The 288,358-nt window shown below is 36.5% G+C and overlaps 6 protein-coding genes and 1 non-coding gene across 8 annotated transcripts in view; 5 read left to right on the top strand and 2 right to left on the bottom strand.

The window, feature by feature from the left end:
* The window catches only part of LOC134743595 (ommochrome-binding protein-like), a 5,698-nt gene extending 3,735 nt beyond the window's left edge, over window positions 1-1,963 (top strand). The window contains exon 1 of the mRNA XM_063677153.1: window positions 1-1,963. This exon is cut by the window's left edge and continues 3,735 nt beyond it. The gene's annotated coding sequence lies outside the window, so the exon portion shown is untranslated.
* Window positions 1,964-38,852: 36,889 nt separating this feature from the next.
* Window positions 38,853-43,544, top strand: LOC134743594 (cytochrome b5-related protein-like). Its single transcript, XM_063677152.1, has 5 exons — window positions 38,853-39,152; window positions 39,910-40,313; window positions 41,619-41,810; window positions 42,477-42,707; window positions 43,195-43,544. The coding sequence occupies exons 1-5, from the start codon at window positions 38,898-38,900 to the stop codon at window positions 43,487-43,489; spliced, it is 1,377 nt and encodes a 458-aa protein (XP_063533222.1). The 5' UTR covers window positions 38,853-38,897; the 3' UTR covers window positions 43,490-43,544.
* A 19,134-nt stretch (window positions 43,545-62,678) lies between these two features.
* LOC134743390 (uncharacterized) lies at window positions 62,679-63,491 on the bottom strand. The gene has a single exon (XM_063676781.1). It carries the CDS (start codon window positions 63,489-63,491, stop codon window positions 62,679-62,681), a length of 813 nt encoding a protein of 270 aa, XP_063532851.1.
* A 55,089-nt stretch (window positions 63,492-118,580) lies between these two features.
* LOC134743592 (cytochrome b5-related protein-like) lies at window positions 118,581-132,771 on the top strand. Its single transcript, XM_063677151.1, has 6 exons — window positions 118,581-118,765; window positions 123,170-123,415; window positions 124,710-125,119; window positions 125,927-126,115; window positions 126,652-126,876; window positions 131,518-132,771. Exons 2-6 carry the CDS (start codon window positions 123,185-123,187, stop codon window positions 131,807-131,809), a joined length of 1,347 nt encoding a protein of 448 aa, XP_063533221.1. The 5' UTR covers window positions 118,581-118,765; window positions 123,170-123,184; the 3' UTR covers window positions 131,810-132,771.
* A 36,409-nt stretch (window positions 132,772-169,180) lies between these two features.
* LOC134743601 (uncharacterized) lies at window positions 169,181-276,082 on the top strand. Of its 2 annotated transcripts, XM_063677160.1 has the most exons (36): window positions 169,181-169,327; window positions 226,083-226,161; window positions 234,525-234,549; window positions 251,529-251,610; window positions 251,911-252,224; window positions 252,470-253,591; window positions 253,679-253,858; window positions 253,955-254,137; window positions 254,221-254,505; window positions 254,597-254,874; window positions 255,389-255,819; window positions 256,002-256,318; window positions 256,408-256,589; window positions 256,676-257,561; window positions 257,680-258,173; window positions 258,259-258,472; window positions 258,586-259,056; window positions 259,137-259,978; window positions 260,061-260,944; window positions 261,042-261,421; window positions 261,508-261,673; window positions 261,774-262,025; window positions 262,117-262,658; window positions 262,742-262,954; window positions 263,047-263,202; window positions 263,441-263,582; window positions 264,036-264,107; window positions 265,101-265,291; window positions 265,791-265,964; window positions 266,431-266,607; window positions 267,472-267,633; window positions 268,829-268,953; window positions 269,959-270,109; window positions 271,342-271,540; window positions 273,112-273,437; window positions 274,791-276,082. In XM_063677160.1, exons 2-36 carry the CDS (start codon window positions 226,090-226,092, stop codon window positions 274,820-274,822), a joined length of 10,722 nt encoding a protein of 3,573 aa, XP_063533230.1. In that variant the 5' UTR covers window positions 169,181-169,327; window positions 226,083-226,089; the 3' UTR covers window positions 274,823-276,082. The 2 variants fall into 2 exon arrangements, with proteins under 2 accessions (XP_063533230.1, XP_063533231.1); XM_063677161.1 differs by lacking the exon at window positions 264,036-264,107.
* On the top strand, window positions 183,153-183,225 carry Trnar-acg (transfer RNA arginine (anticodon ACG)). The gene has a single exon. It is a non-coding gene; the product is annotated as a tRNA-Arg (tRNA).
* Window positions 276,083-277,000: 918 nt separating the features above from the next.
* LOC134743614 (probable phosphoserine aminotransferase) lies at window positions 277,001-286,865 on the bottom strand. The gene is made up of 9 exons (XM_063677179.1): window positions 286,707-286,865; window positions 286,408-286,538; window positions 285,597-285,712; window positions 284,696-284,857; window positions 283,754-283,848; window positions 282,738-282,907; window positions 280,861-281,127; window positions 277,438-277,564; window positions 277,001-277,099 (listed from the first exon to the last, which is right to left on the bottom strand). Exons 1-8 carry the CDS (start codon window positions 286,755-286,757, stop codon window positions 277,459-277,461), a joined length of 1,098 nt encoding a protein of 365 aa, XP_063533249.1. The 5' UTR covers window positions 286,758-286,865; the 3' UTR covers window positions 277,001-277,099; window positions 277,438-277,458.
* Window positions 286,866-288,358: the final 1,493 nt, after the last annotated feature.

Here is a 288,358-nt window from a genome sequence, read left to right as displayed (position 1 = left end):
CTGAAATTTTCAGAGATGATGTATTTCTGTTGCCGCTATTTATGTATACTAAAAACAGAATAAAATAAATATTTAAGTGGAGCCTCCATACAACAAACGTGATTTTTTTGCCGTTTTGAGCGTAATGGTACGGAACCAATCGTGCGCGAGTCTGACTCGTACTTGGCCGGTTTTTTTTATAGTTTTAGCCTGGTCAAGCAAATCAGTCAGTATATAATGACAATATACACCAAAAAAAGGTTTTTTGTCATGAAAACGATAGCCAATGATGACCTTTTATACCCGAGAGAACGAGAGCTTGGTATTTCTTAAGTTATTTACTTATTTTCCTCTAAATGAAACAATTTTTCGGTTTATTCATATATTTCGATAGACATCATTCATAATAGTATGGTAAGCATATTTTTTTTATATTTACACAGTATATACGAGTATAGGGTGTTTTCCAACCCTCATCCATATTTTGCTGTTTGAATTTATTGGTCATACTGAGCAACTTTGCAGAGCAGGGTTGAAAAAAAAACAGCCTGTGTAATAAACTGAACAAACATTATATACCGTATTCAAAATGGTAATATTTCATCATCATCACTCACTCCACTCACTCATTATTGCCATTCTACAAACATTTATTTTGGGTCGGTGATAATCTAATAATTTTATCTCCGGTCCCGTAAATGAATATATTTTTTCCATCGACAACCAATCCGACAACGTCATAATGAAGATCTACTAGTTTATTAACCTTTATCTATTATTGTAAAAACCAGATGGCGTCGAGTCTGCATAATCTCAAATGACTTTTACGTCTAAGACGGTAATCTGTTAAACAAAAGCCATTGTCACTTTTGTGTGAGCTGTCGGCCTTTGTGTGCCATTGTGTGTTGGCGCGTGCCACGGAGCGTGCGGCGCTCACACAATGGCACACAATGGCCAACCGCTCGCACAAAAGAGAGGTCTTCCAGCATAAAAACACGGATACCCTGTTCTCGAAATTTAATAGTTTATTGTTTCGACTGAGCTAATTACCCTATAGTACCTATTTAAATTAACCCCACCGTTTAAGCCTTAATGCCAAATTGTAGGGTTTTTTTGCGTTTACCAAGATGGTGAAATCAACATACCTATAAGGGTACCCCAGTTAAAGTTGTTACACTTCTTCCTGCTGACGGCAGTGTATAGCGCGGTTTTGCTCGTTAAAAATTAAATTAGATTTGACATTCGTTCAATCTCTCTGTTTAGCAAACAATGTAATGCCATTTCACATAATAAATAGGTAAGTACATAATTTTTCAGAATTGTTACTAAGAGATAAAAACAAGATTATTACAGTTCAGCGAGAGCTATTACGCCGTCTCGGTCATCAAGCAGCTGGATGTAATTATCATCAAGCGAGTTGATGTTTCTCCCTTAATTACTTCATTATATGAAAACTAAGGCGCTTGCAAATAATCAGTTTTACGATTCTTATATTTTTAAATTTATAAAAGCATTTTAATGGGTCATCACGTTTGACATGGTCTTTTATGACTCATTTAATTAATTGTATAAAGTGTATATGAGTAGCAAGTTAATTAACAGATAAGTTTGTTTTCTTCTGTATATTGTCCTGTAGGTTTTCCTGTATCTGTTTTACTTCATAATCTTCCTCGCGTTATCCCGGCATTTTTTCTACGGCTCCTGGGTGCCTGGGGTCCGCTTGGCAACTAATCCCGAGAATTGGCGTAGGCACTAGTTTTTACGAAAGCGACTGCCATCTGACCTTCCAACCCAGAGGGTAAACTAGACCTTATTGGGATTAGTTCGGTTTGCTCACGATGTTTCCTTCACCGAAAAGCGACTGGTAAATATCAAATGATATTTCGTACATAAGTTCCGAAAAACTCATTGGTACCTATGAGCCTGGGTTTGAACCCGCAACCTCCGAATTGAAAGTCGCACTCTCTTACCGCTAGGCGACCAGGGCTTCCGTTTCCTGTATCCGTTTTACCTAATTAAAATGATTTATTTTGAAAACAGTCCGATCCCCTATCTTGATGAATAGCAAACGATTGTATAAAGACTCCATAAAAAATCGGCCAAGTGCGAGTCGTACTCGCGCACTGAGGGTTCCGTACTTTTTAGCTATCACGTACCGTACCTTCTAGCTATCACGGTTCATGAGATACAGCCTGGTGACAGACAGACAGACAGACGGAACCCTTAAAACCATGTTATTCTATTTAATATGCATAAACTTAACTAGAAGTAAAAAAGTATGTACATGTAGTTTTACCTACTTAACTTTACGACTGATAACTATTTCATAATTATATCCCCCTTAAACGGTTTTAGGGATAGAAGAAGTCCCTTTTAGCTTCCGCATTAATGTGCCAATCAAGTGACAAAATAGACGGCCCTATTCAAACAATGCTTTTAGAATTCACACCGATACGATACTGATCTGTCAGTGTCAAAAGTCACGTTTTATGGGTGAAGAAATCAATTTACTTCACTTCTTAAAGCATTGTTAGAATCGGGCCGACAAACTTTACAAACTTAATACCATAGAGTAACTTATACTAGAGCGGTACTGTCATAGTAAATTTTGTAACCCCAGTAAATTCACTGCCATCTGTCGACACACTTTAAAACTATATTTTTTTATTTGCATTAATTATTTTTATATGATTTTGACCCATGTTCTTTCACTGGTATGCGTTAAAATTATAAATAACAAACGAAACAGTCAACGCCCTCTATACGAGTGTAGGCCAAAACTAGTGACGCCATCTGATCGAGAATCAAATTTTCGTGATTTTCGAGGCACGTTTTTTCCTTAGACTGTATCCATCTATTACGGAGTTATATCTATCTTTGTTAATACCTACATTCAGACATAATTGCCATTTGAGACGCTATTATATAGGCGCAAGGCGTGTTGAACACAGACGTTTGCCCCAACGCATCAAGAAACTGAAGTGGATTTGAAAACTAATAGGAATCGTCAAGAGAGTATAGGCAGGAGGCTGGGCACGTTTGCCGTAAACATTATCGAATCGGTCCCACAAGATTTCTACCGGACTAGAGATATATCTAAAAAGGGACGGTGCGTGGCTTAAACTGATTTTAAATACGGCCAATATTCCTCTCGAATTCCATAATATTGCTTATATTTCTAACTAAATACGTGTTCTGTGAGTAAGGTAAGCACTCATATTCATAACTTTTCAAAAAATATTAATTTATACAGGAATTAGTTTATTGCCTGTTCCCTTTAGGATTTCTAGATACCTATTGTTTTTCTTGTACTCTTTCCGCAAGACGCAGTTTTACGGGGTAATTTACAATTAATTTTGTGAATTAAATTATTACACACTTTTATTACACATTTTATTTTATTTTTTTAGCTTCACTGCGTATATACCTACCTTTGTATACGAGTATATAGTGCTTCAAATCTTGTAATTAAAATTTAAACCTCTTCCCGATATCTGATTCAGTTGAAATTTGGAGTACTGTCGTAATTCCGGTGACAATGCAATAAAATGCTAACATGGAGGTGTTCTGATGATGCAGCCGGTAGGTAGCCAAAGGAACTCCTCGATGAAAAACACAAACACATCAAGTTTAGGCTCATTATAAAGGTCTCAAGAAGTACTCGATTGACATGCAAACGAGAAGAAGTACAGTCAGCAATAAATGTGTGTCACAAAAAAAAAATGACAGTTACTTGTTTGTAGATCTCCTTGAACCTAACTGACGCTTATAGCGCTAAGTTCAACTGCCAAATGACTTCTTATTTTTTTGTCTATGGCACTTTCAACTTGAAGGTAGAAAGCGCTACACCTGCTAGAGAGCAAAAAAGCCTGATTTTTTATACACCTGTTATTACAACTCATATACCTTAGCTTATATACCTATAGCTTATTTTGCGGGCATTATGGAGGTAGACGATGTTAGCACAGATTAGGTTAGGTTTCAAAAAGGTCAATTTTTCCGATATCCAATCGTTCCAAAAGTCTATCACACTGTTTGTATAAGATTTTCTGTTACAATTTTTCCCGATACACTCCGCCTCGTGATCGTCATAAGGGTCCCATCGGGGTTCGCAGCGAGAAATATGGCCCCATAAATTACTGTATTATCGGACAGTCGATTCGCTCGCCGACTACTTCATTACGACGGCAAGGCGCCACAATGGACCTTGTAATTGGAACTTCGAATGTACATGGTGACAGTTTTATACACTAGCGGTATAGGATGTTTAAAACGTAGTGGGTCTGTCTGTTTTATAAAACGACACCGAGTGAAACTCGTCACGTACACATTAGGATTTTTTGAAGGTCTATGAATGAATGTGAGTGATCTAAATCACTACATAGTATAGAACAAAGTCGCTTCCTGCTGTCTGTCTATCCCTATATATGCTTAGATCTTTAAAACTATGCAACGGATTTTGATGCGGTTTTTTTTAAATAGATAGTAATTCAAGAGGAAGGTGTATATGCATCAGCATTGCACCCGTGCGAAGCCGGGGCGGGTCGCTAGTAAGTAAATAAAATAAATATTTGGGGACAATCTTACACAGATCAACCTAGACCTATATACAAATGCCCTTACCGGGATTCAAACCCAGGACCTCCTGTTTCATAGGCAGGATCACTATCAACTAGCTTTTAGGCGGCCGTTAAATTTAAGAACAGCATAGGTACATGAAATATGAATGTGTATAACAAGTATAGCTCCCTCTTAACCATTTTTTCGTTGTTTACCGAATAATAGGACTGGAATAATTATTTGCTTTGGAAAGGCTTTTTCTATTGAAAGTCACGTTCTTACGTTGAATTACTCAAATAATACTGATAATGGTCAGAACTTTTATTCTCGAAATGACACGTACGTTCTGAATAGATAGAAACTGTCGGGTTATAATAGTACCTACATACTTGCCAAATATTGTGATTAACGTACCTATATGATTTGATTGATTTATGGTGACAAGTGATACATAAGTATTACTTAGACTATAATAGTTTTCAAATATGAAGAATAGGGTGACAGGTGTCATCTTAATACAATTTTGGGGAATACAGTACAATACATTAGGCGACGGTAACCTACCTATTTGAAAAATACATACAAAATTTAGTTGGTTGCTTTACCTTAGGTTCTCACATCTTAGTGTGTGCAAATTAAAGACGGGGAATTTCTTTATGAAATTATCGTTTTACTTTTCATATGTATATCTGATATATGCACGAAAAATTAAAATCGTTGATTGAACCAAAAGTGTATTCATACTTATTTATTCATAATATTCTTGAAATATTACAAGTCAACACATACTAGTTCTGTCACAATTCACCCCACTGTAAATAAACGGTGTAACGAGTGGTAACGAGTGGATGCTGAACACACGCAGAGACAAGGAATGAAAATAAGAAAGTACTAAGCGGTTGCGGGGAGAAGGATAGACTAGGCTGTTTGATTAGATTCCGGACGTCGGCCTGAAAAAATGGTAAACTGTATTATTTTGTGGCAGATGTTGAGTGTTGCTTCACGTGATGGCCCAATTTTTACACTGGGCCGAGTGCCGGTGGTAAAGTTGTCATTGTACTTAAAAACATAAATAGTGAGCTATCTACTTATGCTACCAAATCCTCCCTGGCGAGAGCATCTTTTGTGACTTCATCCTGTACGGTCAGTTAAGCAGAGGCTGAGGCACGGCACCTGTCCCACCCATTTCCTATGGCTCCCCAAGGGGCGCCTAGCTACTTGAAGTGAATTTTTTTCGACTGTCAGAAAAAATGCCCTGCGTTAAACATACATCTTCACGTCAAAATGCGTCATTTTACTTTACGCATCTGGACTTTCGTATAGGGGCCATTTCGTTGCGGCCTTGATTTTTCATCATTATTATTTTATCAGCCGACAGAGACGTCCAGCAGTGCTGCGCTGGTGGCCTAGCGGTAAGAGCGTGCGACTTTCAATCCGGAGGTCGCGGGTTCAAACCCCGGCTCGTACCAATGAGTTTTTCGGAACTTATGTACGAAATATCATTTGATATTTACCAGTCGCTTTTCGGTGAAGGAAAACATCGTGAGGAAACCGGACTGATCCTAACAAGGCCTAGTTCACCCTCTGGGTTGGAAGGTCAGATGGCAGTCGCTTTCGTAAAAACTAGTGCCTACGTCAATTCTTAGGATTAGTTGTCAAGCGGACCCCAGGCTCCCAGGAGCCGTGGCAAAATGCCGGGATAACGCGAGGAAGAAGAGAGACGTCCAGCAGTCCACAATGACTGGGTTGCATTCATTCAACCGTTCCTTGTATCAAGGTCAACGATCCATTTTGTTGGGGTCCTTCTTCTGTTGTTTCATGATGTAAATAGCATTCGAATATTTGAAGTAAAATAAATGTCTTTGAAGTTAAATATTATTCTACTACGTAATCAAAATTATTTTATTTGTTTTTTTAATTGTACGTCATGCTACATGATAATACCCACCATGTTCGTCAACATTATTTTCTTAGAAAATGTTGGTAATATAAACACGTTCACCATAAATACATTTACTTGGCAGTTAACCGGTATGCATGTATGTATTGTATTTGTACAATAAACAAACGCCAATGTTTAATAATTATCAGTTTATGCAACTTATAACAACATTGTTTGTGTTGTGTTATTCTTAGTTATAGTATGTATATACCTAGTTATAGTAGTAGTATAGTTATAGTAGTAATTTATTATTTTTAAGGTTAATAGACACTATCGCATTGGGTAACTGTAAGGATAGCTGTAAGATTTATTATAAAAAAAATAAAAAAAATAACCTATGATAACCTTCGCACATTTTGCAAACTGATTTACTTCTTCTTTTGTAAACTGATTTACTCCTCCTAGGATTTACTGATTCACTCGTTTTCTACCTTTGTGCTCTAATTGACACGATAAAGTGACAAGACGCGTCACGATTCATAACCGTCTGCAAACACATCTTACCTATGTGACAAGTAGTTCTTGATATTTTTTGATAAATTGCTTATTGTTTAACTTCACACTTCAAGGAGGACTTCTCTTAACCTTACCTTATGTCCAATTAAAAACAATTTTATCTTTTTCGGTACTTTTACGGCTTGTGAACATTTGACCGACTTCTTATTTGAAATATGGCCAATATAATGGCCAAGATGTGGAATATTCCCAGTTGTAAAGGATCCCACTCTGCCTCTATTAACGGCCAAAAACCGTTACTGCGCTATTCGTCCTCAAAATTCCCGGTTGGTACATGTAATGAACTCTGTACTTCCCGTCCCCGGACACGCGGCCGCAGTTGCAAGCCATGAGATATTGCCTCGTATATTAGCTCTCGTCACATGCACTACATACGGGGTTATATCACAAAATGTCGCCATATAAAAGAGTTTCTGCGCTGTTTTATGTGGAAGGGGATTTAAAGTTTCCACCGCTAAGTTTTCATCACTTTCTTGTTATATTTTTTAATAGAATTGTATTGCAGTTTCTTTTGTTCAAGTTGCTTTAGAAATATTTAATGATAGATATGGTCTATGGAAACCTAAGCAGGTTTCCTATAAATTAATTGATCATATTCACGAAAGTATATTGTATTTGAATAATTAATAGGTACATATGGATTTAGTAAATAACTGGTCTTGAGAACATATTAAATCACATTTACAATCGGGTCTATCGCGAGTTTATTTATTTATTTTTATTTTTCTGGGACGTCGGTTAGCCGCGATCACGACCAGTGAAACCTCTGTCGAAACGTCGGTAAATAAAGGTGACAAAATAAATTCGCGATAGACCCGATTCTAAATGTGATTTAATATGTGTTCAAAACGCGAAAGTTTAAATGGTCTTGAGAATATTCAACGTTTTATGCTTAAACTAGAAACGGTATACAGTAAAATAGTCGTGTATATGCATCATCGTCCTTTCTTTATCAAGCACTTAATCCATACTTCATGAGAATTTTTTGCGTGTGAGATTCGTGTCAATAATTAATGGGACGCGAGAAAATCATAGATAATCTTAACAGACGATTTTCTTTTAAAACTTTTATTGATACCAAATTTGAAAACTGTACTTAAATGACTAAATGTGCATACTCAATGACTATAAGTAGTAGTACCTACTTGTAAGTCTGCGTATTGCGGCAATTGTAAATATCGTTTCGGTGAATTTTCCTAGTTAGAATCAAATTATACTTTCCACAATAGGTAATAAACAAAGACTACTAAAAATTTGAAAATTTTACTGTCGTTATAAAACAATGAATGGAAACTAATGTAACCATGATCACATAATAGTAGTGATGCTGAGAAGAAGTAAATCATATACTATTTAGATATTTTAATTAGGCCCGATGTAGGATTATTTTAAATAACGTTTTATTTAATTAAAATATTATTCTGAATTGGATTAACTTTTGTAGTACAATTGGTTATAGTTTGTAAAATGAATTTCACCCATCTTTACAATGGTGGGATAGATTTGAATTTTTTTAGCGTAAAAAGATTTTATTTTAATATGTAGATAGGTACATTTGTTTTGGTGCCTTTGAAACGTCGATGATAATATGATGATGTAGCTACATAGAAAGTAAACAGCGAAATTCTGTGATGGTTCAATGTATTATCCTTTGCGTATTATTTATTTTGTATATTACTCCTATCAACCTTAAGCCTTAAGGTCTTACATATGCTATTTCTGTCACACCTACGGACAGTGAAAGAGATAGTAAATGACAGGTAAAAAAAGAAACTGTGGCGCTTATCGCTAGATGTGCAGAAAAAAAGGCTAACAAAGGCTAAGGCTAACAAAGAGAGTGTATAAGGGAGAGGTAGAAACGGGAGTTGGAAGGGGCAGACCTCGGCGGACTTTCTCTGATCAGATCGGGGAAATCCTGAAGAAAGCCCAGGTCAAGAGCACCCTAAACCGGCGAGCGTGTATGAGGAATGTTATGAAAGTGAAGGAAGCGAAAGAGATATGTCAGGATCGTAGCAAGTGGAAATCCGTGGTCTCTGCCTACCCCTCCGGGAAATAGGCGTGATAAAATGTATGTATGTATGTATGTGCAGAAAGTCGCAGAATGAATTGTATAATATTATTTGGCGTGTTTGCACTTAACACCGCCATTGCTCATTGGCAATAACAATAGGTTTAAGTCATAATATTATTTGGCGTGTTTGCACTTAAGACCGCCATTGCTCATTGGCAATAACAATAGGTTTAAGTCGTATGTCAGATGTAAGTATGCTATCTCTTTTACACCCACGGAAAGCGAATGAGATAGTAAATTAGAGCAGGCAAGAAAAGAGTCCTACGCTTATTGCTAGATTTGCCGAAAGTCGCAGCATGAGTTGTATTGTATTATTTGATGTGTTAATTTCCATGTGTGACCGTCATTTATTACTCATTGGCAATAACAATAGGATTAAGTCGTGGCTGGTGAATTCTTTGTTAGCACTGCGGCAGCCGGTGTGTCAAACGATTTTAATACTGTTCCTATGTTATCTTTCCTTCTGATAATATATTCAAATTTTAAATATCAAAAGAACTTTTAAAAACACCATAAGTCTCGTTAGTAATTCGGACAGTAAAACTACTAATCATAATTCGAAAACAATAAAATCAAGAGTGTATTCCCCATTTCTTCCTACCCCACGTGTCCGCCGCGATACATGAGGCGGGGACATATGGGAATGATTTATATGAAGCGCCTATTCACATATGCGCCCGGCGGGGAGAAATAGGAATACACCAAATCGAGCCATTACTCATCATACCTTTAAAAACATGTATTTTTATTTGTTACTTCAGTTTAGGTACAGTCAGCCATATGATGAGATTCGATACCAACCATCCAATCAGATCAGCTGAATTGTACTTGATGATTTAGTTATCACATTAAAAGCAATACGGGTACCAAGACTATGTGGCAGTCAATTTGTAAGATTATATTCCATAAAAATATGTATAAATTAGACAAGAAAGAAACTACAATTATGTACCTCTATCTATACGTAACGCCAAAACGGTACCCAGACTACATTTTTATTCCAGGAATATTATTTAGAATAAAAAATCATGATTACATTTATTTGAATAAGAATAAGTTATTCCCATTCAATTTTATCACATTAGTCCCGGCGTAGTTAAGGTAAATACTTTGGATGATGTCTATGTATGTTTTAGGTAGTTCATATTCATCCCTCCATATTGCATCATGTGAAATAGTATCAAAAGCTTTCTTGAAGTCTATGAATGCTATGTATACTGCTTCATTAAACTTAATAGTATAAATTATTTATACTGCGTTCATTGAAAATTTTTACCTTTAAAATTACACGTTCCAATTTTTATTCTGAAACTCCCACATTAAATTTGGGGCTTAGTGCATCGCATGAGCTCGGAGTTGACTAAGACGTATGACTTGTATTGACCTCAATCGATTTCACTGAGCTCTAGTACACGTAAAGATTGATGTATAATATTTCACTCTAGCTTAACACTACTGGGAGATTGCAAATTCCAATGTGGTTTAAAATATAGAAACTCCGTCTTATGAGGTTTTAAGTGTAAAAGTCGTTTTTTTGCAATATTTAATAGCATGGCCGGCATTTAGTATTATAAGTAATAAATGTGTTTTAATTTAGTTTATAAAAGTAGTTCAATTGCAGACAAATCGGCAAACTCGTATTATTTTAGCAAAGTTGCTGGTATTGTCCGTAGTTACGACAAAAACTAAAAGAAACAAACTAATTTACTAAACTTGTTACTTATTGAGGCAAATTCTAACTTACATCTTGATGTCAAAATGTAATTTTGGTATTATTTGTAAATTTTTATGTTATTTTTACTCAGAATAACGAGCCATTTCTGTTCTAAAACCAAGAAGATATAAAGTGTTCCAAGCAGTGTTGCCGTTTGGTTCCGTTTATTCCGTTTTACGGAACTTTTGACGCCCCCGCGGAACTTGGAACGTTTTGGCATATAACGGAACTTTAAAGGCCCTGGCACACAGGCGCACAGGGCGGTTCCAGATCACTTCGGGAGCTGAAATACCGCGAGGCAACCAAACGGCGCGAAGCCGCGAACGCGAGTGTGGAGTCAATTTCGCTGATTAGCGAACTAGACTCCACACTCGCGTTCGCGGCTTCGCGCCGTGATTCGCGCATGAGTGTGGCCCTTTAGAGTTTAGTAAATAAAGTTCGATATTCAAAATTTAGGTTTTAATCAATTTAATTATGTAAAGCACAGGCTGGTTTATCCAATGCATTTGCCTATCTTATGGTTAGAATTATCTTAATGATTCGGGTTTATGCCGACAGATTTTTCCCTTTTCAACTTGACTTCTTAGGCAACTTAGATTTTGAAGTTTTTGATTTGTAATTTTTTATCAGTTTTTTCAATAATAAGTAGGTGGGTTCTGCATTTTGAAAATTTAGATTTTTTCTTTTTTATTAAATCCATAATAAAAATAACTTTTAGCTTTACTAATCCATTACATTTTTATTTAATGTTTGCAGTATGTATCTCCAAATGTGCATGTTTGTTTGGTGGATTATTTTGTGTGGTTAAACATGGATAAATACTTGATAAAAGGTGGTGGATGCTCAAAAACCGGGCCTAACACTAAAACTTGTACAGCTACTACCACAACATCTACTATTACAACATCTGTGGCTTCAACAAGCAAATGTGTTGCTACTGCCAGCTAGTACATCCCATAGTACATCCCAAACTATGAGTGTTTTGCCCTGAGGTTTTGCCTCCTGACATAGCCAAGCCTGATCCTAGTTGTTTTTATTTTTTTTCAGATTTAACAAATTTGTGAAATTTGTATACCAATAAAACCCGCTCCAGACTACGCGGCGTAAAGCCGCGAACGCCGTGATTCGCGCATGAGTGTGGAGGGCCCTTAAGACAAAATGAGACAGATTTTTTTTTTACATAAAAATCTTTATAAACGGTATGTATCTTTGTTTCAAGGGCCTGACACTCTTTGATAGAGAACGATAGTCTTGTTGCTATTCCTATAAGAGGAAAGAGAAAATAGTGCCATGCTTTGTCCTTATCACCGACCGGGTTTTGTTTCATGGTCGGGTTATGGCAGCATAGGTAGGAGGCGATGGCGAAATACCGAAATATATAGGTGAAAGAGAAAAAGGATTATGTTGCCAACCTGTCAATACATGAATTTATGTCTTTCTCTTACCCCTGGTAGCTCGGTTTCATGTCTATAAGTACTATACTATGTCTATGCTTTGTTTAAATTACATTGTTTATAAGTATTTCATGATTTTCTTAAAAAAAGCAACTTTCACAATGCACACTGGGAAGTGGTTCCAAGTGTTTTATTTCCTTTCCGTTATCATTTTTCATAGATTATGACTGTAATTCGTTACATTCATTCATACGTCTATATATTTTTTGTTCCTTCTATTTCGATAGAAGGAACAAAAAATATATAGACGTATGAATGAATGTATATTTCAATCAATATATATCGCAAGTTCGATATTATTACTAACTTAGCTTAAAGATACCTATTGAATAATTTCGGTAAATTAACTATTATAGAAATAAAAATAAAGAATATTCTTTTCATTGTTTTAAAGCTGATACAACACCATGCGAATGTAATGTTATTTACACTGTGCTTTGTCATGGACAGCTAAATTAATAGGCATTATACTATTATTACTAAGGTTATACTATTATTATTAGGGTTTTTGACTACTGGTCTGGCCTAGTGGGTAGTAGTGACCCTACCTGTGAAGCCGATGGTCCTGGGTTTGAATCCAGGTAAGGCAGGCATTTATTTGTGTGATGAGCACAGATATTTGTTCCTGAGTCTTGGGTGTTTTCTTTGTATTTATGTATTTGTATATTATATATCGTTGTCTGAGTACACGCAACACAAGCCTTCTTGAGCTTACTGTGGGACTTAGTCAATTTGTGTAAGAATGTCCTATAATATTGTTATTTATTTATGTATTTATTTACTTTTTTATTTATTTATTATTAAAAAAACTGTTGATGATAGAGATTGGTGTCAAAACATCTTCTCACTGGCATTTTTAGCCTCCATACCCCCTTAACCCAAGGTACTCCTATATGTAAGCCGTACTCACACATGCTTTAAATAAGCAATGAGTTTTTTTACAAACATCGTCACTACATCGGTTCTCATTGACTTACAAAGCAAGTGCTGAGTAGGCGTGATCCGGGTTTCTTCTCACGTATCTAGTTTATTTTTTCTATCTTCTTTGTCGGATTCGATTACGGTGTAACGTTTGTGTCAAGATAGATTACCAATTTGGTAGTATAGTTTTACTGGTGCGAGGCAGAATGTATTAATTTGTACTTTTAAACTTTTACTCGCTATCTCTCTGTAAATAAATTAACTTGATTGATTGAAGGTTACTGGTGATTTGTGGTAATTCATTCCGGCCGGGCTCTTTTAACAATGCATAACGAATAGATGCTTAAAACTGAATTAAATTATAATAATAAAAATTAAACTATGCAAAAATAAAGTGGTTACATTTTTAGGGTTCCGTACCCAAAGGGTAAAAACGGGACCCTATTTCTAAGCCTCCGCTGTCGGTCTGTCCGTCTGTCCGCCTGTCTGTCACTAGGCTATATCTCATGAACCGTGATAGCTAGACAGTTGAAATTTTCACAGGTGATGTATTTCTGTTGCCGCTATAACAACAAATACTAAAAAGTATGGAACCCTCGGTGCGCGAGTCCGACTCGCACTTGGCCGGTTTTTTTTTTGTTATACGTAGTTAGGGTGTGAAATTGCTATCTTTTTAAAAAATCAATACTTTTCACTTGCAAACCATCAAGACCATGTCAAGACCCGCGATGTATTTAAAAGTTATTCTGAAGGGTAATATAATAGCGAGATCTGACTTATGGGGTATTCAAAAGACATGTTACCGCGAAATAGGCTGCTCTACATTGCAGTGACACGCTGACATAAAATCAAATTGCTATCATATCGTTTCTAAGTACTCCTTTCAGCCATAACCAGAGCGCGTATCGTGTTCTAACGCCAGTTCCGGTGCAGTGCACAAGATTTTTTTTTTAATTCTGTAGGTACTTTTTTGTTCGTAAAAATATAAATAAATAATAATAAATAAATACATATGAAACAAATTTACACAGATTGACCTAGTCCCATAGTAAGCTCAATTAAGCTTGGGTTGTTCTATTTTACCATTTTTACCTGTAAATAAATAAATAAATATACGTTACTCGTACGTAAGTTGAAAAGGTGATTTTTTTCTTACGTTGCACTTGTTTAATTCAGCAAATGCAACGAACCCTCCTACAGCCATGATTATGGAGAAACGCAAAATGAAAGAGAGATGCCAATTTGATTAACATCAAATTCATAAGTTCTGTTTTCATCAATATTTATGTCCTTTCTGTATTTGTTAATAAGTTTCTCTTCGAAAACACGAAGGAATTTAATACCAACATTTCAGTAACTAAAAGAACACGAGTAGATTACCTACTCGTGTACTTTTAACCGTAACCGTAAAACCTTTCCGTAAATAAACCTTTATAACCGTAAAATTAATATTATGCCTGCCAAGTTATTGATAACAATCTAAAAGACTTAAGTTTTGAAGTTTAATAACTCGATTATGAAGTGTTTTCGCTTGAAAATGTTAAATAGAGCATTATTGGAAAGTTCATAAGTTCGCTTGGGCAACTTTTAACTTTGATGTGACATCAGTGATATGAAGTTGCTAAATTTAAGTAGGTACCTTTGTACCTATCGATGAACTATGAACAAGTATTTACATGCATATCCCTAAAATTCCTAAAACTTATGCCAAACTGGTTGACTGGTATAGAATGCCTTAAGACATTAAGTCCTCCATATGTACCTGCTATTATGTATTGTGCATTAAGATTAAACAAACAAACAAAATGACGAAGCCTAAAGCGGCTCATATGTACCCAAGCTCCTATACACTAGATAAATAATTTTCTAAACAAAATAAAAATTATTAACATTGAAGATAGTTAACAACACAGAATTAAACCAATTTTCACATACGTTTCCATTTACAAGTTTTCTAAATATTTTTGAACTGGACGACGCAGTATGACTCCTTATTTACACTTAGGTAATACTAGGTATTAATAGGTAAGGCGCTCAATCAAAAAAATCTAAAGTTTTCGAGGAAGACGAAATAGCACGACACATAATAAAGACACTACGCACACACAATGCAAAACTTTATCATAAAACTATGAACTCATATTAAACAATACACTTCCACACGCACTATTATTGCAAATAAACTATTATAAATGGATGTGCGTACACAATTCGTACACAAATCGATGTAGGTGTAATCGTATCCAAATAGCGATAAGTTTCAAAATTTTCAATTTGCTTGCAGCGAGCTACACATTTGTTGTTGTACACACGTTTATAAAAAAACAATATCTTGTCGTTGTCGCACATGCTACTTTCTTGCTGCGCGAAGCAAAGACGCGTCTTTGCTACATGTTTTTCTACACACCAGCATTACGTGCTCTACGCCTTACGGCGTAGCGTGGGCGTAGCATATACATATATGTGAAGGCCGATTGTTTTTTGTGGCAGTAAGTTTCACTTAACTGTTTGTACCTACTACCTACCAATCAAATTATTGGCATTTGGCCATTTCAATCCCTGTCCTGCAATATTTTTAAAACATAAAAATACCTTGTTACCTATTATTGCCCCAAAGTTTTGTTTTTCACCTTCGTCTATATTAATCGATGTTCTCATTAAAAGTAAGTAATCTATTGAATAAATAATATTGTTATCTGAGAAAGATGAAAAATATTTGAGCGGAAGAAGTTAAATCAGATTTAATGTAACACATTGAAACACGTCCATAAATAAAATGTGCTTCAATAAGCACTTTCAATAAATAGTGTAAGAGATCATGATTAAATAACGCACCTTAACACGAAATATGTCTCCCAGCGGGATTGATTATTGTATTTGTCATGCACTATATTATCATTTTCACTTATATTTGTTGTTATAGCGGCAACAGAAATACATCATCTGTGAAAATTTCAACTGTCTAGCTATCACGGTTCATGAGATACAGCCTGGTGACAGACAGACGGACAGACGGACGGACAGACGGACAGCGGAGTCTTAGTAATAGGGTCCCGTTTTTACCCTTTGGGTACGCAGGGTACGGAACCCTAAAAAGGAAATGTATACAAATCTCTACATTGTGCTCCTTTTATACATACGCCTACCTGTTTCCTTTATTGTTTTTTATTTTATTTTTTTATTGTTATTTGTTTCTGTTGCGAATGCAACTCATTACTGTATAAAATATTCCCTATGCAGTAGCTAAATGCAGCCGTCGGGCTCGGCTAGTATTCGGAGGCTTTTCTATAAGCACTAATAGGAGCACTGCACATATTCCTCCACAATTAGAGGCACCTAAATTAAAACCACCTTTTTTACTTTTTAATTTTGCTAAATTACTCTTTTATCAGCCTTCATCCTATAACCACCACTTTTGCATTTAACCGTTTTGGCAAAACCCCTTGTAAACCAGTACCTTTTGGAAGAATATAATCAGTTCACTAAGAATTGAAGTTTTATTTGTCGTCGAGGCCTGCACGGCGGCTACAGTTTCTTTATTGCTATACTTGCCCAGCATTTTGATAATTTCCTATATGTTTTCCGCAGGATGTTCGTTTCAGAAGTGAAGAGTAATGACATTATTACTTTTAGTGAGAAATATTCGTCCTCTACTACCCATTATTCTCTATTTCGTATTTCCTGCAACCCACACGTGCAATACCAATGTACTAATCAAAATAACCGTAGTGGCAGTTGTATTTGACAGAGAAAGCGTGGTTTAGGTTAAACTAAGAATTCTGGTTACGAATGCTTTATTACGCAGCATTGCAAGACGCAGCATCTATGTAGTAGCAGGAAACAATCGATTCCTTTGTCAATAGGTCAATACCCTCGACACTCAGTGACGAATTTCAACTTTCCAGTCCCGACAGCAATGCGGCAACGGTGGTAACTCAATGTATCAAGGAAATTGACAGTCATATTGCGCGTTTCCTGCAGCATGCTGCGCAGCAAGGCTTTCACTATCTGAATGTAACCTTTATTCCATACCTACGTACTTAATAGCCCACATTACGGTTAATTATTAAATCCTGTTGAAGGTTTATTTTTTATTTTTTTAAAGATTTCACCTAAGAATTCCATAATTTCTGAAACAACGAGCATTCTGTATTAATTTCAAATAATATATCCACTTTCATACTACTGGACCTATATTTTCAAAATCCAGTTCTGATAATGGGACTTGGAATCAATTTTCTACCAATTTATTGCATTTTAATCAATAAACATTTGCATTTAAAAAGTACCAATTTTAATGGACTGTATCTGCTCATTCTAAAGACCAGGCCTAAAAGAAATAGTACTGGAGCCACAAAATTTCCTACCGATTTGCTTCCATATAACACGTCTAGTAGATCATACCTAAAAACATACAAGTTTTTAAAGTCCTACCAACCTAAACCATATACCAAAATACATACTACATTAATCGGTGATACATAATCTGTAATCTTAAAGCGACAAACGCGAAAACTCCATGCAACATAAATATCTATAAGTTTTATAAAACAGTCCCCCGCCGCGTCTGTCTGTATGAAACTCAAAAACTACTGAACGGATTTTCATGCGGTTTTCACCTATCAATAGATTGATTCTTGAGGAAGGTTAAGGGAAATAATTTGTTAAGGGTAACCCGTGCGAAGCCGGGGCGGGTCGCTAGTAGACAATAAATGTCAGACTGTAGCGATGGGGAATTTAAATCAGTTAGCTTTTGTGAAACAGTTGAGGTCTTGACAAACATTAAATCACGCGTCTTAAAGGTCCCAACCCGTTAAAATACAAAGGCGAATATGGAGGAGAGGAATTACACAATTACAGAAGAAAAGTAACATTTGCTGTTCCTTCAATTTGATCTCTGGCGAATTTTAATTTTACAGATGATGTGGCAACAGCAACTTACTACACTACCAGACTACTGGTTAGCTGATATGTTGGTATTATAATCAGAGCTCCCAAAAATACACTATGCTGGCGGTAAAATATCCGCAAAATGCGGATCCGCCAATTCAGATTCTTAATCTGCCAGTTTTGATACCTATTTTAAGTATATTTTACGAAACAAAACATGAAGTTTAATTTAAATAACCTGACATGTCATATCCGACGACAAGGGTTGGTATTAAAACTTTCGGCCGTAACAAAAATTTGAAACTATTTTGTAGATACAAAAAAACTTTCATTTCATAAATAGGGACAAATTTCGTTTAACTTTGGTGGGTATTTTCAAGATTGCGTAAGGACAATTTACATGTCGAGATGGTTAAGTATTCTGGATGTAAAATAGGGTATAAAATAAAAACGTTATAAATAATTAGAGCATTGGAAAAGTTGAAAAACGGAAGATAGGGCTGGATAAAATAAATGTATGGAAAATAATGTCTTCGATTTTCAAAATTTCAAGCGATTTAATTGTGATGTATCAATACAGTGCTTTGCTCCTTAAGCTCAATAGATAGATAGCGGATAAATAAAAAAGAGCATGTTATTTTTTTTATTTTTCTTCATACTTAAATGTATATGAAAAATATTTTCTTTCAATTGTGGCTTTTCTAGTACCCTAACCTAGGTTGGTCTTGAAGAAGCTTTTGATCCTAAATTAAAGTTTTTTATTTGCGATAATTCTATTGCGTCAATCCTTGTATTGACATTATTTAACAAATCGGCAAATTTATTTATTAACAATTGGCATTCGTTTAAATCGAAACCGGTTTTCCATACAAACGTATTCCCGTTTGTATGAAGAATCGATCGTCCCCTATCCTCTTAATCCACCCCACCGGTGAGTATCTAGAGTACCTAGAGTACCTTAAATTGTATTTTTTGTTTACTAAGTTTACCTAGGGGTATTATTAGCCTGAATGCACAGGGTTGACTCTACTGAACAACGATCCTGCGATTTTATTATCATAATAAAGCTATAATAGTGAGCCGATTTTATTGGTAAGTGCTGGATGCTGTGTCTCCACGGAGACGTCGAGTGTTCTTATCTCGTGCGAGCTATCTGGCACATGCGAGTATTGATTTAAGATCAAACGCATCTCGGGTGGATGCCAAGCACTCAATGCCTAAGAAGATCTAGCTAGTAGGTATACCTACTAGAGGGAGGAGTCGACCTAAATTTTCCAACAACTAACTAAACATACCTAAACGTACACAAATAACGAAAGAATGGAGTTAAAACGATTTATTTATGCATTGATTAAGACTTGGAAAAGTATTGACAGTAAATTTTAACCCATAAAGATCAAATCCCCTAGTAATTAATATTAATTATTCCCTAAAAGTGCTTTAGGCGTTTTATGGCTCCTCTACACGATGGCCCAGCGTAGGCCAGTCCAAGGGACGCAGCTATGCGGTGGAATGAGATAGCAATATCACTTGCGCATAAATTGTGCATAGCCATCCAGCGGGGTAATGCCGTGAGCATTATGGGCACTTTTGCACCGGAAGTGATAACGAATGGGTTTGACTGATTATCTCATGTAATTATATAATTATTTGTAAGAAATACTTACATACTTGTTCCGTTTGCTCAGCGACCCAAAATGAGACTTGGCCTCCGACACAAGACAGCGCCACTTTTCTCGATCCTGTGCGACTTCTCGCCAATGCAATTTTAATTTTTATTTGTAAAAAATGCAATTTTTTTAAATAATTAAACTCATAATGTCATAAACACAAGTAATGTTATAAACACAAGTAATAACTTGTATTTATAACATTATGACCATCAATATCGGTTCCATATAATCTTTACTATAGGCTACTAAGTAATAAGAGTAGGTTGGAGTAGGTAATAAGTGAGATAACTTATCACAAATAACTTGCATATCTTACCATTCCAATACCTATTGAAATACTCGGTGTATAGCAATAATAATTACTGAAATATTATGCAATATCATGGCACTTCATACGAGGGATAACCATCACACCTACGCAAGCTTTTTTCCTGTGAACAGTTTGACATCAATGGTGTATTGTATTCGTAACAATAAACCAAAGGCTTTTGTTCTATCCTCCGGGCTTCACTTGCACTCGCTGTATTTTATTCTATGAATATGAACATTATATGAAAATGCAAAACGGATATGAGCTGTATATGTCGGCGGCAGATCGTAAAATCGGGCATATCAAGATATTCCTAGGCATATTATGAAACGCCGCCATTTCATGATTTGACTAAGATTAACCTAGGCATATCACGATCTGCCTTATAAAAGCCGTAAAAAACTATCGCACCGCACCGCGACCTTGTTGCGGTGCGGCGCACGTATCGATAGTGTGTAAGGTGGTCGCTGGTATAAGTTAGAGCGAGACAGAGATATTTTGACTGCACAAAGGTCGCGGTCCGGTGCGGTAGTCTGTTACAGCTTTAAAAGAGGCGGCAGATCGATAGGAGCAATGTATTCATCGAAAATCCTAGCTTCATACCGGGCGCATCGTAAAATAATTGCATTTTTGCCACTGGTGGCGCTGCATTCTATGTGGCGCTGCGTCAGCCAGTATTGCCAGATCGTACCTTTACGTACAAGGTTACGTTCCGTTTGAGCAGCATGCGTACTAAAATCCTACGCTGCACAAAAACGTACTATAGTCTGTCAAGCCATTTCAATGGTTTACATTTGCAAAATTTTAGGACACCCTACTTATTGAGGTTTGCACGAAATGGCTGGTGGTCGCTAGTCAGATCATGAAATGCCGGCGTTTCATGATCTGCCTAGGAAATAGGAATATCACACCTTGAGGTTTGCACGATATAGCTGGTGGTCGCTAGGCAGATCATGAAATGGCGGCGTTTTATGATCTGCCTAGGAATATCACCCCTTGAGTTTTGCACGATATGGCTGGTGTTCGCTAGGCAGATCATGAAATGGCGGCGTTTCATGATCTGCCTAGGAATATCACACCCCACTTATTTGATATGCCTAAACGTCACTTCACTTATTTGATAGTAGCTAGTCAGATCATGAAATGGCGGCGTTTCATCTCGATATGCCCGATTTTACGATCTGCCGCCGACATATACAACCTGAACAATATCTAAATTCATTATTATTTACAACGACGGGACTTAATCGCGCGTTTTTTTTTTTACGCGAATAAGTCCCGTCGTTGTAAATAATAATGAGTAAAAATCGTGAAAGTTTAAATCAATATCTAAATTCATTATTAAAACTACCCTGATAGTTTCGCCATGCCTTTTAAAAAATCTGTTCGCTCCTGTCTGGCAAAAAAAAAGGTAGTGATATCCACTCAACGTATTAGTTAATGTCTGCATTGTTATTGTAAACAGTACGTATACGTCACTGTTATAGTGAATGCCTGCATTATTATTGTAAACGGTAGCTACGTAGATGCAATTGTCTCACTTTTGTTGTTTTTTCATTTAGATTCTATTCTAGTCACATTCTAGACCAGTATTTTTTATAAAAAAAAATTACGTTTCACGATCTTTTTGTGAAATTCTTAGTATTAAATTTGAACTGTATAATAATTAAATATTATTATGCAATAATATTAACATCAATAAATTGTTCTGATAATTAGCTTAAGATAATATATATGTACCTACATATTATTCACCATTCATAAGTGCTTGTTGCTAGGCCTACATGAATAAAGTATATTTTGAGTGAGTTTGAGTTTACTTTATTCAATGTAAGTGGTTTATATTTAAGTTATTGTTACACTTAGCGATAAAAGTCAAAACGTTCGCAGTTATATTTAACAGTGTAATTGTTGGTGAACCAATAAATATAAAATTAAATAAAAATAAAACATTCACATGTCTGTCCGTCGCTTAGCTTAGTGATTGTTAGTACCTACTAGACAACTGAAGATGGCATGGTCAAATGCATCTAACAAGCCGACAAAACAGTAAAATAAAATATAGAATTAAAAACGTTTGAGTAGTTCCAGTACATTACTAAGCAGCCATGATTTTTTTTCTCTTCAATCCTAACTATATTATACAATGTTTAGTTGCATTGATTTAAAAAAAAAACCTTTTGAACCACTCCAAAACATGAGGAAAAACTAAGGGAAGGAATAAATCTTCTTCTTCTTCTTGGTCCTCGCCTTATCCCGTTACACGGGGTCGGCTTTCTTGATTTTGAGGCGCCATCTATTCCGCTGTTTAGCATCGTCGACTGACAGGCCACTTTCCTTCATGTCCTTCTGGACGTTGGTCATCCACGTAGTCTGTGGCCTGCCCCTCCTTCCTCTTTTGTGTAGTCATGGAAAGGCACTTTCTAACAATATGGTCATCGTGTCTACGCAGCACAAGCCCAAACCATCTCTGTCTAGTCTCAGTTATTTTCTCTGTAATAGGTGCAACTTTGAAACTCCTTAAGTGTAACTTCACCCGCCCAGCGCAGCATACGCATTTCAGTGGTATGAAGTTTTTGTTGTTCTTTTTTTTTCATAGCCCAGGTTTCAATACCGTAGAGCAAAATTGGTCTTACAGCGGTTTTATAAACCTTACCTTTAGTTCTTATTGGCATCTTAGAGTCGCATAAGACTCCTGTTAAGGTGCGCCATTTATTCAACCCGCATGTAGTTTGTTAGGTTGGTAATAACATCACTAGTTTAGTTTGACATTTAGTGTTATCTATGGCAACTCTCTCTTCTACCCAAGATGGCGTCGCTGTACAAGTGTTGAGACTGAGCTCCACAAATATATTATAAGAATAAATTATATAAGAAAGTTTGTTCGTCTTTCCTTCATCACCATTATAACATGGTGTCAGAAGTGTCGTGATGAGTGACTCAGAAGATCAGACAGAAGTCAAACGGAAACAAGAAAAAGTCACACGCGCCGAACTTGCACCTCCAACAACGGAAATGGCGGAGGGAAGTGAAGATGTCGGAATCAAGTCGCATGGACTTGGTACATCTTTACCGAAGCTCATGATCTCGTCGGACACCACAAATAATAATGCGGAAGAATGGAAGAGGTGGTGGCAGCGGTTTGACATATATTTATTGGCATCGGGACTTGACAAGGCGGACGACAAAAGAAAAATTGCAATCATGCTGCACTCCATGGGCGTTAAAGGTTTGGAAATCTTTAATTCTTTCAACGTAGACTTCGACAAATGCCAATTAAAGGAAATCAAAAAGAAATTTGACACTCATTTTGAACCTCAAAAAAATCTTACCATGACACGTTATATGTTTTTCACACGGAAGCAGAGTAAATCTGAAAACATCGATGATTTCCTAACTGATTTAGAGAACAAGAGCAAAGATTGTGAATTTAAAGAGCTGAGAGAGTCTCTTATCAGGGATATTTTTATTGCAAACATGAGTTCTGAGCTGTCACATGTTCGACAAAGGTTGTTACAAGAGCCCAATTTGTCATATGCTAGGATGCGTGAGCTTGCAAAAGCTGTCATTGCGGCTCAACAAGATTCGGACAGAATAGTACAGGAGAGCACCGGCACACAGAATGTGTTGCAACTGAGGGGCAGAAGCAACAACCGCAGTAACAGTCATCACAGATCAAAGTCAAGATACTCAACGTCAAGTCAGTCACCGTCAAGAAGTCAGTCAGCATCAAGAAATCAGTCAACGTCAAGAAATCAGTCAACATCAGAATATCAGTCATCGGGTCGACCACACTACACCCAGTCAGCTCCGTCGAGGCCATGGCAGAGAGGTCAGCAGTCTACATGCACGCGCTGTGGGCAGGTGCATCGCTTCAAGTGTCCAGCAGTCAACGTACAATGCAGGTCATGTAACTCTTATGGTCACTTTGCAAAATTTTGTTTTAAAAATAAAAATGTAAGACAATTAGAGCTAGAAAACCTCGATGATGATAATGCTTACTGCGCTGAGAGGTTATTTGTGGGGCAAGTACAGAACAAAAACAGAAATAAAAAGTCTTGGTACTTAAATGTCAATGTCAATGGTCGAGATATAAATTGCCTTTTAGACACTGGGGCCGAGCTTGATTTGATGTCGTTACAAACTTACAAAACTTTAGGGCTCAACAATATAGTTGAAACCACTCTTACTGCTAAGGCATATAGGTGTGAACTTCCAATAATAGGGGAAACAGAATTGGAATGTCATTTCAATAACAGAGTAGAGAAAATAACCTTTGCAGTGACAACTGTAAATGGTGAAACCATTTTAGGTCTAGATACATGTGATCGAATTGGTATAGTCAAACGTGTTTATCAGCTAACTGAGGAAGTAATAGAAAAAAATAATTGTCAAATTCTTACACAATATAATGATGTTTTTCAGGGTCTGGGGTGTCTACCTCCTGTCTGCCATCTGAAACTGAAGTCTGATGCTGTGCCATGCATTGATCCTCCGAGGAAGGTACCATTTGCGCTACTGAAGGACCTACGGGATGAGCTGGATCGCATGGAGAGCATGAAAGTCATTGAAAAAGTCACCAAGCCAACGGCATGGGTCAACTCTGTAGTAGTCACCGTCAAGTCAACAGGTCAGCTTAGAATATGTCTAGATCCTAGAAATTTGAATAAAAATATTATGAGAGAACATTATCCATTAAAAAATATTGATGAGATTAGGTCGCAATTGAAAGGTGCTACTTGTTTTTCACATCTGGATGCGTTCTCAGGTTTTTGGTCTTTGAAACTTGATGAGGAGAGTTCTGAACTTTGCACATTCCAAACTCCCTTTGGTAGATATAAATATCTTAGATTACCTTTTGGCATAAATGCATCAACAGAGATTTTTTATAGAGTCATTAATGAGTTATTTGGTGACATAGAGGGCGTTCTCATTTTTGTAGATGATTTTTTAGTTTATGGTGAGACCCCAGAGATTCATAATCAACGACTTAAAAAAGTGCTAGATAGGGGTAGACAAGTCAATTTAAAATTAAATAAGTCGAAATGCAAATTTGGAGTGTCGGAGGTAGAATTTTTAGGATATATTTTTAACCGAGATGGTGTCAAAGTCAGTCAAGAAAGAGTCAAGGCGATCAAAGAGATGCAAAGTCCCAGTAATCTTAAAGAATTACAAAGATTTCTCGGGATGGTAAATTTTGTAGGATGTTTCATTGATAATTTGTCAGCAAAGACCACTCTCATGAGAACTTTGTTAAAAAAAGACGTGCCCTGGCAGTGGGACAGTAACTATGAAAAAGAATATTGTGAATTAAAGGAAATAATATGTAACACGCCAGTTTTAGCACACTATGATGTAAATTTGCCACTGATTCTATCAGTAGACTCGTCAAAGTCAGCGATAGGTGCTGTAATTTTACAGAATAATAAGCCAATTGCATACAGTTCAAAAACACTAACTAAGTCACAAGAAAATTTTGCACAAATTGAAAAAGAGCTATTTGCAATTCAGTTCGGATGTTGTAAATTCAATCAATATGTCTATGGACGTAAAGTCATTGTGCACACGGATCATAAACCATTGGTTTATCTGTTTAAAAAGCCTTTGCATGAGGTACCAGCAAGACTGCAGCGTATGATGCTAACTTTACAGAAGTATGATTTAGAAGTTATTCACATACCTGGCAAAGAAATGTATATATCTGATACTTTGTCTAGAGCAGCTATGAAAGACCATTTTATTCCAGAAAATGAATCTGATATGTCTTACCATGTCAATTTAGTCGAGTCAAATTTAGCGATCAGTCAAGAGTACAAAAATAAATTAAAACAGGCAACCATTGATGACGAAACCCTTCAATTGTTAAAAAAATATTATTTTGAAGGTTGGCCAAGTAGTAAAGATAAAATCAATTTATTAGTGAAGCCATATTGGAACATGCAGGGTGAAATTCATGTCATAGGAGATTTATTGTTCAAAGGGTCAAATTTAATTGTTCCAAAGTCCATGCAAAAAGAAATATTAAATAAATTGCATGAAGGTCATCAAGGGATAAATAAGTGTCTAAGATTAGCTAGAGATTCATTATATTGGTCTAACATGTCTGCTGATATAAAAAATGTAGTGGAACAATGTGACACCTGTGCCAAGTTCAAGCCATGTAATCAAAAGGAACCCTTAAAAAACTATGAAATTAGCAAATATCCTTGGCAAAGAGTTGGCATTGATCTAATGCACTTTGATAACTTAACCTACATTGTAGTAACTGATTATTACTCAAAGTACATAGAGACAGCATTGTTAAAAAATAATAGTACGGCTCAAAATGTCATAATAAATTTAAAGTCAATATTTGCCAGACATGGGATACCTATGACATTAGTGTCAGATGGTGGTCCTCCCTTTCAGTCATCAGAATTTAAATCATTTCTATATGAATGGGACATAGAACATATAGTAACAGCTCCTTATCATTCAAACTCTAATGGCCAAATTGAGTGCTGTGAAAATTTTAAAAAATATGTTCAAAAAATGTAAGGAAGATGGATCAGATCCTTACTTAGCATTATTACAGTATAGAAATACAGCTAAAAATCATATGTTATCACCGGCTGAGTTATTAATGTCTAGAAAATTAAGAAGTAAGATACCAGTAAACTTTAACAAACTCAGACCTAAAGCTGTGACATTTAAGGAATACAAACAATCAGCTGTTAAAAATAATGAAGATATGTCTAGATATTATAATAGGAATGCTAAATCAATGTCCATTTTGTATCCAGGAGACCAGGTTTATTATAAGAAAAATCCACACAGTACTTGGGAAAAGGCTGTAATTGTTAAACGGTTAAGTAATAATAGGTCATATGTGATAAAAACTAGTAATGATGTAACTTATGTAAGAAATAGGATTCATCTTATTCATAACTATAGTATCTTGAATAGTGACTTGACACAATCGTCTCCCATGCGATCTTGCTCACCACGAAGGGAAAGAAGTATGGAAGTGGCAGAGGCAAGACAGGAGACGGGTACTCCAGCACCAGTAATAACTGATCACAGAGTGACGAGATCAGGACGTATTGTTAAACCTCCAAAGCGTTATATAACGGAAATTTAGATATAATATAATTTAATTAAGTCAACTGAATGTAAATGTAGTTTTGCAATTAAGCTATTTCATAAAATGTAAACTAAATTGTGTAACTGTAAAGACCAGTTAATGAAAAGACTGTATCATAATTTGTAGAATATTTTATTGTTAACTATAAACATAAACACATTGATTTTAGTAATGACCATAGAGACCAGTTAAAGGAACAGACTGTCATGTTTAAATGTGAAGATTATTTAATTGTTAATACTTAGGTAACTGAAAGACTTTAACATAACATGTTGTAAAGATGAGTTAAATAAGAGACTGGTCATCAATGTAATTATAATATAAACTTAAGGAAAGGGATGTTAGGTTGGTAATAACATCACTAGTTTAGTTTGACATTTAGTGTTATCTATGGCAACTCTCTCTTCTACCCAAGATGGCGTCGCTGTACAAGTGTTGAGACTGAGCTCCACAAATATATTATAAGAATAAATTATATAAGAAAGTTTGTTCGTCTTTCCTTCATCACCATTATAACATAGTTCTGTGTGTAATGTCGGCGGTTATCGATCCGTCTTCTGCGAGAACAGAGCCTAAATATTTATAATTATTTACTCCAGGCAAGGCTTTACCGTCTAGTGTGACGTCCACGCTCGACGGGCTTGAATCATTGCGACTGAAGTCGCAGACCATGTATTCGGTCTTTGTTCCGCTTAAGAGCAACCCATTTGATTCGAGAGATTCCCTCCACTGATTCAGGTTTTCTTGTATACCGTATACACTGTCGGAGATCAGAGCCACATCATCTGCATATAGGAGATTCCACGGCGTAGGTTTCTGAATTTTCTCAGTAAGGTAGTTCATGGTGATATTAAATAGCAATGGACTCAGCGCACTACCTTGATGAACTGCTACTTTGATGTCAAAGCTCGCTGACATACCGGCCGGACTTCATACACTGGTCTGCACGTTTCGATACATGTCAATTAATAGTCTGACAAAGTATTCGGGCACGTTCTGAGCTCTGAGAGCTTGCCATATCAGACCTCTCGGCACACGATCAAACGCCTTTTCAAGATCGATGAAGACCATCCATAAAGTTAGCTTGTTTTCGCGAGCCTTCTCCATTACCAATCTAATTGCGTGGATCGCGTCTGTGGTTCCTTTTTCCGCAGTAAAGCCAAACTGATTTTCTGTTAAATTTGTTATATGTAGAAGGCGTTCACTAAGGACACGTTCCCAGATCTTGAGGGTGTGTGATGTGAGTTTTATGCTTCGGAAGTTTGCGCATTCACGAACATCGCCTTTGTTTTTGTAAAATGGTAGCAGTACACTCTTTTTCCAACAATCTGGCATGGTTTCACTTCCCAGGATATCGTTGAACAGCTTAGTGAGCCATATCACTCCATCGTCGTTTAGGGCTTTTCAGAGGTTGCAGTTGCAGGTTTCCTTGCGGTGTTTTCCTTCACCGATGAGCGACTATCCAGCCTAAGACTTTGCGGTAAGACTGTGACTTTCAATCAGGAGGTCGCGTGTTAGAAAAGTTTTTTGGAACGTATGAATGAAATGACAAATCATCATACATACAAACATTTACCACAAATTATTCTGTATTTTAATATTTCTTTATCTTAGCTTGATCATTAAAATATATCAATTAAAAATAGTTATGGCTTATGATTTAAAATATCATTACGCACTAAGTAGTTACCTTAAGTCCGATTTTTTATGTACTAAAATATGCACATGGTAGCTTTTAACTTAACACTCTGTAATCGCCGTAAAGTCCTGAAGCTGGTCCTAGTCCTGGTGCTACGTCACTCGTTGTCCTTTACCGCTGTATAGGCAACACCTCGAGCAAGGCCGCAGTGATGGCAGTGAGTCTCACGGATATCACGATTAAAAGACCGACGAAGATTGTATCGGATGATCATATCCCTTGACCATCTGTCATGGCATTTTTTGTATATTTTGTAGCAGGCGTAGAGTATTCCGATGGCTAACTACGAGCAAATCACGATCATAACTATGCTGATCGATGACAAGTGATTCCTCATCTCATGAAATGTAGCATCATTGCTTGATTTTCCTGCTGCGTTTTGGCTGGTGATTACATTTTCCTTCTCTACCCTTGAGTTGCACATCTTGAGAAATTATTTATAACAAAATAAACACGATATATAGGAGAGTGTCGGCAAACGTCCTTTAATGCACTCCGCACTCGCGGCGGCGCCCGAACCCGACACCTCACGTGGCAGGGTCGCCATGTGATACGGGAAGTTGGTAGAACAAGTAAACAACGTGAATGCTGAATATATCCTAACTATTTATTGAATAAACAGGTTATTTTATAGTATTACAAAATACTAAGGTTGCAATGTTACTTAGGTATATACTTAAGAACTAACTCCTAACACTAGCGTTGTCCCGGATTTTTGCCACGGCTCATGAGAGCCTGAGGTCCACTTTGGCAACTTTAGTCATTATAATGATTTCAATTAATAAATAAAACCTGTCGCGGTTGTAGTCGTATGCACACAGCTAGTAATTTATACACACCTTCTGACAAATACACATCGAAAAGCATAATATTAATACCAGTAATTAACTAATGGTATTTAATCTAGTGTTTTGATCGCATTATTATAACGACCGGCTTATTATAAAATAAGATGTAATAAATCTGAAAGTTAATTTAAATATGTAAACGCCACTATTAACATAATGGTTTGAGAGGAAGAAAATTAAATTTTTGTTATGAGTTTAATACCGCGTTACGGCTTAAGATGTTTATCTAGAAGGCCGCAGCACCTCAATAACTCACGCTTATGTGAGGATGAATGGCCAATTTGTGGAGAATGAATTGCCAAGATCTGAAGATAACTTCAGTCTGCAAACGTTCAAAATAAGGGAACTACTGTATTAGGTAATGGGGTGCTTAATAAAAATGTACAAAGTGTACAAACTGTAGTTTACTGAGGGTGTTAGGTTATTTGTGAAAAACATGTCTGCACTCACCAAAGAGGCGTTATCAATGGACTTCTGTCCATCGCGTCTCTTATAACTGAGCAAAACTTAGAGGGAGTTGAGTCCTACAACTTATAGGTCCATCTGGTCGGAGACCGGCCTCTATGCTTGCGTGTATGTGTTGAAGGTACGTAATTATAGTGAGTTTCCTCGTATCTAAGGAGGGTTATATAACACAACACAGTAGCATTTTATAGAACCCGGTTATTTGACAATTGGATCATTGGATATAAATTATTAGACAGCTTGAATGAGTATGTCCAATAAAATGAAGTGCGCTGTTTAGACTTTAGACAATATACTTCCGCACAGTCACTTCGCTGTGCTCAAGAATAGGGTTTAATCGAGTACTTATTGGTTTTAGTGTAATCTTTATCTTTAGGAAAGATATTAAATAAAAATAAAAAAAATAAAATAAAAAATTGAACTAAAGTGTTACTTTTTGGGAGATCATTATAATAATAACTAAGAAGATAAAGTGATCTGCAATTCATAATAATTTGCGAAACCAGCGTTGTTATCTAAAAACTGTGTTTGTATACTTGTTATATTTTGGTGTGCATATTGTATGTTACTAGGTGTATGACTGTGTATTATATTATTTGACTAGGTGTATGATTTCGCATCAACCTTCAAAATAGTTGACGTTACTGTATATTGTTCAATAATTATGAAAAGGCGATTTAGTCTGCCAGCACATGTGGTGTTAGCTTATCTTCCGCTTGCAAATTTATTGCCTACATAATTGGGATGGTATCGACTGTGGGTTGAATTAAAATCTGCATCGGAACACACACTATATTCGCAACTTTGAAACCACGATATTTTAGAAGTTTCAAATCTTTTCATTTACAGTTAAAGGATGACTCACGTTAGACCGGGCCGTGTCCGGACCGGAGCTTCCGGCGCTTACTTTTCTATGACATGACAGGTGATCACGTGATGCCTTCTATAGAAAACGAAGCGCCGGAAGCTCCGGCCCGGACACGTCCCGGTCTAACGTGAGTCATCCTTAATGGTTTCATGCTTTAGTAAGCCCGAATGGAATCTTTTGAAATTTGTTTGGGCTCGGAGCCGCGCTATTCAAATTATTTCCGTACTAATAGGTACGTATACGCCCTGCTCTTTTGGTCTATAATATTAAGGTAAATTTTCCATTTAAAATTTGAAATCAAGCAAGTACTTACGTTACTTTTATTGAAATATGATAATGGGACTTACCACTGAGTAATCTGCTACATTATTACAACAAAGAAATTTAAACATAACGAGTTGAAATTTCATGAATAGAGGTTGACTGGCTACCTATCGATATATTTATTTTGTTATGGGAACTTATGGAAGTGTATGTACCTACTATATATTTATATATATTTTGTCTGACACCAATTGTTCTCAAGCGGGGCGTGTTCAAGAGTCCCTACCCCTACAAAGGGCGTAGGCGTAGTGTATGAGACAAGCGAAAACATTATTGTCTATTACGCTTGCCATCGACATCGACAAGCACACTTGTATTTTCTTCAAGCATGTCCAACATTTTACCTTTTCAGATGTGTAATAGCATGCAAATACATGAAGGCATCTTTATAGTAGTTTTTGCAACTGATACACAATTATCTTATACCTAATATTATATACATATTAAATCACATTTAGAAACGGGTCTATCGCGAATTTATTTTGTTACCTTTATTTACCGACGTTTCGACGTTTTGTGAGTGTTGTGTGTCGGACTATTGACAATAATTAACTTTTATGTGTAGTGGGTGGTTTGAAAATGTGATGTCTACCTCGAACTTTAAATGCACTTTTCGTGGGGTAGTCACACAAATTTCTGTTTTGACATTTTGCTGGGACGTCAGTTAGCCGCGACCACGACCAGTGAAACCTGTGTCGAAACGTCGGTAAATAAAGGTAACAAAATAAATTCGCGATAGACCCGTTTCTAAATGTGATTTAATATGTGTTTAAACCGCGAAAGTTTTAAATATTATATACATATTGATGTGTTTTGCTATGTAACTTAGATATAAATAGTTGTAAACATGAAATACTGTATTTGACATGTAAAACTATGTTTTATAAAGGAATAAATGAATGGATACATAATGAGAGGCCTTAAAACATGAATGCAGACATAATAGAATCACACGAGTGTTTTAAGGCCTAATTATGTACAGTTGCATACACTGTTTTGAATTGTTTTTTTATACAATTGACTTGGAAGTTTTGTTGAATTTGAAGGGACCGCCAACTTAAAAAAAACTTACAAATCAATACTTGCGTTCGTCTTTTAGTCTAGAAAGTCTAGAGAGGCAAGTAAAGTAAGAAGCGTTTCTATACGGGATCCATTTCGCCTTTGGAGCTAGCCTAAACATACTAAACACAGCTCTACGGGCGCCGCAGGCGACGATAACTAATTAAGCTTAGTTGCATAATATTGTCTTCGGTTATCGCGATAGTTGATAGTTACTCATGAATTAAACTATGAAATCGGATTATATCGCGTATATTTAATTTATAATACATCCCGACGTTTCGAACCCTTGACAGCGTTCGTGGTTAACGGGTGACTGAGGAAAAACTACAAGTTTTATTTCTTAGTTACATAGATAAATACCTACATAACATAGTAAAACACCATAACTTTACCTTACTGAAATTCACGGGTAGGGTTGGGTCACCGACTAATCTGTAAAGACCTTTAGTCAAAATATATAGTTTTTTTAATACAGTTGCTCAAAAAGTGCTACTTTACGTAACTGTTTAGCGTGCGGAAAGTTGGTTTTCGCGAACTAGTGCGTTTTACTTTTCCAAATTTTTTAAATTTATTCTTGTTCCAATTCATGACTACTTATTGATGAGTGTTAATATTAGTTTCCTTTAAACGTCGTAATCAACATAAAAACCTACTATTAATGTAAGAATACGAAAAATATACATATTTTATATTTGATTACTTACCTCTTCATCATTATAACACGTCTATTTTTTTTATATTGAATATTGAAAAACCGTTCTTAATAAGTTGTCTAATGGAACGGAACGCCTGTCAAAGAAGAGGCGTTTTTTCTTTCTGCTTTAAGTTTCCAAAGGCAACATTCGATATTGTTTTTATAAATGTAGGATACACAAATAATCGTAATTAACGATATTTGGGTAATAATAGTACAAAGTTTTATATTTACAATTGTTTCAGTCTTATAGAACATGCATTTAAAAAAAACTTTCATTGAAGTGGGTTCAATAGTAATAACATCCAGCTAAAAAAAACACCTCTTCATAATGTCAATGTCAATGATGTCACAGAATTAATAATATAAAAGTTTCGAATTCCTTACTTGTTGTTTTTCTTATTTTTTCGCAACTGTATTAAAAAACGTCGTTCGATACACGTGCGGATATGTCACTCTCCACTCGTCCCGAGTCTTGCCACGAGCCGTAGGCGAGTGGCAAGATATCTCGGTACTCGTGAAGTAATGACATACTTTCCGCACTAGCATCGAAATGTACTATTTTTCTATACTGTTTTAAAGAATGATTAACTTTTATAAACCTTTACGGGGAAAACGTTTCCCATTTACCGAGCAAATTATTTCTAAGTCATGTTGTTATTAAATCGAGTCCTTTTAAGTGCCACCCGCTCAAACGAGAAAGCTTGGCGTTGTAACATGTAACATTAAATTTGTGGACGTTCTATCGTTACTCGTACAAAGCTAACAAATTTCGCTCGTCAGTGGACAGAAGATAACAGAAAATGTGGGCAGCAATTGTTTAATTCTTAAAATAAGGAAAGGCTTTGCCCAAATATACCCCCTCTCTCTCTCTCTTTACCTTCAACACAAATAAGGACGGCTGCTATATATTGCTGGAAGTGTTATATAATAATATCACTTTTAACGACCTCCTAGCCTAGTCGGTAGCTAGCCTTTCGTATGAAGCTGGAAATCTTCTGTGTATTGAGCCACAAGCCTTATTGAGCTTAATGTTACTGTAGGGCTAGGTCGATTTGTGTAAATTTGTTCACTATTTTTTTTAAACCCACAGCTAAATTTAGCTCATGAAATGAGAAAGGAGCGTTATATATAAGCCAATAAAACGAATTTGCTTCCATAATTTGAATATGTATTATTATATGTTTAAAGAATTCTTTTTTTCTTAAAGGAAATTGTTCATTTCACTTTATGAGAATACATAGTAAAACAAAAGTAAATCAGTGAGCATCGCAAGTAATACAAAACAAACAAAAACCAAAAACAATTAAGACTTTTTGTCACGATTATAAGTAGTAGCACAAGGCAGATACATAGCATTATTAGAAAAGTCCAGAAACATACACGTAAAATGCAAAAAAAGTTCATTTTTAATAATAGTTAATACAATATCAATATATGTTAAAAACATCTACTCTTTAATTTCAAATTGGTAAACATGTTGCCATGCAATACGATGGTTTTGAATTTTGAAGATTACTCTCTTGTACACTCCTGTTAACTATTGTCTACATAAGAATATTAAGAATAGGTACACTGGTACAGGAGAGTAATCTTTATCAAGGAAATTGACAGGTAAAGCGGCGGTAACAACGACGCCGCAACAGTGGCAACTGCAGTTGGCATCAGAACGTCACCTTTATGTTAATTAACGTCACCTTTATGTTAATTAACATAAAGGTGACGTTCGGACGCCAACTGCAGTTGCCACTGTTGTGGCGTCGTTGTTACCGCCGCTTGACGACCGGTCTGGCCTAGTGGGTAGTGACCCTGCCTGCGAAGCCGATGGTCCTCGGTTCGAATCCCGGTAAGGGCATTTATTTGTGTGATGAGCACAGATATTTGTTCCTGAGTCATGGGTGTTCTCTATGTATTTAAATTTTTATATATTATATATATATCGTTGTCTGCGTACCCATAACACAAGCCTCCTTGGGCTTACCGTGGTCAATCTGTGTAAGAATGTCCTATAATATTTATTTATTATTATTTATTATTTACCTTTAAATTTCCTTGATAAAATGAGTGATGTTCTCCGTCACTTTACTGTCGCGATTATGATGTTCATTCCGTCATTCATTTCATCAAGGAAATTGTCAGAAACAGTTCATATTCGAACGTCGCCTTCAGAACCCTTAAAATCATACGACTGCGATATTAGTAATATCAAAGATTAAAAGCATAGTTCATATAGAATTGGTAGATTGGTACGCAATAGAAAATTTATATTTTTTTAAGCAAACGATATAACAAAGTTATGAATGGTGAATTTTAAATAGTAAGTAATGTATTTAGCTTTTAAATATATATAAAAAAATATCTGTTATGTAAATAATTACGAACTTTTTTCGTAATGGACCCCATCATATTCTGCACAACACTTTTGTCGACATTCTTGGCGTGTTGATCCCATGTAGATCGCAACGAACTGATATCCTGGACAATTTGACTAGTCATGTTTAATTTTTTTTATGGTTGCCCAGTAGTTTTCGGTAGATCGAAATTGGGAACAATTCGGAGGATTCATCTCGCGGGGTATGTAATCAGCCTGATGATAAGTATACCATGCCAAAACTTTTTTTGAGTAGTGGCAGCTGGCTAAATCAGGCCCAAATTTCACGGGACTGTTATCGATTTCTAATAAATGGCAAAACTCATTTCTCTAAGCACTCTTTAGTCCGACTTCATTGTTGACGATGTAATAAAACTTTTCGTCTTAAGGCCGCAACTTCAAATTCCTTGTCATATCATATATTTTTTGCGAACTTGTATTTTTCGGGAACATTTCCTCTACTATCGGCCATATAAAACTTCGAACAGTAATTAATTAAAATCGAGTTTTACATACGTCTCGTCGTCCAACAACAAGCAACCTTCGAATTTTGTCAAAACTCGATCGCACAGTAGTCGAGCTCGTGTTTTAGCTTGTTGGTTCTATTTAACGGTCCAATTTTGCTCGATAACTCTTAATAGCCACCTCTGAGGCGAATCATCTTTACAGTACTACGACATTCTATGAATTTTCGTGATAAATCGTAATCAGGCAGTCCTGGATTTTGCTTGACTGACCTTAGGACTTTTTTCCAAAATCTTATTACTTGTACCAGACCTCCGATTAGTTTGTATCTTCCTGTTGTTGGCGGATAGAGTCTCCTTGCAACATTTTATGACCCTACAAAGACTATTTAGTTTTTAGCATTTTAAGCGACTTCGCTGTCTTCGTCCCGGACCGATAAAAATTTGTGAGGTATTTGTGCACGATCAATCTCTTTTTCTCAATTTCCATGGTCGAAAACTTTAAAATGCATAAAGCCAGCAAAATAATATTTTCACCATGAATACTTTGAAGGTTGGTGATTGAACTGTAATTGTCAATTTTTTCCCGCCATGAAAATAATTAAATAAATCTACAACTAATTATGTGCCAATTCTATATGAACTAGGCTACTCACCTTTTGAAGTAATAAAGGGAGAGGAAGAGGCCAATTCTGCAAAAAATCCGATTCTCGTAAAGGGGCTTATCCTTCCCTGGGTTGCACAATGAGATTTGGGAAAGATCTTGAGCCGTCAGTGTTTGTGTAAGATGGCATGCGATATTAGATGTGACAATATACGAGGTTCAATCGTATTAATATTGTTCACTTAATGTAAACTTACAGTTAAATAATTAGTAACTAACTATGACTTAAATACCTATTGGAGTTTGATTGTAGTATTTTATTGGTGCATATGTGTACTCTGAATTTGTTTCTGGAAAAATATTTACATAACTATATATGAACTCGTACTTATCAACGTTCGGTGCTAGTATATAATAAAAGGCTTATTGATAACATGCTGCTGCTGATAATTGATTGAAATTTAAGTACGAATTACATCGAGTGTGTAAAATAAAATGTACTGCAATAATTGTGCCTCAAGACTCAAGAGCCGCATATTGCTTGCAAACCGGTGTATGTACCTCTTGTAAAATATTAATGTTTTCCAGATTAGTTAATAGTTGCTATGTTCTTAGAAATATTTTTGTTTAACCTTTGGTTGGCTGAAAGAGAATTTCTCAAGGCATTAAGTCCGGCTTTATTGTTTCATTCCGGAAAATAGTTTTTATTAAATAAATAAAGTAACTGTCACGAAAACGAGATAAATGATTCAATGATTATTAACTGTAGTTAGTAGTTACTTGTTTTATCCTATACAAGGCACATTAAGAGACATTAGACAACCACTATTGACAATTGACAATTGGATTAGATATTTAAGTCAATGTGGATACCTACATATAAGGAACATTTAACCACTGCACCAGACTGACGCTATCACCTAAATATTGACATACTGTTTACGATAAGTACTTATTATTATTATGCTATAATCGTACATCTACTGTTTATTCGAGTTTTTGAATACATTTCTGGTTACTATGGAAATGAGGTACTTGAAAAAAAATGCTTTGCTAATTCTCGAAATAATAACGTATCTACTAGTCAATCCGTGCTAACCCGTTATACTTAGTTGCGTAATTTTACATGGAATTATTTTGCAACATATTTATTTCCAATTAAGTAATATTTTTGTTTCAATTAATATGGATTACCGCAAAGTAATGCCTGATTCTGTTTCTTTTCGTAGAACAATAGTAGATTGTATAAAAAGGGCATAAAGCGATCCATTTGGCTTTTATGCCTGAGTTATACACTGCTTTTCCCTTAGATTGTGAGTAAAATATACCTACACACAAAAATATCCATAATTTTAGGTTATTTTACCGTATTTATTCAAGACTAAAGAAAATTGTACTCGGGCCGGTCGGGGCCGCGGGGGCCGCGGGGCACGCCGATCGGGAGCGTGCCGGTCGGGGGCGCGCCGTCAGGGAACCAGGGATGGCAGTTTGTATGGCAGATCTTGGACTTTATTGCTCAGTTAATACGGGTCGTAATAGATGATTTTATTTTATGCTCTAGAACTTATGTTCTACATAACATGTACATTATTGTGAATTATTGTAGTCATCACTTTATGTAGTCCACGTAACACTTAAAGTCGAACTGTACGAGTATGAGAAGTGAAATAGTAGATTGTACAAAAAGGGCATAAAGCGATCCAGGATATTCATCCGAGGCAATAAAGTCGAGGATAAAAATGGACATTTATGCCTGAGTTATACACTCTACTTTTCACTTCGATTGTAAAATATACAAAAATATCTAATATTTTAGGTTATTTTTCCGTATTTATTCAAGACTAAAGAAAATTGTACTCGGTTGTGTCGGGGGCGCGGGGCACTCCTATGGAGCGCGCCGGTCGGGAGCGCGCCGGCAGGGCTGGCAGTTTGTATGGCAGATTTTTTACTTTATTGCTACGTCAATAAGGGTCGTTATAGATGATTTTACTCTATGCATAATAAGCATATTAAATTATTTTAAAACGAGTCACTCACGTATTATGAAGTCGAAAAGCTCGACATGTTTCGATCCAACATAATAAGCAACTTTATGCCGTCTACGCACGACTTAAAGTCGAACTTTACGAGCGTGAGAAGTGAAAAAACATTTACTGCTTTAAATGTATACCAATGATCATCCTAAGGAACCCTATAGAAAATTTATATTGGCGATAACCCAATGAAATGACAACATTACAAGGTGAAGGTCTATATGATACCAGTGTGTAATTTAGATAAAATGGTGTACAGTTGTGTAATCACAATAAGTTGCTATTTGAAGTTCACAGAGTGCAGACGCAGTCATGGCGCCGAAAGGAGCGGAGAATAGCGAAATAGCCTACCGACGGGCTATGGAGAAAAAGACCCATGTAACGTTCCCTCAACTAAAGTACCCGTCGTTAAGGGATACCGGTTTAAAAGACTCGGTACAATGGCTGGAGGGAAAGGCGATGGATGACGGGGCGGAGGGGTTATGGCGTGTGCATAGTGGTCTATACGATTTAGATTCGTTTATCAACAAACATCCTGGTGGCGCGGATTGGTTGGAGCTTACTAAGGTAATCCTGACTTACGGCATGTTAACAGATAATTTAATCAATATGTTTTTAAGCTTTAGTTCTAATTCGTAATTATGGCATGTATCTACGTTGTTGCGTGCCTATTCTGTAATGCATTTTTTATATTTCATTCATGTAGTATTTAAAAACTTGATCAGAATATTAAATTAGGTAATCTTTAAATGCACATTACTTACAATACAAGTTTATCGTGGCAGCACAGCCCCTCCGACCGTTTGGCAACCAAGTTTCGCAACTACCTATAGTTGTTAAAAAAGAAACATCCTGTTACGCAACTAGTTGCTCAAAAATAAATTATATTCCTGAACCCAAACTAGCGTAGACGACAGTGGAGTTTCGGAAGCGCTGGTAGCCTAGCGGTAAGAGCGTGCGACTTTCAATCCGGAGGTCGCGGGTTCAAACCCCGGCTCGTACCAGTGAGTTTTTCGGAACTTATGTACGAAATATCACTTGATATTTACCAGTCGCTTTTCGGTGAAGGAAAACATCATCCTAACAAGGCCTAGTTCCCCCTCTGGGTTGGAAGGTCAGATGGCAGTCGCTTTCGTAAAAATTAGTGCCTACGCCAATTCTCAAGATTAGTTGCCAAGCGGACCCCAGGCTCCCATGAGCCGTGGCAAAAAGTCGGGATAACGCGAGAAAAATGATGATACAAAAAAATTGAGAGTAACTTAAAATACTTAACTCTGAACTGTATTTTTTATTTTTAAATGCTTGGCAATATTATTATTTTCAGGGTACTGATATCACAGAAGCATACGAGTGCCATCATTTTAGTAAATCTGTCGACACAATTTTAACAAAATACTACGTAAGAGACGCAAAAACGCCAAGAAACTCCCCGTTCACTTTCGATGACAATGGATTTTTTCGGTCACTGAAGAGAGCTGTTGCTAAGGAATTACCCAAGATTCCAAAAAATGTTACTAAACAGTCGGACAGGATTATAGATGGCTTATTCGCAGCCTATTTACTTTTAGCAGCTTTCTCATGCTATACAAAAGTATCCATACTAGCGAATTTGTCATGGATGCTCGCTTCATTAATGCTCGCGTGGACAGTAGTTGCATCTCATAATTACATACACAGGAGGTCAAATTGGAGGATGCACCTTTTTTCAATGAGCATGTGGTCTTACCGGTTAGTAATATCATTTATGTACTTACAGGTTTTAATGTGAAATAATCAAAACCCAAATAATAGATGTAGCTCGGAAAGCGGACAAGTTAAAGTGGGACTGGGCTGGTCATGTCTGCTGCATGCCGAATGACATGTGGGCCAAAATAACCACAGAGTGGGTGCCCCATGAGTCAAACCGGGGATCCGGCAGACCTCGTCGGCGATGGCGGGATAACTTGGACTCCTTTTTGAGCGACTGGCCAGATGTAGCTCAAAACCGGGAGGAGTGGAAGAAGAGGGGGGAGGCCTTGACCCAGCAGTGGGACACAGTAGGCTCGTAATAATAATAATCACAGGATAGGGAACGATTGATTCTCCATACAAACGTAGTCCTCATTCTCCTCCCTGGATATTGAAATTATGGAAAATATTTTTACACAGTTTGATATACTTTAATCATAGCTATAGGTACCCGACCGTTTGATATTTTTAGATTTTTGCTTTATTATAAGTTTTTAAAAATTTGTATGAAACCAGGAGCGGTATTCGACATGCGTTAAGTGACGTTTCGTGTTGAACTTCAGTTGAATGGAAGAAATCGTGTGTTGTCAAATAGGTAAATTTGACATTAGCAATCCACAGTTAGGTGACAACGAAACCAAACCGAACCACGCAGAGTTCAGAGCCATTTTAAACCGTATAGTAGTAAGAAAACAAAGTTGATTTTTGTTGCATAATTTTTTCAATGAATGAGTTTTGGTGTACAACCAAATGATACTTTCCACAGTTGATGAACAAATGATTCATTCCACTGTTGAACTGATGTTGAAGCCGAAACTGACAGTTGTGCATCTCGAATAGGGCCCCTGTTTTTCGCTCCTAATTCTTATCCAAACGGTTGGGTATAGCTATGATTAAAATACATGAAATTGTGTAAAAATATTTTCAATCATGTTAAAATCTAGAGAAGAAAACCGGTTTCGAGGCGGTCGTCCCCTTTCGTCTTAAAAAAAAAACACAAATAAGCACAAAAAATAGAAAAATGTCTAATATCTAGGCCACAGTGAATATAGTGAATATTTTAAATGTAATAACATTGTATTTACTTCTGGAACTCTTTCACACACATTCCACACACTTTGGTACGCCCATTATACAGATACCCATTATTTCTAACGCAATGCATTATTGTTAAAGAAATAAATAAATGATTATAGAGTAGTTGTGGAGTGGTGGTGGAGGTTTCCACCTTAGCATCTCTTATAAAAATTACCAAAGGCTTGAGAATGTTTAGGCCCGCGGATTAATTTAAATTTATTTTTACAGGGACTTTAGAGTATCGCATGTGCTATCTCATCATCTGTATCCTAATACTCTAATGGATTTGGAAATCAGTGCCTTTGAGCCTTTGGTATATTGGACTCCAAGAAAAGAGAAGCCTTTCTTTTCCAAATACTTCGCATTTCTAATTGAACTTTTATACTTCCCCTTTAAATATTTAATCGACTTCTTTATAAGGTTAGTATTTGCTCTTGCAATAATTATATTAATATAGTGTAAGAACATCATGTCCCCTAGTGTGACACTAGGCCAGCGTGAACGCACAATACTTCTCATGAAAAGCTGTGGGAAGTATTTACTCATATAATCTGATGATCATCATTATCATAATGAATTGTTTTTTTTATTCGTTATTTTGTTTAGAAGTTTCTTCAATAAGAAGCTCAGTGCGAAGTGAACAAGTAAGTAAACATACTAAATAAGAGTCGTTATCGGCTAAAATTAGGCTAGAATCACATATAGACGCTGCATATTTTGGTTTACTTACGTTTTGTTTTTTAAATAAAATCGTAGTCGGGTACAAAAAAGTCGTTTCTTTATATTCTTGCTTGCCTATTCCTACCTTACTTGGCGCATATAGGTGTTCTATGGGTTTATATGATACATACGTCCCTTATGAGTTCAAATCTGGCGAATTAATATAAGATCATCATCTTTAATTTCTCTGATTCCGCTACCCAAAGGTTGTCTGGAAGAGATCGCTCTTTAGCGATATAAGACCGCCTGTTGTCTGCCTCTACATTTAATCAATTGTTCTTTTCATTTGTATGTTTTTACTGAGGTGTGCCAATAAAGAGTATTCTATCAATCTATCTATCTTTAATTGCACTTTTGTGTAAACAGGAACTTATCGGCCATATTCCGAAAAGACTATTTCAAGAAGCACTGGCGCATCACGGACTTGGTCGGTTTTCTGGTGCCATTATGGATGTGGGTGGTCAGCGGAGCTACTTTCTATCACGTGTTTACCACTTGGTTGTGTATCATTGCCGGGGCAAGCTTGACCTTCTACAAAATTGGTTCCAATGCAGCCCACCACCACCCTGATATTTGGAAAGATGGCGACCAGCCCAGGTAATTAACCTTTGAAATCTGTATATGACATGATAACAATACACAAATAGTATTAACTCTGTCTCTACGGAACAGACATTGCGAAATCGCTTAATTAAATATATGACCTATGTACCTATAAAAAAAACATTTATAAATATTTAATATAAGATAAGACTCAAAAAATCTGTTTAATTTAAGATTAGTAATTAAGTTTAATATTATATTATGCGCTTTTTTTATAGAAATAAACAGTTTTTTTTAAGTGTGAAGATCTTTATAAAAAAAATTATATAGGTACACACAGTTAAGTGCAAAAATAAACAATTTTAGTTATTTATTTATATCTAGAGTACAGAAGTGCTTGTGCTTATAAAGACTCCACAAACACAAGTAATTCCTGAAAAGCAAAAAGCTAACTTGCTGTGTCTTGTGTTATTATACATTTTAGTGAAATCTTTGCCATCTGTAGACTATTTCATCTGTAAATTTTCGATTAAAATTTCAGCTACGGCACGGAAACTCCGGACTGGGGCGTCCACGAGCTGGAAGCTGTCATGGACCGCGAAGACATCAACCGCGGCCACTTCACAATCATGACGTTTTTCGGCAACCACGCGCTGCACCATCTCTTCCCAACTTTGGACCACGCGACACTAACATACCTGTACCCCATATTCATTGAATACGCTCAGAAATTTAGAGCCAACTTCAGATTGACGAACCAATTTGATCTGTTCATTGGACAGTACAAATGCGCTTATAAAACAGAGTTTAAAATTATTGACAAGAAAGAAAACTAGACTATTGATGAAGCTGTCCATAAGAATTGTACTAAGTAGTTTTTTATTCGTATAAATAAATAATTAATTAACTTTCTTTTAAATCTTAATCATAATCTCTAATAATGCGTTTAAAAACCGCAAATTACGACCAGCATAAAGATAAACTGTTTTATGAGAACAAAATTTTTATCTGTGATAATAGTGGCCTGGTCTTTTCTCGAAGTCTTCTATTCTAAACATATCATGTGGGGAACCAAATGAAAGGGCTTTATGAGTAGATCACAAATATATAACACACTGTAACATTTTTACTACAGTCTAACAAATTATTAGAAAACGTTTAAAAATTTCACAATCCAGTTGACTGCATAATTATAACATCAATATAGATTTTATTATTACATTCAAATTTCAAAATACTCTAAATAAGTTTTTGTCAAATATTTTATTTGTGGTACAAGCTTTTATCGCTGACTGTACTTTCCTTTCCACAGGCAACTAATACTCATCGGGACAATTCTAAAAACCCCAAACACAATTAATAAGGTTGCGTTGTTATATGACAGAGTTCCTATGGCCACCTCCTGTCTCCATCATCAGATCAGCTCGATGGTACCATAATATTGCATTGTCACCTGACTTACATACGAGTATGTATGCAAATTTTCAGCTTTATTGGAAGTCGGGAAGTAGGTCAAATTTAACTTGCAAGATTTGACCCGTACATACATAGGTACATTGCAAGTTAAATAATATTTTTTGTAATAATGAAAAAAAAAAACAAAGCAATTTTGTTTTTGAACTTTAGAGTCGAGATACCGTTTTATTCGAAATAAAGTGTCAATTGCAAACAATTTTGACAAATCTCTGTTACTTGATACCGAATGATATGGCATTTAGGTGATTTGGGCCCACATAAATTTTAGGTCTGTGTTTGGGCCCGACTCTAGTTTGTCAGAATTTTTTTAATTTACGCATGTCTCGCAATAGTTTTTTTAAGCTACGGTTGTGAGATATGCGTGAATTTCATTTTCACTTACCGCCATTTGACGTTCTGTGCGCAAAATTTTTGCAGTTTTTGCCAAGATCTCTGTAAACATGTCTCAAAAAGATAAATCTCTAATGATATCGATACGGCAAAAAAAATACTGTAGTAGTAGTAGAACTGCACTGTTGCTACTGTAGTAGTGGTAGTAAACACTTTATTGCACAAAACTAGTACATAACACAGAGAGAATACAGTAAATGTGTACAAAGACGAACTGTTTAGGAACTGTGAACTGTTAGAAAAAACAATTACATATTTTACTAACTTAGAACTTATCTTATACTTTTAAGATTATATGGACTAAGGCAAGGATGCAACCCCTGTTCAAATTATTGAGTTACACATAAATATTTTTATAAGACAGAGTACTTACATTTATATCTATAAGTGTTTTTTTAACAATAGCTTTAATATAACTGGGTTTATAGTTGTTTAGAGCTTTTGGTAAGTAAGAGGACCAGATCCTATTACGATATTCATTATTATTTTGAGTAGTTATGAAATTAGGTTCATTGGGTAGACCGAAGGTTATTTGGTCTACGATATCTTTTGAGATCTCCCAAACAATGCTTGTATTCCAGGATTACAGCCAATTTAGCCTTATCACGCGAAGGGTACACAGAAATAACATGTCTAGTCAGTTTTTTTCGGAAAATGAGATTTTCATTTAAAAATGTAGAGAATGATGTGAATGTGTTGTGATGACGAACTATTATTTATATCTTTTGCTATATTATACCATTATTTATAACTTTTGTTTTAATTAAAAAAGACCTGGTCACGGAATAACCATACATTTTGACATTGTTCCAAATTTTAAAACCGCGATTACTCAAAATGTTACTAAAGTGACTAGACATGTTCTTTCCGTGTACCCTTCATATACACAATCTACAATAATTGAACAATACTTTCATAATTATTTTTAAATTGTTGTTTTATTTTTAGTGTAACTATAGTTTTCAATATTCTAATTAGAATTTTATGGATTTTCGATGTACAGTCGCCATCAGATATATCGGAGCGGCTAAGGCGCTCACAAATATCTGAACACGCCTCTATTGTCAGGGCGTTAGAGTGCGTGTTCAGATATTGTGAACACCTAGGCCGCTCCCATTTATCTGATGGCGACTGTACCATGAGTCCATTATGAAAATTTTCTGAAAACTGAATCGATCGAAGAATCTCATTTAATCATAGAATCTACTCACCAAATTTCACGAGAATCGGTTGAGAATTTTGAAAGAACATCCGAACATACGAAAGCATTTTGCCCGATTTCAAACGGACACCTTCGCTAACGCTTCGGTCAGAAATACAATACATCCCGTACACGTTGAACTTTTTAAGTCATTTACTGTGATAATCGAATTCAGACTGCGTCAGCATTGCTGCCGCAAAAGGGTTGTCTTGGTTTCTGACCACTCTGTCACGCTTGTATTTTTATCTTTAATCAAATAAATAAAAAAAGTTGAGTGCTATTGCATGTCTTTCTAGATGATTATAATTCTCTTGAGAATAATATAAAACAAAATTTCACCCATACAAAAAGCTCCACTCCGTCACATTTTTTTGGGGATAAAAACAAGACAACAAAAATAATTTTGACCCAATAGTCAAAAATGTGGGCATCGACATTCATTTTGACATCTGTGGCAGCAATGCAGTCGGCATTATTGTTACGCTGCAATGCTGTGCTTTATTCTGTTTTTAGTATTTGTTGTTATAGCGGAAACAGAAATATATCATCTGTGAAAATTTCAACTGTCTATCTATCACGGTTCATGAGATACAGCCTGGTAACAGACGGACAGACAGACAGCGGAGTTTTAGGGTCCCGTTTTTACGGCGGCCAAGTTAAAAAAATAAAAGTAACGGCCACCTAGCCTAGTCGGTAGTGACAAGTGACCCTGCTCCCAGGAGGTCCCGGGATCAAATCCTGTTAAGGGCATTTATTTTTGTGTTTCTCACAAATATTTTTTCCTGAGTTATGGATGTATACAAGTATTTATATATAACTATATATTATAATATATCGTCTAGCTAGTGCCCACAACACAAGCTTTATTCTGTGTAAAATTGTCCTATAATATTTATTTATTTATTCCGGGATAAAAATTGACTAAATTGACTAAATATTTGTCTAAATTTACACGAGTCTTTTTACTTTTAAAATTATCAGTTAAGAAAGCTAAATCTCATGAAACAAAACTATGAAAACGGATTATATCGCGTATATTGAATTTATAGTTATAGTATAGTTTCGAACCCTTTACAGCGTTCGTGGTCAACGGGTGACGCTGTCTGTAAAGGGTTCGAAACGTCGGGATGTATTATAAATTCAAAATACGCGATATAATCCGTTTTCATAGTTTTATATCATAAGTAACTATTGCGGTGACCAAAGACAATATTAAAGCTAAATCTTTTAATATTATTATAACACGAAATATGCTTAAAGAGGCACGTGATCTTAAAATATGAACATTTTTACTTTTGAAGCTTCTCAAAACCAACTTTATTAATAGGGAATATTACGCGAAACTCTGCGTAGGGGGCGCCACTATCACAATCTGAGGGTCTATCGCGAAACAAGAAAATCGAAATTTCGTTATCTAACATCTCTTTCACTCTTGCATATTCGAGCGATAAAGTGGCAGAGAGCGAAATTTCGGATTCGCGTTTCCCGGTAGGTCCTCTGTAAACAAACCGCCTTGACGCATCAATGTCATATTTTATTATCTCTGAAAACTTGTCAAAAACCTGTTAAAGGTACAGTATGTATAAGTTACTCTATGGTTTACTAAAAAGGCTAGTGCTGCACTCTGGTGGCAGAACATTGCAGTAATATCCCCTATTGTAATTTTTGATAGTTAAGGAATTGACTAATGGAGGGTTTCGTATTTCTATTAAGTAGATAGTAATACGATACCCCATTAGAAAATTCTTTTAAGCTATTCAATACGCCGTTATATTGGAGATGTCCGATATAAAGTTAATTTTAAGTAGACTGTGCGCTTTTAAAAAACATGTTATTTGTTATGATCACTAAAAGATAGGTAAAATGTGATATTATGCTTGAGTTTCGCAATAATATGTAATATTGTAAACAATAATATTTATTACTTAAAAGATAATCTTTGAACTTATACCAGATAACGTTATGACCTGCTGATTAACACATGGATCATTAATGTGAAAACAAATATTTTAAATAAATTATTTTTGTACCAAGCAGAAACGTCTGCGGACTATGCTATTAAGCTTAGAATAAATTTAAAATCTAGGATGAGACTTGCAGGCGTATTCTGATTTTAAAAATAGGTTAAGAATTAAATCTGGATTAAATATGGATCTGATCTGTCAGTGTCAAAGTGACGTTATTGGTTGAAGAAATGTCACTTTTGACACTGACAGATCAGATCCATATCTAATCGAGATCTAATTCTTAACCTGTTATTACCAGTCTATACTTAACCTATAAACGAAATAAATGTCATATACAAAGGAAAAAATGACCTTGACCAAGGCCTCCAGTGCCCGGGGCTGGAATCGAACCAGCGTCCTCCGTTTACGCGACAGATGCCTGAACCGCTCGGCCACCCGGGCTCAATGGTATGGGTCAAAATTTCCAAGTATATGACAATTTCCGAAGGCTTGTGGCGCCCCCTGGCCTGATATTTATTTCATTTATAGATTAAATAGTAGTGTGACTACTTGCAAAAAACACAAATTAAAACATTTTCTTAAGAAAGTAATTTAATTTATCATTATAGCATTCTTAACCTGTTACCCAGAATACGCCTATTGAACTCACGACACTGCTCTCCGCTCTGAGCTACCAAGACCTCAACCCATGGACACATATATTTCCACCATATGGGCCTTTAGGGACATCTACCGTAACAGGGTTACACTTCAAACGGCTACCGGAGTTCCAAATCATACTGGAAATTCACCAGTAACGATGCACCACCCCATCACTACACCTTATAAAACAAGGTCCCCCGCCGCGTTTGTCTGCTTGTGAAATAGTAGCAGGAACCAGTATTCTGAATGGATTTTCGTGAAATCTTTTGCATTGTAGGTATTGTCAAAACGTCAATTAAATAATTTATAAGAATAAAACCGACTTCAATGGGGGATGCCGTTGAAAGGTTACTTATTGTTGATGGTGCACTCCAGACAATGAAATGAAAAAGACAGCATCTTTTGCCTAACTAAAGGGAGATAAAACCACCCACTTTTCTAGTAGCATTTCGTTTCTGTAAGGGTCACAGTTCTAACCTAACCTAACCCACTGTTCTGATAGCCTTTCGTTTCTGTAAGGGTCACAGTTCTAACCTAACCTAACCCACTTTTCTGATAGCAGTTCGGTTCTGTGAGGATCGCAGTTCAAATAAAAAGTCCAGGTCCAAGTTTGGGTCTGGGTCCATAACGAAGAGAATAAATCGCTAAACGTGAACTATATGTCGTTGAAGAGTTCCACTCTGATCATCATCAGAAGTTCCGCTTCAAATGTCACTTTTTTATGTTAATGCTGGATTTGTTGATGAAAATACTAAAATCACCATATGTATGCCTTTCACATTTGAGGAGTTCCCTCGATTCCTCATGGATCCCATAATCAGAACTGTGTTTTGACAAAAACGGGACCAATCTGTATATATATACTTACAATCAAAAAAATATTTTTTAAAATCGGTCCAGAAATGACCGTTAGTAGTTAGTAACAAACATTTAAAAAAAAATTAAAAAAAAAACATACAACCGAATTGAGAACCTCCTCCTTTTGAAATCTTGAAGTCGGTTAAAAAACCGGACAAGTGCGAGTTGGACTCGCCCACCAAGGGTTCCGTACTTTTTAGTATTTGTTGTTATAGCGGCAACAGAAATACATCATCTGTGAGAATTTCAACTGCCTAGCTATCAAGGTTGATGAGATACAGCCTGGTGACAGACAGACGGACAGACGGACAGAGGAGTCTTAATAATAGTCTTAGTGACAGTGGTCTATTTTCCTGTTTCCTGCGCTAGGCAACACCGCAACGTCCCTTCTGGTATTCAAAATACAGTAATCTCCATAAGTTAATCAGATAAATGGATGAATTATTAAGGGATGGCGAATGATTTGTATTTTGTCCGCCATGTCTAGGAAGTGCTCCCGGTACTTGTTGTCTATACAAATACAGTACCAGTTGCAGTAGTATCCCATTCCCGGTTCTCGCCATACAAACTCAGTACCGGGAGCATTGCCTAGTCGTGTCTACGTCTACATGAGCGGCTGAAGCTCTGCAAGTAAATATTGACTACAAAAGTTCATTTCTGTACATATTGATTGCTTACTCTCTGAGAGATTTTCCATAAAACTGGACTTAATGCGTATTTGGTTATAAATAAAATTATGGAGAAAAGCAATAAACTTAGTGAGTGGGAGAGGTAATCTATAGTTACGTTCCTGAGTTAAGTCTGAGTGAACGGGGAATATTACCACCTGTGCGTGGAACATTAATACCGCCTTTAATACAAAGATGTGCATACTCTTAGTAAGGTACGCTCATGATATAATGATAATATTATAGCATCGGAAACTTGTGAACCGGCGAACGAAATGTTTTATGACGCGAGGTTATTATTTTATTAACTCCCGTTTTACACACAATGTTTCCCATCGCACCTGCGTATATTATTTGAATGCAAGTAGGTACGTTATTATGGTCCCCCATTCCGTAATTTTTGAGGCAAAGCATAATAGGCAGAGAGACCCCATTATTCGTCATACAGCCACAATTGGAAACTGCGTAACAAATGTTATTACAAAGACGTACCTTCGTACCTACCTATTATACGTACTCGTATTGCCCAAATTAAAATATTTAGAAAGACAAATAAATATTTATTTATATTTATACTCGTAGCTTGAAAAGCGTGTGCTTATGTTGCACCAAACCTGAGTTCCACTAGGTACAGCTAGGGTTCAGCATTAGTTCTATCTTGGTTACTGCTCTCCCAAGTGCTCATCAAGGCGTGTCAGAAGACCAAAAAAGCGTGTGCCTATGTTGCACCAAACCTGAGTTCCACTAGGTACAGCCTGGGTTCAGCATCAGTTCTATCTTGGTTACTGCTCTCCCAAGTGCTCATCAAGGCGTGTCAGAAGACCAAAACAACGTGTGCCTATGTTGCACCAAACCTGAGTTCCACTAGGTACAGTACAGCTAGAATTCAGCATCAGCTCAGCTCTATGTATACATTGTATACTTAAACCTTCTCCAGAATGTAATAAACACTTTTGTAAAAAAACTGAGAACCTCCTTTTTTTAAGGCGGTTAAATCGCTGCCAAGTTAACATAACATTTAGTATTATTATTTTGATCAACACGAACACATATTATATATCACGAATGTCTGATATTCATGGAACCTTATATTAAAGCAGTGTAGCTATTTAGAGTTGGCGGTTCTGTACAGGAAATGGCAGCAGGAATCGTAGGAATTTCCGACAATCTTTTCCGATGCCGACTCGCAACTTCCGGTTTGTCAATGCCAGATTTGCACCCACGCTCCGTTAATATTGCGTAATATGAAAGTAGATGTAAAGGTCTCTAGTTTTATATAAGTATCAAAAAGGGATGTGTTGGGTAATCTAATGCCTAACTAGTAGCCAAAAGGAGCCCAATTCAGATTTAACAATTTCTTATGGTTTTGAACTGGTATTGATGAATGCGAAATGAAGTGATAGTCGTGCGTGAGATGCGCGCTAATCATCAAGAGGATCGTCAAGGTCGTATCAAAACCATAAAAGGCAATCTGGTGTTGCTCTTTCCATTTCATTTTGGGTCGGCCCTCTGAATATGTTTCCGCCATTTGGCTCTGTCAAAGTAGGTTTCTGGGTTTTTTTTGTTTGTCTAGGTTTCACCAGTGTTACGGGTGACTATGGGCGACGGTAATCGCTTACCATCACGCGATTCGTCTGTTGGTTTGCTTCCTACCTATATCATAAAAAAATAACTTGTTAAATCTGAATTGAGCGCCAAGTAGAAGTACCTACTAAAGTAATCAAGTAAGTCGACGAAGCGGTATGATGTTTGACTCGTAAACGCTCAAAACAACGAAACTGATCATACGGTAAAAAGTCATTCATTTCCGTGAACACAATAAAAATCTAACATTAAGCTATTTAAATCTCCTACCTACTTTACAGGGCGGTAAAGTCAAGAATGTCTCAGTAGTCATGCGATCCGAAAGGTGTATAAATTTTATAATGGCAGTATTATTTATGTATGTATAGTATGTATTTATTCAGTATTTTATTAGTGTATAGAAAATATTACGTGATTTTCTTGATCAGAAAATGTATTTTCTGCCAACACAGTGAGGGGTAATTTGTTATTAACGATCTTCTGCACACATTATCAATACCTAAGTTATTAAACCTAGGTAAACGGCAACATGTAATCTGCCTAGCTTATAAATAATTAGAATAAAATACTAGCCGCTATGAATTCGTGTTTATTGACTATTATTTTTTCTAAATTTCAAACTTTTATTTGTTAGTTGCTCTTCATTTGATTTTGACACGAATACTTGCAACATGTTACTAGTGAAAAATAATTTGCTCGAAATTGAGCAACGTTCAGTGATTATTTGATTAAATTTCTCACTAAAGAAGGAAATACGCCTTCGCAGATAAAACAACGTATGTTGCCCGTGTTTGGTGATTCGTGTCCTTCCGATTTCACCATTAAGTTATGGTCTAGGTCTAGGCAATTTAAATCGGGCCGCGAAAGCCTAGAAGACGATCCTCGTAGTGGACGACAAATTTCTGCCATCACTGAAGAAAATGTGACGAAGGTGGAAAATATAATTCTTGAAGACCGACAACAATTTTTTGGGATGCTGAAGGGATTTTACTAATAGATTATTTACCTAAGAAAACGACAATTAATGCTGATTATTACGCAAATTTACTTTGCCAGCTTGAGAGACGCCATAAAAGAAAAACCGGCCAAGTGCGAGTCGGACTCGCGTTCCAAGGGTTCCGTACATAACACAATTTAAACAATGTATTTTTTATGTGAAACGTGATTGACATGTCTTTAAAAACTCCGTAGGGGTCAGATCAAAAGCTAAGTAATTAAGTCCGACTCACGCTTGACTGCACATTTTGCGTATTTTTTTCAAAATTTTAGACCCAGTAGTTTTTGAGATAAAGGGGGGGGGGGAATGGTCATTTTTTGCTTATTTTATTGAATAACTTCTAAACTGTTTATCCTAAAATTATAAAAAAATATATTTGAGATTCTCACAATAAGAATCCTATCCAGTGATCCTATAAGGGTTCCGTTTTTTCATTTGATATGTAACACGATATAGTTTGAAAAACTTTATATTTGAATTTTCTCATTTACCCCCCAAAAGTGGCCCCCGTGTTTAAAATTCATTTGTTTACGTTACATGTCCGTCTTTGGGTCATAAACTTACATATGTATACCAAATTTCAACTAAATTGGTCCTGTAGTTTCGGAGAAAATAGGTTGTGACAGACGGACAGACAGACAGACGCACGAGTGATCCTATAAGGGTTTCGTTTTTTTCCTTTTGAGATACGGAACACTAAAAACAATGGTTAACCTTTTTTAGGGTTCCGTACCCAAAGGGTAAAAACGGAACCCTATTACTAAGACTCCTCTATCCGTCTGTCTGTCACCAGGCTGTATCTTATCAACCGTGATAGCTAGACAGTTGAAATTTTCACAGATGATGTATTTCTGTTGCTGCTATAACAACAAATACTAAAACCGGCCAAGTGCGAGTCGGACTCGCGTTCCAAGGGTTCTGTACATTACACAATTTAAACAATGTATATTTATGTGAAATGTCTAAAAAACCCGTAGGGGTCAGATTAAAAACTAAGTAATTAAGTCCGACTCACGCTTTACTGCACATTTCTAATAGGTTTTACGGTGATCTATAGGTAAAGATCTATTTTGTGTATTTTTTTTTTCAAAATTTTTGACCCAGTAATTTCGGAGATAAAGGGGGGGGATGGTCATTTTTTGCCTATTTTCTTGAATAACTTCTAAATTATTTATCTTAAAATTGTAAAAAAAAAATATTTGAGATTCTCACAATGAGCTCTTTCATGTGATATGTAACAAGATATAGTTTAACAAACTTTATTTTTTAATTTTCTTATTTACCCCCCAAAAGTGGCCCCCGTGGGTAAAATTAATTTGTTTACGTTACATGTCCATCTTTGGGTTACAAACTTACATATGTGTACCAAATTTCAACTTAATTGGTCAAGTAGTATCGGAGAAAATAGGCTGTGACAGACGGACAGACAGACAGACGCACGAGTGATCCTATAAGGGTTCCGTTTTTTCCTTTTAAGGTACGGAACCCTAAAAAGGAGGGGCAAACTTAACAGAGGAGTTCTGATTTTACACGATAACGCACGTGTGCATACGGCTCGCACTACACAGTTAGCCATAGCCAGAAATGGCTTCAACGCCATCGACCACCCCCTTTACAGCCCAGATTTAGCCCCCTGTGACTATTTCCTGAAGAGATGATATCCGCGGTGAACGAATATTTTGACGACAAACCGAAAGAATTTGGTGTTTGACGATCCTTTTGTGAATTCTTATTATTAAGTTTGACATATCTATAATAATTCAATGTTTTTAAGAATAATAATAACTGCATCAATAAATTGCTCTGGTATTTAGATTAAGGTAATATTTAAAACTTGACAATTTAAAAGTGCTTGTTGCTAGGCCTATTTGAATAAAGAATATATTGAATTGAATTGAATTGTTTTTTTTTTAAAGTTTAATGTCATTATTTGACAAAAATGTGATAAATACATTTCGGTAGACGGTTATATAGAAAAATAAAAATAAACTACCCAGTACACCAGCCACCCTCGTACTTCTCACCAGCGGTGAGATAGACTCCTTACTTCCTCAAATTAATTTAGTTTGCCGGTAGTGGATACACTAACTGAAGTAGGTATTGCTTTGACCACATCCACTCAATATGTTGAGCCGATTTTCCAGGGTTTCCAAGTAAGTGGACGTTGTATATTCGTCGTTTTCATTAAATTTATATTCGTACCTTTGACCAAACTGGAATTGGAAGCGGCATTTCTAACTTTATAAATTGATCTCAATTTGTAAAATTTGTAACTTTGTATGTCCCTACTGATTATCGGTAGTAATCTGAATCTAGTGATGGATCGGATCCGTTCTAGATCAGAAGTTTTATTCCAGCTAAGCAACAGTTAGAATAGTAAGATGCTTACCTTGAGTGCAAATCAACTGATCGCTATATATAGGTACAATACAGTACCTATGCAGGTGCGGAACTGTCGCTATTCAGAATCATGCACTCAAGTGCAGCAGAAGTCACTTTGCAGCATACAACTCGTGACTGTCTTCTTTAAATCCTTCTACTACTACATAGCTTAATTTCTTGGTCTAATTTCTAACAATATGGATTTCATGCGTGTTTAAAATAAATAAGTGTCCAAACAATGCAACTCATACGTTTAAAAAAACTACGTGATTTACTCGTAGTATTAAAAAAATACATAATAGGTATTATAGCAGAACAAGGGAGGCTGGTCGCCGTGTCATATCAATTTTGCTTTAAGGATGACTCACGTTAGACCGGGCCGTGACCGGGCCGGAGCTTCCGGCGGTTACTTTTCTATGACATGACAGGTGATCACGTGATGCTTTCCATAGAAAACGAAGCGCCGGAAGCTCTGGTCCGGTCACGGCCCGGTCTAACGTGAGTCATCCTTTACTTGGAACATGCTGAGACACAGAACATTCTGTATAGCTTCACTAAACTTCTTTTTTCTTCTTCGGTGCACTGTTTACAAAGTGGTTGTAAAGCACGTACATTTTAGAGTGACTCGCTACAATCGCTACACGACAAGCCCTTTGGTGTAATATTTAAAAGTTTCGCGTTTTGAACACATTTTAAATGTCTTCTGTCGGACTATTGACCATAAATAACATTACGTGTAGTGGATAGTTTGAAAATGTGATATCTACCCCAAACTTTTTCATACATTTTTCGTCGGATAGTTACATTACATAAATCTCTGTTTATGACATTTTGCTGGGACATCAGTTAGCCGCGACCACGACCAATGAAACCGGTGTAGAAAGGTAATAAAAAAAAATTGAAGCCCCAAAATAGCCCAGCAGGAAGTAGGCACTTATTAATTGTAAGAACTTAAGAGTCCCCGGCAAGCTTGGCCGAATTTCACCTTCCCATACAAACGGAGTTTCGTTCTCATTTTCATTTATTTATTTGCGTCAAACACATAAAAATGCATGCAAATACAATTTAAAAAAATACAGGGATCACAACAATACATATTAGAAATAATAATACACACACATATAACTTAAAATTAGACAGGTAAGTTTAACAATAATTCAATTCAATTCAATTATTTATTTCAGGCAAATGCCCATATAATTTGTTAGTAATACAATTAAATTAATCTTAATATGCTAATGTTAGTAAATACACATTAAATTACAAATAAAAATATACATAATACATTAATATAAGAATCACAAATATTTATAACAAACATTTATAAAAAAAAAACTACGTGTTTGATTGTAACGAAACTTAGCATATAAATAGAGCAAAAACAAGTTTTGTATGAAAATGAAGCTAAGAAGGTGTATATAAACTAATTAAAGACCTAGATATACCTTATCTTATTGTAAGTACAAAGCTACAGAGCAATCTAGCGAGTCGTTTTTAAAATGAGAGCGTAACTAAGTTTGTATGGAGAACCGAGCTTGCCGGGTACTCTTAACCTACACAATCTCGGAAATATCTACTCAAGCAGGATTTAAGAGATGAACGTTACTGGATTTAATAATTGCGACGCCGGAATAACAACCAATTTCATATTTAAATCAGGGTAATATCACTAAAGCCACGCTGGACTTAAAATTTCACTCAGACGTTTAACCAGAGCTACTACGGCTTATTTCATTTCAAAGCGGTGATTTCTCAGACACTGGTGATGTGCACAAGAGAATTTGTTACAGCAGGTTTATTTATATTTATAGGTATATTGGGAGATTAATAATACCTACCTATATGGTGCTTTTCTAACGAGTTATAAGACCTCAGCATGATTTGCTACCTACTAAGTTTTTGCCAATGAGATGATGGCAAACGAAAACTATTTTGATTGGAGCAACATTATTAGGATTGCAATACCAAAAGTTTACAAGTGGCTTCTTATCAATGAAGTTACGGCTGAGGAACTTGAACAGTAATACGTCAGCGTTTATCGCCGTGAAAAACGGACGTAGAGTTAGACCAAGCTAAGTTGGCAGCGACTTTGATAGCCCAGACGGTGCAAGTGGTATTTTAAACGTCAAACTTCTATGAGATTATGATGTTTAATAACACTTGCACAGTCTGTCTGAGCTATCAAAGTCGCTGCCAACTTATATTGATCTAACTCTAAAGTGCGTAATTCTTGCTCTGGGTTAAACTTGTAAGGATGTGATGGATAATTTATTCATAGTATATAGCAACATTACTGAATGGTAACTATTTAATAACAGTATAATTCTATTTATAGGAATAACGTGAAATGTTAAAATGGAAAAGGATGTATGGATGTTAAATAATAAACCTTAATTAGACGCGAGTTGGCACAGTGGCTGTTAACAGCAACTGGGTAGAAAGCGGCGCACACCTCTCGACACCCCTGAGCCGCTCACACTGGTGTTGCTCCTGGTCGTCTTCAGCACTCGGCAGTTTCTCCCTTACTAGGAAGGTTTAATTACCTAAAATTAACAAAAAACGCTTTTATTCTTTATCGTGGTTATCAGGTCACGCTTTTATAGTAACAGCAGGGAACGAAGGGAAAGTTCCGATTTTTAATTACAATACATACATACCTACTAAAATATGTGTTCCGCAATAATTGAATTATTTTATTATGTTATAATATATTCATTATCCATTAGTATTTCAATTATGTTCATTTTTAGCGAAATTATCGAAGCGCGCTTATTGATATATAACATAAATAAAATCGACTTTTCACATCCCTATAAACGCACACATACACAGCCTTGTAACCACCATAACGGCGACGATTCGAAGTTCATCTTGTCAACAGTATGATGGTCCTTTTTTGACAAATAGCATTTTTACAAGAGCGAGGAGAGAGAAGTGATACTTGTTTGTTGCTGCGCCGTCAAAGAGAAGTAAGAGAACAGACAACGTTGGGGCCTTGGGACGTCTTACATGATCCCTCTTTTATGACCGGACGTTCTACAATAGTCCCAATGGCTGCTGAGATCGGTTCATGAGTGTCTATTGTTGCGTCTGTGAACGGGTTCCAGCAGGCGTTCTACATAACATTAAAGCTCTCCAAAGACTCCGTGTTGGATCTATATCTCCACACAAACCTATCAAAAGACCGGGATTTATAGGCCCGTGGAATCCAAAATGGAGATACAAATGATCTTAATTAGATACTAGTGCCACTTTTATAACGACGAGATGATAAAACGCAAATGAATAAATGAATTATGTTTGTTTAATATAATGGGCCCAGCGTATGATATAACGCGTCTGTGAGTTGAGTAAATTACCGATGCCAAATTAGGCCTTTGATTAGTTTTAGCATTAAGCTTTCATTGATTTCCGTTACTATAATATAACGCATAAAGGATGACTCACGTTAGACCGGGCCGTGACCGGGCCGGAGCTTCTGGCGCTTACTTTCTATGAAATGACAGGTGATCACGTGATGCTTTCCATAGAAAACGAAGCGCCGGAAGCTCCGGCCCGGACACGGCCCGGTCTAACGTGAGTCGTCCTTAAGGAAGTACTTATATACGCCACGGTTCCATCGTACCCCGCAATTCAAAGTGATTGATTGTGCCTTAGTTACTCGAGCGAGGATATTAAATGGTTGCTTATAAGATAAATATACCTGCCTCGTGTAACTCAAGATAGAGGCAAACATGAAAATATTAACAGATAGTTTACTTAAGTTTCACGAGATGGTGGCAACAACAAGCCTGTGGTCCAAGTTTAAGTCTAATGGCAGGCAGAGAACGTTGCCGTCTAAGATTTATAAAACTGTTAATATTGATTATTTAATCATCCGGCTACTTCCTCATTAATATCTTCATTAAATAAATTACTTTATTAGAGTTTTAGGCAATCACTTTTAGCTTTTAAACAAAGTTATCCTTGATTTCAAATGAAGGTGCCATTTATAATCCTCAATTCATATAAAATGTTTCATTTTACAGTTTTAAATTCGTAGACAATTTATTGATGTTCTCTGAAATGAAACCTTTACAATACTTTCGTATAGAATAGTTATTTTCGATACAAGTGCGGAAAAGAGGAAATTCGAAACGAGTGGCGATAAATTAAAACACGACCGCAGGGAGTGTTTTAAATCGACACTAGTTGCAAATTACCTATTCGCACGTGTATGGAACAACGTTTTACAGTACATATGGCCCTTTAAACTTTCGACATATGCACAAAAAGTGCACTTTACGCACTAGTGCGAGAAAGTATCACCATATGTACTGTAAAAAGTAAAACAGGTCTTCTTGTTCATCATTCGTGTTAATTTGCTCATATTAAATATGTCGGATTTTTACATATAGCCCAAATAAGTTTTAAAGAACAGTATTGTTTATAATGCCATAATTTGCGGTCCCTTTTTTAGAAGGGTACCTGAAACCTAAGCCCGTTTATTGTTTTCCAAAGTACGGCTATAGCTACCTGTAGAATCAACCAGAAAGTAAGTAAGCCAACTGATTTGAAGGAATCAAAATTCTACCTAATATAGTAAATTCTTAAACGAAACAAAGAGTTTCCACAAAAGCCCTAATTCGACCCAAAAAGAGAATGTTGTTCTCGTTCTTGGCGCTCAATAGTCGTAATGGTTCTGGTTTAAAAAAATGCAAAAGGAGAGTCCAAGATTCTCCAATATTTTGTACGTTGCCGAATTAAGCGTTAACCCTTTACCTACGGGTGTCAACCACAGTTGCCAGTAAGGCAACACCGCTGCAGTACGGGTGTCAACTAGTTGATCGAAGATAATATGTTCATGTTCAATATTTTTTTTAATCAAAACGAGACCTTGTGTCTTGGTAATAGCGGTCACATTATGCATTGGGATCAATATAGGTGCAAAGAAAAAAATATCATAAGGTTTCGGTAGATGTCTCTGACATAAACATATTTTTAAAATTACCGCTTTTTTGCTGTCAACTGGGGTATCACCGTACTGCAGAAGCGCAAATAATTGAACTCAATATGGCCGTCCTAGTGTTGTTTTATATTTTATCGACTTGTTGTAGGAGTGATACATGTGGGTGTTTTGAATGTTATTTTTAGTTTTTTGAATTTTCTTTGTCCAAAAAGTTACAAAATTGGAAAATAATATTTTTTTTACTAAAACATAACTTACTGAGCTTCTATCCCGTACTTACAGAAATATCGTCAGTTGTATCGATATGCGCACATCACTATTTTTCGTCAGTAGCAGAGATTTGTTTCTGTGCAACATTTCAAGTAATTAATTTTTTGCAATATTTCAATAATTATCATCATTTAAGTATTTAGTTGTGTTACATATATAATAAACTAATAATTTAAATCTTAATCTTGAGAAATTCGCTATTAGTAACTTAAAATTCTTTAATTTGTGATTAATATTAAGCGTGAAATAAGAAATATTAGTGAATATAAATACACCAAGTGATTAGTTATTAATTAAACACATTATACTTAATGTGTGTGTGAAATTTTAAGCACGTAGCTGTAGTACTTCAAAAGTTACAAGTAAGTGAAATTATGTCCAACCGCTGACTCTCGCCAATACATGCCCGTATTGAGCGGAGACTGGGTGTTCAAAGTCCCCTTAGGTAAAGGGTTAACAATGTGCCGAAGCCGAAAGCCAAGTTTTCGCCACCGTCATAACTATTTGCCGAGTTTTCTCCCGTAGTCCCATTATGCAATAACCACTCCCTACTTAATGACCCTCTGCAGTAACAACCCGGTAGTCTAGCAGCTGTAATTCAACCGGATTGTCCGGATTTATCATTTTAATCATAAACTTTTGATGAAATATTTCTGCTTTCGTGTTGATGACTTTTGTGTAATGTTCGTAAATTAGATAACACATAGTATTGTACAAATACAGGATGTAGCTTACAAAAGTCAAATTCAATATACATATTTATAAGGTTATGTAAACATTGTAAACTAGTAAGTTTACTTAGTACTCGAGTGGTATTTTATTTTTAACTTTATATCAGCTTTTCCAGTTGCAAACATTCATCTTGAAATTAAATAATAAAGAAAAATTAAAAATAAATAACGGACCAGAATAGTCATTGAATCAAACCATCTAATGAATACACGTTATACACGGACGGGTATCTTACCTAGACTTTGACTTCTTTGACTAAGTTTTTGCGTTTAAAACATGTACATTGTTGACCCAGTTCTACGTACCGAAATTAAGACATAATTGCTATTTCCAAATCCAATAAATTGAAATGTACAGTGAAAACCGGACGTTTACTTTATTTTCCTCACGTGTCGAAAGTCTTTGGTAGCATGCCAACTCCAGTATAGTGTAAGCCCTTCGCATAAAAAAACCGCAAATCGATGTACAGGCCGTTTGGCACACGCATACTAGAGGTCAAAACAATTTTTTTGACCCGCAGTTCCTAAAAAAATTCCCTATTGTTCCCTAGTATTGAAGTAGAACTGTGTCACTTTGTAAAATTAAAAAAAAAAACTTAATGTTATTATTTTCAAAATTTCTTTCCTGGGGTTAGACATTAGGATATCACGTATCATTTTTGGTATATTGTACAAAAAAAAATCAGCTATATCGTATCTGGAGGAGCCGGGCAACTTGGTATGTTTCGAAAATTCTTTTTGTACTAATTTAAAAAAAAATGGGCGAAATGTAATGATGTGATATATTTTTAGAATCGCCTCAAAAAGCCCTCTCGTATTTTTCCATACAAAAAAAAAAGTTTCCACCCCCCACAGGGAATTTTTTTAGGAACTGCGGGTAAAAAAAATTGTTTGACCTCTAGTATGCGTGTGCCAAATGGCTAACCTATACATCGATTTGCGGTTTTTCTTTGTAATTGGGGTCGAGCGGCTTCCACTAGTTTATTACTTCTTTTCAACCCAGCCAAGTGCAGTGTCTGTACCTTCAGCCGTTCGCGCGCTCCAGTACTTGCGCAGTACTTTTTGGGATCAGAGCCTATAAATCGTGTGTTTTCTGTTAAGGATCTAGGCGTGGTCTTCGATACTCGTCTCACATTCCACGAGCACATAGTGTCACTTGCGACCGACTGCTATCGAAGACTGGGCTTTGTAATCCGTAACTTGCGTAACTTTAACGATCCACTGGCTATTAAGCTAGTTTATAACGCCTTGGTGAGAAGCAAGTTAGAGGCTTCGTCGATCGCATGGTTACCGTATGAATCAACTTACGCGTTACTGCTGGAGAAAGTGCAAAAAGCTTTCCTAAGGTTTTTGTACAAGAAGATTTATGGGTACTACCCGTTCCTGTATCCAACCAAGTATCTCTTGGGAACCCTTGGATACAATTCATTAGAAGTCAGACGGACCTTTAGTTTGCTATCTACTGCGTGTCGAACACTGCGCGGAGAGTCAGATTGTCCGGAACTTGTGAGCCGCCTCGTGCGACTGTTTGTTCTAGATGTCTCCAGAATAAATCTCAGGCCGCGGAGACGCGTTCTTTTAGCTGTGCCGGCTGCGCGAACTGTGTCGCGAAGAAACTCGCCACTGCCGCGCGCTCTCTCTCTACTTAATGCGCTCTTGGCGTCAGCACCGGAATGCGATTTGATTGCATGGCGATGGGTGGCTGTGAGAAACGAATGCTTGAGGTTCTGTGAGGTGATGGACGCTAGGCCCTCGAGTGTAACGTAATGTTTGTTATCCGTGTGTGAAATGTAATGTAATCAATCAATCAATCAATAATAATTTATTTCGAACAAATAAGTCCATAATGTGTTAGTAACATAAATACTAATACTTAAATCACTTAAATCTAGGGTTAGTACAAACATAATATTAAAATAGAATTTCATATAATGGGGCATGTAGCTGCACCCAGTGCTTCAGCCACGGTGAGTCCCACCGGTCAGCCAACGTGCAGAGGATGGTATTCGAGCTGGCGCGCCATCGCCTCAACAGCGAGCTACACCGCTTCCTGATGATCGCGTGGAAACCATCGATCCGTCCCTCCGTGAACATACCCGATGCGCTACAGTGTCGCGGCAGCCCGAATACCACCCTGTACGCGTTGTTGTACTGTACCCGCAGAGCGCTGTATGCCCGCCGCGTATAACTGGTCCACAGGCTGCACGTGTAGAAGGACTGGCAATATGCTTTAAAAAGCGTAGCCTTCACCTCTTCAGTACATCGTGCAAACCTACGAGCCAGCATATTGCAGCGCACCGCCAGCGCTCTGCGTTCCCTCTCGATATCCATATTGTCACACATGTCTTCAGTGACCCAGTGGCCCAAATACTTAAAATGCTTAACTTGTGCCAAAGGAGTTCCGCAAAGAGTCACAGGGGGCACGCTGTAGGTCTTATTACCCGCTTTAAACAGCATAAACTCGCTTTTGTTTGCATTGTATTTGAGCCCATGGGCCTCTGCATACGACTCACATTTGCGCAATAAACTAATTAAACCACTCACTGAGGGGCTCAGCAGCACCATGTCATCCGCGTAGCTGATGTTATTAACGCGCACTCCGTCTATGGAACATCCCACACTGGTACTGCTGAGCTCCTCCAGCAGTCGATTCATATACAGGTTGAAGAGGCGGGGTGAACTTAACCCCCCTTGCCTCACCCCGCACTCCAACCTATATGTCATCGAATACGCTCCAGCCCACTTCACACAATTTTCTTGGTTACCGTACCAGTATTTAAGCAACGAGGTAACTTCATACGGCAAATCCGTATCAGATTGTAACTTATGCCACAGCACGTCGTAAGATACGAGGTCGAATGCTTTTGACAGGTCCAAATAACAGGCATATACAGGCGTTTTTCTTGCCGTATAGTACTAAGCCGTATAGTAATACTTAGTGTAATGATTCTATGTTGTTATGTGTTAGTTTCATGACGTAATGGTTTACTGTAAAGTTGTGTAAACGTATTTATAAAATAAAAAAAATAAAAAAAATTACTAATTAGCGACTTCCTAATTAGGGAACTAAATTTTAAAATCAATAAAAAACACAATGGTTAATGGGTTTACTCAATTACTTTTTATTTCATCCTCGTCGTTTATTTTCTCTTCCCGCGTATCTTCTCTCGTACCCCTCATCACTCCAATGAATGTATTCGGGGACAGCCAACTGCTTTGCCAGCCGTCTGCGCAGTTTTATCACACCGATTAATCGCAACGATTACGATTATTGCAACAGTTTGCATAAGCCGCTAACACACCGACTTAACCGTGCAGTTCGATACGTTTACACACGCCATTGCATAGTCCCAACCGAAGCGACAAATTGACAATGTTTTTGTACTGTTTAGAGTGTTTAGGTAAAAAAGCATGCGCGGTCGCCTTGCATCAAATCAAGTAGCGTAAAATCTTACGGTAGAGAAACTTGATTAAAAAACAAGCCTTGTCAAGCTCTTGAAATGTGGTGCTAAACGGCGCATGGAAAAAATAAACTGGAATGAGAAAATAGTAAACGAGGTCTTAAAAACGTATAGTTGGAGAAAAGAAGTTCTTTTGCCATCATAATCAAAGATACCTATTACGTCCTCTCGGATGCTAGGTGATGTCATGTAGTTCGAGGCATGTCTGGTCGATGACCAGCTGGTTGCCCGAAATATCGCTGGAGAAACAAGGCTTATATATGCGCATTGCATACGTATAAAACAAGCACGCTGGCGTCAACTTGTATTGGAGGCTAAGATCCACTTCGGATCGCTAAACTAACAGACTGCGAGTAAGTAAGAGCTAATAAGCACAAACTAATTAAGCTGGCACTTTTCTTACATTCTAATACTCGAATCGCTGCTGACAGAGAAATTATACATTTCTTTAATTTACTGCTACACGTATGTGTACGCTTTGATAAAAATCTCTTAAGCCAGTCTCGTCTAACAACAAAGTGCAAACTTAGTGGACAGTATTATGTGAAGAAAAATAAAAGCACGTTATTGTACTGGCTCTCGTCTACTCAAAGCTAAAAATTCAAACTGCATTGCAGTACAAAGCGCGTCATTGTTTTCACACTTGACTCGAAAGACAAATAGTTCTACAGGAGACTTCCACTCACGAAGACTCGACGTCTAAACCAAACAGCGCTTCGCTTCACTTTAATCCGATTTTAAAGGAAGGTTTAAAGTTCAGCGAAATTGACCGATATCCTTTTCATTAAGATCGGACAACGGAACAAATGGGTATTTCCATTAGGTCCCGGAGTAAGCTGGCCGTAATGCGATTTGCAGGCTTTTGCGGAGATCGTCCGACGACACTGTCTTGTAAAGCAATTTGCTACCTACGTTTTATCCGACACTCGTGGACAGGACGTTGAAAAGGTAGACAGATGGTATTCAGCGATTTTATATAAGACTTACGTCCACATCGTTTTCCCTAGTTAGATTTTAATTTCATTAAATTTACCTATATATAATTTTGCGCAACTTTTATTTTGTAGACAACGCTTTTCAGTGTAAATTTAATTTTTTAGGGTTCCGTACCCAAAGGGTAAAAACGGGACCCTATTACTAAAACTCCGCTGTCCGTCTGTCCGTCTGTCCGTCCGTCTGTCCGTCTGTCTGTCTATCACCAGGCTGTATCTCATGAACCGTGATAGCTAGACAGTTGAAATTTTCACAGATGATGTATTTCTGTTGCCGCTATAACAACAAATACTAAAAAGCACGGAACCCTCGGTGCGCGAGTCCGACTCGCAGTTGGCCGGTTTTTTAAAGATTATTTGACTAAATTATACGTGAGTACCTAAAATTAGCCCGGTTTTTCGCAAATACGTACCGGTGCTAGTAATTAATTAAATATTATCGACTCAAGTTAACACGATTTCTATAGGTAACCCTATACATATCGATAGCAAGCAGGTTCTCAATCATAATAAAAGATGTGGCTTATCCTTTAAGTAAATTATATTAATTAAGAGCCTTCGTTTTTTCATTATCTATTTGCAAACCTCTTATAGGGATACCTACTCTTATTGTATCTAACTTTAAATATCCGACATCTGACTTTCTGATAATATTTAAAAATAAATCGAGAAAAAAAATCAGTTCATTTTATTGTAAATATTATCATAATATAAAAATATACATAACGGTGCTGTCTTACGTCATTATTTCATCGACATGTACCTAAGTTTCCCTTGTCCTCGCACTTTTTAAACGTCAAAACAAATTGCACCCGTCAAACCGGGGTATGGTAATTAGCATAATTCCTATAAACATTCCATAGAGAGGTTTCATTCCGCTAAATTCAATTCACCGAAAAGTTTTTCTCTATAAAGGAAATGGATTAAATAAGTTAGTTATAGGTATGTGTTAAAAAGATACATAGGTACTTTAAAATGTTATTTATAAAACTTCGGTGAGACTCGAACGTTTTAAAATTGTTTTAAACGGTTTGCTCACTAACTTATTTAATCCATTTCCTTTATAGAAAAATTCTCGGTGAATTGAATTTAGCGGAATGAAACCGCTCTATGGAATGTTTGTAGGAATTATGCTAATTAATTACAAAGGCTTTTAAATTTTTACGTGAATTATGTTTTTTTTAATTACCGTTAAAAAATTTGACGTCAAAATCTTAGTACTGAAGTGTTATTATGAATCCTCATAATTACATCATAAGTAAACAAGCGTGACGAGACCGTGATAGCAACTATAGCAAGTGACTTGCGTTTACTACATGTTATGTGATATTTAACTAATGGTGTGTACTGTACCGCACTCAGGCCAACAGCTCGGGTACACTACATAATTCCGAAAATTTTTATGACGAATTGTAGAATGTCGAATTTTACCATTAAGATTTTTAAATGCTCGACCCATCAAAATTCCGACTGATGATTATCCGACTGATGAATTAAGAATGATGAAAATCACGAAAATTTATATTTCCGTACAGCCGAAAAGCCGAATTTTGTAAATTCCGAACCACATAATTCGGATTATAACAATTCCGATGGTGACAAACACCGAATTTAACAATTACGATTTTTGAAGTGAATTCCGAATTGCCATTATTCAAAAATTTTAAAATCCGAACCACATAATTCCGATTATAACAATTCCGACAGTGACAAACGCCGAATTTAACATTTACTATTTTTGAAATCACGAATTCCGAATTGCCATTATTCCGATGTTTTTTATTTCGGTGTAACGCGATTCCTATTTTAAATATTCCATTTTTTTAATCTTCGAATATAACGATATTCCGAATTTATTGTTAAATACATGAAGGTACCTACGTCGTTAAAGTAAGCAGAAATGCCTTTACTGGCAACAGTTCGTTTTCTTGGGGGTCGCAGTTCTAACCTAACCTAACCCACTTCTGGCAACAGTTCGTTTTCTTGGGGGTCGCAATTCTAACCTAACCCACTTCTGGCAAGAGTTTGTTTACTTCAGGATCGCAGTTATCGGGCTTCGGGAACCCACTTTTCTGGCAACAGTTCTTCTTCTTCTCTCTTGGGGGTTGCAGATCTGTCGAATTTATTTATGCCGAATTTTTATGCCAAAAATTTTTTATGCCGAATTTAACATGATGCGGCACGACAGACACCTTATAATACTTACTAAAAGGTGAGTCTTCATTTGAATATCACGAATTTCTGAATTCCGAATTATTTTATTTCCGATCGGACAATGGTTTTTCGGAACTTTAAGCTTTCGGTCAAATGACAATCGGATTTAAAATTTTCGGAAATAGCACATTCGTGATTTTCTTCCATCGTGTTTTTAAAAATCGTAATTTTGATATTTCGGACTTATAAAAAATCGGGATTATGAAAATCGTGCTTATAAAATTCGGAAAATCATATTTCGGAATATTTGGGTGTTCCCGGCGCTACCATCGTGCACCCAGCCATACGCCATATGGTTAGTGGTAATCATTTAAATTGTTGCCAGAGTTATCGCAAGATGTATTAACGAGGCGGTACAGCGACATCTCGTTCAGCTTTGAGGCACGCATTTAATTATTAACCTATCACTTATTAATTTTGTTGCTAACCGGTTATTAACCAAAATTTCATACAAATAAAAACCGGTTTGCATTCCTTCCTCACTTGCAAAGTAATCATTTAAACAGTCTTACCATGAATAAATGAATGAATGAGAGCACACAAGTTCCTTTATATTTGAGAGTATTTTCCTTCTAATTATTATTATTTCACAACACCATATTTCTCAAGTGAGACTTTTGATTCTAATTTAGAACTGGAACATAAACTCTACATAATGTAATGTTACAGACCCACAAATCTCCTATTAGTATCGGCAAACCACCGCTTAGTTTCGCTCGATGTAGCAGCAAACAAAGGCACTTTGAATTTTGTATAAGTAGAGAGATTTACGGGTGGAAGACACTAATCGCGAGCGGGTTTCGCTTTTGCATAGGTTTTGTGGGGCGGAACTGCGACATGTGCGCTGCCATGTGCCCATTGTGTGCCCGTGTCCAACATTTTGCACTTGCGGACACTGGCAGATTTAAATTTATGTATAATTGTTTTGAATATTACATACCAACAATTCGTAAGAACCGTCCTTGTGTGTAATTATTTACTTTACAATGCATGTGCTCGAAAAGTGCGTTTCCTACGGAGCCATATCATGCGGAAAGTACTACTTTCCGCACTAGTGCTTTTTGTTTTCAATTTTTTTTTTACAGTACATATGGTGCTACTTTCTCGCTAGTGCGTAAAGAGCACTTTTCGTGCATATGTCGAAAATTTAAAGGGCCATATGTACTGTAAAACGTTGTACGATACACGTGTGAATAGGTAATTCGCAACTCGTGTCGATTTAAAACACTCCTTTTAATAATTAAACTTATTTGCCATGATATGTTTTTTATTCACTCGCACAATGCATAGTAAAACATTGTATGATACACGCGCGTAAAGATGATTTCCGACTCGTATTCCTTTATATACTCGCACGCTTTGCTCGCTCGTGAATAAAATTCCACTCGTCGGAAATCATACACTTTCCGCACTTGTTGCATAAATAGCTATTCTAATGGCGTACAGTCAAATCGGAGCGATTCTGAGTTCCTTTTCCGTTAAGCCGTAGGACATGGTACTGATCTGATTTAGCGAAATTTCATTGAGTTAAACATCTATGAAACAGGTTAAGCTGCATGGCGAACAAACACATCTGAATAAAAACTAACCACACAAAATGTGGTTGTTTGTAAGTACAAGTAGTACTTAGTACTCACAGTACGGCCTCAAGTGGTTTTCAAGGACGAGCGCCCGTTACCATGGGCGGTGCAGTTCTCGTGCGTAAATAATGAATGTGACCCTCTATTGTTTTAATTGTTTAACATTTGCCTTGTCGTTTTGCTTTCCTCGTATTCGATATGAAAAGTAGATTGTTTAACTCGGGTGAAAGGCACCAAACATCATTTCATCCCTTTGTTAACAATATTCTATACTAACTCCAGTTTAGCCTATTGTGACGGAAGGGTAACTACGGAACCCTACACTGAGCATGACCCGACATGCTTTTGGCCGGATTATTAATATATAAAAAACAATTGGCTTGGATACTTGACTCGTAGCTTAATATCTCACTTGAATTATATAATGAACAATCTTGTAGGCAAAATAATAATGTTGTTCATAAATATCTACAATGTTTTATCTCTCATTCCATATCATGAAGATCTTAATACCGATGAAAAACATTAAACTATCTCCTTCATCACGGTAACATTATATGAAAGATTGTCGTACACATCATTAAACCAGAAAAGAAAATAAAATATTTGTTACTGTTCAACTTACCAAGACAAAGATCCTTTTGCATGAACCGATCCGATGTTCTTTGTAACATGTTTGGTCATGACCAATGATAGAAGAGCTTTCGTTTATCTCCGTGTTGCTCTTTCGATTCCCGCTCCTGTTTGCGATAAGAGAGGGCTAAAGGTCCTTGAAATTGGTTTCCGTACTATAAAACGACAAGGCTTGTTATCACTAGACGATATTACGGCCTTCAATGCTGTGAATTTATGTGCCGTAAAACGCCATTCGTTAGCAAATGAAATAAAGTGAGTTCGCGACATGAACTCCGCTTGAACGTGGAAATTTGACGTATGGATTTATTAAGGGCTGTAAACGCAGGTGTTAAGGATATTGTGGTTAACAGGAGGCGTTTTATTAGAGGCTCAAACTGGGAATATAGTTCATGTGACGTGAAAATAATTTTGCTTTTTTAAATATTTTATAAAGGAAGTACGGAAAAATATTTTTCTCCAATATGCTCGGAAATGTTCGCCTTATTGTATCAAAACTAGTACGGGAAGGTGTTCATTATGTCAAAATCAGTTTTAGTGGACGGGAAGTTATTACTGTATTGTAAGACATGTTTAGACTAAGAAATCAATGTATACAGCCAATATAACGGTAAAAAGACGCGAGGCGTTTTTCGAAGTGTCTTAAATAACTTTGTTTTTTTTTTACTGCAGGTATTTTTTAGGGTTCCGAACGTCAAAAGGAAAAAACGGAACCCTTATAGGATCACTCGTGCGTCTGTCTGTCTGTCTGTCCGTCTGTCACAGCCTATTTTCTCCGAAACTACTGGACCACTTAAGTTGAAATTTGGTTCACATATGTAAGGTTATGACCCAAAGACGGACATGTAACATAAACAAATTAATTTTATACATAGGGGCCACTTTTGGGGGTAAATGAGCAAATAAAAAAAATAGTTATCGTGTTACATATCAAATGAAAGAGCTCATTGTGAGGATCTCACGCATATGTTTTAGATAATTTTAGGATAAACAGCTTAGAAGTTATTCAAGAAAATAGGCAAAAAATGACCATCCCCCCCCACCCTCCGAAACTACTGGATCTAAAATTTTAAAAAATAATGCACTAATTAGATCTTTACCTATAGATTACAGGAAAACCTATTACAAATGTGCAGTCAAGCGTGAGTCGGACTTAATTACTTAGTTTTTTTGATCCGACCCGTACGGGTTTTTAAAGATTTTTTAAGAAGAGGGGTTTTAAGATTGAGATTAGACTCACGTTTCACATAAAAAATACATTGTTTAAAATGTGTAATGTACCCTTGGAACGCGAGTCCGACTCGCACTTGTTTTAAAGCAGCGCAGCATCTAAGCACTAAAGTACCTACCTCTATTGTCGAATTATCCAATAATCAATATTAAATGCTAAAAACAATCTTATTTGCTTAAAATAATTGAGAAATTGTTTGTACGTATTTTCATGAAAGTTTTACAAATGAATACGATATTTTAATAAAATCGGCATTTTGAACAAGATTGTAAACTTAAAAAAAAAGTTATGTTTAGAATGTGATTGTTTAAACCGTGATGTGAAGGTTCGATTTGAGTGATGCTTGATGCTTAAATAATGATAATTTTACCTTATTTCTTTGCATGTTTGGAGACAAGCAGTGATATATGCCTCGGCAGGAATAGCAATTCGTGGATTCGTCGAAATCGAAACTCGTCCACGAAATGCCCTTTCCCGGCCTCGGCAATAATGTACTATTATTACCTACTCGTATTGCAACTACTTTCATGAATTTTCTTTCTTACTTACGTATCATGGAACAATTTTTGTTAACTTAATGCACTTATTGGGTAGGTACCTACATACTTAAAGCCTGGCCAGGAATATAATTATGATCACGCGCCATGTTGCGGAATTTCCCTGGTACTCATTTTTTTCATAGTATACTGAACTGTCACCCTATACATGAGAATAACAGCACCCTCTTGACAATGATCATATATTTCTGGTCAGGATTTAGTAGTACCAAAGATAGATATAACTCCGTAATAGATGGATACAGTCTAAGGAAAAAACGTGCCTCGAAAATCAAGAAAATTTGATTCTCGATCAGAGGGCGCTACTAGCTTTGGCCTACTGTCGTATAGATGGCGTTGACGGTTTCGTTTGTTATTTAACAATTTTAACGCATATCAGTGAAAGAACATGGGTCAAAATCATAAAAATAATTAATGCAAAAAAAAAATTAATTTATCCATATTTAAATACATTTTATCGTATTTTTATAAATCTTCATTTTTAGTTTTAAAATGTGTCGATAGATGGCAGTGAATTTACTGTGGTTACAAAATTTAATATGACAGTACCGCTCTAGTATAAGTTACTCTATGGTAGTACAGTAATATAGCTTTAGTAGTACGTACTTATGTACGTAACTAGGTACCTACGTCTCCACGCCAACTGCCTTATTTCTCGCCAAACACTGAAACTTAAAACTTAACTTGTAAAATTACGCATTCTTACAAACGTAATATGTCCCTACCGTGAAGCGGGGTAGGTACCATAAAATACAATTTCCGACGTAGTAGAGTAAAGTGGCAGAAATATAAAAGTTTTATTCATAAAGCCTCGTGAAGTAGGCGTAGGAGATAGTGCGCTTGCCGCTGAAATAGTTCTAACTCATGGATCACTTACCCAGTAGACGGAGCACAACACATAAGACTATAAGTATGGGCACTCACCAATCACAATGCATATTTAATCCCTTAGGGCCACTCCACACTAGCATCTCCCGAGCGTCGGCGTCTAGACAACTCTATGACCGCTGCCGCTGCTCGACGCAGAATTGACGCAACTGCGTAGCGACGCCATTTTCCATAGCACTGACTAGACTACGACGCTCAAAAGAAACTAGTGTGGGGTGGTGTGGGGTTCTTACTAATAAAATATGAGAGAGCGCCGATCGCTCGTTTTGCATCATTGCGTTCACTTTTAAGACTATGAGGCCAATTCGAACTTACATACCGATATCAAAATAATGTCATTTTTGCGCGTGCATTTTACTCGTAAATGTTCGTACATGTATTGGCGCGTAGTGATGGGAAATTGCCGAGAATATTTCCGATTGAGAGAATATTCTCGGAAATGTTACGGAAACATTTCCAAAACTGGCAATTTATCTAAAAGCGCCTGTTTTTTGTATAGAAACTAGATTTTTTCTAATGAAATATTTTAGAAATACAAGGTTCCTTATCCTTACGTTGAAACCAGGATCATTTCACTTGAATTTCATGAATTTTTCGTAAATTTCCATAAATTGCCGTAAAATTCTCATAAATTGCAGGGAAATATCCTTGGTAATTGACCGAAGCGTAGCGAAGGTCTACGGTTTGACTCGCGCATTTTGCTTTTGTATGTCCGGATGTTCTCCTCTACAGGTCGCAATTCTCAACCGATTCTCGTGAAATTTTGTGACCAAATTCTATGACTAAATAGAATTTTTTTGTCGATCCGGTTTTTGGAAATTTTTCAAAATGGCGGAGTCGTGATAGCTCCCGCCTAAACAAACAGTCGTATCGATATCATAACAGTATCTTCTTTTTGAGATATGCTTACAGATTAAATGTCGAATAATGCAGAAAGTTTGTATGGCTGGTTTTGGCGGTATTTAGATATTTAGTTTCTACTCGAGAATAAGTAGCTGAATTTCGTCAACTTAGGTAAGCACTATCATGGCGTGTTTTGCAAACATTCGCTTTTTTCGTTTGCACCGGGTGGTCCCTGGTTCGATCCCCAGTAAATTGTATGCTGCTATATAGTTTTTTGTATTTTGTTTTTTACACTTAAATTTCGTATCGTTTTTTTTTAATTTGTTTTTTATTTTTCTATTTTGAAACTGATTGATCAAGCGCGGGTTAAGCGTATTCGTTTCATTTTTACAAGCTTTTATTTAACTATTTTAACTAGCCCTAAAAAATATGTTTTATTTTTGTTATTTTAATTTTCTAGAGTGTTCTGAACGGCAGAGTCATACATACTGTTTTTCTTTCAAAATACGTAGATTTCTTGCACCATAAACTTTGAGGTTTACGTTGTATAGATTCGTTTGTCTGAGCGGGTTTATGGAGCCAATTATTCAATAATATTATTCAAAAATTCAATAAAAAATTGAGAAAATTTGACTCAACGCCTGTCTGTGTGAGTGACCTTTACACTATCCATGTCAAACAAGATGGTGAAGTTATTTAATAATAACTAACAAAGATGTCACTTTAACACAGGTGACCTAACTAAGTAGTACCTAATTTGCTCGATAGGTGGTGACATCGTGAGGTCGAAACGGGCCGATTTTTAGGGTTCCGTATCCAAAGGGTAAAGACTCCTCTGTCCGTCTGTCTGTCACCTGGCTGTATCTAATGAACCGTGATAGCTAGACAGTTGAAATTTTCACAAATGATGTATTTCTGTTGCCGCTATAACAACAAATACTAAAACGTACAGAACCCTCGGTGGGCGAGTCCGACCCGCACTTCGACCGACACGACCTTCAACATATCTCCATCTATATATATATATATCTAAGCATTTCAATACTTTTAGAAATTCAAAAATCAGACAGGTATACAGGTTAGTTTGGGTCAGTGAGGGCAGCTACCAGATCCCGTGCTGCTACGCGAAAATGGTCTTAGAAAACCTTCCCTCAATTTCAAATTAACGAAGATTGGGGTTTAGGTACAGATTTTAGAAAAAACATAGGTACCTACAAGATGCGAGAAAAAGGTCATTTTTGACAAACTTTTCTTTGACGTGAAACGTACGAGTAAGGTGCACGTCTTTAAAAACCCGTAGAGGGGCTCGGAACGAAAACCGATTTTAACGAAAAAGTGTTATGGCGCGATGGCGGTATATTATATATGGTTTCAATATCAGTGTATCAACGAAAGTAGCTATTACCCGGAACTGCATGTGCTGCTGACATAGATGGCGCTGATTCTGCGCTAGAAACGACGCATTCGGAGCTAAAATGACCCCTATTTGCAGTGTTAATAGTTACTCATCAGTCCATTAACCGATTTCGATACAATTGAGTTCATTTGATAGAACTTTATGAAATATTATAAAAATAAAATACGCGGTATTATAAAAAGCTGGAGACGAGTTAAAATGTTGCAATTTTACAGGAATTTCACGACTGTGTTTGTTTGAGGCCACCGTGAGCGAAAATTAAGGCATAAAAAGCTCAAATGCGCATACAGGGCGCCTGCTTTACGCTATGAGGTCCCTAAGCAGCGGCCCTATGCGGTCTTCGCAATAACTTCCACGCCACGTTTCACATCAACCACTGCGGCTGTATCCCTGATACAGCCTATCCCCATGGTTTTTTGATGCCAATCGATCCCATTCCTATCCGCGATCAAAAGCTTGTATGGGACCAAAAAAACTTACGCCTAAATAATCCACAAGTCGAGGATTTTTTTTCCATACAGTTTGTATGAAAATGAAAACTTTTATTTTTCACATGCCAATCGATTCCATTCCTATCCAGTATCCATAGTTTCATAGGGTTCAACTAATGGTAATGTACCTACTAAAATTATTATTTTTTATATTTGCGAAACTTACATCAAAATCAAAGTGATTTGTTAAGATTTAGTTAGTGGAAACTATTTTCTCCCGAAATGGAAATTGTATGAAAAAAGTACCTATTGTCTGTATAGCTATTCTACCCTTTTAAACGTAACAGGACTGATTGGCGAGATAGAAAAATATGAATAAAATTTCACGTTTTCTCCATAGTAAATGTAAACTTTTGTTACCTACTCAAAAATGTGACTCACACGCCAACAGTACTAAGCTATCAATAGAAGCGTTTTTGTAGTTGTCGGTAGAAGAATTCGTGACACTCAATTGATAATAAGAATAACATACGCTTAACGCGAAAAAGGACGAAAAAAAAATTGGCACCGTCGGGGTTTGAACCATGTAATCTGTTTTTTTTTTTTTTTTTTTCAAACAGAGGTTACGAATGCCACGAGCACACGACAATTAATATCTGAAAATATCAGTGCCTTGTCAAAGTCTCAAACAAGAATTTAAATTTAATTTCTAATTTTTTTTAACAATAAACATTCCATCCGCTGCGCCCTCTAGGTTACTTTACTGTTACTTTACATTACGAATCTACTGACATTTGACACAGTACGTAGGTGGACTGTTTAGATTAGCTACCCAAAATTTTTGTTCCCCAATAGGTTATGTTCCATTCGCGTTTTTCCCCATTCTGCTTTTTAACCAACGTTAATTTTTTCAGTAGTTAATTTATTCACACGCGTATGTCCCAGTCGCTTTTTTCCTCAAAGAGTAATGTTTTCACGACAGTCACACTAAGTCACATAGATAGGTAGGTTAGGTTCGTTAGGTAGCTTCAGATGCCCGAAGGGCAAACCGCCCAGAAATAGGAGCCCCGCGTAGCGGGGCTCCGTCGGCTCAGGGGCCTCAGGGTAGGAAGGCATGTTCTCGGAAATATTACTCTTTGGGGAAAAAAGCGACTGGGACATACGCGTGTGATTAAATTAAGTACTAAAAAAATAAACGCCTGGTTGAAAAGCAGAATGGGGAAAAACGCGAATCGAACTAAAGCTATTAGGGAACAAAAATTTTGGGTAATTAATCTATACAGTCCGTGCGTGAATGCAAGATATTGCTATATTTTGCAGTCTTTCTTTACACATTTTTGATGAAGTGTGACAGTCTGCTGTTGAGTGCAAATATATTTCTATTTAGACGTCATATTTTTGCTGCATGCGTAAATATCAACACGTCTTAGAAAATGCTTAGAAAATGGTAGAAACGTTTTGGAAACGATGGTGATAATTCGCAAATTGTGCACAATCACGCCATCTTTTGGTGGTTAGTCGGCAGGACAGCCCTAGACACATACACATCCATCTTATCTTAAGCTATGCTCGCGAGGTCTACAGCTCACAGAGCCACTAGTTTATGTTTTATTTTGGAAATATGGTGTATAAATAACATTTCTATATGTTGTTTCTCGAAAAAAATGCTTAAAAAAATGCATTTTAGTGATTGACATATATTTAAGTGCTAGTTTTGTTAAGGGGCTACCTGAGGTTTTCGTCGATTTTTGACAAGTTTTAAATCATATCTCCTACTTTTGCACTACATATAGAATTATAAGACAAGCGGCTATCGGTTCTTCAATCTTTTATCTCCATTTTTGTCTACCGGATTGTGAAAAAAATGAATACTTATTTATTTAATATTGTTTTAAACATTGTCTAAAAAAACACTTTTTTCGTATCTCGATTGCTGTGAAAGATCTTACTTATACGAAATCTACATATTTGGGTTCGTCTTAAACGTCTCTAAAAATTTGTCTAAGGTTTTAATTTTAAACTAATTAGCACAAAAGTTATGGCCAGAAAACCAGTTTTTTGGCCTAAAATTGTTCAACTTTGATGCCAAATATTTCGAAAACAATGAACTTTGAAGTAAATATGGGATACTACTATATTGCTAAAATCAGTTGCTGTTAATATGATAAGCTACAAAAAACATTAGAAAACTAAGGGATTCAAATCGAAGGTCATCGGGGCATGGGATCCCCTTAAATCAAATTATAACTGCATGTGAACGCATCAATTAGTCCCCTCGATGAGACTGGTTTCTTCGAAAGTTCATTGTTGAGGTCACATAATATCCCTAGTTACCTACTAACTTTTTTTTTGGTACAATAGTGGTACCGTCAAAAGGGCATAACTGCCGTAAGTTTCTTTAGAACATACGCTCTTTTTGTACACACGTTTCCTTAGATTTTTTAAGATTCTTAAATTTTATACAAATATAAGAAAGCAAAATAAATAAAGTTTAGCTAGAAAAATAATGTAAAACTGTAGGAAACTGTTGATTCAGGTTCATAATCTCTTAAGTCTTTCGGTTCGATTATCTCCCAAAGTATTTATTTAAGCAAAAAATGATCCTAAATACCTTGAAATCATTTTTAAAACTCTATTGAATGATGGGGCACAAATTTAAGTACGTTAATTTTTCTATTAAATTTAAATTTTCAAAATATTCCTATCCCTAACTTAGAAACCCTTTTAAGTATGTATTATATTTTCCATTTGTAATATTACTAAGTAACTCTTTTGACAGCTCTACTCACTAAGAAAAGTGCAATATAATCATCAAAAAAATGTAAATTTCCTTATTTTTCACGTAAATTGCGGAAATATTCTCAGTAAATTACGTTACCGAAAGTTTCCCATAAAGGTAACTTTCCGCTCGCCCATCACTAGGCGCGAGCGAGACTAGCGGGCGAATGATAACAAAATGACATCGTTTTGATATCGGAATGTAAGCTTGAATTGGGCTCGAGTAGGCGCCTAAATGAGATTGCCGTTATTTAGACAGTGCACAAAATTTCAATATTGTGAAAAAATAAACGCCTGGTTTAGAAACAGAGTGCGTAAAATTGCGACTTTATAAAAAACAGGTCTCCATACTCTCACTTTTGTATTAACAAAATTATAGAGTTTTGAATTCAATATGAGGTGGTAAAGAATAAACATGCTTATTGTGTTTTTCATGTGGAATCTTTGGGGTGTAATCTTTGTGCAAACTACTAGGTTATTTACTGCGAATGCGAAGGCTGCGTTACCTCAATTTACCGAACTTGATTGCGGGTCGAGTAGATTCATCGCTCTATCAATTGTTTATGGGTGCTCGCGGCAGTCACAAATTTATCTCTAGAAGTCACTATTTCGTTTTGACTCAAGAAAATGACAAATGGTAACTTGGTGACTACGTTACACCGCACTCGAGGAGGCATTTTGCGGCCACGTCAGTAAGTGACGTTTGCAAATAAATCAATAAATTTTGGAGTTGTCAGAATAAGGTATTTGTACTTAGTATTTGTAACTTGGTATTTAATCATAATGACGCATGATATTAATTTGTCGAATGATGATTCCTATGACAGTTCCTACAAATTTTTTTTGGTTAGGTTTAATAAAATAAAATAAATACGAAATATATTTTTACCGTATTATTATTTCATAAAAGTTACATGCCAAGTAAATGAATGTGCTAAACTTAAAAAAAAATACATACGTTTACGTGACAGCTACTCCATGTAAAAAAATACTGTCATAGGGACCATCATTCGACGCCAGAGATAGCTAGGATGCTGATAAGCAATAATGTGTTAACCCACATAAGCACCATTTTGAGAAAATGGCGTCTAAAGTTTTTTCGTGGTTTTTGAGTGTTTGTTCTAAAAATTAAAGATTTTGTTCAAACTGTTGTATTTGTCAGTTTAAATACGAATAATACTAGTGATTTATAATTATAATATTCGGAATAAATTTAAATTTATCGTATTAATCCCATTTTTGTTTATAGCGAATTGCATGATGACGATGACGTGAAACTTTCTCAAGAACGTGTCATTATACTTTATAGTTTTGCTAATTGTGTAAATCTGCCTTTGAACTTATAATCGACATGTTATAGCACATAACTTGTTGTTGTTAAATACTAACTTAATATAAATTTTATTTTGCAATAATCAATCAAGCCTCATAATGCATTGGTATGATATGTTTTTCGATTTGCAAGAATGATTCGAGTCTAGCAAGCTAATGATACTTGGTATACTGATTCTAAATACCCTAATGCATATGTACATTTCGGCTTTGTCCAATGGCTAAGGACGCCCTGTATAATTGGTTAAAAATATTGTGTTTTCTTTATTATTACTATAATATATTATCAGAAAAATATTAACCAACTGTAGTCGGGATCTACCTAGCATAATTAGCTACCGTTTGATACATTTTTAAGCTTCGTAACAGTAAACTATGCTGAAAAGAGAACATGTGTACCGTGGCTGGTAACTAATGCACCTTGAACTTGGAATAAAATAGTCTGAGAACGTCACTTCGACCCCCTAACACACAGACACAGATACACTTAATTTAAAAAAAAAATCATGGGCGTAAAGGACATTCATAGTGTTTTTGACAAATTTTAAAGGACTTAAACTTCTTTAGTATTTAATTTATAGATATGATTGCTAGTTCAGGTTAAAGAGACTAACATTTTGAGTACTTTTCTAATACACATAAAAATATAGCTTGATAAACAGCAAAAACATATCAACATTTAAAATAAACGCTGTTTTTCGCGTCTCCTGAAAACTAGCATTTGTCTTTTACGCCAATTGAATCCAAAGGTATCGATATGTGTGTATGTATAATTATTCTTTATTGTTGTACCTATGATACCAAATATACCCATGTCCGAGACGTCATGAGCGAAAAGTAACCTAAAGCCTGTTCGGCCACCTTACTATAAAATTTATACCTGACTAAATATATATTTAATAACATTTGGATAGACGTGATACATAAAAAAATATTATCAACCCAAACTCGATAAATTCTGTTTATATTTATTGTAGAGTCAGAATCCTATTCTTCGCCAAGGCCGCTCTCCATGCATTATTTATCACCTTAATAACAAATGTATGCAAAACATCGTGTTAATGAAACACCGGAAAATTAATGCATCAAAATTTACTTATAATATTTGATTAGCAACAGACAACGGGACAAGTGGAACTGGATAAAAAAACAAACTCAATGTTTTTTTCTCATTCAAATTCGCCAACGGAAGGTCCGGGAGATTGCGATGAGATTTAATAATGACAGACATTTTACACTCACAGAACCCGAATAAGAACACCCTAATGCGGTAAATACACGAAATCATGGCTGCGGACTTTTAAAAACGTTTTATTTATCCGAACGTGTGTGATTTTAACAGGCCGGCGCATTTGTACGTGGCATAAATTACAGACACACCGGCGTTTGCTGTGTAATTCATTTTACGGTTCGTTAACCATTTTCTGTGTATGTGAATATCTCGTGCGCTAATCATGATTCTTTGATTCGGAAAATTTGTTTCACCTTTTCGCTGTGAGATTTTCGGATGGTCCCGGGTTTGTGCATTGATTTTTCACGAAAGAGTGCAGGAAGGTACAACGCTCCTTGACTTTTGTGCCCTGTGTCAGTGAAGCTAGCGCGGTAACTTACATTTTAAAATATTGGTGTATTAAAAATCCAAGAAACAGATAGTCTATATCACTACAGATAAGAGAATAAAGCCGCATTTCCGCATTATTTTAAAACCAGCTCTCAGTTTAAATTTAAACTTTTGCTAATTTGAAGTGCTTGAAAATCATAAAAATAGCAATGAATATAGCAAAAACGTGAACGTGTCCCCCACAAGTATTCAAAGTTACACTAATTCTTAGTAATAAATTACATTAATAATCACCAGTTTGATGCCCTACTACGCAAAACAGCCGCCGCAACTGCCACTGCAAAACCACTTTGAATTTGGAATTTATTGCGCGAAAATAACGGGAACCGATGAATGAGTTTTCCTATAGGAATTATGGCTGTTACCTGTGTGTTAAGTTGTGGGGCAGTTTTGAGAAAAACGCGTTCCAGCCTCTCGGTAGCCAATGATAATAAATACAAATATACAAAGCCTGGTGTCATTTCAATTGCCTCCTAAGTTCGGGCGAAATAGGTAGGTAATCATAACCACTCAGACAAACCAGTATGAAAGGACTCTTGGATCGCAATCAATTTGTAATAGCCTTTTTCCGTTTAACTCCGTCCACTTGATGCAGAAAAGCCGTGGATTCATATGCCGTGGAAGCGAGGGTAGAGGGAAGGGGCCTATTTCGCTTTCCTCTAACAGTACAGCAGCAGCCAAAATAAGTTGTCTTCCCATAAAATTCGATGGTGTAGGTATGAAGCGTATGACGTCAACCAACATAGAAAAAGATCTGTTGTTAGTTGTTATGGATCTCAAGATCACAGCACAGTGGATCGCCTGGGCCAATAGCCCTAGTGATCAAACAATAAGAATACGACGACTTAGTAGAAGTGTATTCAAACTATACATATTTAGTAAAGGTATTTACTTAGTAGCGCATATCGTTCATGCTTTTGACCAAGATCCTGATTTTGATTTTAATTTCTTTTTCTGAAATGTGGATATGATCTGTCAGCTGTCAACAGTGACATTTTTGCATTTCTGGAAAATCGTCCCTTAAGGGGGAGAAAATATGAAGAAAAAAAATCTACACAGACGAAGTCGCGGGTTAAAGCTATTATGAAATAAATACCAAGGCTCGGAACCGGTTTTTTCTTCATACAAAAAATACCGGTATTATTACGTTCCATTTCGTTCTTTGTTTTATAATTACGAAGTTGTTACCTAACTACATGATTCAGTCCTACGTAAAAAGCATAAAATAATTAAAAATATTGAGCTATTTCGGGGTTTTGAAAAACCGAGCCTAGAAAACACACTAATAAAGGGTATCCTTTCTCTTAGAAATAACTCGGTCAAATTGAAATATTGTATAAAATTGTAATTGTATTCTGGCTTTGAAAATAATTTCTCTTTATTAACCTTTTGCCTCATCACCGTCAAAGTGCCTTTGAAATTATTTTAGAGTACCTAAGGGCATCCAAAGCCCCACGGCAAGAACAATGTGACCAATCGCATTGCAATTTATATTCACATACTACTTAAAGACTTTAATTAGCCTAGCCACTCGAGTATGAATCTTTAGATTTGCTCAATTTCATATGAAAAGTTAGAAATGAGCCTATATTCGTGTAGGCCGAGGCGAATCAATATGCAAAAATATTGAAATATATAAATTACATCCAGAATACACCTCCTTGTCATCTCTATAGTTATATGTACTTGCTTTTAGAGCACAATCCTTCTAGGTATCAGTCATCGAAAAACTATAAAAGGTTGGGTGAGAGAGATCGGAATTATGTTACGTGTACATCCATTAGAACAGAATCATCTATAACTCAATATTCTATTCTCTTTCAAACGAAGCCGTGCCGTCCTTAACCGAGTTATTTCACTATTCGATCAGCTTTATGACTGAGATATCTAAGAACTATTCCATCCCATCATAGTTGAGTCCAGCTACGATTTCTCTTGAGATTTAATTCATACGCAGATTCAGGTTCTTATTACTTATTATAACCTAACTTAGTTAACCGGACAATAATAATCGTTTTATCTTCAAATATTTTTTTTCCCGGATGTAATAACAATTGGTCAAACAAATATGGTCGAATTCATTTTGCAGTACCGATAAGTACTTATGAGTAGGTATTAGCGCTTTAAGTAAATATGTAATTGGGCGATCCTTTCGCCAGTGGGCTGTGGCTAGAAACCTACTTTTCTGGTAGCATTTCGTTTTTGTAAGGGTCGCAGTTCTAACCTAACCTAACCTACTTTTCTGGTAGCATTTCGTTTCTGTAAGGGTCACAGCTCTAACCTAACCTTACCTACTTTTCTGATAGCAGTTCTGTTCTGTGAGAATCGCAGTTCAAAAGCTACCCACCCACCTAACCCACTTTTCTAGTAGCATTTACGGGTCCGGGTCTGGGTCCGGGTCCGTGTCCGGCTGTCCGGGTCCAGGTTTGGGTCAGAGTTCGGTCCGGGTCCGGGTCCGAGTCCGGGTCCAAGTTTGGGTTTGGGTCCATAAGGAAGAGAACAAATCGCCAAACGTGAACTATGTGTCATTGAAGAGTTCCATTCTGATCATCATCAGCAGTTCCACTTCATCAAATGTCACTTTTTTAAATGTAAATGCTGGATTTGTTGATAAAAATACAAAAATCACTATATGTATGCCTTTCACATTTAAGGAGTACCCTCGGTTCCTCGTGGGTCTCATCATCAGAACTCGAGCTTGACAAAAATATGTCTTAAAAACTTAAGTTGCTTAACAAACATAAAGAAGTGAACAGATCGCCAAACGTAAACTATGCGTCATTAAAGAGTTCCATTCTGATCATCATCAGCAGTTCCACTTCATCAAATGTCACTTTTTAAAATGGAAATGCTGGATTTGTTGATAAAAATACAAAAATCGCTATATGTATGCCTTTCAAATTTGAGGAGTTCCCTCGTTTCCTCATGGATCCCATCATCAGAACTCGAGCTTGACAAAAATGTTTCTTGAAAACCTAACTTGCTTAACAAACATAACGAAGAGGACAAATCGCCAAACGTGAACTATGCGTCATTGAAGAGTTCCGTTCTGATCATCATCAGCAGTTCCACTTCATCAAATGTCACTTTTTAAAATGGAAGTGCTGGATTTGTTTATAAAAATACAAAAATCACTATATGTATGCCTTTCACATTTGAGGAGTTCCCTCGATTCCTCATGGATCCCATCATCAGAACTCGAGCTTGACAAAAATGTTTCTTGAAAACCTAACTTGCTTAACAAACATAACGAAGAGGACAAATCGCGAAACGTGAACTATGCGTCATTGAAGAGTTCCGTTCTGATCATCATCAGCAGTTCCACTTCATCAAATGTCACTTTTTTAAATATAAGTGCTTGATTTGTTGATGAAAATACTAAAATCACTATATGTATGCCTTTAACATTTGAGGAGTTTTCTCGATTTCTCATGGATCCCATCATCAGAACTGCTTTTTGACTAAAACGGGACCAATCTGTATGTATATACTTACAATCAAAAAAAGAATTTTCAAAATCGGTCCAGAAATTTTGAAGTCGGTTAAAAAATACACAGTCAAACGTAAACTTAAAGGTTATTTTCATATATACTTCGCTTTTAACGATTGTTACTTTGGCTGTGCCGCGTGATTAGACGAAGCATCTGCTTGATATCACCGGCATGAAATTATCAGATAAGAATTTCCAATACATATCGGCTACCCCGCTCAAAGGGCTTAAGGGATAAAACGCGATTTTTTAGGGCCAAAAAACACTAGTTTTGAGAAAAAAAATCATAACTTTTTTGTTTCTTTGAATAGACTTTGTTATTAGCTTTCTGAGCTATTTTAAACGGATTGGTTAAACTTATAATAATATGCTTATTTATGAAAATAGGATGTCCGTTAACGCCAAAAACGCCTGAAGTGTAGGCATAGAATATTAGGTATTTATAGGATTCGAATAACATGTAATTAGATCATAAGGATCATATAGCTTAGCGGTACCATATACGGAGAGTCATGTAAGATGAATCTCCCCCATATTAGGTTAGGAATGTAATCCATATACGAAAAGTCATGTAAGATGACTCTCCTCTATATAAGGAATGGAACTTAGGTAAACAACCATTTGACATCTTTCACGTGTAGACCTCCCAAGTAGTGTGATTCATAGTTAACCTAGATAATTTAGTATATAAAGAATTGTATCTTTTAAATTGAGGCATTATATCTACAGTTTATACTCGACAGTCTTGTGTTTTACTTCTGTCTTGGGTCCCATCCAAATAGTCCAAATAATATTTCGGAAATAAATGTAAAGAGATACATAAGAAAAGAATGCACATTGAGACTATAGTTAATAAATAAAATGAGAATGCCATTCGTTAGCTTCAGCCCGACGAGAGCTGGTGTACGAATAAGAGCATTTTAGCAAGGTACACAGGATACAAGGCAGGCATGGGAATCCTTGAACCCCTCACGATACGCTCCAGGTGGCATTCGGGAAGGTTCTTGGACACATGGAATGGATATTGAGTATAGAAAGTAATGAAGTGTCAAAAGAACTGCCTGAAAATACCCACTAATAGGGATAATAATGATAAACAAAAAATATAAATAATGTGTGCGCGCACTTATACTAATTCCTTGTATCCTTAATTGAATGAATCAAATATACGAAGAAATATGATAAGATCGGCCGACCATGAAAATATTGTGCAGTGTACCTTTGCAGACGTCATCATATGAATGAAAATAATGCACAATCAATGGGAAAAATAAAATAAAAAAACAACACAAGACCATATTCCCCAGGGCAAATGACGCGAGCCGCCTTTGTCAAAGGAATTGGTAACTTATGAAATAATGACGTCATAAATAGTGATAAATGTGCATTAACGTAGAAAGAATAGAGGGATAGAAAAGCTGAATAAATCCGAAATGAATAAGAAACCAAGAAGGTATAAAAAAAACTACGAGAAAACAAAATAAGTAAACCAAATAGGAAAGGCAATGATAATAATAATGAGAAGTTCCATATAAAAAAAATTAAAATAATAAATAAGTATTAAATTTTTGCTTCACATTCTTATTTCATCACTATTCACTGCTTGTCTTACGTCCGTCCGTTACGTCAACGTATTTTTTAATTTTATTTTGTTGTAACAAATAAGTAATAAAACAATTAAAAAATAATAGCAATAACAAATAAATTTATAATAAGCGGAGAGTAAGAAATAACTTTCATCGAACTGTTGTGTAATTTATGTGATGTGGGACGTAAAGGAGAACTAATAGAAGAGGAGATTGGAATAATTAAGACAATAAATTAGAAATTAATTTGTTATTAAATATTATATTATTAATATTTTATTAAGTTAAGAGATTTATGTATACTTAATGTTTTATTTTACATTAATATGTTAAATTTTATTTTAGCATAATTATGAACCATACTTATTATAATGGAAGACATATGAATATTATTTTTGTGTTATGGATAAATAATTATGAAAAAAAAAGTTAAAAAAAAAGAAAGGAGAATGTAAGAAAAAAAATATATAAAAACAATAATATAAAAAATGTAAAAAAAGAAAAAGTATATTCAATAATATATTTTTCCTTTTCCAAAAGGAAGGAGATGAAGTGTAGGCATAGAATATTAGGTATTTATAGGATTCGAATAACATGTAATTAGATCATAAGGATCATAGCCTAGCGGTACCATATACGGAGAGTCATGTAAGATGACTCTCCCCCATATTAGGTTAGGAATGTAATCCATATACGGAAAGTCATGTAAGATGACTCTCCTCTATATAAGGAATGGAACTTAGGTAAACAACCATTTGACACCTTTCACGTGTAGACCTCCCAAGTAGTGTGATTCATAGTTAACCTAGATAATTTAGTATATAAAGGATTGTATCTTTTAAATTGAGGCATTATATCTACAGTTTATACTCGACAGTCTTGTGTTTTACTTCTGTCTTGGGTCCCATCCTTACACGCCTTTTATTACTTGAACCTGCGTACATATGCTTATATTTTTTTATGTTACATAATTACAAACTGGTTTGTAGTTACGAGGTTAATTAAATAAAAATAATATATTTTTTATGAGTCGGTAATGCATTTTATGTTAGTACTTGCATATTTTATCACCGACTCATAGAAATCGGTAATAGCAACCATAAGAAGCTATTACCGATCGTAGATAATATATAGATAATTTCATTTCATACTTACTTTTGTGACATGACAGGTACCTATTATTGTAAATCACACACTCAAACTGACCCAGATCAAACGCTCCAAACTAAGCAAAGCGTGAAAGTTCCTAGAAAATTCTGGAAAATTTTCGTTCATATTGGAAATAGAAAATTTCAATCTCCCTATAAAAATGGTAGATATTTTCAAATTAATCCACTATGGAAACTGTCACCACACTCAGCTCAGCTTGGGTATATACGTCTGACTGCTGGGCACATACCTTCTTTTATCACGATCGGTAATAGCTGCTTAAAAATCGTTAATAACTTCACAGCCCTTATTATGGGTCGGCAATAGCAACAATCGACTCAGTAACTTTAAAAATGTGTTTTTTAAGAGGGGCGTCACTTGCGCCATATTTGCACTGTATACATGAGCAGGATCTCCTGCCACAGGTATTGTATACCTACTAGGAGATCTTTTTCTTTTTTCATACCTTATTAGCAAAAGGTCGTAATGTACAAAAAATAAAACCTTTTCTTTTCAGTGCACAAACGTACATGTCCACAAACGTATTTTTTCCCACATAGGCCAAGCAATAAGAAGGTATAGAGGGAAATGCTTTAACACAATTTTTGACTTCGTAGCTTTGTTTGGACTAGTTAGATGAACATATCAAAAGTCCCCGACCGTAACCCTGGTGCTGTGGTGACGGGGGTGCTGAATTCATTTATGGTATCAACATTGACACCTTTCCGACGTCCGAGAACGGCGAGACGAGACAAGGAAGACCGACACATGACGAGAGCAGTCTGTACACACACTTGCTCTCAGCCTGTTTCGGGGTGTCTCGACGAGTATGATCCTACAGCCGACATTATACCTATATTGTCGGCGTTGTCGCTGCCATACTTTGTCGCTGCTAATTTAGTGCAAGGTTAACTTAAACGGACTCTAATATTTGATTTGTAAAAATACATAATTACACAGCGTACTTTTCGACAGTTGGAGATCCTTGTCGCCTTCTCATAAGATAAGATTTCAAAACTGCTGAATGAAAATTACCAAGGTTAACTACAGTCTACGGCTCCATTAAAGTAGAATTTTATGAAAAAAAAACTACGTATATTGTGTAGAAAATGGGCTCAAAATATTATGTATACATATATGCACCATAAAAATATTTAACAGCTGAACCTAAAATACATACTTGACAAATAAATTCACTACAACACGAACCTACCGCAACACGGGTGCCGTAAAAGTTTTCGCCCAATAAATGTAATTCCGCGTTGTGCGAGAAACACCAAAACGTTAATTTATCGCCTGCTTATCATTGCATGCAATAATCCACGGGGCATAAATTATTTGCGGATGGCGACACATGTGTCGTCCCGTCCACAATGGCCCCGTGTTGCTAGCTGCGAAATTGCCGCGAATCGACCGCATTTTCAGGCTTGCTTGAAACACGCGTTCGGGAACTTTAGTGCTAAGGGAAGTTGTAAAATGGTGGCTAACTCAAACTTTCTTAACCATAAACTTTTCGTCTAGCTGTAATGTCTCTATCCAATATTGAAAATAAATATACTGAGGTATGTTTATGTGTAAGAGTTCAACCAATCTTAAACTGTATTGCGGATCCAGCTATCTACCCAGTGTGATATAAATTAGATATCATGTCATATGTTTTGAAGTATTAAAAGTCGCACAAATACGTGAAATAAAACTATGAAAACGGATTATATCGCGTATATTGAATTTATAATACATCCCGACGTTTCGAACTCTTTACAGCGTTCGTGGTCAACGGGTGACTGAGGAAAAATTACAAAATGCAAAAATACCCACATACTAAAATAATGAACAATCATAGACTACAAACTTTAAGGCTGGTTGTACATGCAAAATCGGTTCATAAGGCTAGTTATACACTATAATTATTTTTCAAGTAAAGATATATATATATATACGCGATAAAAAACTATATTATACTAGCGTATAATCCGTTTTCATAGTTTTATTTCATGAGTAACTATCGCGGTAACCGAAGACAATATTTCGCACAAATACATTAACTTTTCATTGCTCACCTCAAAAATTAAAATACAAAATCAAATATGATAAACATAGACAGAGGTAGACACCAGGCGCTCTTATCGCTATTAAGCAATAGACTAGACGTGCAGATCTTCCCTATAATTTGAAGCCGGATAAGAATGTCCTCAGAAAATGTCCCGACATTTCTGTACTATTGCGGCGCGGAAACCAACAAAAAGTGCAAATAATACCTACCAGCTGCTATATAACAGCGGGAAAACGTGAACGGAATAAATATTTATTCTGCGGGGGCCTAATTACGAGGTTATATACGTAAAGTACCCCTGAATTTTCATCGTTTTCACGCGAACTTCAGGGAATATTATAATTCTAAGCAATTTGCTTTCGCACGAGTTTCGGATTTTCTTTCTCGGCATCTCGGCATCGCAGCGATTTACCCTCTCACGTAAATTGACTATTTTCTTTCACATAAGGTCGGAGGTACCTACTTAATAATGTTGCCAAGCAACGAGCCTTAATTTCACTTACACACGTAGAAAATGTTTCTGAAAAAAAAAGATGCGCATTGGGAGTTTAAAAAAAAGTATAATGTAATGGATAGATTTTACGCTTTAATTCAATAAGCGCCACTTGCACCATCCCACTAACCCGGGATTAACCGGTTAAACCGTTAACCCAGTGTCAAATTGTCTTGTCTTACTCAAATTTCCTCGATAAAGTCGATAATGACATAACGATACAGACCAAAACAATGGAAAACTTTCAACGTTTCAGCGTATAAATAGTGTAATGTAATAAAGCCATAAAATTACGGTTTACGCGCAACGCATTTTTCATGATGGTGAAAATCAAAAACAAAAGGGCAATGCATTTTTGAGTTTGAATACTTTGAATACGACGGGTGTGATTGCGATGATCGCAGTCCAATTGTTCTAGAATACCATCCCACTAACCCGGGGTTAACCGGTTAAACCGTTAACCCAGTGTCAAATTGTATTGGTAACCATGGTAACTCCAGGTTTAACCGGTTAACCCCGGGTTAGTGAATGGTAACAAGTGGTCCTAAGTAAGTAGGAACATAATAATCCCGATCATTACACAACATCAACAAAATGTCTTATAAATGCTATGTACCTACCTGTACTAGACACAAAACCCTATAAAACTATATTCTACTACAAATTTGTTTTGATTTCCTTTCTATACCATTCCTTGCTTTTTATGCTTTCTACATTTGAAAGAGGGTCTCTTCAGATCGAATCTTCATATGTTGCATTGCACCCTCGCTACAAGGTTCATTGAACACTTTCAATCCTGTAAGTGTTGCATTGCACTTTTCTCTTTATTTATTATTTATAGTACGAGTATGTACGAGTATACGCAAGGTAGACGTTTACTGTGTGGATAATATTAATCCGTCCTAAAGGCAATACCTATTTAGAAATGAGTGAAATGAAATAATAAATAATGTAAGGCGGCTTAAAACATTAAAAAAACAAGTAAAAAAATTTAAAATAAAGAAAGGATATTGTTTTACCAAATGAGAACGAAAGAACTATGTTGACGCATTACCATTTAACCATTTATAGTTTTGAGAAATACATTCGGTACATATTTCCTGTTACGAAAAACTATACTATAATTATAGATTAAAATCGCCAGTAACCCTTCACCGAGGACGTTGTCGTACAAACAAAAGATAAAAAATTTGTTGTATTATGTGCCTTTTTTAATGACTCTGTATCTGGATTATGTTTACGCACGTAAAGACTGTATTCGATTTTGTTTGATGTATCTTACAGTACAGTCAATATTTTCTTCAGGTTGGTGTGGTGAAAAATTTTGCGTTCCACTCGGGGGCAAAATTTGTTTAACCCTCGTTCTTTGAAACCCTCGCAACGCTAAAGATTAAAATTTTTGAACCATACGCTACGTTCGTGGTTCAATTTTATAATCTTTCGCTTGCTCGGGTATCACATCAATATTAGCACAAGCGGTTAAACAACAACTTTGCTCCCTTGTAAAACAAATAACTATTAATTGTTACTGTGTGTCTTTATTGTGAGTGGATGTCTGTTTCTCCATGCGCACATAGTCCCCTTGTTCCTCTCCGGATATTATATAAAATTAAATTAAATAATCATTTATTTTCAGGCATGGCCCATAGAAGTGTTAGTAACAAAAAACTTAAATATAACATTCTGGGTAATACTTGTACACTATTTGATGTATATGAACTATAGCATAGAGAAATAAGTAATCTTAAGAATGCTCACTCTATACATAGATTTCCTTACTTAATAATAATACATTCGTTGTATGGAAGGTATGGTTAAACTTATGTATATTGTATATAAGTTTTAAACTTGCTTAAAAATAATAATTATAAAACTTGAATCTTATCATAAATAAGTTAAATGGGTCTTTATTTATGTATTAAGTGAACTTTCTATGATGTTATATTATTTTTCTATGATAGTTATGTTTTATTGATTTTTGTAAGAGTTAAGGGGCCCACTGATTATCAGTTCGCCGGACGATATCAGCCTGTCTGAACTGTCAACTTTTTGTTCTACTTCTAACTGTCAGGCTGATATCATCCGGCGGACTGGTAATCAGTGGGCCCCTTTGGGTTGAAAAACAAATTCCGTACAAATTTATTTAAGCTTCTAACTCCTTCATAGGAGTTAAATACCTATAATAATAATAAAAAATAACAAAATTAAACAAGGGGTATAGCTGTCGGTACATCAAATTGTGTAAGTAAAATATTTTCTATAATGTTAATAACCAGAGACGAAAATGGGTTCGACGTTTGTATGGAAAGGTGGTTTCGGGAGTTCGTCCACGTACATTTTCGTCTCAAGGATGTTAATGACTTTTGACTTAACATACATTCATAGTTAATATACCTAAGTAGACATTTGAAAATAGTGGTATTTTCACAAGTAACTTTTAAGCATGAATTTTTGGTTTAGCACATTAACGTGACAAACTTTAACCCCGAGTTTTTCGTTTTCCTCAATGCCACGCCAGCGCGGCCTGGTCGATGGGATCCAAAGTACTACGTTTCTTTTCACGCTTACTCAAATTTCCTCGATAATGACATAACGATACAGACCAAAACAATGGAAAACTTTCAACGTTTCAGCGTATAAATAGTGTAATGTAATAAAGCCATAAAATTACGGTTTACGCGCAACGCATTTTTCATGATGGTGAAAATCAAAAACAAAAGGGCAATGCATTTTTGAGTTTGAATACTTTGAATACGACGGGTGTGATTGCGATGATCGCAGTCCAATTGTTCTAGAATACCTTTAATATGTATTTTAAAGTTTTATGATAATTTGTTCCATTAAGTTAATCTGAAGAAATTCTTTGGAGCTTTAAACCTAAATCACCAATGAACGAGGTTTTCCCGAGGAGCTACAGTATGGGGTTCTTCACAAAAGGAGTGTACAGGTTTTTAAAGTGTCGGCAACGCGCGTGTAATATCTCCGGTGTTGCAGGCGTCCATAGGCCACGGTAACTGCTTACCATCAGGCGGGCCGTATGCTTGATTGCCACCGACGTCGTATTAAAAAAAAAACACTATAAAACAGATTTATTTGTTACCTCAATGCAATTTACTATCAGTTGAACGTACTTCCCTATCGAATGAAAAAGTCATAATTAAAGGTATCGCTGGGCTCTAAGAAATTTTAATTAAAATGAATAAATACCAGGCAAAATTTTCAGGTGGATATTTTTGTCTAAATACGAGTATCATAGCAATGAGTACAGGCGTGGGTTTGTAGAGATGCACTTCAAGGCATGTGATGTTATTCTGAAAGACAACTTATTTGGACCGACATTACGAGCAAATCTACCAAGCTGTTCCACACTGTCCCATCCCGCCGGTAAGTTTCACGGGCGCTAAACTACTGCTCGACTACATAATGTACAAGTTGCGGAATGTTTCCAAATAGTACCTAGTAGTAGTTGGGCCGTACGCCTGCTTGCCGCTGTAACAGTTCAATAAACCGAGAAATCTAGCTGCGTTGACAGCTAAGGTAACAAAAATGCATCTCTGTTAACTCTTACTGCGTCTACAGAGCGTCAGTTAACGCATTCACTACCAGCGATCTACGCACTGCACTTGCAGCCGATATCGCGTTTTTTCTGCTTTGAAGCGAAAAGCGCCTACTATCGGAGAACCCGCTGGTCTTTCGCACTGAATGTGTTATGTTGATATGTTGACGGTTTACAGGGCTAGTACCGCTTGCACAACGATCCCTGACCTGTCGCTCCTGGCACCTGAAACATAAAGATAAGCAATATGATATATTATATTCACGATGCTTGGGTTCGAATAAGTGAGCTAATTGATATTTGATATCCCCGTGGCAGAGTTAAAAAAACGGGATTCACTCATGGCTACGTACCGCAGCCGTAAAAGAAAAATGAGTTCATCACTGCAATCTGGAGCTAGTGGTTGGCATTTGAATTGATGGATTCATTTTTATTTTATTTATTTAGAACACATACAGTCATATATGAAACATATTTTAAAAGTGCATAGTACGCACATAAATCTTACTACTAAAAAGACGGAGGTTCATAAAATATATATATATGTAACAGAAAATTGGTATACAGCAAGCATAGAAAGGTAATACATACAATATTAAGCAATAGAAGCAACTTCATTAACACTATACAATAAAAGTTTGTAATTAAAAGTAATAATTACAGCGACGGTCAAGAACGGAATATAGAATTCTTAAATGTGTGGGACCAAAAACCACATATAAATCGAGGAACTTTAGCTATCAACATTAATCTTAGAGAGTAGGTAATTACAGCTATAATATTTTTATAATATTTTTTTCCTTAAAAGGTTTTTAAGATTATTAAATGATATGTGAAAGGCTGAAAGGGATCAATCTTGCTCAGATGTCTAAATATTACAATAATTAGGCACTCGTCTGAAAAACGTGAAAACGTGTTTTAAATGAAATAGTTACATGCAGAAAAACAATAAATATGTACGGATGCATACAGTTATTTATATCTTTTTCATTATTCTTTGTAACATTTTTACAATATCAGACATGTAAGTGACTGATTATAATAGCAGCACAAAGGCAAATCGCAGTAACAGTTTCTATATGCATCGTGGCGGGGATCCGCTGTTTCAATGATTCAACGAGTGGGCGTATAAAATATAGGTACCTAAAATAAATTGTGTAAAAATATTTTCCATAATATCAATATCCAGGAAGGAAAATGGGAACTACGTTAGTATGAAAACGCGGTCTTCCACTATCCTCTTACTTACTGCTCGGAGCAGTCCTGCCACTAACCACCACAGTCTATTGGGACGATATTTGACGATGATCAAATGTTTATAGAGCTTTTTTTTATGTGACCTTTTTTGACACTTGTTATTTTTAGTCAGGATCACGAGCCCTTTTCATCCTTATAGGAGAAAAAATGTGTCTCAAATTTTCCATACATTTTTCAAACTTTCCTTTGTTACATATACATTACCCATACAAAGTATATGGCGAGATAGTAACAAAATAGGAAAAAAACCTTGGGACATTTTTTATCCCATTAGGATCAAAAGAGCTCGTGATTCTGAGTAGAAATAATACAAAATTTATGAAGAAATACAATATTAATGAAAGTGGCTACATAAGAAACGCTCTATAAATGAAATGCAATAACCCCAAAAATCAATGTCCCAATAAAACAGTGCATGAAACTTAACCATATAATAAACTACACATTATAACAATACACAAGGGGGGGCGGTCCTATCCATGATGAAGACTGAGGCTTTACCTAGGTTACATGTATAGGTAATTACATGCTGAAATTCCTGCTTTGTGTTCAAACACACAAATAATTTCCTAATCAAATCCGAACTGTATACCTACATAACTACAATATAAGAAACATAAACGTACACACGCATCGTTTTGCTCAATGGAACCACGTTTTATTATAAAAATAATGGAAGAACTAATTTATCAGTCACTTACAGTGTAAGCTACTCAACAAAAAGACAATAAAACTTTGCCAATTTACATTCTGATTTCCAAGATTAAGCTCCACAGGCACATTTACGCAATTTCCTTAGATTACAATTACGAGGAATGTCATAAATTATTATTAACTTACTGTTTCGTTTTGGGGGGTTACAAAAGGAGAAGTCTGACAAACGAAAATAGTGCCTGGCGTTATTATAAGTATTAGGTATAGGGTATACCCTTATTACCCTTTATGCATTTGGCCCATCCACGCAGACGTACCTACACTGCAAAAAAACTCTATTTTTTTTACCGCACATTACTTATCATCAATCGATAGCTGATACTCGCAATTGTTGATTGTTTCAGTAGATGTCTAATCTAAAATGTCTTTAGAGAAAACCACTTCAAAATTCTCAAATATTTTCTCCCTTGTATCTCTATGAACAAAAGCCTTCGTGAAGGTACGCTATTTGGGTTTTATTTACTCTACAGCAAATACTTAAATCGCGCACAAAATATCCTTTGCGGAAAATACTCGTGATGTCGGCAACACTAAGCACGTTTAGCTTCAGCTGCATGCTCCTTAAATTCTTAATGTTCCCATTTAATTGAATACTTTTCTACTTTTTGTGCGTATTGCCAAAATAAGAAGCCGTTAAAATTCCCAAGACATTTCAGTGTATACGGCTTGTGGCGGCGAAGGTCGCGTAAGCCGCTTACACTCCGTCACCGACTCCGAGGCGGACGACGACTTACGCCGCGACGTCTCGGGCATAATACTCGTTAAACCTTACGATGTTAGGTTAAAGTTCATAAAAAATACATGACAACATTTCTCAAACTATATGCTTGTTCCCAGCTTCCTTGGATTCGACTTAAGTAAGTTACATGATTGGATTTGGTAGCAATGTTTTTCGACTTTTACCCATAAGTAAGCCCGGTATTATTTCGTATCACATACAATCCAAATGTAACTTGATTCGGGAAATAGCATGGCAGCAGTAACTTAAACTATTTAATATAATTTTGGCACCCACGTCATCATGGCCGACATAATAATATAATGCTATAACTAAATCCGGTTGTTTCATTGGTGCAATAAGGATGATTCCCGCTAGAACGGTCCGGGTCCGGGCCGAGGCAGACGTCCGACACTTCAGAGGCAAGTACGAGTAAAATGATACAGACTACCAAAAGATTGCGGATGGAACCGCAGGTACAACAAAGTAATTAATATGTATAAGTTGTCACGAGTGATGGTCATTTGTTTGGATGTTACAAGTACCTAAATTAATAAACTTGTAAGTAAAATAACTAACTATATTATGTTGTTGTTGTCATCGTTACGTAATCGCGTTGAATTTGTTGCTTTAGGGCAAGGCTTTAGCTACTTTAATACTTAACACCTACAATAGAGTATCTCGCCTGTGCCACGAACAATTCACAGTCAATTTTTCAGACCTGCATTACACAGACTTAGCCTTTGTTACCTGCTAGCGCTATGGAATTCATTTCACATAGCTGAACTCAATGCAGGCGCCCAATCCAATTATCTCGGGATCTAGCAGTTTGTGCGATGACAGCCGAATTTGCCAGCAGTTGACATTGCACATAAATTTCTCTCAAGTACAACAGAAACTCTACAATCATTGCTTGTTAAATAACTGAAATTAAAGCAACAAAGTTTTCAACTAACTATGCCATAGTTGAAAAGCCATGCTATGCCAAGTATGAAACCCTCTGTAATACCCGGCTTGAGGCGAAAACATATGTTAAGAATATGTGGTTGAAGATACGCTAATGTCTAAACGAATGAAGTCCATTCACGCAGTTATTACACTTATTACACGGAAGACATGTTTGCCCAAGGATCGGGCAAATGCAAGGCAAGGGTCAGTAATGTCAGGATTTAATGCCTTAAATATGTAACAAATAAATAGGTACCGGGTTATTTAGATATCACTCCAAACTTTTCTTGAGAATGTGAAAACTTTATTGGAATGAAAACAATGGTGTTTCGGACATTTACACAAGTAGATACGAGTATTAAGTTACTTAGTTTAGGTAGCCATTGATGTAACATGTTTGAGCCAGTTACAATTTTGGCTTACGAGATTTTATATTTTATGTTTACTTTTCTAAACCACGTTTGTATACTTACAGTATTTAAGTACTATTTAACGTTACGTATTATGATTGTTATGATTTTTGGATAGTTTTTCAGTGAAATAAATTTTATCTTTATATCTTTATTTGGCAGCCGCGCGCAGAGCCGAAGCGAAAACGTAAACGCCCTTTTGAAGGTAAACAAGTTTGAATTTCCAATACTTCTATACAATATTGGATTATACCTACAGATTGCCGGTAATATAAAAGTGAACGTCCTATACATTTTAATTTATATGTACAAAGACAATTTATTACCAGCACCGTGATGGTTTCACATAACCGAGCTTTATTTTTGCTATGAACGCAAAAATACTTTATTTACCGTAATTCCTACACACATACGTCATTTCACAGATTACGTTCCAGCTTTATCATGGCTACACGGTCTATAGCCAATTACCACGCCACTCATAAACATGACGAGCGTAGAGCCCGTTTTGAGGGCCCCTTGTTTTGTTTTGGTCGATCACAAAAATGTATCATAGGTAATCACTTACCTATGACAATGAAGGATGTAGATTATTATAGATTGACATTTATGTAATTTATATTGCAATCATAAACGGACATTTTCATCAAACCCCAAAACTTTACAATAGATAAATTAGACCAAAACGTGTGTCATCAATAATTGTACGTATGCCTTACTTTATCAATATAAAGTTACGTATTAAGAGATAATTACATTACTTACTTACAGAACATCAAATACTTATCACCATAAGTACACAAAAAGTCGTAGCTATATAGCCTCCAGTTCAGGGACTTTTTACTCGTATTAAGGAATATAAATCATGTAAGGTACAAAAATAAACAACGGCCGTTTTTATTCTTTCACTAACAAAGGCTGCATTCAAAAAATGCGCGACGAAGTTGTTATTATCTACTCATACTCGGACAAGCTAATTGAATTGAAAAAACTTTCAACAAATATATTCAAACTCGAATACATTTAAAAACGTCTTTGCTTAAAATTTAAAATACATTATCTTTCTTTAAATAGTGGTTAGCAATTAGCATAGGACCTAAGAAGTTTATTGAGTTCAATTTTGCTTAGAAATACAATGAAAATATTAATCATACAATAGTTAAATTAGTATTAGTATTTGTGCAACAAGAGAGGAAAGTTGGTTTTTCTTACGAGTGTTTATTTTGAGTCCCGAGAATTAGCGAGGGACTCAAAAACACGAGATGTAAAATAACTTTGCTCTCGTGTTGCACATATAATTTTTCACCTCAGTAGTGAGATCAAATCAAATGTGGTATTTTCTATAAAAGGGGACCTTATTGTCGATGGCGCTTACGCCATTATAAACGATGCTCCGATATAAATACAATGCCGCGCGACGCTGTGCGGCGTAAGCGCCATCGACAATAAGGTCCCTTTAATAGAAAATGCCCCAAATGTATTTCGAATTACACACTATAATAATACTAAGAAAAAATAAATTAAAAAAAACGAATTTGTAATAGAAGTATGAAGTGGCAGTTCATGGCCTTCACTAAATTAAAAAGCTACTTTGTTTCACTCCCTGGAGTGAGGAAAGTCGCACTTTCCTCACTCCAGGGAGTGACGAAAGTAGGCTTGTTGGAGCTGCTGAGGTGAAAAATAATTTGCACCGCACCACAAGTTACGAGACACGAGATTTTTATAGCAACTGTCAACAAGCGTTGACACTGACAGGTCATGTTATGTTATAATATGTCTCCTAATGTTTGCAGTATAGCTCACCAAACAAAAACTAAATGCTCGGTAAATTTTCAAAAAATGTGACGTTTTCAACCAAAAGGTACCACATTGTCGCTTGTCAATAAGGTTGATTTCAAATTGAAGCTGTATAGAAATAGCGCCTTATTGACAACCGACAATAAGTACCCTTTTGATTTAAAATGGCACAAATAATGACTCGGTCATAAAATCATAATTAAGCTTAAAGGATATAACGAAACGGAGACGCCTTGTCTGTAATTTTCTGTACAAAAAAGTCGGTCGATTTTTGCGGGGGAGGGGAACGTCAAATGTATACGTAACGCAAAAATAGCCATGTCATATATACGTCAGTACTATACATTGTGTATGACCATATTGGCCGACTATTTTTGACAGGAAATGCCTGTTAATGGCTACTCTGTTTGGTTATATCCTCTAAGTAATTAAATGAACTTGACTTAATTAAAAACTTCTTAATTAATGATTATACGGATAAATTCTATGTCTCGTTTAATTTATCGCCCGTATTGGATATACTCACTGTATATTCAAGCTTTTTTTTTTCAACCTACATGTAGTAACGCCAAAGTAACACTTTTAACGATGTAAATATTAAGTAATAAATAAAATAAACGCCTGTAGTTTTCTTACGAGCAATCCCGTCTCAACGCCAGTTTCCGTCGACCGTCAACTGCTCCAATATTTTACACCTACCTACTTCTCTCTATAGTCAGGCTGTAGCTTTTAAACTGCGAGAGCTTCGTCAAAGATTTAACCAGGCAATAAATAAGAGCGCTAATTAAGTGCCACTTAATTAAACTTGTAGCCGGCATCAGTCTCCATGAAAGAGAGCGATGCAATTTAATCCTGGTCCTCGTAAAGTCCGTTTAGTAACATTTAGAGTTAGAGCAACGTGTGTGAACTTAGCCGCGAGTAAATACACTATTATTTTATTGTTATTTATTAATGGCCATGACATACAGTCGCCATCAGATATATCGGAGCGGCCAAGGTGTTCACAATATCTGAACACGCACTCCAACGCCTTGACAATAGAGGCGTGTTCAGATATTTGTGAGCACACTGACCGCTCCAATATATCTGATGGCAACTGTACATGGTGATTTTAAAGTGGTAATGTAAATGTAGTCAAAATAAAGTATGCTCCTTAAGAGTCCCCGGCAAGCTCGGCTGAATTTCACCTACTTTATCCTATTGTACGTACAAAGTTTCAGAGCAATCTAGCTAGTCGTTTTAAAATGAGAGCGTAACTACGTTTATATGGAGAACCGAGCTTGCCGGGGACTCTTAATTGACTAGGTACCAAATTGAGCCAGTACCTAAATTAACGAAACGTAACCAAGATCAAGAATGATCATTCTGCCGAAATTAAAATAAAATAATATAACCTAAAAACGCCAAATCTCGCAAAATTTTATTGAGCTGATGACATCTGTCAACTTACCCAATGTACCCATCGAGTTTGAAAAATACAATCCGTCGCCGCCAAAAAATATTGAACACGTATTTTTACTTTTGTCAGTCCAACAAAAACTGACAAGAAGATAATGCACGTCAAAGTTCGGAAGTGGGGGCTCGTGATTCGTGGCGTCACGCGGAACTTTTACGAGCTATTCGATTCGATTTTAAACTACATATCACCGAATAACTTCATGTCACCGATTACCGAATGAGTGCCCTAATTTACAAGAACAGCCTGGGTTGTTTCAGAGGCACTTCTTAACTTTCCTAGTTCTTTGTTAGCTGTTACTACTACTACTACTACTACTGGCAGTAGGTCCTGGCGAAATAAAAACAAATGAAAATGGCATATTTTTTTTAATCCAATCCTAAATGTGTTTAAATCATTTTTTAAATATTACGTATTTAACTTGTAAAGCTTGTGCCTTTTTAGGGTTCCGTACCCAAAGGGTAAAAACGGGACCCTTACTAAGACTCCGCTGTCTGTCTGTCTGTCTGTCTGTCCGTCTATCACCACGCTGTAATTTGTTACATACTTAATTTTATACTTATTTCTGCCACCTAGTTAGTTTTAGTTCTAGTTTTAGTTTTAGTTTTATCAGGCCTCACTGAAAATCAGCGTCACGTAGTGAGTCCTATGATTCACTTCGGGACATTAAGCTGAGTGAGGACCTTTTAGCACAATTCTGTTAGTTTATATTCTAAATGAATGTTATTTTATGTTGTTTTTAGTTGTTTTTTTTTGTGCTAATAAATATTTCTTATTCTTATTCTTATTCTGTATCTCATGAACCGTAATAGCTAGACAGTTGATTTTTTTACAGATGATGTTGCCGCTATAACAACAAATACTAAAAACAGAATAAAATAAATATTTAAGTGGGGCTCCCATACAACAAACGTGATTTTTTTGCCGTTTTTTACGTAATGGTACGGAACCCTTCGTGCGCGAGTCCGACTCGCACTTGGCCGGTTTTTTGGTACAACCTTACAAGCAACCAGTTTCCGATGTTCGAACGAGCTTTATCATGCACCTACATAACTTCGGGGACAATATAAGCTGTCCTGATAATGAAAACCCCATTGGTCATAGACACTGTTATGTATAAATTACCTAATACCCCACTGAGTTCTGGGCCCGTTAAAGTGGTAATCAAAATAGTGGCAACGAATAGATGATTGTGCAAAGACAGTCAGAGAAGCAAGCTTGAGTAAAATATTGGGTAGAAGTTATTTTAGGTCATGCAGTATAGGCATTTTACACAGGGCATAGACAATGGTTTGGAAGGTAATCGACCCATGCCAATCATGCGGCGGTGCCTCTCAAGAGATTAGTTTCCAATTAATGTTAAGGCGACTCGATCACTGTCTCAATATAGCCCTAGGTTCCTATAGTGTGCTTTAGGATACTATTAGCTCGAAAGCGTTAATTTCAGCTGAGTTTTAGCTTGTTTCAAGCAGTATTGATTATTCATCAACTAACTACCCAGTTACCAGTTCCATGAAACCATTTTTTTTTTTATTCTAGTTGTTAAGAACTGTGTAGTTCCATTAAAAGAGGCAAGTATCCGTAAGTTATTAGGTATGGTTTTAAAATATGTACGGAATAATCCAATAGTGAAGCAGAATTAGGAATAAAATTAATCTTTAAAAAAAAGACCGACTTCATAAAGGATAAAATAAAATACCATCCTGTTTTATATGCGCTAGCTACTGATAGAAAACAATGATGATATGGCAAAATGATAGGTCACTTGATAAGACACAACACTTTCTTTAAAACTATATTAGGCCAAGCAATAAAAAGGTATAGAGGTAAATGCTATGAACACAATTTTTGACTCCGTAACTTTGTTTGGACTAGTTAGGAGGTGAACATATCAAAAGTCACCGGCCGTGACCCTGGTGCCGGGGGGGAGAGGGGGGTTTGAAGGTTCCATTCTTCGGTTTTTCCATTATATCTCGGAAACTATGCGTCTGGTCTGAGCGACATGGACATTTATACAAAATGAAAAGTGATTTAATTTGTTACAAGTTCAAGTTTTTCGATATCTTGTATCGTTTTTGAGATATCCGCTCTTGAAGGTTTATTTAGGGCTCTCATTTTTATCTTGATTATCTACATAATTGAAGCTGCTGGGCGGGGTTTGGTATCGTTTGCGTATAAATCGGGGGTGCTGAATTCATTTATGGTATCAACATTGACACCATTCCTAAGTAAAAGCAAAATTTAAAAAAAAAATATTTTTAACTCCTCTTCACGCTTAAACCGCTGAAGCGATTTCGTTGAAATTTGGTATAGAGATGGTTTGAGTCCCGGAGGGTGTGAAAAGTGGGATGGAAGTTTGTATGGGAAATCAATAACCGCTGAACCGATGTTTAATTTAGTTGAAAATGATACCAAACTTGACTTCAAACCTAAACTTCGGCGTAGAAGCGTTAATCGGTTAAAAATAATCGGATAAATAATCACTAGTCAGCCTTAGAAACAGAGCGTCCCTAGTCACGATAACTTTGTCTCCTTCTCGCAGTCTTAGGATTAAAGAAATAGGTAGCAATTTTTTTTAAGTCGGAAATGTCAATGTGTCAATCAAATTCAAAATTTGATTCACTTTGTCGTTTCAAGTTAGAATATATATCTAAAGATAATTACATTAATTACCTACCTAATAATTAAAATACAACTCGTTACGAATAATTGGCGTTTAATAAGATAATTGAGATTGACCAAAAGTTTTGACTAACAAGCTACCATCTTTACGAAGAAAACAAGATGTAAATACCTACCTACACAATTGAAATCTCCGTAATCGCTGGGCTGCCCGAGACGCCAGAGTTACTGGACGATTCTGACTCTGGACATCTGAAGGGATAAAGCTCTTTCCCGTTCAGTGGTTATTTTGCAAAAAATTGACATTGCTTTTAAATCTTATTTACAGACTAAAGATCTCATGCTAAACCCCAACTAATAACTAACTAATCCCTAAAATGATTCAAAAAACAATTTTTTGATTCAGGCTACTTGTGTAAAAATATGATTGCAAAGGTATGGACGTACGTGACTAAAACGTTTTAAATGTATACTGCTTTATCAGTACTCTCATATAAGTAGGTATACAATGTACCTTCGCAACTTTATGTTGGCTCGTTCTATTCTGGATACGAGTATAAAATGACAAAGTCATCATGAGTCCCTCTGGTTTGGAAGTGCCAGATGAAACGTGTTTACTATTGTAAACATGTATGTGCTTAAAAATATTTTATTATTATTTTCAATTAGTGTTTTCAGTTTTGTTATAAAAAAAGGGCATTCGATTTTTTTTTATTAATGGTATCAGTCGATCAGGTTTGTTTTGAGGATCAAATGTCTGTATGGGACCCATTGCCTTAAAGCAATGCAAGTCACAAATGATAGTCAAAATGGCAATACATCGTGACGTCACGATGTAATGTCACTATTTGCTTAGAACCGTTTCGATGTATGAAAAACAATTAAGAAAATTGCTATTTTGTCGGTGAAATATTGCGTTTATGTATATTGTTGCTGTACAATATTAGTTTAATCAAATGTAAGCAATCGAATGGTACCACTATCAATATTTTTTTTAACTAAACTTAAATTTTTAAACTTTGTCTTGTATTTTTTTTTATTTCCATATATATTTTAAATTTCCAACTTGCAATAAATTGCTAATTTTCTATCTATTTAACTAGATTTAGTTATGAAATTCAACATGTGTCAACAACCCTATACATGGTGATAGGGAATAATGATGCTCAGTGTATTGTCTTCAATTTACTAAGGATTTCAATAATAAATAAATAAAAATAAAAATAATATATTTTCAGACAGTTACAGTCCATAGTTATTAGTCATTATAATTAACTTACAGGCTATGTTATGTTACAGAACAGTACCTACACTAAATTACACACATGAAATTACATACTAATAAATTACAAATTATTGTGGCCGATCTATCGAACTGCATGTGTGTGAACATGCAATTCGATATATCGTCCCAAAACAACTGAATCTAACCTGTTGGCTATCATTTTCAGGATCCCGTTGGAGCTCCCACGTATACGGTGTACCACTGATGCTATATTTTTCCGCATAATGGCATAAAAATCATCTACGTGCGCGTCCGCAAACATGCCAGAGGCACTACAGTATCGCGGGAGCCTCACCAGGGCCCTAAAAATGTTGTTATACTGGACCCTCAGAGAGTCAAAGGACTTCTGCTTAAAATTAGCCCACAGGCCGCTAGTATAAAAACATTGGCAATACGCTCGGAATAAACTAATTTTTACCTCCGTGCTACACTTAGCGAACCTGTGCGCTAACATACCGCCACGAACCGACAACGCCCTCCTCTCTCTCTCCATGTCCAAGTCATCTTTTAAATCCTCTGTCACTATGTGACCTAGGTACTTGAATTGGGTAACACGGTTTAAAGCAGTACCGTTTAACATAATAGGAGGCACATTTGCCGGACCCTTATTTCTACCTTTAATTACCATAAACTCGCTTTTATTTTCATTATACTTTAAACCATGTTGTACCGCATAATCTTGACACACTTCCAATAATTTGCGTATACCAGCCACCGACGGACTCAGCAACGCTATGTCATCTGCGAAACTGATATTATTATAATACACAATGACTTTGATCAAGCAACGGACTTCCATACTAAGGTATTGCAACGTCCTTTATTTAAAATTTGTGGCCTGTACCGTTTTTCAGGTTTTTTCCTTGTTTTCAAACTTATCGTCAAGCTAGTGGAAAAGTTTGTTTCATTTGAAAAACTTACACCTCCCTGCACGCGAAAAGTTTCGTTCAAAGCGGTGACTAGGTACTTAGATCTCAAAGATTAACTAAGATTCATTCTGAACGTTTACTTGCGACATTAAATTTTTAAATCTCTAAGCAACTTAGCTAAGCACTTCTCTTCACTTGCTAGAAGCACTTCTCGAGTTGTTTGATATTTTAATCCCTCTTGTCAAATGCTGTCCGATGAGATAAATTTCAAGTAGGTAACGCTTTTCAATTTTACACATTGAATTAAAATATTAAGTTATATCAACGTTTAACGTTATCATAATTTCGATGCAAATAAATAAGTAATAATGACAGTCTTATATTATTGGAGGAGCCATGTTAGATTCTCCCGCAATTTAAAGGTACCTTATACATAATTGTGATTATCAGTAAGTAAACTAACTTTTATCTTAACTTCGTCACTGGCTAAGCTACGAGTACGCCCTACAACTACTTAGTAGGTAGGTACATAACTACTACAATAAGCATTAGCTATAAGTCTGTATCTTTAGGTATTTAAAAGAATGTAAACATAGCACAATTAGGTATTTTATTGAGCAACAAAATTCTTCAAGTCAATTAACTCGTTGTGCTAAAATTTACAAAAGTTTTACTACGACACGAGTATATTATTTACTTACTCAACGTAAACTAAGCTACTATAATCGTACTATTTTGTTAATAGGAATATAACGGAATGATAACACAATGTTTTTCATCACACTTGCGAAGAAAAATAGTTATTTGTTATACAAGGGTGCAAAGTTGTATTTTACCCGCAAGTGTGGAATTGAAACACGAGCAAGCGAAAGGATTCTATAGTTGAACCACGAGCGAAGCGAGTGGTTCTAAAATAGAATCCTGAGCGTAGCGAGTGGTTTCAACACACGAGAAGTAAAATACATTTGCACCCGTGAGTAACACAAAACTTTTCCCCTCACTATAGCGAGGAAAGTGCAACATCCACAGGCGTTAGATCATCTTCATCACTGGAATCACTATTTTTTTTACGATAATACGAAACAGAAAACTCTGGAAGTTGTGTATTTTTACGTGTCGGAACTGTCGGAGTCGGCGAGAAAATTTTTGTTGACAATGTTGACATTTCTGACAATGCGTTTTGAAATTGCATCGACTCAACTTGTGCGTTCAGAATTACATTCAACATCATTTAAAAAAAACAAATGTTTCTTATGGAATTTGTTTTATGACCTAAAATCATTAAATAGAGCTAAATTTGGTATTTTTTATTAAATTCTCAAACCATTTATTTAATGATAATTAATATCGAACGAACTATTATTATGAGCGTTTTACGTTTTGTTATCTGTCAAAAGCTACTTAAACACGCTCCATCCAAGGTCAAATTACTTTCCCCACTAGTGGATAAAATGCGTTTTTCCCCGCTTGTTTTAAAGGATAAAAGACGGCTTTCCGAGCTAGTGAGGGGAAAAATTCTTAAATACGGTGACATTTCAAACGTTCGTCCGCCATATTGAAATTTTTGGGCAGTTTAGGCATCGAAGGCACAGACCCATCGACATTCAGCTACAATTGAATATTGTGTAAATATATTTTTTAATACAGCTGCTCAAAAAGTGCTACTGTGTAGTACTATTATTACCTAAACATCGTTATTAACGATTATTAGAATATCGTATATTTATAAAAACAATATCGAATGTTGCCTTTGGAAACTTAAAACATTCATGCAGTAAGAAAAAACGCCTCTTCTTTGACAGGTGTTCCGTTCCATTCAGACAACTTATTAAGAACGATTTTTCAACGTTAAAAAATAAACGTGTTATAATACTTATAATGATGAAGAGGTAAGTAATAAAATATTAAATATGCATATTTTTCGTATTCTTACATTAACAGTAGGTTTTTATGTTGATTGTACTCATCAATAAGTAGTCATGAACTGGAACAAGTATAAATTTAAAAAAATTGGAAAAGTAAAAAGCACTAGTTCGCGAAAACCAATTTTCCGCACGCTAAACAGCCACGAAAAGTAGCACTTTTTGAGCAACTGTATTAAAAATTATATTACAGTACATATGGTGCTACTTTCTCGCACTAGTGCGTAAAGAGCACTTTTCGTGCATATGTCGAAAGTTTAAACGGCCATATGTACTGTAAAACGTTGCACGATACACGTGCGAATAGGTAATTCGCAACTCGTGTCGATTTAAAACACTCCCTGCGGTCGTGTTTTAATTTATCGCCACTCGTTTCGAATTTCCTCTTTTCCGCACTTGTATCGTAAATAACTATTAGGTATTTATATTCTATCGAGCTGTTGTGATGATTTTATTTTTATTTTACATCGGCATGTCACCGTAACGTCTGACGCTTTTACTAACATGTTTCAACCTGTCTTCACCTGAAAGTCAATAACGTTCCATTACTTCGAGTCGTTAAAATTCAATTAACGTACGTTATGGAGCGTGGAATGAAATATAAAATGGTACCATCGGTGGTAGCCGTAAAATCTACTACAATACGTATTTTACGACTCTGCCTATACACAACTTATGAGGTACTAGGAAATATTAATTTCTAATATGTCTGATGTGTTTAGTATTTGATATTGCAATGAATAGCTACCGTTAGGCGATTGCAGTATAACAGTTACGGAAAACTAGTTAAAACTAGGGAAAACGCGTTTTTACTAACGACAGATTTTTACGGTAACATAGATAGATGGAATACTCTTTATTAGCACACGTCAGTAAAAGATACACAACAGTACGGCTACCATCAGTTCGGCACTGACATAAACGCTAGCGTAAACGTAACTTACTTTCTATGCATCTCGCTCGTACCGACATATTAGTGCGAGCGAGATGTATAGAAAGTAAATTACGTAGACGTTAGAGTATATGTCAGTTTTCACACTGTCAGTGAGTCATGGTACGGGTACAGCTTACAGAAAACAACATACCTACGTTATATACATACATTATTAGGTACCTACATAGGTACATTATTTCTTTGTCTGAACCATAAGGTTATAAAATAGAAAATTGGGTTAAGGCGGAGTAGATCACTTTCTTAGAAGTCTACTTTCGAATTAGGTCACGCTCTGAGTACGTCACTTTCGAGGTACGAGTAGGTCACTTTCTGACGGCATCACTTTTTGAGAACGCTATTTTCTGAGAACGTTACTTTCTGCGGCCGTCACTGTTTTAGCATTATACGATTTAACAGTAGGTATACCATATTGGCGCAGATTTCGAAAAAAAACATGCAAATTTTCGTAATGTACTTATTTCTGGAGTTTTCGGTATTATTTTTATCTTGAATACCAAAAAAGTCACAAGTTCAAGATCGTCTTATAGAAAAAAAAAATTTTTCTTGATAACATGTGTTTAGATGTAAAGCTTTAATTGGAAATAATAGACAAGATACTAAATTACAATTATAGTACACAATTGTATTTTTTTCGTAGGTTGTTACGTTATTATAAGAATTTCCGCTAGGTGGTAAAAAAGACGATTTTCATGCATGATATTTTTTTTAATACTACCAATACTATTTAAGTAAGGGTTACAGTTAATTTTGAAACAATGTCAAGTACCGAATGCAGAAGAATTATAAAAAAAGGTCTAACATAATTGATCTAAAGTTATAGTTTTCCCCTTATTTTCATTTTCCTATTGACTGCTATTATATTGCACACAGCTGTATATCCTAAGACAACACATGTTACACACTTTAAACTTAAAACAACCCACTGTCCGTGTGTAAAAGTGGCATACATATTTTTATTTATAAGAAAAGGTGTGAGGAAAACTTATTTTATTTATTTTGATTTTAGTGAAAATTGTTTGAAATTGCTAAGTAATGAAACCTCAAACAATAATGCAAATGTGGCAGTCAGTATTTTGGGTAAAGTTTTCTTTAAATTTGAATTTTAGATTGTTACAAATAAGCAGGTACCTACTACATAAAACGAGCTAACCACCTTTTTATGGTTTCATATTTAATGTACTCCGTTATTTTAACATACATACATACATATTTCGATTTCTGATTCGTATTTTCTACCTCCACTATTTACACGGTACCAAACGAAAGATGTACCTACTACCGTAAAAAAACCGGCCAAGATCATGTCGGGCCATGCTCAGCGTAAAGGTTCCGTAGTTATTCCCACTTTACCCTAAAAAAAATATTTTTGATTTTATTGTATGACTGTTGGATTTATTCATTTATATAGATAGTATTAAGTACTAACATGTATGGACCATTATGAAGTCTGAAATAAACGATTTTTTTTATATATCCATGCCAAATTGCAGCTTTCTAGCACTAACGATCACGGAGCAAAGCCTCGGAGAGATAGACAGACAGGCAGACAGACGGACTTGGCGAAACTTATAAGGGTTCCTGCTATTCCTAGTTGACTACGGAACCCTAATATAACCGGCCAAGTGCGAGTCGGACTCGCGCTCCAAGTTACATTTTAAGGCCTCAGACCCTAATCCGTTGAACCAAAGCATTTGTTTCTTTTATGAAGAGACGCCTTAGTCGTTTGTCGAGCGCGTGCCAAAGCAAAGATGTCGTTAAAAAGCAATTATTGTGATAGTATTAAGGTTCAAATTTATGTAACAGCTCGTTCTGAGATAACGAGTTTGGGTAATGGAGGACGATCGGTTGCCTGTGTGTGGCCTCAGAATGAGCTGTTACATATATTTGAACCATATAAAGAGGACGGTAAAATTTCTTTTTTAACGAGCTTGTTCCCGTTCAGTCAGTAGTGGCAGCATTGTTAACCGCTGAACAAAAGAAATAAAGGTTTTTGTTTAACAGATTAGGGTCTGAGGCGTAAAAATCATTTGAGAAAATTCATACTATACTAATAGGTACCACCCGTTCAAGGTCTATTGTGACGGACGGGTAACTACGGAACCCTACACTGAGCATGACCCGATATACTCTTAGCCGCTATAAAGTTGTTGACCTGTCGAAATTCGCCATCGCCGTAAAAATTAATTAAAACAAAATGAAAATTCCAATAATTTCGAGGAAAACTTCTCAGGCTTGTTATTTCACTTCTTGGCCGTTAAGGAGCATGAAACGACAAAAATTAGGATTAAAAGTTTGCGCCAGCTTCCCTACTCCCAACTTTTCTTCCTCGAGTTAGGTGGAATAAGAAAAGTACGAAAATTTAATTACCTAAGCCGTTTTTTTTAGTTTTTAGCGAGACATGAGGTCTTACAATATAGATTGCAGTTGATTAAAGGAACTTATAATTTAGTTACCATAAAACCGAAAATAAACTCGTCTCGTATCTCTTTGTTTAGATGACTATATTTAAATGACGCACTTGCGAGGCAAGTTTTACAAGGGGGCAAAGTTGTTGTTTAACCTCTCGTGCTAATATTGATACCCGAGCAATCGAAAGATTCCAAAATTGAACCACGAGCGTAGCGAGTGGTTCGAAAAGTGATATTTTGAGCGTTGCGAGGGTTTCAAGGCATGACGGTTAAACTAATTTTGTCACCGAGCGGAACAAAATTTTTCAACACCAACGCGAGGAAAATACTAATTGCAAAATATTAAACAAAATCAAATTCATATGAACGTCATTAAATAAGTATTTAGCATTCAAAATCATCATTCAACAGTCAATTCTACCAGCCAACATAAAGAAACAACTCAAAATTTTCATATGATTACTTTGCCACACATATAGATAAAATGCAACTTTCTCATCAGTTTTTGAACAATCAAGAGAGCCTTTACCAGCTGGAGTGGTGAAATATATTATAACAAGTAGGAGAATAAACCTTGTCATCTTTTTTATTATAAGGGATTGTAGACTTGAGTATGTATATGGTTTTTATTTCAACTCCACGATATACGATACCTCCACGCGTTTCTGAGACTAAGAGTCTTGACAGACAGACGGACGGATGGACCGATAGACAGACGGATAACAAAGATTCCGTTTTTTTTCCTTTTGAGGTACGGAACCCTAAAAAAGAAAATAGTTTCTAATAAGTAGTTAAACAAAAAAGTGAAACTTTGTAAAAAGGTATGTTATGGGTGATTTTGTGTACCTATTTTAATTTTCATGAGTCAAAAACTGTTTGGTTTACAAAATTTGAGGCATGGCTACGAAAACGATAATGTAAAGTAAAATCGCTTTATCTGGGGGCACGGCAGTGCCCCCGCCAAGTCGAGCAAAACAAAGAGGCACGGCCGTACCATCCTTTTCTCGAAGCTATTCAAGCCATTTTCGACGTCCTGTAATTTTGTGCTGGCTAAAGCTAGAGCCCTGAATTTTCAGTGACATGTAGGGCATGATATGGCTTACATATATTGCCAAGAACATTCAATTTGAACTTGTAGTTTAAGAATTATTGCATGTCAAAGTTCCTTAGTTTTGTCACTGACACACTCACTCACGATCATCATAATTCTAAGGTACTTCTAGCAGACCCACGAGCTCCAAATTTAAAACGTAATTAGTTTTGAGCGTATTAAGCCAATAAAAACTTAAAAATACTGCAATATCAGTCACGTTTTAATGATTTAATAACTGCACAAGTAAGTTTGTAATCCTATGTAAACATAAGCGATAACAAAGTTACGTTTGCAGTTCCTAAAATTAGTATGTTAAGTATAGGTACACTACGTTGTACGATGTGAGTATGAATGAAGATGTGCATAATTATGATATGTGTATACATAGTATGAGTATGGTATGGGTATGAGTACACGAAAAGAAGGACTGCCTACAAAAAGAGATGAGATCCCATCAAAAACATTACATGTAAAAAGATGCAAGTCTCGCAACCCAGTTCGTCTACTACAAAAAAGTTTTGAGATGTAATGTGATACCAAGTCGGCTATTTTAGTCAGTGCCAGGGCGTGTTAAAACCGTAACAATATTAGATACTTACCTTTACTTTTTTAATACTTATAATGACTTGGCAATCGCATGACATAAGGATAATTCGTCAAATATTTGAAATAATCCTAATTGAACATAGCGCTAGCCCTAATAATGACATACAGTTTGAGCAAAGTAAAGCATTGTGTGCGATTACCAAGTCATTATATGTATTAAAAAAATAATGGTAAGTATCTAATATTGTTACGGTTTTAACACCCCCTGGCACTGACTAAAATAACCGACTTGGTATCACATTACATCTCAAAACTTTTTTGTAGTAGACGAACTGGGTTGCGAGACTTGCATCTTTTTACATGTAATGTTTTTATGGGATATAACATTACTAACATTACTACGCGATAGGACCACTCTACTCTCAGGTTTCATTTTCAGAAGCGAACAACAAACGTGGTTAATTCCCACTAAAGTTCAGCGGCTTTACGATGCTGACGGGTAAGTGCAAAAATTGCTTTCTTTTATGATACTTTCGGTACGGAAATTTTACTGAGATAGTAAATTGCATACGGCTAATAGGGCATTTTCTTTGTTAGGTTTTACAAGCGTACTTAACAAAGTTTTTCCAATTTAAATAGAATGTTATAAGGACAAATAAAAAAACCAAGTGCGAGTCAGAATCGCGCACCGATTTTTCCTTACTTTTTTAATATTTGTTGTTGTAGCGGCAACGCAGAAATACATCATCTGTGAAAATTTCAACAGTCTAGCTATCACGGTTCATGGGATACACCCTGATGACAGACAGACAGACGGACAGCGGAGTCTTAGTAGTAGAGTCCCGTTTTTACCCTTTGGGTACGGAACCCTAAGAAGGTAGGTACTAATTATATACCTATATTATTTATAAGATGTTTTTTGTGATTAACTGGAATAAGCAAGTACTTATCCATCTATTAATGGGTATGGCCTTAGGTATGGCTATATCAGTGTCACTTTCGCTATACCTATCGTGTAGTTAAAAATTAAACCTAGGAAGCAATACGCATTAATATTTATTCCAACAAATCCAGCCGAGTTCTCGTCCTAAGATTAGTTCCGAGTAGCTATTTGCGTAGGTATATATTGTTTGACAGCAAATGATAGCGAACACCTATAAGAAGGTTAAGCGTGAGTCAATCTCGCTAATAAATCGTTAAAATGTAAGTATGTATATAATTGTGTAATATGCAGTTAGACTTGCACTTCGCATATTTTTTATGTACTTAGTCATTGGCGTCATTGCTGTCGAACTTTGGAACGAAACATTAGCAAATTACCTACTTTCAATACTAATCTTCTGGCCACTCGTACTGTTTTAAAACCTCAATAAATCAATGAATTCATCACTGAATTATATTGTCGTTATAATTACATATTAACTGAACCGTGAACATGATGCATGTAACTGCGTCGAAATATCGGGAGCTCACAAATAATACAAAAGGTAATCACGGTCTATATCCCGGTCAATATAAGTCTAGTGGATATTAACTCCTTGTAAATAAGATGCTCATGAGGTTCATATTTCATATACGAGAGTTATTCAATGTTACCGAAACTATCTACTTAACATAATTTGTATATTTTGCTGCAGCACTAAATAGGTACAAATTAATCAGATTAATCCTAAAGAAACGAGGAGCATTCAAATTCTATAAAGCACTTTAGTACCTACACAGTTTGACTATTCAGTGACTGTAAATGACAAACGGTTGGCATATCGACCACAGTAAAAGCAACTTTATCCATGGAGGCTACAGTCTGTTTGAAAACGGCAAGAAAATCGATATCATTACGCCAAAGCTCCACCGACGGTTTACAAATGAATTGGCAGCGGCGATGCTTTTCACTGTAGGGAGTAGAAAACAAATTCAATAAGATGTGGTGTAAATCTCAATTGTTACAAATTCTCGTCAAACTGCGAAATGGAACTCGGCAATTTGTACTACGAGTATTTAAAACTGAATAGGAATGGGCATTTACTTATTAAGAGTCCCCGGCAAGCTCGGCCGGCTTTCACCTTCCCATACAAACGGAGTTTCGTTCTCTTTTTAAAACTACGTGTTGGATTGTAATGAAACTTTTCACATACAATGACATTTGGTATATCTAGGTCTGTAATTAGTTTATATAGCTCTAGTTTATAAAACAAACGAAATAGAGCAAAAACAAGTTTTGTATGAAATCGTTAAATTCACTATATTTTTTAACTTTGGTATTTGAAACTACATAAACTAATTACAGACATAGATATACCTTATATCCTATTGTAAGTACAAAGTTTCAGAGCAAACTAGCTACTCGTTTCAAAATGAGAGCGTAACTACATTTGTATGGAGAACCGAGCTTGCCGGGGACCCTTAAACTCGGGGTTTTCTAAATCTAATCCCATGATTAGTGGAAATAAGATAATTGTTTGTCTTCATATTTACTAGCTTAAAACAATGATGTATCTTAATTCTACAAGTATTTAAAAAAATTGTTTTCCCCTCACTAGCTCGGAAAGCCGTCTATTATCCTTTAAAACAAGCGGGGAAAAACGCATTTTATCCACTAGTGGGGAAAGTAATTTGACCTTGGATGGAGCGTGTTTAAGTAGCTTTACAGATAACAAAACGTAAAACGCTCATAATAATGGTTCGTTCGATATTAATTATCATTAAATAAATGGTTTGAGAATCTAATAAAAAATACCAAATTTAGCTTTATTTAATAATTTTAAGTCATAAACCTTAAAATTCCATAAGAAACGTTAGATTTTTTATAATGATGTTAAATATAATTCTGAACGCACAAGTTGAGTCGATGCAATTTCAAAACGCATCGTTGACATTTCATACGTCAGAACAGAAATGTCAACATTGTCAACAAAATTTTTACTGTTCTTCTCACCGACTCACATAAAAATCAGAATTTCTAGTGTTTTCTGTTATAATATCGTAAAAAAATTAGTGATTCCAGTGATGAAGATGATCTAACGCCTGTGGATGTTGCACTTTCCTCGCTATAGTGAGGGGAAAAGTTTTGTGTTACACACGGGTGCAAATGTATTTTACTTCTCGTGTGTTGAAACACTCGCTACGCTCAGGATTCTATTTTAGAACCACTCGCTTCGCTCGTGGTTCAACTATAGAATCCTTTCGCTTGCTCATGTTTCAATTCCACACTCGCGGGTAAAATACAACTTTGCACCCTTGTATAACAAATAACTATTCTCGATCTTTTCTTTTTTGTCATATTTGTACTGTATCTCTCTAAAATCCCATTCTCCTCCGTTTCTTTTTAATTGTTCACACTAAATAATTGTTTCTTTATTTTCAAACCTCATTGTAGTATTGTTTTTATTGTAAACCGTATTATGTCTATCACAGGACAGGCCACAACAATATATATGTAATTATCAATCCCTTATTCATCAATTGCTACATAGTTGTTCCCTACTTAGTCAATTTGTTTTTCCTGCGGAGATAATTAATTTGAGACATTGCAAGTTAGTTCTGCACTCACGATACACAGGCAAGTATTCCCTGCTAAAAATCGTAAATATGTACAAATTTTCCAAGTCAAACGTGAATCAAATAATTCAAACAATTGGAGAGCATCATAGGCTTTAAAGTAGGTTGATTTTACAAAACAAAGATTATGATTATGTCTATAACGTTTCTAAAACTGAATATTTCTAATGCAGCTAGCTAGTTATTCTTCTCAAATGTCGACTAATATCAGATGATATGCCAAATTAATAAGCATAATTTTCACCAAACCGTGTATCTAAGTAAAAATGCTGCTAACATATAAGTCAATTACCTAGACCTCTGATGCTCGCGCGGGTTCGTACCTGGTGCAAAGGTTGGCCATCGCTATCCAACGTGGTAACGCGGCAAGTGTGATGGGCACCTTTGCCCCCGGTACAGCTCGCGGAGGTCTTTTTGAATAAAATATTTTAGTTAGTTTTGTAGTTTATCAGTCATTTATTTTTCATTCGTGATTACCTAGATATACATTCTAAATAATTTATATCGATTGTAATAAAAATTACAAAAACGTTAAAATGACATGTTCCGTACTCAAAATGTCGAGGGGAAACGCCCCCATCTCAATCAGAGTAAACAAGTTTAGATAAATTTATAATTTTGTATTTTATTCTAAATGGCACCCACGACGTCTTCTCAATAATATGATGCGACCAGTGAGCGGAAATAAAACATGGAAGCCGCGTTTGACAACATTGCTGTTCAAATTCTCGGGACAATTAGCACACATACCTATAAAATTACGCCTACATTTACATAAGACGATACGTTTACAGAGCCTGTAATCAAAACTGATAAACGAAATAATAGTCATCTCTATTACACTAATGTACAGTCAGCTGCAGAGAAAAAGTACCCCCCCTGCATAGAAATTTGTATGCAAAGGTGCTAAGCTAATAGTATTGCTGACTGTACACGGCTATGAAATGCATATAATGTCAGTAACTACCAATCAGCGACATTAATAACCTTCTTGCTGTACGTACTGGCAGCTGAGAGTTCGCGGTTCATATTTGATTAGAATATGACCTGGACAGGGATAGGTTTATGCCATACATTGAAGAACCAGTCAAATAATCCACGTATAATAATTTTGTGGAAATTAAAAAATAAACTAGTTAAAATTTTGGTTATGAAATGACAGACTAACTTATTCCAGAACTCACCCCTTAAGTGGGTTAAAAGGGGGTGTAAATTTGTATGGGGAAACAATAAATATCTGATTGAATTGGTTATTAGCTACGCAAATTACTAATTCCACGCAGACGAGACGCGGGCAAAAGCTAGTATAAACATTCCGATACTTAAATAAAATGTATTCTATATAATAGTAGGGTAAGTAAGCGCCTTGAGTATGCACTTTTGTCTCAGGCGATGCCGCTGGACCCGATTGTTCCTTAGGTCGGATCGAACAAAGCTGTTTTGGAGCGGATATAAAACTAGTTTATTAGTTAATTAAGTAATTGTGGTAAATGCCGCTTTGATTGTTCTACCTTTCGTCATATATCTAAGTCACACATGCCTATATACCATGTACTGTAGCCATGGGTAATTTAAATCATACAAAGCCTACCGATTCGGTTTATGAAATTGTTGTTAACTGTAGAGAACACAAAAACCAATTCAAATACTGTATTTCATTATTTTGTTCGTTACAAATCTGTGTGCTTGTTACGGGTAACGTTAAAAATAAATTGCACCTTTTTATCAAAGTTTGTATTGTATTTGCCCTAATCAAATCCACATCAGTCAGCCGCACTCGCACACTTTGATTGCAAGTCAGTGGAAGTGGACCCTTCGAACCTACACGATCCCCACGTTTTCATTCGAAAATTACCCTCCCTTTCAAAGTTTGAGCAGCCCTGTCTAATTATTCTTGACACACATATTATATGTTATAAGAATAAGAACGTGTTCCATATCTTGATGGAATGTGTCCGAAACGAGGCTGAGAGAATAAACTTCATGCAAAAATACAATTGTAATTTATATGATATAAGTATAGGTGAAGTTAACTTAATTTTAGCCTTCCCGCAATCAAAAAAGGCGATGAAAATGTATGAAACTGTTAACCTAGTTATTAAGCGTAGATAATAAGAGTTGATTTGTCTTGCTATGTCACAATAAGGGTGATATTTTCAATTGTGAAATAGTTATTTGTTATACAAGGGTGCAAAGTTGTATTTTACCTGCGAGTGTTTTAACACACGAGAAGTAAAATACATTTGCACCCGTGTGTAACACAAAACTTTTCCCCTCACTATAGCGAGGAAAGTGCAACATCCACAGGCGTTAGATCTTCTTCATCAACTGGAATCACTAATTTTTTTACGATATTATAACAAAAAACTCTGGAAATTCTGTACTTTTACGTGAGAAGTTATTAAGTAAAATTTTTGTTGACAATGTTGACATTTCTGACGTATGAAATGTCAATGATGCGTTTTGAAATTGCATCGACTTAACTTGTGCGTTCAGAATTATATTTAACATAATTATTAAAAAACAAACGTTTATTATGGAATTTTAAGGTTTATGACTTAAAATCATTAAATAAGGCTAAATCTGGTATTTTTTATTAGATTCTCAAACCATTTATTTAATGATAATTAATATCGAACGAACCATTATTATGAGAGTTTTACGTTTTGTTATCTGTCAAGCTACTTAAACACGCTCCATCCAAGGTCAAATTACTTTCCCCACTAGTGGATAAAATGCGTTTTTCCCCGCTTGTTTTAAAGGATAAAAGACGGCTTTCCGAGCTAGTGAGGGGAAAAAACCCTTTTTATAATAAAGATAAAAAAAGAACGTGTGGAAATCATTTTTAAAACCTCACTTCCTTGGCTACCTGTGTGTACCGCTGACTGTACAAAACGAACGAAATAAACAACAATGATTATTTAAAAAAACAAGTTTGAATGCCGAAAACTGTTGCGTATAACCACTTCCCCGCAATCGTTACACATGCAGTCAAGGCTACGGTTTATCAAGTGACCGACGCGCGCGGCTGTTGACCATGTTGTTTATATTTACAACAAAATAATAAATAAATATAAAACTGTGAAATATTGTGATAAAGAGATAAGATAAGATAAGGATTGTCGAAAAAAGCTGGTGAGTGGTTTAACATTAATGTTATAAATTTAAAATCGTTTATAACAAATATTAGAAAATAATAAACTACCTTTTCTAGTTACAAACTATGAATAAAATTTGTTTATTTTATTTACGTAGTTAGAGGTAGACCAAGAAAAGTCTGCAACGATTTAGATAGCACACGCAGTGCAAGTGTTATTTTAGACGTCAAACTTCTATGAAATTATATCGTATAAATTAATAACTCTTGCACTACATACGTCTGCTATCAAAATCGTTGCAGACTTGTCTTGGTTTAACTGTATCTTCTTAACTGTTTCGAAAATGTTAAACATCCGTGCATCACTTTTTGTCTGTTGCGGAAATCAAATTAATTATAAACATTAAGGGGTGTACCGAAAAAAACTAAACTTCAAATTAAAAAAACTGATGCAATTAATAAGGATTTTTGGAATTTAATCCGCATATTTTCGGTTACTTTAGCTATCCTAACTTTTGTACGAATCTATATACTATGTTTCTTTATAGTTCGTTTCACTTAAGCCGCATATGTACCCCAATTTTCACGATAAATATGACGGGCTTGCGGGGCCGGGCGCAAATTCTATTACCTAACAATCTTTCTGATGTTCCTAAGGTCACTTGTTCCTAGAGGTCTGCCGCTTCGAGACCTCAATTCAAGAGACAACGTACAAAATTATTTATTTATATTATGAAATGCACGAAACTTCGAGGTAATTTTAAGTGTATCGAAAGCGAGCATGGAGGATGTTCAAATGTTCTTGCCATTTGGAAAAGATTAAATTTCAGTGATCTCTTCTATCCACCGGTGTAACGTCGCATGGCGTAAAACCAGAATTATTTATATTGGAATATATAATTTAATAATAGGACTTTTAACTGCGGTTAGAAAGCTGCCGTCATCTTGCTTGGAAATAAAATTACAGCCGTTTAAAATTTACAGTTTTTTTTCGGTACACCCCTTACTGTATATATAGGTACCTACCTACGTACACATCTTTCTTTTCATTAACATCAATATAATTTTGATCAATTAACCAAAACCGTATCAAACTAAACATTACCTACTTTTAGTGTCTTCCTAATATTTTTTATCAAATCTCGTTATAGAAAGATCAGCCTGCAGTATTTTTCTGTAGGGCAATGCCTCACTTTTTTCAGCCCTGCTCATTCTACGCAAGAAAGATGATGATGATAAAATCAATCATGTTTCTATTCAATGTTTACAAAACTACATAATAGTGAGTAAAATATACAAAATATATTCATACAAGTCTAAAAAGCAAGTAACTTATATGAACCTTTTTTTATGGAAATCAGAACACAAGAATTCCTTATGAGGCTAATTCCAGCTTACATTGTGACATCAAATTGAAATGATGTCAGTCGCCCGCGCGTCTCTTTCCCATCAGTGTACATGAACGGATAAGTACGAGCAAAATACGCGTGACTGTCATCATTTAGATATCATTTTGATGTTATGATGTAACTTGAATTATGGAAAGGCTATTTAGGTTCTTAAGAATAATAACTGCAGCCTTTCTTACCTGAACCTTTATAATGAACTGTTATTAATGTTTCCAGCTGATACCTATCTAAAGTCTTTATGGAATGATAGTATGTAATTCGAACACTGTTATTTGATGACAGCACAATACTTCAATAATGATACCTTCACGATTAAGAAATATCACGCAATATAAATGCGATTTCTAATAGGGGGTATTACTGCAATGTTCTGCCACCAGAATGCAGCAGTAACCCGTTAGAATAGAATAGGATAGGATAGGATAGGAAAGGATAGGATAGGATAGGATAGAATAGAATAGAATAGAATACGATTTTATTCGTCGTATAGAGTAACTTATACATACTGTGCCTTTAACAGGTTTTTCACAAGTTTTCAGAAATAATAAAATATTATAGGTACATTGATGTATCAAGGCGGGAAATACGAATTCGAAAATTCGCTATCTGCCTCTTTATCGCTCAAATATGCAAGAGTGACAGAGATGTTAGATAAAGAAATTTCGATTTTCTTGTTTCGCGATAGACCCTTAGATTGTGGTGGTAGTGGCGCCCTGGCGCCCCCTACGCAGTTTCGCGTAATATTCCCTATTGCTTGTGACGTAAAGTTCCGGTCTATTAATGCCCAATTTTTTTTTAATATCTGGCAAACCAAGTGTTACTCGGAATAAATAAAACCATAAAAATGGCTCCGGTTTAGCGCGTAAACAACGCGATGTTATAAACTGCAAATCCATCACACTATTGAGGACCACTTTTGTATAAAGATACAAATACTAGCCTTTGCCCAGTTAGTAATTTGGGTAGCTTATTTTTTATCCAATCTGCTTTTTATCGATTTCCCATACAAACTTTCACCCCCTTAAAGGATTATTTCTGGGATAAAAACTACCCTATGTCCTTCCCCGGGACTCAAACTATCTCTATACCAAATTTCAACTACTTTAAATCGGTTTAGCGGTTTAAGCGTGAAGAGGTAACAGACAGACAGACAGACAAACAGACACACTTTTGCATTTAATATTAGTATGGAATATGGATGGATCGTAAAATAGAATTTGACTTTGATTTCGTAGTAAGTAAAGGTTTCTTTCATGATGACAAATGTGACGTTTTCAACCAAAAGGTACCACATTGGCGCTTGTCGATAAGGTTGATTTCAAATTGAAATCAACGCTATATGGAAATAGCGCCTTATTGACAACCGACAACCTTTGACCTTTTGGTTGAAAATGGCACAAATATTCAGTAATATTAAGGAGTCTTGACTGTGTTTTGAATTAATTAAAATGCTAATCCATGCCATGACATAAGAGGTATCATAAATGCCACTGGACAGAACATTTTGTAATCAGGGACGTGTTGCATAATAAACTACAACTAATATTACAAGCGGAACTCCTTTTCTAACAAGTGAAATTAGTAAAGGAGTTTACTTGTAATTTTAGTTGTAGTTTATTATGCAACACGGCCCTGTTATCAATTTTATTTTTCTTCTATTAGCTGAATCAAACCTTGATATTGCGAATAAAGATAAATAATATTTGGAATATTTATTATAAATAAATAATTATTGCAAATATTATTAGCGTTGCATATTTTGGTGGTTTGCTTGTCGTGGCGGTTTATGTCTTTTAATTTAACTCTGATTAAACATAACATAATAGCTAAGTATCGAAATTCGCGGGATACCTACATCACCCAAATATGCGAGTTATTATTACTATAGAGGTGACATACCAAACAATGAAATTGTCGCAATCACAACCTTTATCACGCGACCAAAACGTCGCAAAATTTTACGGCGCTTACGACGTTTTGGTGTTTGGGTCGCGAGATTCACGTTTCGCTTCTATGGTTTGATGCCGAAACGGCAGCAACTCATGGCGCAAAATACTGGTTCTCTGTGCCGGTTCTATACGTTAGTAATAATAGTTCTATGAGTACAATACCCACCTGTCTCGTCCATACTTGCAGAAGTTGCAGAGCTGTAAAATCATACCATATTTTTGTGCATTTTGTCATGAAAAATATTAGTGCGTGTAACTGTTCTACAGGTTCAGGCGTAATAAGTATGTAACTTTTTTAAATATTTTTGGCTGAGAATGGTCAAAACAAAAACCACAGGTTACTGATCATCATTATTTTTTTATGACCATGACTGACGCCAATGCAAATGAATTCTTTCAAACCACATAATAAACATGATTAGCTGGTCGTATGTCAATAAATTGCCAACTCATGACACACTAGTAGATAAAGATTGCAGACAACATGGCCGTCTCACAGAACCTGCAATGTCAGGTGTTGTAAAAAAACAATGTAGAATGCGCCACGTTTAAGAAAATGTAGAATTCTACATTCTCAGTACGACTACCAATACCAGTTTGACACTGACATATATTTTATTTATACGCTAGCGTGTACGTAACTTACTTTCTATGCATCTCGCTCGTACTCGCATATTAGTACGAGCGAGATGTATAGAAAGTAAGTTACGCAGACGTTACAGAATATGTCCGTTTGACACTACTAAGGCAATAGTAGTAAGGTTAGTCAAATATATGGCGCAGACACGACAGTAACCATTGCATATGTTTGAAATTTTATTATTCTATTAAATGAATAAAACTAATGACTTAGGTAAAATACCATCAATATACCATCAGTGCTTCCAGCAAGTCCTCTAAGGACGACTGTTGTGATATATAAATTGTTGGCTACGAACGTCACAAACACGAAAATGGCTTGTCCTTTTTGTCCGAGACAGACTTGCTAAGAGTTAAGGAACCCGGCAAAAGAAGTAGTGACAGTGTTGACTTAACTTTTTTCGGAAAAAGAAGGTTCATTTTATTTTTTGTAATTATTTTTCAGATTTATTCCTAAGACATGGCACCAAACTCTGAAAAACCGAGAACGAATCAACGACAAGTCAGCTTTCCCCATTTAGAATACCCGGTAACACGCGAGGAGGAGCCACGAACTCCGCAGCAGTGGCTGAAGGGCAAGCGGTTACAGGACGGCGCGCAGGATCTATGGAGAATACATGACTCGCTATACGACTTGACCACTTTTGTGGACGCACATCCTGGAGGTGCACAGTGGATCACAGTTACTAAGGTCTGTCAAGTACAACCAATTGACGTTAAGAACACTTTCCACACACAGCACATGATAATGCTATCTCGTCGCCAGATATTAGTTCCTAAAATTATCTACGTCATCTGTTTGTTTTTGTAATCAAGTCAATTGTCACTGAACAATTGCTAACGAGGAAACTATCAGCCGAGTTATTGCAATTAAAATGGCATCAATCGTTGACATTGAGAATTCTTATCTTTCTGCTGTCTCGGCTTTTTCCATGGTTCTCTGTAGAAGTGCGAGGTCCGGTCTGCAGGCTTATTCCAAAAATATAAAAGATCCTCAAGTTAATAAAGCCTACAGAAATAACTATGCCTTATTCTTAAGATTAGTCCGATTTCCTTGTCATGATTCAATATCAAGTTCATCTTGAATGATATTTGTTCTACATAATTGTTACGTTTAATTAAAAACCCTATGCCAAACCATTATACTACTGGTGTTACAACGCATAAAATTTGAATACTAAATAAGCTTGCGCCGTAAAACTGGTCATTTAAATTAATACAAGTTATCTATGTCACACGATGGCAAAGACATCAGCTAGGGTTGCATTCAAATTGCTTCAGCATTGCAGCGCAGTGTTGCTGCAGACTGCATTGCAGAAAGAAATATCAGAAATTGTCCAGGACATCGACATTGAAATTGACATTTCGTTTAGTAAAGAAAGTTGCTCCTATGATGTTGCCTATGTCCATGGGCGACGATGACCGCTTCCCATCAGGCGGCTCGTCTGCTGGTTTGCTATCGCTCTATGCAACGCTGTAGGCTGCATTACTTCAGGACACGTCAAACTGAATATAAATGTCTGCAGTCTGCAGCATTACAATCGACTGCTCTTTAATTTGACATTTTTCAGCAATGCATTGGGCATTTTTCCACCAACGTTGCGCTGTAATGCTGTTGCAATATGACTGCTGCAAAGCACTCTCAATCGGAATGTATCCTTAATTTCGTTTGATACACTAAAGGTGAAATTCGGATGGCTACTGCAGTTGCATTACTGTAGCGGCATTACCCAGGGGTCTTGACGCGGGCGGGTATGTAATTTATAAGAGTTTTGTAGCATCTCTCGTGTGACGTAAATAATTTATAACGATTTTTCTAAACCAGTTAATCTAAAGAAACCTATACGAACAAATATTCTTAACCCCGCCTCTAAAAAGTAACAAAACTGGTACAAAATATTTTTTTCGTCATATAAAAATATGTATAGCCAATATCTCCGAGCCTTGTTTAAAACTTAGGTACCTACCTATACTTTTTTATCCAGGGGACTGATATAACAGAAGTCTTCGAAACGCATCACCTGAAAGGCCTTGCCGAAGAACAACTACCCAAATACTTCGTGAGAAAAACTGACGCACCGAGAAACTCTCCGTTTACGTTCATCAACGACGGTTTCTACAAGACTCTTAAGCTGAAGGTCGCTGAAAAGATAAAAGAAATCCCAAAGAACGTCAGAAAGCGTAGCGACTTAGTCACCGACAACTTGTTGGCTGCTTTCGTGGCTATCAGTTCATTGTCATGTTGGATAATGAGCACGAACATTTGGGTTGGACTAGCTTTGATCCCTGCTAGCGGTTATCTTCTGTCAAGTCTCGTGACCTGTTCTCATAATTACTTCCACAGACGGAATAACTGGAGAATGTACATATTCAACCTTATAGGATCGTCCTATTCGTAAGTAAAACTATAGGTATATTTAAAACAACGACTTCGTAGCTTAGTCGGTGGTGACATACATATACTATTATACTCTTTGGTGGTGACCCTGCTTATGAAGGAGGAGGTCCCGAGTTTGAATCCCGGAACCTTAATTTTTTTTATCGAGGGGCCAATGTATGTTGATTGTCAGAAAGAAACAAATTAAACAACAAAATACATATCTGTGCGTACATGTCACTTTACTCGTGCAGCCTATACACGTGCAGGTAATACAGTAATGATGAAACCATAACCATCAATTTGGCTGTAATTAATGCTGGTAATTATTATACAACTTTGATGTTATTCCTAATTAGTCAGTGCACATTGTTGCAAATAATACTGCGAACTTCCGGAGAGTATAACCACGTCCTCACATACAAGTATGGGTGATCATATACCAATACACGGCCTGATTCGAACAATGCTTATGTCACAGCGAAACGATACTGATCAACCAGAAACGTTACTTTTGACACTGACATCAATACCGTTGCGATGTGAGGCTGTGACATCTAATAAGCATTGTTAGAACCGGGACGATAGAACATTATTATTGGTTTGGTGCGCAAACGCTTTCGCTAACGTGGAGCTGTAGTGCAGCGCACTGAACTCAGAGTACATTCATTCTACATAGAAATATAAATGACCTTCTTAAACAGATCCTAGTTACCGCCTCATGTAGGTATACCACAGGCAATAATGAATAATAATGTTTTTTTTTTTTGTAACTGGTCACGAATGCTGATAGATTTCTAATAAAGATTTTTGTGTCTGTTTTAGAGACTGGCGCATATCACATGCAATGTCGCATCACATGCATACGAATACTGCACAAGACATTGAGCTGAGTGCGTTAGAGCCTTTTATGCTGTTCTTGCCGTACAGAACCAAGTCGGTGATCGAGCAACTGGCTGCCTTGTATTGGCCTGTAATCTACTCAGTCGCATTGGTGGTGCAATTTGTGAAGGAGTAAGTTTTTGTCGGAATCAACCTTGAAATCCTATGAATTTACTATTGTAAAGCGAAGTTTATACTAGCAAGAACTTGCATGCAATTTACGTTACATTGCTGACTACTGAGGTAAACTGTATTCAATGTGTTAATCAGATACCGCAATGTAATGGAAATTGCATGCAAGTTCTTGCTAGTCTAAACCTCGCTTAACAATTGACTGATTGGTATAATAACAATTCATACAAATATAATAGGTTGTCATTAAAATAAGTAAGCTTTATGATAAGAAAACTTCACGTACAAACTAAAATATTGCTACCAATTTGATATCCATTAAGTTACTTTAAAAACATTGAAAATAAATTATAATTTTATTATTTAACCTAGTTTAAGAAGTAGTGCCAACTTTTGCATTTTATCTACTCCAAGATCCTTTCGATTTTGATATTTAACATTAAATATAAGGCCTATTTATGTTTGACCCAATCGATCCATAAACAAAACAATTACCTAAGACTATTGTAATTACCTTGACTTTTTTAATCTTTCAGAGTCATATGCTGTGCCGTAAAGGTCGAAGGCAAGCAGTTAACGTTAGCCAATGTCATTCCCTTCCTCGTGCCCACTTGGATGTGGTACTTTGGAGGTCTGCCCTTGCACTGGACGCTGGCAGTCTGGGTTGCCACGCTGGTATTCGCCAGCTTCTTCTTTATAATGTTCGGACTGACTGCAGGTCATCATGCTCATGAGAACTTTTTCGAGGGTGATAAACCGAGGTAAGCCTCTATTCACAATTTTATCTCAGTTGTTTTATATTTAAGATAATTTATTGCTCGGGTGCATGCACCTACCTAAATTACCTGATCCCAGCGCACTGGAAGCCTTCCGATAAATAATAATAATATAATTTCTTTATTTAGATAACTAGGATCCATTGGGGTTAATGCCAAGCAATTTGCTTCCTGGCGGCGGCTTTGAAAAAATTGACTCGATATGTAATCGAGAATAGCTTTTATAGATTTTGGCTTTGGGCTGGATCGTGCGATTACGATTTTAAGAATGGCATGCAATAGGCTATTCTACATTCTTTTCGAATATAGGTATTTATAAATGTTCGTATAGCTTTGGTAGCCAACTAGTATTTTTATTTCACGAAAATAACATCGTTATATGCAAAGAAAAAGTAACAAACAAACGTCAAATGTGAAGTGGAAATTGAACACTTTTTTCTAATATAGTAACGTCACTCATGAGTTATGAGTTATAGGAAAAAAGTGTTAGTCGGCGTTTGCGGTCACGTGACATACAGATAAAGCTACGATTTTAATTTTGAAATTAAAAATGAATCCCATTTTTTATGACAAAATAGTACTCGTATGTACTTGTACTTATGGTAAAAACGATATAAATAACATAGGTACTGTCATTATTTAATTTTGATAGATGAAACTCTCCTATTACTTTGCCGCTCGTATGGATAAAAACCGGCCAAGTGCGAGTCGAACTCGCACACGAAGGGTTCCGTACCATTACGGAAAAAAACAGCAAAAAAATCACGGTTATTGTATGGGAGCCCCATTTAAATATTTATATTATTCTGTTTTTAGTATTTGTTGTTATAGCGGCAACAGAAATACATAAAGGTTAACTGTTAACTGGAAGAGATCCCTGAAAGGGATAAGTTCGCCTTTGTACAAATGATGCGTTTTTCTCTTGTTTTATGTTTGTTTTTGTACAATAAAGAGTTTTACTACTACTACTACATCATCTGTGAAAATTTCAACTGTCTAGCTATCACGGTTCATGAGATACAGCCTGGTGACAGACGGACATCGGAGTCTTAGTAATAGGGTCCCGTTTTTACCCTTTGGGTACGAAACCCTAAAAAGCAGGCAGTTTTTGAGGAATAAAGAAAGCCTTAGTTATGAGCTGGTGTGGAAAAATAATATTTTGCTATTAATTTCTCATTGTTACTAAGTACTCAGTTTGTTTCTTCGTAAGAAGCATTACGGGTGATTATACTTGCAAATTGCAAAAGGTCAAGACAAAGGGCAGAACTGATTGCTGCCGCTGCCTGTTTACACGCGCAAAGAAACCAGGAAAAATAACATTTGGCATTGATCTTGCATTAACTTATTCTATATCGACCGTAAATTATAATTTAACTGTCAATTGACTGATATAAATTGATTATTTTATTGTACATATACCTAGTCGTTCTAGTCAAACATGTTTGACTAGAACGACTAGGTAGACTGTACTTACATGTTAGTAGCTGAGACCTTCCATTTGGCATATTTTTTTTATTATTATAGCCTTTACTTCCATATTCTTTCTTATTGTTTATTTTTGTATCTTTGAGCAAGTTGTTTTATTTGTCTTTATGGGTCCCTCTCTGGGTGAAGGCTAGCGATTGCAAATCCGTGAACATTTTTTAAATCAGGAGTTTCGGATTTTGGTTTGACCGAAATCCGAAGTTCGGATTCAATACGGATTTTAAGAAATGGGCCAGGAATGACAGATAATAAGCTGGAAACTCGTATACACCTTCGTTATGACGTATTAAAGGTTCTCTTAAAAATCTACGCATAGATCGTGTGCGCGTCAAAAGTTATTCAAGGTAAAATGTCATACAAATCGGTTTTTCGCGGATATCAAAATTTCTATAGCTCCGATGTTATTTACATGTAGGGAGTTGTAGAGCATAAAATTTACGACAAGTTAGATATCAAATATGTTTTCATGAGATAACACGTTTTCAAGATATGGGGCACAGAAAGCGTAGTGATCAGACATACGTACTATGAAGCAAGGTCAATCGTGAATATCGGCGAATAATACCTAATAATACTTACTTACTGCTGTGGCGCGACGACCCGAAGTGGATCTTGGCCTCCGACACCGAAAACCGCCATGCTACTCTGTCCAAAGCCATTTCTGTCCAGTCGACGGCGCCGAGTTCGAAATGACTGTCAAACGGGAGTCGGACTTACGGACCAGTTTGACGTCATCACAGGGCTTAAGCAAAAGATGCACTGTCCCCGATGCTGTTTAACTTAGTGCTCGAGCATGTCATTAGGAAGTCTACAATCCCCGATGGCGGAGTGGAGTTGAATGGCAGACACCGGTGTGTTGGGTATTCTGATGACCTGGCCCTTCTAGGAGAAAGTGAAGAGGATATCCGCAGAGCTGTCCAGAATTTAGAGGGGGAAGCTGTGAAGGTTGGCCTATGAGTGAATCACGACAAAACTGAGTACCTTCACATAAAGAGATACAAAAACACAAGGATTCGTAGGAAAGACCTCACAGTGGGAGATATCTCATACAATGGCGTGGAGAGGTTCAAGTATCTTGAATACATCGTCACAGATACCAACCAGAGAGAGGGCTAGATACAAGTCCGGATCCAGAATGCTCTACGCTGTGCTGCTGCCCTGCACAAAGTGTTAGTGTCCAAGCTAATGACCAGGAACACGAAGCTTCGAATACCTAATAATTCAATATTTATTTAAGACAACACTGGCCCATAACGGTTAGTAACAATTAAGGTTAAAAACTAAGTGTTAGTGGAACACAAAAAACAGAAAACGACAAAACAAAAACAGTCAGAAATAAATTTCTTACAACTCACCTAATAGCGGTAATAATACCTTCTATAAAGTTATTTCATAATCTTTTATTGATCATATACGGCTTTTAAAAGTTGTCTGTCCTGTAGAAAATAAGTAACCGCTTGTGTCCAGATAAGTATACGTACGGCGTACTTACAGGTTATTATTGAAATCGATCGTACACTGAGTTCCTACGGCCGTCTAAGGTTCCTATCAACAGATCGATGTTATTACATTGTCATCGGTTTTTAATGATGTATGCCAAATTTTAGCTTAATCTGAAACCATTAAGTAGCCGAGAAATGGTGGGCAAATTTTGTAGCCAAGTTTCATAGTTAGATACGAACATCGGGAGTTAAATAAAAGCTTGTGAAAACATTTTTGTATTATTATTACTAAAAATGTACATCTTTCCTATAGAAATACCTAAAATTATAGGCTATAAAGCTTAATTTCCTGATTAAACCTGTGTATAGGGGTACCCTTCTTATATTAAACTATGTCATAAAATCATTACATACACAAGCTGTTAACTAATGTCCACAGGAGGGGCAACTTTTGGTATAGAATCTATGTATGACCCACAAGTGTCATTTTAACGATTTAAGAACTTTATAGAATGTAGTATTCACAGAGATTACCAGCTAACCTTGCGTCATAGTGCGTTTGGCTGGCCGCTGCGCCTTCTATGACGTATATTTTGAAAACGCCTAATCACATGGAAACATTTTTGGTACCTAATTGTCGCAAATTTTATACTCTACAACTCTTTCCTACATGTAAATAACATCGGAGCTATATATATTTTAATATCCGCGAAAAACCGATTTGTATGACATTTGACCTTGAATAACTTCTGACGCGCACACAATCTATGCGTAGATTTTTAAGAGAACATTTAATACGTCATAACGAAGTTGTATACGATGGCAATAGGCTCTCCCGCGTCACCGCTTTATATGCACCGCTTTTTATTTCGCATTAGCATTAATTTTGAGCAAATTAGTACTGGTGGGAAAAAATCCGAAAAACGGGTTTTTTTTTCTCAAAATCCGGATTTTCAAACGGATTTTCAAACGCTCTGAAATCCGGATTTTTGAACTTCGAATAATCCGGATTGCATAATGTCTTCAGACCAGCGTTTCTTCGGCCTGCCTGTGGGGCATTTTCCGTGTGTTCCCTTTCATTTTGTGGTTTGTATGGTCCATCTTTTGTCTGTCATGTCATTATGCATATTTAGTTGTTACAAATCTAAGCCAATTTGTTTATTTAAAAATTTAGATAAGTAAGTAAGGGTTTTATAGTGGCCCTACGCCTTTACGCCTACTCAAGACGATCTCTGTATAAAATAATGTCATCGTGTTTTGTGAAGCCAGTTCTTTTTTAATGGTTGTGAACATCAATGAAGAATAATGTTGTTCATAGGTGAACTATTCTAGCTAAGCTAGTCATTGGCTTGCTGGTGTAGGTGCTCGTCTACATTTGCATCATGAATAAATCAAGCATTATGTTTTGCCAAATATTTTGCATTTTTATGGAGTGCCAGATTGGGTTTAGAATTACATTGAATAAATAAATAAGAGATTCATTTATTTACTATGACCTTGCAAAATAAGCAAATGGTGTAAAATGAATGGGTGCGTCACGTATCCCCTCCCTAATCCGAATTTAGCTAATACGTAGTAGTAGGGTAGGGAATGTCCTTAATCCTAGCTCTCTTGTACTAAAAGGAAGGTTGTGTCCAGTACTGGGATATTATGGAATGATTTCATCAATAAGTCTTCTAATAAAAAAAACATGTTCCAGGGCACAGTACGTAGACTGGGGACTTCACCAGCTCGACACGGTAGTTGAAAGAATCGACTACGCAGGCAATCACTTCAAGTCTCTCACGCGGTTCGGCGACCACTACCTACACCACCTGTTCCCGACGCTGGACCACGGCGAGCTCAAATACCTCTACCCCGTACTTTACGAGCATTGCAGAAAGTATGAGGAACAACTGCGGACCACGACGTTCTACAAAGCGTTGATAAGTCACTGTAAGCAATTAATTAGAACCACGCCACGTGATTTCACTGAACATAATAGAAAGTAAATTGTATAGTAGTTATTAGATTTATTTGTTATGACTTACATATCTATGGAGAAACCGAGCCGTCCGTCAAGGTGTGAGGAGAAAGTGTTTACGACATTTTACAGGAATTAGATATATTGTATAGGTTAAAGATAGATAGGATACAGGATAAATAGATACTAGAGGATCAATTATTGGTCAGTTTATAAAAAAATGCCTACGATTATAAATACTTACTACAAAGTAAAAACTTAGAAAAAAACCTGTCTGCCTGTTATGTATAGTTTACAATAAGGCATTGAATAAATTACATAAATATTACCTAGTTCTTACTTAGTTGACTACGTGTGACTTGTAAGAATATTACCTAATAGTCGCTATTTAAGATGTTCTATTCGTGTTACAAGCTTTTTAGTTCTCTTTCATGACCAATTTATAAAATCGTAAGTCATACAAAAAAGCCAAGTCCAAATTGGACACGCAATAAGGTATATCTAGGTCTGAAGTTAGTTTTTATATCTTCAGTTTATAAAACAAGCAAAATAAAGCAAAAACAAGTTTTGTATGAAAAACTTAAATTCGCTGTATTTTTTAAGCTACATAAACTAATTACAGACATAGATATACCTTATCCTATTGTAAGTACAAAATTTCAGAGCAATCTAGCTAGTCGTTTTAAAATGAGAGCGGAACTACGTTTGTATGGAGAACCGAGCTTGCCGGAAACCCTTAATAGTCATAGTCATAGCCATTTATTTTATAAAGCCAATTTACAAGTCAGTTGATAAATAACATCAAATTACTATACAATAAAATTAATCGATTAGGTTACATCATATTCTATAATGTATTCAATTTGTATTATTGTACTCTTGTAAGGCAATAGAAAAACACATTCTGAGAAACAAAACTGTATATCTAACATTCTTGAGACAGACCTCGCTCGCAAACAGGCAGTCAGACAAACGAAAGGACAACTAAGTTTACTGTGTCACGTTACTCCCTCCTCCACGTATATTGGAGGAGTGAGTAACGGAGCTGGGAGTGAGGAGGTAGAAAGGAAAGATAGATATAACAGGGGTAGGTTCTTTATTTAACGGCTATTGTCTAAATATGACACGCTACAGATGGTTTAAATTACAAAAAGAATAAAATAAAGTTTATAGTCGCGCTAATAGCACGTGCAAGGCAGGAGCACGCACACGGATAGGCGCGCTGATAGCACGCGCAAGGTGAGGCGCGCTGGTAGCACGCGCACAGTAAGGCGCGCAGATAGCACGCGCAAAGGTAAGGCGCGCAGATAGCACGCGCAAGGTGAGGCGCGCTGGTAGCACGCGCACAGTAAGGCGCGCAGATAGCACGCGCAAGAGTAAGGCACGCAGATAGCACGCGCAAAGGTAAGGCGCGCAGATAGCACGCGCAAAGGTGAGGCGTGCTGGCAGCACGCGCACAGTAAGGCGCGCTGGTAGCACGCGCACGGTAAGGCTCGCTGGGTAAGGCGCGCTGATAGCGCGCGCACGGTAAGGCGCGCTGGGTAAGGCGCGCTGATAAGCACGCTCTTCAAAGAGGCGAGGCGCAGTGACAACACGCGCCTGTTGAGGCGAGGCGCGCCGATAGCGGGCGAGGCGCGGTGACAGCACGCGCCTGTTGAGGCGAGGCGCGCCGATAGCGCGCGCCTAGGAGACGAGGCGCTCCGCTAGAGCAACTGCAAAGCACCACCGGACTTGGGTGCGTGCAGAGAGCGCCAGACTTCGCCAGGAACACAGGTAACCTTTTAATGAGCGCGATCGAGGGTTTCTTGATGGTGCGGGGCCTGGCTTGGCCCCGCACGGACCCTTACAACTGATGTTCCTTTGTTGGGAACTAGAAGCAAACTGAATTCAGATGTCCGCTGGGCCGCTTATATAGCTAGCAATAACATTTTCTAGAATTCTTATTTACTTCGTTATTAATTTTGAAAATATTTGAAAATATTTGTTCACCAGTAACAATTTTTAGGTAAAATTTAGAACAAACTACTTGAAAACTATACGACCTAAACTTCATGCTAAGGAATTTAGAGTAATTTAATAGTTTGACGGATTATGTCGAAACAAAGAAACAAATATGTCAAGGAAAATTTATAGTGAATTTTAGGTCGATTAGCTTTGAAATTATTATAAAAACATGAAATGATTAGAAAAACAGCAAGGTAAGTAACCGGACGGGTCAGGGCCGTATTAGGGTAGAAGGAGTTTAGGGAGAATTTAGAAATGATAGCCAGAAAGTAAAACATTTTAAATCAAAAGTTTCAGGGAGTAATTTGGAAGACGAGAATCAGACAGAAAGAGAACGCAAAAGCGTTAAGGAATTATAGCCGATTGGAGAATCCAGAGCATCAGCCCGTGGGAGTAAGAACTGGGAGTTAGGACCCAGGTATGAGATGCTACATTACCCCAAAAACCACGGAAAAAAAAAACTTTGTCGTAATCTTAAACGGAAAAGTTTTTTTTTGTGAAGAGATAAGTTTTAGGGGAAAGTAAAGGAAGTAAGTAGTTAAGTAAGTAGGTAAGTAAGTAAGTAGGTAAGTAAGTAGGTAGGTAAGTAGGTAGGTAAGTCAGTAAGTCAGAAGAAAGAGCAAGCTCGTTAATGGGGATGAATAAATGGAACGAGAGGATGAGTGATATAATGGAGAAGAAGATGAATAGATCGAGGAACTTCCCTGCACTCATACATCGCCTGTCATAATCACGCATTCATAAGTCTCTGGCAAAGGAAGGGGATGTGGTTCACGCTCTATGACGCACACTCCTAAGAAGTCCTCGCTATGACCTGAGGCTTCTTTATAGAAGGGAGTAGTCAGCCGCTCCACTGGAAAAGATAATAAGATAATAATGAACGACCTAAGGCTTATTTTAAGGGAGTAGTCAGCCGCTCCGCGAAGATAAGTTTATGTACAAGTTCTAGTCGGTTTAGAGCCGACGAGAATAGAGAGTAGGGGTAGAGCCTACTTAGATTGTGGTAGGGGTAGACCTACCACAGTAGGGTAAAAAGAAAAGTAGTGTTTGACCATAAGGCTTATTTTTTTCTTCAGAGTTGGACTACCGCTCTGCAAGGTGAAGAAAAGAAAAAGAAGGGCACCTGGCTTATTAAGCCACCCGAGAATGAAGAAATATTTACAGATGAATACAATCACACAAAATGAAAGAAATGGAAAATGACAGTTAATGAAGAATGAAAACGAGCTTGAAGAAGGACAAAGGGGAGGAGGAGGACGGGCTGAGCTGCAAAGTAAAAGAAGTACAATTATTATAAAGTTAAAGACCTATAAAAATACATCATTAGAAATAAAAGTGATAAAAAAAAGTAGCTATCTAGTCTAATTGCTATAATAAGATAATCTAAAAAAAACGTGCCATATTGACTAAGGAAATAGAAAATTAAACAGAAAGAGGCCGAAAAGTTATTTAAGATTTAAAGACACGGATTCTGTCTATAATTTAGAATTTAGTGGGTTAAGAAAGCCGGTAAATTTAAAAGTTGGGCGCCAAAACTGTCACGTTACTCCCTCCTCCACGTATATTGGAGGAGTGAGTAACGGAGCTGGGAGTGAGGAGGTAGAAAGGAAAGATAGATATAACAGGGGTAGGTTCTTTATTTAACGGCTATTGTCTAAATATGACACGCTACAGATGGTTTAAATTACAAAAAGAATAAAATAAAGTTTATAGTCGCGCTAATAGCACGTGCAAGGCAGGAGCACGCACACGGATAGGCGCGCTGATAGCACGCGCAAGGTGAGGCGCGCTGGTAGCACGCGCACAGTAAGGCGCGCAGATAGCACGCGCAAAGGTAAGGCGCGCAGATAGCACGCGCAAGGTGAGGCGCGCTGGTAGCACGCGCACAGTAAGGCGCGCAGATAGCACGCGCAAGAGTAAGGCACGCAGATAGCACGCGCAAAGGTAAGGCGCGCAGATAGCACGCGCAAAGGTGAGGCGTGCTGGCAGCACGCGCACAGTAAGGCGCGCTGGTAGCACGCGCACGGTAAGGCTCGCTGGGTAAGGCGCGCTGATAGCGCGCGCACGGTAAGGCGCGCTGGGTAAGGCGCGCTGATAAGCACGCTCTTCAAAGAGGCGAGGCGCAGTGACAACACGCGCCTGTTGAGGCGAGGCGCGCCGATAGCGGGCGAGGCGCGGTGACAGCACGCGCCTGTTGAGGCGAGGCGCGCCGATAGCGCGCGCCTAGGAGACGAGGCGCTCCGCTAGAGCAACTGCAAAGCACCACCGGACTTGGGTGCGTGCAGAGAGCGCCAGACTTCGCCAGGAACACAGGTAACCTTTTAATGAGCGCGATCGAGGGTTTCTTGATGGTGCGGGGCCTGGCTTGGCCCCGCACGGACCCTTACAACTGATGTTCCTTTGTTGGGAACTAGAAGCAAACTGAATTCAGATGTCCGCTGGGCCGCTTATATAGCTAGCAATAACATTTTCTAGAATTCTTATTTACTTCGTTATTAATTTTGAAAATATTTGAAAATATTTGTTCACCAGTAACAATTTTTAGGTAAAATTTAGAACAAACTACTTGAAAACTATACGACCTAAACTTCATGCTAAGGAATTTAGAGTAATTTAATAGTTTGACGGATTATGTCGAAACAAAGAAACAAATATGTCAAGGAAAATTTATAGTGAATTTTAGGTCGATTAGCTTTGAAATTATTATAAAAACATGAAATGATTAGAAAAACAGCAAGGTAAGTAACCGGACGGGTCAGGGCCGTATTAGGGTAGAAGGAGTTTAGGGAGAATTTAGAAATGATAGCCAGAAAGTAAAACATTTTAAATCAAAAGTTTCAGGGAGTAATTTGGAAGACGAGAATCAGACAGAAAGAGAACGCAAAAGCGTTAAGGAATTATAGCCGATTGGAGAATCCAGAGCATCAGCCCGTGGGAGTAAGAACTGGGAGTTAGGACCCAGGTATGAGATGCTACAACTGAGCCCTAAGATGATCTCTTCGCTTCACCCTTCGGGTACGGAACCCTAAGATTAGAATAAAAAACATGTCTCTTAGAAACACAATGCTAAGGTTTATTAGGTAAGCGAAAATTTGTAAACACATAAACCTATTACTTAAGCATAATTGGTATTGAAAAAGTAAGTTAGTCATCTTAGCCAATTTTATCTAAGTAGATACATTTGACGTTTTCAGGCAAAATGTACATTGTCAGTTATTGATAAAAACGATTTTTAATTGCAATTTTATGGCAATAGTGTTTTATTGGCAGCTGACAACAATATACAGTCACGTTGCTCAGCTTGCAAATGATACATTTATGTTTGTCTATGTTGTACACTATCTTTAATATTAAGATGTATTGCTCAAACATTAGATATTGTTTACTTTGGCTGTGGGTTATGTGTAATATTTTAATGTCAATCGACTTTAGTAAGAATAATATTATAATGTGAATGATCTCTTATGATATGAAAAATAAAATTTAATTAAATAAGCTAGTCATGTATTTAATTGAATAATGAATATATTAACATCATTGCGAAAAAAATATTGACTCGTTCATAAAACACTGTAGATTTATAGAACTTTAAAATCGACAAAAGTAAAATTAAAATTGGCAAAAATAAAATTAAAATCACGTAAATTATAAAATTCTCCGGATTGACACGACAGTGAAAGTTGCTCAGATTCCATGATAGGAAAGTTCTGATACCTAATCACTCTAATCAGGGAGCGAACTATGGTGACTGATGACTAAATCACTCTTAAATTTATAGAGAACCCCACTATCTCCTAAAAGTGTCGATCATTGGTGCCACTACGTTATATTCCCCATACAAACTTTCATCCTCCTTTTCACCCCCTTAAGGAATGATTCCTAGGATAAAAAGCCTACATATATCCTTCCCCGGGACTCAAACTCTCTACAGAGTGTAACAAAAATAGTGATAATCCGTCTAAGGGTATAATAATATTCAGTCAGTTATTCAGTGTCAGTCAGTCAGCCAGTATCAGTCAGTCAGTGTCTTCAGTCAGTAAATGAATCAGTCAGGGTCAGGTAGTCAGTCAGTATCAGCCAGTCAGTGTGTTGCGAACGCAACTCTTTTATTATATAAATTATCCATGCAGTAGCTAAACGCAGCCGTCGGGCTCGGCTTGTATACGGAAGCTTTTCCGGAAGCACCAAATAAATACATATTTAAGGACGCCATTTATGGAAAAGGATCCATCCTCTAAAATTTGCCATTTAAATCAATGACTTTTCGTTTTGACAGAAAGTTCGTTTGGCGATTCGTCTTATTTTTTATGTTTGTTAAGCAAGTTAAGTTTTCAAGACACATTTTTGTCAAGCTCGAGTTCTGATGATGGGATCCATAAGGAACCGAGGGAACTCCTCAAATGTGAAAGGCATGCATATAGTGATTTTTGTATTTTCATTAACAAATCCAGCATATACATAAAAAAGTGACATTTGATGAAGTGGAACTGCTGATGATCAGAATGGAACTCTTCAACGACATATAGTTCACGTTTGGCGATTTATTCTCTTCGTTATGGACCCAGACCCAAACTTGGACCTGGACTTTTTTTTGAACTGCGATCCTCACAGAACCGAACTGCTATCAGAAAAGTGGGTTAGGTTAGGTTAGAACTGTGACCCTTACAGAAACGAAATGCTATCAGAACATTGGGTTAGGTTAGGTTAGGTTAGAACTGTGACCCTTACAGAAACGAAATGCTACTAGAAAAGTGGGTGGTTTTACCTCCTTTTAGTAATTAAAAAAGCGCTGGTGGCCTAGCGGTAAGAGCGTGCGACTTGCAATCCGAAGGTCGCAGGTTCAAACCCTGGCTCGTACCAACGAGTTTTTCGGAACTTATGTACGAAATATCATTTGATATTTACCAGTCGCTTTTCGGTGAAGGAAAACATCGTGAGGAAACCGGACTAATCCCAACAAGGCCTAGTTTCTCCTCTGGGTTGGAAGGTCGCTTTCGTAAAAACTAGTGCCTACGCCAATTCTTGGGATTAGTTGCCAAGCGGACCCCAGGCTCCCATGAGCCGTGGCAAAATGCCGGGACAACGCGAGGAAGATGATGATGATAAATAACTTTTTAATTGCGTCACTTTTACATACTTATACGTAAATTTTGTCACGTTATGTATATGTCGGCGGCAGATCGTAAAACCGGGCATATCGAGATATTCCTAGGCATATCAAGAAACGCCGCCATTTCATGATCTGACTAGCGACTACCGGCCATATCGTTCAAACCTCAACGTTTGACGATTTGCCCGGCGACGTTTAGGCATATCAAATAAGTAGGGTGTGATATTCCTAGGCAGATCATGAAACGCCGGCATTTCATGATCTGCCTAGCGACCACTAGCCATATCGTGAAAACTTCAAGGTGTGATATATATTCCTAGGCAGATCATGAAACGCCGGCATTTCGTGATCTGACTAGCGACAACTAGCCATATCGTGCAATCTTCAAGGGTTTTAAGTGGAAAGATAAATATCAATTATAAATTAGAATTATATTCTATTAAGCGACTATATTTTACGGTTTTACAACAAAACAAAATGGAAAAACAGCTAAATCACATATGATGCCGTAGATAAACTAACAGTTAAACTCGATCAGCTGATGCTTTTCTGCCAAAACTGCGAAATCGCCGTGAAGGGGTGATATGAAACGCCGGCATTTCATGATCTGCCTAGCGACCACCAGCCATATCGTGCAAACTTCAAGGTGTGATATTCCTAGGCAGATCATGAAACGCCGGCATTTCGTGATCTGCCTATTGATCACCAGCCATATCGTGAAAACCTCACGGGGTGATATTCCTAGGCAGATCATGAAACGCCGGCATTTCGTGATCTGCCTAGCGATCACCAGCCATATCGTGCAAACCTCACGGGGTGATATTCCTAGGCAGATCATGAAACGCCACCACTTCAACCTACACTTCCAACACTGGCTCCGGAGTCCACCTGCTGCCCTGCTGTCCCATGAAGACCTGTAGGCAGTGACGTCACCACCACACACATGCGCACCTACCACCTCAGCACCAAGCGCACGGCAGGGAAGTGGCACTCGTTTTAAAGTGTGTGCAAGTGATTACGGGCTCATACTAAATTGTACTAAGGACCTACCCCTGAGATTCTCTATAATTTAAATATACCTACCCTAAATTTTGGATTTCCCCACAAAGTTGTTTTTTTTATTTTTAAATATAGTTTTTTTTGTTAAGTACTTGGTGTTTCTCTCTCTACAATTCCAAGTAACAACTGTAACTGTCACATTGGCACAAGGCACTTTTATTAGGCAGATCGTGATATCGCTGCTTATCTAAAAGAACGCTCTATCGCGAAATAGTTCATTTTGCAACTAAGTATACAGCTAGACGCGCAATACGCCAAAGTTTATCGTGAATAAAACTCCCGTGGAGTTACGTTAAAAAATGACCAGATGGCAGCTTTGTGCCGTTATGACATTGGTCTGATTGTGACGCCATCTTATGAGCGAGACCGGCCGCTGACCATTTGTGCCACGGCTGTCCGCGTCGTTACTGCGTTTGTTTGGTGAATAACGGCTCAACACGAAATAATACACGAGTGGTTATTAATTTTATTGTGCAACAGAGTAGTATTCACAAATCGTTTGACGCAATAGTAAAGAAAATCTGTGCAACAGTGTATCATTTATGGATAGGACACTGTTCAAGAAAAAGTAAGTACAAATATTTTGCAGTAAAAACAAATGAACTTGTATTAATTAAAATCATAGTTATAGGCGCGGTCGCCATTGCAAAATAATCCCCTTTACTTAATAAAAATAATTAAGTATTGTTATTTAATATGAAATAGTTCACTGTTATTCATAAAATCACATTTAGTTGCCTGACGTAAGACAAATTCAAGAAAGTGATAACTAGCATTTGCATGAATAATACTACTTTTAACTTAGCTGTGGGGCTTGTTTATTATCTACACATAGCTGAAGGTTGACGGAAACATAGACGTCTCTATAGTTTATGTCTTTTTGCATTAAATGGAAGCTTTGTTAACATAATTTTTTGTTCATGCCTGTGTATTCTTCTTTGTACACTGCGTGTCAGTATTTTTATCTAGTCCCGCACGTTTGTAACTTCTACTTTTTTCTTGTTTGTGCCTATTTGGGGGTGTAATCGGGAGTGTTTGTGTTCCAATGATGTCACTCGACCACAAGATGTATTCTCTGAGCGTGCGCGCGTGAAAACGCTGACGCCGATCGCCACATACTTACCTACCTATTGGCTATAAAATATGTAAGACATCGGGCCGCTTGCATTCGTCCGCGGCCTAAATGTATGGCGGGCTGAATCAGCTCTGAACCTATTGTAGGTACACGTTTGGAGCATTACGTGTAAGTACAATACGTTATTTCAGTGTACAAAACATTAGTCGTTTGTTTTTCATGAACACGCAAACAGGAGAGTTGTTTCAGAATCTTCACATCAATCTGAATATTTGTAATAAAAGACGCTTTACAGAAACGTCTACTACAAACGTCGTAGATGACCGCCATGTAACCGACTATAGTAACTATTCTTCTGACGATAGTGTCAAAGACCCCACTTGGAAATAGCCCACGTCGAGATTCGCTGCGATCTTGTTCGTCGAGTGACAGTGATAACGGTGCCAGTAGACCTCAAAGAAAACGAAAATCTTACACAAATAAATCCTGTAAACTTTTGAGTGAAACACGCATGATTCACAAAACCTCATGGAACTTGTGAACAGGCACAGCCCAAATACAGTTACAGTGGAAAATGGAAAAGAACAACATGTTGATGTTAATTGGCACTCAGAAATTAGATGCCACAGAAACCGTTTAACAGTAAAAAAACAGCTCCGAAAATTTTACCGATCCCTCTTTCTAGTATATGTCTGGTTTTATATGAGCACTAAGTAAAAGTTACTGAATAGTAGGGCTCATAAGAACACAAGTAGGTACTATAATAATTATGTTCATGTTCTCGGAAGACCTGAACTCCGCTAGAACCCCATAACTCGATATTCCAAGCTGAGTGCAATGGGCATCATAAATGCGGCGGCTGCCATCACTGCAAGGAAGGTAGTAGGATCCTCCATCCACATACTCTCCGACAATAGAGCAGTCTTAAAGGCTCCAAAAAGCCATATAGTTACATCCAAACTTATACACGAATGCCCCGAACGACTGACGGAGGTATGTCATAATAACAATATCACCCTACAATGTATCAAGGAACACAGTAGATCCCGGGCTAACGATGCTGCGCACGAGCTTGCCAGGCAAGGATCGAGTGCGAGAGCGATTGGCCCGGAACCAATTCTCCAGATACTGTTTAGCAAGGTACGCTCAATGCTGCTAGCACGTACAGGGAAACTACACACAGAACACTGACTAAACCAGACTGATTGCAGACAGGCCAAACAATAAGCCATGCCTGGCATCAACGAAAAAGTCACAAGGGCACTCCTTCAACTAGGTAGGGTCCGACTGAGTATATGGTAACCACTAACCAGTGTCATAACAGGTCATGGACTATTTAACGAACATCTTTTTATAACAGGTGTCACAGACAGTCCCCTGTGCAGAGGATGCATGGAGACAGAAGAGACGCCTCTCACGCTTTTGGAATGCAGCGGAGTGGCCCATACTGGGCAAAACATCTCGTATCCACGAGAGACCTCCTCCTCCTCCTCCTCCTCCTCCTCCTCCTCCTCCTCCTCCCCAACATCAAAGGTTTGATAGGATTCCTCGAGGAGTTGGGCTGGCAGGACTAGCCCACACCCCTGTCACACAAAATAGGCGCCAGTCGTCTATTGCGGGAATTCTCCTGAATTACAATACAATACAATTAAGACAATACAATACAATACAATAAATTTATGTTTAAGTAATTGCTGTTTTTTTCATTTCTTCATATTATGACAAGTTTAATAAAGATTGTTGTTAAATTTTGTTTACTGTTTAAGAAAAAAAAATACATTAACATAATAATATTGTAATATTTTTTTGTGTTACATAAGATATGTAACACAAAAAAATATTACAGTTATGTTTGTAATAATGTTTAAAAAACAAAATATTGCTTTAAATACTATTTAGATTTTTTGTTTACTGTTTAAGAAAAAAAAATTTACATTAATTTATAAGATATGTAGCACAAAAAATAATACAGTTATGTTTGTAATAATGTTTAGAAAACAAAATATTGCTTTAAATACTATTTAGATTCGTGATTAAGGAGATTATTCTTATGACGCAAGCACTGAAAAGTCATTATAGTTGATAAGTAGAAAACATTTTTTTTATATAAAACGTAATACTACGGTATTGCTCATAAACTTATAGTTACTTTTATAGTTAAAGACGAATATGCCGATATTCGACATAAAAGTAAACCATTTCGTAGAACTATTTTGTGTTGTGTCCATATTGCTCAAAAACACTCGATCATACATTGAAAATTGCACGTCACAATGCTAAGTATGTTCAAATATTTTTGATTTTGAAGTATAGTTTTTGTTATTTTTATTACTATTTTTGACTTTCCTTGTACTCTATTAAAAAACAAGAAGGAAACAGAAAGAATTTTTGATTTTAGTTTATTACAATACAAGTTATGGCATGATACATTTTGTTTTTTTTTTCAAACCGCTCTCCTGAAAAAATACGTTTTTTGAAATACTGCGTTATTTTAGATAAGCAGCGATATGCCTGGGTTATTCTTAGTCAGATCGTGGAATGGCGGCGTTTCATGATATGCCTGGGAATATCTCGATATGCCCGATTTTACGATCTGCCGCCGACATATATATATAAGCTACCTAATACAAAAAAAAACACTAAACACTCTAAAAACAAACACATCAAACCTACACATGCTAAAACACGGTTTTGTGAAAAAGTTAAACGAAGTTTGAAACGCATTTTAACTATGTTCCCGTTGGAAGTTACATAGATGACGATTGATGCTTACTATTAAGTGACATGACATTTCGTAGTCGACTCAGAAGTCAGAATTGATTTTCGCACCAAATTAATATTAATTAAGTACTTAATCGCGACTGCTATTGGCACTGCATAAATTAAGGGAAGCGAATTGCGCAAATGTCATTACGGCCAATTCAAATAAAAATGGCACCGATTTTAAATCACAATATGTGACTTCGATGCAGATATACCTTTAATCGATAAATCCCGAATCGCGTAAAAGCGATAATTAATTTATTCAACTATTGCATGCCGACGCACAGGGAATAATAACCAATATAACTCCTATAAGTCAAATGAAAAAAAATATAAGGTGATTTTTTTTTTAGACACATGTTTTGCTAAAGTAATTTAGTTATGATTATAAATTGTAATAATTCAATAGATATTTGAAATTAGTTTAAAATGTTGGTAAACATTTTTTTTTCTTAGGATAAGTACTCGTGCTACTTTGCTTTCCTTGAGACAGTCAGTCAGATATATAATAGGCGCTGCAAAAGTTTTCGTACCTTCATCATTTTTATCAAAACGAGTTGAGTTGACCACAGTTATTACGAAAGATCTCGATATTTTTACAAAAGAAGCAGCTAAACACTTGTTTATATACACTGTAGGTATGTGTATATCACTCATTATTTAATATCTCAGCTTTAAGGATGACTCACGTTAGACCGGGCCGTGTCCGGGCCGGAGCTTCCGGTGCTTACTTTTCTATGACATGACAGGTTTCTATCACGTGATGCTTTCCATAGAAAACGAAGCGCCGGAAGCTCCGGCCCGGACACGGCCCGGTCTAACGTGAGTCATCCTTAAACGTTTTTGGGTAAGTTACCTATCAGGTTTACCCACAAACATAAACTCTAATCTGACTAGCCTTGCTGAAATATGCAGTGTTTGACTAACTTAAATATTTAACAGTGCCGTAAAAGCCTTCTGTCAATCCAAATGTAGACCAAGAAAAGTCTGCAGAGATTTTGACAGCACACGCAGTGCCAGTTATTTATACGTCATAATTTCATAGAAGTTTGACGTCTAAAATAACATTCTGCACTGCGTGTGCTGTCAAAATCTCTGCAGACTTTTTTTCAGTTTAAAGGTTACAAGCTCAGAATAATGACTAAAGCAAAGAAGCCGGGCAAAAATAAAAGCTTGGTAAAAGATATCGTATTCACAACACGTTATTACTTTTTGTCTATGAGTGAGTGAGACAACAATCCGCAAGTTCTTTCGTTTTTTTCAGTATTGTCATAAGATAAACTGAGGGAAATGTCAAATGGTCCTATGTGGTTCTATAATATAATCCAGCCAAATAAAATATATGTTCGTTATTTCACAGGTAGGTGTCAACTGTAACAACTTGACATAGTCGTATTATTTTAGTTGAAATATTTCGGGATGTTTCAGCGGTCATCTTGGTTTATTTTAATTATATTTTTGCTATTCCTGAAAGATTGTTGAAAAACGTGCTGAGTTTTCATTTGTAATGGTTTGAAGTTCCCTTTGTGATAATGTCTTGTGTGATCAAGGGCTGTAAATCGCATACAGGAAGAAAAGAAAATGCGCACGAACCGATAACCTTTAATCGGTGAGTTTTGTTCAATTTTGAAGAAATTTATTTATAGGACCTGACCCTAAACATAGAAACCGATATGTTGTTTATGTAATTATTACTTGCATTCAAGTCTATATAGATTTTTGCATATATTTTCGAACTTTTCTGCTAAGTATGAAAGGTTATATTTTTGGCATAGTGATGTATCGACCTCAGATCAATAACCTATCGACATTTACAGCTTTCTTATAGTTTGGCCCAGGACTGTCTCATTTTAATTGATGAGTACAGTCAAGGGCATAAATATATATACATTCCCAAAGTCTCAAAAATATGTGTACGCTCAGACAATAAAATCGTGTTCACATATTTTTAAGCCATTTGTCTGGATCGATATTTTTGCCTTCGACTGTACCTATAGTTTTCTTTGTTCTTACTTACTGACAGATTGTGTTTGCCAGACTATAGTTTAATACTAAAAACCGGTCAAGTGCGGGTCGGACGCGCGCACCAAGGGGACCGTACTTTTTAGTATTTGTTGTTATAGCGGCAACAGAAACACATCATCTGTGAAAATTTCAACTGTCTGTTCATGAGATACAGCCTGGTGACAGACAGACGGACAGCGAAGTATTAGTAATAGGGTCCCGTTTTTACCCTTTGGGTACGGAACCCTAATAAAAAAGACATTAATGATCATTGATGAATGTTCCTTTTATTAATATTGTTGGTCACAAAACTCAACTTTTTATTTCAGATTTCCAAAGGACGAGGAATAGGGGATATTACTGCAATGTTCTGCCACCAGAGTGCAGCACTAGCTTTTTTAGTGCACCGTAACAGGTTTTTGACAAGTTTTCAGGGGACCTACCGGAAAACTCGAATCCGAAATTTCGTTATCTAGCTGCCTCTTTATCGCTCGAATACGCAAGAGTGACAGAGGTGTTAGATAACGAAAGTTTGATTTTCTTGTTTCGCGATAGACCCTCAGATTGTGATAGTGGCGCCACTATTACACGAACGTTTTTTTTTTTTATTTCCTATTTGGTACAGTCAGCTGCAGAGAAAAGGTACCCCACGTCCATACTAATTTACAGAACTTTGTATGTCTTTTCTATGCCTTTTCTCTGCAGCTGACTGTACATGACTAGAAACTATACTTAGTCTTTTAGCATTAGAAAAAACGGTAAACCATTTCCACGTGTCTTTTTATTGACAAGTTTTTTTATAAATATAACAATATTTTACTTATGAAAGCAAAAGTATGTAAATGATCGTATATTATATTTGTTGTGACTTATTTTCAAAGTGTTTTTCGATAAAACGACACGTTAAGATCGCTCGCCTTCTTCTTCTTTCTAATGATAAAAAAACGAGAGGTATAGTTAGACGGTTCTGAGTGGTAGACTGCAAATGAGATAAAAGCTATATTAGGTACATGCATTAATCCTCATATCAGGCGGCTCTTTGATTCCAAGGATTGCATAATTTTTATACTTTTTAATGATTTTTAGAATATGAAAATTATAAAAAGTGTAAAAGTTATGCAATTCTTGTATTCCACGCATTTCATTTCAACGAGCCGCCTGCTACAGATTTCTTGAAATTGCCGCGTTTTTTCAGGTTCAACTTTCATTAGCCAGACTATTATCAATTTGCCAATTTCGTGATTATTATTTTACACGGCACATAAACTTATGCATAATTTATCGATATAAAAAGTCGACACAGTTACATCCCTAGCAAATTATCAAACTTATGACACCGTACGTAAATGAGAAATAACAAGCATATATGCATCTCTTTTCGGCACATTATCTAATTCGTAAGGAAGTAAAGTACGGGTATACATATTTGCGAAGCATTTTTGCCCGACTTCTATGCTTTAGTCATTATTCTGAGGTTACAAGCCCCTGCAATGTTACTGCCCGTTTCCCGCTGCCGCAAGGCTGCTGTTATGTAGTGACACGGCATCTAATACCGCGTTCTCCAACATCTACGACAGCGAATCTACTTTTTCAGTAAGTGTCTCTTTAGAAAAAAACTCGCAATACTCAAACTCAGTAATTATACGCCGCGTACCATTAGTTGGGCCAAATTTCAACGCAAATCCGTCCAGTAGGTATACAAAGAAAATTATTATTTACAAATTTTGAATTCCTAATTCTAACCCCTCATTCTTTGTTAGTACTGAGCATTATGGTTAATTAATTTTGGCAAATAACATAATGGAATACGCGTGTCATCTTACGCTAAAATTAAAGTTCTGATATACTAGGTATCTTTTCTTATGTAGATACAGTCGGATTTCGCTTTTATCCGGATTTCTGATTTGCAACCTTTTAGAAAACGGGCTGTTTTCGCACCCCAGGTATGTTTCCCGTGCACACACCGTAATAAGATCTTAACGCATAAAATTAAGATATTAAGCTGTAAAGTTTAAACGAACTGAACCCTCAGGCGACCTCATATTTTCTCGCGCTAATACTGGAACGCCGGGACAAATCACTTTGTATGGTACAAAAATATCGCTAGATTTTTCAGTTTTATAAATAAATATATCTTTATGAATCAGATACATTAAAAATAATTATTTACAAGTCGTAGTAATACCTACTATGTTAAAACTAAATTAAAGCTAACATGATAAATTCCTGTTATTTTTATATACTTGTTCTTATCTTTATTTACATTATGTATTCTGTTTTTCCAATAAAGATAAGTCATAGTGGGTGTGCCTTACGAGGTTAAACAGTGACATGTGACATCTGGCGTGTTCAGATTCTGCTAGAAAGTAATTACAATTTTATAAAGAGAGTCACAGTTACAAAACTTACACAATGCGATATACCCTCGTTCGTGTAAAACCCGATATTTTTTAACTGTACATATGTACTTAGTTATTTAATCTAACATTCATATTAGAAAGAAGTATACCTACGTATCTTTGTTATACTTAAGCGATTCAATATTTATTAAAAAACTTAAATGTCTACTCCTTGACCAAGCATGTTATTCCATTGATGATTTTATGAAAGAGATTATTTAAAATATTATTGTATTGACAACTATTGCACGATGATTATTTAAGAAATTGAAAACTTTGACCAATGTATTTTATCAATCGTATTTAATTGTATATAACTGTCGTATTTCAAATGTACCTGTGTGACCTGTAAAATATTTTTTACCAATAAATAAACTGAACTGAACTGAGTCAATTTGTTTTTAAGGTTATTAATTGTTGTATAATTGCGAGTTTTAGTCCATGAGGCGCTTAAAGATGTATTTATCTTGTTACAAATTCAGTACCCCAGAGGCGCCGAAGGTGTAATGAAACCGCCTTACCGCAACTAACTGTTGTGTAATATCATGATAAATCCTCACTCGGAAGTGTCTATTAGAATACCCATTTGCAGACCATACCGGCCTATAAATATTCATAATGCAGAGGTTCCGTGGCCCGTACTCCGGAGCGTTACTAATCTCGTAAACTCATGAACCTTAAACACGAAAAACTCGACCACCGAGCACATACAATTCAAATATAAATTTTGATCCCCCTGAGTGTTAAAGGTTTTATTTGTTTTTTATTACATGGGCCGTTTGCGGTTCAGCCAAGCCGATTAAAAAAGGTTTTTACTAAAATATTCATAAAATAATACGTATTTTTTAATACAAAATTTTGATGACTAAAGGTAAACGGAAAACTGCTGCTATATTTTTTTTAGTCAGTCAACCATGGGCTAAACCGAAAGATCTAGTTGGTGCAGGGTCAGAATCTCTCTCTCTGTGGTCGCTCCCTCATGACTGAGGATCGTGGTCATCAGTGGATGTGGATGCTCCACACCTGGTTCTTTTAATCTGCCTCCATCGGTGCCTGTCCATCGCGTCTCTGACGACCGAGCAAAAGCTGGTTGAGGATGGGGCCCCTTTTACTTGATCGCTCCATCTAGTTGGAGACCGTCCCCGGCCTCGTTTGCCCTCCGTGTTTCCAACGATGATCAGCTTTTCAAGGCTTTCATCTCCCCTCCTCATTATGTGGCCGAAGTAGGACAATATGCGCTGTTGACAGACTGGATAGGCGAGTTTGGACACGAAGCTGTGAAAGGATCGATACATTGGTGCGCATGGCGGTCCAGGGTATCCTTAACATACGCCTCCAGCACCACATCTCGAATGCATCGATCCTTTGCCTTTCTCGGGCTCGTATTGTCCATGTTTCCACGCCATACAGAAATATGGGGAATACTAGAGCGCGTACTAGCCGGGTCTTGGTGGCACTGGTTATACCTCTCTTCTTCCAGATGACATTCAGCCGGGTCATAGCTTCTTTAGCCATACCAATACGCCTTTTTATCTCCGGTACGCAGTCGCCATCATCGTAGATAAGTGCGCCCAAATAGACATAGTGGTCCACGATATCAACCCCTGGGACGATGTTAACTATTCTGGGCAGTTTTTTGGCACGGTCTACTACCATTAGCTTCGTCTTGCTCCTGTTTACTGTGAGACCCATTCGGTCGCTCTCCGTCTCAAGTCTCTGAAACAGCTCCTGCATATCTTCCACAGACGTCGCCAAAAGGACCGTATCATCGGCATACCTCAGGTTTGATATCCGCTTTCCTCCTATGGGAAACCCCTTGTCCCAATTTTCCAGTACCTTCCGGATGATATATTCACCATATATGTTGAAAAGGGCCGGGGATAGGATGCAGCCCTGCCGCACTCCCATCTTTGTTTTGAACACACTGGAACAGTCGGTGCCGATTCTGACAAAAGAGCGGTTCTCAACATATAGGTGCTGAATCAAACCAATTAAATGTTCCGGAGTTCCCATCTCGCGCAACACAGTCCACAACTTGTCCCACTGCACGCAGTCAAAAGCTTTAGTGTAGTCTATGAAACACAAGACAACTGGGCAGTTAAATTCTCTGCTTTTCTCGATGACTTGGCGGATGTTAAGAAGCTGCTCCCTTGTGCCCTTTCCTTTCACGAAGCCAGCTTGTTCCTGTGGTATCTGGCTCCTGAGAAAATTGTTGAGCCGTTGGTTAATTATATGTAAGAGGATTTTACTTGCGTGGGGGATCAACGCGATGGTTCTATAATTGCCGCATGTCTTGGTAGATCCTTTTTTGTGTAAGGGGATGAACACTGATTCTGTCCATTCCGTCGGCCATTTACCCGTTCTCCACACCTCATTACATATTTCCACCATAAGTACTGTTCCTACTTCTCCCATGTTCCTCAGCAGTTCGGCAGGAATACCATCCTTGCCAGGCGCCTTTCCGCATTTAAGCCCTTTGATAGCGCCTTCCACTTCCGAACGAAGGATCTCCGGTTCGTCTGGTAACAGTTCCTCTACCACAGTTTCTGTACTCCCTGTATCATACAGTGCTGCGCAGTACCGCTTCCAGCGCTCCAAAACCTGCAACGTGTCTGTCAGGACATTCCCGGTTTCATCTTCGATGACACAGGTTCTAACGCCTCGAGACCCAGTTAGCTCCCTCACTTTACGAAACAAGTCCCTGGTTTCGTTACGTATGTTATGTTGCTCAAGCTCTATGCATACGTTGTTTATGTGTGCATTGTAGTCCTGGCGACATCTTCTTTGGACTTCGCGACTGAGCTCCATGTACCGTTGCTGATCCGCAGCTGAACTTGTACCTCTCTCTTTCAGCTCACGTCGTTCCAGGATAATGCGGCTAGTCGATGATGTTATGTAGTCCTTCATGTCCTGTTTCTTAATGATGTGCTGCTTGGCAACCTGGGTAATCACCTGTTTTAGGAGACTCCATCTGTCTTGTGCTGACCCTTCGCATGAGATATTTGCTGTCTGTTGTGTTAGGCTCTGCCTAAAACCAGTTAGGTCCACTCTACGCAGGTTTGGGTTCACTTTGGGCTTGACAATTTTCTTTAGACGGATCCGAATGGTAGCTGCCAGTAGTTGATGGTCTGAACCACAATCAGCACCAGGGAACGTAGTGGCATTTATAACAGATGATCTCCATCGTGATCCTACCAAAATGTAGTCTATCTGGTTACGGTATCTATCACCAGGAGAAACCCATGTATACAGTCGCCTGATGTGATGACGGAAACAGGTGTTGGTTAGGCAGAAACTTTCCTCGCTGCAGAATTGGAGCAGACGTTCGCCTCGCTCGTTGCGTTCTCCTATGCCATACTTCCCAACTACTCGACGAAGATGGTCGTCTTCTGCCGTGTTGCCTACTTTTGCGTTAAAGTCCCCAACGATGACCGTAATTTCTCTCCTTGGTATATCTCTGAGCGTCGTAACTAATGTATCATAAAAGCTTTCGGCCTCTTCCTCACTGGACTGAGCCGTTGGAGCATATATCTGTACGACATTTAACGTGCATGGTTTGGTGTTCAATCGTATAGTAATAATACGGTCATTCACAGGTTTATACCCTAGGACACATTTCTCAACTTCTGGTGGTACCACAAAAGCCACTCCTCTGCTGCTCTCCTTCTCTGGTCCCGAAAAGAAAACTTCAGGGTCAGAATACTGTTAGAATAAAATGGAAAAAAATAACACAAAACTATATGATATTATACATACATAAATAATATTATTCGTAAATAAATTAATATAGATACATACTAGTACATATATATTTACCCATTGGGAAATATCATGAGGACGACATTTGAACCTTGTCAAACAGATGCTTGCGCAATATGCGCTTGAAAATTTGTTCTGGGCCTGTCTAATAGAGAGAGGAGGATCATTTCCACAGCCGGATTGCCTGGATGGTGAAGGAATTCGACATGAAACCTGTACGATGTCAAGGCACAATAAGTTGAAGGCTACTACTGGTGGTTCGGAGATCCGTGCCGGGGCGCGGAGTCACAAATCTGAATTTGGAACGAAGGTAATCAAATCAGGGGTGAATCCTTTCAAATAAAATCGAAAACAAAGTATAGAGAATACGCAAGGATCGACGTTTACGAATAGGGAGCCAGTTATAGAACATTACTACAGAGGCTGGGAAGGAAGGGGTTGCTGGCCGAATGCATATAGACGGCGTATAGATGCATTTCGTCGGAACTCATATTAAATAACACAACCAGCAACGCACAATAAATCCAATACAATAGAATTACAGAACGAAAAACGTTCAACTTTGGCTCCAAAACGATTAGAAAAATACCTACGCGTGTTTGAGCAGACATTTTTACCGCTAATATTTAAATGAAATAAATATTTTAAATGCGTATTTGTGTAGTTTAATTTGAAATTTGTTAATAATGTGTTATTTATTATGTTATGTTCATGTCAATTTTATATAAATAAAATTGCAAAATATAGCAAACATCGTTCATTGTTTTTTTATAGACGTAGTGGCAGAATGTCATAAGTAACGATGCCATGATGCTGTGTCACAAATACTACTCAAAATACCGCCCTTCAATTACGATCCACGGATAATACCTAAACGACCGGCCCTTGGTCTTATGTCATCAATTCCCAAGAACAGTATCAGCTATCTGGTCCTCGAGGTTCAACTAGAATTGTCACTTAGGTACCTAAATCCTAGAACCCGTCTGAGCCAAAAGCCTGGCTTAACTATGCAGCTGGACAGCCTACATTACAGCCTAGCGCTGTTAGATTTACTGAGCAAAGCAATAAAGTAGAAAGACCATCTATTAGAAAAACTATATTTGAGATATAATAATTACTGCAACCACCGACATATAAAAGAAAACAAAATCGGCGGAAGCCGCTCGACCCCAATTACAAAGAAATACCGCAAATCAATGTACAGGTTAGCCGTTTGGCACACGCATACTAGAGGTCAAAACAAAATTTTTGACCCGCAGTTCCTAAAAAAAATTTTCCGTGCCTCAAGGAAAAAACGGAACCCTTATAGGATCACTTTGTTTTCCGTCCGTCCGCCTATTTGTCAAGACCCGACCGCGTAGAGGTATCGAGTTGAAATTTAAACCATATACTCGGGTCTATAGACGGTCTCTTGAAGCTGTAAATAAAATCAAACTTCTAAGTGAACGTAAAAAAAGATACTTACGACCGTTTATGCCGCAAAAAACGTATATTTCTACACTCTCAAGGGAATCAAAATTGATAGGGTACTTCCCGTTGACCTGACTAGAACTATGAAATTCAGCAAGTAATATCGTCTTACACTACAAATACAGGGAAAAATCTCAAATAAGTAAATTTATTAAAAAAAATATAGGTAAATTTGTACGGAACCCTCGGTGAGCGAGCGACTCGCACCTGGGCGGTTTTCTTTATTTAAATTAGTAAATGTGCCATTTTCAATCAAAAGGGTACTTATTGTCTGTTGTCAATAAGGCGCTAGTTCCATACAGCTTTTGGTTGAAATCGTCACAAATTATATTTCTTATAGACGGTGTTTTTCTTAAACTCCTTAGCCAAAAGGACATTTAAGGAAACTGAATGGCATAATTAATGTTCAAAAATGTTTTTTTTTTATAAACATATTTTTCGTAAAAAGTAATTATGGGCATGCTATTTAACTTTACCAAACAATTGAAAACTGACATAGGTATCAATATCATTTCGAACATTGATCGTCCGAGATACTTGCGTTCAAGTAGCAAATGCATAAACTCATACTAAACACTAGTCAATGTGTAAGCAAGCCATAAGGTGTACACTGTACACGTTCATAGGGGCCTTATTAGATAAGATAAAAAAATCTATTTTCTCCGAAATGAAGTCAATTAGAATACCGGTGTCTTTGAGAAAGTAACTTAATTTAAGCTCAGGAATGCACCTTTAAACTTAATTAACATCTATTCGTAGTATCATTACTCTCATCAGAGAAATGGTATCTTTGTATCTAAACTAGACCAATCAATCACTACGGACAACATCATCACAAGTTGGAGCTGATCTCATCGCTGGTGTTAAGCTGACCTAGAAAGACATTCTGCGACATCTATTGTATATAACAGTATTTTTACGATATTATGTTTTCCAAGTAGTAATAATAGGTAAGCTAAGCAGCTTATATATTATTTCAATTGTATGATTGTGTTTGTGATATTGTTGTATATAAAATATGTCGTTGGAATTATAAGCGCCTGTTGATTTTGCAATAGCAACGCGTATAGTTAAAAGCGCTTTAAGGAACATGCGCATTAGGCGTTAATGAGGGAGACCAGCGTGTGATATCCCGCAGGAACTGCGATTGCGATTACTCCATGTGTAATAATCGACAGTCGATTTGAGCAATACGCGCAACAAGAGCTACGAGTAATACAAGAGCCGGCAGTATGTATAGAAACGCACTACGTCGAACCAAATTGGTTGCGCATTGCATGATTTATTTGTAGAAAAAAATCGCGCTACCTGCCCACTTAAAGAAGGAGTGCGTTAAAAGTATGTATGCACGACCATATTCAGTATCTATTCATTCATTTACTGCCTTCATAGGTACATAGTAAGGCGATACATAAGAATTATGATCTGCTATAAACCCTGTAAGGGCACTGCAACTTAAAACACACTAGGTACTTAACAACATTCAATTCTTATGTACCTAACTTACTGACTAACTAATAATAAGAATTAGCTATGGATAATAATAATTATTAGATATTATAATGAGCTAGATAGTATGGGCATCGGTGGAGATCAATATTCTAACCCAGGGGTTCCCATCTTTTTCAGTACGTTTTTCAGTACTTGCAAGTTTAAAAATTCGGCAATCTAGGCCAAGTGGCGCATAATGGGAACCCCTGTTCTAACCAGATATGTATAAATTTGGTATACTCGTCAACGGGATACGATAGGATCACTAGTAAATTAGCCTTCAATCACTAAATTATTATCAAAAGGTGAATAGGGAAGGTAAGTTCTTTTACAAACATATTCTGACTCGTTTAACACACGATCAAAAATCCGGCGGGCCTTTAGTAAATATTCATCTTCGGAGGGTTCAGCCCTAATATTTTGACTGGCAACCTTTTTTAATATTAAAATCCTTTCAGAGGGGTCTGCATACGTATATGTAACTCCCCAAGGAACCGCAAACAGTGCACGGTTTCATTTTGCCCTAACGAGTTTACGAGATACGTGGCTTCCGCGCCATTCCACAACTTTAACGAAAACCGGGAACATTTACCACACATTGACTTACAACCAGCATAGATTGCTGGTTTTCCATGACGTCTACACACATCTTATCATATCTAACCGTCAATGGATATGCAACATGAGGACAATCGCGTTCTCGAATCCCATTTGACTGTCTGCAAGTCGAAGCTAGTTCTAAGCCTGAAGTCTACGGTATTAATATTAATGTTGCTACTTTTCGAGTGCTACTGAGCAGATACCGCGATAAGTGTGAAGTTTTCTTTAGAAACTACTTTAAATCCAATTGACAGAATAAGATACTAGTTTTAAGGGGATTGACAATAAAACTGGCAAAAAGTGAGTCCTTTTTGTACCGAGAGTAAGAAAGACAGGTGAGATTTTTGAACTATTATTTATCGGTAGTAGGTATATTAATGACTAGCGAGCCGCCCCGGCACGGGTAAACCTTAACAAATTAACACACCTAAACCTTCCTCAAGAATCACTCTATCTATGGATAGGTGAAAACCGCATGATAATCCAATAGTAGTTTTTGAGTTTATCGCGAACATACAGACATACTTACGAGGTTACGAGGCGGAAGACTTTGTTTCATTCAAGGTGTAGTGATAAGGTAAGGTACCTACAATATTAATGATAAAATAAACGCGGAAGATGACATAAAAACAATAAGGGCTTTGTCATACCTAATACTGGCCCTATTAAAAAAAAAGATTTTTGTTGTCGCAATGCATTTCTAAATATAGGTATATCTATGTAAATTTGCTATCAAAAAGAAACAGACATTGTCATTGCAAATTCCATGCAGAGTTAGCTTGGTCCGACTCTTACGCTGCGTCTTACTTGGTCTTACATAAGCGAACAACTCGTGAATGCAAAGCAAAGCGGCGCGGCGCGGCTGGCCCACGGCGTTGGCGTTCGGCGGCAACGAGAACGTAGGACACTTCTACAGGTGTCAAACGATTGATTCACCCCGCGCCGCATCGCTTCGCTTCGCGTTCGCGTGTTGTTCGCCTACGTAGTACGCTGCGTAATACGAATGTCAGAATTCGACTCATTTCCGACTCTCATCCCCAGGACAAACTGGATCGATTGATACCATTAATAAAAACTTGTCCACTATAAGGGAAAAACCCTTAAACGATCATTAATTATAAATCATGTTTCAATAAATTGGTTAATTTGTAACTGACTAATTGAAACTAAAATATTAACTTTAATTATGCAATAAGTACTTAGTGCTTAAACAGTTTTTGTGTAGCCTTTCTGCCGAAGCATTAACATTGCCAACTTGCCATTTGCTGCTATACAGCATCGCTGCAGCAGTAACGCTGGTGCAGTCTGAATCCTAATGTAACCTTTAGTCGAAACAATTAAGTAATTTGATTTTGTGTCAAAAGTAAAATATGTAGGTAATTAATAATTGTACAGTGGAACCACGATAACTTATTACGAACTTTTTGGCGTTTCCCTTGAGATTCGTGCAAGCACCTAATAAATTTAATAATCATAACATTTTCTACATTAGCTCTTATTACAGACCCACCCAATCTTTGTAAAAATCTAAATAGTAACACCGAATAAAAAATATTTTTGTTAAATAGATATAAGGCAATTTATTTGCCTATTTGGAAAAGAACCAGAAGAAGAAAAAATGTGTGCTAGCACGTAAATACATAAGCTACTTAACAATTAAGATATTAATGTATACATACAGGCCAATTCGAGTTCTAGTTATTAGAGTTGTTTCCAATATGATACTGCATGATCTGTCAGTGTCAAAATGACGTTTTTGGTTCAAGAAATGTTACTTTTGACACTGACAGATCAGTATTATATTGGAAACATCTAGTAACTAAACCCGAATTGGACTGATAAAAATTTTACTGATTGGACCCAGCAGTAGTAAAACACATATTACGTACCCACCTACCTAATCAATTTATTTAAATATGTGTTCGAAAAATAAAACCAGGAAAATAAATTACACAAACCCGCCTAACAAATTGTCTGATGGTGAGACTAATGTGTTTTACAAGTATATATACGACATAAAACCGAAAGGTCTCGGAAAAAGGTTCCTTAATGCGCTGACTCATTTACCCTAGGTATGTGAGTAAAAACCTGTAATTAAGTTTCACAGAATTTTGCTGACTTTTGCTTTAAGCAGCAGCATTATGCAAATTGTATATTAAATCTAAGCATTTTTTTATTATAATTTTTCCTTCCTTTTTACAATTTATTTGGTTTAAATCAGTTGAACAACACACACATAAACATGTTATAGCTTTGAAATTATTTTGAAATCAAATGGTCTTGCTTCTGGCCAAAATGAATTATTAAGCTTGGTTGTATGTTGGCAATGTAAAACCCTTTTATAAACAAGTGCCTACTTACACATTAGGTACCTATCTAATATTTTAAAAGTAAGTAAAGATGTGCATATTCTAATACGTAGGCGGGTTAAGAAGAAAGCGCTATGCAGTTCTATTTTTTTTCTTTAAACTTGTCTGTGTAAATCTGTGTTCCTAGGACAAATTCAAATTGGATGTGTCCAAGCCCCAAGCGTACCTAACCGCCGTTCCCAACTTCTTAACGCAGATAACTTTCTATTCATTTTCTTTGAAACTAAGTTACATTCCTACAATCTGTGTTAGGAACATGTACAGCCGAAGTTCTAGAAGCAGACATTTGTGTGATAATTCCCACCAACCGGCTGGAGTCGCGCCCCGCCGCCGGAGCGCATTTTCAATGTGCCTATACATAATGTATGGCAGGAGCGATAGAATCCGACCGGAGCCGTCCGCATCCGCGAGGAGCCGACCGGCTTGTGGCCATACAAATGTCAAATGCGCGCCGACCCCGCCCGTTCAGAGGGAATCGTCTATTATGTTATTTTTAAGATTAGAATTTTTCTAACCTGAAAAGTAATGGTAATTAACTTTTTCCTCCGAAATGCTAGTTCCTATGATATCTAATATTGCAGTACAATAATATGTGAAAACCCCTAAAAACCTATAGTTCTAATTATAAGTACCAAAAACTTTATCGATTGGCCAACACACAACTCTGCAGTCGAGATAACCTGTACCTATGGTGTTCGACTCGTACAAGCTCATAATAAGGAAGTGAGTGGATGCAACCACTGCTCTAACACAATGCAGGAACGATATAACGTTTCCTTAACGAATTTCCCACGAAATCAACGATCAATTGTTGCGGGTTTTGCAAGTGTAACAATGTTGGATTTTTTGTCCTAGTTTCCTATTCTGTATGTACTCTTTATTTCTGTTTAAGTTTTATGCATATTTTATCTCTCTTATAATATGAGAAGATAATAAATGAGGATAAACATAGTAGTCCAACCAACCTGTAGCTCATGAAATACGGCGTTACGTAAACAAAAAATTTCCTTGGCAGGATTGGTCCTTAGGACCCAAGGATGGATTTAAGAAGTGGAGCCACCAGATTTTTTGATGTAAATTTTAGGGAGGGCTCTCAAATTTATCTCGATATCTATGTATATCATTTAAGCTACTAGGCCAAGTTTGGTAGAAATCGTCGTTTTCGTAGAAATCGGGGATGCCGAATTTATTTATAATTGTAATATCATATTGACAGGAAAGGTTCCTAAGATATGATATAAAAAAAATTTTCGTCTTCTAGCTTTGCGTCCCGCAAAGCAAGTTTAAGTCCCGGCAAATACGTAGCATAGTTTTTACGACAAAAAGGGTCTGAAAAGGGAGGTGGAAGTTTGTGGGGAATCAATAACCGCTGAACCGATTTTGATGAAATCTACGTGTACATCTTTGATTTAGCTGAAAATAATACCAAACTAGACTACGTAGGCGAACAACACGCGAACGCGAAGCGAAGCGATGCGGCGAGGGATGAATCAATCCTTTGATACCCTATAGAAGTGTCCTACGTGGGCGATCTTGCTGCGAACGCGCCGCTAATTACTCGCGCGGTTAATTCCCTTGAGAGTGTCGAAGTATACGTTTTTTGCGGCATAAACGGCCGTATTCAAGATTCAAGCATTTATTCATAAAACATAGTGTTTTACATGTCAAGTTTCATAAGTATATACAATTTGATACAGTTCATTCACAAAATATCTTATATCCTATATATCTTGTATCTTTTGTTTTACGTTAATTTTTTCGCAGCTTTAAGGGACTGTAGATTTAGTTTAATTTCTGGTTTTAATTTCAACTTGATACCACCATGCGTTCCCGAGATAAAGAAAGGGTCTTGACAGACAGACGGACGGACGGACGGACGGAACAAAGTGATCCTATAAGGGTTCCGCTTTTATCCTTTTGAGGTACTGAATCCTAAAAAGAACGAAAACATTTCTAATTTACATTTATTTTCCGTTGTATAATCGACAATCGTTATTTACCCTGCATTAAATAGCCATTAAACAATTTTCGATTTAAATAGCCGAGGGATCTGATGAGCAAAATTTTGAACAAAATTATATTTTTAGATTTATATACGATCTTATCTGCCGTCGCTTTGTTTCCTTCTAATTTCCTGGATTTACGAAAAGCTACAGTCTACAGTGACCGGCAATTTAACAATGCAGTAATGGCTGGACTCTCAACGCTTCCTCGCGGGAGATAAGTTGTATGACGTGACCAACCCTTCGGCATTGGACACAAATGCAATTAATGAACCATCTTGACCAATTGCTGCTCTAGCTGTTACTTCAACTATTATAGATATCGTTATATGTATATACGGGTAACTCACATAAAACTTGACACGACGTTTTAATCCATTTTGAGAATCTTTTAATTATGACTTCAGACACAATAGTAAAAAAATACAGCGTATTTAAGTTTTTAATACAAAAACTTGTTTTTGCTCTATTTCATTTGTTTTATATACTAGAGGTATATAAACTAATTACAGACCTAGATATACCTCATGACATTGTATGTCCAAATTTTCATTACAATTCAACACGTAGTTTTAAAATGAGAACGAAACTCCATGGGGAAGTGAAATTCGGTCGAGCTTGCCGGGGCTCTATCAATTCCAGTTCAACCAGTAGGGCTAAGATGGTCTCCTTTTTATCATTTGTCACCATGCCTGTCACGTTCTAACAAGTATGAAACTGCGAAAGTGACGCATGACATGACAGGTGATAAAAATGTGACCATGATACCGCTGCAGTAATGTCACCGTTGACAGCTGACAGATCATATTCATAAACGTTTCTTGATAACAAGAAATTATATAGCTGAATAGACCTCCCAGCAGGCAGGTTTATTGATAAAATTATTATTAATAATTATGCCTGAATCATATTTATTCAGTGTATCTATTAAATAACAATTTAAAATCGTAATTCGTAAACTTTAAATAGCTATATTATATTTAAACACAATTATTTTTATAGGACTATTAGGTAGGTACATCTCTATGTAATTAAAATAAACCTTGTTGTTGTTGTTATTGTGTTGTTAATTAAATTAATAACGTCGAAAAAACGTTTTGTTTATAAATACCTATAAGGTTTACTTAGATTCGATAGTGTAGGTACTAAATTCCACTTCACTTAATAAATAGGGACTAATGTATTATGTGAACATGCCAGTACGTATACGTACTGGAAACTTACATCATCGACGAACTTGTTGAAATTATTTTTCAAAAGGCTCAATCTTGGTGAGGATCGTGAGGTTGATTACGTCATTTAAACAACTGTGAGATAATTGTCTTATGACATCATTCTATTCTGTATAACGATATTGGAACTAACAAAAACCATTTTTAAAACTTAAACCTATAGTTCTAACCTTACATTATTCCTTGAGCTAGGAAATATACTTAGTAAAAACAGAAACACTAACGCGTCGCCTTGGATAATTTTACTTAGCACATACACGAGACAAAAAAAAAATTAGACAAGGTTTTGGTTCAGAAACAAAGACATTGTAAAATAATGCATGTGCAATTTGCACCTTTTATGAACTAACCTCGTCTTCACCTTAAGACCAATTTAACAAAATTTACAAATTATTTCTACACGGACTCATAGTCACTCTTTTAAGTTTTCTATGCCTACAGTAGGAAAATATCACGTAATTAATTAACGGTAGACAATTTAAACACTATATCACAAATAAAATCAAAAGTTAGAAGTTAGATCCATTCGCTTGGTAATTAAGAATGATCCTTCCGGCCGATTTCGACCATGGCGACCACTTCGACTCCTAGTAACTAGGTGCTAACTGTTACAGTTAGCACGGCGCTCGTGCGCCCGAATATGGCTGATGTAGCCGATCTTCGAGGCGAACCCCCGTGCACATTGAGAGCACGTGAGAACACCAGCCACATAATGGTAATGAATGGAAGCAGGCTGGCGTGCTTTCAGCTCGTCGCGTTTAGCATCGAGGTCAACTATGCGTTGCTCCTCGAAATCGCGGACTTTGTCCAGCACCAGCCTGCGCCACTCAGGACGCTGTGCTGCCAAACCTTCCCACTGAGAGGGCTCGATGTTGCATCTTTTCATGCTTCGTTTCTGAACATCTTTGTATCGGAGGAGTTGTCCGCCAGGTTTCCGCTTACCCTCCTCTAGTTCAGAAAAAAAGATGCGCTTCGCCACTCTCTCCTCCGCCATACGTGATACGTGACCGCACCACCGAAGCTGTCGACGCATCAGGTAAGCCTCTATTCCACCGACCTTGGCTCGTCGCAGAACTTCGGTATTTCGCACTCGGTCAGACCATCTGATGTTCATGATCTTACGTAAGCATTTGAGGTGGAACCGGTCTAAGGTACGAATGTGATGACGGTACACGCACCACGCCTCGGAAGAGTATAAAAGGTTTGGCAGCACGATCGCCATGTACACAGAAATTTTGGTGGCCAGTTTTAGGTCGTGTGAGCAGAAGACCTTGGAACACAGTTTTCCAAACGCTGCAGCTGCAGCACCGATCCTGCTGTTGATCTCAGCGTCAAGGTCACACTTCGATTCTATAGTGCTCCCCAGATAACGGAACTTGTTGACCTGCTTCAGCACATCCTCACCAAGCTGTACGGCTAGTGTCTCGTGACCATGTGAGTCCAAAGACATCACCTCCGTCTTTTTGACACTAATTTTAAGGCCGAACTTGCAGCAGGCTTGGTGAAAAACAGACATCAGCTGTTGCAGGCCATCTGGGGATTCTGCAAGAAAGCATAGGTCGTCAGCATACATGATCTCTGTGATCAATGCATGTGAAACTTTCGTTCGCGCCCTAAATCTGGCCAAGTTAAAAACACTGCCATCGGTACGGAAGCGTATGCGGACACCTTCGGATACTGTTTGTAAGACTTCCTTGACTACAACTGCAAAGTATAGAGCGAACAGTGTAGGGGCTAGGACACACCCTTGTTTCACCCCACAGGTAACGGGGAAGAAATCAGACTGTTCACCGTCTACGGCGACGCAGCACTGCATGTCGTCATGCAGGAGTCTCAGAAGTCTAACAAACTTCTCCGTGCATCCCAGCTTCTTCAGTACCAACCAAAGGGCTTCGCGAGGCACACTGTCAAACGCTTTCTCCAGGTCAACAAAACAGAGGTACAACTGACGGCCTTGTTCCCTGCTTTTTTCTTGTAGTTGACGCACGCTGAAGATAGCTTCGCAGGTGCCTCGGTCAGGTCGAAAGCCGAATTGGGTTTCAGGCAGGATTTTTTCTGACAAATTCATTAGGCGGTTTAGCAGTGTTCTGGCAAAGACCTTTCCAGAAGCTGTCAAAAGCGAAATACCGCGGTAAGAGCTGCAATCCGAACGGTCACCTTTGTTCTTATAGAGAGCCTGTATGCGAGACACTTTAAAACTATCCGGGACTCGATCTTCCTCCCACATACGAACAAACAGCTCCCAAATAAAGGAATGCAACTCCTCACCGCCGTATTTTAACAGTTCTCCCGGTATAAGGTCTATACCAACTGCCCGCTTATTAAGAATAATGTGTACCTATCCTTGTAAGTCCCGATGTACTTTTAAAAGGACAAAATTAAATCGAATTTTGTACTATTTAATACAATAAAAGAAGGTTCCAAATTCAAAACTGCAAAAAATGGGACTTAAGAGGATGTAATGTGATAGAAAATCCATACTATCTAACAATGCAATGCGGGACGAACGCAAAACAGGGCAGGGGACAGGGGGCGAGATGAGCCAATAATATTTATTTGCTTTACTTTAATAATGAGATCTTTTTTTTTATTCTTAATTTTTATAGAGGCTTCCGTACACTCGCGGTGACGATGCCAGCTTCATAGTTCACGTGTGTAACTAACCTTCAGACCTATGTTCCAGATATTTTTTATAATATGTAAACATTTTCTCAGCACCTTCTGATAGCGGTTGAGAAAGCAAGCTATTCAAGGATAATGCGCTGTCCAAAATATTTCCTAAAATGAATAATGAGATCTGAAGCGAAAGATGTTGACTGTATGCCGATTCGGTAATCTTTTCGGCGAATCATGCCCCCTTTCCTTCCATTTTCCTCAGCTCGGCTCTCTCATGATCAAATGGACGTTTTGATATTTCATTATTTTAATTATAAAATGCATTCAACCTTTTTAACATACATATATATTAACTAGCGACCCGCCCCGGCTTCGCACGGGTGCGAAGTCCTCTTGAATAACTCTATCTATTTAAAAAAACCGGCCAATTGCGAGTCGGACTCGCGCACGACGGGTTCCGTACCATTACGCAACCCGGCAACGGCAAAAAATCACGTTTGTTGTATGGGAGCCCCACTTAAATATTAATTTTATTCTGTTTTTTAGTATTTGTTGTTATAGCGGCAACAGACATACATTATTTGTGAAAATTTCAACTGTCTAGCTATCACGGTTCATGAGATACAGCCTGGTGACAGAAGGACAACCGGACAGACAGACAGACAGCTGAGTTTTAGTAATAGGGTCCCGTTCTAAGCATACATAGGGACAGACAGACAGCAGGAAGCGATTTTGTTTTTTATACTATGTAGTGATTTATAATATATTTTTTCAAACAGCTTGGGTACGGTAACAGGGATCATCTTCACACAATTTATAACATTAAAACGAAAAATTGTATTAAGATCTGTCACCGTACCATAAAAGTAGGTACTATAGATTGGATACAGTCATTTAATTATAATTAAAGGGATAATCGCATTAAAATTAACGGACACATCCCTTAACCCGTCTCATGGCAACATAACCTGCTGTTCAATTTATTTTTTTTGCTTCGCCGTTTAGATTAGATATCCTTATTAAAAATGTCAGACTGACGCCACATTATATCTTTCCACTCTTGCAACATCATATAAACTTGAATATGAATCCCCTTGTCAAGAGCTATCATTTAAAAAAAATGTAAAACATCCGGAGCTACATACCGCGCATCAGTTTAACATTTTTATCATATCAATTTTAGGAAATGATACCTGGATGCGGGCAATCACGTTTCACAACATTGGGTAGCAATCGTTAGTGATTGCGATACAAACAAACCGAAATTTTAATTTGTTTTATGTGCTAATCTTTCCTACCGGTAGTAATTATAAATATTGCCTCAATTAATCACGGAATCGTTTACATCTGGTTTACATAATATAAGTACATATCGGACGCTGAATGTTCTAGGTTGTATTGCTTTTTTAATTGGAAGTTTTGGGGTTCAATGTCCTAATACTATTACAAATTACCTCCAATGAAATTTAAATCTTAAACAAATGGAACAGAGTTGCTTTTGTTTTGTTTCGTTCGATTTTAAAACAAATTCAACTCTATTTTCTAAAATTTAGTTAAATTAAGTTTTATCCCTTTCTTACAAATACATAAGTCAAAATGACAGATAAAGACAAACGATTCATAGCTAATTCAGCCCAGCCCAGCCCAGCTAATTCAGGCCAGTAATGCGTTTATGAATAACGCCATTAATCTTTATGTGTTCAATGTCATAACTCCTATCCATTGTTTTTTTTTGGTGCTACGGGTCAAATTGATTCAAATGGCCTAAAGATCAATCGTACCGAGTTTCATACTTTTATCACCATTTGCAGCATTTTACTGAATTTCGGGGTGTACCGGATTATAATCCCCGTCCCCGTGTGCATTTAGAAGCGGTCGTCCTCATTGTTTTTAAATAGCTGAGGAAATCATATGTACGAGTAACTAGGAGGATATAACCAAACGGAGACGCCACGTCTGTAATTTGCTGTACAAAAAAGTCTGCCAATTTTTGCGGGGGAGGGGAACGTCAAATATGTATATACGTATTACCTACGTAACGTCAAAATAGCCATGTCAGATAAACGTCGGTCCATACATTGTGTATGACCATTGGCCGACTATTTTCGACAGAGGGGAATGCCTGTTAATGGCTGTTCCGTTTGGTTATATCCTTCTAGACGAGTAAAGTGCCTGCGCGTAAGAAGGCTTATCGTTATTTTTATTTTTTATTTTTCTTAAGTTTAATATTAACTTGCACTTTTGTCTATGATCTAGCGAACATGGACGCAAAATTTAAATCCATTGACATTTATAAAAGTTTGAAAATTTGAGAATAGGCAAGCTTAAAAACTGAGCCTTTTTTCTTAGATACTATGTTATTGTGCTCATTGAAAATAAAAATCCTCTATTACTACGAAGAGGTTCTTAGCTCTGATATCGATATAGTTTTTGGTCCTAAAATATTTTTCTACATCATTTTAGTATTCATGGCCTGACTTGGCACATGTACTTAATAAAAATACGTACTATTTTCTTCGTAATGTAATCTTCGTTAAGGCCTCGTATTTACTGTACAGTTAAGTGCCCCAATCTAAGTACCCAGGTCGCCGTACTAGCTGTATACCAAAGTGGATACTTATGTTAGGGTATCGACTGTACTTTATGTAGTAGCGATGTTAGAGCAAGTATTTAATATAAGAGCACTACTATAGTGCTAATATAAGGCATGCGGCTTCCAAACGAGGTTATCCGATGAGTTTCTCGGAAGTCGGAACAAATATACGAAATATCGGTAGCTTTTGAATACAAATACCTAGTTCCTAATACTCCATTACGACCACAACTCAACGTAGAGTCAAGATAATATAGGTAGTAACAATATAGTTTTCCCTTTAACCTTTAGGTTGGAATTGTAGGTAAGTTGCCGAATTAACCCCGCGCGGTGACGCGGTCGAATAGCACTAAAATAATAATTAAATAATTAATAGTGAGTAAACGTGTCTATCTCCTCATTTTATTTTCAGTTGTATATCGTTACCCTGCATTGCATACTTACCTATCTTAGCATTTTTAGCACTATAATTTAGTAATTATAAAATAGCTGTTAATGATATAGCCGAGGAATCTGACCAGCAAAATTTTAAAAATAAATATATTTAATTTCAGAGTAGGTAATTGAAACAAAGCTACCGACGCAAGTTTCGTGCGTGGTGACATATTTTTGTTGCCTTCTAATTTTCCTGGCGTGACCTCTCTTAAACCAAAGATATTCCATTTATTCTTTAATAAAATAAAGAAGTCTTCTATCAAAATGTCACCTGTTAACTGACCGACCAGACCTACCTGACTAACCCCGATTCCGGCTTACTCACCAGTGACGAGTGACGTCACGAGCCTGTGTGGGGAAAGTTCCACATTCTTGAGCCTCCGGCAACGGTCCTTGCACTATTCGACTGTGTTTTTCAACAGCTGGCTGCATCACAAATGTTATGTTACCATGAGTCACAATCAAACTTTAAAAACTTTACCTTGATTTTATATATTTTTAATAAAAAGATATACAGTGGAAACTGGATAAGTGGAATCGTATACATAATATCCGTTTTTTAAACTAAAAACATTACTTATTTTAATTTATTTATTTTCAATTCGTCAAAGAAACTACCGGTCCGTAAAATGATTGGAGTGACCGACCCCCTTCGATTTATTCAGTTGTTTCGCCGTGAAAATACAAGACAGATGGACAGATTACTTTCGTATTTATAATTATAATCTATATGTAGATGTATAAGTGTGCAATGGGAGGACTCTTTATTATCATGTAGCACGCGTCTACACCGTGCATGTATTAGTGATGTCGCTATGGGAGTGAGCGTGTACCGTGTAGTGGTGGAGCGGGGAAGCGACGTCGTTTGTAAATAAATATTCAAGAATATTTTATATTATGTATGTGTCGCAGACATTTTGTAAGAATCCGCCGTTTAAAAGCGGTGTCGTCAATTTTCAAACGTATCCACATTTGTAAAATGACGACGCCGTTTGTAAAAGTTTGCATTTTGTAAAATACCTTATGCCATTAACAGCGCCGTTTGTAATTGGCCGCTTTATTTTGGTCGAATTGAAAATGAAAAATTATTTATTTGTGTATCAAAAATGCAGCTTATTACATAGTAGAATAACATTTTTAGGAGTATTCTATTGTTAGACAGCCTAGGAATAGTGTCCTGAGCCCTAAACTAGGTAAACCTGTCTTATATAATTAGTTCTTTAATTTACCACGCGTGGCGCTGCATATCAAAACTATGAAAAACGCTTCGGTTTCCATCAAATCTGGAGTTCTTGGATGATCCCATCGCACTGTTTTTTTTTTTCAAAAACATTACGGCGGTTTGCCCTTCGGGCATCTGAAGCTACCTAACGTTTTGGGACTAAAGCCACATTTTTTTTTCCTTTCGCAGCGATTATTTTCTAAAATATTCACTTTATCTAAAAAGTAGTGAAGACCACTATTCGTTTCGAAATACCTATCCAATGACACCCCACCATAGGGTTGAAATAAAAAAAACATCCCTACTTTACATGTAGGAAAACTACAATTCTTTTTTCTTAATTACAAGTATTTTATGATTGATTTATATACCGTACCCCTTTCTTTTAAATTGCAGCTTTTACTAAAACATGTAAATAAAACACTTCTTTAACTACTCATCGAATAAAAAAAAAATTTTTTTGAGGGCTCCGTATATGATAAGCGGTTCTAGTTTTTTCTATAGCTGCCCCGTTTTTTTTTTTCACATTACAATTTTTTTTACCTCAAAAGTAGTGGTAAGTTTTTTCCTCTAAAATTTAATCTGAGTAACTATTATTTCCTATTATGCACTGAATTAGTGTCGTTTACATATTATTGTACCGCAATTTTCGATATCATAGGAACTTCGGAAGAAAAAGTTAATTTAATACTTTTGAAGTTAGAAAAAACCGGCCAAGTGCGAGTCGGACTTGCGCGCAAAGGGTTCCGTACCATTACGCAAAAAACGGCAAAATAATCACGTTTGTTGTATGGGACGAGCTCCACTTAAATACCTATTTTATTCTGTTTTAGTATTTGTTTTTATAGCGGCAACAGAAATACATCATCTGTGAAAATTTCAACTGTCTATTATGGTTAAATCTATTACGGTTACAACTATTACGGTTCATGAGATATAGCCTGGTGACAGTTGTGACAGACGGACAGACGGACAGACGGACAGACAGACAGACAGATAGACAGACAGACAGACAGCGGAGTCTGAGTAATAGGGTCCCGTTTTTACCCTTTGGGTACAGAACCCTAAACATCGAATCTTTAAAAAAACGGAGTATAGATATTAATATCCAAATGAACGGAGCAACTACCCAACCAACACAAACGAGTCTTACCTGTGTGCGTGCACCGTCTTACCTGCGCGTACGCCTCGAAGAAAGCCTCGCTCAGTGCTGACCTGGCCGTCTCGCGCGCCGGCGGCGATCATGTGACAGTGCCTCCGTGCAGTGTAGTGTTACTGTGCTAGTACGTTCACCTCAAACCCCTGATAGTGTTACGGATTTTACGGACCTGCTCACAAAACGGTAAGAATTCTAAAACCTTTCTCAACTCCCTTTAAAACTTACTTAAGGTGATGTGAAAGTTCCTGATCGAAGTTCGAAGAGTCAGTTGTTGACACACTTTTGGTTCAGGTGTGGTGGACAGGTGGGCGCGCCTCTGTGTCAGTAATACGTGTTCGGCCAAAATTCCGATCTCTCGGGACCGCTTTCGTACACAACTTTCTTCCGGCAAGATTTTAGTGCGCGCTTTACAACATTTCCGTGTACCTACGCAGACCGAGATTTGAAACCGGCCTAAGGTTGGGTATACGACTCATAAAAATCTCCTCAACCCTTAAGAACCTTGTCGTTTTAATATAACTGTATGCTTAGTTTGACAGCACGTATAAGGTGTTACAGCAACACCGGTTTAAGTGTATACACGTAGAGCTTCGGAAAAAACGCTATTGAGGCGAAGACATCAACGCGCTTTAATGCCACTTGTTTCCTTATGATAATTTTTTTCGTTATTAATAATACTCTGTTCCTCGGGCCTTCTTTAAATTATTGCTAGAAAAACGATATATTTTAGGTCACTATTTGTAATTTTTATTCCTTTTATATATGTATCGTATCGACTTTTTTACAAAATTGGCACAACTCGACTATAGGACATACAATTTCAGAAAGAAAAATAATAATATTAAATTATTATCATCGTGAACAACTGCAGGCTGAAGGCAAACGAGAACAGCCTTCATATTGAAATCGTGGAACGTCGGCACAGCTTAAAGTCAACTTTACTGCCTGACCAGTTAAGCTATTATTTGAAAGTTAAATGTACTCGAGTCAATAGTGAATGCAAATTTTGCGCCTTACCATACATGTCAAGTTGTGCGTTTCCTGTTACAAAATAACAATATTTCTTCAATTGAAAAATTCTTTTTGAATAATAATTAGGTGTGACGTTTGACAAACGGCATCATTTTGTTGGTTTTGAAAAGAACGATAGGTATCTAAATACATTTGTATGTCAGTAGCGTTAGCGCCTTGATTAGCAGAAAAGTGTTAGGTACCTGAAGCGCTAGGTTTATACTAATTGATATTACTAAACTACCGTACTCATTTCTCAATCTTATCCAGTCGGAAACAAAAACACGCGTCAAAGCTAACGTTTCCTTACAGTTTTTGTGGAATCCGCCGGCAGGGAGCATCTCGTGATGAGGCTGGACCGGTTTCCCCCTCCCCCTCTACCCGGCCACTCACGACGCGGTTGAGTGCATCCCTTTTATCTCCATTTATGTAAAATCTGCATTATCACACTGTTCTAGGAAACGCAACAGACATTGCCCGTTGAGTACTTACCTGTTATGACTGTTATGAGGCGATTTTTTACCTTTTTACTTTAAGCTGTTAATGGATATTATTTTTTAATACAGTTGCTCAAAAAGTGCTACTTTTCGTGGCTGTTTAGCGTGCGGAAAGTTGGTTTTCGCGAACTAGTGCTTTTTACTTTTCCAATTTTTTTTAATTTTTACTTGTTCCAATTCATGACTACTTATTGATAAGTGTTAATATTAGTTTCCTCTAAACGTCGTAATCAACATAAAAACCTACTGTTAATGTAAGAATACGAAAAATATGCATATTTCATATTTTATTACTTACCTCTTCATCATTATAAGTATTATAACACGTTTATTTTTTAATGCTGAAAAACCGTTCTTAATAAGTTGTCTGCATAGAACGGAACGCCTGTCAAAGAAGAGGCGTATTTTCTTACTGCAAGAATGTTTTAAGTTTCCAAAGGCAACATTCGAAATTGTTTTTATAAATATACAACACACAAATAATCGTAAATAACGATATTTAGATTAGTAGTAGTACAATGTTTTAATATTTACAATTGTTTCTGTTTTATAGAACATGAATTTGAAAAAAAAAACTTTCATTGAAGTGGGTTCAATAATAATAACAAAATCTATTCTAGTCGGATAAAAGCTAGAAAAACACCTCTTCATAATGTCAATGTCAATGATGTCAGTGTCACAGAATTAATAATATAAAAGTTTCGAATTCCATTCCTTACTTGTTGCTTTTCTTATTTTTTCGCAACTGTATTAAAAAACGTCGTTCGATACACGTGCGGATATGTTATTCTTCACTCTTCCCGAGTCTTGCCACTCGCCTACGGCTCGTGGCAAGATATCTCGTTACTCGTGAAGTAATGACATACTTTCCGCACTAGCATCGAAATGTACTATTATTACGAATTCAAGAAAATATTGAAAGTAGTAGGAGTAAAAACTACCACGTTTATTTGCGAACAGCCAAAATTGGAAGCATCTAGGACATCTAGGTACTATATAGCTGTGTGTGTGTGACTTATTTTGCAAAAGTGTCTTTTTATTGAAAAACACTTGAAAAATAAGTCTGTAAAAATGTACAACAATTGTATAGCATATATGATCATTTATATATACTCTTTTGGTTTCATAATAAAGTTACTATGTTTCTACTCGTAAAAGCGTGTTTCAATAAAAATATACGTCAAGATTGTTTACCCTTTTTCTAATGCTAAAAAACAAAGTAGGTGGTGCGTATAGCGAAAATGAGATGATAGCTTGTTAGGTATTTAAATAAAACCGTCGCTGTTTACTGTCGTGTCGTCTATTCAATCGCAAACCTCGTTTCAAACATCGAAATCGTGTTTGAACTTAATGGTTGGAGAGCCGGCAGTAAAGTTTCGAACCAACGTGATACCGCGATGAGATGCACAATGGTTTCCCATAAAACTGATGCTAAGTCCGAATTTGATAGTCTGCCACGGCGGAACTAGCCGAAAGTACAAAAAAAATAGCCACTTCCGGTGCGAAAAAGGGGGGGTCATTTAACCCATCTGATACTACAATAAAAGCTATGGCATCAGTTAGAAATTTACTGGTAGATACAGAAAAGCGAAATCTGCCAGTATGATTCCTGCCGGAAGTGCTTGGCATACGCTCTCAAAGGTGACCATCAGGACCCCTAAATTAACCCATCTGATACCAGCATGAAACCAATTCCAGTCGGTAGATATGAACCTTCTCTTCAGGAATATATAAGTCTGCCAGGGCGCTTTCAGCCGAAACACCTTGACATACGAGATTATGTGGCGCAACATCCGTGGTACCCGTATAACCCGTATTTTGGAATTGTACATATTACGGACATTTCAAATACTGCAGGCTTATTAATTTATTACTCTATGCTTATATTTGTATATTATTACGTTATTAATAACACATATTTATAATAAATTAAGTTAAAATAAATTAAATAATGTGATTAATATGATTAATAGTCATTGAATCAGTCTATATGAATCGTTTGTCTTTGTCTGTCATTTTGACTTATGTATTTGTAAGAAAAGGATAAAACATAATTTAACTAATTCAGGCTCGTAAAGTTTAACGAATAAGGGGGTATTAGTATTCATAGCTAAATCAGGCTTGTAATGCGACATAAAATGATTTTTGGTGGTTTCTTTTACGCTTGAGGCGTTTTTTCACCTATTTGGTGTATCTAATCACTATCTTATGTAGGGGAGAGAGGGGCAAGACGAGTAAGACGGGGTAGCGGCTTTATATGGCGAAACGACTGACCAACCATCAGAATCCCGTTAACGCATGACGATGCGTCGCCATCATAGCAATCAGTTCGCACAGTGACCGGCTAGACAAATGGTGTCGTTAATTATTTATTTGCAAAAAAACTGTTTTTGTCATATTCCTTGTTATTTTTAGGGTTCCGTACCCAAAGGGTAAAAACGGGACCCTATAACTAACTCCGCTTTCTGTCTGTCTGTCTGTCTGTCCGTCTGTCACCAGGCTGTATCTCATCAACCGTGATAGCTAGACAGATGAAATTTTCACAGATGATGTATTTCTGTTGCCGTTATAACAAACTATAACTAATTGTTTATAACACCTGTATTCATTACCTGTAATGCACAATTGATGAATAAATGATACTAAAAACATAATAAAATAAATATTTAAGTGGGGTTCCCATACAACAAACGTGACTTTTTTGCCATTTTTTGCGTAATGGTATTATGGTACGGAACCTTACGTGCGCGAGTCCGACTCGCACTTGGCCGGTTTTTGTGTTTTATTTGGTTTGCGTTTGTTTCCTTATTATCACCAGCACATATATACTGTTAATTTATTCCTATGGCCCAGCAATCACGCCAACAGCTAAGGACTTGTTTGGTTTCAAGTACGGTTTATTTTACAAAAAACTTTCGAATTTCATTAGGCACATGGGGCAAGATGGGGTACATCTTGACGGCCGTAGTTTTAAAGTGATAAACTGATGAAGAATTGCGGATTTGAATTTATTTATTCTTCAACATCAACATCAACATCAAACATTTATTCAGCAAATAGGCCACAGGGGCACTTTTACATGTCAATTTTTACAAACAATAAAATTAACCCAACAAACAATAAAATTAACAAGGGAAGATGGGGTACATGTTAGCTGTAAACACATTTTCTGTCTCTCAGACGACTTAAGAAATAAAAGTAAAACAGTTCGTGAGAAGTTATCAGACGATGGACCCAAAAGCCAAAAATTTAAGTTTTGTTTAGGCCCTAAATATAATATTTATATGAATCATTCTTATCTTGTCCCGTAGGGGTTCCCCATCTTACCATACTTGGGGGGCAAGATGGAGAGAAGGCACTTTTGGCCATTTTAATTTATTTTTAATTTTATTATCTAACTAGAGAGTTCCTAGTAAGTGTTGATTATGAAAGACTGATTACCAAAGATAAAAATAAAAATAACAAAAACTTAAAAAAATAGCATTTTCAGTTTTATTGGACTTGAAACATTAAGTATCCCGTCATGCCCACCTCTCCCCTACATTTCTTGACGTTGACGCAAAACTGACTTAGTTTAACATTCAGGGTGTTGTTTTATAACACTACAAATTGAGATAACTAAGGTCTGTTTTTTTATTCCGTAGACTAAAATGACGTTTCATATGTAAGACATGACATTTCTTAGTACCACATGAAATGTCATTTTAGTCTACGGATTACGGAATAAAAAACAGAATATAATCTATTGGAGTCTTAGTAATAGGGTCCCGTTTTTACCCTTTGGGTACGGAACCCTAAAAATGATTTAAAATGTTCATATTTGGATTATTGGTAAAAATCGTCCTTGACGTTGAAAATCCTGTCTTTTTACACCCGTTTACAATAAGTATGTAATAATAATAATTTTGTTCATTTTGGTAAATAAAGGATATTGTAATTTGAAATTATTGTATTATTTATATATAAGGTGCTAACAAATTAGCTACAGAAATTTTACGAGATGGTTGGTACTTTACACTAGAACAATTAACTTTTAATAGAAATTAAGAAAGTTTCTCATAATTTTTATTTTATTTACCGAACAAAATAAATAAACTATAATTCTATCTAAAAAATAATCATCATGTATTTAACTGCTTGTTTGTCTTAAATGTCATTTGATTTATCAGCGTGAAGTGGCCAGTTAAGTTTTATATTTAAAAGAGGTTTTAGAATCTGTTCAATGAGGTCTCATTTAATTATCTCATTAACAGAGTTTTTTTACAAAGCAAATTTGTTTTCCTATTTTCTCAAAATAATATCATAAAACTTATAATGTTTCATACTTACATATACTTCAGGAGCCGAGTACTATCAACTGTAAAGATATCGGTAGCTAATTTGTTAGCACCTTTATAAGGCAAACAAAGAAGTACAAAGCCGTAAGCAGGTATTAAATTAATGCCCAAATTATATTGTGTATATTAATAAATTTGAAATATATGTTATTAATGGCATAAAAATATACAAATATAAGCATTAGGTAATAAATCATAAGCCTGCAATAATTAAAATGTCTGTAATCTGTACAATTCCAAAATACAGGTTCCACGGATGTTGCTCACATAATCTCGTATGTCAAGGTGTTTCGGCTGAAAGCGCCCTGGCAGACTTATATATTCCTGAAGAGAAGGTTCATATCTACCGACTGGAATTGGTTTCATGCTGGTATCAGATGGGTTAATTTAGGGGTCCCGATGGTCACCTTTGAGAGCGTATGCCAAGCACTTCCGGCAGGAATCATACTGGCAGATTTCGCTTTTCTGTATCTACCAGTAAATTTCTAACTGATGCCATAGCTTTTATTGCAGTATCAGATGGGTTAAATGACCCCCCCTTTTTCGCACCGGAAGTGGCTATTTTTTTTGTACTTTCGGCTAGTTCCGCCGTGGCAGACTATCAAATTCGGACTTAGCATCAGTTTTATGGGAAACCATTGTGCATCTCATCGCGGTATCACGTTGGTTCGAAACTTTACTGCCGGCTCTTCTACCATAAGTAAGTAAGTACCTAGTCAAACCACGTATGTTTGAGTTTTATCCAAACCCTTTCTATACAATTTCAATAGGGATGATGACACATGTTGAATTTTTTAACAAAATCTAGTAATATAGATAGCAAATGAGCAATTTATCACAATAATCTGGATATTAAAATAATAGGTAAATACCTATATGGAAATGATACAAAAATACAGGATCTAAGTTTCAAAATTTAGTTTTTTTTTACTTCCAAAAAGGAATAAATAAAGATACCATTCGATTTCTTTTATCCAAAAAAAGATTGTATGGCAACTAAGCGATACGCAATATTTCACCAACAAAATCGCAATTTTACTTATTTTCCATACATTCCACATGGGCTCTCATTGACCTTGAGGTCACGTTCAGTTATCGTTTTGTTAGGAGCGTTTCGCGAGTGAAGTACCACTGTCGGACTATCACTGACTCGTCGTGTTGACTATCATTTCTGACTTTTGTATTGCTTTAATGCAATGGGTCCCATATAGACATTTATTGATACCAAAAACAAACCTGATCGATTGATACCATAAAAAATTGTCATCAAGCCTATTGAATACATAGACACAGAACCTTTGACGGAAATCGCTATTTGAACATTGTACTATTGGTAAATGTTTATGGTTACACAGTTAGACACACTTCCGGCATAATTCATTGGATAAATATGATAATTTCAATACGCATCTCCATTGAAATATAGATACACAAATCGTTGACTCATTGGAACATATCAATGTCAATTTAAAACCGTATTCATTTCATAGAACCATTTTTAGCTGTCTTAAGACGGTTCTATGAGATTCCTTCTTATAAGTATTTAAAACATAAAAGAAATCTACTTGTTTAGATGCTCAAATGCTTACCCATGGCATAGAGTAACCTATACTAGAGCGGTACTGTCATAGTAAATTTTGTAACCACAGTAAATTCACTGCCATCTATCGACACACTTTAAAACTAAAAATGAAGATTTATAAAAATACGATAAAATGTATTTAAATATGGATAAATGATATTTTTTATTTGCATTAATTATTTTTATGATTTTGACCCATGTTCTTTCACTGATATGCGTTAAAATTGTTAAATAACAAACGAAACGGTCAACGCCATCTATACGACAGTAGACCAAAGCTAGTAGCGCCCTCTGATCGAGAATCAAAATTTCTTGATTTTCGAGGCACGTTTTTTCCTTAGACTGTATCCATCTATTACGGAGTTATATCTATCTTTGCCCATGGACAAAAATTTGGTCACGTTCCATTATTCCATTTCGACACGTAATTTAAAGCCTGCCGGCTAGCGGCCATGCCACGTAATCATATTAATTACGTCCTAATAATATTATTAATAGTTGTGTCTCAGCCCTTAACCAATTCCCTTTCAAGGTAGGTAATTCAAGGTCTAATATTTGTTGTTTTGCATTTTTGTAATTCATTCAAAAACTACTTGCGTTAGTATGCCTTAACAAGTTAACATTAAAATTAAATGTTTATTAACTGGTTTTTTTTTTACATCCTACACAGTGAGATCGATACTTATTAACCCAACTTAGTTACTTGAACCTTATTTTTATACCCTATATATTTCTCGGTTTTCATGGAGCAAAGTGCAAATATAAATGAAACTTTTATATACATGACCCCTTACGCACTCAAGAGCAATGAACACGGGTTATCTTCTTTAGATGTTTGATATTATGTTTCGTTTTACAATTTACAATCCCTTTAAGCTAATCTACGTTATCAAAGTTCCCTCAACCATCGCCTTCAACTTGTTAACTCCGTACCTTATTACACGAAGTCACCACTACAGTTTGTTAATTTTCTATCTCAGAATTCTCGTCAAAGAAACTTGCTGGCGATCGGCCGAGTGGATCGAGCGTGCTTGTTAATTACTCCTAGCTTCATGCCTTGTGGACACAATTCTTGTTCATACAAGGGTCCATATTTATGCGCTTTAGCGTAAGGTACTTACTGAATAATGTTATGAGAAACTGCACTTACGGTCAGTTATCTATGACGGGTAATTTTATTTTATTTTAGTTTTCTTTTTTTGGCGAATAAACAGACATAGGCAGATAGTACAAAAAAGAAGATATTGGTTTAAGCCCGGTTCACATTTGTCTGTCGTGTCGTGTCGTGTTGTGTTGTGTCGTGACGCATATCGTTTTCATACATTTAAGCCCGGTTCACATTTGTCTGACGTGTTGTGTTGTGTCGTGACGCATATACATTAATAAGTACAACCTATATCCTCAGACTGAGGCATTGTCATCGGCCAGAGGTATAAAATGCAAGATCTAATAGACACTAAACTAAAATACACTGACGATGATAATGATAATTACAGTGATGACAAGATTACTAGTAGGGATAGTAATTTGATTGAGATGTGTAGTTAATAGGGGCGTAATTCACGTATGCGGTTACATGCACTGTGCCACATCTGTGAAGAGTGTGAAGGTCGATGTATGATATTTCTCGTAATTAATTAATAAGTATTAGTTATCAATGACAGACATATTAGACAATAAGTTTCTACCTCAGTATCAAATTTTCAAATTTATAGATAATAGTGCTATGACTCTCTACATAGTAGTGTAAATTTCAATTAAAATTAAAGGTCGTTTCTTAAAGTTAATAATTAACTTAAAATACCCAACAATTGAACAAAATCTTCCCTCTATCAAGTATCAGGTCTCAAAAATAGGAGTAATCTTCATTATCATAAGAAAATACATTTTATCAATTCTAAACAAACTATAGAATTATAAATAAATACTTAAGTTAAATGTAAAAATAAACTTAAGTGTAGCATAATTCCTATTAAATTACTGATCAAAAACATCTCTTGAATTACTCTGTATTAGTATTAACGTTTCCATTAATTATTAATGTTATTATACTATACATATATTTGTTTCTTCAGGTAGAGTCGATTTTCATTTACTATATTTGTATTGAGGAGAAAAATAAAACTAGGTAGTAGAGTAAGATAAAATCGTACTGATTCTCTGAACAAGCTCATCTGATAGAGTTGGGTCGATGACTTGTAACGACTCAGATACCGGGCCGATTACAGTGCATTTTGTTTTCATTAAAAAAATCAACCTTTTCTTTTATAATACAATAAATGTACGTAGGTACCTACTACATATGTATTTAAAGGCTAGTTCCTGATTTAAAATACATAATTATTTTCTTTAAGTAACATCGTAGGGTAGAATAAGCAGCTAAGTAGATATTCACAGATAGTATTTCAAAAACATCGATAGATTACCTAACCTAAATAATCTAAGTACTCATCTAATAAAATTATGCATAAATATCATGTTCGTTTCGTGGTAAAAGTGTACCTATCAAAATGCGAAAATAACACGATAATGGTGTGTGCATATTTTTTTTAAGTATTTGTACTTAACGTTTTGACGTTGCTAAATAGGCACGTTGTTACAGAAAATGTGCTGACATGTGCATCATTTATCACACATATTTTGTACGTGTAGTTATTTAATCTTTATCAATTTTTAAACACGTGCCTGCTAAGTTTATTTATATAATATATTATAATCTATCAAATAGATTGACATGAAAATAATTTTCTTTATATACTTCGCTTTTTTTTCTAGGATTAGAAAGAACTTCGCAGAAATAAGCTTGTGGTTCCAAATCTGGCACTTTTACGGTAAAATTTAGAAGTAGGTAAATTATAAGTATTGACCATGCTACATTCGATAATTCCATTAATATTAACAATTAAAGAGCCTGATAAAAACTGCACGCTTACTTCTGTGGAGTTCTTTCTAATCCTAAATAAACGAAGTGTACTAAATTACTTCTTTTCTGACAAATGTTGGCTGGCGTAACTTAGTTGGCCGTTTGCTGCTAAACCGCCGGAAGGATTTATCCAGTTCTGACATGATTCAAATTTAGCTTTGCATGAACTATTTAAGCAAATTTTGATGTGCATCGACGCCATCGACATAATTGCAAGCTGGTTACACGTACAAAGCTAATTGTTTGCTAGATCGCAGTTTGTAAACTGCAAATCTCTGAGCATCGTGATTGTTACAATATGAAGCAAATAGATAAAGAAAACTAAGGTCATTATAACCGTGGACGGTTTAGCATAATGACGCCGATTCTTAACGTAAACTTTAATCATAACCCTTGTAGCTCTGAATATAATGTCGGTAGTTAATTTTCTCAGTACGATAATAAAGAAAAAAAAGTTACTTTTCCGTAGCCTTACAACATAAACTCAAAAAAAATCGTATTTAATATTTTAAAAGCTATTATTTCAATTGTTTATATTATTAAAGTATCTACTTACATATATGGATGTTTTAAGAGGCAAAACCAGAATCCAGTTCCAAAAAAATAATTAGGTAAACTAAGTATTGGATAATGAAAGTTAACCTTTGCTGACAGTACCTATATCGTTCCATTTAAGTAAATGCTCTAGCCGAAAAGGAATACTTGCCTAATATTTGATTGCGAGTGTTACTGTTACCTTTTGACTTGTTTGGAAACCAAAATCCAACCAAATATGTAGTTAATTCAACGTCTCTAAGGTCAAACGTCTGCGGCCTTTACTATACCAACCAAGTAAGTAAATTCAAAGGTAATAACTAAATGTCTGGACGTAATCGAAGCAATTTTCTTATAAATGTAGTAAAATAAATTAGAAAAATAAAAGAAATACTTACTGTAATGATGACACATGGCTAAGCAGTAGGTATAAAAGCGTGTTTTGTATGGTGCTTTCTGTGTCATCTTGATTTTTGTCAAACCAAACCACAAGTGACCGTTACGAGTTGTGAAAAGCCCATGAAGTCTCTGGCGTTAGTGGCCTTATTAAGTATATTTATTATTTCGAATAATTGAGGGTTCCCTGCATTTTAATTTCAATTTAATTACCTATACCTAATTACCTACTCTAAATGCTTTTGAAATTCTTGAATTACTAAACAATTAGGTCGTTTTATCACCTACAATTAGTATAAATAACGTGTTAGAAATGTAGGAGTGTGGAAGATTACTTCTTCATAAAAACAGTACTAGCTGTAGCTTCATTCAAGCGGGCGGACCAGCTCAGTTCCCGTTCCTAGACAAAATTTGCACTCGCTGTGGCCGAAATCGGTCAGGAGAGAGAGAGAAACAAAACACATTAAACTTAAACACATGTCTTCTTTTTAAGAGGATATTTACGAGTAGGGAATCACTACATCCCGTAAATTTTGATCTAACCTCAAAGATCAGCGCTAGCCATTAGGCGATAGATTGAAGTGTAATTGCAAATTTACGAACTTCTACGATATTAGCACTTACAATTAGTCTGGGGGAACCTTACACAACGATTCCATCTATGGCCGGTTATTGCCTGAGCGTTGATTATCAATTACCACTATGTGTCTTATTATAATTGTTTTAACTGCTAGAAACGGGACCTGTGACTTTTTTATGTGCTACTCACGCTACTAAATTAAATACAAGCAGTTTTACAAGTTCTTGTCAATCTAAACTCAAATTAATTAAATAAAACATGATCTTCTACCCACTTCCCGGTTTTCAATTACGCTAATATTGCAATATTCAAAGAATGTGAACTGGCATGATGTTTTTTATTTTTTATTATTATTATAATTTGATGCATGCATTGCTAGTACATGATGATACATCATCATGTATCAGCAATGCAGGGGAAGCTCTAATATTTAAAACGTCGCACACCGATCGAGTAAAGTAAAAAGACCGCGAAAAACGAAAATAAAAAATTTCTTTATGCGCTCGAATATGCAAGAGCGATAGAGAGGCATATGTATATATATGTGTAGGCTCATCCGGTTGTGTCCTAGCCCTAAGTTAGCTCCTAGTCATTAGTTAATTTGCATGTTAATTTGTTTTGTAATTGTACTCTAACCGTATTTTTATTAGCTATGTAAGTTACTAATATTATGCCTGAAATAAATGATACTTTAATTTAATTTTAATTTTATAACGAAATTTCCAATATCGTTTTTCGCAGTAGACCCTCTGATTCAACTAAAATGTCTCGGTTATGTGCATATAAAAGTATATACAATTGACGATACAAGTTTTTATCATAAAATATTTTTGGCCTTGAAACTTTTCCAATCGAACTTTGTATCTTCTACAAAAAATAATAACAAATGTGAAAAAATCATGATTATTCGGCTGAGGTAAACTATTAGCGCAATAACTTAGTACCTGCTTTTGAACCTTAGCATCAGTTACTTAAATAAAATATTAACAAACTTCACTCTTATGTAATGGGAAAGAATCAAAAGATGTTAGTAAAATCTACGGCTCCTTTGTTTATCTTGAGAATATTTATTTTATAATATTTATAATTACATACAACCAAATGATTAATCCAGGTACTCGGTATGCAACATGCAACAGGTTCGCTTGTTGTTATAATCGGTTTGCCAACCATAGTGTGTGCGTACAACGGTTAGTAGTCCGTTACATTACAGCGAAGCGGGTCACGCGCAGCGCTCTCGACGTCCAGTCTTTAGCGTTTCCACACGTATTCGCTGTTAGAGAAATCTTTAAGGCAGGCTTACGCTGCCTCTTAAGTACGTAAGCGAACAACTTGCGAACGCGAAGCAATGCGGCGCGGCAGGCCCACGGCGTTCGCGTTCGCAACGAGTAGCATATTGTTCGCCAGTAGTAGGTACGCTGCGTTAGGCTTTGAATGTTAATGCTTAGTGCCCGTAACACATGTCTAACCTCAATTTTCAGTTAGGGTTAGTAAATCGATTTTGTCAGTTTCAAACGAACAATAAGTATTTAGTTTTGTTTAAGTAAAATGGTTTTGATTTACTTAAAACTTCCGAGCTAACAAATTTAATGGATATTAAAAGTTGTTGCTTTAGCATAGCATAGATTGCTACTGCCAGGGTTCTAAAAAGCTAGTATTTTTTTCACCTGTATATCCCTTACACTTACGTAACCTATTTTCTACGGAACTGAACAATGATTAGGTACCTACTTAGAAAACCAAATCTATAAAATAAATACCAACCTGTACGTGTTGTTTGTTATGCGTGAGCTGGTTCGGCAGTAAAATATAATTTCCTTTTTCGTCGGTTAAAAATGGACAAAATGGTAGAAATTGGCATTAAGATAGAGTATATGGCACTTAAGACCATTGTGAGTTCGCTGTGATAATGTGTATGTACTTACTCAACGAAGGAAGGTCTACAGCTCACAGAGCCACTAGTTAGAAGTGACGGACAAGATTGAAGAAAAAAGCGCGACCAGGTTATCGCTGTCAACCACAAATTAGAGGCAACAAAGGTGTTTACATTTTACTCGCCTACTGGTGCCCGCGCGGCCCACGTTATCACGGTCGGGGTGACGTAACACTTTGTTGTACTAGACCGTAATTTTGCGCCATCTGCTAACAGGTCCTGTGGCGCAACGGATAACGCGTCTGACTACGGATCAGAAGATTCCAGGTTCGAATCCTGGCAGGATCGCGATAATCTTTTTGCTTTTTATTTTATAATTTATACAATAAAAAATATTTACATAGTCTCAGTATTCAGTCATTTGCCTTCTTCTGTTTTTTTTCTTTTGTAATTACTGAAATAAATACAAATAAAGTTTTATGTTACTTGACAATTTGCAAACAATGTAGTTATTGTATGTACATAATTATTTTTGTACAAAATTATAGTTTTTATTTTTCACTTTTTTTTATTATCGTGAATATTTGTAAATTGTAATATCCTTATACTTAATTACTTACCCGTAATAGTAAAACGTTATAAAGCAATTTATAACGTTATTTATTTATTTTGTTCAATAACTTTTAGATACAAACTTCGATCTTTTTAGATGCTATTTACCTATAACGTTTCGTCCTATAAATTAAATTGTTCCACGTAATAGAGGTTACAGCATCAGTTCGTTTAATATTAAACTGGTGAGGGTAACCCTTCCACACTATTTGCAGTACAAAGGCCGCTAATGAATTCGATTATCCAGACAGAATCCGTGCTTCCTGCTCCGTCGTCTTACTAACTCGTGACACTTATACTAATTTATTGTTCACCAAACACAGACCAAATTCAACCTTAACGCTAGGACTACATGAATCAGTTTCAATTGATTAAATTAGGCAATGAGCACGTGGCTTTTACTTTAAGAAATGCCATTTCGGCGACGGCGAGTCTCTTAGCAGATTGGACAATCTTTTGGCGTGTTGTACCTATAATAATTATATAGACCTGAAGGTAAATTCAACTTCTTGTGAGAGAGTCGTCTAACAAATTTTGATACTGGAAATGCAACAGCAATATTACAGTATGTAAAGTTATACAGAATTATAAAGTGTATTTTTATAGTTAAGTCGTAATTCAGCCTAAATTCTTCCATAGTTTAATAATATAAGTTACTTATAAATTTTAATAAGTATTACTATTTCTCGTAACACAAAAGTATCAATTGATATGTATCTCTAAATGTTTCTGAAACCTATCTTATATCTTATTTAAGGCGCTAGTCGCTATTTTTGGCCGTAAACTCTTACTTTCTAGAGTATATATCTACTTAACGGTTCAACAAAAAATTATGAAAAAAATATATATTAATCTCCATTTTATGTACAAAATTTCTAACGTTTGACCTTTTCCCTGTGACTTATAGTTTCTCCATAAAAGGAACATTACGACAGGTCGTTTTGCGACTAACTTTGCTTATATCTCCTAAACGGTTTATTCGATTAAAGTTATTTTTAAACTAAAATAAATGTTTTAACAGGCACTACAAATGCAACGTTTCATAATGTTAAAAAATGATATTTTTTTAAAGAAATCGAATATTATTCGACATTTCGTGCGTATGTAGCTCGAAAAAAGTGTGTCCGGCAGTCGTGTGCTAGCTTTGAGACGAGAAGGCTGTGTTGCTCGTCGCTCCGTGCCTTCCTTGTACTCTGTATGCTTGTGCTGAGCCCCAGTGCAATAAAATTGGAGTTATTGTGGCCAAAGACTTAATAACTGCAGAAAGTTGATTTGGTTCTGACTCGCTTTAGCGCGCTTAACACGGTGTTTCGCAGCCTATTATAACGAAAATAATGACAATATTTCCACTTATGTTTAAGAAAGCTTCATTTGAAATATAAAAATAAAAGTTTTCTAACATGCGCGGACATATTGCCATTTTTACGTTATGAATAAAGTTCGATTCCTAACAAAACAATAATTAATTGATTAATATAGGCTATCAATTTACGTTGTATATAGATATTTATTTATTTATTTATGTTTAATTTTTTTTTAATTGTGTTGGGAGATTGGATTGATTGGTGGTGGTTGATGATGAAAACGAACAGTGACAAGTAAGAGTCAGTTGATACTCTTTTATATTATAATCATAAATGAAATTAGGCATAATCCAAATATAAACTATTTATAAATCATGACCCTTACAATTGATTAAGCCGTTTAGTAAAAATACCAAAACGGCCGGTTGTATTTTTTTTGGCAAAACTATAACTTAAGGCGAAAGGAAAAAATCATACGTACTACTTACCACTGCAACGATAATACGAGTACCTATGCTATAATGTAATAGTTAGTTCGTATTTTACAAATGTTTTCTTGTTCAGATACGAATAGACCTTGCATTTCGTGGAGGTGGTAAATTATTATAATGGTAAAAAATACCTCTTTAATTCAGAAACTATACCTCATAGTGTATTTACTGTATCCTCTCTGTGTTATGTACTTGTTTTGTGCAATAAAGTGTTTACTACTACTACTACTACTATATACTTACTTACTGTTACGGTCTAAAACGTATTTCTACTAAATGGGTAAACAAAAAAATATGAAAAAAAAAATATAAATCTTTATTTATTGTTCAACAATTGTAACATTTAATATTTTTCTTGAAATTTATAGTTTCACCGGCATAAAAATAATACAACGGGCCATTTTGCGGCTAACTTTGGTTATATCTACTTAACGGCTAAATCAATTAAAATTATTTTTAAACTAACAATAATGTTTTAAGAGCTGACGGTCTTTCCACCGCGATAGAACCGGCCGACGATTTGTTTTATTAACAATATCATCTAAATTCTAAACTACCATTTGACAAAGTATAATGAAATGGGATGCGATGACTGAAAAAAATTTTTTTTACATGTTCATGTGACCAGCTGACCTTCCACCGAGATACAACCGGCTGACCATTTTTTTATTCACATTAGCATCTAAACTATCATCTGACAAAGTATCAGGCGGGAGGCGATGACAATTTTTTTTGCTTGTTTCGCTGGCTGATATTCCTTAACCCACCAACGGAGCGGCAGCTGACGTCCACGGGGGTTCATCATACATAGCCGTTAACCACTATGTCGGAGTTATTGAAGCCAAAAAATAAAAAACTGCAGAGCGCTGATTTGGTTGTGGCGCGCTTGTAATATAATGATGATATTCCCACGTATTGTTTGAGAAAACATCGAACTTCGAAAATCAATACTAGTTTAACACTAGTAGGTAGGTAACAATTCCCAAAATTTTTATATGTAGGTAGACTAGGCAGTAGGTACTTAATATTACAAGTTATTAATGGCATTATTTATATTCATTTATTACGGATAAAAAAATGACTATAAAATAAACACACTGTTCGCCTCAATTTAGTACATACCAAGCTCTATATCATAGAGCGATACTGTAACCACAGTAAATTCACTGCCATCTATCGACACACTTTAAAACTAAAAATGTAGATTTATAAAAATAAAAAAATAAAATAAAATGTAACACCCGGGGTGACACCCGGGGTGTCACCCGTTGACCACGAACGCTGTAAAGGGCTCGAAACGTCGGGATGTATTATAAATTCAATATACGCGATATAATCCGTTTTCATAGTTTTATTTCATGAGTAACTATCGCGGTAACCGAAGACAATATTAAAATAAAATGTATTTAAATATGGATAAATGTTTTTTTTTTATTTGCATTAATTATTTTTTATTATTTTGACCCATGTTCTTTTATTGATATGCGTTAAAATTATAAATAACAAACGAAACAGTCAACGCCCTCTATACGAGAGTAGGCCAAAACTACTGGCGCCCTCTGATCGAGACTCAAATTTTTGTGATTTTCGAGGCACGTTTTTTCCTTAGACTGTATCCATCTATTACGGAGTTATATCTATCTTTGGTATAATGCATAAGTGAACATACTTTTATTATAATTTACGACCCCCACTAAACGCATGATCTACTCATACTAAAACGACAAAATATCTGCAAAAGATACACAAATACGAGTATAGCGCCAACCGCGCGCCTTTCTTTGAACCTCGTTGTGGTAAATTCACGTACGATCGCAGTGAGCGGGGTGCGGGTACAGAGACGCTGAGACGCTCAAGGACACATCAGCGACTATCGTCTTAAGTAAGTAGTTTATTTTTGAAGTAAAAAACATGTCATAAAAGATAGTGCAACAATGTGGAATGATTCACGTCGACTATGAATAGCTAGCCTTGACATTCGAGTCTTCGCAGCGTAGCGAAATAATGTGCGGACAATAGTAAATCACCGTTAACTGCTGAATTTACACATTTTACATAAGGTCAGCCGGGTAAATTGCGTATGTCGGGATAAACGCGCTTTTTTATAATAATTACAAGATTGAACGCACATTTTACTGACGCAATTATCCCTATTGACCTTATAAATAAAGTTAAGTGTAGGTATTATGACAAACATTACAATTTTATTGTTTTTTAAGTCTCCAACGGGGTAACGTTACACTTAAATTTAGAAAATCTTGGAATCCTCAACCGTAATATTAGAAGTCAACAATTATCGGATGATAATGCTTGTTTCTGTGTCAGTAGTCAACTAGTCAGTATCAATAAAATTTGGCTAATGTATATCGGAACATTGGTTTAACGCAAAATAATGCAGATTTCTATTCATCTAACGGATCTGAACAAGATTTTATAGCATGAATAACAAATTAATAATAATAATCATATTGTCAGGGTTTGAGTTTGAGGTTGTTAAAGTCTAGTCTAAGCTCCTTATAGTTTATAGTTTACATGTTCAATATTTCATTTAAGCTTAACATGTTGGGAAGTTACTAGTAAGCTTTAGAAACTTACATATACAGTGAAAACTGTTTATAACGACATCAATGAGATGTCGTTATAACTAAGCGAAGTCGTTATACTTAAACTATTTTGACTATAGCTACAAAAAATCGTTTTCGGTTGTAAATAAACACTGCCGCGGAAGTCCTCAGATTTCATCATTTCACAGACTCTCTCCCGTCAATTGGTCACCTTTCAACTTTGTCACATTCACATCGCTCCGCCTAGAAACATGCTAATTTGCATTCGACCGCCATCATACATATTTAGGCGACGCGTAGGAATCTTAACGGTTGGGTCGGTTGGACCCGTCGAACGAGTACGCGTCGGACCGGTCAACCGTCCAGTCTTTGGTTATTTAATGATGTTAATCATATTTCTAAATAGCGAGTTCACCAATTAACTAAGCAAAATTTTCTTTGAAATATAGGTATGTGAGTTAAGGGTTTTTATGAAATGATGTAGAGAATATGTACATTGTAACGAAAGCATACATAGTTTGCAATTATACGAAGTATAAGAAGTTAAATAATACTATAGCAACTGGGCTTTTTACAAAAAAAAGAGAACAATTTAGTTATGAAAGCTAGAAGCGCTGGTGGCCTAGCGGTAAGAGCGTGCGACTTTCAATCCGGAGGTCGCTGGTTCAAACCCCCGGCTCGTACCAATGAGTTTTTCGGAACTTATGTACGAAATATCATTTGATATTTATACCAGTCGCTTTTCAGTGAAGGAAAACATCGTGAGGAAACCGGACTAATCCTAACAAGGCCTAGTTTCCCCCTCTGGGTTGGAAGGTCAGATGGGAATCGCTTTCGTAAAAACTAGTGCCTACGTCAATTCTTAGGATTAGTTGTCAAACGGACCCCAGGCTCCCATGAGCCGTGGCAAAATGCCGGGATAACGCGAGGAAGATGATGATTATATTGCTATGAAAGCTTATGTATCAATGTCAAGTCTCACCTTCGAGGTATATATTTTAACCCAGAGATAAGTTTCAAGTTAAAATAATAATTTATCTCTGTTTTCTTCAAGTGTTATGAAGAAACAAAGTTTTAATATGTACAAAAAGTACTTTAAAATATCTAATTTAAAATATAATCCGCATCCGTAAATAGTACCGACTTGCTGTAAACGCTTGAGACGCAACATAAAATCGTATTGCCTAAAAACTAATTTACCTATGTATTCAAAATACCAAATACTGCATAATTTAGCTTTGCACTAACAGTATTTAAGTATTCAAAGCAGTTTGGAACCTGTTGAGCCCATCAATATTAGAGGAAGCATCTGCCAATAAAAGCTAAATTCAAAGCTTACAAGTCAGAGTAAAAGCTCAACACCCTATCTACAGAGCAGACAGCATAATAAATGAGAATCTCTAAAACGTTATATTAGGTTGAAACTAATACATATAATATTAAAACAAATCATGGAATTACTTTCGACAACTGTAGGTACCTCTTTAGGTACGAATTAAGTAGATTAAGTATTCACTTAATTCGTAATACATAAGAAGAAACTTATTAGTTATTAGTATACGAGCAGGGTTATTAGACCCATGACCCACGTATATCACCGCTAGGGATACAGACGGACTGCAACCCGACAGCAACTTGTATGGGAACTGTACGCCTACGTTGCAGTTGACGTGCCGTCGGCGTGCAGTTGACGTGCAGTCGGGTTGCAGTCCGTCTGTACCGGCCCTAAGTCTCAGAATTGTGTCGTCGTGTAGTGTGTGTCTAACATTTTGTATGCAGGGGTGCTAAGCTAATAGTTTTGCTGACTGTAGAAGAAGAGTGTATCACATTACATTTACTACACTGCATTGGTTAATGTTAATGTCCCTTAGATAAAAGGTTAAGGCATAGCGTTAGTTTCAGTAGTCCCCCTTCACTCGCGACCTTGCTTTAGCGCAAGGCTCGTTTGCCGCGTAGGAATGCCAATAATGCAGCTTTGTCCACGACTGAGATTTCAAGTCAATACAAAAACTAGTCTGCCACGTCCCTTGAGGACAGAAATTACGAGACTAATCCAAGATATTCAAATATCAATGTAATATTGAATACACATGAAGTACACGTAAAAGTACTTGAGAGTTCCTGTGGCACCACTTTATTATTATTTTTAGAATTTTATTTTTATTTTATTTATTTAGAAACTGTCGATATTGCGCGTGTCATAAAAATAAATACAGACAATTACCTAAACCACCCAAACTACCTTATTATTGGAATGTGGTTTATAGATTTTCCCATCTATTTACGGTGAAACGTGAAGCAATAAGCAAAGAAATCAAAATCATTTTAAGATTCGAGTCGTCGTCGTTTTATTCTAAATGATTTTTAATTTATTTACACATTGTAATTCGTGTAACAATGTAGGCGGCCTCCATTATGCTGCAATGCTGCATAAACCTGTTTTAGTCGGAATAAAGTCCAACGTAAGTATCTTAATCGATTGCCACTAATTTTGCAACTGTCTTGCCAAGTAGGTACAGTCAAGGGCAGAAATATATATACAATCCCAAAGTGTCAAAAATATGTGTACGCTCTTACACCTTAGACAATAAAGTTGTGTTCACATATTTTTGAGCTATTTGTCGGATCGATATTTTTGCCTTCGACTGTACCTATTAGAGCAACTTATTTACATCTGATGTCAATTTAAATAGGTAGCTTAAAACCGGATTTTGTTTCTTTTTTTTTCGCTTTAAGGGACAAAGTGGCATGAAAAAGTCTTTTTCATTTCTCCTATTCGGAAAGTTCACCTTACATAGGCTGATAGCTGGGTGGAAAATTGCATTTCCCACCCTAGGGTGGAAAATATTTTGTTTACTGCGAAATAAAATAGTAGAAATTAAATAAAATGGAACTAAAAAAATTCCGTACTAAATTGTTGCCATGTTTAAGCATTATAAGTCAAAAATGTGACGGTTACGTAGGAAGTGGCGCCCTCAATAATTTTCTACAATCTCTTGTCGGACTATACTTGTATCAAAGATAGATATAACTCCGTAATAGATGGATACAGTCTAAGGAAAAAACGTGCCTCGAAAATCACGAAAATTTGATTCTCGATCAGAGGGCGCCAGTAGTTTTGGCCTACTCTCGTATAGAGGGCGTTGACTGTTTCGTTTGTTATTTATAATTTTAACGCATATCAGTGAAAGAACATGGGTCAAAATCATATAAAAATAATTATTGCAAATAAAAAAATCATTTATTCATATTTAAATACATTTTAACGTATTTTTATAAATCTTCATTTTTAGTTTTAAAGTATGTCGATAGATGGCAGTGAATTTACAGCGGTTACTAAATTTACTATGACAGTACCGCTATATCTTATTTTATCCTCTTTGCTTGTATTTAATATTTAAATGTATGAAATAAACATAAATAATATATTATATATATGACTTAATTAATTACATATTTAATTTTTTTTTTTTTAGGTTTAACTATAATTTAATCATTTATTATATACAACACATATATATGTAATGATAATATGTCTTTATTAACAAATATATATAAAAATATAGTATCATTACATTCAATCATTCAGTTTCACTTTTTTTAAGACGCGCCAATTCCAGTCCCTAATTCTCTTAACCGTCAAAATATTTTCTTGTAAACACAACCTCCTCATAGTCGAAATGAAAAGTAGATTGTTTAACTCGGGTAGAAAGTAACCATCTTACCCTCGAATTATTCGCCAATATATCTCGGGTGATATGGTTCACTTTCCACCCTGGGTTAAACAATGTACTATTTATGAGCACGGTTTTTAGGGTTCCGTATCTCAAAACGAAAAAACGGAACCCTTATAAGATCACTCGTGCGTCGTGCGTCTGTCTGTCTGTCCGTCTGTCACAGCCTATTTTCTCCGAAACTACTGGACCAATTAAGTTGAAATTTGGTACACCTATGTAAGTTTGTGACCCAAAGATGGACATGTAACGTAAACATATTAATTTTAAACACGGGGGCCACTTTTGGGGGGGTAAATGAGAAAATTAAAAAATAAAGTTTGTCAAACTATATCGTGTTACATATCAAATGAAAGAGCTCATTGTGAGAATCTCAAATATATTTTTTTTATAATTTTAAGATAAATAGTTTAGAAGTTATTTAAGAACATAGGCAAAAAATGACCATTTCCCCCCCTTTATCTCCGAAACTACTGGGTCAAAAATTTTGAAAAAAATACACAAAATAGATCTTTACCTATTGATCACCGAAAAACCTATTAGACATGTGCAGTCAACCGTGAGTCGGACTTAATTACTTAGTTTTTGATCCGACCCCTACGGGTTTTTTAAAGACATTTCACATAAAAAATACATTGTTTAAATTGTGTAATGTACGGAACCCTTGGAACGCGAGTCCGACTCGCACTTGGCCGGTTTTTTTAACGTAGAATCACTTATCTCAGTCATAAATACATTACGACACTATAATACATTGTACATAGTGCTTTCTTCTAAGTGCCATAAAAAAAAGAAAACCACAAACATTACCAGTACTAAACTACGCATAAAATCGACAGAACCAAATACCATTATCATTTTTTTGCTCATGATTTTATGTAAGACACCTTCAATGCGTTGTCAAAGCGAATTCAAAGAGATTTCTACATTACACGTTGTCATTGTTCAGTGCAAATATAATAGTCATTGACCTTATATTTAAAGGCATAAAGCATATAACCGTGTGCCTGTATTAATTTATCTACAGTCAATTTAGACTGACGAACTCTGCTCATTGTGTGGGCTCGTGGCATTTGTGTTGCAATATTGCATAAAGTTATTCATAGGCGGGTTCGGCGTTCTTGCTCAAATCAAGTTTAGAATCCGACATGAATGACATGATATTTGACTTAATAATGATATTAAAAACACATCATGTAGGTATCTAGTTAGAAATCGACCGGTGTCACAACCTTAATAATGCGTTTTATACTGGACTACTTTGTGAAAGAATTGGGGCATAAGAAATACCTAAGTGCCAGTCTTGGATAAAAGCAAGGCTCTTCTGCATTAAAAACCCATTTATCCTAATGCAAGCTTCTGAAACTGATAGTATTATCCTGCCAGCTTCATAAAGATTAGCTACGAAACGACGTTCATATCGCTAAATAGTTGAATAAAAATTTTAGGCACCATGCTTATTAATGGTTGCATGCCAAACTTGCGCACTCTTTCAAAGACAATAATAAATTAAAAGTCATTTATTCATTTATATTATTCTAATCGACTAGATATGACATGGCTGTCAAAGTCATATATCGAAAGTATCGAAACCTGACGAATTTCACACAGTTGTATGTCGCAACCCGACACTGTGGTAAACCTTGCACCTTACCGGTAGAAGGACTGGGTCATTCACACACCAATTTGAGATGTTACGCAACAATGAACTTTAAAATTCGAACATGTGTGCCTTTTAGTGCTCAAAATTAAAAGCGGCGTTTTTTTTATTCAAGCACAACCTATAGAGCTAGCAATGGTAATAGTACATTTCGATGCTAGTGCGGAAAGTATGTCATTACCTCACGAGTACCAAGACTCGGGACGAGTGAAGAATGACATATCCGCACGTGTATCGAACGACGTTTTTTTAATACAGTTGCGAAAAAATAAGAAAAGCAAGGAATGGAATACGAAACTTTTATATTATTAATTCTGTGACACTGACATCATTGACATTATGAAGAGGTGTTTTTATTCGACTAGAATAGATTTTGTTATTATTATTGAACCCACTTCAATGAATGTTTTTTTTTTCAAATGCACGTTCTATAAGACAGAAACAATTGTAAATATTAAAACATTGTACTATTATTACCTAAATATCGTTATTTACGATTATTTGTGTATCGTATATTTATAAAAACAATATCGAATGTTGCCTTTGGAAACTTAAAACAATCTTGCAGTAAGAAAATACGCCTCTTCTTTGACAGGCGTTCCGTTCCATTCAGACAACTTATTATTAGTGTTATAATACTTATAATGATGAAGAGGTATGTAATAAAATATGAAATATGCATATTTGTCGTATTCTTACATTAACAGTAGGTTTTTATGTTGATTACGACGTTTAAAGGAAACTAATATTAACACTCATCAATACGTAGTCATGAATTGGAATAAGTAAAAATTTAAAAAAATTGGAAAAGTAAAAAGCACTAGTTCGCGAAAACCAACTTTCCACACGCTAAACAGCCACGAAAAGTAGCACTTTTTGAGCAACTGTATTAAAAAAATCTTTTTCCTACACGTATCGCGGTTTAGTTTGGTAATCGTACAATTCCATTTCTATCCGAGTATCAGGAGATTTTATTATTCACCTTCGCAGTTACTTCCTGGGGCCTATTGCATAATAAAATACAAGCTAATACTATTAGTGACTTTGTATGTAAAATCACTAATAGTAAGCTTGTATTTTATTGTACAATAGGCCCCTGGTGTTTATGTTACGCTTTACAGTGCGACATAAAATAGTAGAAATTAAATTAAATTAAACTAAAAAAAAACCATACTAAATTGTTGCCATGTTTAAGCATTTTACGTCAAAAATGTGTCAGTTACGTAGGAAGTGGCGAACACGATCACCCCAGATGCTCCTGAAGCTTACGAAGCCTACTCCTATGACTAGGCTTTGTAAGCCCTACTTACCTGCCGACATATTTTTTATGTGCCTACTTCTTAGTGACTTATTTATCTGTTTTACTGATTAAAAACGTTTCCATCTGATCGGAACTAAACCTTTGAGTAAGCTTAACTCTCATCAAACACAACACAACGACAAATTATCAGCGGTAGTAGACTGAACGCTACTTACGAAATGTGTATCGTGAAATCGACAGCCGACCTGGATTCGGAGCATAGCAGAACCGCAACTTCAAAGTATAAACACGAAAAGTAATCGCCAATAAAGTGCACCACAGTTCAATGTCATGGGAGTTCCTAGTTTCTCTATGTAGAAGTACTAAGAATACACGCTTTTCTGTAACTTGTGGCATTAGATATGAACCACAATGTCGAATTCCAAGTTCCATTACTCTTATCCTAAGGTCCCTTTTTATAGTTTTTCGTAAATAACTCGTACTCGGTAGCCCATAGCAAAAACGTAAATAATCTGTATAAAATTTCCTACAAAATAGATATATAGTCCCAAAAATAGCACGTCAAACTGACACTGGAGGTAGGATTTTATACACTTTCTGCTAGGACTAGCAGCACCACTTCACCCCCACCCTCCGATACTTTTAGTATGTTGTTTAATACACCATTGACTAGAATACTACACTTAATCCGTGATGTATCTCCTTATAAATTCAATATTGTCTCCATCATTCTTTTGCGCTACATTCTCTACAACAAACTCTAATTTAATTAATGCTCCGTACAAAGCTTTGTTCATAGAACACTTATTTTTTTTTCTAAATACATTTCCAGTTTTTCTGGATTTATTCATTCACGTCATCGGTTTTCGGGGGCGAAAAATCGATCTAGCTAGGTCTTATCTCTGGGAAAACGCGCATTTTTGAGTTTTTATATGTTTTCCGAGCAAAGCTCGGTCTCCCAGATATTAAAGGTTTAATTTAGGTTGTGTTTGAACTTGAACCTAAGAGGCTTATGGTATAAACGTGATAATAATATTTTTATTTTACATTTAATTCGTGCCATAACTGACTATTTCTTCCAATAAATAATTAGGTCGAGGTTAGTACCTGCAAAGTGCAGAAAGTGCGTGTGACAAATCGAATAAATTATAACTCCAATATAAGATCGATCACGTAATACTTTACGCCGTACTGATTTCGCATTAAGGAAGTGGCAAATGACATAGCACACGCACAGGCCATTTCATAAGCTAGCAAATAACTTGGCTCTCGTCTCCTGACGATGTTAAAACAAATATTCTCACGTATGTAACGCGTAACCATTCCTTAAGAGAATACGTGATGTTCTACTTAAATGCGCCGTTTGATCGCGAAATACGTTAGATGTTTGAAATAGACTTACAGAAATTCGTTTATATTTTACTTGGGGTTCAGTGCAGGCAATGGTTACTTATTCTTATTTTTAACCGACTTCAAAATTTCAAAAGGAGGAGGAATTGAGGGAACTCCTTTTGGTTTTGCTAAGTCGATGGCAAATTTGTTACTATGTAAATAAACCGGCCAAGTGCGAGTCAGGCTCGCGCACGAAGCACCATTACGCAAAAAAAACGGCAAAAAGATCACGTTTGTTGTATGGGAGCCCCACTAAAATATTTATTTTATTCTGTTTTTAGTATTTTTTGTTACAGCGGCAACAGAAATACATCATCCGTGAAAATTTCAACTGTCTAGCTATCACGGTTCGTTAGATACAGCCTGGTGACAGACGGACAGACACACAGACAGCGGAGTCTTAATAATAGGGTCCCGTTTTTACCCTTTGGGTATGGAACCCTAAAAAAGGTACCTTCCTATTATTTTAACCTCAACTGATGACTGATGTTTTAGATGAATAATGTGTTGATTTTTTCGCCTTTATTTAGCTATTCGGCCATTGAAAGCAGCTACCTATACTAATATACAAATAAATATTTATTTTATCATAAAATCTCTTAATGCAACATATAAGTTTTATTTTCCTATCACGTATTTCTTCTTATTTCTATTTCAATCAGGACAATCGCACAATAATACGTTTAATGTCTACGTAAAAATGTCAACAACTGGAGCCAAATCTTTCTTAAGCCTGTGCGGAGCTCAGATTGGGGCAATAACACATTTATATTCCTGTATCGTCTTGTCGACACAACCGGAATAATAAATATTAACACTATATAGCCATTCGCTCAAGAGACTGACGGTATCGCACGGCACTTTCTAACACCTTGGGAATACAAATTAAACATAATTTAGTGTCACTAAATATACCTATAATTATAATTATATTAAAGCGCTGGAGTTTTAAAGTGTCCTATCCTTATCAGAGCACGAGGGAAAAAGATTAGAATGGAGACAAAATTCCCATCTTTACCGATAAGCCTATTGACTTTAATCTCTATTGCTTGTGGCAGCTAATGGATCTAATACTTCATAACTTTTTTATGTAAGTACGATATTTTACCGGGGTTTACGATACCTTACTTACCTAGCATTGTTGAAAAAAATCCTTTAGTGCAAAAACAGTTTCATAGCTTCATGCTTATTGCAAACCACTAATGATATTTAATATAGTGACGATATTAATTACATATCTATTATAGAAAAGTTTATAAAATAAACGAAGGAAACTTTTCTACAGTTTTACTTAATAAATTGTTACTTGAGGCTTCGATGATAATGATACACATAGTTAAAAAAAACGAGCAAATAAAAGCTGACATTACATTAACCGTCATTAACGCATCCTTTATGCAGCACAAGACTATGATACAATAATGCACCGCATAAGACATGTCACATCGTAAAGGTATTTACTCGTATGTGTATCGTCAAGTGTGATCGGTTATTCAACTGTTAGGTACTATGTTCCACCATAAGCTTAGACAGTCCAAATTAGTGCGCCATTGCGCGCTGGTCAAGTATTGCGAAGCAGAGGATATCGTTGCCGACTAGAAACGAATGTTTAATTCAACGAGTGGATTATACACAAGTGCAGAATTACTTGTGTATAATTCAGACCAAAATCCTGTAGCTAAGTGCAACAGGAAAAGATTAAAGCAATTATGTGACTGCTTTAAGTGGTATTTCAATACTGGTATTTTGCAATCCTTAATAATATGAGAAACAAATTTTGCAAACTGTATTCGTATACTATATACATTACATGCATTACATAGTTCGCCTATGATTTTGAACGAATACTACATATTAAGTAAATGCTAATTTATTTCGGCCCAAGTATTTAACTCCGATGATCTTAGATTAGTTTTCTTTGACTGTTCAAAAAATTGTAAAATTTACTTAAATTCCCCAGATCAACATAAAATCCCATGAGAACCAAATAAAGGAATCCTAGCAGGGGCCAAGACTAGATGCATCAAATTAGAAAGCATGTAAAGGGAACTCGGACACCTCACAACCCTGTCGTTTGGCAAGTTGGCACATTCCAAATTATCACAGTCCCAGCGTGCCAACCTGGAGAGTTACTCAAGCCGCTAACCGAGCTCAGGGTAGCCCAACCAGACTTCGATTACGCATATTTGTACGCATCTCAAATACACAATAAAAATGGTTCAGTAAGCGTGACTCACCGCGGCTCGGTTACCGATTAGAATGGCACCCCTGCACTCGATCGACGCTATTGTATCCGAGTAGCTGACAATAGGAAACTTCTCAGGAACTCTTTCGTACGCTTCTGATAATAGAGGTCAGATATAAAGGTTGTTCGTCTTACTATCTCCGTATAGTATTGGAAATGATTTAATGCTTCTTCCATAACTCGGCAGGCTAATGCAGCAGACTCTCCATAAAATCCAGTAAATACTAAATATTCCAGTTCATTGAATAACAAAATATTTATTGATCTCTTTCTGACAAATATTAGAGCTACTAATAATATTAATAGTTGGTGATAATGTAGGTACCATACTCAAAATCGTTTCCATACTTAAATAGGTACTTATTACTTACATTAACAGCTTAAAAAAGCTAAGAACTTACGAGTATCTGCAAAAAATTTAATCGTATGGAATACGGGACACTATCGATTATTTTTAAAGCGTAAGTGATGAAACTGTAGATCGATACAATGTATGTGTCATTGCCATTATTTTTAATATTTCACAGTTTTTTATTCTCGAAACTGAGTATATACCAGAAACAATAATAATGTACCAATTCAGTTTACGCGAAATAGTTCCGTTACAGGTATTGGTTTATTTATAACTGGTTGCTGGTTGTTGTTGTCTAACACATGTAATTTTCAGTATCGATCTTCACGTTATAAACAACTCCAGTTCCAACGTCGACTTGACATCCCCAGTTAGTCGCTACCCGCAAACCGTCAATATTTGCGACGCAAACGTTGAGACGCAATTTACAACGGGAGCACGCGTCAGCATTCTACTTGATGAATGAAGACGCGACCCATTGCGCTCTACCGGTATAATCAATGGCGTTACATAAGTTACTTGTGCGGTAGTTTGTCCAAACTGATATCACAGGGATTTGTTTATCGGGCGGTCTGAAAGACGAGAGTAATATTTTTCGATTGTAGATATAGTTCGGATATTTGTTTCGCGGATGTGGGGTTATCACTCGTCGTATTCTTTGTGGTTGTAACACAAGCTAAATTGCATGTACATACATAGTTTTATTAATTCTATAACTTTACCTCAAAAAAGAGCACCAAATTAAATGTTAGTTACATTACCAATGAAAAAGCAAATAAAATTTACATACAAGGTCTCCATGAATTTCTAAAACTAACTAAATTTTCGCCTCATTCTATTATATGTATATATTTTTATTATATCTAACGATGAGCTCATAAAATCCAAGTTTTACTTCCCGCAGTGAAATATGATTAGATTTTAAATTCAAAAAGCACAGGTTTGTGTAATAATTTAGCGACGTGTCAGATCCCCACCGCGCTATAGTGCTGTAAAATGTACATCTTTAAGCTTATTTTAAAGACACCTCTCAACTCGTAAACGAGGACATGCCGACTGGCTAAGCCAGCTGCACATCGGAACCTTGAACTTTTGCCACGAGACTGGTAAAGCTTCCTTCAAACCGAATAAGCCCATCGGTCCATATAATCCAATACACATAAGACCTTCTGGAGTTATCGTCATCACACGTCTGCAACTGAAGCTTAAGTTAGGCTGTTCCAACAGTGCAATTTATACGTTTAAATTTCGAATTATTCAACGATGATTTAGCAATATGAGTTTAAAAACAAATTGCAATCAAATGTATTTGCGTAACTGTTAATTTACTTTTACTAGTAACAGGCCAAATATATTTATCCATAGGTTTATTAATAAGTTTATTTTAGCACTGTTTATTTTAGCTTAGCTTTAAATGTAAAACGCTGAGTAAAATGTATTTAATATTTTACCGATTGCATACTTATTCAGAACGAATGTACATACCTATTTATTTTAACATTTTATGTAAATACATAATTAACTGCGTTCCGAGCAATTAACTTCAACTATATTTTTGTTATTATAATAAGCCGTAATTATTATTATTCGGACATCTAAAATATTAAACAGGAACTTTCATTGGGCATATATTAATATATTTTGGCTGTGTATTAATATTTTAGCGCCAATAAATTAATATTAGCCTCGAATATAAGCATCATATTATTATAAAAAATCGGCCAAGTGCGAGACGGACTCTCGCACCGAGGGTTCCGTACTTTTTAGTATTTGTTGTTATAACGGCAACAGAAATACATCATCTGTGAAAATTTCAACTGTCTAGCTATCACGGTTCATGAGATACAGCCTGATGACAGACAGACGGACAGCGGAGTCTTAGTAATAGGGTCCCGTTTTTACCCTTTGGGTACGGAATCAAGCCACCGAAAAAATTTATAGGGAACTTGAAGTGATAAGTTGGCGTCTAATATAATAGCCGTTTTCTTTTGAAAATGTGCTTCATAAATGGTCTAAAATAAAAGAATTCAGTTGACATTAAATAATACTTGGTACCAGCCTAATTTTCCAAATTCGATTAATTAGTTGAACAGTTAAATACGTGCCTTTCTGTACTAGAAGTTCAAACAAAGAAATAAAATATTTTTTTCTTATCGTGTATTTGTGAAGTCAATATGATATATTCGGAAATTTATTTCGTGTTATTAATTTGTTACTGATATAATCTGTCAGCTGTCACATCAGTAACTTATTGATAACAAGATATTGCTATCTGAATTGGCCTTTTTAGGGTTCCGTACCCAAAGGGTAAAAACGGGACCCTATTACTAAGACTCCGCTGTCTGTCCGTCTGTCTGTCTGTCTGTCCGTCTGTCACCAGGCTGTATCTCATGAACCGTGATATCTAGACAGCTGAAATTTTCACAGATGATGTATTTCTGTTGCCTATAACAACAAATACTAAAAACAGAATAAAATAAATATTTAAGTGGGGCTCCACGTGATTTTGTTTTCCGTTTTTGAGCGTAATTGTACGGAACCCTTTGTGCGCGAGTCCGACTCGCATTTGGCCGGTTTTTTTATATATTGTCAAAAACTTAAGGTAAATAAACATAATTTGCAATAATCAGTCACTCTAATAAAACAACATTTGGCCATCCATTGCCATCCAAATCATCCAATAAATATGATAACTTCATGAATATAAAAACATAGGTAATTATATTTTTTTGCAATAAACGCTTGTGCCTCGACTATATTTACTGCAATTTTTTTTAAAACTTCCCTAATTGCATGAGCTATTGAGAACACACCTAAATTAAACATAAAAGTGTGCTATGTGAGATCTTCCGCGGGTCCGCTTCACAAAACGAGGGGCGTCATTGGGCGTCTGTCTCGTTAGCCCCATTCATTGCACGGACTTTAGAAACTGAGCATTTTATTCCGTTTTTTTTTGTGTAGCTCATTTTACTGTTGCTCTTTTATTTTCGCCTGAGCCTTGATCTCTAGCTTTATTGGTCTGTACAGAGTTAAACATTTTAGGCAATTCTTTCAAAAAAACTCGTTTTTTAATTATTTTGGTTACCTCTACTAATAAATAACATAGTAATATTTTTGACAAATAATTATTTTCCTAGTTAAAGAAATATGATAATGTAATCTACCGAAGCCGGTGAGTGTAATGTTCAGTAATTTTAGTAAAAGCTTACTAAAATTATAATCCGTTAAGTTTTGCCGTAGGTAACTGGATAGATAGGTAAGTACTAAAAGTACTAAAACTTGCTGTTGTATAGCACCTGAAACATGTTTATGGTTACGGCAGTGAAGGTTACGGTACCAATGGTACCATTTATGTTATTAGGTACCTGAGCTACGATATATATTCCGGTCCTTTAGTTCTTCTGAAACCGCTGCAATGTCTCTTGAATAATGGAATCACTAAAGGAAGTAAGACTACGAGTTTTTTTGGCGCTTGCAGTAAATGTAAAAACCAAAACGAAAACCAGTTGGCTGAGTTGGCCTTGTATTTTGCAACGCTTGACTCGTATCCTTTTATTTTTTAAATTCAAATTGATCAGCCGTTGCTTTGTTCTAAGTCATTAAGCTTTTTAAAATGCCTGGTGTTAGTTATGGAAACCTTGAAACCATAACTATTATATGTTTTACGAGTATTATACAGGTGCGTCCTTTTTGAGCACCGGAGTTACGGATTATGTATAGCACCAAAGCTTTCGATGACTCAACGGCGCAGGTAGAAACTTTTTCAATACGATCGCATGTCCATAAATAATAGGCGAATACAGTAATTACCGTGAGAATAATTCAGAAATATCGGTGTTTAAGTGAAATCGGCAAAGACGGGCGTTAGGCCACAATGCCTACAGACATGGTTGTAAAACGAAACGAGTTTCTGCCGGCACCGCATGCCATTCGAATGATGAAAGACGTTAAGTTTATTGTCCTGACTCCTGACTAAAGCTTTACTCATCGTTGTTTGAAAACAACACATTAGGAAAACAATTTACCGGTACAAAATCGAACGTCTACGAGTTTTTCTGTTCATAGATTCCTGAATTGATAGGTTACTTACCTACACTAACTTTGCGTTTATACTTTATATCTCAGGTCACTCGTTTTAAACTGCACAAATAAGAAGTAATTTACAAAAAACCGGCTTCCGTATTTTTTTAGGGTTCCGTACCCAAACCAAAGGGTAATAACGGGACCCTATTACTAAGACTCCGCTGTCCGCCTGTCCGTCTGTCTGTCTGTCACCAGGCTGTATCTCATGAACCGTGATAGCTAGACAATTGAAATTTTCACAGATGATGTATTTCTGTTGCCGCTATACCAACAAATACTACTGTCTAGCTATCACGGATCACGGTTCATGAGATACAGCCTGGTGACAGACAGACGGACAATGGAGTCTTAGTAAAAGGGTCCCGTTTTTACCCATTGGGTACGAAATTTTATAATATCAAGTGTGTGCGTTCACTCATTATATGCAATGGATTCATCCAAAATGAACATACAATTTCATCGCCGCTTTTTCCGCAATAAAACTGTTCCCCGTTCTAGTACATAAAAGACCACCAATTAACATAATATTACATATATGTAATTGAAATATAAACCTCTAGTTTGTATGTCCAATAAGCTTAAAAACTGGCAACTCGTTCAACCATATTTTTGATTACTTAACATGTTAATGTTACAAAATTACCTAAATAGAGTTTTATTCAAACATTAATATATCGGTATAATAAACTTGGGCAGAATCTCTTGGAACTTAAATTCTATTAATACTAGCGACCCGCCCTGGCTTCGCACGCGTAGTTCAACTAATTTACACAAAACCTTTACAAATTATACATATAAACCTTCCTCTTGAACCATCTATTTATTAAAAAAAACCGCATCAAAATCCATTGCGTAGTTTTAAAGATCTAAGTATAGCAGGGACAGACGGACGGACAGACAGCGGAAAGCGACTTTGTTTTATACTATATAGTGATTTACATAATGGCAAAATTACTCATGCATTTTCTACGTGTCTGAGTTAGAAATTAAATATGTAATGTACATAATTTTACCCAGCTTTCTCTAAATAATTTAATTTATAACAATATAAGTTTAGAATTTTGAATGTTTAACCTACAATTTTGATGTTTTAAATTAATTTCTTATCCAGTTTGTTAAAAGCCCGTCTTATTCATTGAAACTATTTCTGAATTGGCAGGCTCCTAAAAATTTATTAGCCAATTTATTCGCCCGCATATTCTGACCTATCCAAAGCGTTTGACATCCGGTAACGCAGGTACGAACCAAGGTGAAAAAATGACGCTATCGGGAGACCGTTTTATAAAGGCAGAATTATCTTTTTAACTATTTGTTATTTCTAAATAGCCTTCCGCTTGTTAATCTGGTTATAGACGGTTTAACAGTTACATATAACCTAACTGTCACCATCGTAACATGACATCAGTTTAAAACTGCTTGGTATTAGCAGCAAAAAATACTCTTCACAACGGTATATCAGCTACCTGAGTACTTGCTAATATTTATCAAGCGTGAAAATCTTCAGACGAGTTAACGCCAAGTTCCACAATAAACGTAGACTGAATATAATTGTTCAATTAAACCCCGTGAGAAGTGATGGAGCCAGTTAATATGTATTCGTGGGGAGACTCGAAAGCTGTAGGTAATACATATATTTTGATTGATTTGTTTAACCAAATAGTTTTCTTCTTCATTTGCCATGCCCTCGGACGTCGGACCACCTTTGCCATCTCTCTCCTGCTCTTAGCCATTCTCAAAAATAAAATAGTTTTATTAAGTGGTAAAATATATATTATATTTTCCTTTTTAATCGTATCGTTTAATTCCGGTGTCTATTAACATAGAGTAACTTATACTAGAGCGGTACTGTCATAGTAAATTTTGTAACCCCAGTAAATTCACTGCCATCTGTCGACACACTTTAAAACTAAAAATGAAGATTTATAAAAATACGATAAAATGTATTTAAATATGGATAAATGATTTTTTTTATTTGCATTAATTATTTTTATGATTTTGACCCATGTTCTTTCACTGATATGCGTTAAAATTGTTAAATAACAAACGAAACCGTCAACGCCATCTATACGACAGTAGGCCAAAGCTAGTAGCGCCCTCTGAACGAGAATCAAATTTTCTTGATTTTCGAGGCACGTTTTTTCCTTAGACTGTATCCATCTATTACGGAGTTATATCTATCTTTGCTATTAATTAAGGGCTCGTTGTATATGTATTGGTTTCATTTATGAGACAAAATGATTGGGAAATAAAAAGTCAGTTTACAGAGGGTTTTAGCTAGGTACATACGAGTATTCCATAATTTTAGAAAAATATCCATAATATCTATGAATAAAAACTGGACCAACCTGTTTGCACTTACCTATTCGACCATTTGATAAAAAATAATTACGCTGACACGAAGCCACTAAATAGAGACTAGAGACTTGACTTATCGGCAGACACTGCCAACTTGCCGTACTGTTCTGCCACGCATTGAATCCGGAATCCGGATACAAAGTTAAAGAACTTCTACTGCGAAACTTTGAATCACAATCTTGAGATGCTGTTAATTTGCATTTACCCCTTTCACGAGTTCCAAGAAGTGAGGGAAATTATATCGTGTTCTTTTGTTAAAGCTCCAACTTGAAAGTGAGCTTTAAAGCGCCACGAGGTAGCTGTCGCATTCCATGCAGCATGTCCGTTTCAGTACGTTGTTGGTTATATATATCCCACCAAAAACATTTGATGTAAAGTGTTGACAAGACTAGGCGCATAAAGCCCGCTAAAAAGACACTAAAAACTTATCAGATCCCGTAGTAGGTACCAAGACTTTTACTCTGTAAGTCCTAACTTTATAAGCTCTAACTATATAAAGCCAACATCTTGCTTGGCAAGTTTTTGACATTTTGACTACTGAAGGCCGAATGCCCGGAGCGTATGACAGGTTCTCGCTACCCGCAACGTCTCCAAGTATCTTCATGGCGGACGGTTTGGCCAAAGGTCGAAATCCGCGAAGATATTAAGGTCAGAAGCGTCCAAGAGAGGCGCTTCTGTAGTGTTCAAACACGAAACTTTAGTACCTACAAGTGTCTAAATGCATGCAAGGTGCACTTCCACAAATAAATATACATACTTGCGACGTGCTCACCGTCGGCCTTCGCATTCAGACAATTTAACTGCTAATCAGGTTCGATAAAAGAAATTTTGTGTCAATACAGTTTTAATGTTTTTTTTCTAATAGGCTACACTTATTTAGGCTATTTTAGCGAGGTTCTACCTCGCAGAACCTCCCTTAGTGTTTAAAGTTGTAAGTAAGGTTTCGAAAAGTTTACTAGAAAACAGTGCGAAATTATAGAGGCCGCTACTTGGCTGGTTTACGTGAAGCCTGTTCAAATCTGGTTCAAATCAATCTGGTATCAAAGGATTGATTCATCCCGCGTCGCATCGTTTCGCTTCGCGTTCACGTGTTGTTCGCCTACGTAGTAAGACGGTAACAAGCAGCGAGCAGGAAGCCCCTATTACCTCGCTAGCGTTACAACGTCATTTACCATTGCTGTTTTCACTTTTACCATCGAACGCACCACAGCACCGCCTCCCAGGAACTCAAAATGGCGCCGCAAAAACGCGCGAAACGAGTGGATACGTTCATGATTGTCTCGTTCAAATAATAATATAGTACGCGGTTATTACCTCACTTTTACCATAAATTATGGTTTACCTCATGTCTTTTTATACTCAAATTACAGGCAAAGGCAAGCTATCTCCGATTGATTAATTTAAAACGCAATATTAGTTATATTACATGGACACTGGTTGTAATACAGACATAAAAATAGTGTCATAACTAATGTACACCTATGTTGTTACCTACTTGTTTCGAGACTAAAGTTAAAACTGCCTCGTGACACAATCTACTATTAATAGTCATACGAATTACGAACCCGCCGCCAAAAAGCAGCTCCAAAGAAAATAGAGCGAGATAATTTTTGTATGTAAATCTTCTACTCTCTCTAAATTCTTGTATCTACCAGACATAGATATGTTATTTGAATGTTCATGACAAATTTCGTGTCATTTTAAAATGAGAGCGTAACTTCGAGTGTATGGCGGCGACAAGGTTCGTGTGACTCTTAATACATACAGACACCAGCAAATTTTTGATGTCAGTCGTGTGTAGCGTATGTGTCGAGTTTAGTTATCTAACATAGTAAAAATAAACATAAATGTTTCTACAACGAAACAAGCATAAACGTCCGTTTGCGACTTAAATGCTCATGGTTCCGTACAATAGCGTCCACCGGTATAGAAGATAAGATAAGGTTGTGTAGGGACAAATATGTAGCCGTTATACAAACTATTGCTGTTAGGTGCTACTCTCGCAAATCTAAAAGCTATAGCTTACTTTAACAGGGACTGGAAGTGAGGCAGAATAAACACTTGTAGATCTGGTTACAAACACTAGTTTCTAGTAAATGAGGTTAAAAGAACTCACGCATATTTTATTAGTCAGTAGTCGACTTAGGACACTTAGGTGTGGTGTGGGAGCAAACTTGTGAAATTGTTGTAGGTACACTTGTTACATACCGGGTTTATCTTTATAATTATACTTACAATAATTCTGGTCAACTTTACTCCCCCACCTGCGATAGTTTTTAAAAGTAAGTTCGGCTTTGCCAGCCATATCAGAGCTCACGCTCGTAATTAGCCGGGGTCACCGTTGCCGATTACGGCATGGATAGCTATATAGGTATGTATTATCTTTATGACTGAAGACATGCCTAGGTAAATTGGCTTGCTTCATTACGACGGTACATCTAACGGTGAAGTAAGATTTTATTGTAATTTTTATTCAAGGTGTAATTTTTTTTTAAGCAAGGCGTTTATTTCATACCAATAACTTTCAAGTGAAATTTGAGAAGTAGTGAGGCAAGCTCACGCTGAGTTGAAATTGTGTATAACTAGTTACAACTATGTTATGCCTTTTTTTTATTAGCCACAGGCATAACAAGTCGCTAGTGTAAATCTGGCACGAGCGTCCAATTGGCAGGCGCTTGTTATTTGTGCCATGTCGCAGCCCGCGGCTCTAAATGCGTAAAACAACTAACGGTGTCGGGTCATCGAACGGAAAGTGGTACTTACAATAATTTCGCCACCTGCTGCGCAAGGGAAGCCTCTACGCTTTATTTGGCACATCCTTCGCGATAGGAAGCGCACTACATCGGTTTCCCTCCATACTGCTAACGACCTGCGTTACCTTGGTAGAAAGAGCAAGGAAACACACTACATATTTCAAAATATACGTGCAATGATTCAAGCGAAAATAAAGATAAACGTTAAGTAACATACCAGAACACGTATAACTACCTACTAACAAACCGTGAATAAACACATCATAATAAAGTAAATACTTGAATACGGCACTGTTTCACGACACTAACTCGTCAGAGAGCTCGCCGTCGCTAAAACGTGCCTAAGTGCCACATTAAAGTGGAGCCGAGTTGAAAATTAAACAAAAGTAAAAATTAGTACCATTTCGTTATGTCCTAGAGTAACCACTAAATTCGCTACGTGAATACAGAACTGGGTTTTTATGTTTAAAAACTTTTTAGTTCTCGTTACACGTACGCTAATGCATAGAAGAGTTTTTATATTTATTTTTTACCTCAACATCCTTTACTTTCGTTTTGATCTTAGCGGCTCACTATTTAAGCCATCAGACTTTTACTTTTTAGGGTCGTGACTTGACGAAAAGATAAACAAGAGCTCTTCAAACGTTCTTTGTCGTTTACTTATCTGAGAAATTAGTAAATGAACTATCTGTTTCTTTAACACAGCAAATAATGTTAGTTGTAATAAAGAAAGCCTCGAGATTTAAACGTAAACGTACCAACACATGATGACTTGCCTAAAAGTGTTAAGTAACTTACTACTTGTACTTACTTTGTGGTTGTGTACTTGTGTACTTGGTTGTTGCTATTTGATCTACCACAACGAATTATAAATAAGAGTTTCTTAACTTAGCCATAAATCTGAAACCCCTTCTTAAAATCTTTCCAACTTAAAATCTTTGAAATACTTTTACTCCCGTAAGCTACCTTCGCACACGCGTTCCGTGTGTTGACTTCCGATTTTCTAACTAGATTTATTACCTCTAATAGAATTACGCTAGTCGTTTAAAAACAAGAATGAACCTTCTTCCGCACTGGACTAGCAAGTTTAAGTGGAAAATACCTCTTAGACACATCAGGAACTACTTGCCTTTTCCTCAGCTAGTTTACTTTTTGTGCAGATTCATATAGCGCAGGTTTTATTGCAAGTAGCTATAACATACAAAACATACTTAGCATGGAGACTATAGATAAAGGAGCCAAATCTCTATGTATGAAAAGTGTCCATCAAAAAACAGTAATTAGGCGGCGCCACCATACACCGAAATACTACCAAAAACAACCTACGTAATTTGGTCGGGTTATTTGTTGCCTTATATGGTTCATGTTATACTCATGTCCCAGAGCCTAACTAGCGCCACCGGAGAGATTAGGAACTATTATTTAAAGCTGAAAGCGGTCACTTTTGCAACAATTCTGCCATAAGAGATTGGCATCCTTTCTGTACCATCCATAATATTTAGCTATACATTTACTATTGACATTTACGGGACAAAAGAAAATGGAAATATGCCACCGGAGCTCTGCCATTGACAGCTCGTATATGAAATAAAAAGGTCTGCAACGGACTCATTTGTATTAATAGCTTTCTCGCGACCCGCTAATTACCTATCGATACCACTCAGTCCACATTTCACGTATCTAATAAAGGAGAGACAAGATAATTGTTCATAATGCTGCCATTAACTGCCATTGCAGGAAGTACGAGCGATCATAACCCACTGACCCACAAAGTCCTTAAACCTAAGTATCACCTTAGTCTTAGGTCTTGTCTAACTGCGGAAACACGTACTTAATGTCCGACGACGTGACTTTCTCGAGGTTAATTACTGTTCTCATCTTACGGCATAAGTTGACCCTACATACGTCCGAGTGTTCGGCCATTTCTTTTAAGCGTCCGAGTACCTATCTAGGTATATTTCCTTTCATCCGGCTCCATTCTCGGCTTTCTTTCCCTTCGAACTGAATTATGAATATGGAAGACGCGTCGCAGTAGGCTCCTTATAAGGAGTGGGGATAGAAACAAGGGGTCCCAACCTAACTGTAAAGCAGTCAATGGACGAGTGACACTGACAATGAGAAGCCGACATCCCATTTTAGGCCACCGTCACGTATGTTTGAAGTACGTGTTAGTGAAGACGGCACGTATAAGTTTCCAATGCATTGAAATGAAACTTAAAAGTATATATTGCTTCGTAATGTTTCTATTAAAGAAAATGGTAGATGAAATCACCTTGATATGCTTCGAACGGTTGAATAGCAGATGTTGTGCTTCGTGAGCATAAGATTTATAGTGAGCGCAAGTTTTTGCTGGTCAGTGATCTGTCTGCTTAAATATGTACGCAAAACATGTATCGGCTTCATCTCGCATAGGGTATTTTACAAAATAATTTAAGATTGTAAATTATCCGAAAAATGTGAAAGTGGAACAAATAATAACGTTTCTTTTGCCATTTTGTGGAATCCGTTGCGTTCCGTTACAAGCTGCATAGTATTAAATTATCAGCGAACCGGCCTATGCTTGGTTCGCTTAACGAAGCGGCACTGACACGTGATAACACTCCAAGTCGAGCTTTGCATATGCATACATCACGACGTGTTTACTAAATACTAAGTCGCGAAAGCGAGACTGCATTTGACTTGGCGTCAAGTCTCTAGTAAAGACTATACACGATGAAACCCGGCCATGCATGATCTGGTATATCTTTTTACCGAATGCACGTATTCAAGCAGTTCTTTTATTTTAATAATCAGTATTTATTGTAATTTATAATAAAAATGCAAAAATGCTGTTAATATATCTCAGGACTATCTCAATCTGAACACAATCAAAGAAATATTAGGTATTATGAAGAGATAATGTAATAAGGGTATAATTTGGTTTATATATGTTAAAACCTTTGTAGTGACATGTGTCTGTGTGTATAGTTACTGGTTGGCAAGTTTTCTTTTGAATATGAAATATTGTTATTCTGTGTCAATATGTTAAACTATTGATTTTACTTGATGTTCAAATAATATATTTTACATTTTATTACGGTTTTAGTTGTTTATATTCCAATAATATAATTAAAATAATAAAATAATTTTAACTGGAAAATTTGGACTGTCAGAAGACCGTGGACAAATAAATATAGGTGCTGTGGAATATATAACGCTCAAAAAGTCACAGACAACCTAACTTTATACATATTATGTTTCTAATTTAATATGTAATTTGATAACCACCAATTATTAAAGGAAAAGTGCTGCTTGAACATGTACATTCATTTAAAAGATTTACCACATCAGCATCATGCGTGGCCGGGTTACATCGTCTACATCTTTAATTAGATCATCCTATTTCATTTAAATTCCGACGCCGCGCCGTTTTCGCATCTCATTAGATTTGTTACTACAACTGTACCAGTCAGTAAATAATCAACTACATCCTACATCTTAACGAATTGAGACACATTACGTACAGAAACATACAAACAGTTGCTGTACATAGTAAACTATTATATGCTGTAAACTATAATATAACATAGGCTTTTCTATGTAGACCTGTATAGGGTTGTTTCTTTTCATATATCTAATTTAACTTTTACATTGTTTGTACCTACGTCAAATAAAGATTTCTTAAGACGATAATAATATTATGTCGTTCCTGAATTTGGCTGTACACAAAGGGCTACAGTTCAGTTCAGCAACAATTTAACTCTAGTGGCGCTTAAATCGACGTTAATGCAAGCCTTATCCCGGCAACAAACTATAACTGTCCGAATTAGACTCCTAATGTAGGCGTAAGATATATCGGACAGCGTCGGATCGGCGGGCGCAGACCCATCTGTTACGTCCAGCGGTATTTGGAGAACAGATTGCTGGATACTGTTGGATACAGTTACAGCAACTAGGTCAGCCAGTGTATCGCGCGTATGTTGATAAACATTCCTGACAACATAATGTGCAACTTGCAAGATAAACTACTCGCGCCGCGGTTCGAAAAAGGTTTTCGATATCTCTTCTAAGACTGGCTGGTTATATGAAGTTCCTTCTGAATGTCGCAAAAAATGTACATCAAACACAACATTTTTAAACATGTTATTTTTATTGTTTCAGGTCAGTAGCTGTAACGTAATATGGTGGTTGCAAAGATCTGTGGTAATAATAAATAATAATAGGCCCGTGATATCCAAGGAGATACAAATAATAATAATAAATAAAAATGTTATTTATTTAGGTATCAACCCATTACATTAAATGTATACATGCTAATCTATATTACATTTAACTATTCTAAACTAAACTAAAACTAAAATTAAATAATCTAACACTAATTAAATAGTTGCAGCGGAGGCCTTGCTCATACAGTAGCAGGTTGCGTACACTACGCTAACAATGCTGTTCGTCGATTCGCTCACTCTCCCGACAAACGACCAGTGCCGTGCAGTGTTTTACGCATTATAGCGTAAAAATCATCTACTCTGTTCACGGCGAACATGCCAGATGCACTATGCACTACACCGCCACGGTAGCCGTAACATTGCACGAAACGCGTTGTTGTACTGTACTCGAAGCTTATTGAACGATCGTTTCGTGTAATGGTACCACAGCTGACTGGTGTAGAACGCCTGACAGTACGCCCTGAACAAAGTTATTTTGGCTTGGTCGGAACAGTGAGCAAACCGACGCGCCAACATGTTGCTTCTCATCGCTATGGCCCGCCGCTGTCTTTTGAGATCGTCATCGTCCTTTAGTCTGTCTGTCAAAACGTGTCCTAGATACTTAAAACTATTTACAGCTTTTAATTCTGTCCCGTTTAGCCTAACGGGTGGAACGATATCTGGGCCCTTATCATATTTTAATACAATTAATTCAGATTTTTTAACATTATATTTTAGTCCGTGTATTGCAGCATAACGCTCACAAATCGATACTAGTATCCTAAGGCCCGTGATAGAGGGGCTCAACAGCACCATATCGTCCGCGTAGCTAAAGTTGTTGGCACATACGCCCGCGACGTGACATCCGACGGCGGCGCTGCTGAGCTCCTCTATCAGGTCGTTCATATAAAGATTAAACAGCAGTAATGGTAACATATTATGAATTTTGCAGTATTGTCTCAATACATCAATATATTAATCCAATAACTCCATTTATGTAGCTAACCAGCATTTAAAGGAAATTATTGAATATAGGTACCTTAACAGAAATCTTTACCTTACATATAATAAATGAGTTCATTAAGCCAACAATTGCAGTGAGTAGTTAATTTAATAATGCAACAAAATGTATACATTTCCAACAACTTGGACCGCTTAGTTAATTTGTATTGTGCCATCCAGTCGGAAAAGTTTGTTAAAATAGCTGGCATTGTTAGCGAAATGGAACGAGGTAAATCTTAACTTTATGCAAAAGAAAATAATTACAGTAGCTTTGTTTTCACACATAAGTCATTACCTATATAATCATAAAATGACAATAATCAATAAACTAGGTCGTTTAATGGGAAATCACGTCTATATTTTCCATTAAATAACCTAGTTTATTTACACGTGGGGCACCAAACAATGCTCCAGTGGTATTAATAATCTAATCAAGTAATGTTAATTGTTTTTTTATAATTTTACTTTTTTGATAAATAAATAACGTGTTGTACATATTCCAACAACGTTCACGATCTAATCAAGTAATCATATGTAGTATACAGCTAAAAACAAAAGAGAGAGAAAATATAGTTTTTCTACTCGTCGACTGTAAATACTGTAATGGTTGAATTAAGATTTCGTATACCGAACTGTAATTGAGTACTTTTCATGTATGGACTCCCAACTCAACTATAATATTTATTTCGAAACGGTTTAGTCAACTATAATGAATTTGACCAATCGCCACTATTTCCTGAGTAATGCCTATTCATATAATATATTATGCACGCGTTGATGTATTTTGTACTACTGAGATACTTACGTACCTAATTTTCTTTAATTATTTAGTTTTCATAGTAGAAAAAGTATTATTTTTGATGACTCGTAGAAAATATTTAATTGTACACTACAATAGTGATATAATCAAGGTTTTCAATCTCGTACCTTCACTAGGCCACTCAGCAAGCTTCGTGGCCTAAACACGGTACTCCACTGAAACGCTCTTTATTATATCACGATTGTATAAAATACTACTTCGTGAACCTTGAACTTGATCTAGTTTTTCATGTGGCTGACTAGGTACGTAACTTGTGATTTATGTAAGTTAAAAATATGCAATAAACAAAAAGCCGTTCCTTCCATTATTATATACAAAATACATAACGACACATGCCGTGATGATCTTCACTTACTGACGAGTTTCCATTATTAAATCGCAAGCCTTTTCAATTAGCACTCGACGCTTACAATTCCGTTGCAGGAATCCGAATCCGTGGCAATCAGCGCGGAAATGCATTACTTTGCGTCCTCCTTCCTCACAGATTCACCAAACAGCTTTTGCACTTAGTAAAATTTCGAAGCAATTGAAATAACGAATAAGAATCATAATTATGGAAAGTGCCAATTTTTAATACATTTCTTAATACTCGGTAGTAGAAAGATGATATATGAAATAGCGACTTACAGTATCTAAGAATTAATTCACTTAGTACAGGTTTTTATTTCTAACGTTTCCTCATCGTCTCTCAAATAAATTCGTGCCCCGAATTAGTTTAAATAATTCTCAAAACGACAGTGACTCTTGCATGCCACGTCTCTCTCTTATTATATAGTGTATGGCTGACATTCTAACGCTGTGTTTTCGTTACAATGCCGGCCATCTTGATTAAGAGAAGACACGGTCAGCAATAGTACTTCGTTGTCTAAATTTGAATATTCATTAGCAAAACTTTGCAAATCCAAAGTAACTCTAAAGAATTTAAAATTAGTTCTACAATTTCATCTCAAAACTTTATCGGGTTTCGATTCAAAAATAATCGCTTAAGTTTAGCTTTGTTCTTAAGTTATATCAGCAAAACCTTCAGTGTGGAAACTAAGTACGTGGAACGTAATATGTTTATCTATCGTTTAGAATAGTGTTTGTATTGTACGAAAACGCTATTCGAAAGCAAGAACCCAACGGAAGCGGAATGCGTTATTACTTCCTATTGTCCGTCCAGCATTAGCCCATCTTCGGAGTAAGTGCTCAAACAGTTTGTGCAAAGAAAAAGCGCCTCTCACTTTCTTCGAATCATATTATCTCACAGACCACGTGTGATGTGAAAGTGAATATTCGGCAACCAATCAATTCCGCCGGCGAACATTCACAGTAATTATTGCTATCAATTCGGTTGCGTTGTCAATCAACTTTTTCCAATAGGCTCGCGTGTGATTGGGACAGTGACGTAATCACTGCACCTGATCAACGACTGATGCGCAAACTATTTGAATCCCAAAATACAAGACAAAAAATCGGCCAAGAGCATGTCGGGCCATGCTTAGGGAGGGTTTCGTAGATACCATTCTTTCAAAATAGGCCAAACATGGGCTATTAGTAAGTATCATGTACATTACAAGCATAGGGAGACCTTTGCAGCGCTTTGTACGTCTTTTTATTACCTACTAATAGAGAAGATATTTTGCAATAACTCAAAAACGACTGGACCGATCATGTTCGCTATAGTTTTCATTAAAAGTATTTATTAAGCTTTTGTTTCACGATTTTTTTTTTTCATATTTTTTGGACCCATTGTTCAAAAGTTAGAGGAGGGGGGGGGGGCGACATATTTTTTTTTCTTTCGGAGCGATTATTTTCGAAAATATTAACTTTATCAAAAACTGTTTTTTGAAGACCCTTATTCGTTTTGAAAGACCTATCCAACGATAGGACACTATTGAGTCAAAGCAAAAAAATAAAAATAAAAAAACTGTTTGGGAGGTACCCAAAAAAAAAACACATTTTTGTTTTAACGTTCTGTCGCTCGTAGTACATAATTGATGTATCCATGCCAAATTGCAGCTTTCTAGCACTAACGATCACGGAGCAAAGCCTCAGACAGACGGACATGGCGAAACTATAAGGGTTTCTAGGTGACTACGAAACCCTAATAATAGAACCACCATGGCAAGCTTAGGTTGGCATGAAGAGTAAGGAAAATTAATCTATAAACGTGATTTTGTTTCTCATATTTTGGCCTATATTCAAGGCCTTATATTATACTATTTTCAACATAAAAATTCGTTATCTTTGATAATGCACTAGCGTTAAAGAGCATGTAATTTCAATACGTTGTTTGCTACTCGTGGTTCGTAAATTACAGCAACTGGATTTATTTATTATTCGTTTGGACTACGAATAATAAATATTACTTCCTATTTCTATTTACAATTTACATTGAAAATGCACACGCCCGAATAATTTTACAGCCTCAGCTCTGTCTAATATCGGTGACTCGGCTTGTGGTGAGCTAAGCAACGCGGTGTGTGCAACAGTCGAATTTCTATTTCTAATGGTTTGTAGGCCCGGGTGCATTTTGCACAGTCAAATGACAGCATTAGAATGAGTTTGAATAAACTTATGGTTAAATCCAAAAGTAGTTACGTTTACTTGGTATACAATAGGTATGTGCCAATAAAGTATTAAATAATAGAGTGAACAAAGTAAATTCCACAGCTTCATATTTTACGCCGGTACGATGCGGAAAAGGCTGCATCAAATAAACTTGGCAGATTAAATAAGTACGGCTTAACCGAATTGCAAATCTCACTGTATTATTTTGTTGATTGAATCGGCATAATTAATTAAAATCTGTATTCATGAATTGCGTTCGTTTGCACTGTGTATTTACCAGACGTACGGTACCTAGACGAGTACAAATACCACCACGTACGGTATAATCGAGACACTATTTACCGTAACCGCGAAGTATTTAAGCTATGCATTCTAGTCAAGGATTTAGGTATAAAATAGTCCTGCTAATATTTAGTCTGAAAAAAATTGTATTTTGTAATTTTGTTACTATTTGGATGTTACACAAAGAAAGCTTATAAGGCAGGTACCCTGGATACCTGCTAATTCCTGGTATGTAAATCTACGAATATTTACGAGTAACCTCCCAGCCATACAAATGACAAATTTAGAATTTCCCACTGAAATTTGAACCTTTAGTGCAGGGAATAGAGTTGAGTTTGGTTTTGTTTGAAAATTGAACGAAACGAAACAAATGCGACTGTTCCAATAGGGGATATTACTGCAATCTTCTGCCACAAGAGTGCAGCACTAGCCTTTTTAGTAAACCATAGCGTAACTTATATATACTGTACCTTTAACAGGTTTTTGACAAGTTTTCAAAGATAATAAAATATGACATTGATGCATCAAGGCGGTTTGTTTACAGAGGACCTACCGGGAAACGCGAATCCGAAATTTTGCTCTCTGCCTCTTTATCTCTCGAATAGGTATGCAAGAGTGACAGAGGGGGTCCCCTTGTTTGACATAATTATTGAAAGTCATAATGTAATGATTGTCATATTATTATTAGTCATAATTCTGAATCCGTTAACTTTCAGGATTTTCCTCGGGTTATCCTATAGATAAGTTACGTTAGGTTTGTTTTATGGCAATCCTGAAAAGTTACGCGTTTCTGAGAAAAACCAAATTATGAATTTATGACTAATGATAATATGACAATCATTACATTATAACTTTCAATAATTATGTCAAACAATAGAGTTCCGTGACAGAGATGTTACATAAAGAAATTTCGATTTTCTTGTTTGGCGATAGACCCTCAGATTGTGGTAGTGGCGCCCCCTTCGCAGTTTCGCGTAATATTCCCTATTGAATATAATTTTTTCATCGAACTGAATAAGTAGGTACTCCAGTTAGGACATTGGGTCTTAGGAGGATAAAGCTAGTTTTTTTATTACTGGTACTTAGTACTTATATTCTCACGACTTAGTTTAGTAGTGTTTAGCACCTGAGTGTTTCTCCGAACGAATCTGAATATTTTAGAAGTTTTAAGTTAAACAGACAGACATGATATATTACCTTAACAGCTTTTTCACATGGACAAGTGTAAAGTCCCCACTTCAGCCCAATACGGATTAATAATATACTATAATAATAGTTGATTGCCTAATAAATAAACTAGGCATTAAGGATTAATTTATTGAATAAAGTGTAATCCGAATGTAAAGTGGAGATTAAGGCCCTCAGCACACAGTGTCGTAACGTAAGAGAAGCGTAAGCGTATCGTAATACGCGCGTAGAACGAGACAGACGAGACGAGACGCTTCTCTTATGTTACGATTACGACGCCGTGTGCTGAGGGCCTAACGTGCATGGTTCGTGTTTTGTCTGGTCTTCTGTCCACAAAGCAACGGATTATTTGACAATTATATTAATATTCAGGACAACTTGGGCCAAAGTCCCGTTGTGCGTTCCTTATACACACACATAACGGTGGATCGGATCATCAACCCTATTCGGAACCGAACCGAGCTAGAATGCGTATTTTAGCAGGAAGTGGACATATTTGTCATAGTCACATTCAGGTGACTGATTATATTGACCTTAATCCTGCGCCCTGGATGTATATCAATAACTTTTTTTGTCATCCATCGGGCATTATTCAGTTTACATTTGAATAGGTACATATACTAGTTCTCCATACAAACGTAGTCCCGCTCTCATTTTAAAACGAGTAGCTAGTTTGCTCTGAAACTTTGTACTTACAATAGGATAAGGTATATCTATGTCTGAAATTAGTTTATGAAGCATCAGATGCCGTAGTTAAAAATAAAACAGAGAATTTACGTTTTTCATACAAAACGTGTTTTTGCTCTACTATTTCGTTTGTTTTATAAACTGGAGCTACATAAACAAATTTCAGACCTAGATATACCCAGATGTACCTCATGTTATTGTATGTGCAAAGTTTCATTACCATCCAAAACGTGGTTTTAAAATGAAAACGTAACTTCGTTTGTATGGGAAGGTGAAATTCGGCCGAGCTTGCCGGAGACTCTTAAGACTAAAGGGGACCAAGTCACGTGGCCAGTTCTCCGTACAAACGTAGTCCCCATTTTTCTCTATTGATGTTAACCATTATAGAAATTATCTTGTCTTCGTCTCTTAGATTTAAAAATATTATGTTTTACTAATGTAGGTAGTAATTATAATTATGCTGCATAAAGATGCGTCATTTAGTTACGCTGAGGTAAAAAAATGAAAAATGAAGACGTAACTGGATTTTTTTCTATTGAGGGAATTTTAAGCATTCGTGTTTCGGCTTGTGACAACACTCATATCATATAGTCAAGAAACATATAAGTATCCGAATATCATATTTGTTACTCCCGCGTTTCAAAAATCCTATTATTTTTCGATGCAGGGCCTTAATATACAACAAATTGTGTACATTTCTTTTCTATTATATTAATATCCAGAGAGGAAAATGGGGACTACGTTGTATGAAGAAGCAGCCGCCCACTATCCTCTTAATAATACATCAAACCTTAATAATATTTTCCCCTCACTAGCTCGGATAGCCGTCTTTTATCCTTTAAAACAAAACAAAAATGCGTTTAACATTTTATCCACTAGTGGGGAAAGTAATTTGACCTTAGGGCGTATTTAAGTAGCTTTTGACAGATAACAAAACGTAAAACGCTCATAATAATGGTTCATTATCATTAAATAAATGGTTTGAGAATTTAATAAAAAATACCAAATTTAGCTTTGTTTAATGATTTTAAGTCATAAGCCTTAAAATTCCATAAGAAACATTTGTTTTTTATAATGATGTTGAATATAATTCTGAACGCACGTCACTGACAATATCGATTCTCAGAAAACCAATCATTTTCGATACTTTCAATCAATGTATGTAATTGCATTTACTTCAGTCCGATTTTGATTAGAAGTCGTTACTTAGCAGCTTAGTATTAATACGTAGCACAAATCACAAACCTCAATGTTGAATATTACAATAGCTAACCCATTTATATTAGGTTCGAATAACACGAAAATTGTTATCTTCACAAGAGAGACGTGATACGAATGATGGTACTGTTACTAAATATAAATAAATTCACAGAATTTCTTTGTCCGATTTTATTTTTTACGAAATCGCGTATAATTGACCACCGACGCAATTCAGTTTAGAGAGTAACAAATGTAACAATAGAGTACATTACAATTTAAATTTGAACCCACAGGGCTTGTAACAAATATATTAACACTGGAAAAACGTGAACCAATAACCAATGAAAACTCAATTTATAAAGCCTCCGCACAAGCAATAAATAGTACTTAGCGCTCAAAGCTAACCTTTAAGTATTAAAGTCGATGAAAGTGATCCTGGGGATTATTTGAAGAGTTGACGCTCTCTTTACTACGGGTCAATGGCTACAATCGAGACTAAACAAAATTGATAACGTGAACATGTAACGATAGGAGCGCAATATTTAAATTTAATTTAGTAGGTACAAGCGTACAAAACGCTTTATTAAATTGGCGAAAGTAATAAGGTAGTTTATTTACTTAATAGTTATCACAACCGAAAGACGTTTACTTGACATAATCTGTAGGATTTATATTTGACAGCTAAGCTAATTGATAATATAAATATTCAACTGTATTTTGCTGAACGATAAGGGATGATGAGCATGTCCACTTATATAATAGATATTTTTGTGTCGGTCGCAAGCAAATATTCAAAATGGGATATTCACTTTTTCTTCAGCATAATAATCCTGATCAGATCTTGCATGTCCAACCGTTCATATGTCCCAACCTGACAATTATCTTCTTACCGCCGTTCTCATAATGTTTGCCCAACAAGTAAATCTGAAGCGTGAGACAATATTTCGACAACCACCTGTAGGTTTGGTCGGGTAATGTTAAGGAGGTCAGTCGGCGGCAGATTTCCCATTGTGACAATGGTCAATTATGAGCGTCTCGCCCCGATTAGAATTCATAACGGAATGTGGGGTCGAAAACCATATTTAAATGAGAAATAAACATAAATGAGATTAACACTGTTCTCGGCAGCATCTGTATTCGTGACGTGCATTTAAATATGGTTGCTTAGTAGAAATTGCTTTAGAATAGCGCCTTTTTTCAATATTTTAAAACCATTATTTAGCATTACTTAATATTATTTTACGTATGTTGTAAAATAAAGAAGATATTTGGTAGAACAAAGTACAAAAAGACGACTTAACACAAAACGAGTATTTTCTACCAGCAAACAACAAGCCAAATAGAGATTAAATGCCAAGGCAATAGAGATTGACGCGAGAAACACGAAAGTAAACCAATAACTAAATCTCTACCGATATTAGTAATTCATAAAGGAATGAGTAGTCATTTAAATAAGAATTTTACTATTACAATGTGTACAGTACAGCGCATGAGAGCAGAGTTTTACAATTCGGTAAATATAATACCTAGACCTAATAGGATAAATGGCATCCATGACAGAAAAACAAAAATATAACCGCTCATTAGTCCACGGCTAACCGACATGGAAATTCCCAATCGAAAATTAATAAAATAACAATAGGATGGTCTCATCGCAGCACTTGATGTTTATGACACTCGTATTGCATTAATTACGTTCCAATTAAAATTGGATTTTATTCGCAAGCAGTGATTATAGTGATTAAAACAATTGCCCGCATTGGGCAATCCTGGGTTATCATGACAAATTATCGGCTTCAGGCAAAAACAATGGAAGTGTCGCGGCTAATCTCTTTTGATCTGAGCAAAATGTTGCGGTTACGTATTGGACTGGTGGTTAGAAACTGTTTTGTGGGACCGTGGCCTCATTGTGATCTGTAACAACTACTTTTTTAATAGTTTTGCGTGTTCTATTTTATAATAATATTTAGTAGAAGGAGATACGTATGTTATTACTTATTAGTTCTAATAAAATTATTGATTACGTATTATATTCAATGTTTTATTGTATTTAGACATTCCTGCGTCTTTCAAGGTTGAATCATGGTGATTTATGCAGTCTGCCTTACTCAGGTTAAAAAAATAATCAGGCATACAAACCATTATTTTATTAATTTTCGTTTCCCTATGTTACTTTTGCGCCCAAAGTTGTAGGTATTTTGGTCAGCTTTCTCCATTGCTAAATATTTAAAAACCGGCCAAGTGCGAGTCGGACTCGCGTACGAAGGGTTCCGTACCATTACGGAAAAAACAGCAAATAAATCACGTTTGTTGTATGGGAGCCCCATTTAAATACTTATATTATTCTGTTTTTAGTATTTGTTGTTATAGCGGCAATAGAAATACATCATCTGTGAAAATTTCAACTGTCTAGCTATCACAGTTCATGAGATACAGCCTGGTGACAGACGGACAGCGGAGTCTTAGTAATAGGGTCCCGTTTTTACCCTTTGGGTACGGAACCCTAAAAAAACGAATATTATTTATCAGATTCAAAAGGAACTTCAATAATATCACTGTTTGAATTAATTGTTTATTTCTCTAGTGCAATAACATTGATTAAATATTTGACTGACGAATACCAATTGCAAACATTTTCAATATCATAAAATTCGCAGTACGAGTACCTATAGATATATCTGGTGGTAATGAAAGCGAATTCTGACGATGTACGTTCAATTTTGTAATGAAATTTGGAGCTTTCATTAAATTTTCTTGCAATATAATAATAAAATATATAACATTAAAGCTCTACGTGACATTAAAGCTCTCCATGGGGCCTCTACGTGTTGGATCAATATCCCCACGCAAGCCTATCAAAAGACCGGGATTCATAGGCCCGTGAAATCCACAAGGAGATACAAATATATAACAAAGTTTTTTTACAGAATTTTCACCGTTCTTATTTGTTGTTTGAATTAAGAATGTATATTGAATATAAGCACTCTGCTACCTTGAACTTGTCATATTTTCCAAAGATCCACAGATACATAGAGGAACAAAACGTAAACACCGACAATTGTCGTATCTCCGTATCATGCAGTCAAAGACGCCGGCAGTAGCACGTTCCATCACAATGCCGAGACGAGCCGTGAGAACAGGCCACGGGGGCAAGCGATGGAGATGCATGGCGTGTGGCGTGTGTTATGATACGTTCGCCATATCATTGTTGTGTCGATATTTAGGCCTGTCTATAGTTTTCACTAATACTACAGAGACAATTTGGCAGTATATAAGCATAAGGGCGGTATTCGTAATAACCCGGTAAGTAGGTATCGTTTTATTATACAGTTATACATTACCTACATTATGTAATCTCGAAGTATAATACTAACTTTATGACTATGTTTATGACTATAATAATTTAATAAGGCGACCGGCCACAAACGTCTATCTAATTTTTCTCACATATATGGCTATTTTTTTTAAATTGAAATTCGATACGAATTTAAGACTGTGGATTTTCAGCTCACTTGAGATGAAATGAAACAAATGTAATAAGTGAAGTTAATAAGATGGAGTGAGTGAATGAGCAAACATCCCGATTAAGATTTCAGTGGAAGCTTCTATATTTTTATTTACAGTTCTTAGAAAAAAACATCCAATTAACAGTATGTTATTTATTAAATAAATCTTACTTACCGAATTTTCAGCTTGTTGTGTCCTTATATTATAATACCTATGTATTCTCTATGATAGTCTGCTTACCTCTGTAATACATAGGGTTAATATTGTTCGTTGGATTTTCTTTAATGGCTAACAAACTTTATTTAAATAAGCAGCATGTTGGTTCCGAAACAAATTCTACGAAACTATTTTACATATTTTCAGGCCAACTTATTGCTACGAAAACTTGTGCCTTACTAAATCCTGACGTACAGTTAACTGTAGGTATATATACAGTATATATTGCTTCAGGAGATCAAACAATAGAGATTTGGTTCAATCTTCTTGGTTATCTACACTCAGTTCCCAACTGCTCATTGACTGCGTCTCTAAGAGTATTTCGTGTCATGTTCGAAGCTCTATACACAAACTCGATATGAAACGGTTAGAATCTGTCTTGATTCCATTGATATTGCTTTCGCCATTCAATATCTGTACTTACTTTGAAAACAACTCGTGGGTACAAGTCGCTTAGTAGTAGTGAAATCCTACTTTAGAACACTGTCATTTGAATTGAGTTTATTCCAAATATTCGATCGTTTCACTTTCCATCATCGTGTTCGGTCGTTTTGGTTTTCCGATCCGTATTCTATTGCTTTTTTACCGACTTCAAACGAGGAAGAGGTTAACAATTCGTACAGTGCTTTTTTTGTATGTACGTCACCTCGGAACTCCGTCATTTCTGGACTGATTTTGAAAATTCCTTATTTGTTTAAAAGTAGGTACATATATATAGTTCCAAGTTGGTCTACAAGCATTTGCATTCAAAAAAGACGTTTTTGTCGACTATATTGTTCTAATGGGCAAATTATAAACTTCATAACACACGTAACATCCTTGAGTGCCTACTGATTAACATATAATACCTACTGGAGGTAGTTTTTGTTGCAACTAATCACAGTTACAACATCAAAGGTCTGCTGCAAATATCAGTTACGTAATCTAAGGTGTGATCTTGCGAGACAATTAACATGATGAGGATTTATAGTATCAGATTTTACGCTATATACACTAATATACAGTATAGGCATTACCTTAATGATGCATCATGCCTTATTGTTAACTACTAGATTAAATTGATATGAAATCTAGAACTAAGTGATATATTCAAGTTTAGGTAACTGATATGTACCGCTAAGTACCTTCGTATATATAAAAGGAAAAGGCAATATTTGACATTCTTATTTTAATAGTAAATCAGATACCCAGTTGCCACCTCAACTGCCATAAATTAATACTGAAATTTCCGGCTTACGAGCCTACGACCTACGACCTTTTTCAAGGATTTAAGAGCAATATATGTAGGTACACACGTACCCATTCGCATAGAAATTAATTTTATAAAAGGATCGTGCGATTACATTTCAGACGTGATCAAATTTTCTCTTACTGTTAATATACACGACATTTTGCAGGTCAGGGTCGCTATTACAATCACAAAGACGTGAAATCTCAGACGAACCAACATCCGTCAGTTTTTCAATTATGGGTAGTTGTTAATGTACCTTACCTTAAAACTAGCATACATATTATTAAAAAAAAAAAATATCACGTAAATCGACCCGAAATGTGACGTACGTTAATTACATTATTAATAATTCCAACTGAAGTAATTAACATGCGTTTACATCAATTTAATCATTGCCAAAATGAGTGTGAATTAATAGGAAACAATAAGAAGCTTTTGTCAATAACCTGGCGAAAAGAACGACCGGAAGATCCAGTAAACGTGCGTGGCTCAAAATTTATATCAAATGGGAGTTGTAAACAGTTAATTATCTTTTGGATCGCAAATGACAATCTTCGGACCACCTTCGGACCGCTTTACACTAGATTTCGAACCAGGATCACCCTAACTCGCACTACTAATGGGAATACATACATGGCCAGAATATCGACGAGAGTAATTGCTCCATTGCGTGGTCCTTTGGCTCTCCAGTCGGCGGTCGCAAACTCAATCCCCGCCAGACCGGCCATTTCTGCCGCACGTGACGGTGAAAGCGATAAAAATGGCCACTTATTTCTTTATAACGTCGTCTATTGGTAGGGTAAATAATGTTTAATTTGGAAATTGGCAACTTATTCATTTTTTAGAGGTTGTGTCAGAAGTTATCATGTGTTGTCATCGTGCAACAAATGTATGCTAATGCATCTCTGTCTTAATAGACCTAATTAAGTTTAAAAACAGTGATCAATTGCACGCCAGCCTCAGGTTTATTAACAAATATTTTATACCGATGCATTAAAACGATAGATAAAATTAATAAACAACCAAATCGTTATTATTTTATTAAATTTATTGATATTGTTTATAATAAAAAAAAAAAAAAATATTTTTATTGTACATAAGGAGCACGTTACATAATAAACAATTACACAAGGGTTTGTACAAACATGACAGTATGGAGAGGTCAGACTTTCGACCCCTAAACTAGGTAAGCACAGTTTTCTAACTGATTATAACATTTATTCATATGTTTGCAATATTTTGTTGATACGGTTGATAGCGATTTATGCAAACATTTTAGTTAAGCGAAACCCAGTAATATAAAGACAATATATACTGTAATACATCGAATTAAGTTGACGTTCATGTATTTAGCTACCCACATGTCTTATATAAGTATAGATAGTTATGCATAGATTTATCTTTGAAACAAATTTTATTTACCCAGATTCCTTGTAAATATTGTTTCTAGATTGCGCAATGCATCTTCCGTTATTTAAGGCTGCAGAAAAATGTGCAACACTTAACCGTATTTTATATATTGTCCACAGATTTACGATGTTGATAAGGAGTCCGGCGGCACTATGTGCCGTCGTGCTGCTTCTGGCTGCCACACCCTCTAGATCAGAGGTAAGACTATTAAATTTTATTTACGACATTTGGGTACAAAGAAATCTGAGCACCCCTGCATGTTTAGCATTTTATCAATTTCTGTGACATCTATAAGCGGCATCTATCTTGTGAATTCCAACACCATAATGAATTTAAATATGTGTTTTTCACCACACCAGCTGGTAAAGGCTCTCTTGATTGTTCAAAAACTGATAAGAAAGTTGCATTTTATTCACATGTGCCGTGCTACCCGGCCACAAGAGCATATGTGTGGCGTACACACCGAAACCCCGAGTCGCAAACCAGTCGCCAAGAAAGTACCAGTATTAGGCGAAAGATGGGCATGTAACCAGTAACCAGCTTCCCGGGTTCTGACCGCCAAAAGCCTCGCGCAATCTGGACCTGTACAGTTGTTTAGAAGAGTATTGTAGGTTAAATCACAGTAGGTAGACATTATTCCAACTCCTTTGTGATTTTGGGTTGCCCGGGCAAGTAAGTAAGTAAGTCATCATTGGCTTTCAACATCAATTAAATGATGGTTTAAACAGTAATGTCCAAAACTACTTATATTGGTCACAAAAAAACACTATATAATTACACAAAAATAGAGGAACAATCAATTAAAAAAGTATTTAAGTAATTTATTTATTGTAAACTGTGTAGGTACAAAAAGGTGTTAAATATATCAACAGGTATCAACAGTTGCTAGTTTCGAGCGTACAATTTATAATCTAAACTTAGCATCTAATATTTACGTATCACTCGCTGTTTCCATCGCTTCGAAAAATTCATTTAAACTGTAATACACGTTTTCTGTAAGAAACCTTTTTAACTGGAACGTACACTTGTTATCATCTAACATTTGAATATAGTTAGGTAGGGCATAAAATACACGTAAAGAAGTAAAGAAGGCGTTTTTAGCGAAATATTCAAAATATTCAAGTTCAAGTACATAAATACCCGTAAGAGCGAGTATCCGTTAGTCTTTAAATACTCGTACATTCCAAATTGATTCCTCGGTATTCATACGGTATATAGTACGTACGCATCTCTTTTGTAAAAGAAAAGTACTTTGCACATCTACAGAATTTCCCCAAAGAAGCAGAGGAAAAACATTTCCACAGTAAGAATTTCTAACAATGATTTCGGAGCAAGTGTATAAACCCCTGAAAAAAGTATGTAGTGGAAAGCTATTTTAAAAGCATTTTTAGCATCTTCAAAGCAAGCAATCTCACAGTTTGTGGGCAAAGGCCTTAAAATATTTCCTATGAGACCAGACGTACTATGAGTGGATGCCAAAAAGGCTGGGGAAGCCACACTGGAAATTGTGCGGATTCCTAAACCTCCGAACCTAATAGGGAGGGACACTCGAGACCAGGAAGTCTCCCTTAGCTGAAGCTGTTTAGAATCGCCTATAAACTAATTTTGATCAAATCATCTATGGGCGACTAAAAAACATTATGTTTCCAAAAAGGCCAGTAGCGGAGCACATACGTAAATTTAGGGACAAAAAGACAGAATCTAAGAATCACAAGAGCATAATGAGGGCTAATTTTGAGTAAGCTACTCGTGTGACTTCTGAATTTAGATATAGTTAGAAATATAACCCGGAAAAGATTCTTCAAATATAGGTGAACCCAGGAGGCAAAGAGAATATTTGTCTACTTAATAATATTAATTTAGAATTGATTTGCTTTGATTTTGTTTTATATTTTACAGTTAGTATTTTCCTTGTGATGGTGTGGTGAAAAAGTTTGTGTTTCACTGGGTGGCAAAATTTGTTTAACCCTCGTGCCTTGAAACCCTCGAAACGCAGCACGAGAGGTTAAACAACAACTTTGCCCCCTGGTAAAACAAATAACTATTACTATAACCTAACCTGAGCACCGTCAACGCGTAAAGATATCTCGTATATGAAGAAAACCAGCGATCTGTACAGATAACAATAGCTCTTAACTAAGTTTTGATTGTCTAACACCAACCTATTGATACCGGGCGGATGTTTGTAGTTCTCTGTCAATCATACAAAGGAACATCGTATTGTATGGTAAACAAACTATGTAACATATCAAACGTATTATTTATTACATTCAAGCAATTTCGCAAGAGGATAGGAGCCTAAGTCCGTATACCGTAGGTGGATTTTTGGGAAAGGTGTGGAATCTTTTCATTAAGTAAGTATGTGTCGGAAAACTATGCCAATGCTGCGTGAACTACCGGAAAATATAATTATTATTTTATGTATTTATCTTTCTTTGGAGATTTTTGTATTCAAAAGGCTTTTAATCAAATTATCAACTGTTAGTAGGAATCTATTCCAATCGAGTTTTGCGAGACGGGTTGAGTTTTTAAGTGAGTAAAAGAAAGCTTTATGAGTAAGTCGGATTGCGCAAAACAATAACTAAACCAATTGTAACAGTGTTTTGTACCTAAATAAATATTTAGCTTAACTTTCACGACAAGGACAATAATAGATTCCAAAATTGAACCACGAGCGTAGCGAGTCCTGGGAAAAAACGAAATCTTGAGCGTTGCAAGGGTTTCAAGGCACGAGGGTTAAACAAATTTTGCCACTGAGAGAAACCATAAATGAAACACAAAACTTTTCACCACACCAACACAAGGAAAATACAAACTGTAAAATATCAAACAAAATCAAAGCAAATCGATTTAAAATGAATATTTATCATTCAAAATCATCATTTAAAAGTCAATCATACCATAAAATGCAACTTTGTTATCAGTTTTTGAAGAATCAAAAAGTATTTACAATCAACGTTCATCGATGTTCATTACGCAATAACGAACAGTTAACAATATGCGGACAAGATAAATTATTTCCGTACATATCTAATAAAAATTTGTCGGAGTTTATTGATATGCCAAAATCCTGGAAAAATAACAAAACGAGATATATGTTTTATTAACACTACAAAATTTAAAAAAAAGCCAAATGCGAGTCGGACTCGCGTTCTAAGGGTTCCGTACATTACACAATTTAAACAATGTATTTTTTTTTGTGAAACGTGAGTGAAATGTCTTTAAAAAACCCGTAGAGGTCGGTTCAAAAACTAAGTAATTAAGTCCGACTCACGCTTGACTGCACATTTCTATTAGGTTTTCCTGTAATCTATAGGTAAAGAACTATTTTGTGTATGCAAAATTTTAGACCCGGTAGTTTCGGAGATAAAGGGGGGAATGGTAATTTTTTGGTCTAATTTCTGAATAACTTCTAAACTGTTTATTCGAAAATTATAAAAAAAATATATTTGCTATAAGGTCTTTCATTTGATATGTAACACGAAATAGTTTAAAAACTTTATTTTTTAATATTCTCATTTATCCTCCAAAAGAAGCCCCCATGTTTAAAATTCATTTGTTTACGTTACATGTCTGTCTTTGGGTCACAAACTTACATATGTATACCAAATTTTAACTTAATTAGTCCAGTAGTTTCGGATAAAATCGGCTGTGACAGACGGACAGACAGACAGACAGACGCACGAGTGATCCTATAAGGGTTCCGTTTTTTCCTTTTGAGGTACGGAACCCTAAAAAAACTGAAAAATATAAGCGGTTAAAGTATAGGTATAATGTTGTTATCGAAACTGAGTTATAGCTTTCAGTTTGCCGTCGAAACTTAATTACGGGTTACGGGTATTAAAATTACGCGTGAATATTATTTTTAAGAGCGCGATGAAATGTCAACATTGTTTGGACTGTCGGATGCCATGCAATGAGATTTTTTGCATTTTTTTGCACCGGTCTATTTCAATAGCCTCAGGCCGTAGGTATATTGATCAGAAACTCGTGTGCGAGTGATGTAAGGCTTTCTTGATATTATGTTAAAGAAAAAATAAAATAAAATAAATGTTAGTCGCTTAGATTTTTAGCTTTAACTAGTTTTATAGTAAATCTCTTTACTAAAAATTTTACCTTAGTAATAGTGAATTCTTGAAGAGTTGTAGATTATCTATAGTACGCAAAACGAAAATAAATTAACTGTAGGTCTGTACTCTACTGTATCCATTGATCCTGCCTAATATCCCTAAAAAATTACGTGTCGAAATTGAATGAACATTCCCCTCAAATCCCTCAATACACATATCGAACTGATTTCATAACACTGACTAAATTGCAGTTTCAACGCAATCGATTAGATTAAAATTAATAAAGTTTTATTAATAAATAGGCACGTATACCCACTTTTTAGCTCAGCACCGGTATCATGGTCGCGTTTTTGTCACTTTTCATATCTTGCGTCACTTTCGCACTTACGTACTTGTTAGAGCGTGACAGGTATGCTGACAAATGATAGACAGCCGTCCATCTTAGCCCCGCCCTGCAGCATCATTGAGTTATTAGTGAAATTCCAAAACTAAATACACTTGAAATTTCGGTTACATTTTCGGTGCATGTCACTCGAGCCGAGCGGCATCAGGTCGAGCACTTTGGACACTTTGTTTGATTTGTTAAAAGCAATGACGAACCTGAGTGAATGTTTAATGTTTATGCACCTACGTGTTTGGCGACGTATGGAACGCGAACGTGTACCGTAACTCTACGTGCTTTTTGCACGGACGATTTTATTCCTGTACCGCAGAAATAATGCTCTTTTTTGGCATCGTTGAAGCCTTGAGTGCGTGTGTGAAATATCTTACATCAAAATGTCACCCCTTTTTAATTTTTTTTCTATCCTTATCTACCTAATCCCTCCGCTGCGTGCAGTACGATGTAAAATAAGAGAATTATTATTAATATTTTATATTTTCGTAATACTAGTACTACCTCAATGTGTTGTATAAATAGCTTACTTTCTTTCGCCAACCAACCAATGAAAATAATGCGAACTCAAATCATCATATCGCACGCTGTTTTATACATAGAAGATTTTACCGGAACGAATTTTTATGACATGCCTTCTCCATCGTCATCCTGTCATTGATTAATGAGACCCCCATATATTAAGCATATTATGTTTATTAGTATATCTTATTATTTATTAAACGACTAGCTCGGTACTTTTCAATAAATTCGTGAGCGCAACGTTCTTCTCGATTGGTGGTCGGGTCATAACTTTCGAACCGATTTATTGTTACCTCATGGTCACGCAACACAGCCTTGACGTAGATCAATGGTTATATTTAAACTCAGCCTCTATCTAAATGCGGCTTGAATCAAAAGGTACGACTATATTAATTTGATTACACGCTAAATCTGTAAATTGCAAAGATCGAATATACATAGCATTTAACCTAAAGATTTTTTAGTTTGTTTGATAATGTCAAACCGTTTATAAGAAATCAGAAATATTTATTGTGTAAACTGTGTAGGTACAAGAAGTATAACTAGGTACTTTTTTTGATGAGTATCAACAGAACAGTTATACCCTTTTCGGGCATACAATTTATTAACAAAGTTTTAATATTTTATCTTAAACTAAATTTTTATATACATTTAGGTTTACAATTATAAAATTCTTTTAAGTTATAGAAGACTGTCTATTAAAAAGGGTTTTAGGCATCTTTTAAAAGTATTTCCTTTATTTCAGAACATTCAAAATTCCATACAATATTGTTAGTACCATCGTTATAGCTATGTGTTAGTAAATACATTAAAAATAAAAACAAAACTTTCAACAATAAAATCAAAATCCAATAAATTTAAATAATTAATACAATAAAAACGGGAGCCTATTACTAAGACTTCGCTGTCCGTATGTCCGTCTGTCACCAGGCTGTATCTCATGAACCGTGATAGCTAGACAGTTGAAATTTTCACAGATGATGTATTTCTGTTGCCGCTATAACAACAAATACTAAAATGTACGGAACCCTAGGTGGGCGATTCCGACTCGCACATGGCCGGTTTTTTTTAAATATATTACGGTGCTAACTCTCAGAAGTACCTACCATGTAATATTTATATTGCGATCTGACACTATCTTTGCATAAACGCTTTGTGAAATATTCAGGGTGATTTTTTACAAATAGACTTGATTCAAATATATGTATGGCCGGTAAGTGTCAAAAGCGATTTTCCCTAAACACGTGACGTAGCGATTCGTCTGTGGAAATTTCTGTAAATTTGTATGTGGGGTACCTTTTCTCTGCAGCTGACTGTACATTCTGAAAACAGATCTTAAGCATCTTTTCTGCAATATGAATGTTTTATCAACATCAACAGTATTGCCCCAAAACATTACTCTGTTGTAGATTAAAATTTAAATTACTCTTTAGACACATTAAGTAAAATCAAAGATAGATATAACTCCGTAATAGATGGATACAGTCTAAGGAAAAAACGTGCCTCGAAAATCACGAAAATTTGATTCTCGATCAGAGGGCGCCACTAGTTTTGGCCTACACTCGTATAGAGGGCGTTGACGGTTTCGTTTGTTATTTATAATTTTAACGCATATCAGTGAAAGAACATGGGTCAAAATCATAAAAATAATTAATGCAAATAAAAAAAATCATTTATCCATATTTAAATACATTTTATCGTATTTTTATAAATATTTATTTTTAGTTTTAAAGTGTGTCGACAGATGGCAGTGAATTTACTGGGGTTACAAAATTTACTATGACAGTACCGCTCTAGTATAAGTTACTCTATGGTAAAATACATAATAAGTAAACGAACCCTACATTTAAAGTTACACAAGCGTCTGACAATAAAGCGATAAATTGAAGATATTTCACCATAAAACCTCTCATTCTCAATTTGGCCAATACATATATTTCCTGCAATGCACCAATCGTGTGGCCACACGCGCAGTGTGCATGCTAACACACTTCCGGGAATAATCTACGATCCTTTCTATAGCGACGACTCTAGTTTTTTTTTTCGATCACTTTTCGAGAATGTATATTTAACCCGCTTTTTTTCAACGTCATTGCCTTACACTTACATTCGCATAGAGATTTAAGTGACCTGTTTTCATTGTTTCTGAATTTGAAGGATCACACCGTGTAAAAACCATCTAAATAATTTGTACATACTTGGAGGGTGTTACGTACCTTTACGTTAGTATTGGACCTACGCTCTAAGAATATAGGTATACATACATAAGTTCTTGTAAAGCTTTTGGCGTCGAAATAGGTACGTTGTTCGCTTAAAGCAAAGAGAATAGATAGTATAGAGGGTTATTTATTATATTACTTTAGCTGTAAAATGCTCTTTGTAAGACCTTATGTAAACACATGATTATAAATGCAATAAATTAATTATGGATTATTGTCATAGTAAATTTTGTAGTCACAGTAAATTTACTGCCATCTATCGACACACGATAAAAACTACTAATGAAAATATGTAAAAATACCAAAAAAATGTGTATATATATATATATATATATATACAGTTGTGTGCAATAAAGTAGCAGCAAATAGAAAAATGAAAATTAGGGGAAAACAATAACTTTAGATCAATTATAATTATAATGATAATTATATTGGATCTTTTTTATATCCATTTTTATAATTCTTCTGCATTACTTAACATTGTTTCAAAATTAACCTTTACTTGGAAGTATAAAAAAAATATCCTGAAAATCGGCTTTTTTCCTCGCGGAAATTCTTATAAAAACGTAACAACCTACGAAAGAAATACAATTGTGTACTATAATTGTAACTCACGGCGCGATTCGGGAAATGAATTAGAGATTCACTAGATAGGAAATAGTAAAGATGTGACGTTCCACGGCAAAAGGTACCTTATGGCGGTTGGCGCTTACGTCGCATAGCATCGCATTTCAACTGTCTAGCTATCACGGTTCATGAGATACAGCCTGGTGACAGACAGACGGACAGTGGAGTCTTAGTATTTGGGTCCCGTTTTTACCCTTTGGGTACGGAACCCTAAAAAATACCCAAGTATTTGGGTAAAAAACAACAAAAAAGTCCGAATGATGGACTACTAGTACACTCTTCTGAGACGAAGATCGTCTTATAGAAAAAAAAAAATTTTTTTTGGATTATATATATACATGTGGATTATATGTATAATGTTTTTTTTTATTTTTTTTAGGACGCCATATGTTTTGGATCCATGTTTTTTCACTGGTATGTGTTAAAATTGTTAAATATCAAACGGTGTCGTCAACGCCATCTAGCCCTGTATACGAGTAGGCCGAAGGTGTGGCGCCATCTATTCGAGTAAAACTTTTTCTTGATATTTCGAGGCACGTTTTTTCCTTAGACTTTACTTATCTTATACGGAGTTATCTTGTATTGAATTCAATGTAAATTTCGAATCAACTGTATACCTAGAGGTATTTTAACAAATGCATCGTTTAATTTTGCCTTTTTGCATATTTAGGCAACTTAAACACCTAGGTGCGTTTAACAATAAACTAATGTATGCATTCTTTGTTTCAGGGTAATCTCTTCACGTGTCCAAATGGTAAGTGTAACTGAATAATATTGTGTTCTAATTTAATTTCTACCATATTTAACATGAACATTTGCTTTACGGTTAAAGAGCAATGAATAATATTATTAATATTAACGACAATGCGGCCACACATTACAATCTACTCGTAACTAAAGTTAATGTGTTAACTAAAATAGTCCGCATTTATTACCTTGTTTTATTTTCACTAGCACATTCTGTGCAAGTATCAATGTCATGAACAGTGAACTAATTAAATAATGTACTTACTTTCATTTCATTCATAATGAATTATGTATGTAAAATGTATAATTATTATTGGTGCAATTAATATTTACTTACGCAACTAACTATAGTAGTCTGGTCGGTACGGATATTATGCGTTATATCTGTACCTAGTTCTGTTTTTTCTTTTGTTATTGTAAATGCTATTTCACCCAAATTCCGTAATAATTTAATCTGTATTGAGAACTTACTTAGTTTGGTGCATAATTCAAAATTAAACAATAGATATTATCATAAACAGTACCCACAGTTTCTTCTTCATAAATATTAATAAAGCCTTAAATAAATACATTATTCTAATCCGCAAGCCCAAACCTCCCTTAAAATTTCTAACCGCACAATGTCCTAGTTGTACACTATTTCTAAGCAATTTGAGGGTTCATAATAACATTAAGGTACACATTGTTTTAACCAAGGAGCGTGGGTACACGTGTAATTATTTATAAACAGCTTGAACAATGCCAAAGAGAACTTTATACTCGCATTATGTGTTGCAACTGAGCTTCCTACGCGAATAGTGAACAATTTTAATAAGTACAATTTTGAATACACCGCCAAATGTCTGTTTCTACTTATAAAGACGCGTGCAAAGGTGCAAACGTAGGTGTGTACAAGTTTATAATGTGCATGTTCAACAAGTGCTATATGCTATGGTTCCTTTTCTGCGATCTGCATATGTCTCTACATAAACATACGTCGAGTTCTTATGTGACTCCGAGCACAAAGCTTGGAACGATTTTGGAACAATTTACATTCATTTCATGTTCGCCCGGTCCAGCGAAGAAGTTCTAGAAGATTCTCATAATATTTTCCAGACTAGAAAGTTCCAATATTCGAAGCCATACTCATGTCGCGTGGAAGGTCAACTGAACTGAGGTGATTCACTCGAATCGAGTGAAATGGCTCCGAGCTCTTCGATTACAACCTTGTGCATCCGCAAATATCCGCATTGCCGCTTTATATTATGACTGATCAGTGACTTTATATTTTCTATACTCCTAAACAGCACTGGGCTAATAAAATAAAAATAAATACTATAGTTATTTGTGCAACAAGAGAGGAAAGTTGGTTTTACTTGCGAGTGTTTACTTTGAGTCCCGAGAAAGCGAAAGATTCTATAATTGAATCACGAGCGAAGCGAGTGATTCTAAGGTAGAATCTTGAGCGTAGCGAGGGACTCAAAAACACGAGATGTAAAATAACTTTGCTCTCGTGTTGCACACATAATTTTTCACCTCAGTAGTGAGAACATATTAAAGGTTAAATGGTATTTCGAATTACACAGAATAAACAGAAAAAAAAAGTATTATAATATGTACGATACGATAAGATACGATACGATACGATACGAGACGAGACCGGACCGGGCCGGACCGGACCGGACCGGACCGGATCGTACCGTACCGTACCGTACCGTACCATAATTTTTTTTTAATAAAAGTATGAAGTTCATGGCCTTCACTAAATTAAAAAGTTACATTGTTTCACTCCCTGGAGTGAGGAAAGTCGCACTTTCCTCACTCCAGGGCGTGACGAAAGTAGGCTTGTTCGAGCTGCTGAGGTGAAAAAATAATTTTCCTATATTCATTAACTTTAGTACTTAATAGGATAAAAAGACATATGTAAGCAACATCTGTTATGCATGCCGTGTTTGCCTGTACGAGTAATTGGGTGAATACTCAAGCAATCTTATTTTCGAATTTAAACTGTTGTAAGACATACTAACATTAAATAATTTAACGGTTTACACTCACTTGTTTTAGTCACTCGCGCGACATGTTTCGGAGAGCCTAGGTCTTCTTTCACATGTCGCGCGAGTGACTAAAACAAGTGAGTCTAAACTGTGAAATTATTCAATCTTATTTTATAACTTGTCATTTATAAGTATTTTTTATTGCACCTGTTGGCAAACCTAAAAAAAATATTAAATTGCAATGTTAAATAACTTTGAGCTCTGTTGCAAATATTTTCTAGTTAACCAAGGACAGATTAACATAAAAAAAATTAAAATCCTTATTTGGTTTAAATAACGATGACTATTAAGAGGTTGTAATAACATTACGCCTTCTAATTAACAACGATACGGCCATGAAGTCTAGACGGTCTAGACAAAATGACTATAATTGAGTAATTCAAGCTAATTTAGGCAATGAACTAGCATGCGTTTTTATTCGGAATTTTATTAGTTACATTTTAAATTGTATAAAAAAAAACTTGTGCCACAGGTATCCTTATATATAGGCGCGTAAATCCGGGCTTAAAATGATGCATGATTATAAATCAGGAAAAATAATTTCTCTGTTGTTACATTGATGCAACCGCAGGACTGATACTCGAGCAATAACGATGCAATGTGTCAGCCGCGCCTATAATGAATTTACAGGTCACTGCCCCGTGTCACGTCGAGCCAAGCCGTTAAGGAATTATTCCCTGGAACGTACTTGATTTTCATCACCCTCGTAATTAGTGGAGGAAATTCCCCACAGGCACACCGAGCGGTTAACTTAAGTTCTTGTTTGTGTAATCTTAAACTGGTTTCGTATACTTCGACGGAACATTTCATTCCTAAGATACTCTTTCGTATACGATCGTAATGTTGATGTCGCAGTCTTTTTCGACTTAGTTATCTGTTGAATCAGTTTATAGCTTTGACGGTGCCGTAAACAAAACATATCTTTTATCTAAGAGGCCCAAAGTACTGAAACGTGGGAAATCGTCATTTTCATGCGCCAACGCACAAAGATACATAGAAGGTATCCACTTTCATTCAGGTAAATAATGGTCTTTAAATCACTTTTTACAATATATTTTTTTAGTAACTATCATTAAATTGGTTAGGTACTGGAATCTATAATTGAAAATGAATTAAATAATATTCCTATTAAATTACCGATTTTTAAACCGTGAAGCTCAGTTATCGAATCACGCATTTACGAATTACCTTTTACTCTGTGTTGGATTTTATCGCCCAAAAATCATTTTATGAAACCTGCGTCACGTTTAAATATCGTTTACAATCAATAACGTTTTCGTACCGCAACTACCGCAAGGCATTTAATTCTAATAACAAAGTAACAAAGTAACAGTGAGTTATGAATTAGAGTAATCAATAGGTATCTATTCTTCTTCTTTCTCTTTGCTTTAATCCCATTATTTGGGGTCGGCTCTCCTCGTTCTCATGCGCCAGGACGGCTTGTCTTTGGGGTAAGTTAGGCTCGTTCCAAGTCGCGGTTCACTGTATATCACCATGTGGTCTTCCTTGTCTGCTCGCTTCCCTGTTCGGCAATGCCAAGGCTTACCGAACTACGTGGCCTTCGGGGCGTCTCATTCCGTCGCCATACCAGCAAAGCCTACTTTCTGTGACTTTGTCTGTGATGGATGCAACTTTGTAACTACCTCTGTTGTATTATTTTTTCACTTTATCGAGTCTTGTTACTCCTCAGCATCTTCCGAGTAATCAATAGGTATCAATTGCATTTTCTAACATACTTCTGCTAATGTGTCGTATTTCGCTACGTTATGACATCGTGTATAAAATCGTCCTTTGTAAGGCATTTTATAGGAATTGAAAGCAGGGAGTCGTCACGGCTTCGTTAAATTATAAACAACCTTGGTAGGTGTTAATGCAATCACGGCTTTCGTCTCGCATCTGTGTTTACGCGAAACAAGCACGACTAAGAATGTGGCTGCAGACAGATTGAGTCAATTCAAAGTTGGGATTGAGACGAGTCTGTGTGTTTAGATCCCAAACTCAAGGATTAATCTCCGGGAGCCACGACTACATTCCAAGACTTAATTATCGAATTATCTCTGTATGAGCCTGGGGCGTTGAGAATAATAATTTTAGAAGGTAATTTAGGGCGGTTAAGAGTCCCCAGCAAGCCCGGTTCTTCATACAAACGTAGTTACGCTCTCATTTTAAAACGACTAGCTAGATTGCTCTGAAACTTTGTACTTACAATAGGATAAAGTATATCTAGTCCTGTAATTAGTTAATGTAGCTTCAGATACCATAGTTAAAACACTACAGCGAATTTAAGTTTTTCATACAAAACTTCTTTTTGCTCTATTTCGTTTGTTTTATAAACTGGAGCTGTATAAATTAATTACAGGACTAGATATACCTCATGTCATTGTATGTGTACAGTTTTATTACAATCCAACACGTAGTTTTAAAATGAGAACGAAACTCCGTTTGTATGGGAAGGTGAAATTCGGCCGAGCTTGCCGGGGACTTTTAAAATGATTATTTTACTGAGTTAGGGTATCCTTGTGGTTCTTACTTATACATTTGTACCACATATAACGAAGACGAATATTAAAATACTGTTTTTTTTTTTACTAGCCTATTATGGTGTCCCACTGCTGGGCAAAGGCATCTCCCCTTGTCTTTCACGACTCCCGATATAGTGCCTCCTCCGGCCAGTTGTTGAGAAAGGTGTCTAGGTCGTCCCGCCATCTCCGTCTGGGCCTGCCGCGTCCGCGCCCCTATTCTGGCATCCACTTGGTAGCTACGCTAGCCAATCTGTCTGGACTGGATGCATGCGGCAGACGTGACCGGCCCAGTCCCATTTGAGCAAAATACTGTTAGATAACTAAAATTTCGTGGCCCTTCTAAAACACAATTTATGATTTTTCAATTAATTTTGAATAAGTACTCATACCAAAGTTAGATAGACCGAGAACTTATATATATTACAAAACGAAAAAGTTTGTTGCTTAATCCGGTTATAACAGAATTAGGGTAAATTTTCAAACTGGAAAATACCCAAGGGGATACTCGAGTAAGCTTTAAAAGGCTAGAAATTAGAGTACGGACAGTATAATCCCATCAAGAACATTACATGTAAAAAGATGCCAGTCTCGCAACGCAATACTTCTACTACAAAAAAGTTTAGAGATGTAATGTGATACCAAGTCGGTTATTATAGTCAGTGGCAGGGGGAGTTAAAACCGCATCAATGTTAGATATCTTTAAAGACGATTTGTAATCTAGAGTCAAGTAAGTATCAAAACTTTGTAGGATATCATATTGAATTTAATAAATTTATATAAACAGTTTGTAAGCAAGGACAATTGTTATGGCTACCTACTACTTACATAACAAGAGAAAAGTTTTGAGTTTGTAATTTAAATAATGAAGTTGGAATGAAACGGTAACAATAAATTATATTTAAATGTGTAAGTTGCAACGCGCCAAGTAGAAATTAGCCACAATTTATGATTCTGTACGGTAGTACGTTACTGTTGTTTTAATGCTCTTTCGCTTTTCAAATTTTTAACAAATATAGGTACCTACCTAATATTCTTAATTTACACAAATCAGATGTGCTTACTGTTCCCCACAAGTTTACTAACGTTACTGAAAAAATGCATACTCTACTCAAATACTTTTCAAATGAAAGCGAATAGCTTGCCATTTAGGGAATTTGAACATTGTTTCTACGTACTGTACAAATTCAAACTTACATATTAGTTCAAGTTTGACACGATCCATTATATGCTAACGTTGAGCTTTAAAAACGGCGACCGCAATTGTAACATTGTGTCGTACCTATACCATACAACGTATGAACCTTGTAAGATATGCGTGTGTCATCTTATATTCGGTAGTGGTGACGGTATTTTAATGCGCAAATACTTTAAACGACGTACCTTGCATTCCATCATGTCATTCTAACGGGATCTTTTTTTTTTAGTACCTTCCCTATTAGTAAGGTGCTGAATTGCTGATATTCAGCTCATCCCCGTCGTATATTAGATAAAACTTGACAGATAAAAGTGGTTAAATAGTGTGATCGAAGTATCACGATCCCAAAAAAAAAACAGTCAACATTGCCGCTACAGGATTTCTATCGCATTTAATCGTAGCATTTGTGACTATATAGAAATATTAAATTCCTAGCTTTCAGTTTTAATGTGCATTTGCCAAGCCTTTGTGAATTATCAATTACTACAACATCAACGCCGAAACGCAGATCCATTAGGACAAATTAGCAAGTCTTTTGTTCCCACTTGCATAATCTACACACCTGTTAAAGATGAAGGCCGATATCCCACTCAACTAAATCTACTTTCATCATCAACCAGCGTGGGCAGTGATTCATTATCATTAGAGGAAACTTCACATTATGTCATTACCTTTGGACTAAACGTTATAAATCATAAAAGATTGGACCCCTAATGTTTTTTTGTATCTGTTATACGGATATCACTGAAATGTCCATCAAAAAAATATGAATCCTGCATTTTTTTTATCCACTCAAAGCGACTAAACCTATGGGAATATATATCAATCAAGCACTCATTTGATTGGAACGCGGCATGGCTTTGTTCTAACATTTGCGGTTCCCCCTAAGTTCCTGTCGCCGAAATATCCAATTTGGCCAGGATCTTAAGACCATACGATAAGGTTTAAATCGGGCGAGATGAAACCTGTGACATTTTGGCTCATCGTGCGGTGGGCAGTTATGCGGCAGCTGAATTAATTACATCGTACGTCGGGTGATTAAGACGCAAAGCTGTTAGCCAGGTAATCCTGCCTGATACCATTTGATTCTGCCCGCAGCCTGAGCAAGTTAGTGTTCTAATATTGTATCATCAGACTACATAACGTACCTAACGAGGACCCGCAAGCTTAATTGTCGTGGGTCGATATAATCTGTTTCGATTGAACACATCACGACGGATTAATAAATGTTAATCGAGAATATAATACCATCATGAAATACACAAAGGACAACATAACCACCGATCAAATAAGACGTTGTAGATATTACCAAATCTCCAATATAAGCCTGTTGCTGCTTAGTTTTTTATGTTAATTTGCTGTATTTAATCATGTTTCATTGTGCACAATAAAGAATATTATTATTATTATTATAAGCTAGAGATTAGGGTTAACTAGAATTCCAATTAATCTAACGCGTTGTCTAATTATAAATTCAATTTTGCTAAGTACCGCCATATCTGAGAATAGATTTGCACCTGTTGGCACGCGTCTATTTGTACACTGTTGATACAGCCCCCATCAATTTTGAGTCATGAATTAATTTAACTCCAATGAAGAGTGTATACGTGAGTTTGCTGTCATAAACATAAACGAAGGTGTCGGTACCTCAAACTTTAGCTGCGTTTATAAATGAACCTTTTTTTATTCGTTTCACAATTAGGAATATTTGTTTCACATCGGGTCTAAAGTATGTGGGATTCTATTAGGAGTGTACAGATTTTTAAAGGGTCAGTAACGCGCTTGTAACACCTCTGGAGTTGCAGGTGTCCATAGGCGGGCCGTATGCATGTTTGCCACCGACGTGCATTTCCACAAGCAATTACCTAAGTGTTTTTGTAAAGAAACCTATAATTGAAGTACATACCAAGCTTTTAGAGGAAATCCCACATGATTTATAGTTTAACCCACTAACCTGAGGTTAAGCGGTTAAACCGTTAACTCAGTGTCAAATTGTACTGGTAACCATGGTAACTCCAGGTTTAACCGGTTAACCCCAGGTTAGTGAATGGTGCAAGTGGCCCTGATGTCTAAGGCGACCTAATGCCAAAGTGCGGTTTTAACAAATGACTGTTCTTCAAAACTTAAACCGAGGGTTCGAGGATTCTATTTAATCCACTCTACGGAAAAAACATCAAATTAAAAGAAAGATTCTTTTTAGTTTAAAATATTTACTTAAGTCTTAGAGTCTCGATACCAAAACCTTACTTGCTTTCATTAGTATAATTGGAAAACAAGGAAAGTTTGTCTTCAAACAATAACAAATTAACCTGCAGTTGTTGAACACAAACAAACGAGAAATACCCTCTAAAGATTCCGTGAAGCAAGGCAAACGAAGCTCAACTTTTAACTGGACAGCCAGGCACAGGGATGGTGGGGACAGATTGACTACATCGATTTATTAAAACCAAAAAACCAACCTAACAGCCGCAGTATTTAGGCAACTGCACCTCCTCCTCGTGTCAGTATTTTCCTGATAGTAACTGCGCTTAGACCTAGAACTTCCCTTAATAGATGACGCTGAATGCTGAATATTGGAGGGGCGACGGCAACTTTGTATATACACTGTTAGTCTTCTTGTTTTATTTGTCCGTCAAAACTTGAAATACGCTGATGCAGGAGCGTTTACTAGGGCCAAAGCTTGAGCGGAGAGCTGGTCACATGATCAGTTTCTGGCGGCAAATCTTTTTAATAGTATAGCCAGGGCGCCAAATCTTAAAATACGCCACTGCTCTATGCCGTTTACGCCACAAAACGCTTGGCGTAATCGCAATCCGCAACCCGCTGTAGACACGCTACGCATAATATATGTACTGCGTCAAGTTCCTATTAGCCCTCTAGAATTCAATCAGCAGTATTTAGTTTGTGCATTGTATCTACAGTATTTGAGATAATTGATCTACCAAATGGACTAGTCAGTTTCAATTGGTTCATCTATCTTTCAATATAAACGTCACGATAGACAGAAGCCGACGGAGGCAAATCATTTTTTTTATTCATGAGTAATACGATGTTCAAGCGTAGATGATCAAGCTGTTCTAAACGACGTTGTGCCTTTTCTATTGTTCAATAAGAGGCAGGAATTCCTACGCTTTCACCGACCGAGCCGAGTTATGAAGCCTCAAGATAAACGCAGCTGACAAGGCACTCCTTGCGCTCGTTAAGACTTCAACATATCTATATACACAGCCAACAATAGTGCTGACGCTTCCTCTACATCGGTTAGGTGCGCTGTCAGTTTCGTAGGTCGCATTTATCTTATGCCTGTCTACCAGAACACAGCATGCTCAGATATTCTATGATTTAAGTCTTGTTCAAAACGCTCTCCGTCTTTTTAAAGCTTAAAAGTCTACTCGTACCGTACATCTTTCCTTTTATTCAAAGCTAGGAGAAACTTTCCAATCAAAACTCAATCTTAGTGACTAGAAACTTGCAGACTAAGTTTATAAGTTAGCACTAGATAGCGTAGGATACAGTTACGGCCACGATTTTAATATGTTGCAAGTTTAATTAAAAGCAAGGGTCCGCGCACACCCGCATATCGAGCCATCGTAATTACAGCCTTAGTTTCCTCAATACTACTAGTTTCACCAAGTCTTACCGTTAGCCTACAACGGGCAGGCCTGTGCTACCAGTTACCTACACAATTTAATCACTTCGCACTTATATCAGATTAACCACCGTTATCAAATAAACTCACTACATTTTATGATATGCGCAACGAGTAAAATTGTTAACTCTAATTTTGTGACGAATGAAAAGTGTATTTCGCACGCTGTTCTAATTTAGAGCTTTAAATTGCGTTTTGTCGCTGCCTAACTTTATTCGAGCGTTAAAATAAATTAGATATGGGTAGTTTGTATTGTAAAATCGCAAAGCACACCAGACATGGCCGTAAAGGTCACATTACATCATACAATGACGCTAAGTGACTCATAAGAATTATCTAGGCATATAGGTTATATAGGTATATTTTTTCTAAGACTAACTAATGTCAAACTTAGGGTAAGCATAGTGCGATAGCAACTTAAGTAGGTGCATAAAATTGTAAAAAAGAGCGCTTTCTCGCCAACAAACTGCATATGCAGTTTGGCGAGTAATTTTGAAATTAATTATGTATATGTGCCTTTAAAAAAAAAATAAAAAAAAATATATATATAGCTCCTTCTGCTTGCATAAAATATGATGAATCTAATATCTTTTATTAAAATTATTTTAATCATATTGCAATTTTAGGTACCCACATTAAAATTTCAAAGATTTTCCACTACTTGAAAATCGTACCCCAAACGCCGTAAAGGATCTAAGTTTTTCTTTGACGAACTGCAAACAGCCGTAGAATGGCTTCACCATGTCGAACCTTCAGAAGTTGTTAGTTCTTTTATTTTTATTCGACGAACACAGAACGGAAGTGCAAGCGAGTTAGTAAATATGACGTTCAAGTACCTATGTATATCTTGTCAAGGGGATATAATCTTCATTATATCCCCTTGTCGCGACTTTTAGTTTCAATAATTTAACTTTATTTGTTTATGAAAAGGTAGTCTTAAACCAATCGCGTCCATGCGCGCATTTACGCTGAAATATATGCAACTGAAATCGACGTGTCTCCTGCAAATGCAAATTACTCTCGTACCTGGTTTTCTTTAATGTACCGTCACGTCTGGTTAAAATGTGTCAATCCAGTGCGCGAATCAGAATCAAGCCCAATGTCACGAGATGTGAACAGCTTAATGATGGGGCATTAAACCTTGTCATGTCGGTAGAGCCGTGGTCCTATTAGGTTGGCTCTAAACTTGGCACGCATCAGCTAAGAGATTTGGAGCATTACAATCTGGGTCAGTTGTTTAGTAAGGCGCTTGATGCTGTGCAGAGACAATAGTAACTTGTACTATTACTACGCGGGAGGTAATGAGAGGTAAACGTAATTGTTTATTTAACTGTTCAGTGAGAATAAGTGGTCATCGATTATGTCAGAGACGATTACTAATTAAGTTTGATCCTTGTTTATGCAGAAAAAAATATTTATACCAACTTTTACAATGCGCGACTCAACTAAACTCATAATAACTTCTGTGAAAAGTACCGTTAGTTACAAAATTATTTTAGTACTTATCGATTGTTTTATTGGACAAGACAATGTGGTCTTTGTATAGGCGGAGTCAATTGAGCGTCAAAGAGCCTTGGAGGCAAATGTACCTAATGAGTGAAAGGTGACTCCATCATATGCACTGCTAGCTTGAGTCACTGATGCCTTTAATGCGATATTATATGATCAATCTACTGTTAGACACAAATTGACACGTACGTAACGTTATCACGCAAAATAAACCATTATTCTTTTAGCTTCTAAATAACTAAATCAGTATTAATCACCATGTTATTCTTGAGAAATGCATGTTTGTACCAATTGCTATATTTGCCAAAAAATCCTATAGGTAACTGTGGGAGATAACAATAACGACGAATGTCCAAATGGGAATTGTGTTACGTATGTTTTCGCTGGCGGAAAGCCAAACGAAACTTTCATCCAAAACATTTGTAAGTAATTCTAAACAAAAAATACTTCTACATATAAATGTCAAACCACCAACAACGTTCATTTTAAGTAGGTAATTGTCCATTGCTATCGTGACATAGGTATCCTTTGACAATCCAACACAAGTGTGGACTAGCTGAAATTGAATCCGATTTAATGCAGTGGGCACGGAACATTGATTCCACTAAATGCGTCGATTCTAACCTAACTAGACGACTGATTCAGACGGAACTACTTCAAAACTTACCTAACCGTTTAAACCGCTTTCCTCATTTTCAGATAGAAATAAATACACTGAGCTAACTTAAAATGAAGACCTTTGGAAATTGCCAAGACCAAAGATTCATTGGTTGTACAGTAAGCATCAATAGTACTGGATGAAACAACGCACCAAAAGTATATCTGCCTTCCTGGATAACGTTTCCAAATACGGATAAATCTCTACAGTTCACGTTTAAAGGTATTTTTTACAGTCTAACATAGAGATGTATCTTTCTTTAATAAGCTATTTTAGAATGCTAGATACTTTTGACACGTAGTCTGAACCGCTACTTTGATGATGACTGTACGTAAGATGTGTAGGGTGTTATTAGGTTGACAATCCTTTAATTCTTAGAATTAGAAGTCACGTTTAAAGGTTAGATATATAGCGTGACCGAAGGCCGCAACCTCCTGGCTACTTCAGTAAACCTAGCTTTAGTATTATTTTCATGTTTATTTGACGTCTATTACAACATAGATAAACCAATCATTAAACTAGCAATAAAATATCGAGTACCTATAAAACCGCGTAGGTACGAGTAAGAGGGTTAAGTTTTTATTTCTATTTATGACACGCGAAAAAGAGTCCACTCGTATTCTGTGTAATTAACAAATAATCTTACTTATTACTAGTTAGATGATAATTCAAATACAGGAAGCGAAAAAAATGTGTTATCATTTTATCGTGACTGACTTTACTTCAGCTAGTCGCAGTACGACATTCTACTTTCTTATTCAACATTTAACAACTAAACCATGACGAGAAAAACAAACAATCGATTAATTGGAAAAATTCTGCATGCGGAAGTTAATCTCAGAGCGATCGCGGGTTGAATACAAAACTTTCCCATTTATGTTCTAAATGGTAAGATTCAAGTAATACATCTTCAAACACGCATAACTACTGTAAATGGCATGAAAATTCCCGTTCTTTAATATTTCAAAAGCTATCTTAAATGTGACTTTATCAGAATTGGTCACAACAAGCAGTAACTCAATCTCCGGTAAACTAACGTATCCGTGGATCCTTTGCAAGGCTGAAGGTTGCACGAGGGCACTCCACACAATTGAACGGCAGAGACCGTGTCGGTTGGACATCGAAACTCGACCTATGCACCGATACGTCGCCAGTCGACAGTTATACGAGAGCTCTTCCGTGACGCCACATGGGAATAGAATGCAGTTACGATCAAGGAAATATTACCTGTAATATAATACAAGTGATTCTTGGATATATTATTTTGAGTTAATGATGGAGAGGTTTTTACAGATCATAACATTATATATACATATATATGTATGTATAAACATCAGGCGTCTTCTATAAATATAGACTTCTTATTTCAACGACGAGAAGATTTGCCGAGTAACTAATGTTTACTTCAGAGTTTTCCTGATATTTTAAAGCACAAAGTTGACAAATGTATTAGTGGCTGGTAGTACAACATATACTGCTCCGAGTTATGTATCATTGTTTAACTTTAATTTTAGGTTACATTTTATTGTGAGTTCGTTATTGATTATGTTTATGGTTTTAATAAATTCCCCTTGCTTAACAAATAAACAAAGTACATACAGATAGTTATAATATTCGATGCTCATTGTAACACAAATTAAACAAGTTAACAAATTAAGTATAACAGTAAAAACGTCAGTTTCATTTGTATTAATTAACTGGCTATTATGGCATTCGCATTTATTTGGAGGAAAATGAGTAATTAATTTGAGTAGTCGTGAACGAGCATTTCGATTCGATTCAATCGAAAATTAAGCTGAGTTTCGCGGTCACCGCAAGTGCTAAAGGTGGTTCTAGTTGACAACGGAATGTCTTAAATTAGATACAGAAACCTAAATTATATTACTACTTGGTTTGTCATGGGCGGCACTATCATTTAGAGCCTTATAGCCTAAGATACGTTATACATATATGGTAGACCTTCACCGAGACGTCTGACGGATGAAACTTATATTTTATGAAAGAAAATATGTTCCTGAACAAAAATAAATAGGGTTGCCTAAAGAAATATGGTCAAGGCTATTTTTAATAAATTAAAAAAAAAAATTTCTTCAAATTTCACCGACTTGTCTGACGAACTGTAACGTATACAACTGACTGGAAAGTATACAACTTGTACAACATGAATCAATTAGGTTGCCTATCTTTTTCCGGTCACTGTTATGTGGTTGCCGTGTTTAAACAGGTGAGTTTTTATCGATAAATTGCACTCATCTGTCTGACGCTTGAATTATACTTATATCAAAATGATGGTAATTTTATTGCAAATACAGGGGTATAGGGTTGCCTGCGATAATCCGGTCACAAATAAGGGTTGCCAGGCTTTTGAATAAAATAAGAAGGGAAGACTTTTAGAGATAACTCAAAAACATTTTTTGTGATTTTTTCATATTTTTTTGGATCGATGGTTCAAAAGTTACAAGGAAAAACCCTTTTTTTTCTTTCTAAATGAAGGTGAAAGGTCTCGGTGAAGGTCGACCATATATAACGTATCTCCTACTATCAAGCAAACAAACAAAGATTATTACAATTACAATTATAGTAATTACACAATTCTATTTCTTTCATAGGGTTCTACATTTTTATACGAATTTCCACGAGACAGTAAAAAAGCCGGTTTTCATGATATTCTTTTTACTTCCAATATTATTTAAGTAAAGGTTACAGTTAATTTTGAAACAATGTCAAGTACTATAGAAGAAATAATAAAAAAGATCCAATATAATTGATCTAAAGTTATAGTTTTCCCCTAATTTTCATTTTATTATTGACTGCTATTATATTGCACACAACTGTATAAGTATGTGACCATCCAACCATCAACCATCAGTGTGTTATTTAATTTGACGAACCGGTATGTTGACTCTTTTTACTTTTCCGTAGCCAAAAGGCAAAAAACGGAGCCCATATAGCTTCGTCAGGTCCATCTATCCATCCGTCCATCTGTACGTATTATGTCAGAGCCATTCTTACTCCAAATCTACATATAAGCTATATATATTTTAATAAAATTTAGAATAGGATTTCTTGTGAGCCGTACTTATTGTACTTAATAGTTTAGAAGTTAAAATTAAATATATATATATGTATATATATATTTATTTTTTAAGGGGTACTCCATAAATAAAATTTCAGTCATAATCAACGTGTCGCATCGCATCATTCGATAGGTCTTTAAAAACAAATTTAAATACATGAATTGTGCAGATGCTTCTGTGTTTAACTGGAGTCGTTTAGTTGTATTTTAGGACGACATAATCATCAGAATATTTAAATCTAATAAACGGAAATCGAGTGCATTTAAGGTTGTCGCACACGTAACCGCTCGGCACCGGACCGGCGCCGCCTCAACTCGAGCCGTCCAGTATTCTTTGTAAGAAATTCCACACATATCGGCATCGGAACAGCATCGCCTCGCCTCGACGATATGTGTGCGTTACAGTATGCAATTTCTTACAAAGAATACTGGACGGCTCGAGTTGAGGCGGCGCCGGTCCGGTGCCGAGTGGTTACGTGTGCGACCACCTTTAGCGGCAATAACATAACATAAGTGGGTCGGGCATTGCATCGGGTTGCGCCGGCGGCGGCGGCACTGGTGCGTGCAACCGTGCATCCATCGTCTTCGATCGGTCGCTAAACCCATCACGCTCTATTTACGATATTTGCTTTTATAACGCGAACGCGCGGATGTGTGAATGATAATGTCGGGTTTCTGTTGGGATTGCTTCTGTGCTGTTTTGTTTTAGCGTCTGATTGAACAAACTTTACTATACCAAAGGGTCTAGCCAAGATGCCAATCGTTTGCACCGTAAGCGCCGTAGCAACGCTAGATATGTCTCTGTCGCACTTATATGGATGAGTGATAAAGAGTGTGGGAGTGATGGGAGTGTGGTGGACACGTTTATCGCATGATATTACGCAGTATCTTATAGCCGATCGCTAAATAGCTATACGGACACTACTTATCCTGTCATTATCTAAAGAACATGCAACATACACCCTCAGACATACAACATATTTAGATTTTATACTGCGGCGATTGCTCTATGCTCCTATCTTAACTTTTATCCCGATTCCGAACCTTCTCATTTCAATATCAATCTTTCTCATTGAATATAGGACAAATGATTTAAGTTCCTCAAGTGTGGTCACTAAATCGCCTCTGCCATGATAAGGGTTAAATTCTAACAAAATCATAAATCCCATTAAGGGTCGCCTGCTGACTGTAATGGAATATAATATGATGTTCTAATGTTTTAATAGCTCTATAAAGTTAGCACCGAAAACATTCACGTACCTATTTATATTCTAATCGATTCTTTTATTATTATTATATTGTAGGTAGTATAGGTTTTTAATAATTTAAGAATCCACATACTTATTCAAGTGGGCTATAAGCAGTTATTGTATAAACCTGATAGCAAAATAACATCCATGAGTTTCCATACCCTATAAATGTTTCATGCAGATTTAAAAACTCATAAAATAAAGATTTAAAGTTAAATAAAATTATTGTAACATATTATAACTATTCGTACAAAGCCTAGATTTAGCGAAACGTTTTTACCTACTTGTCTGGCTGATCAACAATGTAAGCCGGTATAATCTGTAGTTCACATTCGATTTACCCATCGGCCTGATAAATTAGGATGTGGTTACGCAGGCCCAAGCGTAAATTTTTCGTGAAATTGATTTTCGGATAGTAAAACTAGTAAACAACACTTTAACGTGCGAAAACAATAAAGATTACATTAGTGGGTATATTGGCAAATAAATTTCAAGCTTCATAATGGTTTATTTTTGCAAATTTCAAAAATACAATACTGTTGTAATGTTTTCAAAAATTCAATAAGGCTACACGCATTGTTTTCAAGTTTTCATAGACATAGCTTAGGTGGATCGCAAAATGCGGACAAGTTCAAATACAACGTAAACACAATTTTGTATTGAAACTACAAATCGACTCTTCTTCATTCCGTTTATTTACGACAGTGAAAGATAATAGATAAAGCGGCATGCTAAGTATTTTTTACAAGCATTTTCCAAGCTTGCCTCTCACGAGTTCGCTGACAAGCTTGTTGACTGTTTTTATAATGGGAAAACGAACGCGGATAGAAAAGTGACTATCACAATAATTTGTTGGTAGTTCCCACACTTTTTTTTTATTTACTTGGTGACGTTTCTCTTGAAATATAATAAATACATGTTTTAAAACATATTTTACATATTAGGTACAAGTGTTCACAAGTAGTACATTACATACATACCTTAGGTGCGATGTCTTCAATCGGGAACATTAACACGAAATAGCTTTTAAAATGTAACAGCCTTCGTACGTCACAACACAACGCAAACTAAAATCTTTTTGTATTTATTTTCAGGATGGGAGCTAAAAGGATTACACTGTTACAAATTTTTCAACATCAGGCATTCCTGGGAGAAAGCGGCGGACTTATGTCGAAGGTCAGTAAAATTTTATTTTGTACACAGAAGAGTGTTATGTGTTATTTTTATTGGTTAATATATATTAACACTGATGGTTAGTGGTAAGTGGATTACCTACATTTATAAATAAATTACTTTTATAAACATTATGTAGTAAAAAGAAACAATTCATCTTTGATAATTTACAAAAGTCAAATTGTATCCAAATAACACAAATTGTTACTAGGTACTTACATAATGATTGGTTAAGGTTAATGTATCGATCGTCAATATCGTGATATAACTCTGATAATAAGATTCCGCTACGCACATTTACAGGTATGGCAGCGAACTGATGGTCGTAGACACCTACACGGAAAACAACATGACAGCGAGCATGGTGCCGGCTAGCCCTAGCAACAACCACTACTGGCTGGGACTTGCAACTGTCGATGACCTCAGGACGAACACGCTGGAGTCTGCTGCTGGCACTCTCGTCTCTCAGTATGCAGGCTTCTGGGATCTAAGGCAACCTAATCCTAAAGATGGAGAATGCGTTGACGTCCATGTCACAGCCGACAGCCAATCCTGGGAGCTTACAACATGTGAAAGTCTTCTACCTTTCATGTGCAGAGCTAATGCCTGCCCTTCTGGTGAGTTTACAAGTAATTAAAAAATGAATTAATCTTTCGTATGTTTGTGGACTACTAAAATCGAGGGTTTCAACTTCAGTCGTGTAATATAGAGCAAAAAAAACATTATTCAGAAAGGAAACTGAAAAATGTGTACAGGATCCTAAACAAACGCAGACGTAAGGTTAAGCTTTGGTTATTAAAGCGGAACCAATCTTTATTTAAGTAAACAATGCGATTCTCAAAACAATTGTGTTGCGTTTCAGGAACCTTCCATTGTTCTAACGGAAAATGCATTAATGCAGCCTTCAAATGTGACAAGCAAGATGATTGTGGTGATGCTTCCGATGAAATGGACTGTGCAGCCGAATGTCATTTCTATATGGCCAGCAGCGGAGATGTATTAGAGAGTCCAAACTATCCTCATAAATATCCTGCTTTCAGCGATTGTAAGTGGACCTTGGAAGGGCCACAAGGTCAAAACATCCATCTGCAGTTCCAGGAATTCGAAACTGAAAAAACCTTTGACACTGTTCAAATCTTAGTCGGCGGAAGAACAGAAGATAAATCCGTAAATCTAGCAACATTATCAGGGAAACAAGACATATCGAATAAACTATTTGTTTCCGCTTCCAACTTTATGATAATTAAATTCAGCACAGACGGATCCGTAGAAAGAAAAGGCTTCCGTGCCTCTTGGAAGACTGAGTCATCGAATTGTGGTGGTATTCTTAGGGCCACTCCACAAGGTCAAGTATTGACATCGCCTGGCTATCCGACTGGTTACCCTGGAGGCTTAGAATGTATGTACATTATTGAAGCACAAGCGGGAAGAATAATTTCGTTGGAAATAGAAGATTTAGAGCTAGGTATGAATAGAGATTACATTGTTGTTAAGGATGGAAACACTCCCTCTAGTCCCGTACTTGCCAGGTTAACCGGACCTGGTGAGGAAAATCAGAAAGTAGTTGTATCAACTACAAATCACCTCTACATGTACTTCCGTACGAGCCTAGGTGATTCTAAAAAAGGCTTCAATATGAGATACTCTCAAGGTTGCAAAGCAACTGTTATCGCAGCTAACGGTACACTTACGTCGCCTGCATACGGACTTGGCAATTATCCGAACAATCAAGAATGTTTATTTAGGATAAAGAACCCGAATGGTGGGCCGCTTTCCCTGAAATTTGATGAGTTCAACATTCATCCGTCTGATGTTGTACAAGTTTTTGACGGAGCAAGCACTAGTGGTTTGAGATTACATTCGGATAATGGCTTCATTGTTAAACCAAGGATTACATTAACTGCTTCCAGCGGAGAAATGTTAATACGGTTCGTGTCTGATGCTTTGCATAATGGACCCGGGTGGAAGGCGACATTCTCAGCAGGTATGTTACTACCGCTTGTTCGTTTTTTTCTATTATTACACTGAAATAATCGAAATTGTTATTAACGCTTTGCTTTTCCTTTTTTAGATTGCCCACCACTGAAGTCCGGCATTGGTGCTTTAGCATCAAACAGAGATACCGCCTTTGGAACAGTCGTGACCTTCTCGTGTCCGATTGGTCAAGAGTTTGCTACTGGAAAGTCTCGAATCACTACAAAATGTCTTAATGGAGGAAAATGGTCGACTACATACATTCCTAGTTGCCAAGGTAAATTATATTTTTTAACATGTCTTATTTATTCTTGACAATGTTTTTAGTTTCTTACAATAATTAATTTTATAATTCAATGTTATAATTTTACAGAGGTTTATTGCGGCCCAGTCCCACAAATTGATAATGGTTTCTCAATCGGCTCAACCAATGTTACTTATCGTGGTGTTGCAACTTACCAGTGCTATGCCGGATTTGCTTTCCCCACTGGACAGCCAATTGAAAGGATATCTTGCTTGTCTGATGGCAGATGGGAAAGGACACCAACCTGTCTTGGTAAACATTTTGAATTTTTATATACATACTATTGAATTTATTAATAACTGACGAATTCTAATGGAGTATTTTCCTTTTTCTAGCGTCTCAATGCGTGGCCCTACCAGACGTTTCTCACGCAAATGTGACCATTCTCAACGGTGGTGGCCGCAGCTACGGTACTATTGTCCGTTACGAGTGCGAGCCAGGATACGTCCGATCAGGTCAACCAGTGCTTCTTTGTATGAGCAACGGAACATGGTCCGGTGACGTGCCTACTTGCTCAAAGGCTCTGTGCCCGAAGTTCCCTGAAATCAAAAACGGTTTCATTGTTGACCAAACGAGGGTTTACATGTACGGCGACGAAGCGCGTGTACAATGTTTCAAAGGTAACTTTACCTACTGAACTATCAAATCCAAAACAAATATGTAATTTCCAATCATGAGAAGGTAAAAAATTTGCAATTTTAATATTTTCAGGATATAAACTGACTGGACCTAGCGTACTAAAATGTGGACCAAATCAAGAATTCGATGCGCCACCAACATGTGATGACATCAATGAATGCCTGATCAGCCAATGTGACGCAGCTTCCACGGATTGTAAGAACACTCAAGGTGGATTCTATTGCCCTTGTCGCCCAGGATTTGCTCCAAGCATGGACTGCAGACCGGTTGGGGATTTGGGTCTAATCAATGGCGCTGTACCTGATGAATCAATAACAACTTCTACTCCAGAACCTGGTTATCACAAAGGGGTAAGTTTAACCGTAAATAAATTATTCCTGTTATAAATAGAATATAATATAAGTAACATACAAATTAAAAAAAAATGTTTCATAGACATTCCCAATCAATCGACGGCACTATTTAAATAAGACTATTAAAAGACTGTTAGCAAACCATTGTTAATTCATGTCAACTTAATAATTCAACATTACGCAAAAATTTCAATAATTTTGGTCAAGCAAATCTTGTCAGTAAATAAGAACAAAAAAACTATACTCATGCTTTTCTTTTGGTTGCTAGTACTAGTATAAGACAAAGATACTATGATTCTGTCTATATTAGAAATGAGAGAGTCCTTTGACAAACTATATTTATATATTAAGTCTTTATATATAATATTATATATATCATTGTCTGAGTACCCATAACACAAGCCTCCTTGGGCTTACCGTGGGACTTAATCAATCTGTGTAAGAATGTCCTATAATATTTATTTAATTATAAAATCTGTGCATGTTTAATAACTGTTGTTTTTAATTTTAGATGGTTCGCTTGAATAATGGAGGAGGATGGTGCGGTAACAACTTGGAAGCAGGAGCCAACTGGGTCCTGATTGATTTAAGAGCACCGACGATCATAAGAGGATTCAGGACCATGAGCGTCATGCGAGCCGACGGCAACATTGCGTTCACGTCAGCTATTAGAATACAGTACACGAATGATTTAACGGATGTTTTCAAAGACTACACAAATCCCGATGGTACCGCTGTAGAATTCCGCATTTTGGAACCAACTCTATCAGTCCTGAATTTACCAATGCCGATAGAAGCACAATACGTCAAATTCAAAATTCAAGACTACGTAGGCGCCCCTTGCTTAAAACTGGAAGTTATGGGATGTGCACGATTGGACTGTGCTGACATTAACGAATGTAGTGAAAATAACGGAGGATGCGAGCAGAAATGTATTAACATGTAAGTATTACTCTGTCCTAACATGTATTATGCCCCTTTACTCACATTTATTAGTACTACAAGTACTAAAAACTAATTCAAGCTTCCGACTTTTAACTGTATTTTAGTTTGGTCTATATCCACCCACTTCTAAATATATAGGTCTATCAGATATACGTAACTAACTGACTCTTTTTTTTTAGACCTGGAAACTTCTCTTGCGCCTGTAACATTGGCTACGACCTGTACGCCTCGAACGGAACTGCTGGATTCAGTATCGAGAAATCTGAAACTGGAGAACGTGATGGTGACACCTATCAACGAAACAAATCCTGTGTGCCGGTTATGTGCTCACCGCAGATCGCTCCTGAAAATGGAAAACTTCTTTCTACAAAATCCGCATATCATTTTGGTGACATTGTTCAGTTCCAATGTGATTTCGGATACGTAATGTCTGGGTTCTCGTCACTTCTCTGCACATCCAGTGGTACTTGGAACGGAACGGCTCCAGAGTGTCAATGTAAGCCAAATACTAAGTATTACGATTAAAATATTTATCTTGCTTGCTAAGAGCAAAGCATTTTAATTACAATTATGTTTGATTTACAGATGCACGCTGTGTAACTCTTTCTGATGATAAGAATGACGGACTAAAGGTTATCAGAGACGATCCCGAAAGTGTTCTTCTGCCATACAGAGACAACGTAACAATCACTTGCACTTCGCCTGGACGTCAACTAAGAAACACGATCACGTCATCATTTCGACAGTGTGTTTATGATCCCAAACCGGTACGACTATAATTTTAAACAGTTGAATTATTAAAAAATATTAAGGACATATTTCAACAATCTAATCATATCTACTTTCTTTACAGGGTTTACCGGAATATTGGCTGTCTGGAGCCCAACCACAATGCCCAAGAAAAGACTGCGGTGTCCCAATGCCTACACCTGGCGCAGAGTATGGCCAATATCTTGACACTAGATACCAAAGTTCTTTCTTCTTCGGATGCCAAAATACGTTTAAACTGGCTGGACAAACAAGCAAACATGACAACGTAGTCAGGTGCCAAGCCAATGGCATTTGGGATTTCGGCGATTTAAGATGCGAAGGACCGGTTTGCGAAGACCCAGGCAGACCTGCTGATGGCATCCAAATTGCAAGAAGTTATGAACAAGGCTCAGAAGTATTGTTTGGCTGCTCCCGACCAGGATACATTTTAATTAATCCTAGACCTATTACGTGCATTCGCGAACCAGAATGCAAAGTCATCAGGCCACTCGGATTAGCATCAGGCAGAATACCCGACTCGGCTATCAATGCTACATCAGAACGACCTAACTATGAGGCTAGAAATGTCAGGCTCAACTCAGTAACCGGTTGGTGTGGAAAACAAGAAGCATTTACATATGTTAGCGTTGACCTGGGTAAAGTTTACAGAGTTAAGGCTATTCTTGTCAAGGGTGTTGTAACTTCAGATATTGTAGGCCGCCCTACTGAGATCCGCTTCTTCTACAAACAAGCCGAAAACGAAAATTACGTCGTGTATTTCCCGAATTTCAACCTTACTATGAGAGATCCAGGAAACTACGGAGAATTGGCCATGATTACGTTGCCTAAATATGTACAAGCTAGATTTGTTATTTTGGGTATTATCAGCTTTATGGACAACGCTTGTCTGAAGTTTGAGCTTATGGGTTGCGACGATAATACCGTAGAGCCATTGTTGGGTTATGATTATGGATATTCTCCTTGTGTTGGTAAGTTGACATTAATTTAATAATGACATTTATTTAACATTATTTTTCACGTTCGGTAATATATCTCTTCGTTTGACCTGCAATGCAAGTGTTTAATTATTGTTTGATTTTCTTTTAGATAACGAGCCCCCAGTTTTCCAAAACTGTCCCCAGCAACCAATAGTTGTTCAAACAGATGTAAACGGAGGACTCTTGCCTGTCAACTTTACGGAACCAACCGCTACTGATAACTCTGGTGCTATTGCTCGGTTAGAAGTCACTCCACAACACTTCAAAACACCCATTCAAGTATTCCACAACATGGTGGTGCGTTATGTGGCATTCGACTTTGATGGCAATGTCGCAATATGCGAAGTAAACATTACAGTGCCAGACTATACGCCACCAAAACTAAGTTGCCCGCAGAGCTACGTTATTGAATTGGTAGATAAACAAGACAGTTATGCAGTCAACTTCAATGAAACTAGGAAAAGGATTAACGCTTCAGATGTATCTGGTGAAGTTTTCTTGAAGTTTATTCCAGATAGAGCCGTCATTCCAATTCGTGGCTACGAAAATGTCACTGTTGTTGCCTCAGACAAGTATGGAAACAAGGCCCAATGTCATTTCCAGGTATAATATTGATATAATTGAATTTATATATTCCTATGATTGTGACGTCGATTTGAGTTCTTAAAGCCGATTTAATCTTTTTTAGGTGTCTGTCCAAGCTACACCCTGTGTAGATTGGGAACTGACTCCTCCAGCCAATGGTGCTCTAAACTGCCTTCCTGGAGACCGAGGAATTCAGTGCATTGCCACTTGCAGTCCTGGTTTCCGATTTACTGATGGAGAACCTGTAAAGACCTTCGTCTGTGAAACCAAACGTCAATGGGCCCCAACAGCTGTCGTACCAGATTGTGTGTCCGAAAGTAAGTTTAACCTAGATTAAACCAAATAGGCTGCGTGATGCGCATGAGCAAAATTTACATAATAAATAAGGGGGTAAAGAAATTAATATTTGAATGACTACTTTTTTTTTCAGATACCCAACAAGCGGCTTATCATGTTGTAGCCAGCGTGCAGTATCGAGCTCTCGGTGCAGTGTCTAACGCATGCCTGCCACAATACAAGGATTTACTGGCGCAATATGATAACATTCTAAATGAAAGACTTAGCCAACGTTGCTCAGCTGTTAACGTTAATATCAACGTTACATTCGTAAAAGCTATGCCAAGCCTGCTTGATGAGAATGTAGTGAAAATGGACTTCGTTCTCGCCATCATCCCAGCAATCAGACAAACACAGCTGTACGATTTATGTGGCTCTACATTAAATTTGATATTCGATTTATCTGTGCCATATGCTAGTGCCTTAATTGAACCGGTACTTAATGTGTCGTCTATCGGAAATCAATGTCCGCCACTGCGCGCAATCAGAAGTTCTATTTCGAGAGGATTCACTTGTAGTGTTGGTGAAGTGCTAAATATGGATACTAATGACGTTCCAAGATGCTGTAAGTAACACAATCTTACATTTTAATAATGTTATAATCAGTTTAAGCAATGTTTTTATAACTAGAATATTTATTTACAGTACATTGCCCTGCTGGAACCTTCGCTGGTGAAAAACAGAAATCTTGCACAATGTGCCCACGGGGATACTTCCAGAATCAAGCCCGCCAAGGCTCATGCCTCAAATGCCCGCAAGGAACTTTCACAAGAGAAGAGGGTTCAAAGGAAGTTACTGATTGTATACCCGTGTGCGGATATGGTACATACTCGCCAACAGGTCTAGTGCCGTGTCTGGAATGTCCGAGAAATAGCTACACCTCAGAACCCCCACCAGGTGGATTCAAAGACTGTCAAGCTTGCCCTGTAAATACGTTCACCTACCAGCCCGCTGCGCCAGGTAGAGATAGATGTAGAGCGAAATGTGCTCCCGGAACTTACTCTCCAACAGGACTAGCGCCATGCTCTCAATGCCCAAGGAATTTCTATCAAAACATGGTAGGTCAGACATCTTGCATGGAATGCCCGACTAACATGAAGACTGTAGGTACCGGAACTACTGGATTAGAGGAATGTTTACCAGTCGAGTGTTCTAACAGCGCTTGTCAACACGGCGGTCTCTGTGTACCTAAAGGGCATGGTGTCCAATGCTACTGCCCAGCTGGCTTTTCGGGACGCAGGTGCGAAATTGATATAGACGAGTGCGCAAGCCAACCTTGTTACAATGGAGGAACATGCACAGACCTACCCCAAGGCTATAGATGTTCTTGCCCTCCTGGTTATGGCGGTATCAATTGCCAAGAAGAAAAGTCCGATTGCAGAAACGACACTTGTCCTGAACGTGCTATGTGCAAGGACGAACCTGGATATGACAACTATACCTGTTTGTGTAGATCTGGTTATACTGGCATTGACTGTGACATTACGGTACGCTATACTATTGATTACTTATTGACTCTATTTTAGAAAATATTCTTCTTGAATTTTCTCTTATCATTCTGTATTTCAGATTGATCCTTGCTCAGCCAATGGAAATCCTTGCAGTAACGGCGCATCTTGCATAGCACTTCAACAGGGCCGATTCAAGTGCGAATGCTTGCCAGGCTGGGAAGGTCAGCTCTGCGAAACAAACACTGATGACTGCATTGAAAAGCCTTGTCTCCTTGGTGCTCCTTGTACAGACTTAGTAAATGACTTCAGCTGTGCCTGCCCGCCGGGCTTCACTGGAAAACGCTGTCATGAAAAAATAGACCTTTGCTCGAATGAGCCATGCAAACACGGCATTTGTGTCGACAAACTCTTTGTCCATCAATGCATTTGTGATCTAGGCTGGAGCGGTCCATCATGTGACATTAATATCAACGAATGCGTCATTTCCCCTTGTGAGAACGGTGGCCAATGTATTGATGGCATAGACGATTTCACTTGCAACTGCGAAGCCGGTTACACCGGAAAGAGATGTCAACACACGATTGACGATTGCACGTCTGACCCTTGTCAGAACGGTGCCACATGCGTGGACCAATTAGAAGGATTCGTATGCAAATGCCGACCCGGATTTATTGGCTTGCAATGTGAAACGGCTATCGATGAATGCTTGAACGAACCTTGCAATTCAATGGGCACAGAACGTTGCGTTGATTTAGATAATAAGTACCAATGTGTGTGCAATGAAGGGTTTACTGGAGAGACGTGTGAAACCAACATTGATGATTGCGCATCGGATCCCTGCTTCAATGGCGGTACATGCCAAGATGAAATTGGAAGCTTTAAGTGCACATGTCACCCCGGATGGACTGGACATCGTTGCGAACATGACATTGGAAACTGCGTCAACAGACCTTGTCAAAACAATGCCAACTGTATTGATCTTTTCCAAGACTATTTCTGCGTGTAAGTTATATTTTCTTTCCGCCTTCTAAATCGCTTCGCTTCAACGTGCCATTGTATGCTTTAGTATTTATTTACTTAAGCAATATATATTTTACAGGTGTCCAAGTGGTACAGACGGAAAACAATGCGAAACAGCTCCTGAAAGGTGCATTGGCAGCCCTTGCATGCACGGTGGAAAATGTCAAGACTTTGGTTCAGGCCTCAACTGCACTTGCTCTGCCGACTACACCGGTATCGGATGTCAATACGAATTTGACGCCTGCGAAGCTGGACTTTGCCAGAATGGAGCTACGTGCGTTGATAATGGAGAAGGCTATTCTTGCATTTGTGCACCTGGTTTTAAGGGAAAGAACTGCAATGAAGACATAATCGACTGCAAAGAAAACTCGTGCCCGCCTTCAGCGACCTGCATCGATTTACCTGGAAGATTCTACTGCCAATGTCCATTCAATCTTACTGGAGACGACTGCAGAAAATGTAATTAACTTATTTTGCTTATTTTTCCGTTTTTTTAAAGTGACCTTCTCGACCCGTGTGTTTTCAATTTATTTTATTTTTTTCAGCTATAAGCGTGGACTACGACCTGTACTTCAGCGACCCATTACGTTCAAGCGCCGCTCAAGTAGTGCCATTTGACACTGGATCAACTGACAGTTTAACAATTGCTATGTGGGTACAATATACGCAACAAGATGAAGGAGGCGTTTTCTTCACGGCGTACAGCGTTAGGTATATTTATGTCTTTTGTTTCTCTTGGACAAGATTTTCATCAAACACAAAAGTATTCTACCTCAGACGACGCCTTTAATTCATGTTATATTTTTTACAGCAATTCTCACATTGCCCTAAACAGAAGATCCATCATACAGGCGCACTCAAACGGTGTCCAAGTATCTATGTTCCCTGAACTGCAAGATGTGTATCTTAGTTTCGGAGAGTACGCTACGGTGAATGATGGACAATGGCACCATGTGGCTATCGTCTGGGATGGCAGTAACGGTGGTGAATTGACCCTGATCACTGAAGGATTGATTGCCAGCAAGATTGAAGGATATGGCAGTGGACGAACACTACCGCAATAGTACGTAAAAGTGTTTCAAATCGCATTTATTGTAATTCATCTTGCTTCGTTAGAATTTTACAGTGTATGCTTATTTGGTTTTCATTTTCAGTGTTTGGGTTACACTAGGAAAGCCTCAATCAGACAATCCAAAGGCATACACCGAATCAGGCTTCCAAGGCCACCTCACTAAAGTACAAATCTGGAACCGCGCTCTAGACGTTACCAACGAAATTCAGAAACAAGTACGCGACTGCAGAACGGAGCCAGTCCTTTACAGCGGACTTGTACTCACTTGGGCCGGATATGAAGACGTTATAGGAGGAGTTGAAAGAATTGTACCTTCTCACTGCGGACAGAGAGTATGCCCCAACGGTTATACAGGTGGAAAATGCCAACAGTTACAAGTAGACAAAGAGCCGCCACGCGTCGAGCGCTGTCCTGGCGATCTGTGGGTTATTGCGAAGAACGGAACTTCTATCGTCAGCTGGGACGCGCCAGCGTTCAGTGACAACGTGGACGTCGTTAAAGTAGTAGAGAAGAATGGTCACAAACCAGGCCAGAACCTTGCTTGGGGAGACTATGACATTGCATATGTTGCTTACGACGCAGCTGGTAATGCTGCCACTTGCACTTTCAAGGTTACCGTTTTATGTAAGTACCACGAGCTTTTATTTTATTTTACGTGCGTCGCATTCGTAATTAACAATTTCATTGAACTATTGTCATTTTTTCAGCTGAATTCTGTCCTCCATTGGCGGACCCGCTTGGAGGATACCAGTCTTGCCGAGACTGGGGTGCAGGAGGTCAATTCAAGGTGTGCGAGATTGCCTGTCGCGATGGCCTTCGATTCTCGCAACCTGTACCGCCATTCTACACTTGCGGTGCTGAAGGCTTCTGGAGGCCTACCACTAACCCGACTCTGCCAATGGTTTACCCTGCTTGCTCACGTAAGAATATTTTAAAAGACATATTACGTTTATTCGATAATGTTGACTAGTGGTTGATAAACTTTTGAACTATTTGATTGTTCATTTTGCAGCGGCAAATCCGGCACAGCGAGTCTTCAAAATTTCCATGTTATTCCCGAGTTCCGTACTTTGCAACGATGCTGGACAAGCCGTACTGCGGCAGAAGGTTCGCAGCGCTATCAACCAGCTCAACAGAGACTGGAACTTCTGCTCTTATGCTATTGATGGTAAATATCAAATACCTATTCGTATTTTCGTAGAAAGAACGAACAAATCTTTTATGCTAGAAATTCTGTAGCAATAGAAATCGATTGAACTGGATATTTGTAAAAGAGGAATCTGTATTCTTAATTTTCTTCTATTGCTTCATTTTTTTTTTGGGTATAAACAGGAGTAGGTAAAGGAAAATCTCTCTACTGTCTGTGATACCTGAGACTTATATGTTCTTTTTATCTTTTAATTCAGGTACTCGCGAATGCAAAGAACTAGACATTAATGTGAAATGCGACCATCGCGCTAACGTACGGCAAACGAGACAAGTATCTTCCCCTGCTTCAACTACAGCTGAAGACACGTATGTGCTGGACGCTATCATTCCCGTCGAAGAGTAAGTTGATCAACATTCAATATATTTAATCGCACATAGAAAGTAGATAATTTTTATCAAAGTGGTTAATTGTTACTTAAAATCTTCGGGAATAATACCTATCAGGTGGACAAATTCGCAACTAGTCTCTAATTATCCGAGTTCCTTCTTAGGTCGTAAAATTGACTATTTGGAACTTTTGACCCGTAGCATTTTTTCCACTTGCCTAGAATCCTTTTTTAAAATCCTGTAGACAGGTGTTGGAATAATAGGAGCACAAAAGCATTTTCTGAAAAGTATATTGATGTAGTGCACTAGACTAGAAGAACCAAAAGCATGTGTTACGACACAATTCTTACACAATATTCTCGTTATTTTAGAATAGACACTATTTGTACCTACTTTCGATTGTAAGCACTATTAGATTAAAAGCATGATCTTCCTCACTATTGCATGTTGTTTTCTTGCACTTAGGACTCGAAGCAATAGGGAGGGTCGACAAGTTGGTGATACGTACAACATTGAGATCGCTTTCCCAGCAGTCAAGTAAGTTTGCATGCTCCTTCACTTGAGCACACATATTATTATCAATTTCAATTAGTAAGGGGAAGACCTTTAGAGGTGGATGAGACTGTGCTGTATTTCGATATGAAACAGAGTTCATTGCAAAAGTCTAGCCCAAATCCATAAATTCAAACTTGTCGAATAATCAGTAAACAGTAATCAGTAATTTATTGCTTTCATAGATACAATAAGGTCTTACATTAAAATGGTGAACAAGCTATGAACCCTGTAAGGGCACTGCAAATTAAGCACGTAACTTACAATTTATTTAAGGGGATCCCATGCCCCAATGACCTTCGATTTGAATCCCTTAGTTTTTTGTAGCTTATCATATTAACAGCAACGGATTTTAGCAATATAGTATCCCATATTTACTTTAAAGTTCGTTGTTTTCGAAATATTTGGCATCAAAGTTGAACAATTTTAGGCCAAAAAACTGGTTTTCTGGCCATAACTTTTGTGTTAATTAGTTTAAAATTAAAACCTTAGACAAATTTTTAGAGACGTCTAAGACGAACCCAAATATGTAGATTTCGTATAAGTAAGATCTTTCACAGCAATCGAGATACGAAAAAAGTGTTTTTTTAGACAATGTTTAAAACAATCATAAATAAATAAGTATTAATTTTTTTCACAATCCGGTAGACAAAATCGGAGATAAAAGATTGAAGAACCGATAGCCGCTTGTCTTATAATTCTATATGTAGTGCAAAAGTAGGAGATACTATTTAAAACTTGTTAAAAATCGATGAAAACCTCAGGTAGCCCCTTAACTAATAATATTATTATGCGTTTTTCTCTTGTTTTATGTTTCTTTTGGTACAATAAAGAGTTTTACTACTACTACTACTACAATTATTATTTATAATTTATTACGAGCCTATTGTGTCCCATAAGGTGGTTGTTGTGCCATAAGGTTTATTCACCATGACTCAACCGAGTAATTTCCTGACATTGCGAATTAAAAATTTTCAGCGACCCAGTAATCCACGGTGGCAACAACGAGCGATCCACCGTGCAAAGATTACTGGAGAAACTTATCCTCGAAGACGAACAATTCGACGTGCGAAACATTCTCCCGAATACTGTGCCAGACCCGGCTAGCTTAGAACTGGTATCCGACTACGCCTGTCCTATGGGCCAGGTGGTAATGGCTCCTGATTGTGGTAAGCATCACGCAATTCTCCTCCTTCCTTCATTCTCCTTACTTTGACAGAATAATCTAAAGCAACTAGGAATCCATTCAACGATCTAGCTAATATCCAGAATTTACGAAATAAATCGTTTCTGTGATACCGACTGCACTAACATCTGACCTTCTAAACCAGATGGAAAACTAGACATCATTGGCATCAGGTTTTACTAAGTAGGCAACTTGAATGTTGGAAGCTCTCAAGCCGCCCGAAGGCTTCCAATTCGACATAAGGGGGACAATATCATAGATAGATCGATTGGGATCACTGTTAAACGTGACTTCCAGGATTTTACTTACATAACCCAAAGCGATCATCCATTTAATGACCGACCGCAAGCCAGCTTAATCGATGCGAATGCGAGCGCTACAACATTGAGCTGGGCACTCTTGCCAGAAGCTTCACACACAGGTGACTCTCACTCTTGAAATATGGGAATTATTTACTCATAAAAATGTTTTATTCTTTATAGTGGCGTGTGCGGTCGGTACATACCTGGACGCAGCCAGTGACAGCTGCAAGCCGTGCCCATCTGGCACATACCAGTCGGAGGCTGGCCAGTTGCAATGTTCCCCTTGCCCCGCTATCGCAGGACAATCCGGAGTCACGCAAGCAACGGGGGCACGAAGTGCGGCGGATTGCAAAGGTAAGTGACGGTTTATTTACAAAAAATGTATAACTACCTACTTGTCCAAACGTATTTAAGTAACAAGAGCCATCGTACTGAAATTGAAATCTAAATCATAGCACTGAAGTTGATAATAATGGAGTAAGGACATAAATCAAAATAAGATCTAGACTACCGGCTAGTACGTAATGGGGTTTTCTTAAATTATATAGTAGCAAAGCGTCTGAGCCAGTCCTGAACGAATACCACAAAGTTCCAATAACAAAGTGACAATAATAAATCTCGCTGGGGCATTGATCAAGTAGTAGTAGACTTCTGGTGGTGGACATGCGGCAATCTTACTCAAAAGCCGTAGCATTTTGTTGTAACATCCGTCGCTGTAGCATTTTGAATTAGTGTTGTCAAAAGGTGAAATTGATCACATTTTATTATAAATTGTAACCCTTATCTCCAGATATTTAATCAATATTCTACTACTTTTCAGAGCGATGCGCCGCCGGTAAATACTACGACGCTGAAGCGGATCTGTGCCGCCCTTGCGGCCATGGTTCCTACCAACCACGTGAAGGGGCCTTTTCATGCTTATCATGCCCGAGAGGACAGACTACTCGCGCCACTGAAGCCGTATCCGCGGCCGAGTGTAGAGACGACTGCCCATCAGGTATGTACTCAAGGAAGTAGGTAGGTTATTACGAGTTATGATCGTCCGAGATAACTTACATTACACACGGGTGCCCATTTTTAGGGTTCCATACCCAAAGGGTAAAAACGGGACCCTATTACTAAGACTCCGCTGTCCGTCCGTCCGTCTGTCTGTCCGTCTGTCCGTCTGTCACCAGGCTGTAGGTATCTCATGAACCGTGATAGCTAGACAGTTGAAATTTTCACAGATGATGTATTTCTGTTGCCGCTATAACAAGAATAAAATAAATATTTAAGTGGGGCTCCCATACAACAAACGTGATTTTTTTGCCGTTTTTTGCGTAATGGTACGGAACCCTTCGTGCGCGAGTCCGACTCGCACTTGGCCGGTTTTTTTTTGTTGGTTACTTCTGTATGGGGAATTCGCAGCAAGCAGTAATTTTCATAATGGCTCGTAGTTTATCCAGCCGGGCTAGCACATGATTGGCGCGAGAGTATCTCGCCGCGACATAGACTACCCGTCCCCCTTTAATTCATACAGTTAGTAAAAGACGGGTAGTCTATCTCGCGGCGAGATACTGTCGCGTCAATCATGTGCTCGGCCTACTGTGCTTTCTAACCCATAAAAGAATGTCTCAATTAGCAAGAAGGAGGCACTTCAAAACGTTTACTAGGATTACACCCATAGATTTCTAAAAATAACGACTTAGACAAACCAGTGTGACTTCGAGATCCATATCAAGTATGCGCGCGTAATCAAAGATCACACTTACCTATAATGGAAATATAGTCCAAGTCAAGGTTCGCGCCCTGAAGTTATTTCTACTTTGATGGTTAAGTCACAAACGATTTCTGCACTTGATGAAATGAACACTTTGTTTAGGTGAACAACTGGGCAGCGACGGTGGTTGCGAGCCATGCCCGCGAGGCACGTGGCGCGCGCTGGGCAGCGGAGCTGCTTGCGCGGCCTGTCCGTCCGGCACGACCACGCCACAAACCGGGGCTTCTAGTGCTGACCAGTGCTCACTCCCTGTATGCAGAGCTGGTAAGTCCACGTTTGAATAGTTAAGAAGCGACAGCGGAGCTGCTTGCGCGGCCTGCCCGACCGGCACGACCACGCCACAAACCGGGGCTTCTAGTGCTGACCAGTGCTCACTCCCTGTATGCAGAGCTGGTAAGTCCATGTCTGAACAGTAATGAAGCGGCAGCGGAGCTGCTTGCGCGGTCTGCCCTTCCGGCACTACCACTCCGCAAACCGGGGCTAATATTATAGTGCTGACCAGTACGCGCTCTCTGTATGCAGGGCTGGTAAGTTCATTTTTGAACAGTAATGAAACGACGGTGGCTTCGAGCCCCTTGACATTATGCAGACAACATAACAGACCAGGGGTTTCTAGTGCTAACCAGTGCTCGCCCCTGTATGCAGACCCGGTAAGTCACATATCGGTACCAGCGCATTACAGATTTCGCCTTTCGAAAATTTTCAGCTGCGTTCATTGACTAGTAACGTCATTGGTTGGCAGGCCAAGCCGATGCAATGACAACTTATTATTTTCTCATTTACATACAGCTAGTTTTAACTGCTTTGACTTAACTCGTTTGTGCACCGAAACTTATCGATTGCTTTAAGTGGTAGATACGAAGCAACATATTTAAGAATGGGTAACGTAACGTAACAAATTTTAGGGGACAATTAACAAACATTATCCGACCTAATCCTACAATACAAACGTAACATTACTGTGCACCAACCTAGTGTAAAATATCTAATGCGGTTGATTTTCCGACCTAAAGGAAGCTTATAGCAAATTCTGACAAGCGGAACTAGTTATGTTGCGGTGAACATATATTTCCGTAACTAAGATCCCGAGAATCCCGACATAGGGGTTGCCTTTACTAAAGAGTCTACGCTTTATACCTATCTAGGTAGGTAGATAATATTCACGATCGCTGCCCGAGGGATACGAATTCGTATATTATAAACAAGAGGCAAACACGTGTCTGTTGCAGGTGGTTAATGCCTTGGGACATTTGTAGTTTCTTGCGTTGGGTCTGTTCTACTTCTACCATATACCCTTCATGCTTTGCACAATTACAGGGCATGGATTTGAAATATTACATAGACTTTATACGCAAAACCGTTCTAGGGAATTAAACTACATGTTAGGGAAACAGAAAACTTTTGACGACAGATTTTGAATTCTACTAGTGCACTGGAATTGATGTTTTCTGTTTTCCAGGTTCGTACCTAAATGTGACTCTGAACACATGTATCCAGTGCAAGAAGGGAACATACCAGTCGGAGGCGCAACAGACCGCCTGCGTGTCATGCCCCATCAACACCAGCACGAGAGGACCTGGAGCTGTGAGTATTTGGCCTTTTTAGGAGTAGGTATTTAACTCTTTTTATTGCAATTTTTTAAAAAAAACGTGAATTTCAAGTCTCGCTTGTGAATAATAGAGCAAAAAAATGGGTGCACTTACATTTTTTATAATTACTTATCATAGGTATATTATAGTTTGATATAACGTTATTTAGAATAACGTAATAAATGGCATAAATAACGTTATTCTTGGTATAATGGTCATAAGGCATATATTTGCAATTCGTCTAATATACATTGTCATAGATTTAGATTTATTTATTTCATAATATTAAATTACATTATAAATTATTTTAACTGAATCTACACGAATTTATATTATGATCGTCACTTATTATATACAAATGTCAATAAAGATAAAAATTCATCACAAAGTCAAATAAATATTGGGAAATAAATATACAATGTCAATAATAGCATGATTACGAAAAAGATGTCAATATTTATTACATACTCATACTTACTACATTATTTGTTCTAACAAGTGACATCACATAATTATTTGTGTGGCATAATTATAAATCAAATGTAGGGAATGCAAAACCGGTTTTTATTTGTATGAAAATTCGGTTAATATTCGGTTATTAACCGATTTTCCATACAACTAAAATTCAGATTTGCATTCCCTAATCAAATGGCATTATAACAAATGTATCATGCTTTTTTATTATTACACCCCAAAAAAATATTTACGAAATAATGTAGCTTTTATAAGATACGTAGCCAATGGATGCAGTGAGTAAAAGAAGCTTTCAAGCGCATATCAGCTGAAATGATCACGCTATTGGGAAGTAGGTACGCAGTTTTCGTATGCCCCTGCGTTAATTACCTACACGTCACACGTCTAATCCTTCCTAAAGACGTAAACTTAAAAGCAAAACACAGGCGATAATAAATTAAATAAAGCCTCAAATCGCATATCGACCAACTACATTCTAGATCATTCTGTAAATATCAATATTATAACGATATTCTAAACATTACAGACATCACAATCGGAATGTACGAACCCATGTGAGATGAGCGGCCCAGAGATGCACTGCGACACCAACGCGTATTGTCTTCTCATCCCGGAGACCAGCGAGTTCAAGTGCCAATGCAAGCCCGGATTCAATGGAACTGGAAAAGTTTGTATAGGTAAGAAAATAATGAAGGTAAAATCCATCCTAACCAAAGAACATAAATTAAAATAAATACTTATATATTTGACTACTTACGACTTGATTTGTACATAAGGTGAGTGGATTCTCGATTATTAACGTAAAATCCAGTCATCCATAAACATATCTAACCGTATCAGCACTATCGCATGGTGCTGTTAATCTGGCGCTATTAATTACTTAATAAAATTAAAGGGGGCATCGTGGTTAAAGTACAATGACGACTCATATCGTCCATAGATGTTCACTTAAATTGTACGTAATAGATACAGTCAAGATACCTAGGAGGTACACATACACGACACATACAACTCAAGAACAAAGAAACAGATTCACCAATCAACTATAATTATTAAATTTACCAAGTTACGAAAATAGTAACTTGCCGTTGAATCTCTTTGCGTTATTCGTTCAAACAGGATTCAAATTTCAATAAACACCAGAAGTAGAAGGCGGTTTCATCACTTTCGTCTCAGTAATTAGTTACTTTGACGTAGGAGTACTTCAAAGATTCTACTTTCCAAGCCACTTCCGTGTAAGGCTCGATAATTGACCATGATTGGTATGTTTGATTTGTAAATGTCACACCACAACGAACCTCAAGAACACTGATACAGTCAAAAGTTGCGTGAAGTTTTACCACGTAGGTGTACCACTTTAAATAGACCTGTGTGTTTATATTCTGTTTCTAAATGTTTTGCATGCACGGTTCAAAAGTTAGAGGGGAGGAGGACACAATATGTTTGTCTTTCGGAGCGATCATTTGCAAAAGTATTTACTTAATTATTCCTTTTTAATCTCCTTAACTTACTTGTATAACCTTTAGTTAGTTAATTTTGCTGACCATTTTTCGCAAATCGACAACCATTGTGCCTATTTTGCGTGAAAACGAGGTAGCGCTACTCTAACAACTAACAACCCCAGACCCGCTAGCATGAGTTGCGTTCTCGCGCGCGACTGCATACATCTAGCGCGACTTCAAGTATGGAGTCGCGCGCGAGAACGCAACTTATGCTAGACCGCCAGCTCCTCCACGAAACCTAGCGATGTCTTCAGGTTGCTGCCTCCTTCAGTGTGCACGGAGTCCCTAAGTATTTGCTCCTGTATACTTCAACCTGTTTACAGTCTACCTTTGTTTTGTTGTTTCCTCTTCCATGCGCGCTCTGCACATGGGGCTGTCTGTTTTATATTAACCTTTATTATTTACAGATGTGTGCCTAGAATTCTGCGACAACGGCGGCGAGTGCGTTAAAGACGCGCGAGGCGAGCCGTCCTGCCGATGCACGGGCTCGTTCACCGGACGCCATTGCAGAGACAAGAGTGAATTCGCGTACATCGCCAGTGGAGTCGCCGGCGGTGTCATCTTTATCATATTCTTGGTGCTGCTTGTATGGATGATCTGCGCGAGGTGAGTCTAGTTCAGAAACATGTATAATTAAATTACTATGAGTGGCAATGCGTCTATTGAACACGATTTTCACCAACTTGACTAATTTCCGAAGAATTGACACTTTACACGATCTAAAAGAAAAAGTAAGGCAAAATTAACTTTAGCTTCACTGCAGATTTATATGACGCCGACTGATGGGTATACTGGCAATTATTGCTAAATTCGAAGTAATTACTTCGGGGTGTCAAGTACCTACAACCTACCTACTTAGTTAATTTAAATGTCACAATAATGGGATTCGCCTCCTTATTCCATAAAGCACACATCAAATAAGTAGATTTATTCACATACTTATAGCATCGTACAATAGTTACGTACCGATCACATGCGTAACCATCATAAAGAAAGAGCATAAAAAAAACCCAATGTAAAGAGCGCAAAAATTAGTTTCGTTGTTGGACAGTACCATACGACTCGATACCGTTTACAACGATTGCGTTTCGTATCGAATTTTCGATCGCATAATTAAGTGCGCCACAGACTGGCAGAATGCGCTGCCTGACATCCAAACGGTTTCAATAGCATTTGTACGCTATCGAACTCCAAAGGTTCCTACTCTACCGGAGTAATCCGACAAATGATCATGTTTTTCTAAGAGGCGTTGATATTCGTAGGACGTGGAAAAAATATATGTAGTTCCTGACTATATTATCTTTAACAACATAGCTTCCGATACACGAATTATGACACTTCGCTCGATACAATTAATTCCCAAAGTAACCTCTAACTCGGACTTTTAATCCTACTTTACTCGGTTATTTATTATGTGATACTATAAACAAAAAAGAAGAAAAAACAATCTTAACCTAAATAGTAATTTCATAGCTTTGGAATTTCGATATTGTGAGGTAACGTTTTTAAAATAAATAAAAATCGACAAAATTCGATCAAATCACTTGGCGCGTATGATCTTTCCCGTTCTTTCTTGCGAAATGTGACAGAGACCAAACTGATGCAACGGCCTTATGTGCCCGGTTAAGTCGATTCTGCGTAGATATGAGAGCGTCCGTCGATTGCTTTTTAGATACTTACCTACCTCTTAATTTAATCAGGAAAAACAAGGACATTTGTTAGGCAAGCAGCGTACTTCCACATGTACATAACCGATTACATAGGCCGTCGTAGACCATTTCGTATACATATTTAACGCTACGTCCCCTGCCCACGCAGGCAGACACGACACACTCATCGAGCATGTTGTTCAACAATATACCTAACTCCATTAAGTACTTACTGGAATCGAGCAAAAACGTCAGTACAAGTTTGCTTTTGTTTCGATTCACTGTCGTAGAGGTGTCATTGAAGTTTGATAGCGTTTACGTTTCAGGTTATTTATACTTACCTACCAAGAAGTACAGGGCCCTCACTAAATCTCCACCCAATAACCTGAAATGCCATTAAGCCAATTCTTCTCAAATGTGTCCAAGAAAGTCAGACGATTGAAACGCTCGATTAATGACCTAAGTGTACTTGTTTCATGCGTTTTGTTTGTAATTTCTGAACCTCTTTTTTAACCTTTTTTCCAACAGGTCGTCAAAGAAGAAGGAACCAAAGAAAACACTTACGCCAGCCATCGACCAAAACGGATCTCAAGTGAACTTCTACTACGGAGCGCACACGCCATACGCGGAGTCCATCGCGCCCTCCCACCATTCCACATACGCACACTACTACGACGACGAAGAAGACGGATGGGAAATGCCTAACTTCTACAACGAAACGTACATGAAAGAGAGTTTGCACAACGGAATGAATGGAAAAATGAACAGTTTAGCGCGATCCAACGCTAGTATATACGGGACGAAAGAAGATCTGTACGACAGACTAAAGAGGCATGCGTACCCGGGTAAGAAAGGTCAGTAAGTTTTGGCACATAGATTAGTTGCACCTCTATGTTTTATTTGCAGCTTTCGCACGCTAAAATGCTGGTTGGCGTACATTTGTTTAAATGCCTTAAATTGTTTAAAATATTCGGAAATACAGAAAATACCCTGGTAAGACCTCTTTAACAATTCAACATTTTAAAACACTATTTTTAAAACGAAATATTAGGCTGAAATATTCAAAGTACGCATTCGCAGTATTATAACATTTATAACGTATTAAAACTATTAACAGTACCTACAACAAAAACATTGCTATTTATCGCTCTATTGGATACCTACTGTCTAATCTAATCTAACCTGCACTTGTAAATAACAATTGCGGCACTAATAGATAACTTAATAAAAATAATGTAGCATGGCAACCGACTTCTATTTCGAAAACCTACAATTAATATTTGAGAATTTCTCATGTTGAGGAAAATCATCATAATTGGTGGGATGTAAATCGTTACGTCATTCAACAATACAAGGGCAAAAAAAATATAACCAACATACTTAAATTATTCCGTTATGTTTACTTGACAAATAAATATTTGCCAAGTATAATTTCCGTTTTATTGGAAGTCAGTTACCTACATCACAAAGTTGGAATGCGCACACCACCGTAGTTTTCTGTTTGATCTGCGTCAGAAATTGAGTCACCCGTTGAACTTTATCCATTTTGTTACATCAATAACAATCGTTATCAGCAAACCTGGGATAACTGGGGCACTTATACTAAAGTGACGAAGCGAAATATTTCATCGACAATTAAATATATCGATGTTACTGTCAACATCTAAATGTTCTACAAAATAAATATATTTATACATTTATTATTTCTTAAACATTACTCAATCTTCATTTATTGCTAAAAGTAAAGCCTGACCAATAATATATGATCATTGCCAAGAGGGCGCTGTTATTCTCATGTTCAGTATAGTATGAAAAAATTAGTTCCAGTGAAATTCCGCAACATGGCGCGTGATCATATATTCCTGGTCAGGCTTTACATAAAAAGTGAAATTTACCTTAAGTCACAAAAATACCATTAGGTACATAACCATTTCGAGACAAACCTTATTTATTTTGTAAAATATGCCTGAAAGGAGTTCTTTATCAAAACTATTTTGACAATATAATGACTAATGGGCGGCTGACGGATGCAAAATATATATCTATTTTTTTTATCGATATCAAATCCTTAGAATGTGCCCCGAGTTATCACAGGTTTGGTTATCAGTTGCCGAGTATTTCAATTTATGAGCATGCACAGCACAAACAAGCATGCTAAGATATTGTATAATTATGATGCAATGCTAACCGAGTTGTTGTCTTTTCAGATAAGAGTGACAGCGACAGTGAGGGTCAGTAAACATTATAAGGACTGCGTTATGTCGTATTCTGGTCAAACTACATAATACTATCGTACTAGTTTAAATTCTCGGTGTATCCGAACAATAATAGTCAATATTATTGAACTGTATAGACTTGCAATTATTGCGTGAAATGACCGACGAATTGTAGATGTTGTATTCAGTTAGCTTTAGTTTTATTTTAGTTGTAATTTTTATTAAAAGAATGTGTATTAACACACTCACTGTTTAATAGTTACAGCCCCACCAAATATATTATTATAATTTATGTCACAAACCAGTATAATGGCACACGATAGTGATTTTTACGCAACTGGCTTTAGTTTTTTTTTTCTCAAACAGTGAATGTGTTGATGTCCTGAGATTATGATCAACGAAAGAAATGCTCAAATAATTTTAGGCGATCACTGCCATATCCGCGAGCAGGTTTTTGTAATTGGCAGGTTTTTTCAATTCATTAATTTCCAAAATATCAAATGATATTCTTGTATATAATGCAGTTTTTTTTTGTATATTTTGATATCGACAGAAATATTATTGATAAGTACATACGTTGACGATTTTAGTCAAACTGTTTTTGTATGATAAACTGGACTGTATTTTCTACCTTAACAATGAGTATGAATGTGTGTGTGAATGTGTTATACATTTATTGCGAGTGTAATGTACAGAATGATTTTTATGTGAGTATTGAGAGTAGCGAAATAAATATTGTAAAATATAATAATATCATGGTATGCATAGTTAAACAAATAAATTATTATTATATCAGTACATTATGTATTATTAAATCGGTTACAAAATACGTAATATCAATATTCACAATGGATAAGTACATCGTAGGTATACAAATGATGCTTTAAGATGTGAATATTTTAATCATATTAGGGAAAGGTAATTGATGTTATCCGGCTTAGAACTGCTAGATCTGAACAAAAGGGTACTTTTATGTAACTTTAAAATAACGGCCAAGGTGTTAATATAATCTTGTTGCATACAACGTAATCCTAAGCAGTTTTGTATTGTTTTAAATGTAGTCCATCTAAAACCTAAAAGAATAACCATATTGTAATTTAGTCAAATTATTTGTTTATAACATAAATGAAGTACCCAAAAGTATAAGAATACTCATTGAATTCGTGAGACGTCGATATACATCCATCACATTTTATTACCACATTTAGTGATTAGGTACATTAACAGTAAATATTTTTTACAAAAACTTTAATGGTGTAATAAATTTTATAAGTATTTTTTAACTTTTGTTTATTTTTTTCATTCCCTTTAAATCCTTCCGCCAAAAATTCCCGCTGTTATAAGCCAACTAACCGTATAACTTCACTCTTTAAATAAAAACACTTGTAGCCAACAAATAAAGGTCATCTGATGTAAGAGATTACAGAAATATCAAATAAAACTGGTACTGTGTCAAATGTCGAGCAATAAACTCGACATATGACACGATCACGTAGCTAGTGCCGCGCCTCGATTCGTGGTGGAAGTGGAATACAGGCTAGACGTCATAATAAGTTGCTAGTAAGCAGGCACACATTAAACCAGAAATATCTTTGTGGTGTAATAACTATAATAAGACTGTGTTACGCGTTACGCATAGCCAATATTTAGGCCGTCCAAGTGGCTAAGGTTGGAATACCACCTGTCCAATATCTTGGTCCAATGTGCAGTGCATCTCACTCTCTCACTAAGCACAATGCGAGATCCAAATACACATTGGACGAAGATATTGGACAGATGGAATACCACCCTAAAAAAAACAAATATTTTAACAACACTATATACATTTTTATTACAATTTTGTCACAATTTAATGTCTGTCAATAGTGTTAGGGTCGGTTGCACCAAACTGTTTGTCATCTTTAAACAATTCGCTAAATTTTATTGTATGGAAAGTTTCATAGTAAACCGCCGCGGCGCGCCGGGTGACGTTGATCAGTCTGTCAAGTCTGGATGGTGCAACGCAACAACGCAACTGGCACTTAGCAGCGCAGGAGCCCCCCGTTTATTGGCAGATGTAGATGTCATGTTTAAGTTTCCAATTTAGGCTATATGTATAAGTAAGTTTCCATTCCACTATAAAATACCTAGTTTGTGAGCATCGAAAATCGCCGAATGCAATGTAAAGGGTAAAATGTTGGTGCAATTAAAATGTTTAAATTTATTCAAAGACAAAATTTATTCAAAATGTTACACAGCCAATCATAAACTCTATACAAAAGACAATATCAAAAATACTATCAAAGTACCTTACATTCGTACTGTAACAACGCGCAACGGGGCGTTTTCTAAAATAAATATTGAAAACCTGATTCTCACAGATCCTTGTGTTTTTGGGTTCTTTCAACTCAGAATCACTAGCATATTCAATACTGATGATAAAAAAAAACCCAAACATTTGTATGAAAATTGTACATTACACTACGTCACGCACATACAAATGAAAAAAATTCACACTAAAACGTGACGTAATTAATTGGACATTTTGGGACATCTTTTTTTATTACCAGGATGGAGAATGCTGTCGATTCTGAATAGAATGAGCCCAATAATGTCCAGGTTTGAAAGAATCAGGTTTTCAATATTTATTGTAGAAAACGCCCAACAACTACTTATATAATTACTTGGAGTGCTTACTGTAGAAATCCTTCATGTACTTCGCTAAATCTTCTACTTCCTCAACAGTGACGGCATTGTACGTTGAGGCCCGAATTCCACCGACATCCCTGAAATCAAAGACTAACTTTAGCTACTATGTGGAAGATGAAATTTAATAAAAAAAGAAGTACCTACTTAAGGCGTATTTTAACCTTCTGAAGTTATGAGGTACAGAACATTACGGCCCAAAGAATATGGAATTTCCTAGATTCAACGGGCATTAGTAACGAACTGTAAAGGGCCGCCACAATAGATCAATGCTTGGTCAAGGTGGCACTAATAAAGACCCACAAATTCTGGTCTGGGGTTTGAAGCCTATCATTGGGTCTAGTATATGCGGATTCGCGCATCCGCGATCACCAGTCCCTATAAAGAAGTTTCTCCAACCCATGCCTAAATAGTAACAGAATTCCTAGTACCTAAATATTTCTTGACTAGAGTAGACGCCCGAAGCGTGTTCTATAGTAGATAATATAGGTTGTTACATATAACTTTCGTTTTGAAAAGTAAAATCAGGATATCTTATCAGCTCTTTATACGTACATCTTGTGTATTGATGAACTAAATCATACATACAGAAATAAAGTCTCGTTAATAATGTCAATGTAAATTGCCATATAATGTTGTCGCAAATGATATTGAAGTCATGCTTACATAGTTTAAAACGCATTGTTGAAATTTCCAGTATGAATTATTATTACAAATCTGCCAAAAACCGGTTGTAAACCATAAGATAAAGTTCTACTTATGACACTACAAAAATAAAAGTAAAACCGCTACTTGGAGATAACGCAACAAAATATGTGTCGTTCTCAAGTAAAGGGTACCACATTGTCGCTTACCACAAGGACGCTCTGACAGGTTATTTGTGTAGAGATGCAAGCAAATTTCACTCTTATAATAAGCGACAATGTGGTACCTTTTACTTGAGAACGACACGTATAATAATTGCCTTATCAGTCACCTGATGTTTGTAAAGTTTTCCTCTATTGGATATCTCGATCGATTTACATTGGTTATTGTTGAATAAAATACTTTGGATTAGCGCAATATCCGTAAAGATTTTACATACAGTGAACCAGTTTGATTGACTGATTTGACTATAATAGGACCACGTCACGATGATTCATTTTTTTTTTCTTCTACGACAGTGCTTATTGAGTGATGTGAAAATTTCAACTGTCTAGCTATCACGGTTCATGAGATACAGCCTGGTGACAGACAGACAAAGGCGTCTTAGTAATAGGGTCCCACACGAATTAATAAACTAGTGGATGTGAAATGACTCCTATTTAGTATGAAAACCAGTGTCGCTAAACTCACACATTCATAGCCACGTTAAAATACGTCACACACTTACAAAATTGCTCTGATTCGTAGCAACTTTCCATACCAAAAGGTTATTACCGGTGGACATTTCTCGAACGAATATCAACTGTAGGCTACATGAGTGACGGTTTAAAATATAATGTCAAAGCTATATGACATACGACTCTTTCATTATCTCATTCATCTCACAAAAGCTCGCTCAACGTTCACCTAATACAACTACTCAACACCAGATGGCGTTATTTTATATAATTTTAAAATCACTTACTTATTACAGGCGAGAAAAGGGCTAAAAAACCAGTATAAGTAAGGTCTAATTACGCATGGTTTGTTACGGATCTCACGGTCACGTTACACTGGTGTTTTCGAGATCTCTACACGCCTGCGAGTAGCTAACCGTTGGAACTTCTTTCCATTCGACGATATAGGGAGGGGACAGTGTAATCGGAGTGTTTTATCGATATTTGTGTGTTCAGTTAGGTATTGATATTTCATTACCGTATGTTTTAACACATTTAGATGAAACTTTATTTATAATTATAATATAGGTAGTGATAATCGTGATTGTATGAAAAATAATATGTAGTACAGTACAACAAATGTCTAACTAGAAATTTGTTTCTTATTAATTGACCAACTAGGTTGTTAATGTGAACATTAAATATATCTTAAAGTCAAACAGATAAAATCATAGTTCTTTAAAGGTCTATTAACTCGGTATTGCTGTTATTTTGTAATCACAAATCTGCAATTACTTACTTAGGTAAGTATTCGTCTTTAACAATATATTTACTTGTAGCAGCATTTAAGGCCAATCTAGACGGGACAACCTGATTAAATTGTCAAATTAATTGTATGGTGTGAAAGCATACATGAAACTGGCTCATCGATCCCACTTGATTTGATTGTAAGATTGTGACCTATCAAATCAGGAAGGGGGGCGGCAAAACTCCAATATTTGACGCTTGTCTGAGCCCGAATGTCACTAATAATTACTAAATTAGTAACTAAGTTTTAGGCGTGTGGACGCTAGATGAGATGTATGGCAAGTTTATCCCCAGAAATCTTTCTCTAAGAAATGCTCCTAGCAAACGGTGCTATATTTTTGCGGAAACTAATTTTCTTGCCCAGTAGCATTGATCCATTTATTTTTAATATCGGCATCTTGTGGTAACCTACAATAATTAATAATAAAGAAATAGAAAATATAAAACGTTTATTCATGGCACATTGCATGCATTGTACGCATAAGTGCATTAAGTACCTAGTCTAATTATATTAACGATGAAAATATGATGGGTGTAAAAAACAAAAACGTATGTAAAGGAATACGAAGGTTTGAAAGGTTGCCATGAAATGACCCCGACTTAACTTAGTGCTTGATGACCAGAGCTGCCATATTTACTAAGACATTGATTATCCCAAATAATAATTAGAAACGTGTCTAAAATAATAATTTATTACCGAACCAAACATCAAACTTGAAATATCGTAACTTTAACTTTATCGATATAAATATCGACATTGCGCAGCATCTGAGTAGCGAAGTTATTTGACATTTAGGATAGCGAATATTCCAGATAAACGTAAAGAATAGTGACAAAGGATTGTGAACTCTAAGTTCTAACTGATAAAATATAGATTTACTTAACGAACATTCGTAAATAATGCAAAATAAACAGATTTTTCGTATTTATCGGATTATATTTAAATAAATAACCACCGATGATAGGAAATACCTCCACGTGAAAGATTTTTTAAACCGCTGTGATTTCTGCAGCTTAATACTGCACAATACGGCATTTTAAATTTAATTATCAATTTTTGTTAGACGAGCGTACGTACGACGTGAATGTCATTCGAGCATGAAGTTTACACAACAACTGAGCATAGTCTGTGCATAAAGTGAGTCGGTCGCTACTAACTGTCGGATAGACGGGAACGCCCACTTGCCATCTCCATCCTACTCCGTGGGGTCCCATTTCTACCCTTTGGATACGGAACCCTTAATAGTGTATCAATAAGCCATGTTTACCTGTGTCCCTTAAGCTGAATCAATCCAAAAGCCTCAGCCCCTTTCAAAAACTCCTTCTCCAAAGTATCATCACCTTGCGGCGAGCCGATCCTAAACGGAATGTTCATTTTGCTCCTGTCCTTCTTGGCCACTGGGGCGTAGTAGAAGCCATTGGACTCTTCAATGATGTTGTAGATGATGGACGACTTCTTAGTAGCCAGTTCCGCCATTTTGTCAAGGCCTCCTTTCCTTTCGATCCATTGGAGTACTCTACCCATTATGTAGATGCTGAAATAATATAAAAATTGTAGTTATATTCTTAGCACCTTACCATTTGGCCAACTAGAATGGGGCCATTGGGCGTTTTTTTATAACAAAAGCCACTTAATTTACTTATTTTTACCAAAAGTCAATATCAAGAGGGATTGCTGCAGGAAGAGATCCGTTTTAGAGAAAAGTTCGCCTAAAAGTATTTTTTTATCTTTAACCATTATTTAGATTTTTTATGCAAACTTGTTTATGTGCAATAAGGTGACGTACTGTAATTACGGTTCCCTATTGTGTTGCAGAATAGCTATTTATGCAACAAGTGCGGAAAGTGTATGATTTCCGACGAGTGAAATTTTATTCACGAGTGAGCAAAGTGAGCGACTGTATAAAGGAATACGAGTCGGAAATCATCTTTATGCAAGTGTATCATACAATGTTTTACTATGCATTGTGCGAGTAAATAAAAAAACATATCATGGCAAATAACTTTAATTATTAAAAGGAGTGTTTTAAATCGACACGAGTTGCAAATTACCTATTCGCACGTGTATCGTACAAAGTTTTACAGTACATATGGCCCTTTAAGCTTTGGACATATGCACGAAAAGTGCTCTTTTCCGCACTATTGCGAGAAAGTTGCACCATATGTACTGTAAAAAAAAATGAAAAACAAAAAGCACTAGTGCGGAAAAGTAGTACTTTCCGCATGATATGGCTCCGTAGGAAACGCGATTTTCGAGCACATGCATTGTAAAGTTTTTTGACATATTTTTGTATTGCATAATGTTACTTGGCAGAAATGTCGTTTGGCAGAATTACCTTTTGCATAGTATCATTTAGCATTTTGGCATACTCTTGATGATCATAATAGTCTTTTGAGCGAATATTAATTTCGCAGATATATGTATATATCGCATAATAATTACGTTGCATAAAGTTATCAAGATGAATTAAAGTTATTATTATTGTGTGACACATACATGTGATAAAATCGGTTTTTTGAAGGCACTAGGTGCTAATTTAAAATAAAATTAGCTTGGTTAATGAATAATGTTTTTATGTACTTTCAGAAATGTATGATTATGAATATTACTTATCTGATTATAAATAAAAAATATTATTTGTTTATTGTTGCCAGTTCTTCGTTTTTGTCGGAGGAGGTCGCAGTTCTAACCTAACCTACTTTTCTGGTAGCCGTTCGTTTTTTGTATCAGGTCGCACTTCTAACCTTTCGTTTTATATAGGAGGTCGCAGTTCTAACCTAACCTAACCTACTTTTCTAGCACAGCTTCAATGTTTTTGGGCCACAGTAGTTCTTACTTAACGTACCTAATCCACTTTTCTGCTAACAGAAAAAATCATTGTGCCATAATAAAAGTATGCTGCATAAAATTATGATAAACTAAATTCGGCAAAAATAATCTTCTGCTAAATAATATGCTGCACAATGTATTGTATGCATAGTAATAGTATTGCCAAGTAATATTTACGCAAAATTAACAGTCGACTATAATTATTTCTGACAAACAATATTATAAAAAGTGACTTCACGCCATCTGTTCCGCTAACCATGTACTTTAGTGAGAGCGGAAAGGGGTTCGAATAATAGTACTAGTTAGTTCACTTACGCAAACATAGGTGGCGTGTTGAGGATAGAGTCAGCTTTGGCGTTGACGGTCCAGTCGAGGATCGAGGGGCATATCGGGAGCGCCTGGTTCAGTAGGTCTTCTCTCACGATGACGAGGGCTACTCCTGATGTGCCAATGTTCTTTTGGGCGCCTCCATAGATAACACCGAACTAGAAAGAGGGATGTAAAGTTAAAATAAAGCAAGACGTCGAAGCGTAGTTCCATGAAATTCGTGCATATCGCCGCCTTGCTCACACACTGGAGCGGTGTGTGGATCATCACAGTGATAACCACAACACATCAGTTGCCAGTCATGCGAAATTAGTCTTCCGTATCATGCTTTGGACACAGTTGTGACAGTTGGTATACTTAGTATGAATTTTCTCAAATGATTTTTACGCCTAAGACCCTAATTTGTTAAACAAAAGCCATTGTTTCTTTTGAGGTAGCGGTCGGTCATTGTGTCTGATCTGAGCGCAATCTCGTTTAAATAGCGGCTGTATCGTGGTGGTTTTAAGGTTCAAATCTATGTTATAATATGAGAGCTCGCCTACATTGAGGTGGTCGATGGTCCTACATTACCAAAACATGTTACATGTACTTAGATTTGAACCTTAAAACCACCAAGATACAGCCACTTTTAAACGACATTGTTGCTTTGGCACGCACTCAGACACAATGGCCGACCCCTCACAGAAAAGAAACAATGGCTTTTGTTTAACAGATTAGGGTCTAAAACAGACTATAGGTGGCAGGGTCACTACCGACTACTAGGCTATGAGGCCGTTTGCATCCGTCATTGCGATACATTGCCTTTATGTAATCAACAAACAGCCTTTCAATATTGAGACAACTAAACACGCAAAATATTCACTGGCTGTGATTGTGTAAAATACTATTTGCAATTCGTTACATAAATTCCAGTATCCTCAAAACAACAACATTACCTACAAATCTTATCAGTAACTTAACAACAAGATTGTATCATCTAGAGATGGAATGAGATCAGTTATTACCTTGGAAACATCAACTTTCTTGGACATAAAGTTGGAGGACATATCAGCTACTAGCGGTACTCCTTTTGTATCAGGAATGAAGTTGAATTCAATGCCTAATGGAACAAAAAAAAATTATCATGCTTCTTAGTACAAATTATAAGCAGAATTGTAGCAAAACTTTATTTATAACATACAGAATGTGGAAAGGTTAATGTTTAGCAGCAATTTCTGCCACTCAACAAAAGACAGATGTCAGATGAGGGTTATTTGATGATTTGGAGGTAAGAATCATTAGGGATTAATGAATTCATAGAATAATTGGTATTTAAAGTTAAAGCATTGCCCTACAAGTATCTCCTAAATAAGGACAAGTTATAAGAGGGGCTAATATACTAATGTTTCTGGATGTAGCCAGAGTCACACACTACTCAAACTGACAATACTTATTAAGGCACCATTACATTAGGCTTATAGTGACGGTCATATTACTGTTTTTTTTTGCCAGATATTCTTGGGGAAGGGTATTTCTTTTTACACCCCAGTGATAGTTTCAACATTAAGTATGCAATGTGATTTGTTTAAGTAAATTGAACTTTGATCAGGTCAAAAAGCACTTTTTAGTACTATGGACCATCAGGGTGCCCACCCTGTTCACCTTGTTGTTGATGTAAACACAGACTAAATATGATTACTTTATAATGTCAATCATCTAGATCAAAGCCAGACTATTCATTCATTCGCCATAGTTTATGTGAACATTGTACTAAATTTATCTGCTAATTGCATTCTGCTACAAACAGGGGCCCGTTTCTCTAAAGCTTGTAATTTGTAATACAAGTGGAAGTCCCTTTCTAACAAAAGCTGTCAAAAAGTGACATCCGCTTGTATTACAAGCTTTTGAGAAACGGGCTACAGGGGCCCGTTTCTCAAAAGCCCAATGTGAAATGAAGTGATAATTACCATGTATAGTCTCATTTGTGCAGATGTGGACATAAGAAGCGTTGGGGTCTAGCTTCCACGTAGACTGATCAGGGATTCCTGTGTAACGGTCAGTAGGCGGCGTAACGATGTTCACCTTTCCATACTTCTTAGCTTCTTTAGCCGCCTTCGCTGACCAGGCGCCTGTGAGCAGTAAAGAAGTCATTTAAAAATGGACTGAGCATTTTTGTGTGCAATTACATCTTTATTTATTTCTTATTATTACCGGCCCGCGAAAAAACCGCCGCAGACGCCATACAAACAGTTGCACTTTCATTTTTAGGGTTCCGTAGCCAAAGGGTAAAGATGGGACCCTATTACTAAGACTCCGCTGTCCGTCTGTCGGTCAGTCTGTCAGCAGGCTGTATCTCATGAACCGTGATAGCTAGACAGTTGAAATTTTCACAGATGATGTATTTCTGTTGCCGCTATAACAAATACTAAAGAGTACGAAACCCTTGGTGTGCGAGTCCGACTCGCACTTGGCCGGTTTTTAAACATTCTGAAATAACATGAAATTTATAAACTGAAATAGATAACGTGTACACTAAAGAAAAAGTGACGAAGTCCACCGGTGGCCGAGGCGGAAATTGAACCCGCGTCTTCAGCTAACGCGGCTACCATCTTGAGCACTAGAGCACCCGGCCACAGCCGTACCCGTCCCAAATTCTCTGGTGTATGCTATCTTTGAAAGGCAGGAATGGCTAGGCACCTAAAAATAATTTGATTTGTTCCCTAGTTTAACATGAAATTTGTCATGAACATTCAAGTAATATGTATAGTTTTCTTTGCTTGAAACTGTTATATAAAAAAAAATATAGGCAGTAGAGTAGAAGTTTTACATACAAAACTTCAACTTGCTATATTATCTTTCTATAATTACCCGTAACAACATAGTCGGCGGTTCCTGTTCGAGAAATCAGATTAAGAGGGACTGCAGCAAATTCTCCTTGTCCACCTCCAGACAGGAACAGAATTTTGTAATTTGCTGGCACATTCCTAAAACAGAAAAGTCGAGATAAATTTTGTGTGATAAGGCTCCTTCAAGGTTTCGATGATTCCGCCAATATCGAGATCGAGGTTGGATAAACGTATGCAAATAAAAATTAAAAATCTCTATCTCTAAACCACAGCCAGTATAAATATATCAAATAAATAACACGTCAAATAGTTTGTCAAAATTGGCACTTCCCGCGCAACTTTTTTTTATTTTAGCGTTGTGGTAATACTTGGCTATTTATTTTATCGGTTAATATAATCAATGCGAACTTCGCATTATTAAAAAAAAACAATTATGGTTATCTGCTTCTTGTTAGGGTTCTGTACAGGGTAAAAAAGGGAGGTCCGTCCTCTGTCCGTCTGTCTATCTGTCACCAGGCTGTATCTCATGAACCGTGATAGCTACAGTTGAGATTTTCACAGATTATGTATTTCTGTTACCGCTATAACAACAAATACTAAAAAGTACGGAATCCTCGGTGGGCAAGTCCGACTCGTGCTTGTCCGGTTTTTTTTATTACCTACGTTATAAATAACGAATAGAATAGTATTAAAGCAGTAATTTTACTGAAAGTAAAATGTTGTTACGCTCAATGGGTTAAATATAACAATTTCTCAGTCATACTCATCATATTTTTCCCTGACGAAATAAGAAAAACGTTTGTAACTAAGTATATTTAATTATATTTACTTACAGTAATCTCCTTACTACTGTTTGAATTTCTGTGTTTAAATTTAAATAAGTGGCGGTCCGATGGCTTGTTTCCAATAAACTTATTCCTGAGTTTGCGTAATTTGTAAGTTCTTTCTTGATGATGTCGTATACCTTTAAAAGTAAAAACACTGCTTAAAGCTGCTGCTACTGCTGCTGTAGGTAGGTATCCGCGCGACAACATTTTTGCTAAACAGCAATTCATTCAGGCTAATCACATAAATGGTACTAAATATTTGAGTATTTTAAATGGCACATGTTTATTTTTCCTAAAATACTCACTTCTTCTGGTAGTTTTGCTGGACCAGCACCGAAATTATGTATTTTAACCATGTCTGGTTAGTTTCGAATTATTAAAAGAGCAAAAGCACAACTATCTATCACGAGATATCAATTGAGACTGGCCTAACTTGTTTGTCCCTCTTTCGTCGCGCCTCTCGCCTGATAGTACTCAACTGGCTCGGCTCATTGACCAAGTGTAAGTATTTTTTTATGAAGCGCTTGCGCTCGTTAACTAATGACTAATGATAATGTTACTATCCACAGTATCCACGCCGTGCTGATATGATGATAAGCAATATGAATGTACTTTATTATATTGGTGCGCAAAATATCAAAATAAATGAGCAAGTTTACTCTTTGCGCACAAGATAATACATAAAGATGTTGATTATAATGGATTACCTTATAATAGCGATATCCTAAATGGCATACATGCCTATCAGGCAAGAGGTAATGCACAGAAATGACTGCTAAACTTAAAAATTCTAAATTTAATTAATCGATGGTTCAAAATTAAAAAAATAGCCATTCATCCTAGATGCTGATAAGGAGATAAGGGTGGTATTCCACATTCCACCTGTCCAATTTATTGATTGTTGATCAATTGTATTACATCTCACATTTTGCTTAATAAGAGAGTGAGACTCAATGCACGTTTGATTAAATATTGAACAGGGGGAATACCAACCACCCTTACCTGAGTCAGAAACTATATTAGTCATATTTATTAAAAAACCGGCCAAGTGCGAGTCGGACTCGCGCACGAAGGGTTCCGTACCATTACGCAAAAACGGCAAAAAATCACGTTTGTTGTATGGGAGCCCCACTTAAATATTTATTTTATTTTGTTTTTAGTATTTGATGTTATAGCGGCAACAGAAATACATCATCTGTGAAAATTTCAACAGTCTAGCTATCACGGTTCATGAGATGCCTGTCTGTCACCACTGTCACCAGGCTGTATCTCATGAACCGTACTAAAGGCGGACAGAGGAGTCTTAGTAATATGGTCCCGTATTACCCTTTGCGTACGGAACCCTAAACAAACAGTATAGGTATAGGTAGAACTTTCACATGGTCAAATTATTTATTATAAAGCTAATATATTTAAGTACTAGCTGTGACCGCTCGCGTGGAATTCGGTCTGTGTCAGTAAGCGGCTAATTCACCCCTAAATTCTCTCCCTCTCCCCTGGAGGCGGAACTTGAAATAAAGTTGACAGATAGATACGCTAGAGCGGCTAGAGGACTGTAGTCCAGATAAAATATTTTACAATTAGGTACCGCTAAATAAAACTACACTCCAAAATCAACAGCTTTTTCGCCCTTATTCAAAATTAAATTGGTTCAGGGGTTGAGGCGTGGAGGAATTTAAAAAAAGATTTTTTTTCATATTTTTGGGTTTTTACTTCGGAATGATATCATTTTGATATCATAAATGAATTCGGCATCCCTGATTTATACGAAAACGATACCACACTTGGCCTAGTAGCTTAAATGATATAGATATCAAGATAAAGTTGAGACCCCCCCCCCCCCCCTCTACATATTTACATTACAAATCTTGGTGGCTCCACTTCTTAAATCCATCCTTCCACCAATCCTGCCAAAGGAAATCTTTTGTTCACGCAACGCCGTATTTTAGGACCTGCA

This window comes from Cydia strobilella, chromosome 8, assembly GCF_947568885.1.
Source record: "Cydia strobilella chromosome 8, ilCydStro3.1, whole genome shotgun sequence".
In the NCBI taxonomy this organism is placed as follows: domain Eukaryota; kingdom Metazoa; phylum Arthropoda; class Insecta; order Lepidoptera; family Tortricidae; genus Cydia; species Cydia strobilella.
The sequence above is the reverse complement of the archived record's forward strand: the minus strand, read 5'-3'. Positions and strand labels throughout refer to the sequence as shown.

Excerpts from the sequence above, each read along its gene's own strand:
- LOC134743594 (XM_063677152.1), top strand. The coding sequence starts at position 38,898 with ATGGCGCCGAAAGGAGCGGAGAATAGCGAAATAGCCTACCGACGGGCT. Across the intron at positions 39,153-39,909 it reads ATTGGTTGGAGCTTACTAAG|GGTACTGATATCACAGAAGC; the intron begins GTAATCCTGACT and ends TATTATTTTCAG. Across the intron at positions 42,708-43,194 it reads AAAGATGGCGACCAGCCCAG|CTACGGCACGGAAACTCCGG; the intron begins GTAATTAACCTT and ends TTAAAATTTCAG.
- LOC134743390 (XM_063676781.1), bottom strand. The coding sequence starts at position 63,491 with ATGACATATAGGTTGGAGTGCGGGGTGAGGCAAGGGGGGTTAAGTTCA.
- LOC134743592 (XM_063677151.1), top strand. The coding sequence starts at position 123,185 with ATGGCACCAAACTCTGAAAAACCGAGAACGAATCAACGACAAGTCAGC. Across the intron at positions 125,120-125,926 it reads CTTATAGGATCGTCCTATTC|AGACTGGCGCATATCACATG; the intron begins GTAAGTAAAACT and ends TGTCTGTTTTAG. Across the intron at positions 126,116-126,651 it reads GTGGTGCAATTTGTGAAGGA|AGTCATATGCTGTGCCGTAA; the intron begins GTAAGTTTTTGT and ends TTAATCTTTCAG.
- LOC134743601 (XM_063677160.1), top strand. The coding sequence starts at position 226,090 with ATGTTGATAAGGAGTCCGGCGGCACTATGTGCCGTCGTGCTGCTTCTG. Across the intron at positions 253,859-253,954 it reads ATACATTCCTAGTTGCCAAG|AGGTTTATTGCGGCCCAGTC; the intron begins GTAAATTATATT and ends ATAATTTTACAG. Across the intron at positions 254,138-254,220 it reads AAGGACACCAACCTGTCTTG|CGTCTCAATGCGTGGCCCTA; the intron begins GTAAACATTTTG and ends TCCTTTTTCTAG.
- LOC134743614 (XM_063677179.1), bottom strand. The coding sequence starts at position 286,757 with ATGGTTAAAATACATAATTTCGGTGCTGGTCCAGCAAAACTACCAGAA. Across the intron at positions 284,858-285,596 it reads CGCCGACTATGTTGTTACGG|GCGCCTGGTCAGCGAAGGCG; the intron begins GTAATTATAGAA and ends TACTGCTCACAG. Across the intron at positions 281,128-282,737 it reads AACACGCCACCTATGTTTGC|CATCTACATAATGGGTAGAG; the intron begins GTAAGTGAACTA and ends ATATTATTTCAG.